At 37.6% G+C, this 240452-nt stretch overlaps 1 protein-coding gene and 1 pseudogene across 3 annotated transcripts; both read left to right on the top strand.

Annotated features, from left to right (window-relative positions):
• Nucleotides 1-21648: 21648 nt before the first annotated feature.
• On the top strand, nt 21649-221589 carry AFG1L (AFG1 like ATPase). 3 transcript variants are annotated; one of them, XM_068551090.1, is made up of 13 exons: nt 21649-21949; nt 52363-52586; nt 71861-71912; nt 86035-86136; nt 87094-87224; nt 99042-99141; nt 117806-117864; nt 155533-155615; nt 179139-179209; nt 179466-179566; nt 214832-214972; nt 219232-219345; nt 221277-221589. In XM_068551090.1, the coding sequence occupies exons 1-13, from the start codon at nt 21814-21816 to the stop codon at nt 221403-221405; spliced, it is 1443 nt and encodes a 480-aa protein (XP_068407191.1). In that variant the 5' UTR covers nt 21649-21813; the 3' UTR covers nt 221406-221589. The 3 variants fall into 3 exon arrangements, with proteins under 3 accessions (XP_068407191.1, XP_068407190.1, XP_068407193.1); XM_068551089.1 differs by having other exon boundaries at nt 221245-221589; XM_068551092.1 differs by lacking the exon at nt 21649-21949 and adding an exon at nt 26123-26237 and having other exon boundaries at nt 221245-221589.
• LOC137769430 (large ribosomal subunit protein eL42-like) lies at nt 39220-39526 on the top strand (annotated as a pseudogene).
• Nucleotides 221590-240452: the final 18863 nt, after the last annotated feature.

Genomic DNA, 240452 nt, shown 5'->3' with positions numbered 1-240452 from the left:
AAAAGAGTGAGGAAGACATTGAAATTCCTTGGTCTCATCAGATTAATTGTCTAGTATATGCTCTATCTTGGGGAGACAGATAATAAACCAATAAATAATATATCTGCCAATATGATTGATGCTATAAAGAAAATAAAACTGGATAATGTGAGAGTGACCCAGACAAGCTCATTAGGGTGGTCAGACAAGTGCTCTCTGAGTATATCTCCCTGTCAAAGAGTAAAAGTAATATCAGAATAAGTACCCAGACAGGACTCCCTGCTCGACCTGTTGCAAGAGACCCAGTGGAAACTTGACTGGTATGATTAGGGCAGTGAACTCAAAAATGTGTACAAATGACTCTTTGAATTGGAATATATGAGAGCTAAGAGACCAAGAACAACTGTATTGTGTTGTCATCCGTGACACCTGTACAAAGCAATCATGGGATATTCTCTTAGAAAGCTGTCTCTTTGGAGACCACTCAGTGCAGCCTTGGGCAGCAGCAACAATTGCCTGCAGTGGGGAAACAGCTATAGAAAATAGCAGCACCGTCAAATGGCTAAAGAAGAGCTTCCCAGGATAAACATCAGGAAAAAAATTATCTTTATTTTTCAGAAGATATGATTGTATTCCTAGAAAAATCCATAAAGAAGCTACTAGAATAAGCTACTAGAATTAACAAGAGAATTTAGTGACCGAGTGAAAGTAAAGAACTTAATTTATAATTTTCCTCTGTCTAGGCAATGTCTAGTTAGACTGGAGATGGAAAAAATACCCTATTCACATTAGTGACCAAAAGTAAAAAAAAAAAAAAATACGTAGGAAGGAAGACACAGGATCTATAAGAACAAAATTATGAAATTTTATTAAAAGATATAAACCAAAACCTAAATAAAAAAGACTCCATGTTCCTGAATAGGAGGACTTAATATCAGAAAAATATCACTTCATCTAAAATTAATAATGCAGGGGCTTCCCTGGTGGCGTAGTGGTTAAGAGTCCACCTGCCAATGCAGGGGACACGGGTTCGATCCCTGGTCGGGGAGGATCCCACATACCGGGGAGGAACTAGGCCCGTGCGCCACAACTACTGAGCCTGCACAACTAGACCCTGAGCTCTGCAACAAGAAGCCACTGCAATGGGAAGCCTGCGAACCGCAACAGAGTAGCCCCTGCTTGCTGCAATTAGAAAAAGCCTGCGTGCAGCAACGAAGACCCAACACAGCTGAAAATAAAAATAAATAAATAGGGCTTCCCTGGTGGTGCAGTAGTTGGGAGTCCACCTGCCAATGCAGGGGACACGGGTTCGGGTCCCGGTCCGGGAAGATCCCACATGCTGCGGAGCGGCTAGGCCCGTGAGCCACAACTACTGAGCCGGTGCGTCTGGAGCCTGTGCTCTGCAATGGGAGAGGCCGCGACAGTGAGAGGCCAGCGCACCGCGATGAAGAGTGGCCCCCGCTCGCCGCAACTGTAGAAAGCCCTCGCACAGAAACGAAGACCCAACACAGCCAAAATAAATAAATAAATAAATATATTTAAAGTCCAAAAAAAAAAAAAAAAAGAAACAGGAAATCTAAATAAATAAATAAATAAATAAATAAATAAATAAATAAAATAACTTAGGAGGTTCCTTAAAAAACTAAATAGAATTACCATATGATCCAGCAATCTCACTACTGGGCATACACCCAGAGAAAACCATAATTCAAAAAGACACATGCACCCCAGTGTTCATTGCAGCACTATTTACAATAGCCAGGACATGGAAGCAACCTAAATGCCCATCGACAGACAAATGGATAAAGAAGATGTGGTACATATATACAATAGAGTATTACTCAGCCATAAAAAGAAACGAAATTGTGTCATTTGTAGAGACATGGATGGATCTAGAGACTGTCATGCAGAGTGAAGTAAGTCAGAAAGAGAAAAATATCGTATATTAACACATATATGTGGAACCTAGAAAAATGGTACAGATGAACCAGTTTGCAGGGCAGAAATTGAGACACAGATGTAGAGAACAAACATATGGACACCAAGCGGGGAAAGTGGTGGTGGGGGAGGGTGGTGGTGGTGGGATGCATTGGGAGATTGGGATTGACATGTATACACTGATGTGTATAAAATGGATGACTAATAAGAACCTGCTGTATAAAAAAATTAATTAATTAAAAAAAATTTTATCAGCATTCCTGATTGTTTATATATACGTCTGTTCCTCTGACTTCTCTGAACCAATTGTAACATCTTATTCTCTCATTAATGATTTAATAAAATGTTTGACACATAAAAAATAAATAATAAAATTAATAATGCAAATAGAATCCCACTGTGATTGGTTTTAACCTCCTCTCTGCCTTGGGTGCATTGGGTAGTACTGGACAAGATTTTTTTAAAGTTCATATGTTGGAGATTAGCCAAGAAGATTATGAAAGTGAAAAAAAATCAAAGTGGGATTTGCTTTACCAAATGTTAAAACTCACTGCAAAGCTAACTATAAACAAGAGTATGGGGAATTCCCTGGCCGTCCAGTGGTCAGGACTCTGCACTCTCACTGCCGAGAGCCTGCGTTGGATCCCTGGTCGGGTAATCAAGATCCCACAAGCCGCGCAGCATGGCCAGAAAAAACCAAAAAACAAAACGAGTGGTTTTGGCTCTCTATAAAATAGAGTGCAGAACAGATCCCAACAAAGAACATGATATATAACAAGGGGAGCATTTCAATTCATTGGGGAAATGTTGCTGACACAGTTGAATGTCTAGGGAATAGGGAGACCACATAGCTAGTCCCCTGCATTATACCATGGAAAAATTCCAGATAGAATTTATTTATTTTTGTTGTTGTGGTTTTTTGTGGCCGCACCACGTGGCTTGTGGGATCTTAGTTCCCAACCAGGGATTGAACCAGGCCCTCAGCAGTGAGAGCACGGAGTCCCAACCACTGGACCACCAGGGAATTCCAAGATAGAATTGAAATATCTTTTTTAAAAAAAATATGTTTAGAGAAAATTTAGGAGAAAAATTGTATAACCTTGAGTAAAAAAAGTGCTTCCTGGGCTTCCCTGGTGGCTCAGTGGTTGAGAATCTGCCTGCCAACACAGGGGACACGGGTTCGAGCCCTGGTCTGGGAAGATCCCACATGCCGCGGAGCGACTAGGCCCGTGAGCCACAATTGCTGAGCCTGCGCGTCTGGAGCCTGTGCTCCGCAAGGAGAGGCTGCGATAGTGAGAGGCCCGCACACTGCGATGAAGAGTGGCCCCCACTTTCCACAACTGGAGAAAGCCCTCGCACAGAAACGAAGACCCAACACAGCCATAAATAAATAAATAAATAAATAAAATTTTTTTAAAAAAAGTGCTTCCTAAGCAATATGGGAAACCAGCTATAAAGAAAATGTAGTCATTTAAGTACATAAATTTTTAATAAAAATTACATACCAAAAGGCATTATAATAAAAAATATTGGGGGAAGTATATCTGTAACATGTAAGATAGTGAATGGCTAATATTCCTAATATAAAAAGAACTCCCATAAATTGATAAGAAAAAGACAATCCCATAGAAAAATGAGCAAAGAATATGGATAGGTACAATTTTACATGTTTTTCAGATAATGAATTTGTCAAATCCTCCTAACAACCCTATAGGTGGGTACCATTACTGTCTCCATTTTACAAATGGGGAAACTGAGGCACAAAGGCAAAATAACAAGTACAAAATGGCAAAACTAGCTCCAGAATTTATACACGTAACCACTGTTTCATGCTGCCTCTTAGGAAAAGAAATTCAAATGGACAATAAGTGGGAAAAATATGCTCAACCTCACCAATCAAATAAATGTATCAATACATTAAAGCAAATATGAAATACTGTTTTCTATCATATTGGCAAAAATCAAAAAGAACAGAAACAAACAGTGTTAGGGAGACTGTAAGGAAACAGGCAATTTGCTCATATTTATCAAAATTAAAAGTATTCAGAAAAAAAATGTTCAGGACACTTTGATCCCAAAACCCAAATTTTGCTGCAAGAGACCATAGTTCTTTTTTTTTTTTTTTTTTTTTTAATTTTATAGCTACTTTATTTATTTATTTATTATTTATTTTTGGCTGTGTTGGGTCTTCGGTTCGTGCGAGGGCTTTCTCTAGTTGCGGCAAGGGGGGGCCACTCTTCATTGCGGTGCGGGGACCGCTCTTCATCGCGGTGCGCGGGCCTTTCACTATCGCGGTCCCTCCCGTTGCGGGTCACAGGCTCCAGACGCGCAGGCTCAGTAGTTGTGGCTCACGGGCCCAGCTGCTCCGTGGCATGTGGGATCTTCCCAGACCAGGGCTCGAACCCGTGTCCCCTGCATTAACAGGCAGATTCTCAACCACTGCGCCACCAGGGAAGCCCAAGAGACCATAGTTCTTAAGGACGTAAGTCCAAGGATGTTTATTGCAGCTTTATTTGTAGTGGCAAAAACTGAAAACAGCCTGAATTAGAAATGCTTGAATTATAGTATATTCAAACTATGGGAAATTATATAATATTTTTTGTAATTTATATGTAATATATAAATTATATACTAGAGCAAATGAAATAATTCTATTTTTATTTCTTTTTTTAAAAAATAAGTTTATGTATTTATTTTTGGCTGTATTGGGTCTTCATTGCTGCATAGGCTTTCTCTAGTTGCAGTGAGTGGGGGCTACTCTTTTTTGGGGGGGGAGGGCTACTCTTCGTCGCGGTGCGTGGGCTTTTCATTGTTGTGGCTTCTCTTGTTGCGGAGCACGGGCTCTAGGCACGTGGGCTTCAGTAGCTGTGGCTCGTGGGCTCTAGAGCGCAGGCTCAGTAGTTGTGGCGCACGGGCTCTAGAGCGCAGGCTCAGTAGTTGTGGCGCACGGGCTTAGTTGCTCCATGGCATGTGGGATGTTCCTGGACCAGGGCTTGAACCCGTGTCCCCCGCATTGTCAGGCGGATTCTTAACCAATGCACCACCAGGGAAGTCCCTATTTTTATTTCTTAAGGTGTTAGAATATATCTATTTTTAGTTATTAGAATTAGAAGAGGAATATCCACGATGTTTTGGTAAGTAAGGATCAAAGAATAATCTGTGCAGTATGATCCCATTTGGATAAACAAACAAAACCCTGTCATTGTATATCTGTACTTTTATATGTGCATATTTTTGTAGCAAAGGATATACACCAAACTGTTAACACTGGTAACACAAGGGTGGCAACTGAAGTGGGCAGTGGGGACGAGAAGATACAGCCATATTCTAACCATGGGCTAAGATGATAGAAAACTATAACCAATTTTATGTTTTCCTAATGGTTCCATTCTAGAAAAATAATTTGTCAATGTGCCTGAATTACTGTGGACACCTTGAGAGTTGTGTTCCTTGAGTAGTATATTAGATTATCACAGCTAGATAGTTCTAGTCATTAAGATCATCCATTCCTCTTTATTCAGAGATCACTGAACAGTCGGCTGATAATAATTTCATTTTCTATGAGGACTTTCTTTTTTAAAAATTTTCTAAATTGAAATATAGTTGATTTACAATGTTGTGTTAGTTTCAGGTGTTCAGCAAAGTGATTCAGTTATATATTACATATGTGTATATATATATATTCTTTTTCAGATTCTTTTCCATTATAGGTTATTATAAGATATTGAATATAGTTCCCTGTGCTATATAGTAAATCCTTGTTGTGTATCTATTTTATATATAGTAGTGTGTATCTGTTAAAACTGTTATTTATCCCTCTCCCCCGCCCTTTCCCCTTTGGTAACCATAAGTTTGTTTTCTGTGTCTGTGAGTCTGTTTCTGTTTCATAAGTAAGTTCATTTGTATAATTTTTTTTTTTAGATTCCACATATAAGTGATATCACGTGGTATTTGTCTTTCTCTGTCCGACTTCACTTAATATGATAATCTCTAGGTCTATCTATGTTGCTGCAAATGACAATATTTCATTCTTTTTTATGATTGAGTAATATTCCATTGTGTGTGTGTGTGTGTATATATATATATATATATATATATATATATATATATACCACAGATTCTTTATCCATTCATCTGTTGTTGGACACTTAGATTGCTTCCATGCCTTGGCTATTGTAAATAATGTTGCTATGAACACTGAGGTGCATGTATCTTTTCAAGTTAGAGTTTTCATCATTTCCTGATAAGTACCCAGGAGTGGGATTGCTGGATCATATGGTAACTCTATTTTTAATTTCTAAAGTTACCTCCATACTGTTCTCCATAGTGGCTGCACCAGTTTACATTCCCACCAACAGTGTAGAAGGGTTCCCTTTTCTCCACACCCTGTCCAGCATTTATTTGTAGACTTTTTGATGATGGTCATTCTGACTGTGTGAGGTGATACCTTATTGTAGTTTTGACTTGCATTTCTCTAATGATTAGTGATACTGAACATCTTTCCATGTACCTGTTGGCCATCTGGATGTCTTCTTAGGAGAAAGGTCTATTTAGGTCTTCTGCCCATTTTTTGATTGGGTTGTTTGCTTTTTGATATTGAGCTGTACGAGCTGTTTGTATATTTTGGAAATTAAACCCTTGTCTGTTGCATTGTTTGGAAATATTTTCTCCCATTCTGTAGGTTGTCTTTTTGTTTTGTTTATGGTTTCCTTTGCTGTGCAAGAAGCTTGTAAGTTTGATTAGGTCCTGTTTGTTTATTTTTGCTTTTATTTCTTTTGCCTTGGGAGACTGATCTAAGAAAGTATTGCTACAGTTTATGTCAGAAAATGTTTTGCCTGTGTTCTCTTCTAGGAGTTTTATGGTGTCGTGTCTTATATTTAAGTCTTTAAGCCATTTTGAGTTTATTTTTGTGTATGGTGTGAGGGTGTGTTCTAACTTCATTGATTTACATATGGCTTTCCAGCTTTCCCAACACCACTTGCTGAAGAGACTATCTTTTCTCCACTGTATAGTCTTGCCTCCCTTGTCAAAGATTAATTGACCATAGGTGTGTGGGTTTGTTTCTGGCCTCTCTATTCTGTTCCATTGATCTATATGTCTGTTCTTGTGCTAATACCACTCTGTTTTGATTACTGTAGCTTTGAGGTATTGTTGAAGTCTGAGAGGGTTATGCCTTCAGGTTTGTTCTTTTTCCTCAGGATTGCTTTGGCAATTCTGGGTCTTTTGTGGTTCCATATACATTTTAGGGTTATTTGTTATGAGGACTTTCTTGTAGGCAAAAGGAGATGCTGCCTTGTGGGACCAGCTAGTTTATATTTTCATTTTAAATTTGTAAATTGAGGTTCTGTCTTATCAATCAGTGTCTTGTGAACTTGACTAATGCATCACTCCCCCAGGCCTAATCACCTCTGAGGAAAATGGTAAAACGAAGTAGCTGGACCTCCAGTGTGTCAGACTCTGAAAATGTGGCAAACCTAGTGAAGTCCTGTAAACTTCTCAAGGGCCAGCCTGGCCACTCTTATATATTTTTCTAATTCAAAGCTCACACCCTAACCTACCTCTAAACCCCTGCTCCCAGGCTGCTGTGATTTCCTGAAGAAAATCCCAAACTAGCTGGCACCTTTGCAAATTTATGGTTTCCAACCTCAGCTGACCCTTCAACACACCTCAGCATTCCCTTATTTTATCCTCTTCTTGTATTTCACACCCCTGTTCCTTACTCTCAGCATGTAACCTCACTTCATGCAGTACAAAGCAAAGTAAAAGCCACAAAGTTTAGTATCTCCCTCCTCTCCACTGAAGACTACTTACAACATGAGTCACCCTCAGAACTTCTGAGAGCTCAAGGCATGCCCAGTCTACTTCCAGCTTCTGAGAATGCGGGCATTTTCAGATTTGGTATTGAGGAAATTATAAACACTGCAGTTTGTTTGTTAATTTCAAATAAAGCATTTACATGATTCAAAAGTCAAAATGCACTTAAGAGTATCCATTGATATACCTGCCTCCAATCCCTGTCTGCAGCCATCTAGTTCCCCTTTCTATTGACAGCCACTGTTACCAGTTTCTTGCTGCATATCTTTGTATCCTTCCAGAAATATTCTAGCATGCTTACATATATATATGTATATATAACAAAAATGGCATCATAGGATACACACACTTTTGCACCTTATTTTACTTAACAATATATCTTGGAGATAGATCCACACTTATACAGCAGCAAAGTATTTCATTACCTGATGTACCATAATTTATTTAACTTGTCCCTGAAGGGGAGCAGAATGTGTGACCCCAAAATATGCCAGTTTGGCATGTGGATTGTCTTGAACAGAGGGCAATCAAGATGCAGCAGACTCAAGAAAAACTTGTACCTCTCTCACCACTACCTAAAAGAACGTAGATAGGGGTCCTGGCCTAGAGAGAGCTATTACCAGAGAGAACTTTTGTCTGAATGACCTATTTCTGTGGCAGGGCAAACATCTAATTACCAAACATCTGTTCCTCTTATTGTCCTGTGAATTACTGTCCTCCCCCTTGGAAGCCCCAGGCCCCTATCCCATTCCTTAGCTCAGGATGGTACATAAGTCTCAACTGCCCAACTTGCTCTTTAGTCTCATGCTTCTATGGGACTCCTGTACATACAAAATTAAATTTGTTTCTCTCCTGTTACGTTGTTTTATGTCAATTTGATTATTATCTACCCTAGAAGGGTAGAGGGAAAAATTTTTCTCCACTACATCCCCTACTGACGAATATCTTTGGTGACCTCAGTCTTTCACTATTACAGTGCTGCAGTGAATAACCTTGAATATGCCGTCATTACACACACATGGGATTATATTTGCAGGATAAACTCCTGTACGGGCATACCTCAGAGATACTATGGGTTCAGTTCCCAACTACCACAATAAAGCAAATATCACAAATAAGCAAGTCCACAAATTTTGTCATTTCCCAATGCATACAAAAGTTATGTTACACTACATTGTAGTCTGTTAAGTGTGCTACAGCATTATGTCTCAAAAAACAATGTGCATACCTTAATTAAAAAATAATGCTGTTGGAAAAATAGTGCTGATAGACTTGCTCTGCTAAGAGTTACCGCAAACCTTCAATTTGTAAAACTGCAATATCTGCAAAGCACAGTGAAATTTTCAGCCCCACCCCCTGACTCCTGGGAATGTGGCAGACAGGAGAGGGCAAGGAAGAGCCTTGCGCCCCTCCCCCATATCTTGCTCTGGACACCTCTTCCATTTGGCTATTCCTGAGTTGTTATCCTTTATAATAAACTGTTAAACATAAACAAAGTGTTTTTTCTGAGTTCTGTGAGTCGAATTATTAAACCTGAGGGGGAAGGGGGTCATGAGAATCCTCAAATTTGTAACCAGCCAGGCAGGAGTGGGTAGCTTAGGCACCCCATTTAAGGCTGGTGTCTGAAGTGGGGGCAGTCTTGTGGGACTGAGTCTTTAACCTGCAGGGTCTGTGCTAAGTCCAGGTATTTAGTGTCAGAATTGAATTGAATTGTTGGACGACCAGCTGGGGTTGGAGACTCAGAGGCTTTGGAGATGATGTTAAGCCCTTCTAGGAGCATATCAGATAGTCTCTATCCTTCCCTTAAAGGTTAAGTTCTCTACTTCCACGGTCATGGAGGGGTCAGTGCAGGGTTACTCCTTGGACTGTCTAAGAGTTCAGGATCTTGGGGAGGTTAATACTTTAGTTGAACACATCCTCACACTGATTTTCTTTGTATATTTGTTCACAGTTTCATTTAAAGAAGAGGCAAGGGACTTCCCTGGTGGTCCAGTGGTTAAGACTCCGTGCTTCCACTGTGGGGGGCATGGGTTCGATCCCTGGTTGGGGAACTAAGATCCTGGAAAAAAAAAAAAAAGAAGAGGCAAGACCTGGAGCAAGCCACTCAGCAAAATAAACCTGGTAATGTGATTCACTCTCAGAAGGCAGGTTAGTGAGCATCTGTTGATCTGTTGTGTTTTAGGCACGCCCTTTGAGGGGTCTTACTCCGTACCCTGAGATCCTTCACAGAGTGTCTCTTCCAACGCACACTCAATTCTACATTTTGTTACTTTTTTTTTTTTTTTTTTTGCGTGATTTAGTGTCTCTTCTGTATTGGTAAATCAGGCAGTGCTCAGCTGGTTGTATCAACACCGGAACCCCCCTCTCTTGCTTTTATCCAAGTTCTTCTCCACCAATTATGCCTTTTTCCCTATATCTTCTCTTAACCCTTTGTGGTAGCCATGAGAATGTGCCTCTCAGATCTTTAGCCTCAGGAAACATAATTAACCTATGGCCTCAGCTGCTGTGTGCTGAAATTCGTTACTGCATTTGCTCTGAGTCCACATTTCCCATGGCTGCTCGCAGCCAAATGCTGAGCACACCAGCCAATGGCTGAGGACTGCTTAGACACTCCTGGGTGAGGAGGGACTCTCCTCTTAGAGATGACATTGGATCCAGTGTCTGGAAGAGTCAAAAGCAGCCATGACAATGAGCAATTTCTGTCCTTGCTCAAGTGGTTGACTTCTGGGGGGATAAAAAAAAAATGCCACAGGATTCCTTTTGAAATTGAAGGCCCCTGACCTCATGCAGAGTGGCTGATTTCAACCATGTAAGGCCAGGCAAGGTTAGTGTAAACCTGAATCAGGGTGAAAATACACAAGTCCTGAGCTTTCGGAACATTGGGCACCAGGCATTTGTATTCCTTCTCTCAAGAAAATGGATTATGAACTTTCTAAGTAAAGAACCAACAATGTTATCTAGAGCAGTGTTTCTCAAACATTAATATGCATACAAGTCACCTGGAGATTATGTAAAACTGCAGATTCTGATCCAGGAGTTCTAGGATGAGACCTGAGATTTTGCATTTCTGACAAGTTCCAGAAAATGCCATCGCTGCTGGTCTCCAGACCACACCAAATAGCAAGGATCTAGAGAATCTGAAGAATGCCATATATATTGTATTGATTAATTGGTGGGGCAGGGAGAGGGAGATATGTCTCCCTTAGGACACATAGAGCATTCTAGCCATTCATGTGACAAATATGTACTGAGCAGCTACAGTAAACCAAGTGCTGTGCTAGGTGCTAGGGCAGGAGGGAGCATGGAGAGGAGGGAAGGTGGCGAACAAGATACGGTTTTTGTTTCCTGGATCTTTCAGTCTGGTCATAGGGACACGTCAGTAGAACGTGATGAGAGCCACATAGCCCAGTCTTAAGGGTAATAGGGAAAGAATTCCAGAAGGAAGCAACAAAACTGAGACATAAAGTTAGTGTTTGACGTGCAAAGTGCCTGTGACTTGGATGTGCCTGTGTGTGGGAGGTGCATTCCAGAGATAGAGATAAATACAGAGGCCCAGAGGAAAGCACTGCTGGGGAACTACACATAGTTTAGTACTACTGGAATGAAAGTGCAAAATGGCAAGGACTAAGGCCAGAGGGACAAGGCCATGAGGCATTACAATGATTGTGGTTCTGGACATTATCTAAAGACATTCTAAAGGAAACCACTGAATGGGAGTGACTTGATTTTTAGTTTAGAAAGATCACTCTGGCAGAACTAAGATAGCAGCAGTGGGAATGTAGAGAAAAGAATGGACTTGAGAAATAGTTGCCCCTATTTCTCTAGTTTGACCCAAAGAAAATACTGCATTAAGCAGGTGAGGACTGCCCAGACTGGAAATCTATGAGAAGCCAGGTCGGAAGAGAGTGTCAGGACGCAAACAGCGCCGTAACTCCTACTGGGAGGTGAAAGGCCTGGCACGTCTCTGTGGATTGGTATCAGTGTTCTAGTGAAAGGCCTTAGCCACTAGGATATACACAGGCATACCAGCTTGGATTCCTAGTTGTGTTTGCAAAGGAAGTAAGCTCTCCTAACTACTCATTTGGGAACACATCTTCACAGGAGGTGTATTTGGCGAGAACCTGTGGGCTGGTTTCAGTAGAGAGATTGACCAGGCCTGCTGCAACAAGGCTTGATCCACTCAGCTGTTTAATGCTCCCAAATCGATACTTACCTCAACTTGGAGTATGGGCATATTACTACAATGTTTGCCGCCCCACAGCACACACTCACACAGGCACCCATGTGATATTTCTGTTTGTTGTCCTATTGACTAACCAAACGCAGCATATCTAAAGTCACTCTCATTCCATTTACTCTCAAGCAATACCCCCAATATTTATATCCTTTTTGCTGTAAGTATTATTTTTTGAATTGCTTGGGCTTTAGCTGTGCATCATCTTTTTCACCTCTTTCTCATCTGCCCTCACCCCCTTGCCATACCCTAGCTTGGTTAATGTTAGACCACAGAGATCTCCATGCCATCTTGCTTTCTCTAATCTCTTCTATCCATTAGGCACAATACTAGCATGATTTACGTACTACCATTCTGATATGTTTTTATAGTATAAATATCTCTTGCCTAGAAATTTATATTTTACATAAATGTGTCTGACTTGAAGACAATACTATGAGCAAATCAATTATATTTAGTGAGGGTTTGGTAGAGGAAATGGGCAAAATCCTTAGTAGCCAAGTAACCCTAGAAAAGTTACTTTGCCTGACTGTGCCTGTTTCTTCATGTATAAAATGGGGACAAAAATAGTATCTACCCTACCAGGTGATTATGAGTACTGAGAGTTAATATTTATAAAGCATTTAGAACAGTGCCGGACACATGGTAAGCCCTGAAAGGCCTAGAATCTGTGAACGAGTCGATAAGGAAATGGCCTTACCTAGAAAGAAAGAATGTAGTTGGAAATCATAGGATGAGGCCTTGAAGCCATGATTAGAAGTGACCGATGGTGTGTGGCTAGGCCTGTGAGCAGAGGCTATTCAATCAATGTTGTAACTAAATGAATCTAGTACTGGAAAGCTTGATGATCCTCTTGACCAGAAAACTGAGCTTAAATCTATTGACAGAGTGTTTCAAAGCCTTGATTTATTTACTGTCATTTTAGATTCAAAATATTAGTTTTCACAGGCATTGCTGTCTGAGGCAATGTCAATTAATTAGGTCCCAAGTAAAACATCTGCCGTGGGAGATTTACATTACCATAGCCTGCATTTGAGAAAGTCAAAAATTTCAAAATATCGTTAGTTCCAAAGTATATTTTTGATAGACCAGCTTGAATACTGCATTGTGGATAACAAGGTTAAATAAAGGTTCTAATAAGACAAACAACGACAATTTAAATAAATCAGATGTTTTTGTCGAAGATTACTCTGTGATTTTCTCCAATTATTCATGACATTTCACCCATTCATATTGTGATCTGCTTTAATAGTGAAGGGAAAAAAAAAAACCTCATCTCCTTGTTTATTCTTTGTTCTCAAGGAGATAAGCTGTTTATAAAGATACGTTATTTGTTATTTAAATCACTTTTACTGAAGTTGTTTATTTCCTTGTTTCAGTTTCTAAAAATATTGCAACAATTGTAATGCTTCTTAGAGATGTCTATTCAATTCAGAGTGATTTGTACTGAAATTCTTTGCTAAATGGGCACAGGTGCTATGTGTATAACATGCTAGAGTGAGTCAAAACTAATAAATGCTAAAAAAAAAAGATAACGGGGATATACTTGTGTCAACTTTCAAAATCTGTGATTAAAAACATTTTAGACCTAACATCTCAGATATTTGTAAATGTCTAACTCTATACTTGCCACTTCAAAACTATTTAATAATAGTAATAATAATAAATTAGATAACACCAAAACTATAAGCAGAAAAACTGTATAATTTAAATCCAGAAATCTATTTCTTAGAAAATGCCCTTTAATCACTTTGCAGACTTTCAAGATCATAATTATTATATAAAAGTAATTACATTAAAAGATAATTTACCTGGTATTAAAGTATCAAATTAAAGCTGAAAAACAGTACCTATAAGCAGAATTATATTTTTAAAAAAATCATTGAACAGCAAACACAGGAAATTATATCTCTTGTTTTTCTCTTTGCTATGCATAAAATCATCTCCAGAATAAATTTTAGTAGTTTAATACTGTAAAGCTACATAGTAGTATAGCATACAGTTCTAAAATACACATCTTGCATATCAATCTATAAGCTCAAACTATGGCTTACCTTAGGTAATCAACAGGATTGATATGTGAAATAAAGCCAAGTGGATTTGATATTTTAAGGGACAGTTGATTATTTCCAAAAACAAAAGCTTCAAAATCCAGCTGAGTTGATTTGGACTAAAGAAATGAAGCCTGGTACCATGAATTATAGTATGTATTCCTGCTGAGTAAGCCCTGGATATGGCAAACTCAGATCTGTGGATGCACATCTCTCCCTTTGAAGTTGATGAGAATTACTTGGGCTAACTGAGATACATGCTGGGAAAATTGGGCCCTTATAATTGGTGTTTATAGACATTAGAGATCTCATGACACTTTCCTCATCTGGTGCCTTAGTTTTCTCCAATCTTGGTTTTGGCAGAAGACACCCTTCTTGAATTAGATATGTCCCATGACTAAAAGGTATTTAAGTTTTATCATCTAGAGACTCTAGATTGAGAACTTCTCTGTTATCAGTAAAGTTGGGTAATTACTTATCCAAGTAATCTTCCCAAGAGGTCCATTTGAAAACAAAACAAAACACCCAGCTGATTCCTTTGAAGTCTAGGCCAAATCATGGCTAATTCTGAGTGTAGTCGCCAGGTGCAAGTACTAATACTTATAAACAAATGAGTTCATATAGCTTTATGATTGCATCTGTGAGTTTTGATGAAGAGCTGCAATTTAATTTAATTTTAGTTCCTCTGAAGAAGCAATCTATAGAACTGAAAAACACTGAGTCTATTTGATTGCCTGGATATGCATTGCATCAAATTTAACCAAACAACAGAACTAGATTGGTCATGACCATCACTGCATGGCAATCAGAATTCTATATAGCATGGTATACTTTTTGTCTATATATATATCTGATTTAAGGGCCTTTTGAAGAACTATCTAATTGAATAAGCTTTCAGTCCCTCTTACTCTTCAGGTAACTTCAAGAACGAGTGGTGCCTGTATTATCTTGGTTAAGTCACTTATCTCTAGGATCATTGAGTCTCAATATGTAAAATGGTTGGGTTAAAATCAGAAGATCTTTAAGGTACCTTGAAGATTTAAAAATAATTTTTCTCATAAGTCCGGATATCCATATACATGAAGTTTTTTTTTTTTTGTAATGATGAATACTGAATACACATGCAGTATTAATTAAACCTGGAACATTCTTGGAGTTGCCCTGGAAATACTAAAATTTGATTATTAGTTTTCATAATTCTATCTTCCTTTTTATTAACTGAAGTATAGTTGAACTACTATTGTGTTAGTTTCTGGTGTACAGCAAAGTGATTCAGTTATACATATATATACATATTCTTTTTTCATATTCTTTTCCATTGTGGTTTATTATGGGATATTGAATATAGTTCCCTGTGCTACACAATAGGACTTATTATTTATCTATTTTATATATAATAGTTTATATCTGCTAGTCCCAGTAATTATTTTTTTCTAATTATTGGGTTGGCCAAAAAGGTTCGTTCGGTTGTTTCTGTAAGATAGCTCTAGTAGCACTTAGTTGTCTTTAACTTCATTCAAAACAATTTTGTTAGATTGTATGTGTCAGCTGTCAGACCAGTTGAAACTGGTAGCGATCAAATCGAGACATTCATTGAGAACAATCAATGTTATACCACGCGGGAGATAGCCGACATACTCAAAATATCCAAATCAAGCATTGAAAATCATTTGCACCAGCTTGGTTATGTTAATCTCTTTGATGTTTGGGTTCTACATAAGTTAAGCAAAAAAACCCTTCCTGACTGTATTTCCACATGCGATTCTCTACTTAAACATAATGAAAACGTTCCGTTTTTAAAACAAATTGTGGCTGGCGATGAAAAGTGGATACTATACAATAATGTGGAACGGAAGAGATTGTGGGGCAAACGAAATAAACCACCACCAACCACACCAAAGGCCGATCTTCATCCAAAGAAGGTGATGTTGTGTATATGGTGGGATTGGAAGGAAGTCCTCTAATATGAGCTCCTTTAGGAAAACCAAACGATTAATTCCAACAAGTACTGCTCCCAATTAGACCGACTGAAAGCGTCACTCGATGAAAAGCATCCAGAATTAGTCAACAGAAAATGCATAATCTTCCATCAGGATAACGCAAGACCGCATGTTTCTTTGATGACCAGGCAAAAACTGTTACAGCTTGGCTGGGAAGTTCTGATTCATCCACTGAATTCACCAGACATTACACCTTCGGATTTCTATTTGTTTAGGTCTTTACAAAGTTCTCTTAATGGAAAAAATTTCAATTCCCTGGAAGACTGTAAAAGGCACCTGGAACAGTTCTTTGCTCAAAAAGATAAAAAGTTTTGGGAAGATGGGATTATGAAGTTGCCTGAAAAATGGCAGAAGGTAGTGGAACAAAAGGGTGACTATGTTGTTCAATAAAGTTCTTGGTGAAAATGAAAAACGTGTCTTTTATTTTTACTTAAAAACCAAAGGCACTTTTTGCCCAACCCAATAAGAAAAGTATCAGAACGCATTTAGGAAATAAAGATGGGGGTAGGGTGTGGGAAGATGAGATCAATTTTCCAGTTTTTTGAGAATAGTATATATGGAGGTTCATGAAAACAAATGAGATACTTGGTAAATCACTGGGTTTCAATCATTTATGAGAAGATGGTAAGGTAGGTTAGGAACCAGATCTTGATTTTCTAAAGGTCCATAATAAATTGTATTTCATTCGGTAGACAGTAGGGAGACATTGCAAGTTCAGAATCTGTGATGCAGTGTGGTCAGATAGGTCATATTTTTGGAAACAAACCTGATAGCAAGATAGATCAGAGGAGAGAGAGACAGAGCCAGTTAGGAGATGACTGTATTACCCTTGGAAAGACAGGAGGAAGACCCAGTGGTAGTTGGTGGATTTATGCCATATTAAGATGATAGATTCAGTTATATCTAATGAAAGATTGCATGTGAATGATGAGGAAGAGAAATTAATTGAAGGTGGCTCCCAGATTACAAATTTGCATGTGGATTTGGGGGAGGTTAGAAATGGTTGGGGGTTGCTTCTATTTTTAAAAGAAAGATGGCAGAGAGGGCATGTGGAGAAATTACATAAGAAAAGCCTCTCCTTCCCCCTTAAAATTTGGGTAAGAAACATTTAAGGAGGAAATATATAGGTAAATAGACAAATAGACATATTATCATGTGGTTCAAATAAAAAAAAGAATATCCTGATAAAGGATATTCAAAACTGAAAAACACTCATACAACTCAATATCAAAAAAACAAAAAATCAAAAAAACCAAACAACCCAATCCAAAAATGGGCAGAAGATCTGAATAGACATTTCTCCAAGGAAGACATACAAACAGCTAATGGGCACGTGAAAAGATACTTTACATTGCAAATTATTAGAGAAATGCAAATCAAAAGCACAATGAGGTATCATCTCACACCTGTCAGAATGGCCATCATCAAAAAGTCTACAGAAAACAAACAAACGTTGGCAAGAATGTGAAGAAAATGTAACCCTTATACACTGTTGGTGGGAATGTAAATTGGTGCAGCCACTATGGAAAACAGTATGGAAGTTCCTCAAAAAACTAAAAATAGAACTACCATATGATCTAGAAATTTCATTACTGGGTGTATATCTAGAAAATAAGATAGAAAATAAGAAAACATTAATTCAACAAGATACATGCACCCCAATGTTCATAGCAGCACTATTTACAATCGCTAAGATATGGAAGCAACCCAAGTGTCCATGAACAGAGGGAATATATATACACACCATATATGTGTATGTGGTGTGTATATGTGTTTATATATATGTGTGTGTGTATATATATGTATATATATATAAACAAATTATATACACAATGGAATATTACTCAGCCATAAAAAGAATGAAATTCTGCTATTTGCAGCAATATGGATGGACTAAGAGAATATTATCCTTAGTGAAATAAATCAGACAAACACTGTATGATATCATTTATATGTGCAATCTAAAAAATAAAACAAATGAACATAGATGCAAAACAGAAACAGAGATTTAGAAAACAAACTAGTGGTTACCAGTGGGGAGAGGGAAGGGGGGAGGGGCAAGGTAGGGGTATGGGATTAAGAGATACAAGCTATTATGTATAAAATAGATAAGAAACAAGGATATATTCTATAGCACAGGGAATTAGAGCCGTTATTTTATAATATTAATAGCTTTTAATGGAGTATATTCTAAAAATACTGAATCACTATGCTGTACATCTGAAACTAATATAATATTGTAAATCTACTATATTTCAATTAAAAAACTTGAAAAACAAACAGAACCAGTTATTTTGAATCTGTTGTTGAAAATAAGTAGAAAGAAACTAAATAAAGAGTTAAGCACTGAACATGACTTCAAATATTTTGTCTTTGACCAGTCTCTAGTTACAGATGAAATAGTGTTTCATTAAGGAAAAAAATGGTAGCTTTTGTTGGAAGTTCAGCAGATGTGTAATTCTTACTTATTAGAAGGAATGGACTGCTTGCCACAAAATCTATACTTGATATAAATGTATATTACTGAGGTGGGTATATCTTGTTCAGAAATTTCCATAGGTAATAAGGCACTTAGGCATATTTATTTAGTTTGTTGAAATTAAGTAACCTAAATTATATTTTTGGCTAAGGATCTTTAATTACAAATACTGGAATTTAGAAGCTAGATATTTTTACTCTGACTCCAGAAAATGAGTTTTTATGGTTTAAATCATTCCTTATGTGTCTTCAAATGAACCATATTGTCTCTTGTAGCTAAAGTGTTTCTTTGTTAAATTAGAAGAACCTATAATTATGAGGAAACGTGTGATGATAAATAAATGAATGAATAAATAAGTGAAAAATAAGGGCTCTTTGGCTGTATTCCAATTACTTCTCTGATGTTGAATTTGATGGTGTTTTTTATTAATCTTCAAGTGGACTCAAAATATTAGGAGCATCACTGATTTCATGAAGCAGGTAGTCTGGTTTTTGCAGAAAGACTAAAATGATGATAAATTTTGTATTTGTACTAAGACAACTCATTCAGTCACTTAATACACATTTATGGAGTGTGTACTAACTTAGGCACTATTCTAGGCCCTGGGGATACAGCAGTGAACAAAAGAGACATTAATCCCAGTCCACATGGAGCTTAAACTCTAGGAAGAGCAGTAAGAGCAGATAATAAGCTAACAAATTAGTAAAGTATATATAGTGATGTTGGAGAAAATAAAGCTAGGAAGGAGGAAGTTGGGTAGTTAGGTGGTTAGGAAAGGCCTTCACTGGCAAGGTAGCATAAGGAACTAAGGACACAAGGAAGTGAACCAAGTAGATATCTTGGAGGAGAGCATTCCATGCAGAAGGCACAGGAAATGTAAAAGCTTTGAGGTGGGAAACAGGTTTGTGAGTTCCAGGAACTCACATACCATAGTATGTTATCGACCAACCACTTTCTTTCCAATTTTTGTCATCATTTTTTTTTTTAATGATTGCATTGATTGATTGATGGCTGTGTTGGGTCTTCATTGCTGCACGCAGGATTTCTCCAGTTGCAGCGAGCAGAGGCTTCTCTTGTTGTGGAGCACAAGCTCTAGGCGTGCAGGCTTCAGTAGTTGCGGCACGTGGGCTCAGTTGTTGTGGCTCTCGGGCTGTAGAGCGCAGGCTCAGTAGTTGTGGTGCACAGGCTTAGTTTCTTCACGGCATGTGGGATCTTCCCAGACCAGGGCTCGAACCTGTGTCCCCTGAATTGGCAGGTGGATTCTTAACCACAGCGCCACCAGGGAAGCCCTGGCCTGATTTTGTCCCTGAGATTAGATTCCAGAACTACTTGGCACTTCTCTAGGGAGATTTTTTAGTAGGAAAAGATAACGCTTTGTGATTTTCTGATTTACTTTTTCTGATAATGTTCAAAATTCCTTTTAGGGCTTTTTTTTTGTTTTTGTTTTAGCAATTGCAGGAACGGCAGGAGTTTGGGATTGGTATTTTAATAAAATAGTTTACAGTGGCTACTTAATTAGTTTTCTGGTCATAATAAATTCTCTTGAATACAACAAATGTAATTTAAATTATTTCCAAGTTACCTCATACTTGTACACAGTAAAGTTCATTTGCCATGTTTCTGTCCACTTGCACAGTCATGTGAAAATTTCCTGCAGATCTTCCTGTCAATTTGGCATTAAACTATCAATGAGTCCCTATTTCACTTCCATAATTATTAAGCCTTTGGAATCTCTATTAAGAGGTAATTTCATTGACCAAGACCAAGACAAGCAGTTGTTTTACCAGAGCAAGCAAAATGATACCCAGACACTCTCTGAAAGTCTTGAGTGTAATGAATATGTAAGTCAAGGAAGAAACAGTCCAGTTTTTTCAAAAGGCCTTTCACAAAGCATCACACCAAAAATTAGTAACATTAAATGAAACAAACATGGAGGAATAGTTTGTCGTGTCAGACAATGGAATTAAAGATAGAAAAAAATGTGAAATGACATTTTGAAAGACACAATCAAAATAATTTTTCTATAAACGATTTGACAGAGTCAGTAGAGAAATCTCCAAAATATTATACCATGCTATATGCTCTCCTTTTCCTGTTTCTTTGGAATCTTCTATTGTAGACCAACTACCTAACTTCCTGGAACTCTTTCTAGTGTAGTCTGAAACGTGGCTTTCTCCTTCCTGTAATCCAGTTTTTTTATTTTTATTTTTTTTTCCCCACTGCGCCACCCGGGATCATAGTTCCCCCGACCAGGGATGGAAGCCGTGCCTGCTGCAGCGGAAGCGCAGTCTTAACCACTAGACTGCCAAGAAAGTCCCTAGTCCAGATTTTCTTGCCTGCCTGCCTTAGCTCACTCTATTCCCTGTTCTTGGAAGGTCTTCATTTCCTGTTAAAAGTAAAGCTTCTAGAAGGCCTCCTGATTTCCCAGCCAAAGTGGTCTTTCACTGATTCCAGAACACCTAGTAGAATCTTTGGTGGCTTTCTTTATCCGTCCTGACCAGATTGCCTGCCTCTTCTGGACAGCAGTTTGTATTCCCAATACAGTTATCATAGTGACTCAAAACATTTTTTGTTTAATCAAATTAGGGCAGATCACTTAGAAATTCCTCCTTAGATACACTATCCCACAGCCACTCTATCTACTTGTTCATCTCGGGCCATTGGCTTTCGCATGTTACACAAATTTTCCATGTTCTTTCAAAACATTTGAGTGTATGCCACATTGAAAATGATTTATGCTCTTGAAATACAGAAAGCAAAAGTGGTAGGAGCACATTTCACGTACTCTGCCAAAGATGCGTTGGACGCTGGAGGCAAATAAATTGGGGATACCGTTTACGGAGGTAACAATATTTCGTTAAAATATGAAGGCCCACTGGACCACCTACACTTTATTTAGGTTTTGGAATCTCGATCAGGTACACTAACCGAAAAGGCTCAGGAGTGGTTACTTGAATACACGCCGCAAACACGTTCTAACTCCTTGAAGGTGTTTTTAGATCCGCTGCTGCAGCTGCTGGGCGGACAACTGCCCCTGCCCCCAGCCTAAAGCTGCCCTCCGCCCCGTCCCTTCGCCCGGCCCCCGCGCCGCCGCACTGCATGCTGGGAGTCGTAGTCCCGGTTTGCTCTGCCCGGAGGGATCGAAGGGCACCGGAGACCAGCTTGCCCTCGCGCTACTAGAGGTCGCGTTCTTCCGCTGCTCCCTTTCGTTCTGTCGGGCGGAGCCTTCCGTGAGCACGGCTGGAATTGTCTGTGCTACCGTCTCTCTTCTGGGTTTCAATAAAGTTTTCCTCTTCCTTCCCCTGTACGGAGCTCAAGATGGCGGCCTCTTGGTCGCCCTTGGTTACCCTGCGCTTAGCGCCGAGCCGGCTGAGAGGAAGATGTGTCCGGTGCAGGGCTTGGGCCGCTGCTCTCCCCCCTTCGGTCACCGCCCCTGGAAACCCCTTTTGTAAAGGTTAGTGACTGTATCTGGAGTAAGCCGAGACGACTGCTTATGACCGGGGCAGTCTCGGGGCAGTCACCCTCCCTCCTCGAGCTCCCCAAACTGCCTCCTTGGTTCACGGTTTTCGAGAGGTTTCTTCGAAAGGAGTTCCACCCTCTCTTGCACCGCTGTTACTGCCTGCTCTTGAAGGAGCACTGAGGGAGGTGGCCCAGAGTGACTTTCATTTTGAGGGTTAGATGTCGACCCAGGGTTCGTTGCCTCCTGGCTGTTAGAGAGTAGAGACCTGTAAACCCAGGTGTGGGGAGTACCTCGCTTGAAGGGATTCAAGTGTGGGGTTGAGGCCTGGGAACTCTTCCAACCTGCCCCATCCCAAGCTCTCCAGGCTGGTGAGCCGGGACTGTACCTCTGACATCTGCAGGCCCCGCGGGCTCTCTAGATTGCGGGAATGCAAGTGTACAGACATTCTCAGATTGAGGGATCGATTCTTTTTGTTCTTTTCAAGTCCTAAAGGCTTCAGCGAGGCGTATTTTGTCACCGGGCTTGCATCATTCATTCATTCTTTCAAATTGTTATTCATGAATAAATGAACCTGTATTTTGAGTAACCAAGGCCACAGGAGTGCTAGTTTTACTATATTCATATACTCCCACTAAATTGCGGGCTACTCAAAGGCAAGGACTGGGTGTCATTGTTTCCTCAGCACTTAGCACAGTGTTTGGCGCCTGATGGGCAGATATATTTTTTGAATGAATGAATGACGTTATTCTTATTGCTCCCTCATCCACATACTTACGCTTTCCTTTTTAAAAAAAATCTCCAGGCACCCCACCCTTATACATCTTTATAAACTGATTCTCATTGGCAATTTAGCTAAAACTCTATCAGCCTTTGATTATTATCATACATAGAGTTGAAATTAATACCAAAACTGTGATTAAGTCACCTTAGGTTTTACTGTAAAGTTTAGCATAATCCACTTACTGTATAATGGAATATTTTGGTAGCATGAGGTTTCGATCTTAATATAAACTATTTAAAAAAAATTTTGGAATAGGCTATACAAGCAAATAACACAAAATTCAAAAGGTACAAGAAGGAATTTGGTAAAATGTTGACTGTCTTCCACCCCTGTCCCACAGCCACTTAGTTTTCCTTCCCAGAGGCAACTTCTCATACTTGTTTCTTATGTATTCTTCCAGAGACATTCTGTATATATCCACCATATATATTTATAAATACCTGAATTAAAGAAGAATAGAAGTGGTAATATACTATACACATTGTTCTGGTCCTTTTTTTTTTCATGTAGTATATCTTGGCGATCATTCCATATCAATACGTGTAGAACTGCCTCTTTTTTTTGGCCGCCACAAGGCATGTGGGATCTTAGTTCCCCAACCAGGAATTGAACGGGCCCTCCCTGACTTGGAAGCGCAGAGTCTTAACCACTGGACTGCCAGGGAAGTCCCTGTACCTCATGTTTTAAATGGTTAAAATAGAATTCCGTTCAATGCATGTGCCATAATTTATGAAAATTAGGATTTAAGGAACATTAGCATAACAACATGAGCCTTAATGTTTGTTCTGGGTCATGCAATATGCTAAGTGCTTATCTTGTTTAATTCCCATTATCCTCATTTTGGGGATGAGGAACCCAAGGTTGCAGAAGTTATTTGGCTAGTTAAGTGGCAGAATTTGTTTTGAATGTGGACATTTGATGAAAATGCAGTTAGAGGTCAATTTAATTGTAACTAAAGTTGCTCCCTCCCCCTCTTTAAGTAAAAGAAAAATTTAAGTTGAAACGTTATCCAGTATTTAGAGTCTGATTTAAGTTTGTTTTCTATCCTTTTCTTGATGTTTTGGGGGGGTTATTTACTGTTGACATTTGTTTTATCTCCTTTTTTTCATCTTTTCAAGTCTACTGTTTACTGCAGTGTAATGTGAGGGAAGCACATTACACTTAATGTTAAACAAAAGAAGGAAGTAGATAAAGGAAAGGAATGAGGGGAAAGGAAGAGCATGTTCTTTGTTTTTATGCTTCATTTAAGCTTTCTTTCTTTTTCTTTTTTCCTTAATTTATTATTTGGCTGCACCGGGTCTTGGTTGCAACATGCGGGATCTAGTTCCCTGACCAGGGATCGAACCCGGGCCCCCTGCATTGGGAGCGTGGAGTCTTAGCCATTGGACCATCAGGGAAGTCCCCATCTAAGCTTTAATGCCAGCCTTGGCTCTAAGACATTTTGGAAACTGGAAATGTGAAAACTTTAGGGGTCCTAAAATGCTGTTCATTCAGATCACCTAACTTTAAATTCCTTAGGAAGTACAACTTATGAATTCCATTTTGGGATATATGTATTTCCATTAGTTAGATTATTAAACGATTGAAAGTATCAATAAAATTTGGTATCTTAAATAATTTAAGTACATATGTCAATTTTGATATTACTGCTTGTTTTCTTTTAGGTCTAAGTGTATCTTCATTTAATGTAACTGTTATTCAATCTCCAGATAGTTATGGGGAAACATTTTATTAGAAATCAGAGTGGTCATGGTGTGGGTGGAAAATGCCTGGAGATTGCTAATTCAGTTGAAGTCTTGTATTAAGTGTGTGGAGGGGGAAAGTGAATGAAATTGGCTCCCAGGCCTTGAATAGCTTACAGTCTTGGGAGATGGAATTACAATAGCTAATGTTTATTGAGCCCTTTCTGTGTTCCAGGCAGTCTGCTAGCCATTTCTTTCTCTCATAATTTTATCTTCATAAAAACTCTATTGTAAAGTTATTTTAAAATTTTAAAAAATTTTTAGTTTTTAATGTTTCTTTTAAAAAATTTTGTATTGGAGTATAGTTGATTTACAATGTTGTGTTAGTTTCAGGTGAAACTGAATCACTTTAGTGGTTCAGTAAAGTGATTCAGTTATACATATACATATATCCATTCTTTTTCAGATTCTTTCCCTATATAGGTTATTACAGAGTATTGAGTAGAGTTCCCTGTGCTATCTATAAAGGTATTGTCATCTCTATTTTATAAATGACTAAACAGGCATGGCCACTTAAGTGGTATTTGAGCCCAGGCATTTTCCCTCCAGAAGCACAAACTTAACCAGCCACTGTGTTCTACTAGCTCTTTACTGTGACAATGAACATTAACACCACCATAATCTAGGCCCATCTGAAGTGTTGTAGGACTACAGAGGAGAAAGCAGCTCTGCTTGGAGAGGGGAGGGCTTTTTAGCAAAAGTGTGGAAGTGAACTGCACCTGGCCCTTATTGGTGTATGTATAGTCCCTCAGGGGGAGCACCTAGAGATGAAGCTTGGCAGGTGGGCTGGATTCTGGTTAGAAGAGTCCTGTATAGTATGCAAAGATGTGTAGGCTCAGGGGGATACTGTTGAAGATTTCTTAAAAAGAGAAGTGATCAGGTCCATTTTAGCATGATTATCCCTGTGGCTACCTGAAAAACAGGTCAGGAATGCCTGGATGGGGGAATATTGGAAGCTTGGTGATTATTTAGGAGGAAGTTGTAGTAGTTCAGGGAGAGTGATTTAGGCCCTGAATTACTGCTGTGGTAAAGATGGAGAGCAGGGCAGCAAAGGAGGGAATTCAGAGACCCTGCTTTGGTAAAATTGACAGGATCTGGGGGAGACAAGGAAAGAGAGGAGTTAAGGTCAATTTGGGTTTCCTAGTTTGGGTAATTTAATGGCATCAAATTCCATCTATCAAAGGAAACTAAACAAATGAAAAGTAAGGCCAGAGGCATTTTAGGGGGAGTTTCCATTTTGGATATGTTAAATTTGAGGTGTTAGTGATAATTCCAGGTAAATAAGTCTAAGTAGTTGTAGGAAATATGGGATCTGGGTCTAAGAAAGGAAATATGAGGTGTTGAGAGCCATGAGAATGGAAGAACTAGCCTTGGAATATTTGTAGAATGAAAACGAGAAAAGGCTAGGGATGAGTTCTTGAGGAAAACTGATGTTTTATGAGCAGAAGGTGACCTCATCAGAGAGCAGTTAGAGAGGTCATAGGGGAAATTGGAGAGAAGCCAAGGAAGAGAACGCTTCTAAGTTTTCTAAAACTTAAAATCAGCGTATCTATTTTACTTAAGCTAGCCTTAGAAATTAAGTTTCTTTTTTTCTTTCTGTTTTTTTTTTTTTTTACTTTTTGGCCACACTGAGTGGCATGTGGGATCTTAGTTCCCAGACCAGGGATGGAACCCGCGCCCCCTGCAGTGGAAGCGTGGAGTCTTAACTGCTGGACCACCAGGGACGTCCCAGAAATTAAGTTTATTTCATAGAGGCAAGGTAATATGACAGTCACACCTTGTGATTTCTTATCATTGTAGTGTCCTTCTGTATCTCAATGTTATTTTTAGATCTCTCTATTAACTGAAGATTCGTATTTACCTTTAGCTCACAATCTCTTCTTTAGTACATACATTGGAGATCTTGATTAGGTATTAATGTGAGTAGAACTCAGCCATATGAATTGGTATTATTTATTGGCTGTATAGATTAGTGGTTAAGAAAATGGACTTTGGACTTTTATTACCCAATTAGATGAACACCCTGTGTGAAACTTCATGTTTCTTGGATTTCCGTTAATGTTTATTATTATATTAGAAAAGAAGGTTCATGCCTGCTCCTGAGACTGATTAACTTCATGATAATGGTTTCTTTCAGTCAATTTTTTTTTTTTAAGCATAACACAACTTATTACATGGCATAGCTAGTGCCCAGATGTAGTTCTGGGGTGGAGGGTGGCCAGATGAAATAGGGTAGGTTCAAGAGTAGAACCCATTAGAAAGGAACTTTAGAAGTCCAGAGATGGAATATTGATCTACTGTAGATTTGCACTGTGTTATACCTCAAGAGCGTCATTCTCTTTGTTTAAGTAAATGATGAATATTTAAATGGGTTTAACTATTTTAAAAAAATTAACTTTTTTTTGGCTGCGTCGGGTCTTAGTTGCGCCAAGTGGGCTTCTCTCCATTTGCGGTGTGCGGGCTTAGTTGCCCTGCGGCATGTGGGATCTTAGTTCCCCTACCAGGCATCTAACCAGTGTCCCCTGAATTGCAAGATGGATTCTTAACCACTTAAGTCCTGGTTTTACCTATTTTGGATTTGTCTTTTCACAAAAGTACCACAGAAATAATAGATGTCAAGGGCCCAGTGCAATAATGCGCTCTATAAATTCTGACAGAAGGTCATGTAGCCTCAGCTTGACTATATCTAATACTGTTTCCCTAGGCCACTCATATTTTTTTCTTACTTGTGACTAAGATTTGTTCTAATTTCTCTTTTAAGAGCCTTTTGAATATGTCTGTTCTTCCTGCTGTGTTTTGTCTTCCTTGCCTAAGTCCTCTGTTGAGGTCCCATTTTTATGTGTACCCTGCTGGAGGTACCTCATACTTTAATCTCCAAAATCTTTTTTCATAACCTTCTTTCACTGTCCTACTTGTCCTTCTTATTTCTTCTCTCCGTTCAGCTCATCCTAGAAGATACTTTTCAACACATTATCTATCCATATTCTTGACCAGGTGTGCCAGTTTTCAACAATTTTTAAAGCCTGAACATGTAGTTCTTAACGTAGTTACTTCAAAGCTTCATAATGCAATTTATATCTTAAATGTAATTCCTGTAGATTCTATTTAAAAATTCTTATTTATATATTTGTATAAAAAAATTTGAAATAAATGAACATAACAAATAGATGTTATTTTTCTTTATTGTTTGAAAGAAAATAGACCCCTTAGATCTCATTATTAAATAGTGTTTGAAAAGGGTGAATATTAAGGAGTTACTCAGTATGCTAAGCCATGCCTATAATTACTTCAGAATAGCTTTATTCAGAATTTTAGGCAGTATTTTACTGATTTGTTATGAAATTTAAGTACTGTTTTTTTTCCTTTTGTAAAGTTACACACATTGGCACATTTAAGATTAACTAGCTTCGAAAGGAAAAGAATGATAACCGGCAAGCATTTAGTTTTAATTTTCATAATTTTTCTATTTAAATCAAAAGCACCCTTTTAAGGCCCCTAAATCATCCTTTTATAAATAAAGTAAATGCATTCCTTGATGATGGCTTATGTTGTTTTTTTAAAGAAAGAGTTTAATTAAGATTTGATTTTCTTCTATTCTGCACTTTGTTTATTCATCACTGAATCAAACATAGGTGTTTAATGTCACTGGTAAATCTGACTTTTTGGGTCATTGATGACCATTGCAGTTTTCGCAAAAAGCAGCTGAATATTTCTCTTTGGGGTATGAATAGAACATAATAGAGCATAAACGGGCTGCCTGTGACCTTAGCATGGGCTTCTGTCATTGTAGGAGAACATTTCTGGTCAGTGGCCACTGTTTACAGTTTGTTAAAATCAACACAAATGTACAAAACACTCATGAATAATTGTGAACACAGTATTTGAATGGATGTTTAATAAATATGCATTAAAAATATAATTACAGTAATGAAATTACAGCTGAAATTTTAATCCAGCCCTTAGAAATATTAAACGTGCTTTTCCTGATTGTGCATTTTTCTCACAGCAGTTGGGTAAACATTTTAAACTGGAAATCTAAATTCCTTATATAGTTTTGATTTCATTTAACTAAGCGTGTGTTCTTTTTTGGCAACAATCTTCTTTCTCTTTGTGAAGAAGTGAAGCTCATTTTATTCCATAACTGTTACTTAGAAGAATTTTGATCAGTTCTGTTGTAGGACTAATGAACATATGGGATACCAGATGAATAATAAAATGTGACCTGGGAAGACTAGATTGTGATTTTGGTTTCATCCTATGGTAGTGGATCAATCATTTAATTTGGTATTTCCTTTTTCTCATCTGTAGAATGGGATTAGTCATCCTAACTCTGCCTTCCTCACATGTCATCTATGAGGCTCAGATAAGTTATTATATAATACGAGAAAGTCCTTTGAAAATTATAAGAAATGTTATATAAATGTAGGGCTATGCTGGGAGTAATTGAAATATTAATATCGAAATGCTAGAGGTGGTGGATTCCACTCAGTGAATAGGAATGGGATGAACTCAACTCTATGTATAATTACTAAAACCATTTTGATTTTTGGGAAGACTCACTTATAATAACAATGGCAAAGGGCTCAGTCTGATTTCAGTGCTTTGAATTCCAGAAAACGCAGTTTTGATTTTTCTAAGATTGTGCAGAGGGCCTCTATAGATAACCAGGGATGGTTATGGTTATCCTGGACTTAACTACCTTTTCTCTGGATATTCTGAATATCTAGAGGGTCTTAGAAAATATGAGCTACTGCTTTCATCATGATGTTTCAAAGAAAGCTGTTGAAATTTGATTTATAGTATGCAGGTAAGTCACTAAGGTAAATTATCTTAATTTAGTAAGATACTGCTTATGGATACTGTTTTCAAAGGAACTCAAGTTGTTAATTATTTGCTGTGCAGCAAGATATGAAGATAACATTTCATGGGATCATAGAATAATAGAGCTGAAGAGGACCTCTGGGTTATGTAGTTAAATGTCAGGTGGGAAGGTAGTTTCTGCCTTTATTGCTTCTTTTTGAGGCATCCTGTTCATTTTTGTATAGCCCTAATTGCTAGAAAATTCTTTAAGTAGAATTCTTCAAGTAGAGCTTTTCTGTAACTTCTCCTCATTCATCTTGACTCTTTCCCCAGGCACAACGTATATAACTCTAGTTCTCGTTGTGCTTATGACAGTTTTTAAAGTATATCTTACTCATTTATATAGTCATTTATTCATTTATCATATTACTGGTTGCCTCCTTGTCCCAATTCCATTTGACAACCTTTAAAACATTAAAGACATATTTCTCCCATTCATCTGTTCATTCATTCCCCAAATATTTCTTGGTGCCATCTGTATGCTAGACACAGAGTGCTGGGATGTTGTTACTCTCTCCTCAATGTCAACTGTCTCTTGTCTTATCAGTCAAATCTTATGACATGGTTTCTAGATCCTTGAACTACTTCCCTTCTTGAGATTACAGTCTGCTTTCTGAATGTCACTCTGAAAATGTGGCCCACATATCTCAATATATTCCTTCAGACATGTCTGGCCAGAGCAGTATTTTAGGTTACCTTTTCTGTGTCCTGTTGCATTAAGTTGGTGGCCAGGTCATATTCATGTCTCACCTTAAGACTCCTAGGGCTATTATAAGACAGGTCTCTTTTGTTTGTATTTGATTAGTTATTTTTTCTATTAAAAAATAAATTATTTTAATTATAAAAATACTATATGTGCATAGTAGAAAATACAGGAAAGATAATTACTGTTAACTTCATTTTTAATTTTTAAGCATACTTATTAAAGTATAAGATTCATTTAGTAAAATATGCAAGTGGTAAGTGTAAAGCCTACTGAATTTTCATAAAGAGAATAGATTTGTGTAAATACAACCTAAATCAAGAAATAGAACATTTGTGGTACCCAGAGGCTCCCATTGTGCACCCTCCAAGTCACTAGCTTTTTACTCCTAATGGCAATCAACATCCTGATTTATGTTACTATTGATTTATCCTTTCATCTCTTCTTTTTTCTTTCTTTTTTTAAAAAATTAATTAATTTATTTTTGGCTGCGTTGGGTCTTCGTTGCTGCATGCAGGCTTTCTCTAGTTGTGGTGCGCGGGCTTCTCATTGCAGTGGCTTCTCTTGTTGCAGAGTACAGGCTCTAGGTGCGCTGGCTTCAGTAGTTGTGGCATGCAGGCTCAGTAGTTGTGGCTTGCGGGCTCTAGAGCACAGGCTCAGTAGTTGTGGTGCACGGGCTTAGTTGCTCTATTATCCTTTCATCTCTTGATGGACACTTAAGTTGTTTTCATGTCTTGGCTATTTAAATAATGCTGCAATGAACATGGAGGTGCAGATATTTTTTTGAGATAGTGATTTTGTTTCCTTCAGATAAATACTCATAGGTGAAATTGTTGGATTCTATTTCTTAATGAATTATGCCAGATTTATAGATTGCAAATATTTTCTGTCATTCTGTGTGTTGTATTTTCACTTTCTTGATAATGTCCCTTTTTAAAAAAAAAAAATTTATTTATTTGGCTGTGCCAGGTCTTAGTTGCAGTATGCGGGCTCCTAGTTGCAGCATGTGGGATCTAGTTCCCTGACCGGGGATTGAACCTAGGCCCCCTGCATTGGGAGCACGGAGTCTTAACCATTGGACCACCAGGGAAGTCCTGATAATGTCCTTTGATATACAAAAGTTTTAATTTTGATGAAGTCCAATTTATTTTTTCTTTGGCTGCTTTTGCTTTTGGTGTCATAGCTAAGAAATCATTGCCTAATCCAAGGTCATGAAGATTTACAATTATGTTTTCTTCTAAGCATTTTAAAGTTTTAGCTCTTACAGTTATGTTTTTTATCCATTCCTACTGGGATTTAATTGGGAGTCCTTAAGTCTGAGTTTCACAGGCGATTGTGATGTCCAGACAGGATTGGGTTTAGAAAGCCCACACCTGTTAAGAGAGATCAGGGATTGGCAACCTTTTTCTGTAAACATTCAGATAATACTTTTGTCCTTGCCTGCCATGGTCTCTGTTACAACTTTAGCTGACCCTCCATATTTGTGAGTTTGGCATCCGCGGATATAGCGGGTAAACTATTCATTGTACTGCACCATTTTATATAAGGGACTTGAGCATTTGTGGATTTTGGTATATGCAGGAGGTCCTGGAACCAGTCCCCTGCAGATACTGAGGGACAACTGTACTCAACTCTGGTGTTGTAGTGTGTAAACAGCCAGAGATAGTAGACTAATGCGCATGGCTGATTTGGCCTGCAGGCTGTAGTTTGCAGACCACTGGCCTAGGTAAATATTCATGTATACTTTATTTTTTTGGTTTGAAATTTTTTATATATTTACATTTTAAAACCATCTGGAAAGTATTTTGGTATGCAGTATGAGGGGATAATCTAAATTAATTTTTCTATTGTCTTCCAGTTGTCCAGATGTCACTTATTGAATGATCTCTTAGCTCCCATTGCTTAATTTATTTATTCAACAAATATTTATTGTGTGCCTGTCATATGCCAGGCATTGTAGGTGCTAGGTATACAGTGAATTAAATAGGCATGGTACCTTCCCTCTCGTGGCTTGCAGTCTAGTTGAGACAGACAGACATAAAATAAATAACAAATAGATAATTACAAGTTGGGTGATAAAAGAAAAGATAATAAACAGTGATAATATTTGGTATGCCTCCCTCTTTTATTATATATTAAATTATTCCATGAAGACTTCCTTTTGGAAAATCTATTCTATTCATTGATCTTTTGTTCATAGTGTTTTATATTTATTTTCTCATCTGGTAGTCAAGATCCCCCTCATTACTTTGCATCTTCATGATTTTCTAAGGATTTTGGATTTGGATTTTGGTGGAACTGTATTTAATCTTCAAATTAATTTGTGAAGAACTGACAATGTTATAATGTTGTGCGTTTCTTTTCTATAACACTGTGTCCAGTTTCCCAAATTTTCATTTATGCCTTTGAGAAAGATTTTAGTTTTCTTCACATAGATCTTACAAATTGATTGTTACTATGACTCTTCTTTATTCTAGACTTTTTATCTTAATTGTAAGTGGGATCCTTTTTTTGTTTTTTTTTTCTATTGTATTTCCAACAGGTCATTGCTAATATGTGAGAAAGATAAAGCCGTTAAAATGTTTTCCAGTATTCTCCTTTGCTTAAGAGGGCGTATAATTAAGCCACTGAGTTCTTTAAAATTCATAAGTGGCTTCCTGGAACCTTCAGGATTAAATTCAAACTGCTTATCGTTGTAAGGCCCTGTGTCACCTGGTTCCTTTATATTTTTCTAGTAGCCCAACTCTTGCCCCCTCTGCCTTTCACTTTATATCTCAATACTGAACTTGTTTCATTTTCTTTAGTACTATCCTCTCATATTTCAGAGCCTTCTCCCAGCTTAATGCATTTCCTTCCCTTCCTTCCATTTTCCCCTGGCTAACTCCTGTTTGTCCTTTTGCTCTCAATTGAAACATCACTTCCTCTGAGTACCCTTAACTTATCTCCTTAAGCTAGGTTACTAGCTTTGGCTCTGTGATCTCATAGCATCCTCCTCTTCCCTTTACTTCGTACCACACTTTGTTAAAGTTGTTTATCCACTTGTTTATATCTCCCCCAGTGCCCTGTTGGTATTTTGAGTGCAGTTACAGTGTCTATCTAGCTAGCTGTGTTTGAAGTTTTTAGTACAGAGCCTTACACTCTATAGCTGCTTTATAATTTGTGGAATTAGTTGTTGCTTATTCAGTTTTTCTATTTAATAGCTTTTCAAATGATTCTTTTCAGTATAATTAAGTTTTTGAACCTAATTGCACCTGTTGGTACTTTTATCCCATTTTGTAGTACGGCAACATCATCTTGACTGTGATACAGCACTGATTTGTCTCCTAACTTTGTGTCATCTTTGTATTTGAGGGCTAGGTCTTCATTTAGTGCCAAATTTTGTTCTCAAAACTCAAAAAGGTGTACATAAATCTAGTTAGTCAAAATTCTTAAAAGCCAGCTATGTGAAATGTAAGGGCTTTTAGATTTATATGGAAAGGAATTTCTTTCCTCTAACACTTCAACTTTGGGCTTTTAGTAAAAAAGCTGCTGACTTACAGACATAGAAAACAAACTTATGGTTACCAAAGGGGAAAGGCGGGAGGAGGGATAAATCAGGAGTTTGGGATTAACAGATACACACTACTATATATAAAATAAACAACAAGGACCTACTATATAGCACAGGGAACTGTATTCAATATCTTGTAATAGCCTATAATGGAAAAGAGTCTGAGAAAAGAATATGTATATGTATAACTGAATCACTTTGCTGTACAGCTGAAACTAACACAGCATTGTAAATCAACTATATTTCAATTAAAAAAAAATCTGCTGCTCCTGCTGCTGCCGGGTTTTACAAGAGTGCCGTTTATTAGCAAAGGCAGGTTGAGCCCAGAGTGCAGGCAGGGCAGAGCTCTAGCTGGGCCTGAGTAGGATGGAGACCCAGGAGGAGTGGGTTGTTGGTTGCTCCAGGAGGCTTGAGTACTTCAAATTAGAGGGCCTGAGAGAGGTTTGTGTTTTTTCTGTTGCCTGGCTGTGATAAATGGGAGCACAATCTTCACTTGTCTGTAGTGTTATGGTGATTTTAATGAGGACAATATCCTGGTGGTAGTTTGGGGTCACTTAGCCTGAGATCCTGTCTTGCCTATTCACTTAAATTTTCTAACATTTTGTGGTGTTTTAGTTTCCTCATTTGTAAGAAATAACAATATCTACCTTAGATTTTTTTGGAGAAGATAATATATAGAATACCTTTCAGAATTCTATCACTTATAGATTTTCAAATGAATCCAAGGTCTGCAAAGAAAACCTTAAGTTGTTAAAATGAACCTAAAGCAGATAACTTTTCTGGGTTACATGGATACCTCTTGTAATCTGTTAATTTTGTATAACATCCTTAATTCTACTGAAGTAAACACATGTAATGCCTTGAAGTAGTCAAGGCTCATCACAAATCGTATTGAATATTTCTGAACATACAACCGTCTAGGAAGGAATAGTACAAAAAGATAGTTTTCTTTACCTTGAAAACTCTTTAAATTTGTATGGTCATGTGTTATCTTGCGTATCTTCAATTCTTTCCTTTAATCATAGGATACTTTTGAGCTGAGAAATCTTTACAGAGTGTTTTTGAGCTGAACCCCACTTTACTGACAAGTTGTATGTAAAATTTCTACACATTAAACTACATCTCTACTGATTTTGAGTATGAAGTTGGAGATGGATTCTCAAAAAATATTTAACCTCAGGTATTAAAACAAAAATACCTTAAGGGTGAAGCAAACCTTTAAAATAACATTTCTGAAAGGAAAATGCTTACTTTTTGTTGAAATAGTCTGTTCCACCATTTTGCTTAAGTTTCTAAAGAATATCTCTAAGACTTTCTTAACTATCTACCTTTGTGTAGAATTTGAAATTCCATTCCAATTTAAAGCACCAAAGAACACAGAGACCACACATCCCCTTTGTTGTTATTTCTCAGCTCTATGGAAACAGTGTCAACACAGTTAAGCTTTATGACATATGTTTTAGTCAGGGTTCTCCAGAGAGACAGAACCAATAAGATGTATATACATTTAGAAAGAGATTTATTATAAGGAATCAGCTCATGCAATTATGGAGGTTGACAAGTCCCAAGATCTACAGTCAGCAAGCTGGAGACCCAGAGACCCAGGAGAGTTGGTAGTGTAATTCCAGTCTGAGTCCGAAGGCCTGAGAACCAGGAGAGCCCATAGTGTAGTTCTAGTCCAAAGACTGGCAGGCTTAAGACCCATGAAGAACTGATGTTTCAGTTTTGAGTCCAAAGGCAGGAGAAAACCGATGTTCCAGCTTAAAGGCAGTCAGGCGGAAGGAGTTCCCTCTTACTAAGGGGAAGGTCAGCCTTTTGTTCTATTCAGGTCTTCAAGTGATTGGATGAGGCCCACCCACATAAGGGAGAACAGTCTACTCAGTCTTCTGCTTCAGGTGTTAACCTCATCAGAAATACCCTCACTGGGGCTTCCCTGATGGCGCAGTGGTTAAGAATCCGCCTGCCAATGCAGGGGACACGGGTTCGAGCCCTGGTCCGGGAAGATCCCACATGCCGCGGAGCAACTAAGCCCGTGTGCCACAACTAGTAAGACTGCAAGCCACAACTACTGAGCCCCTGTGCTGCAACTACTGAAGCCCACGCGCCTAGAGACCCTGCTCCGCAACAAGAGAAGCCACCGCAGTGAGAAGCCTGTGCACCGCAAAGAAGAGTAACCCCCGCTCGCCGCAACTAGAGAAGAGCCCGCGCGCAGCAACGAAGGCCCAATACAGACAAAAATAAATTAATAAATAAATTAAATAAATTAAAAAAAAAAAAAAAAAGAAATACCCTCACAGACACATCCAGAATAATGTTTGACTAAATGTATAGGCACTCGATGGCCCAGTCAAGTTGCCAAATAAAATTAACTATCACAACATTTGTCAAGATTATTGTTGTCCTCAGTGTGTGAGCAGCATTTCCCCTCATGTTCTTAAGGTGCTTGCAGCAGTCCAGCTATCTTAATTTCACTGGTAAAAGTACAAAGGCAGGAAGGAATGAGTTTCTGTCCTGGTCTCCTTTTGAAGAGTATCAGGAGAAACTTTGGCAGAAGCTGACTTCCTCTTAGGCATCATTGGCTAGGATGGTGATCATGTGCCCAAGCTGCCATGATCCAGAGTCAAAATGGTGGAGTCAGGAGATAAATCTGGAGGGTATGACTCCAGAGCCCATGCTGCTTCCACTATAACATCCTGCCTCCCTGCTGGACCTGTAGGTACAAATGCTGGCTCTGCCACTACCTAGCTATGGGAACATGGACAGGTTACTTACTTAGTCCCTCTGTGCCTCAGTTTCTTCACCTTTAAGGTAGGAATATGTTAGTACCTACATCATAGGGTGGTTGTGAAGATTAAATGAATGAAGGTATGTAAAGTACTTAGAAAAGTACCTGGCACTTAGTGAGTACCCACTAAAGGTTAACAATTGTTGCTGCTGTTGTTATTAACTATATGATCTTGGTCAGTTTACTTAACCTGCAACTTGCAGTGCTAACTCTCTGGTCCAAATCATAGACATCTCTGAACTGTACTATTGTTAAGAGTTTCCTAATTAGTCTCTCTGCTTCCACTTAAAAAAAAATTTACATATATATGTAGTTTATATATATATGTATAATAGTTTTATTGAATTCCATACAATATAAAACTACATACATATATAAAAATATATGTATATTATATATAATATATAATAGCATTATTGAATACCATACTATTCCTCCATTTCTGCTTTCCTTTTGCATTTCTATTATCTTATTTTCTACAAACAGATTAATCTTTTTTTTTTTTTAATTTATTTTTATTTATTTATTGTTGGCTGTGTTGGGTCTTCGTTGCTGTGCGTGGGCGTTTCTCTAGTTGCGGAGACTGGGGGCTACTCTTGTTCCTGCGTGCGGGCTTCTCCTTGCGGTGGCCTCTTTTGTTTTGGAACACGAGCTCTAGGCGCGCGGGCTTCAGCAGTTGTGGCACGCGGGCTCCAGAGCGCAGGCTCAGCAGCTGTGGCACAAGGGCTTAGTTGCTCCGCAGCATGTGGGATCTTACCGGACCAGGGCTCGAACCCATGTCCCCTGCATTGGCAGGCGGATTCTTAACCACTGCACCACCAGGGAAGTCCCAGATTAATCTTTTAAAAAACAAATTGTGACACACCCCTGATCAAAACCTTCTACTTGATCTTAATCCTATCAAATTCACACTATTTACCATGGCTTACAAGACCCTACATGATCTGGTCCTTCCTCTCCTTTCCAACTTCACCTCCTTGTAACATACTCCACCTTGTTCATTCATTCATTCATTCATTCATTCATTTATTTATTATTATTATTATTTTTCACCTTGTTCATTTAAATCAGCCACGTAAACTTTCTTTTCTTTCTTTAAAAATGTGAAGCTTATTTCCATTTTCACTTTAGGGTTTTTGCCAGAGCTCTTCGCTCTGCCTGGGAAGTTCTCCCAGATCTTCCTCAGGGCTGACTCCTTTGGGCATTCAGGTGTCCACTTATGTCACTTCCACAGGAAAGCTTTTCCTCATAATCTATAGGAGTCCTCAATCATTCCCTAGCATGGTGCTTCTCAGTCTTCAGTGTGCATATGAAACACCTATGTATTTTGTTAAAAATGCAAATTTTGATTCAGACCCCTAGGGTAGGGCCTGAGATTCCGTACTTCTGTTGAGCTCCCTGGGGATGCCATGCTGTTGGTCAGAGGTCCTAGGATATCACTCTGTTTTATTTTCACCATCATACTGATTATTATGTGATCTGTTGTTGCTCTTTATTTAATTTTTTGTCTCTCTTCCCCTTGACTGGAGGGAAGGCTCCATAAGGAAAGAAATTTGTTTTTAATTGTTGTTTCACCAGTGACATGAATAGTGCCTGAGCTATATAGTTGGTTCTTAAGAAACCTGAGTGAATGAATCAATGAACAGATTTATCCATGGATTTTTTTTTTAATTATTTTTTTTAACATCTTTATTGGAGTATAATTGCTTCTCAATGGTATGTTAGTTTCTGCTTTACAACAAAGTGAATCAGCCATATGCATACATATATCCCCATATCTCTTCCCTCTTGCGTCTCCCTCCCACCCTCCCTATCCCATCCCTCTAGGTGGTCACAAAGCACCACACGGAGCTGATCTCCCTGTGCTATGCGGCTGCTTCCCACTAGCTATCTGTTTTACATTTGGCAGTATACATAAGTCCATATCCATGGATTTTTAAGTTATTTGTATAATAGGATTATTGTGAGGAGTAAAACAAGTAATTATGTTAAGTTACTTAACCTAGTCCCTGGCACACAGTAGGTGCTCAATAAATGTGAGCTGCTATTAATAGAATTTCCTTCTAAAATTGTTTTGACAATTATTTTTAAAACAGTGGTTCTTAATCAGTTTTTGTTCACTTGTTTGAAAATCTGAAGGAATCTGTAGTATATTTAGAGATCTTACCTCAGAAGAAATGCACAAACATACACACATACACACACACAATTTTCTTTTAATTTCAGAGGGCTCTCAGACCATCCCCCCCATTCCCTGCCAATTGACTTGTCATGGACCCCAAGTCAAGACCTTGTTTAAAAAAAAAAAAAACCTGCGTGTATATAACAATTCTTGTTAGGGCTGTTAGTGACAATTTGCCTTTTTCTAATTTCTTTTGTAATTGTTGCTGTTGAGTTGCCTCTTCTTTCTGTGTTATAGGTTACCATGTGCCATTAAGAAGAGCATAAATGTGGTTTATTATATTACTTATTATTATTATTTTTAATATTTATTTATTTATTTGGCTGCGCCGGGTCTTAGCTGTGGCACACGGGATCTTCGTTGCGGCGTGTGGGATCTTTTAGTTGTGGCATGCAGGATCTAGTTCCCTGAACAGGGATCGAACCTGGGCCCCCTGCATTGGGAGCAAGGAGTCTTAACTACTGGACCACCAGAGAAGTCCCTATTATATTACTTATTAATGCCATGAGATTGTTTAAGTGGAACATATTAGCATAGACTGTAAGACTGGAGAACTTCAGAAGAATTTTTTTGTTCTAAACCTCTGTCTTCAGATGAAAACTTAAATATTGGGGGAAATCGCTTCTTCCCCTGCCGATAGCACCCCCACAAACAGACAAACATGGCGTATATCCCTGAAACTTGCCAAACTAACTGTAAGAAGCGTGCCAAGCATTAAACCCACAGAGTGACACAGGACAAGAAGGGCAAGGACTCTCTGAATGCCCAGGGAAAGCGGTCTTATGACAGGAAGCAGACTAAGCTGCTTTTCTGGAAAAAAGGCTAAAACTACAAGTGGAGATTGTGCTGAGGCTTGAATGCATTGAGTCTAGAAAGTGCTGCAGAGTTAGAGAGTACTGACTGTTAAGACCAGCAAGCATTTTGAACTGGGAGGAGATAAGAGAAAGGGCTAAGTACTCCAGTTCTAAACTTCATCTTTTTATTGTGAAGACAATAAAATCTGGAGGTTATGTTCACTTCAAAAAAACAGTTGGAGCAGGGGGAATTGAAGTAATAACAAATACACTCAAAGCCTGGGGAAACTCATTTATTTTCCTTGGGGAGAAAAATTGACGTATTTGTTAAAATACTATCTAGAAAGTTATAATAGATTATTCAGATGCTAAGACATCATGATATTGACTAAATCTTATAACAAGTGGGCTATGGAGTATAGTGGGATCTTCCTTAAACTTCGTTTAGGAGAAAGTAGTGAAATACGGTACAAAATTGAGGTATTAGAACAGCTCAGACTTTTTGTGACTCTAAAGTCTTCCATTTATGTTTGTAGATTAGTTTGTGGATCTTCAGAATGGCATTTTCCCACTGTCCATTTGGAGTACAATAAGACAAATTAATACAAATCAAAATAATATGGCAGCAGCATCACATAATTTGTGTACACTGATGCAGTAACAGATTTAATTTAGTGCAGCTTTTGAGAAGTCTTTTGTGATTCAATTTATACAGCTGCTGTCCAGGCCTAAGCTGGCCAATCTCTCAGCCTTGAGTGTCTTGCCTGACTGATTCTCTCTTTCTTTTTCTTTTTAAAAAGACTGATTTTTTTTTTTTTTTTAAAGACTGATATTTTTTAGAGCAGTTTAGGTTCACAGCAAAATTCAGAGGAAGGTACAGAGATTTCCCATATACCTCCTGCCCCCCACATGTCCCCTGTTATCAATACTCCCCAATTATCAACATCCCATACCAGAGAGGTACATTTGTTACAGTCGATGAACCTACATTGACACAGCATCATCATCCAAAGTCCATAGTTTACAATGGGGTTCACTCTTGGTGTAGTACATTCTACGAATATGGACAAATGTACAATGACACATATGCACATTAGTGTATATTTTAGGGTATTTTCACTACCCTAAAAATCCTCTGTGCTCTGCCTATTCACACCTTCTTCCTACCTACCCCCTCCCTTTGTTTACTACTGATCTTTTTACTGTCAATAGTTTTGCCTTTTCCAGAATGTCATATAATTAGAATATAGGACCTTACAGTATGTAGCTTTTTCAAATTGGTCTTTCACTTAGTTATGTGCGTTTAAGTTTTTTCCATGTGTTTTCAAGGTTTGATAGACTCATTTCTTTTTAGTGCTGAATAATATTCCATTGTCTGCATGTACCGGTTTATTTATCCATTCTTCTACTGAAGGACATCTTTGTTGCTTCCAAGTTTTGACAATTATGAATAAAACTGCTATAAATATGTGTGTGCAGGTTTTTTTGTGGACATAAATTTCCAGCTTCTTTGGGTAAATACCAAGGATAATGATTGTTGGATTGTATGGTAAGAGTATGTTTAGTTTTGTAAGAAACCGCCCAACTGTCTTCTAAAGTGGCTGTACCATTTTGCATTCTCACCAGGAAAGAGAGGTCCTATTGTTCCACATACTGGGCAGCATTTGTCAGTGTTCTGGATTTTGGCCATTCTAATAGGTGTGTAGTGGTATCTCATTTTTTTTGGCCATGTCACATAGCTTGCATTCCTTGACCAGGGATTGAACCTGGGCCCTGCAGTGAAAGTGCCAAGTCCTAACCGCTGACCACCAGGGAATTCCTTCTCATTGTTCTTTTAATTTGCATTTCCCTGATGACATATGATGTGGAGATCTTTTCATATGCTTCTTTGTCATCTGTATATCTTCTTTGGTGTGGTTTCTGTTAAAGTCTTTGGCCCGGTTTTTTTTTTTTAATTTATTTTATTTTACTTTAGTTTTATTTTTGGCTGCGTTGGGTCTTCATTGCCGCGTGTGGGCTTTCTTTAGTTGCAGCAAGCAGGGGCTACTCTTCGTTGCGGTGCATGGGCTTCTCATTGCAGTGGCTTCTCTTGTTGCGGAGCACGGGCTCTAGGTGCATGGGCTTCAGTAGTTGCGGCATGTGGGCTCAGTAGTTGCGGCTCGCGGGCTCTAGAGCACAAGTTCAGTAGTTGTGGCGCACGGGCTTAGTTGCTCCGTGGCATGTGGGATATTCCCAGAGCAGGGCTCGAACCTGTGTCCCCTGCATTGGCAGGCGGATTCTTAACCACTGTGCCACCAGGGAAGTCCCGTTTGGCCCAGTTTTTAATCAGATTGTTTGTTTTCTTGCTGTGAGTTTTTAGAGTTCTTTGTATATTTTGGATAATAGTCCTTTATGACATGGGTCTTTTGCAAATATTTTCTCCCAGTCTGTGGTTTGTCTTTTGAGATCATGGCATTGTCTTTTGCAGAACTGAAGTTTTTAATTTAATGAAGTCTAGCTTATCAATGATTTCTTTCATGGATTGTGCCTTTGGTGTTGTATCTAAAAAGTCAAAGCTATACCCAAGCTCATCTAGGTTTCTCCTACGTCTCCTATATTTCTCCCATGTTATCTTCTAGGAGTTTTATAGTTTTTTCTTTTACATTTAGATCTATGATGCATTTTGAGTTAATTTTTGTGTAGGGTTTAAGGTCTGTGTCTAGATTCATTTTTTTTGCATGTGGATGTCCAGTTGTCCCAGCATCATTTGTTGAAAAGACTTATCTTTGCTCCATTGTATTGCCCTTGCTCCTTTGTCAAAGATCAATTGGCTATATTTATGTGGGCCTATTTCTGGACTCTATTATGTTCCATTGATCTGTCTATTCTTTTGGCAATACCACACTGTCAGGATTATTGTAGCTTTATAGTAGGTCTTAAAGTTGGGTAGTGTCAGTCCTCCAATTTTGTTTTTCTCCTTCAGTATTGTGTTGGTTATTCTGAGTCTTTTGCTTCTTCATTTAAACTTGAGAATTATTTTGTCAGTATCCACAAAATAACTTGCTAGGATTTTAATTGGGATTCCATTGAATCTATAGATCAAGTTGGGAAGAACTGACATTTTGACAATGTTGAGTCTTCCTATACATGAACATGGACTATCTCTCCATTTTTAAGTTCTTTGATTTTGTTCATCAGAGTTTTGTAGTTTTGTTTATATAGATCTTGTACATATTTTGTTAGATTTATACCAAAGTATTTCATTTTTGGGGGGTGCTAACATAAATGGTATTGTGTTTTTTAAAAAAATATATTTATTTATTGATTGATTGATTTTGGTTGTGTCAGGTCTTAGTTGCAACATGCAGGATCCTTTGTTGTGGCATGTGGGATCTTTAGTTGTGGCATGCGAGCTCATAGTTATGGCATGCGGGCTTCTTAGTTGCAGCATGTGGACTTCTTAGTTGCGGCGTGCAGACTCTTAGTTGCGGCATGCGGACTTCTTAGTTGTGGCATGTGGACTTCTTAGTTGTGGCATGTGCACTCTTAGTTGCGGCATGCATGCAGGATCTAGTTCCCCTACAAGGGATCGAACCTGGGCTTCCTGTATTGGGAGCATGGAGTCTTACCCACTGGACCATCAGGGAAGTCCTGGTATTGTGTTTTTGTTTTTTGTTTTTTCTGGTATTGTGTTTTTAATTTCACATTCCACTTGTTCATTGCAGGCATATATGAAAGCAGTTGACTTTTGTATATTAACCTTGTATCCTTACTATAATTACTTGTTAGTCCCAGGAGTTATTTTATTGATTCTTTTGTATTTTCTGTATAGATGACCATGTCATTTGGGAACAGACCATTTTATATCTTCCTTCTCAATCTGTATACCTTTTATTTCCTTTTCTTCTCTTATGGATTTATCTAGTACTATGTTGATAAGGAGTGAGGAGAGGGGACATCCTTGCCTTGTTCTTGATCTTAGTGGGAAACATCTAGTTTCTTACCATTAAGTATGATGTTCACTGTAGGTTTTTTGTAGGTATTCTTTATCAAGATGAGGAAGGTCCCTCTATTCCTAGTTTACTGAGAGTTTTTATCATGAATGTGTATAAGTTTTTGTCAGATGCTTTTTCTGCTTTATTGATCTGATCATGTGATTTTTCTTCTTTAGTCTGTTGATGCGATGGATTACATTAATTCATTTTAAAATGTTGAACCAGGGACTTCCCTGGTGGTCCAGTGGTTAAGACTCCATGATTCCACTGTAGAGGGCATGGATTTTATTCCTGGTCAGGGAACTAAGATCCTGGATGCCACGCGGCACAGCCAAAAAAAAAAAAAAAAAGAAAAAAGGTTGAACCAGCCTTGCATTCCTGGGATAATTCTCACTTGTTTATAGTGTGTAATTCTTTTTATACATTGTTGGATTTGATTTGGTAGTATTTTGTTAGGGATTTTTGTGTCTATGTTCACGAGAGATATTGGTGTAGTTTTCTTTTCTTGTAATGTCTTTGTCTTATTTTGGTATTAGGGAAATGCTGGCCTCATAGAATGAGTTAGGAAGTATTCCTTCTGCTTCTAATCCTCTGAAAGAGATTGTAGAGAATTAGTATAATTCTTTAAATGTTTGGTAGAATTCACCAGTGAACCCATCTGTGCCTGATGCTTTCTATTTTGGAAGACTATTAATTATTGATTCAGTTTCTTTAATAGATGCAGACCTATTTAGATTGTCTGTTTCTTCTTGTGTGAATTTTGGCTGATTGTGTCTTTCAAGGAATTTGTCCATTTCACCTAGGTTCTCAAATTTATGGGTTGAGTCGTTCATAGTATTCCTTTATTATCCTTTTAATGTCCATGGGATCTATAGTGATATCCCTCTTTCATTTCTGATATTAGCAATTTGTGTCCTCTCTCCTTTTTCCTTGTTAGCCTGGCCAGAGGCTTATCAATTTTATTGATCTTTTCAAAGAGCCAGTGTTTGGTTTCATTGATTTTCTCTGTTGTTTTCAGTTCCACTGATTTCTGCTCTTATTTCTTTTCTTCTGCTTACTTTGGATTTAATTTTCTTTTTCTAGTTTCTTAAGGTGGAAACTTAGATGATTGATTTTAGATCTTTCTTCTTTCTAATATATGCATTCATTGCTATAAATTTGCCTTTAATCACTGCTTTTGCTGCATCCCACAAATTTTGATAAATTGTGCTTCCATTTTCATTTAACTCAAAGAATTTTTACATTTATCTTGAGGTTTCTTCATTGACCCACATGTTATTTAGAAGTGTGTTGTTTAGTCTCTGCATATTTTATTTTATTTTTAAATTAAAAGAATTTTTTTTTTTTGGCTGCGTTGGGTCTTCATTGCCACGCATAGGCTTTCTCTAGTTGCAGCGAGCAGGGACTACTCTTCGTTGAGGTGTGCGGGCTTCTCATTGCGGTGGCTTCTCTTGTTGTGGAGCATGGCTTCTAAGGCGTGCTGGGTTCAGTAGTTGTGGCTTGCGGGTTCTAGAGCGCAGGCTCAGTAGTTGTGGCGCACAGGCTTAGTTGCTCTGTGGCACGTGGGATCTTCCTGGACCAGGGATCGAACCTGTGTCCCCTGCATTGGCAGGTGGATTCTTAACCACTGTGCCACCAGGGAAGTCCCATAGTCTTTGCATCTTTTAGAATTTTCCATTTATCTTTCTGTTATTGATTTCTATTTTAATTCCATTGTGGTCTGATGGCAGACATTGTATGATTTCTGTTCTTTTAACTTTGGTAAGGTGTGTTCTATGACCCAGAATGTGATCTATCTTGGTGAATGTTCTGTGTGAGCTTGAGAATAATGTGTATTGTGCTGTTGTTGGATGAATTATTCTATAGATGTCAAGTTTAGCCAGTTGATTGATGGTGTTGTTGAGTTCAACTAAGTCCTTACTGATTTTCTGCCTACTGGATCTGTCCATTTCTGCTAGAGGGGTACTGAAGTCTCCAACTATGATAGTGGATTCATCTATTTTTCCTTATAGTTCTATCAATTTTTACCTCATGTAGTTTAACTTGATGGTCTGTTGTTAGGTGCATATACATTAACGATTGTTATGTCTTCTTGGGGAATCAACTCTTTTATCTTTATGTAACATCCTTCTGTATCTCTGATAACTTTCCTTGCTTTGAAGTCTGGTCTGTCTGAAATTAATATAGCTACTCTTGCTTTCTTTTGATTAGTGTTAGCATGGTGTATTTTTTTCCATCTGTTTTTAAAAAATATCTTTATTGGATTATAATTGCTTTACAATGTTGTGTTAGTTTCTGCTGTATCCATCCATTTACTTTTCATATGTATGTGTCTTTGAATTTAAAGTGAGTTTATTTTAGTCAACATGTAATTGAGTCTAGGGTTTTGAGCCACTCTGACAATCTTTTAATTGGTTCATTTACACCAATCACTTTCTTTTCAATCTTGGGGGCAGCAGTTTGTCCTGTGTCCTTCCTTCTCTTATGGATCTGAGAAGGTACGTTGATTTTTCAGCTTTTTACTTGTTGTTGGGATAGAATGGCAACTTATAAGCTTCTTATATGCAGTACTAGATAACCCATGATTCTCTTTTTATGTCTGATGATTGCCTGAAGTGATGCCTCATCCTCAGTGTAACTTGGTTTTCTTTTTTGAGAAATGTGAATGAAGTATAAACTACTCAATAAAGATGTTGGGTTAGTAAAAATAAAAGTGGAAGCAAAGGACTTTAAGCCTCTCCAAAGCCAGATCCCAATAGAAACAATGTACTTTGCCCACAGTCCTGATGGTTCCTATGAATAACTTTAAAAATTAGACATTTTATAATTGTAAACAGGAATATGAAGACTCAGGAATAGCTACTGGATTTGGCAACAGTAGGCGTTGGGTGGGGACTTCCCTGGTAGTCCAGAGGTTAAGAATCTGCCTTCCAATGCAGGGGACGCGGGTTCTATCCCTGGTCAAGGAACTAGGATCCCCCATGCCACAGGGCAACTAAGCCCGCACGCCATGGTTAGCCGGTGCGCTGCAACTACAGAGCCCACGTGCTGCAACTGCTGATCCCATGTGCTCTGGAGCCCATGCGCTACAACTAGAGAGCCCGTGGGCTCTGGAGCTCACGTGCCACAACTAGAGAGAAGCCCACATGCCGCAATGAAAGATCCTGCATGCCTCAATGAAGATCCTGCGTGCTGCAGTTAAGACCCGACGCAGCCAAGAATAAATAAATAAATTAATTAATTAAAAATATTTTTTTAAAAAAGGCATTGGGTGAACTTGGCAGAAGCCATCTCAGTAGAAGCTTGATTATAATGGGTTGAGAAATGAGCAGGATGTGAGGGGATGGCCAGAAAAAGTAAAGGCAACTCTTTCAAGTGGTTTGGCTATGAAGGGAAGGAGGGAGAGCAGGTGTCAAGTCAAGGAGGTTGTTTGTTGTTGTTGTTATTATTTTAAGAGGAGAGGGTTGAGCTGATATGAAAAAAACTAGTAGAGAGGGGAAGGGAGATGATATAGTACAGAGGTGATTAATGAAGAGAATGACATCTCTGAAAATGTAAGAAGGGAGGGGATTCAAGAAATATTTAATAAACACCAATCATGTCAGGCACTGTTGCCCTCAAAGAGCATATGTTCTGATGGGGACAGAAAACAAAAAGGTAAATAAGTATCATATAAGGCATTTAGTATAACTAAATCTAGTGGTTCTTTAGATGTAAATAATAAAAATATATGTGTATAAAATACCAGAGAATATCATGCATAGAAAGATCCTTTTTTTCTTACTATTTCATACTTTTACTAAATTAGTTATTACTTCATGAAACTTGTTTTTCAGTTATGTATATTTGTGTGTATATTGGGTCATAATTTTTTTTCCAAAAAATTAATCCACTGATTAGAGGATGAGTGAAGGCATTAATAGCCCTTGATGGAATGAGAAATAGCCCTTAAGCTGTAACTGCGGAAAGAAAAGAGAATGGGGTAGATACAGGTGAGTTTGGAAATCTGGTGGTAGGGAGCTGAGGGTGAGTTGAGATTTGTGGAGGAGAAATTAGGCTGGCAGAGGGTTGGAGGAGGAGGCTATCCAGTTAGGACAATGTGTGAACAAAGGCATGGTTATGAAATGAAAGAATGGAAAATGTTTGAGATATGGTGAGCAATCCAGTTTGACTAGAAGGCAACCCACATTATTGAATCTACCTTTGCATTTTCCATTCTACCCCGCTTCCTAACATTTCTGCTGTTGCCATCCTAATTTGGGCCTGTATTATTCCCACTTAGAATAGTTTCATAACCAGTTTCTCTGTACCCAAATTCATTTTACTTGCTATTTCCAGTTGATCTTGATACATTACTGCTGCAATTTTTTTGTTCTTCCACCCGCACTTAAAACAAGTCAACTTTGATATTCCCTATTACCCATTATATGTGGTGGTACTCAGTCATTTCTTGTATTGAAAACATAGATGCATTTTGGAGAGTAGAGGGGGAGTAGTCTGAAAATGCAGGCTGTGCCCCTATTATGGATTCCTTGAACCTCAGAATGAGGACACTATCTATGCTGGGAATCCCCAAGACTACCCCCAGGTTTGGTGATTTACTAGGAAGACTCAGAGGACTCAGCATATGGTTATACTCACAGCTACGATTTATTATAGCGAAAGGATACAGAGCACAAGTAGCAAAGGGAAAATGCATGTGGGACAACGTTCAGAGAAGATTAGGCACAAGCTTACAAGCGTCTTCTCCCAGGAGAGTCAAACAGAACATGCTTAATTCTTCCAGCAACTTACTGTGACAACAGGTGTGAAATGTCTATTAGGGAAGCTCATTATAGGCTCAATGCCTAGAGCTGAGCGGTGGTTACGAAGGCACCCTCTGCCTGGCATGTGCCAAAATTACAGACTTATAGAAGGAAACTAGGTGTTCAGCATAAATCACATTGTTTGTATACGATACAAACATTTAGGCACAGTGAGTCACTCTTACCATTTCTGGGAATGATGGGAACCCAAGTTCCCAGTCAAGGGCCCATTTTTGCAAGCAGGCATTGCTAAGGACCATAGTCTCAGGCCTGCTGTGTTAACTCTTTTCTGCACACTATTCTTACTTAATGTGATCCTATAAGGTGGAGAAGGGGCCTTAGGGGCTGCTTTGGAAATGGGCTGGTATGGGCGTGGGAATGAGGGAGATGTGAAGAGGTCAGGACTTTGTTACCCCCTCTTCTTTTCTCTTAAATAAATTTGGGATCCGATGGAAAGTTTTGTATAGAAAAAGGTGCTGCTGTTAAAATTGCATTTGAAAACCACTCCTTTAGGGACTTCCTTGGTGGCCCAGTGGCTAAGACTCTGTGCTCCCAGTGCAGGGGGTCCGGGTTCGATCCCTGGTCAGGGAACTAGATCCCACATGCCGCAACTAAGAGTTCACATGCCGCAACTAAAGATCCTGCGTGCTGCAACTAAGACCTGGCACAGCCAAAAAAAAAAACTGTTTCCCTTAAAAAAAAAAAAAAAAACGAAAACCACGCCTTTAAACAATGAGATGAATTTTAAGCGAAATATTGATAAAATCACATTGAGATTTTAGCAAGATCATCCCTGTAGTTGATGGAAGATATTTTTAGAGATTGTGGTGTGGTCGTGGTAAATGTGAGGCAGGAGGTGATCAGAAGCAGGGAGGCCAAGCCAGAGACAATAAGAGGCCCAGCTGGAGTGGTTGTGTGAAGATGGGAGGAGGGAATGGATTAGAGAGTATTTAGGATGTAAAATTGAATAGCACTGATGATTGATTGGCTGAGGACCTGGTTGAGGGCTGGGGAAAGGGTTTGTGGGATGGAGGAGAAGGAAATTCGTAGGTTTCTTACTTGGTTGATTCCAGGGAGTGGAAAAGAGCATTTTCCCTGGTTGTGAGATTCTCAAATCCTCCAACACTAATGGGTATCTGTCAATTCAGTTCTGGCACGATCTACCTGGAGGTAGGATCGGATCCCCCAAGTTAAAGGGCCAATCCCACAAAAGTGGCCCCACTTCAGAGGCCAGCTGCAAATGGGCTGCCCAAGCTACCCACACTTCCGCATGTCTGACTACAAATTTAGGGGGTTGATACTTAGCTAAATTTGATAATTTACTAGTAATGGTCATAGAACTCAGAAAAAACACTTTACTTATGTTTATCAGTTTATTATAAAGGGTACATAGAACTCAGGAACAGACAAATGGAAGAGATGCACAGGGCAAGGGATGGGAGCAGGGATGTGGAGCTTCCGTGCCCTCTCTGGGTATGTCACCTTCCTGGCACCTTGATGTTTTCACCATCCTGGAAGCTCTCCATATCTTATTGTTCAAGAGTGTTTATAGAAGCATGTAAACATATAATTTTTTAAAATTACTTAAATAATTAATTTTTGGCTGAGTTGGCTCTTTGTTGCTGCGCGCAGGCTTTCTCTAGTTGTGGCGAGCGGGGACTACTCTTTGTTGCGGTGCACGGGCTTCTCACTGCGGTGGCTTCTCTTGTTGCGGAACATGAGCTCTAGGCGTGAGGGCTTCACTAGTTGTGGCACGCATGCTCAGTAGTTGTGGCTCGTGGGTTCTAGAGCACAGGCTCAGTAGTTGTGGCACATGGGCTTAGTTGCTCCGCAGCGTGTGAGATCTTCCCGGACCAGGGCTCAAACCCGTGTCCCCTTCATTGGCAGGCAGATTCTTAACCACTGTGCCACCAGGGAAGCCCTATAATTTTTAAAAGCTAACTTGTAAAACCGCATCTATAGCCCAATGTTTCCCTTTTTCCTGTGAAACCTTTATTGAAGTACAATTTGTATACAAATAGCATTCATTGATTTTAGGTGAACAATTCAATGAGTTATGACAAATGTATACAGTCATGTAACCACCATCATAATCATGATATAGAATATCTCCATCACCCCTAAAATTTGCTCCTACCCCTTTGCTACCAATCCCATAACCTTATTCCTGGGTTCTAGAAACTACTGATTTGCTTTCTTTCACTAGAAAAGTTTTGCTTTTTCTAGAACTTTGTATACTGTAATCATATAAAATTGAATTTTGCTTCTGGCTTTTTTCAATTAGCGTAATACTTTTAAGATTCATCTACATTGTTATATTTATCAGTAGTTTAATCCTTTTTACTTCTGAGTAATATTCCATTGTGTGGATATACCATCGTTAACCCATTCACCAACTGATGGACATTTGGGTTCATTCCAGCTATTAAATATTATAAGTAAAGCTGCTGCTTTGAGTATTCAAATACAAAAAAAAAAAGGTGTTTATAGAATTTAATCTCCAGCCTCCCCTGCCCTCCCAGGTTGTTGGGTGGGGCTGAAAGTTCCAACTTTCTAAACACTTGGTCTTTCTGGGGACCAGCCATGTCCTGAGGTTATCTTGGGGCCCTACCCTGAGTTCATTAGCATATGTGGGATGGAAAGAGGCTCATTATGATAAACAGAAAACACTCTATCACTTAGGAAATTCCAAGAGTTTTATGAGCTCTGTACTAGGGACTGTGGACCAAGGGCAAATATGTTTCTTATACCAGTCTGGTAAACATCTCAAATTGCTGGAAACCTTTATGGAACTCTCAACCTATGCCTCCAGCTTCAACATGAACCCAAGCCTTGTTCTTGGTCCTGTGAGGCCTAGGGTTCCAGGAGACCCTTAGTCCAGTTCTCTTTTGCAGGCTGTAAGCCCCCTGTATTAGTTAGGGTACAATTTAGGCCTCCGTAACAAAGAGACCCTAAAATACACTGCTTGAAAAGCAAGATAGACATTTATTTTACATAAAAATCCAGGCAGGTGGTCCAGAGCTGGTTTGGCAGCTCAGTATTGTTAGGGAACTTTGCTCTGCTTTGCTCAGCATTCTGTGCGCCTCTCCTTGCCAGGTTGGCTCTTCCAGCTGCAGTCATGGCACTTTCTTTCCAGTCAGAGGGAGGGAAGGGAAGGGGAGGAGTGGGATTCGCCCTTTCCCTTTAAGTGCTCCAGAGCGGAGCTGCACACATTTCAGCTTACATCCCATTGTTCACATGACCATCCTGGCTGCCAGAGAGGCCAGGATATGGAATATTTCACTAGGCAGCCTTGTACCCAGCTAAAACCTTTATTCAGAAAGGGAGAACAGTTATTAGAGGATAGCTCTGCCCTATCCCCAACAGTCATGGTATATTTAAGGATTTTTTTTTTGCCTTTTTTAGAAAATGATGGAAATAATGTTGTGACTGTTAAATTTTTTCCTAAATTAAATATTTTCCATATTATTGAAACAAAGGAAACATGGTATTCAATGAAACAAGAGAAACAATGGCAGAATACCCTTGTAAAATCTTTGTCTAAAAATGTGCCAGTTTGCTGCTCACTAAACCTGCCCTGGATAAGGAATGGAGTTATAACTGGACCTTACCACAGACAATCAGTTTTCTCCCCAAGAAGCTAAAAAAAGGATTAACACACCTCCCTGCTCTGAAACAGACACTCTGTTGTGTCTCAACTCTTTGTGTTCAACCTAAAGGTGATGGAAAAGGGAAGGAGTCTGGCAAGCAGTGGGCTGAATTCAATGTGGTAACATCTGAATGCTGTGTTGTTTTAGACAGCGAATAAAGAGGCAGTAGAAAACCCTTTGTGACTAGTGTCTAAGTCTCTGTCTTTGTACTGAAGAACCAGATTTAGGCCTAATGTAAAGAAAGGTACCACCCCTGCTGTGAGGAAGGATGTGATGAACCCAGGTGGCTCATTCATTGGAGTGGAGGCAAAGCAGACATTCCATTTTTCCTGGAAGAGGGGTTGTAGTGATAGCTTATGAGTTTGGGGTTTATTAAACTGAGACATTTATAAATATATTTATGTTACAAAATGTGTTTTATATTATTATTTTCATCAAAGTGATATTTACAACAACTGCTCAAATATATATAATTATAACTGGTTAAAAGTTTTAATGTGGCCATTAAGAAATAATGTAGAGCACTATGAAATATCTTCATTTCAGAAAGTCTAAAATTATATATATATTTTTGTTTATAGCCTATACAGTTCAGACAGCCAAGAGTATGTCTCCAACTGCTGCTACAGAGGTTTATTCAAAAGCTTTAGCTGTTTGCCATGGACCACTGGACCACTATGACTTTCTGATCAAAGCTCGTGAGCTAAAGGACGATGAACATCAAAGAAGAGTCATACAGTGTTTGCAGGAATTACATGAGGACCTTAAAGGATACAGTATAGAGGCAGAAGGCCTTTTTTCTAAGGTAAGGTTTGTGTGACATTAAAGATTGAACAGTTAAAAATGTAAGCATTTAAAAAATGGATTAAATGCAGTTGGGTACAATGATGAAAGAGCTTGAAAATTTCCTACCAGTTCCTTTAAACAAGCTCTGTTGGATCCCCATTTCTGACCTCTTGATGTTCCATAGCTTTCTTTCACCTTCAGGGGGATTCAAGTAGCTTCATATTGAGGTATTTAAAAAAAAAGACCCTAAATACCAGTCAAAGGGAAAACTTGTGTGCATTTCAAAGCTTCTCCCTCCCTCTAGGTTAGGCCTGGCCCAGGATCAGCAGCAGAGAAGAGGGAGTGGCTTGTTCTTCTCTCTCTTCTTCTCCTCTCTCTGCTCGCTTGGCTTCTCTAGGGTCAGAATGAGGGGGATAGAAGATTAGAGTGAAACAGCAGAGTCTTAAGTGACCAGTTAAGGGCCTTTTGTGTGGTAGATGCTGACATGCTAGCTTTCTGTGGGGGGCACTGGGTGGATTCTTCAGGACTCCCATGAGGACCTCCCTGCTGCTCCACTCTGTGACTGACCTCTTATGACTCTTAATGGAACACCTCACACCACTACGTGGGGCTGAGATGGCCTTGCCCTTGCACTTAGCCTTCTTAGGGGGTTCCTTTCAGGACAGCGCTAACCAGGTCACCTTTATGGCATCTACTTAGGCCACAGGAAGTATCACATCTCATTTCTCCAACCCCTTCTGCATGGGCAGCTTCAGTCAGTCTCCTGCCCTTGGACTTCTGCAGATATAAGAAGCAAGCACCAGTGTCTGTCTTTGTCCTGTGCACCCCTATACTCCTGGGGACACGTGTCAAGTTCTTCCATGAATTCTTTCACACCCTGCTTTGGTAGCTGTCTGTAGATTTTCTCACCTAAATGAGTATCCAGCCCATTTTTTCCTTAATGCTAATCTCCTTGGATGTTTCTCTTGGGGACCCCCTGCACTTGGCATGAAGTTCATCTGGGGGAAATGCCACAGAATTCTTTACCCAGCTAACAACTTTCTGCTTTGATTACTTTGGTTTTAGGGCTGTTTTTTGACTTTTTTCTTTTCTCTTTTTAAGTAATTCCTGCATGGATACAATTAGTGCCTCTCTTTAGTGTGTAGGGGGACCTGTCTCCCCTTGTCCTCAGCTTTGAGTTTTTGGTGAAATTCTGAGACACCAGGAAAACTCCCATTCCTTATCCTGCTGTAGAAGCCATTGTCATCAGTGGTGTCATCCTCAAATCATGAGGGGTATTAATAGTTATAAGAGTTAGAATATTGTTCAAACTAAGAAACTACTTTTCCTTTAACTGACTGACCAAACCTCCTCCCCCCACCCCCCTACACAAATATTCTTTTATTATAAGATCTTTATAAGAAAGGTATTGTATAACAATATGTTAGTAGTACTTTATTTAAAAACCCTACTGAAAGTAATTTTACTTTTTAAAAAGCACTTCAGAGTGTAATGAAATAGTTTTATTTTTATATAAGGAAAAGGCTGCCGTTGTGTTAACATCTTTTGGTTAAAAGGAATAGAGAATTATTTAGGTTTCAGAGAGAAATGGAGATGTAGAATAAGATTACATAAGAAAATAGCAATGAAGGGCATCTCCATCACTCAGCCAGGCCTCACAGAGCCTGTGCCAGCTTTCAGCAGTGTCAGCGGCTCTGAAAGCTTTGATGACTTGTAGTAGGAGGTACCCATTGATTCTCCAGAACCCTGCCATTCACATAATCTGCTTACTCTTTGTTCCTTTTCCCCATGCCCTTACCCACTTCTGTTCATTCTACCAGCTTCTCAGTTCTTTTCCTGTATCCGTGGTTTAAATTCCTGAGTGAAAATCTAACAGTCCACCCAAACACTTCATCCCTGTTTGGGCAGAGCTTTCACACCAGTTTTCCAGAGGCTGCTAGTCAGCACAAAGATTGGATCTCTGTATAAGGTGCCATCCAGGGCTCCCGTGAGCAGGGCGGTTTCCCTCAGAAGTGGACTGTGAGTGTGGGAGCCAGAGTGTGTTAGCTAATCCAGAACAGTGGTTATGGGAAATGATGATGACTTATCCCTTTTGATGGCCAACCTTTTCTCTTTTTCCTGTGTTTCCAAAAGTTTATGGGTGAGTCAAGAAGGAAAAAGTTTGGAAAATACAGATTGCTTAGGTACTGCATACCTAATTATAGTTTGCAATATAGGAGGTCTTCCAAATAAAATAACAACTTTGTTACGTGTTATAGCCAGGAAACAAGATGTTTTACTTACCAGATTTTTTTTTGTTATCTGAAAGTTAAATTTCTCTCATGACTGTTGTATCTTATTCCCTTTCTAGCCCTCTCCCTTTTGGAAATACAGTCCTTTTCCTCCTCCCCACTCTGTATCATCCCTAGGGCTCATCTTACAGGGGTTGGTGAACTTCCATTCCTTAATAAAATATTCCTTAAATTAACTTATCTGGTTGCCAATTCAACAACCTGGTTTTTTTCTTTAAAATTATTATTTGGCTCTTCTTAAGGGTATTTTCCCGTACTTCCACCTTTGATTTGTAAATTGGCTATGCTGGATTTGCCTAGTAAATAGATAGCTATTTAGCAGTAAGTAAATGCAGTACCTTCTATCTAGAGGTCCTGGTTTTATTGGGTAATTCTTATGTAAGGAGGAAATGTGACAAGTCAGGTAGTTTCAAATGTGTCTAATGAAAGTTTATATTTGTTAAATCCCAATGCATATGTCAATGAATGTTTAGTAAATGGATCGACATCTCTTTATGATAGTATTTGTCCTGTAGTTTCTTAAGCCCACCAAATCATTGTTCTTCAATGTTTTTCAAACATTGAAAAAGACCCAAATATCAAATGTAATTTGAATAAAACATATATAAAAGCTTTAGTTTTGAAGATTCTAAAGGTGCCACAGACCTACTTCTTCTAAAAATAAAGACTGATACGCTGATTATCAGAGAAGGAAACTTTGGACTGTTAGGTTTTCCAGCAGTAGAACTTTGTTAGTATGTAGAGTTCTTGATTTTGGTAAATAGGGTTTATAATTTCATGGACATTTGATTTTTCCCCCAGCTTTATTGAGATATTATTGACAGATAACATATGTAAGTTTAAGGTGTGCAATGTGATGATTTGATACCTGTATACATTGCAAAATGATTACCATAATAAAGTTAGTTAACACCTATATCGCTTCACATAATTACTGTTTCTCTTTGTGGTAAAAACATTTAAGATCTACTCTTTTAACAACTTTCAAGTATATAATATAATACTGTATTGTTAATTATAGTCACCATGATTCCCAGAACTTATTCATATTATAGCTGAGAGTTTGTACCCTTTGACCAGTATTTCACCATTTCCCCTACCCCACAGCCCTTGGTAACCACCATCCTATGAATTAGGCTTTTTAAAAATTCTGCGTGTAAGTGAGAACATACAGTATTGTCTTTGTCTGACTTATTTCAGTTAGCATATATGGGCATTTGATTTTGTTTTTGATGCAGATGTTTAAATATTCATTTTGGTGGACTTTTTAAAAAAAAATTGTACTCCTAAGAAACTTTCTGTAAGGGTAAGCCATAATGTTAGAATAAAATGCACCTTCTTCACAAAATGCCAGAATTATTAGTTAGTGAGAAAAAATTGGTGGCAGACTATTAGGCTGCTTTCACCTACCTACATAAAAATGTTTTCTCTAGTAAAAATTTGACAAAGTTATGAGCAGATGACTATGCTATATGAGCAACAAACTATGAAGAATAAGCGTTTATGAACACTTTACTTTTGTTATCAAATAAAACTTACAGCCAGGTTAATCTGACACATTTAATGTATGCATAATTGTTATTGCACTGTGAAGTAATTAGGCATAAATGGTAAGTAAGTAGTTCATGTAAATCACTATAACTAGAATTACTTTTACACAGCCAAATCAAGCATTTCTAGAGTCATTGAGGGAGAGAATTAAAGAGTGTGGAGCTACTCTGAAAATCTCTGTTTCCATTAATCAGGTGTATACAGGCAGCCAGGTTTTTTCATCTCTGGGGAGGAGAAACCATAGCCAGAGAGACCTGGGAATTGGGAAGAGGAGCGGGGAACAAAATTCTTTTTCCTTTTCTCCTGCTCTTCACAAAATAATTTTGCTTTTCCCTAATGAGAAATTATTATTTCAAACTTCCTTTTACAACCTATGGTCTTTCATTTGGATACCTCTCCTCACTCTGCCAAGAACAATGCATATAGCAGGTAGAGACGACCTGCGCTGCCTTGAATCCGGCTAATCTAAGGTCTTGGTGCTTTCTGTGATCTGGCTTCTAGCATCTGGAGACCATGAATAGGATACCTGGAATGCTGGGCTGTGGAATTTTCTCTCAGGAGATGCAGGAGGCCTATTGTCTGGGTCCCTTCAGTTATTTATCCAAGACTAGGCAGTTTGCTGGTTTTTCCTCAGTTCCTCCCTTCTCTCCCCCAGCTAAGGAAGTGAGCATTTATACTCTCCGTTCCTCTTCTTAGAATTGGCATTTCCTATAGGTGAAGTAGGTTGAGCAGTGTGATTTAGGTAAAGCCTCCCTGTTTCCTGGTAGTTTATCCTTCAGAACATCATAAGCAACACTGAGTATGAAATAGACATCTATAGCTACAGCTTTATTAAAGACCAGAAATATTTTTAAATGAATATTTTCTTGTATCAAATTTTTATGAAAGCCGAAACAAGATTACGTCCTAACCCAATGACGGCATTATTTGTAAGGAAGTGAGTCAAACTGCATTGTTTTTTGAGAACTAACACATGCCAAAGACTCATTTAAAGTCTGAAATTTCAGAGTTTAATGGGCCTGCTTCAGTCTCCAGAATAATTAACAAATGTATGCAATTACATTTTAAGTTTTGTCATGGTTCTGAAGGTAAAATTATGCCGTCAATGTAGATGAGAATGTCTTTTTTTTTTTTTGCGTTTTTTCTTCCAGTTTTATTGAGATATATTTGATATATAGCACTGTATAATTAAGGTATAGAGCATACTGATTTGACTTACATGCATCATGAAATGATTACCACATAAGTCCAGTGAATATCTGTCATCTCCTGTAGATACAAAATAAAAGAGAAAGAAAAAAATACTTTTTTCTTGTGATGAGAACTCTTAGGAACTCTTAGAACTCCTAACAACTTTCACATATAACATACATGAGTGTTAATTATATTAATCATGTTGTACATTACATCCCTGTTATTTATCTTATAACTAGAAGTTTGTACTTTTTGACCACCTTCACCCAGTTCTCCCCCCCCACCCCCTTGCCAGATGAGAATGTCTTTTATAAATTCCTTAAAATAAATTTAAAGAAAAGGGGTATAGCCCTATTTTATAATGTCTGAGATAAGAATTTTATCTGTCATTGTCTGCCAAAACTGACTACTTTGGTTATGGCAGCAGAATTATGTAGGCCATAAGGAGGCATTAGAGCCATGGAATCTATGCTGAGATTTTGGTCAGGTCTCTAGATCAGGGGTTGGCAAATATTTTCTGTAAAGGACCATGTAGGAAATCTTTTAGGGTTAGGGGGCCATATGATCTCTGTCATAGCTATTCAGTTCTGCCATTGTAGTCAGAGTAGCCATGGATAATACAAAAATAAATGTATTCTGATAAATATTTATTTAGAAAAACAGATGTCAGACTGGATTTAGCCTATAGGCCATAATTTGCCGACCCCTGCTGTAGATGGATGACTGCTTCCTGACTAGATTTGAGGGCTGGTGGGAGACCATTAATAGTATTCAAGGTTCTGTTGGAACTCTACTTAGTCTAGCTTTCCAATCTGATTTTCCATTACTTCCCTTTATGTATACCTGCCTCTAGTCAAAAGAACTATTCACTAATTTATTATATAGACAAACAGACAAATGGAACAAAGTAGAAAGTCTAGAACATACATGGAGACTTGATATACCATTGAGTTGACACTGAAAATCAGTGGAAAAAAGATGGTCTAGTCAGTAAACAGGGATGAGACAATTGATGATCTTTGTAAAAAGTAAAATAAAATTAGGTACCTACCTCTCTGAACATAAACATAAATTCCATAGAGTCAGTGTTCTAAGTTTAAAGTGAAACTTTAGAACTTCTTGAAGAAAATATAGAGGATTATCTTTGTGAACCTGGGAAAAGGAAGACTCTCTTATACAAGATATGAAAGTTTAAAGTATAAAGGTAAAGTTGGATACACTTGACTCCACTAAAGCTTAAAACTTCTAGTCAACAATAAGCACCATAGAAAGGTGAAAAGGCGGACCACAGACTGGGAGAAAATATTTGCATCAAAAATAATTGACTAATAGATTAACTATAATAATTGACTATATATATCTAGAATATATAAAGAACTCCTACCAAAAATAGAAAAAAAAATCAAACAACTTAGTAGAAAAATGGACAAAGAAGAGTCTGTTTTGGGGTGATAACTAGCAGATGCCACAAAAATAGATAAGTAAATCAGAACGTATTTTTTAAAATGGAATGTTGGGATGATAAACTTCAAAATCAGGATTATTAACTCTGAGCAAGAAGGGCACAAAGGGGGGGCTTCAACTCTATCTAATGTGTTACTAAATTTTGGAATAAATTTTTCAAAATATAAAGAGTTGATAAAGCTGAGTGGCAGGTAACCAGGTATTCAATATTTTCTCCAATTTAGCATGTTTATAATATTCCATAATAAAAGTATTTTTAAGTGTAACTGTGAGATATTTCAACAGGTTAGTTGATTTAAGAAAATAATTTTGAGGAAATTATAACTTTTCCTGATAATATAATTCTAGACTCTACTAGTTCAGCATTTGCTTCTTACAAATAGACTGAGTGAGGAAGGGGTATTATTAGCTCAAAAAGTACTCAGCAAGACATAAGGAATATCTTAGTAAGAGGTTTTTAGCGATGAAACTTCTTTCCTCTTTCTGAAATCTCATGAGCTGAGTTTTCTTGGCCTTAAATCTTTTTCATGAATGCCAGATGTTTCTGAGTTCTATGTACATTGGACTTAATCTTACCCCATGTTCAGCAGAGTTTGTCTTTTCCAGGTAATGTGTCCATTTTACATACTGGGGAAATACTTAACCAAGTGTCTTCTTGTCCTTTAGGAGATTAATGCATCTTCAGGGTGAGCACTGGGGAAAGAAGTTCTATTGTGTAGCTGGAAAAAGCAAATGATTTTTCATTTTACAGAAAAATTTATCATGCCTAACTAGAAAATGTATCTCTTTGTTTATCAGAATGCCCTGAATTATCATTTATAAATTCAGTTCAACAACAACAAGAAGAGTTGGTCCTCACTATGTACTAGGCTCCATGGAGCCAAGGATACAGGTGTTAATTAAGGTTAACGTTTTGTTATTTCAGTGATACCTTATTCAGTGGAAGAAATGGTCATAAACAGCTGTTTATAACTCAGTGAATTAAGTACAAAAATTCAGATGGGTATAAATGCATATGGGGACAGTCTTTGAAAACCCACTCTAAATAAAAGGATTTAAATTTATTTTATTCCATATTATTGCTTCACTTGAGACTTCTAATTCTGTTTCTCATAAAGAAATTTTATGAATCAAATTACTATTCCTTTACTCTTGAAGGACAAGTTTCTAAGGGTATACATCAAAATTAACAACATAAATCCCATAAAAAATATATGCTGGGCTTCCCTGGTGGCGCAGCAGTTAAGAATCTGCCTGCCAATGCAGGGGACACGGGTTCAAGCCCTGGGCCAGGAAGATCCCACACACCGCGGAGCAACTAAGCCCGTGCGCCACAGCTACTGAGCCTGTGCTCTAGAGCCCGCGAGCCACAACTACTGAGCACGCATGCCACAACTACTGAAGCCCGCATGCCTAGAGCCCGTGCTCCGCAACAAGAGAAGCCACCGCAGTGAGAAGCCTGCGCACCACAACGAAGAGTAGCCGCGGCTCGCCGCAATTAGAGAAAGCTCGCAGACAGCAACAAAGACCCAACTCAAAAACAAAAAAATAAATAAATTAAAAAATAAATTTAAAATGTACATATATGCAACAAATTTATATATTTAAGTTTATATGTATTAACTATTTGCCTCTAAGAAGGATCAATATAACTATGTTTAAAATTCCTTTTTCACATGTTAAAGAAATATATCATTTAAAAATATATTCAAGTTACTTTCACATTTGTCTTAAAATAGGTTGCTGCTCTGGTATATAGAATGGCTTTGCTATTTCAAATGTGTCCAGTTTCTGAATTGGTCATGTAACAGTTTCAGTATTACATAAATTCAGTATTATTCCTATAATAATGGACTGTTAATCAAATTAAATTCAATATTTACTATTTAAAGAGAATAATAAAATGTAAATAATGCACTCAAGATTAATATTTAAATAAACTTTATAAAACATTTCTGAGAATTATTATTCTATAAAGCTTCCACTTGTGCAAAAGTGTATCACTTAAATAACAGCAGTTTTTGAAACTAAAATTGAGAAATCAAAATTACATTTGAAGAGAGACAAAGAAAAAAAAAGGTCTCAAGTTTCTTCTCAGATTCAGAATGTTCAATAGTAGGCTTGTGTGAAGACTGAATCAACCCTAAAGATAATTCTTTATTCTTTTCAGGATGTGGGAATGGTGGGGGGAAATCCAGCACATAAGAGAGGAAAATCAGGATGGATAGACAGGAGACTAGAAAAATCCCTTGGCAGAAAATATTTATGAAGAAGGGAAACAGGTATCTATTTTAAGGCTTGTTCACTTGGATCCACTGGCAACAAGGACATGGAGGAAGAAGTAGGGAGGAAAGCATGCTGGTAAGGGTGAGAATCTGAGTAAAGGGCAGTGGAAAGACCTCTTTTCAGATATAGGCCGACCCTTTGGTGAAGGGCATTGCTTTATTTGGAAAAGCCATAGGATGTGGTAGATTTTGATTTCTGTTCTAGTGATTTCATTCTCCTTATAAAGTTACCAGTCAATTAATCTAGTTCTAAATTGTTTAGATTTTTTTTTCCAGTTGTTTTTCCATAAATCTATTTAAGCCTGAAGCTTGGAGTTCTTCACCAGTTGCCTCCACATTTGCTGTTCCTAAAGATTCTCTATGAAGTTGGCATCTCTTAAGGATAACTCTAAGAAGCTATATTGTCTTTTTAACAATATTAAGCTTTTCAGGAGTTAGATATTTGCCTTCAATTAGTTTTTTTAAGTTGAATAGTAATTCTGATTTTGCTTTATACAGTTTTGTTTATTTATTTATTTATTTATTTATTTTGGCTGCACCGGGTCTTAGTAGCAGCATGTGGGATCTTCAGTTGCGGCATGCAGACTTTTTGGTTGTGGCATGTGAACTCTTAGTTGCAGCACACATGTGGGATCTAGTTCCCGGACCAGGGATCGAACCCAGGCCCCCTGCATTGGGAGCACGGAGTCTTACCCACTGGACCATGAGGGAAGTCCCTATAATTGGTTTTTAACTGAGTGAAAACCTCTATTTGGAAACAAGAGAACTATAAAGAAAAACTGAGCAATTCCAATCCATGCCATCATCTCCAATGGAGATGTGCAGATATTAGGACATGAACACTGAACACACATTTCAGGCCACACTGCCACAGCCATGTACAGCTTCTCCAGGAGAAGCATGAAGCTCCAAGGTAATCCATAGTCCCTTCATGGCAGTGAAGACCACCACAGAGCTGCCTTCAGTTACCTTTGCCCTGATGAACCACAAAAAGCCCCCACAAGTATTTCTCCCTGAACCACACTTCCACCTGGCAAGGGTGGCTTGTCAGCAGAGCAGGTAGTAGGTAGTGTTGTCTTTTCCTCCAGTTTCCTCCCATTCAATGCATTCTCCACACTGTATCAATAATGATATTTCTAACGGATAATCTGATTGGACCATTCTCCTGCTTAAGGCTTCTCAGTGCCCTCCAGAGAAAGTACAAACTCATTAGCATGTTCTATAGGGTCCTTGAGAGCCTGCCTGGTCCCTGCCTCTTGCCAGCCTCATCTGTCTTTGTTGTCTGCTGGCAATAAAAGCAGCAGCTATGACAAGCTACTTGAAGATTGTTAGACAAGACTGGGGCCTTCTCTTGCCTTTGGGTCTTTGTTAAGGCTGCCTGTGCCCCCATCTTTTTACTGTACACCATCTCACATGGCCCACCTGGTGACCACATGCTCCTTTAGTAAATACCATGTCATTGTTTTCTGGATCTTGTAGGTCTGCAGAACTTAGCTCACTGCCTGATACAAAGTAGGTGATCAATGCTCAATCCATGTTTCTGGAATAAATGAAAAAAACATGAAGATTTGAATGAATAACAAAGCAATCACTGAAGATTCACAAAATAATTCTCTGCTGACTCTGAAGGCAGTTGTCCTGGTGGCTGTGAGCCTATCCATACATCTGTGTGAGAGCATAGGTGTCTCTGTGAGTTTTTTTGTTTTTTAAAAAAATTAATTAATTAATTTATTTATTGGTTGCGTTGGGTCTTCGTTGCTGTGCACGGGCTTTCTCTAGTTGCGGTGAGCAGGGGCTACTCTTCGTTGCTGTGCGTGGGCTTCTCATTGTCGTGGCGTCTCTTGTTGCAGAGCATGGGCTCTAGGCACACAGGCTTCAGTAGTTGTGGCACATGGGCTCAGTAGTTGTGGCTTGCGGGCTCTAGAGTGCAGGCTCAGCAGTTGTGGCGCACGGGCTTAGTTGCTCCACGGCATGTGGGATCTTCCCAGACCAGGGCTCAAACCCGTGTCTCCTGCATTGGCAGGCGGATTCTTAACCACTGTGCCACCAGGGAAGCCCTCTGTGAGTTTTTATATTCACATGCTTCTCTGTGGACATGTTTGTGTTCTCATTTCCTCCATAGTGTCAGTTCTTTGAAAATCCAGGAGAAGCCTGGAAGGCCACTTTAATCCCTCAAATTCAGAACCTCAACTAGGTTCAGACTGAGGAATATTTTCCACATCCTTCTTCTGATAAACTCCAGGTAGGTTTGAGAATTATGCTTAAGTCCTGGACATCCCTCTGAACAAGTGGTGGAGGACTGGAGTACGTCACACCTAGCTTATATTCTCCTAAGCTAGTCCAGAATTCGAATATCAGTTAGGAGTGAGTGAACTGGAAGGATTTGCTGAAGAAATTGCCTCCTGTCATTTGTCTCCCACTGACACACATAGGCACTTAGAAATGCTTGTTGCTTGAGTGCATGCAACAGTAAAAAGTCATTTGCATCTTCAAATTCTGTTATAATCAGAAATTGAGCCATTTTTATGCTAGTTGTAGAGGTTTAAACTCTGCCCCCACACTTGTTATTTAGGTGCTTAAAAGGCTTAATTATACTAGTAAACTGAACAAATTGGTGTACTTTAGGTTACAAGGGTTCTTTTGCAAATCAACTGATGGTATTTCAAAAAAGATTTTCATTTAAAGAGAATTTGTGGGTGCTAACATATGGTTCAGTTTTTTAGTTTTAATGATCTTCTTAGAAACCTGAAGTGATCTACTTTTATTAAACAGTGGTCTATGTTGAGAATGATATAATGCTTGTTTTTAAAAGATGTAATTATGCTCAGTATTCCAGCTGGAATCACTGTCTCTATCATTGTAGGAGTTAGTAATGGAATGGTGAGGGGAGTAGGGAGAAACAGGAAAAGGAACATTCCTGCATTTTAAACAAATTGAAAACAACTCTTTATTTTAAAGCATCACCCTTATTATCTAATTGTCCTAATGGAAATTATACTTGACTAGCAGGTAGACAGTAACCCAGAAAGGTGGAGGACATGCTGTTTTAATTTATAACTTTGATGGGAATCACCTTGGATTATTTTTAATGCTAGAATTTTAATATCATAAGGAACAAAGGATAAAGTTAGAATGATTAAATCAAAATATTTGGAATGATGGATGGCAAATGTTTACTTTGCAGAAGTTAAAGGAATAGTTTTGAAAGCAATTGTCTAAAATGCAAATATGTAGATATTTTTAGAATAATTTTAGACTTAGTTCAAAAGTAAAAGTAATACAGTAATTAATCACCTTACCAAATTCTGTTTTGTTTTTCGCAACTTTTTATTTTGAAAAATTTCAACAGTACACTTAAAACCACTAATGGTTAACATTTTGCCACATTTGTTTTCTTTTTCTCTCTCTCTCTCAATATTTTTTCTTTAATCATCTGAAAGTAAGTTGTAATATCATAACACTTGACCTCTAAAAACATCATTATGTATCTCCTAACAAGGACCTTTTCCTGAATAACTATATTACCACTATCACACCCAAGAAACTTAACATTGATGTAGTGATATCTAAAATAGGGCCACCCGATTTAGCAAACAAAAATACAGGATGTCCAGATAAACCTGAATTTCAGATAAATAATGAATAGTTTTTTAGTATATATATGTACCATGTGATATTTGGGACATACATGTACTAAAAAATTATTTGATATCAGTGTGAAATTCAAATTTAACTGGCATCCTGTATTTTATCTGGCATTCCTAAATATGAAGCCCATATTCAGGTTTCTTCAGTTGTCCCCCAAATGTTCTTTTAACTGTGTGTGTGTTTGAATCCAGTAATCATGCTTTACATTTGACTTTGTCTAATAAAATTTTGATAGAATAATTATCAGATATTTACTTTAAAAAATATAATCCTCACGTTCAAAACATTCTCTGTGTGGAAGTGGGCTTTTATGTATATAAAATTCAAATCATAAATTTTTACTAAATTTAGTGGTTTGAAGTGCATCGCTAAATGCATAACAACTAGGACCCCAAACACTTGTGACATCAGCACATTTCTTTATTGGACAATTGGCAATTTATTCATATCATTTAAAAAAATTTTAATGACATTTTTCTGACAGCTGCTTTTCTTATTATCCTTCCTTTTGATTTAGTATATAGTATTGTAATACTTATTATAGTAAGTCTCCTAAACTTGACATGCTCTCTTGACTAGATACCTATGAGTTTAGTTTTTTTGTTTTTTTAGATTCCACATATGAGTTCACACGTTGTCTTTCTCTGTCTGATTTATTTCTCATAGCATAATGCCCTCAGTGTCCATCAGTGTTGTCACAAATGTGGATTTCTTTCTTTTTTAATGGTTGAATAATTTACATTGTCTGTGTGTATAACACTTAAGTTGTTTCCATGTTTTGGCTATTGTAAATGATGCTGCAATGAAAAAGGAGTTGCAGATATATCTTTTTGAGCTAGTGTTTTCATTTGCATAAATTTCCAGAAGTGGAATTGCTAGATCATATGGTAGTTCTATTTTTAACTTTTTGAGGAACCTCCATACTGTTTTCCATAGTGGCTGCACCAATTTACATTCCTACCAACAGTGCATGAGGGTTCCCTTTCTCCACATCCTCACCAACACTAATTTCTTGTTTTTTTGGTAATAGCCATTCTAACAGATGTGAGATGATATCTCGTTGTGGTTTTGATTTCATTTCCTGATGATTAGTGACGTTGAGCATCTTTTCACGTGCCTTTTAGCCATGTGTATGACTTCTTTGGAAAGAATGTCTGTTCAGATTTTCTGACCATCTTTTAATTGGATTGTTTTCTTGCTGTTGAGTTGTATGAGTTCTTTGTGTATTTTAGATACTAACCCTTTATCACATATGATTTGAAAATATTTTTTCTCATTTGGTAGGTTGCCTTTCCATTTTGTTGATTGTTTCTTTTGCTTTTTAGTTTGATAAGGTCCCATTTGTTTATTTTTGCTTTTGTTGCCTTTGCTTTTGATATCAAATCCAAAAAGTCATTGCTAAGACCAGTGTCAAGCAGCTCACCACCTGTGTTTTCTTTTAGGAGTTTTATGGTTTCAGGTCTTATGTTCAAGTCTATAATCCATTTTGAGTTGGTTTTTGTGTATAAGTAGTGGTCCAGTTTCATTTTTTTTTCATGTGGCTGTCCAGTTTTCCCAACACCATTTATTGAAGAAACTATCCTTGAATCTTGGCTCCTTTATATACCCTTGGCTCCTTTGACCTTGGCTCCTTTGTATACCCTTGGCTCCTTTGATATAAATTAATTAATCATATATGTGTGGATTTATTTCTGGGCTCTCTGTTCTGTTCCATTGATCTGTGTGTCTGTTTTAATACCAATACCATACTGTTTTGATTACTATAGCTCTCTCTTGAGAATAGATACTTTCAGATACTTTTATAAATACTTATATCAAACCATTAATATGGCCTAGTAAAATATATTATGACATCACTTAGAATGCTTTCAGTTGTGAATAACAGAAAATCCAACTAAAACTAGGTTAAATAATACGAGTTATCATTGGCTCATGTAGAAGTCCAAGGATAAGTATGCTTCAGGTGCAGTGTATTAGGCCCCTGACTCCATTACTTACTTGGAGATCTTCTTGATCTTGCCCTCTTGATTATTTTGGCTTTGTGTTCAGCTTGACTTATCTCAAAGTAGCAAACTAGCATCACATCTACACAGCATACTGCCCAGAAGACTAGAGCTTCTCTTTCACCTAGAGTTGAACAACAGAACTCTGCTTGACTGAATTTAGTCATAAGCTCACCCTTGAACCCCTCATCCGGTTGTAGAGGATAGAGCTGGGAGTGGGATCATTCTCACCTATAGGACACGGCTACTGCACAGGTATAGAAGATTGTTGAGAACAATCTGAGAGCCCTGAGGCGTGCCCCTCCATTTTGTCAACAAATCTGTTTCGCTGGTTAGTTCACTCTTCTCTTTAACGATTCTCTAGAGCCTTCTTAGCTCCCTTCAAGCTGAACTACACTTCCCCTATCACTTTCAGCAGACGTCTACATCTTTATAAAGAGAAAACAGAAGGCGTTGGGTTGGACCTCCTTCAACTTCCTATATGAAATTGCAATCCCAGAAGTCTGGGTGGACGTGAGGGAATGTGAGCAAAAGTCAATATCTTAGTATGAGGTTTTTCTATTTTTAGCTATCCTTCCATCATTTATTTCTAATTTTATTCCATTTTGGTTGGAGTACAGTGATTCTTTGGAGTTTATTGAGGTTTCCTTTATGGCTTGGAATATGCACAGTATTTGAAAATGTGCTCCATGTTCTTGAATGTATTCTTGATTTGTTTGGTAGAGTTTGTATAGATATAAAATAGCTTAAGTGTACATTAATGTTGTTCAGATCTTTGAGAAGGGTGTGTCAAAGGGTGCGATGTTTCTTCTTCGTGGTCCATAGGTTTGGATAGAAGCAGGTATCAGTACATGAAGTTTACAGTCTTCAGCATGAGTGAGTGGGCCTTGTGATTAGGTGTGCAGAGGTGGGCAGTGAGTGGGAACTCCCCAGTGCTGTGTCCTGCACCCAACAGATAAGGAAATGGCTGGTTGTAGAGTTGATGTGGCTTACCCAGAGTCACATAGCTGATAAGTAGCCAAACCAGAATTTGTACCCAGATCTTTTGAGTTCAACTCTAATACTATTTCCTTATATCTTTTATGCTTAGTGGAGGTAGGTGATAGCTTTCCACAGTCTTCCAACATCATCCTTAAGCTTACCATCTGCACAATCTGTAATACAGTATCACTGGATCCTTATCAAAAACACATTAGAGAAGGTGTCATCATCCTACTTCACAAATTCCCTAAGATATAAGTAACATGACAAATCTTACAACCGGTCACTGGAGAAACTTATTCATGTTCAGATCTTCAAGTCTTTGTCTAGTTAGTGTTAAGTGTGTGTATTTTAGAGGTTGGGCGTGTATCAGAGTTCTGTCAGGAAACTGTTCACAGCACTTTAAAGACTGAATCAAGAGATGACTTAGAGAGTCATGGGCAGGGCAGGCCTAAGGCAGCAAACAAAGGATGGAGGAGTGAAGGAGGAGCCTGCAGAGAACTGTAGCTGTGGCATGAGGACCTAATGATTCTGGAGGGATGCAGCTCTGCTAGAGACACAGCACTGAAGCAGGGAAGCAACAGGAGAGAATGACCCGGATTTCTCTCCACCCCCTCCCTCCTATCTCCTGCAAGTAGTGCCTCCCAGGGGCTGAACCCAGCTAGCAGCCAGCCAGCAAGGTTGCCCCCTAGGGTAGAGAGCAGGATGAAGAGGCTTGTGGAGGATGGGAGCACATGTAGAACCCCAGCACCCAGGAACTATGCCAGGGTGGAGTGCTCGGAGACATAGGAACACATTACAGGAAATTAAAACATTGGGAAAGGAAATTTAATGGACCTGAAAAATACGGTAAATTGTGAGAAAATGTAAATTAGGAGCATGTAAATTATGTGGGTGCCTGTGTAGTTATTTTGAAGAAAACTGTGTGAACCTAACTCTCCCTGAATTGACCACTATGAATAAAGAATTAAAAAACTTCTTTAGGACCCATTTTACAGCCTTCTAAATAGTCTTACTGTTCTCCATTCAATCCTCTGATTTTCCCCTTAAAATATAGATTTTTTAATCCTTTGAAATAATATCAATAATTTTTGGAAGACTGAAATTTTATGAGGAGAAAACTAACCTGCCTCTCCAAGTGAAAATACTTGGTGTGTATATAACATAGTTTAGATAGGTGATGTCTAACGTTTATTGTTAGAGGAGTATCCATTGTGTTTATCAATTTATTTGGAGTAAAATCTGCTTCTTAAACAGTATTTATGCCATACGAGATATTTGTGATCTCAGATGTTTGAGAATCTTTTCCTTTGATACTCTATAACCATATCTCTTTATCATCTTCTAAATATTGCCATAAAATATAATATAATATAAATTATATATGTAATAGATAATGTACTATAATATTTGCCAAAGTGCTCTTTCAAAAATACGTTGAGTTTGGGTAAAACAGAAGATAGGCCCAAGTGATTTTTTTTTTTTTTTTTTTAGCAGCATTGAGCTCTTCCCATGTCATCATTTCCCCCCATCTTTGTTAAATATTTGGCTTGAACTTCATTGATTCAGCATATGTTGATTATATCATGACTAGATCCCGGACTGTTTCTACAAAATGTGATGTGAAGAATTGCTATAACATTTCCAGTTACCTTATGCAAAAAGTTGCTTTCAAAAGATTTCTAATACATAGAATATACTTAGAGATTATTAGGTTGTATTTAAGTTTTCTAATTTGAAGCTGTTCTAAAGTTATTGAGGAGCATGATGCTTTTTTTCTGGCAAATTGAAAATAGAATAACCAATGTACAAGAATGGTTCATATAAGATATTACAACAAGACAAATTAAGAGGTTTTGGCAGGAGTGGCATCTGTTTTCAGTTGAGATTTAAGAATAGATGGAGAGTTAATGTGCAGAGGAACACAGGGAAGGCATCCACCTGGAAGAATCAAAGCAAAGAAGGTCCTTTTGCCTAAACCATGGATGAAGGTTCTTTTGGAAGGGGCGTGCTGGAGTCAGAGGCTGGATTTATAGAGAAAGCTGAGGGACAGGAAAGCGAGAGAGGTTTCTGAGGCATGCTGGAGTGAATCCACAGATTAAAAAACAAAAGCATTAGGTAGTGGATCCTGAAGTCTAGCTTTTGAAAATGTTCTCTGTCAAAATATTGACTGCTCTGGTTGGTGCTAAGTGGCATAACCTTCGCTTCTTTCTGCTTTTACCCTTTCTGAACTCTCTCAGCTCTGGCTCACCTTGGTTTTTGCACAGGTGTCTAGGAACTGTCATAGAGTTTGAAGGTTATGCTTCTAAGTGGAGCAAAATTCAGGAAGGTAATTTGGGTTGATAATAATATCAGGCAAAGAGAAATTCCATTTTGTTTCTTCCTTTGAGGCCTCCATCCTCCTGTTTTGGTCTGGACTTGATTGCTTTCTTGTCCTGCTTGTGCCACTGTGGTTCTAGAGAGCAGCCCTCTGTCTTACCAGGGCATTCTCCCCAGGATCCTCTGTGTTTCATGGAGCCTAGGTGTTCCTGTTTCTGTTGGGGAGGGTTTTTTGAGACCCTGTATGTATGGAATGTCAGTTTCCCATTTTCACACTTGATGGATAGATTGGATGGATTAGATTGGAAATCACTGTCCCTCAAACTTTATTCAAGTTTTTATCGGTTGTTTGTGACCTGTCTCCAGCCACCCGCCCCCCACCACCTTTCCCCCTGAATGCCCACCCCACTGCCACCTTGGACATTTGTAGGATTTCCTTTATATCCCTGGTGTCTGAAATTTCAGGATTGTGACTTGGTATGGGTCTTATTTCCCTCATTGTGTTGGACACTTATTCTGTCCTCCCAATCTTGAAATTTCGTCCTTCAGATCTGAGAAAAATCTTAGGTAATTTCCTCCTCTCTTTTTTCTCTATTTTCTCTTTCTGGAATTCCTTTTGGTCAGATATTGGACCTCCTGAATTAATCCTGTAATTTTCTTATATTTTCCATCTTTCATTGTTATTGTTTATTTGTTGTATTTCTTTAACATTTCCTCAAGCTTATCTTCTAATACCTTTTCTGGAATTTTGTTTCTGCTACCATATGTTAAATTTCAAAGTACTCTCTTTTGTTCTTAATATTCCTTTTAAAAATTGCATTTTGTTCCTGCTTTATAGTTTTAATAACTTCTTTTATTTTCCTCAGCATATTAATTATTTTGGTTACAGTTTTATTTTGAAGTTTCCTTTTGCTGTGTGTGTAGTCTCTGTTTCCTTGGAGTTTTTTGCCCCCTGTATATTTGCTGTGGTCTCCAACTTTCATAATGGGAGTTTTTGGGGTGTTTTTTCAAATTTCTATTGATTCTTGGCTGTCAATTCGTTTTAGAGTCTTTTCAGATACTAATGAGCTGATTGAAGTCTCCATCTTAAGAGGTTTGTTGACTAGTATGCTTTACTGTAAGGTGATCTGATAGGGACCCAGTTCTTTCTTTGGGAGAAACCCACACTAGGTGCCTTTGAGCCTTTATTTCTGGAAACCATTCACTTTCTTTAGAAGAAGTCTTCTGATCTCTTGCTTGCTGGGAATGAGCTAGGCTGTCATTGTTTGGGGAGCCCATTTGGGAAAGAGGGGGAAGATTACATGGTTAGTAAATTGTGAAGTGGATGTAAACTTAAGTTGTGTGACTTCAGAGCCTTGCTCTGAGCTACTATGATTCTTGCCTCCTATATTAAAACCTAAGTGGGGCTTCATAGCCTTTTATATCAAGTTTTTTGTACTTACCTTGTGGAGTAGCCCATTTCAGTCCTGTATATATAGCACGGTTAGGAACACTATGTATATGATGATATTCGATTATTTCCATGTTGGAGATTTATAATTTGTTCTTAATTTGCAGCTTTTTTCAAGGAGCAAACCTCCAAGGGGCCTGTATGTTTATGGAGATGTTGGTAAGTGTGTTAAAATAAGTTTTAAGTGGTCCAAACAAAAAGTTTCCCAGCTTTCACTCAGGGATAACTTCCATTTCTATCCCTCAGTACACTACCAGCAGGAACAGGATGAGGTGAGGTAAAATAGGAGAGAGGAGAGGAGTGCAGTTATCTTAGTTTTTACTTTTATTTCTCATAGGGTGACTGCAGTTGAAGGCAGGGTTAGTTAGCATGTTAGGGTGCAAACATTATTTAATGTATAAAGTGAGTTGATCTCAGGGAAGGAAGTCATTTCTAGATAGGTTATTAGATAAACCAGAATCTCATTGCTCAGTGCTATTTGACTCAGGTTAATAACTTAAAAAAAAAAAAAAGCTGTTTGTTTTTACTTTTCTAAAAAAATATATTTATTTGTTTACTTATTTTGGCTGCGTTGGGTCTTTGTTGCTGTGCGCGGACTATCTCTAGTTGCGGCGAGCGGGGGCTGCTCTTCGTGGCAGTGCACGGGCTTCTCACTGTGGTAGCTTCTCTTGTTGAGGAGCACGGGCTCTAGGCGTGTGGGCTTCAGTAGTTGTGGCGCTCGGGCTCAGTAGTTGTGGCTCGCGGGCTCTAGAGTGCAGGCCCACTAGTTGTGGTGCACAGGCTTAGTTGCTCTGCGGCATGTGGGATCTTCCCTGACCAGGGCTCGAACCCCTGTCCCCTGAATTGGCAGGCGGATTATTAACCATTGCGCCACCAGAGAAGTCCCTGAATAGACGTTCTTAACATATGAGTGGTAACATTTCCTTGGTCTCCCACTTCCATGCACTGGGCACAAAGACTCACATTTTCTTGGAAACCTTATGAGCTGTCACTTAGTTTCTGGATTTTCCTAATCAGTTAATGTCTTGCTTCTTCCCTGACTTCATTCTTGCTGAAGTTGTCTGTTTTCTGGTTTCTATTTCCTTCAATCAAATCTTTTTCTCCAGTTTTAAACCTCTCCCTGGTTACCCACCTTCACTGATGTCATGAAGGTGGCTTCTCCTTCCTTTGACCTTATGGCTTGTCATTCAGTTCTTTACATACTCAAAATGCACATTTAATGTAACGAGATCAACAAATTTGCATTGTGAGGAAGTGGTGGCAGAGGTTCGTTATCTTAATAAGAATTTTAGGGTAAGAAAAATAATAGAGGTTGAATAAGTAGTTATACTGCCTTAGAGATCAAACTGTTCTTTTCTGGGTCCTCCCTCTTCTTCTGATTTGTTTACTAATGCCTCTAAATGCCTGTTTTACATTTATAGATTTAGCAAATCTAATAAAAAGGGAATTAGTTAGTATTTAAAAAGCGAATGATAGAGATTCTTCAAGTTCTTCAAACTAGCAGATTTTAAAAATGTGAAAGAAGCTCAAACTATTCTTTTTCTTAGTTCATTGGCTAATTGGTATTTTTGAGACCAATGTATGCTTCTTATTTAGAATCTAATTTATACCAGGTACTTGAGCAGTTTTATGTGTCTGCACCTTTGGGCACCGCTAGCAGATATCATTCTGTTGTCATCTCTCATTTTTTGCCTCTTTGGAGAACGTTTACTTCCTATACCTTCACTTTCATGTTCTGTCATTGCTAAAATCAGCATCTTTGTTTCTCCTGTTACCTTAACCACTTAACCATAAATGGAGATGATTAGTAAGGCACAACTGTTTCCACTTCTACAAAAGGACTTAAAAAAAACAACAACAACAACTATGAAAGTTGTTGGATTTTTAGTTTGGAAAATACAGCCATATTCTAATGAATTGAAGGGAGGTACAATAAACAATTTATCTGAATGTTTGAAGGGATTAGAAAAGATGTGTAACACGGGATATTCACAAAGGCTGGGTGTGTGGCAATCTTTGGCTAGAAACATCTTCATAATGTAGAGAGGGGAAGAGAAAGGAATTCTGAAATAGGAAGTGAGATGAACATTTTGGTGGCCATACTCAGTTTAGTTTAGAATACTTACAAAATAGGTAATAAAAGATAGGTCAAATTCTCATTTTGGGGGGGCTCACTGGCTGGGAGAATAGCCTCAGAATGCCTTTACAAGCTCTTATTCTTTATTATTTTTCTTTTTTAGACTTGGGAAACAGATATTAAATTTTAAAGAGACTTGGTGGAAAAGAGATGTCTGTTTCATAGCACCCCTTTCCCTCTCCTTATTCATGCCCTTGGCTTGGACTCTGTCATGCCCACTTCACTCTACTCTATCTTCATAGGTATGTTGAGATGATTGACTCAGATGGACCCTCAATACGGGAACCCCAGGAACATTGATATCATCATGGTTCAATCTTGAAATGTTTCATTAATAAAATGCTTATCATATCTCATGCAAAAGTCAAAAGCTGCAGTAGTAGTATTTTGTGGCTTCATTCTTACCCTACAGCTGGCTTTCTTACAACAAGGTTTCAGCTCTAGACTAGCAGAATGAGTGGTGATGGCAGGGTTAATGATTTCTCCCGTACATTAGAAGAGAATAAAGTACATTTTTGTTTGTCAGTCCCTTTTTTGCTGTCTCCTGGTTTAACCTTACCTGTTTCACATTGATAATTTCACCAGTGGAAAGGTAGACTGGTTTTAAGGTTAGGAGTTGGAAAGCAAAATTCTTCTTGGGTGGGAGGCAGTGGTGGAGGATACCACTTCCAGCTCCTTCTGCAGGGGGTCAGCTGTGAAAAGGGCACCACTAGAGGGGGCTCTCGAGTAGTCATTTTTTGGCTTCCCAACTATAGGCTTAAAAGTTAGAATTTAAAAGATTTTTAGGTTTTATAAATGACTCCCCTAGTAAGAATCTTATCCTGAGAAAATTACAAGGTTTTATTTAGGATTCTGTAGAGACCAAAGCAAAATTATGAAGCAGGTGAAATTTAGTGCTGGTTTCTTCCCTACTTTTTTTCCAACATCTGTCCTCATTCTTCCAGTCACTTGACAAATGCTTGTTGAGCACTTGCCTTGTGCCAGGCAGTCTGTTGTTTCTGGAAACGTAATGGTGAATAAAAGCAGACACAGCCTTTGCTCACCCAAAGCTTACAAACTGTGGCAATGGCTTTGAAACATTTTTGAAAACGACTCACAGTAAGTACTATATTTTACATCCGGAGGTAGTATATGCTTGGGTGTGTGCACACCACACACATATGTATACATACATACTTATAAACATCTTTGTCCTGTAGGATTTCCTACAACTTGGATTTTGCTGATGCATCTCTGTGGTGTGATGTGAGTCTTCCAACTTTGTCTTTTTCAAGATTATTTTGGCTGTTCTGTGGCCTTTGCATTTCCATGTTCCTTTTAGAATAAGCTTGTTCATTTCTTAAAAAAAAAAATCCTGGGATTTTGATTGGGATTATGTTGAAGCTATAGAGCAATGTCTACAGAGAATTGATAACTTAAAATATTGAGTATTCCAATCTATGAGCATGGTATATTTCTTCATTTTAAAACATCTTCTTTATTTCTTTCTTTCTTTATTTTTGGCTGCGTTGGGTCTCTGTTGCTGCGCGCGGGCTTTCTCTAGTTGCGGCGAGTGGGGGCGACTCTTCACTGTGGTGCGCGGGCTTCTCATTGCGGTGGCTTCTCTTGTTGTGGAGCACGGGCTCTAGGCATGTGGGCTTCAGTAGTTGTGGCTCACGGGCTCTAGAGCGCAGGCTCAATAGTTGTGGCGCACGGGCTTAGTTGCTCCGCGGCATGTGGGATCTTCCCGGACCAGGGCTCGAACCCGTGTTCCCTGCATTGGCAGGCAGATTCTTAACCACTGCGCCATCAGGGAAGTCCCTAAAATATCTTCTTTAATTTCTCTCAGTGGGGTTTTGTAGTTTGTAGTGCAGAGGTTTGCCATATTTTTTGATAAATTTATTCCCGGGTATTTTACTGCAAATGGTATTGTATGTTAACATTTAAATTTCCAGTTGATCACTGCTAGTGTATAGAATCAATTGATTTTTTTGATGACCTTTCTAAATTCAATTATTAACTCTTATAATTATTAACTCTTATAACTCCTGGTTATTTGGTAGCTTCTTCAGGATTTTTTGTGAACATAATCATATCTGTGAATAAAGACAATTTAACTTTTTCCTTTACAATTTCTATGCCTTCTAGTTCTTTTTCTTGCCTCATTGCATTAGCTAGGATGCAGTACAATGTTGAATAGAAGTCATGAGAGTGGATGTCCTTGCCTTGTGTCAAATTTTAGGGGAGAAGTGTTCAGTCTTCCCTAGTTAAGTATGATGTTAACTGTAGGGGGTGTGTGTGTGCGTGTGTGTTTAATGTATTAGTTTCTTTTATTGTGGCAACATATATATAATATAAAATTTATCATTTTAACTGTACAGTTCAGTGGCATTAAGTACATTGACATTGTTATGCAAACATCACCACTATTCATCTCCAGAACATTTTTATCTTCCCAAACTGAAACTCTGTACCTATTAAACAATAACACCCATTCTATAACCCCCTCCTTCCCAGTCCCTGGCAACCACTGTTCTACTTCTGTCTCTATGAATTTGATGACTCTAGGGACCTCATGTAAGTGGGATCATATAATATTTATCCTTTTGTTTCTGGCTTATTTCACCTAGCATAGTATCTTCAAGATTCATCCATGTTGTAGCATATGTCAGAATTTCATTCTTTTTTTTCTTTTCATTCTTTTTTAAGGCTGAATAATATTGCATTATATTGTATATACCAATTTTGTTTATCCATTCATCTGTTGATGGATGTTTGGGTTGTTTCCATCTTCTGACTTCTGTGAATAATGCTGCTATAAACATTGATGAACAAATATTTGTTTGAATCCTAGCTTTCAATTCTTTTGTGTATATCCAGAAGTGGAATTGCTGGATCATATGGTCATTCTGTGTTTAATTTTTTGAGGAACTGCCACACTGTTTTCCATAGCAGCTGCACAATTTTACATTCCCACCAGTAATATACAAGGGTCTCCATTTTTCCACACCCTTATCAATACATTATTTTTCTGTTTGTTTGTTGTTTTCATAATAGCTATCCTAATGGATGTGAAGTGGTATCTCACTGTAGTTTTGTTTTGCAGTTTTCAAATAATTGGTGATATTGAGCATCTTTTCAGTGTAGGTTTTTTGTTATTTGTCCTTTATGAGGTTGAGGAAGTCTGCTTCTTTTCCTAGTTTGCTGAGAGTTTTTATCATGTATGTGTGTTGAATTTTGTCAAAATTTTTTTCAAACGTTGTGAGGATTATATAATTTTTATATGTTGAATTTTATTTTGACAGGGAGTTAAATAAGTTACTTGCATGCCAGTTTGATTCATTTGAAGTTTTTTTTTAATTGAAAATTTCATTGAGATAATTACAGATTCACATACAGTTATAAGAAGTAATTCAGAGAGATCTGTATACACTCATTTCCCCTCTAAGGCAACATTTTGCAAAACTATAGTAAAAATATCACAACCAGGATATTGACATTGATACAATTCACCAATCTTGTTCAGATTTCTCCAGTTTTACTTGTATAGTCATCCCTTGGTATCCACAGGGGATTAGTTCTAGGGGTCCCCAAGGATATCAAAATTTGGTGATATTCAGGTCCCTTATATAAAATGGCCTAGTACAAGGAATACAGTCAGCACTCTGTATCCACGAGTTTCACATCAGCTGTGCTGTACTCATTTATGTGTGTATTTAGTTCTATACACTTTATCACCTCTGTAGGTTCATGTATCCACCACCACAGTCAAGATACTGAACAACTGTATCACCACAAGAATCCCTTGTATTGCCCATAATTTTATAACCATACATATCCACACTCCATTTCTACATCCTGGCAGTCACTAATCTGTTCTCCATTTCTAAAATTCTGTCATTTCAAAAACGTTATATAGGGCTTCCCTGGTGGCGCAGTGGTTAAGAGTCCACCTGCCAATGCAGGGGACACGGGTTCAAGCCCTGGTCCGGGAAGATCCCACATGCCACGGGGCAGCTAAGCCTGTGCACCACAACTACTGAGCCTGCGCTCTAGAGCCCGCGAGCCATAACTACTGAGCCTGCGAGCCTAGAGCCCGTGCTCCACAACAAGAGAAGCCACCGCAATGAGAAGCCGCGCACCACAACGAAGACCCAACACAACCAAAAACAAAAACAAATAAATAAATTAATTAAAAAAAAAGATTAAATGGAGACAAATCAATTAAAAAAATGTTATATAAATGAAAAAGTATGTAACTTTTTAAGATTGGCTTTGGTTTCTTTTTCCACTCAGTGTAATTCATTGGAGAGTCATTCAAGTTGTTGTATGTATCAATATCTCTGGAAATTGTTTATCACACAGTTTCCTAGCGGTTCATAACACAGCTTCCCTTGCCTCACATCATGAAGTATCACCCTACGCATGAGCAGCTATTATTCAGCCAAAGACTCAAGAGTGTCCACCTGTTGGTTTCTGGAGCTCTTTCATTATATAGCTTCCTCCTCTCTGGCACTTTGCCTTGCAAATTTCACCTACGTTTTGGACTCCCATAATCCTGATCTCTCTTAATTCAACTCACTCAGAGCTGGGTGTTTTACTTGGATTCACCTTCTCTGTGCAGCAATCTGGAAGGTGCCTCCAAGCTAAAAGTTGGAGTGACATAGGGCTCATCTTCTTAATCTAGTTGTCTGTTGATGGGCACTTGGGTTGCTTCCATGTCTTGGCTATTGTAAATAGTGCTGCTGTGAACATTGGGATGCATGTATCTTTTCAAGTTGGTGTTTTCATTGTTTCCAGATATATACCCAAGAGTGGAATTGCTGGATCATATGGTAGTTCTATTTTTAGTTTTTTAAGGAGTCTCCATACTGTTTTCCATAGCGGCTGCACCAATTTACATTCCCACCAACAGTGTATGAGGAAAAGATATAAAGATATATAATGTTAAACTGCCAAGTTCCATGAGGACAGGGATTTTTGTTAGTTTTGTTCACTGCCATTTCCTAATAAGCACCTAGAATAGGGCCTCACACATGGTAGGCATTCAATGAAAATATGTTAATTAAATAAATAAGAATATTTTATGTATGGTGATTTTGATTTTCAGAAGTTTGAATTTTACATATTCTAGTCTATCAGTTTTTTCCATTATGATTTCTTCTTTTTGCTTTTATTTTCAGAAACTTTTTATATGATGGTTTTGTTACATTTTAAGCACATTTTTGAAGAAGAGCACGATGATTATGTTCAAATATATATTGTTCACATTTTTTGTTAGATAATTCATGACTTCTTTTCTGGATCTATAAGTATACTATGCTTCATGCAGCAGAATTTGAAACTTTATTAATTTACTTCTTTGTGTAAATGTAATGATATAAAATTTGCTGCCACTCACTATATAAAGAGACTTGTACTGAATATTTTTGCAAAAAATTACCTTTCAATCTAAATGGTCTTCTCATTAAAAATCTGTCTGGTGAATTGTATTTTCTTTTTTTAAAAATTTTATTTATTTATTTATTTATTTGGCTGCACTGGGTCTGCATTGCAGCCTGCATGCGGGATCTAATTCCCTGACCAGGGATCAAACCCAGGCCCCTAGCATTGAGAGCGCAGAGTCTTAGCCACCAGGGAGGCCCTGTGAATTGTATTTTCATATACAGAAAACTTTCTGACAATTCAAATGGCATGGCCCAAAGTCATCTTATGGAATGGAGGAAATCTCAACAGATTTAAGACTCAAATCTTGCTTCCTGAGCTGCCTTTGAAGTTAGTATAATAATTGCAGCTCCTGACAGCAACAGTCAGCTCTACCCACCACCAGAGCCTCCCATCAAGCCTCTTAGATAGCCTCAACCACCAGAGGGCAGGCAACAGAAGCAAGAAAAACTACAATCCTGTAGCCTGTGGAACAAAAACCACATTCACAGAAAGATAGACAAGATGAAAAGGCAGAGGGCTATATACCAGATGAAGGAACAAGATAAAACCCCAGAAAAACAACTAAATGAAGTGGACATAGGCAACCTTCCAGAAAAAGAATTCAGAATAATGATAGTGAAGATGATCCGGGACCTTGGAATAAGAATGGAGGCAAAGATCGAGAAGATGCAAGAAATGTTTAACAAAGACCTAGAATAATTAAAGAACAAACAAACAGAGATGAACAATACAATAACTGAAATGAAAACTACACTAGAAGGAATCAATAGCAGAATAACTGAGGCAGAAGAACGGATAAATGACCTGGAAGACAGAATGGTGGAATTCACTGCTGCAGAACAGAATAAAGAAAAAAGAATGAAAAGAAATGAAGACAGCCTAAGAGACCTCTGGGACAACATTAAATGCAACAACATTCGCATTATAGGTGTCCCAGAAGGAGAAGAGAGAGAGAAAGGAACAGAGAAAATATTTGAAGAGATTATAGTCGAAAACTTCCCTTACATGGGAAAGGAAATAGCCACCCAAGTCCAGGAAGCGCAGCGAGTCCCATACAGGATAAACCCAAGGAGAAACACGCCGAGACACATAGTAATCAAAGTGGCAAAACTTAAAGACAAAAATTATTGAAAGCAGCAAGGGAAAAACGACAAATAACATACAAGGGAACTCCCATAAGGTTAACAGCTGATTTCTCAGCAGAAACTCTACAAGCCAGAAGGGAGTGGCATGATATACTTAAAGTGATGAAAGGGAAGAACCTACAACCAAGATTACTCTACCCGGCAAGGATCTCATTTAGATTTGACGGAGAAATCAAAAGCTTTACAGACAAGCAAAAGCTAAGAGAATTCAGCACCACCAAACCAGCTCTACAACAAATGCTAAAGGAACTTCTCTAAGTGGGAAACACAAGAGAAGAAAAGGACCTACAAAAACAAACCCAAAACAATTAAGAAAATGGTCATAGGAACATACATATCGATAATTACCTTAAACGTGAATGGATTAAATGCTCCAACCAAAAGACACAGGCTTGCTGAATGGATACAAAAACAAGACCCATATATATGCTGTCTACAAGAGACCCACTTCAGACCTAGGGGCACATACAGACTGAAAGTGAGGGGATGGAAAAAGATATTCCATGCAAATGGAAATCAAAAGAAAGCTGGAGTAGCAATACTCATATCAGATAAAATACACTTTAAAATAAAGAATGTTACAAGAGACAAGGAAGGACACTACATAATGATCCAGGGATCAATCCAAGAAGAAGATATAACAATTATAAATATATATGCACCCAACATAGGAGCACCTCAATACATAAGGCAACTGCTAACAGCTATAAAAGAGGAAATTGACAGTAGCACAATAATAGTGGGGGACTTTAACACCTCACTTACACCAATGGACAGATCATCCAAAATGAAAATAAATAAGGAAACAGAAGCTTTAAATGACACAATAGACCAGATAGATTTAACTGATATTTATAGGACATTCCATCCAAAAACAGCAGATTACACTTTCTTCTCAAGTGCGCACAGAACATTCTCCAGGATAGATCACATCTTGGGTCACAAATCAAGCCTCAGTAAATTTAAGAAAATTGAAATCATATCAAGCATCTTTTCTGACCACAATGCTATGAGATTAGAAATGAATTACAAGGAAAAAAACGTGAAAAGCACAAACACATAGAGGCTAAACAATACGTTAGTAAATAACCAAGAGATCACTGAAGAAATCAAAGAGGAAATCAAAAAATACCTAGAGACAAATGACAATGAAAACACAACGATCCAAAACCTATGGGATGCAGCAAAAGCAGTTCTAAGAGGGAAGTTTATAGCTATACAAGCCTACCTAAAGAAACAAGAAAAATCTCAAGTAAACAATCTAACCTTACACCTAAAGGAACTAGAGAAAGAAGAACAAACAAAACCCAAAGTTAGCAGAAAGAAAGAAATCATAAAGATCAGAGCAGAAATAAATGAAATAGGAACAAAGAAAACAATAGCAAAGATCAATAAAAGTAAAAGCTGGTTCTTTGAGAAGATAAACAAAATTGATAAGCCATTAGCCAGATTCATCAAGAAAAAGAGGGAGAGGACTCAAATCAATAAAATCAGAAATGAAAAAGGAGAAGTTACAACAGACACTGCAGAAATACAAAGCATCCTAAGAGACTACTACAAGCAACTCTATGCCAATAAAATGGACAACCTGGAAGAAATGGACAAATTCTTAGAAATGTATAACCTTCCAAGACTGAACCAGGAAGAAACAGAAAATATGAACAGACCAATCACAAGTAATGAAATTGAAACTGTGATTAAAAATCTTCCAATGAACAAAAGTCCAGGACCAGATGGCTTCACAGGTGAATTCTATTAAACATTTAGAGAAGAGCTAACACCCATCCTTCTCAAACTCTTCCAAAAAATTGCAGAGGAAGGAACACTCCCAAACTCATTCTATGAGGCCACCATCACCCTGATACCAAAACCGGACAAAGATACTACAAAAAAAGAAAATTACAGACCAATATCACTGATGAATACAGATGCAGAAATCCTCAACAAAATACAAGCAAACAGAATCCAACAACACATTAAAAGGATCATACACCATGATCAAGTGGGATTTCTCCCAGGGATGCAAGGATTATTCAACATACACAAATCAATCAATGTGATACACCATATTAACAAATTGAAGAATAAAAACCATATGATCATCTCAATAGATGCAGAAAAAGCTTTTGACAAAATTCAACACCCATTTATGATAAAAACTCTCCAGAAAGTGGGCATAGAGGGAACCTACCTCAACATAATAAAGGCCATATATGACAAACCCACAGCAAACATCATTCACAATGGTGAAAAACTGAAAGCATTTCCTCTAAGATCAGGAACGAGACAAGGATGTCCACTCTCACCACTATTATTCAACATAGTTTTGGAAGTCCTAGCCACGGCAATCAGAGAAGAAAAAGAAATAAAAGGAATACAAATTGGAAAAGAAGAAGTAAAACTGTCACTGTTTGCAGATGACATGATACTATACATAGAGAATCCTAAAGATGCCACCAGAAAACTACTAGAGCTAATCAATGAATTTGGTAAAGTTGCAGGATACAAAATTAATGCACAGAAATCTCTTGCATTCCTATACACTAATGATGAAAAATCTGAAAGAGAAATTATGGGCACACTCCCATTTACCACTGCAACAAAAAGAATAAAATACCTAGGAATAAACCTACCTTGGGAGACAAAAGACCTGTATGCAGAAAACTATAAGACACTGATGAAAGAAATTACAGATGATACCAACAGGTGGAGAGATATACCATGTTCTTGGATTGGAAGAATCGATATTGTGAAAATGACTATACTACCCAAAGCAATCTACAGATTCAATGCAATCTCTATCAAATTACCAATGGCATTTTTTACGGAACTAGAACAAATCATCTTAAAATTTGTATGGAGACACAAAAGACCCCGAATAGCCAAAGCAGTCTTGAGGGAAAAAACAGAGGTGGAGGAATCAGACTCCCTGACTTCAGAGTATACTACAAAGCTACAGTAATCAAGACAATATGGTACTGGCACAAAAACAGAAACATAGATCAATGGAACAAGATAGAAAGCCCAGAGATAAACCCACGCACCTATGGTCAACTAATCTATGACAAAGGAGGCAAAGATATACAATGGAGAAAAGACAGTCTCTTCAATAAGTGGTGCTGGGAAAAGTGGACAGCTACATGTAAAAGAATGAAATTAGAACACTCCCTAACACCATACACAAAAATAAACTCAAAATGGATTCGAGACCTAAATGTAAGACCAGACACTATAAAACTCTTAGAGGAAAACATAGGAAGAACACTCTTTGACATAAATCACAGCAAGATCTTTTTTGATCCACCTCCTAGAGTAATGGAAATAAAAACAAAAGTAAACAAATGGGACCTAAGGAAACTTAAAAGCTTTTGCACAGCAAAGGAAACCATAAACAAGACGAAAAGACAACCCTCAGAATGGGAGAAAATATTTGCAAACGAATCAACGGACAAAGGATTAATCTCCAAAATATATAAACAGCTCATTCAGCTCAATATTAAAGAAACAAACACCCCAATCCAAAAATGGGCAGAAGACCTAAATAGACATTTCTCCAAAGAAGACATACAGATGGCCAAGAAGCACATGAAAAGCTGCTCAACGTCACTAATTATTAGAGAAATGCAAATCAAAACTACAATGAGGTATCACCTCACACCAGTTAGAATGGGCATCATCAGAAAATCTACAAACAACAAATGCTGGAGAGGGTGTGGAGAAAAGGGAACCCTCTTGCACTGTTGGTGGGAATGTAAATTGATACAGCCACTATGGAGAACAGTATGGAGGTTCCTTAAAAAGTAAAAATAGGATTACCATATGATCCAGCAATCCCACTACTGGGCATATACCCAGAGAAAACCATAATTCAAAAGGACACATGCACCCCAGTGTTCATTGCAGCACTATTTACAATAGCCAGGTCATGGAAGCAACCTAAATGCCCATCGACAGACGAATGGATAAAGAAGTTGTGGTATATATGTACTATGGAATATTACTCAGCCATAAAAAGAAACGAAATTGAGTCATTTGTTGAGATGTGGATGGATCTAGAGACTGTCATACAGAGTGAAGTAAGTCAGAAAGAGAAAAACAAATATCGTATATTAACGCACGTATGTGGAACCTAGAAAAATGGTACAGATGAACCCGTTTGCAGGGCAGTAGTTGAGACACAGATGTAGAGAACGAGCGTATGGACACCAAGGGGGGAAAACTGCGGTGGGGTGGGTATGGTGGTGTGCTGAATTGGGTGATTGGGATTGACATGTATACACTGATGTCTATAAAATTGATGACTGATTAAAAATAATAATAATAATAATTGCAGCTCCTGCAAGGAGAGGCTGGACGCTTTGGTAAGGTGGTGGTGGAGGAAGCAGTGAAGATGAGAGGCACGACCAGCATCCCCTGGCCTGCCTGCTGGGTAATGCTGGGTGTGAACCGAACTTGACCACTGTCAGTGTCCCCAAAGCTCTGGGCTTTCTGTGAGGGAATAGGCTTCCTGTGCATGCCTTGTGAAATGCTCAGGCTGTTGATGATTCGATTACTAATGTGATCGTAGTGATTAACAGTTTGAGTGCTGAAAATTAGATAATTTAATTATAAGGGTTAACTGTATCTGAATTTCTTTAAGTAAGCCTCATTTTGAAAGCCAGTATTCTCAGCTTTTTAAAAAAGTGTTATAGGACTTCCCTGGTGGCGTAGTGGTTAAGAATCCCCCTGCCAGTGCAGGTGACACAGGTTTGAGCCCTGGTGGGGGAAGATCCCACAAGCCATGGAGCAACTAAGCCCATGCGCTACAACTACTGAGCCTGCGCTCTAGAGCCTGCAAGCCACAACTACTGAGCCCGCGTGCCACAACTACTGAGCCCGTGTGCCACAACTACTGAAGCCCACGCACCTAGAGCCCGTGCTCCACGACAAGAGAAGCCACCGCAATGAGAAGCCCACGCACTGCAAGGAAGAGTAGCCCCCGCTCACCGCAACTGGAGAAAGCCCGTGCTCAGCAACGAAGACCCAATGCAGCCAAAAATAAATAAACAAATAAATAAATTTTTTTTGAAAAAAGTGTCATAATTTGCAATTCTCCAGCCCTAACATCTATTATTTATCTTCAGTGTTTATGTTAGGTGCTAATCTGTATTTTCTTATTTTTCACTGGTGAATTTTCCTATAGTGCCTAAGACAGCTCCTCATCCTTTGTAATGGCCCAATAAATAATTACTTAATTACAGTTATTTTATTTATACTGTACCTTTTGGAAGAGAAACTGAAGAATGAATAATCTGTAAATCTTGCCAGTTTAAAAGCATAGTTCTCTGGAGGAAATAGTCCCTGGAGTGCTAACTAAATGTTGTATTTCCTAAAAACAGGATTTTAACAGAAGAGAATAATATCAATATTTTATTTTTAGGTATTTTAGCATAAGAAATAAACACTGCTTTTAAAAAAGTTAACATAGTCTTAAGCTTTCCAGTAGCAGAGTGTGGTTTCATTATCCCAAAGCTAATGAACAATCATTAGAGCAATCAGTACATACTGTTTAATAGTTGTTTTTTTTTTTAAGGTACAGGGAAGACAATGGTGATGGACATGTTTTATGCTTATGTGGAAATGAAGAGGAAAAAACGGGTTCATTTTCATGGTTTCATGCTAGATGTTCACAAAAGTAAGTTAATGATCTGAAAGAAGTGATTTTTATTTATTTATTTTTTTTTAAAGAAGTGATTTTTAAATGGACAAACACTACAAAATAATTTTTCTCATCTTAAAGTTCTTAATCTTTTAAAAAATTAGATTTTTGCTAAAAGTAAGATTTTATTTGGTTTCATTTGTTTTGTGCTATATTGAAGCAATTAGTAATGTGTCCAGAGTTGGTCCTAGAGACAAATTCATTACTTCCAAATCAGAGAACAGAGGTTACTCTATGAAGGTCAGGCATTTTCTCTTTCTACTAAGGATCAATAAGAAATGTTTAAGCCTCACCTGTTTCACAAAGTTATTCTTGATTAGGCCTTTTCCTCTGTGTCACCTTAGCATGTAAGCATTCAGTTTGTTCTTGTATGTATGCTTTATTTCTTTGTCAGGGTTATGTTATTTCATCTTTGCATTATTTGTTTACTCGCTATACTGTAACCTTCTCCGGGCAGGAATATTGTACTTCTCTTAGAATACTTTCAGCATTTAGTAACATATAGTGAACAAAGTGGGACTGGCTGGAAACAAGGGAACATCCTTATTAGATATGCTAGACATAGAGGGCAGGATCACCTCCTTTGCCTGCATCTCTGAAATCCTCAGGGCTAAGATCCGTGTGTTGATCCATCAGTCACAATCTAATCATCTATTCTATCACTTTGTCATCTCTGAAGTGATTGAAGAGTGGAGATGGAATGACCACAAAGTGTCATTACAACCATGGGAATATAGTAATACGTGAACAACTTATTTTGAGGTAGAGAAACTGCAACCAACCTCAATAATCATATTTGTTTGTATGTGAAATTTAAACTTCATTTTTATGTTCACACTGTGTTTCATTTAGAGATTTTAAAAATATGTTTTAGTTATCTAAAATGTACTGTTAATACAATATTTGATTTGTGTTTAATTTCATCCATTTAAGGAATACACCGCCTTAAACAGAGTTTGCCAAAAAGGAAACCAGGATTTATGGCTAAATCATACGATCCAATAGCTCCTATAGCTGAAGAAATCAGTGAAGAAGCATGTCTCTTATGTTTCGATGAATTTCAGGTAAGGTAGAGATGTTTCATAGACGTAGAATGGTATACTGAATGAAGTATGAGTATTTAAATTCTGTTCCTGATTTTATCAGTTTTATAAATTGATTTAATACATTATCTCTTATGGCTTTAATTTTATTATCTAGTCCAGGGGTCAGCAAACCACAGCTTGCACAGGGCAAATCTGGCCCATCTGCTTTTGTATGGCTAGTGAGAAGAGGAAGATTTTTATATTTGTAAAAGGTCATTAAAAAAAAGAAAAAGAGGGGCTTCCCTGGTGGCGCAGTGGTTGAGAGTCTGCCTGCTAGTGCAGGGGACACGGGTTCGGGCCCTGGTCTGGGAGGATCCCGCATGCCGCGGAGCGGCTGGGCCCGTGAGCCACAACTACTGAGCCTGTGCGTCTGGAGCCTGTGCTCCGCAACAGGAGAGGCCGCGATAGTGAAGAGGCCCGCGCACCACGATGAAGGGTGGCCCCCGCTTGCCGCAACTGGGGAAAGCCCTCGCACAGAAACGAAGACCCAACACAGCCAAAAATAATTATAAAAATAAATAAATAAATAAAAGATTACTATTAAAAAAAAAAAAAGAAAAAGAAAATGTAACAGACACCGTATATGGCTTGCAAAGCCTAAAATATTTACTATTCTGCCTTTTATAGGAAGTTTGCCTACCCCTATTTTCTAGTCAATGGATTCACATTTCCCCTACACCACGATGGAGATAATATAATTATTACAAAATAATGTCTTTAAAGATGTTAGACTGTTTTTTAAAAGTGTTATTAAAAAAAAACAGGTGATTCACACATCTCATTTAAGCTTCACCACTTATCTGTGATGAAGGAAGATAATTGCCCTAGTTGAAATTTCTTTTTCCCAGTTGAAATTTTAAAGTTTATTCTAGTTTTAGGATTCAAAATTGTGCGTTTAAATTGGTAGTACATTATTTCCTGATCTTTATTTCTTATGAGAACAACACATCAAAGCAAACACCATGTCTTATGCTTATTCTGTATCCTATGTCATGCCCAGTGTTATAATAGTAGTAATAAATAATAATATAACAATAACAATAATAATAATAATAGAAGATACTCTAGGTTAAGAATTACTTTCTCTTTATTTGACTGCTCTTTTTAGTAGTTATGAAATGTAATAGTTGGTTTTTCTAAGATGCTTACCATAAGAGCAATTGATTATTGGAATGAAAATAGAAAAATCCACAAGGACTGAATATAAGCTTAAAAAGGACATCACACCCAAAGCTTTTGAAAAAATATTTCTGGGGCTGAGTGCAGAAACTCCTGTCTCATTGCCTAGAATAAAGGCCCAGAGAACTTTCAGGAGTAGCAGACTAACATTTGTTATATGCCTACCCTGAGGCAGGCCCTGAGTGATTCATACATCTCATCTAAGCCTCACAGTGTATTTGTAATGAAGTGAGGAAATTGCCCTAGTTGAATTTTAAAGTTTCTTCCAGTTTTAAGATTCTCTGAAATTATGCATTTAAATTGGTAGTGAGTTATCTCCTGTTCTTCTGTGCTTAAAAACCTGGGTTAGTGGAAAGATGATTTGGCCAGGATGCCTGTATCCCAAATGAGGCATGTAGGTCTCCTCTAGCAACTCGATACTCATAGCTAACAGTGGTCTCGGTTTATGATAGAGGAGAAAGGAGAATTTTTACCAGGAATGGTGTTATACTGAACCATGTGGGGAGGAGGAATTTTTATTTCTTTCTCCCTTCAGTCATATTCAGACAGCCTGGCATTCGCACTTTGTATTGTAGAACTACAAAGGTCTTCAAAAGAAAGGCTTATGGAAAAGAGATGTTCCTCTGCTACTCTGAAGGTATACTAAGTACACCGGTGTACTGCAGAAAGAGAAGGGCCTCATTTAGTTCTAAAAATAGCACCAAGTTAGCAGTTATGTGGACTTTAACAACAAGTCAGTGTTGAATCAGTGAAGGCCATTTCTCTTGGTTTCTTATTATGAGTCTTTTAACCAAAATATCTCTAAACAAAGTTGAATCGACAGAGTTAAATGTTTTTTTCCATTTAGAAACAGAAGTTTTATTGAAACAGGGAAACAAGTGATGTGAACAAAGCACTATTTCTATACGTTACTTGTATTGTGTCAACTTTTTAAAGCAAAATAAACTTATACACGACTCAGGACCTTCTCCTTTTGCCACAGTTATCGGGTATTTGTCACAGTTAAATTTTTTTTTTTCATATGGTTTTTATTCTTCAATTTGTTAATATGGTGTATCACATTGATTGATTTGCGTATATTGAAGAATCCTTGCATCCCTGGGATAAACCCCACTTGAACATGGTGTATGATCCTTTTAATGTGTTGTTGGATTCTGTTTGCTAGTGTTTTGTTGAGGATTTTTGCATCTGTATTCATCAGTGATATTGTCTGTAATTTTCTTTTTTTGTAGTATCTTTGTCTGGTTTTGGTATCAGGGTGATGGTGGCCTCATAGAATGAGTTTGGGAGTGTTCCTTCCTCTGCAGTTTTTTGGAAGAGTTTGAGAAGGATGGGTGTTAGCTCTTCTCTAAATGTTTAATAGAATTCACCTGCGAAGCCATCGGGTCCTGGACTTTTGTTCATTGGAAGATTTTTAATCACAGTTTCAATTTCATTACTTGTGATTGGTCTGTTCATATTTTCTGTTTCTTCCTGGTTCAGTCTTGGAAGGTTATACCTTTCTAAGAATTTGTCCATTTCTTCCAGGTTGTCCATTTTATTGGCATAGAGTTGCTTGTAGTAGTCTCTTATGATGCTTTGTATTTCTGTCGTGTCTGTTGTAACTTCTCCTTTTTCATTTCTAATTTTATTGATTTGAGTCCTCTCCCTCTTTTTCTTGATGAGTCTGGCTAATGTTTATCTTCTCAAAGAACCAGCTTTTAGTTTTATTGATCTTTGCTATTGTTTTCTTTGTTTCTATTTCATTTATTTCTGCTCTGATCTTTATGATTTCTTTCCTTCTACTAACTTTGGGTTTTGTTTGTTCTTCTTTCTTTAGTTCCTTTAGGTGTAAAGGTAGATTGTTTATTTGAGAATTTTCTTGTTTCTTGAGGTAAGCTTGTATTGCTATAAACTTCCCTCTTAGAACTGCTTTTGCTGCATTCCACAGGTTTTGGATCATCGTGTTTTCGTTGTCATTTGTCTCTAGGTATTTTTTGATTTCTTCAGTGATCTCTTGGTTATTTAGTAACGTATTGTTTAGCCTCCATGTGTTTTTTACGTTTTTTCCCCTGTAATTGATATCTAGTCTCATAGCGTTGTGGTCAGAAAAGATGCTTGATATGATTTCAATTTTCTTAAATTTACTGAGGCTTGATTTGTGACCCAAGATGTGATCTATCCTGGAGAATGTTCCATGCGCACTTGAGAAGAAAGTGTAATCTGCTGTTTTTGGATGGAATGTCCTGTAAATATCAATTAAATCTATCTGGTCTACTGTGTCATTTAAAGCTTGTGTTTCCTTATTAATTTTCATTTTGGATGATCTGTCCATTGGTGTAAGTGGGGTGTTAAAGTCCCCCACTATTATTGTGTTACTGTAGATTTCCTCTTTTATAGCTGTTAGCAGTTGCCTTATGTATTGAGGTGCTCCTATGTTGGGTGCATATATATTTATAATTGTTATATCTTCTTCTTGGATTGATTCCTTGATCATTATGTAGTGTCCTTCCTTGTCTCTTGTAATATTCTTTATTTTAAAGTCTATTTTATCTGATATGAGTATAGCTACTCCAGCTTTCTTTTGATTTCCATTTGCATGGAATATCTTTTTCCATCCCGTCACTTTCAGTCTGTATGTGTCCCTAGGTCTGAAGTTGATCTCTTGTAGACAGCATATATAGGGCTCTTGTTTTTGTATCTATTCAGCAAGCCTGTCTTTTGGTTGGAGCATTTAATCCATTCACGTTTAAGGTAATTATCGATATGTATGTTCCTATTACCATTTTCTTAATTATTATGGGTTTGTTTTTGTAGGTCCTTTTCTTCTGTTATGTTTCCTTAGAGATGTTCCTTTAACATTTGTTGTAGAGCTGGTTTGATGGTGCTGAATTCTCTTAGCTTTTGCTTGTCTGTAAAACTTTTGATTTCTCCGTCGAATCTGAATGAGATCCTTGCCGGATAGAGTAATCTTGGTTGTAGGTTCTTCCCTTTCATCACTTTAAATATATCATGCCACTCCCTTCTGCTGAGAAATCAGTTGTTAACCTTATGGGAGTTCCGTTGTATGTTATTTGTCGTTTTTCCCTTGTTGCTTTCAATAATTTTTCCTTGTCTTTAATTTTTGTCAATTTGATTACTGTGTGTCTCGGCATGTTTCTCCTTGGGTTTATCCTGTATGGGACTCTCTGCACTTCCTGGACTTGGGTGGCTATTTACTTTCCCATGTTAGGGAAGTTTTTGACTATAATCTCTTCAAATATTTTCTTGGGTCCTTTCTCTCTCTCTTCTCCTTCTGGGACCCCTATAATGCAAATGTTGTCACGTTTAATGTTGTCCCAGAGGCCTGTTAGGCTGTCTTCATTTCTTTTCATTCTTTTTTCTTTATTCTGTTCCGTGTCAGTGAATTCCACCATTCTGTCTTCCAGGTCATTTATCCGTTCTTCTGCCTCAGTTATTCTGCTATTGATTCCTTCTAGTGTATTTTTCATTTCAGTTATTGTATTGTTCATCTCTGTTTGTTTGTTCTTTATTTCTTCTAGGTGTTTGTTCTTTAATTCTTCTAGGTCTTTGTTAAACGTTTCTTGCATCTTCTCGATCTTTGCCTCCATTCTTTTTCCAAGGTCCTGGATCATCTTCACTATCATTTTTCTGGAAGGTTGCCTATGTCCACTTCATTTAGTTGTTTTTCTGGGGTTTTATCTTGTTCCTTCATCCATCACAGTTAAATTTTTGATTAAGGTATTGAAATTAAAATTTTAAAAGTATATTAATACCCAACCTTTGTAAAGTAATTCGTGGTTTACCAAGTGTTTTTACATCCTTACTTCATTTAATTCTATTAAATAGTTACTGTTATTTCCATCATGTATATGAGGAATATAAAGGCATCAGAATTTCTTAGGTATCAGGTAAAACTCATTACCCTTAACTTAAAAAATGTAAATTTTAAAACATTCAGAGAAATGAGTGGCATGTTTCTGTGACATGAGGACCATTGGCAAGACTGTTTAAGAAGGTTAGGAAAAGTTAAAAGTATGGTTGTACAAAGCAGATCCTGAGAAGATTTATGGCAAGCAGGGCCAAATTACCCAATAGGCACCATCGGTATGGTGCTGAGGGTCCATGATAGTTTTAGGGGCCCATGAAAATATTTTAATTTAAATTCTTTTAAAATTTGAAGAAGAAATGAATATGTCAATAATGAATCCAGCCTGTATCTGTCTGCATCTGTACTATATTTGTCTTATACCAATACAGTTATAAAATATAATTTATGTATATATGTATATTTATATATATACTTTTAAGTAAATTTATTTTTTAATTGAGGAAGGGGCTTCTGAAGGTTAAAGGGCCCATGAAAGTCATAATGCCACCCTGATAGTGAGGTCCTAACAGAAACCTGTCTGGTTGCTCTGGGCATTCTCCATTGAGTTCAGATTTTAGAAGATTGATACATGGTTGGGAAGAAGGAAACAAAAGCAACTATCTATCAGGATGAACCAAATCTTGTAAAAGAAATGTAAGGCAACAAAAAGGATTTTTCAAATTATATATTAAGGATGTGTAAGGGAGATCAAGGGGGAGACAGACCTCTTGCTTATAAAATGTTTCGTGCTAACGAAGAGAAGAAAGTGGATGTGATGGCTCTGTTTGTCATCTCCTGCCTTATCCAGAGTTGGTTTGATATTCATTCATTCACTTACTCATTCATCCCAGTTGTCTTAAAGAGCCTTATTCCATACTACAGAACCCTATCTGTCCCACAGCCAAATGGATCGTGTCTGGATATCTGATCTATGAGTAGCCAGTCCACAAGCTTGTCAACAACCTTGAACTTGTGTGGTGTGGCCTGGGGGTTGAGCCAATCATATACTTTTTCTCGTGTATTTGAACTAAAAGATGCAGAGGGAAGTGCCCACTTAGTAATGAGACAGGAACAAAGAGACATAGGAAGTAGCTGAATCACATTAGGAGGAGGAGTACCAGGGTGCTCCCTAGACAGCTGCAGAGCTACCTGTAATTTCATGCCAATCTCCAGTTCCTGTTCCCAGGAGGTGCTTTCAGAGCTGTTCCATCCTGAGGTCTCAAGTATAAACCCCTTATGTTTAGCTGAATCTCCTGTGCCTGTTTCTTGCAAAGAGTCTTGATGAGAAAGGAACTATTCAATTCATGTTTTGCTCTTATCTTCTGTGTCAAGAAGGATTTCCCTATGATCTAGAAAAGATAGAATAAATAGGAGTACTGTGAGGAAATCTCACCTTCCTTAATATAAAATCTGTTACCTCTAATGGAAGGTTTACCTGATGAACCGAAGCCCAAGAAAAGCAAAGAGATGAGGTATCTAGTAGGATGCTTTTGGCTGCAGGTAACAGAAAAACCCAACTTAAAAGGGCTTAAACTTGAAGGTGGGATATATTATGCTATATAAGTTGGTGTCATTCCCCTTGCTCAAACCCCCCTGCTTCCTCTCTAACATTATCTCCTATACTTTCAGATTCACTCAATGCTCCCTACTTTTTCCAATCCTAATTTCTTCATAGATTAGGGAACCGTAGTTAATAGTGGGTGTTATACCAAATGCTTCTTTCTCACCAGGGCGCTGAAGAAAATATGCACAGAGACAACAGAACAAGACTGAAAAACAAATTGATTGCTTTTATTTGCTCACAAATTTCAGTGTAGCGTTCTAGTATGTTAGAGTTGACCCTCTTCCCTTGAGCAAAGTTGGTCTAAATGTCCTAGAATGAAAAATGTTAATAATCTTGCTGTTTTGTTTCCCCTGAAGTACCAAACTTGAACCTTGGAGCTTACCACTGCATGCAAGAAAAGACCAATATTTGCATACACCCCTTTTGGAGAAGAGCCAGGGAAAGCGAGAATCTAAGGGCAAGAATGTGTCCCCTAAGGGCAGAGTGATCACTGAGCAGAGCCTAGATTTCCTAGTTTCAGTATCCTGGACTATCTTTCACTGGTCTTAGAGAAGCTCCTCTAGCACATCAAAACTGGATTAATTACAAGTCCAGATCTCTACTTGTCCCCCTTTTCTAAAAATCAAAAGGGTAAAATGATACCCCAGAATATTGCTGTACCAGCACTCTGACCCCCAACATCTGTACAGTTTAGAATAAACAAGCCAAGCCTTTGCACTTTCTGCATGGAATAACCTCCCCCACATGTCCATCAGGATAACTCTCTTACTTCTTCAGATCTTTGCTAAGTTACTTCCTTAACAAGGCCTATACCCTGTTTAAAATTGCAATTTGCCATTGACCCCCACTCTTCTAATGCCCCTTACCCTCCTTTTTTTTCATAACACATATTGCCTTCTGACATATATTTACTTATTTATTGTATTTATTGCTTATTATCATTATATCTCTACAGGAATGTAAACTTGAAGGCAGGAATCTTTGTGTTGCTAATTGACGTATCTGAAATGTCTAGAACAGTGCTCGAGAATGAATTAATGAACAATAATAATGAGTGAACGGATGAATGAATAAATCTTAGTACCAAATGATAACTATTGAAGTAGTCCCCCAACTAAGTCCCACTTCCCTTATATTTAACAACCTGCATTTTTTCCTGTCAACATTCTAAGTTATCTTCACATTTTTGTCTAATTTAATAGGTGAAAAATGGGATCTCATTGTTTTAATGTTTATTTCTTAAAGTAATATTATGGTTGATTTTTTTTCATATCTACTTGCTTACTGTTAATATCCATCTTTTATGAACTGTTTGATTCAATGCCCATTTATTTATTAGAAAGCTTTTATTTTATCTATTAGTATATTCTGTAATAATATTAGCTACTGTTTACTGTGTGCTTTCTGTGTTCCTAACTACTGTACTATGCTATGTATCATTCCATCTACAGCTAAAATTCTGTATAGCTATATGTAAATAATATGGACTTAACCTAGCATACGTAACATATATAGGTAACAGTCATAATTAACATTTCTTGAGGATTTACTGTATGTATCGTAACGATTTTGCAGAGTAGTTGTTATTACTGCCTTTATTGCATTGATGAGGGAATTAAGGGTCAGAGAGGTTAAGTGACTTTTCCGAGGTCATACAGCTGGTAACTACGTTTGAATCCATCATCAGTGCTCTTATTCACCAGTAGTAAAAGCTATGTTATGTGTTCTCTTTGCTATATGTCTTCTATTATGTGTTACAGACCTAGAACTGGGTGGGCTTTTAGTAGATGTTTTAATGATGGAAACTAAAAATTATCCTTAAGCCTATTAAGCCTAGTACGATACATTGCTGATTTACTAGCAAAGAATTTTTTAGGCACTTTAATCTTAACAACAGTATGTCTGCAATCACCACTTCACTTTTCAAATTGAATCCTATTAGTGGTCTTGATTTTTAACTAGTTATTATTGGCCATTAGGTGGTGTTAATTATTATAATATTTATTTTACTAGGGGGATGAATGGGAATTGTTGCTGCTTAAAAACAAGAATATAGTCTTTTCTCTTGAATTTAGGGCATTTTTAAGATTATGTTTTCGTAGCATTGGGATTACATTTGCAGAAGGTATTCCTCATTAGCTTGGTCATCTTTACTAAGTGTAGCATTTCAGTTTTACGTGTGATAGATACAGTATTCTTATCTTGTTTGAGAAATTTGTAGATAGGATGTTTTTATGTGTTTTAATTACTGAAATAAAAGAATAAAGTTTTCTTTAGGGTCTTCATTATATTCTCTTTGAATATTAACATTTCTTATTAAACCACTTGTGATTCTGAAGATATCAGAATACTGAAGGAGACCGAATTTTTAAAAAATGTTATTTTTTCAGGTCTCTTTTTAGGGACACTGGATAGATGTTTTACTAATATGGCCCCCCCCCCAAGAAAAAAAGAATTCTGATGAGCAGAATATCATTCAAAATTCTCCTCTGTAAGCTATCAATATCATTTAAAAAATAGTTTTGACCGTTTTTATAAAACAGCAAAGCTATTAAAAACTGCTAATAAAAATAGATGCTTATTTCTGTGCTAATACTAATTACTAATAATGCATGCTTATGTTTGTCACTCATTACATGGCACTGTACCAATCAGTGGATGACTGAGACTCAAGCACTTACACATGTAAATTAACCGTTAGATTTTTTTTTTTTCCTTTTTTAACTTAAGTGAGTCATAATGGAAAGCAACTCTAGGTCATAAAAAATCTTCTCTCTTTAATGCTAATGAAATGTCTCCACTCTCTGTATTAGCAGACTACCCTTAGTGGTAATCTGTAGCCTTCTCTTTTGTTCCTGGTGGTAATGAAATGCTGGGTGCTGAAAAAGCTCGCTCTTCAAGAATGTGTGGCCAATTGTCTTCTGTTCACTTATACTGTAAAATTGCTGTTCCCCAGCAAAGCTGAACAAGTGCGGGGACAAGATCAAAAGAGTATACATTGGCACCCGGCTCCACCAAGTGACTCCTGCTTTATTAATTAGCCATAGCTTCTCCAAGTTAATTTGCTCTGCTAGAGCAAAAACATTCTGTAATACAAAAACAACAAATTATAATTCAACCACAAGTCCTTATTGTTTGCTTTCTTCAACTTTCAGTTTAAACCTTTGTACAGTGTTATAAGCTAAATGTCCCTTCACTTTTCTGAACCTTAGGGCACAAAAGCTATTTTTATTTTTTTCAAGAACCTCAGCGAGATAGTCAAATGATCATTTTTATTCTCTAAAATTGGGTAATTTTAATTGATATCATTCTTTTTAAAAGTCAGTGTATTGGGAATCCAATTTAAAAGTGCAGTTGCTTCTAAAATTTGCAAGCTTGTTCTGTCCTCTCATCAGAAATGCCACTGGTGTTTAAGCATTTGAAAAGGGCCTTCTCTGTGAGTGTTTTGGCGGAAGCAAAATTTGACAGTGATCCTAAGCTCCAAATTAAATAATATCAGTACCACTTTCCTTTTCATTTTAATCACCACTTTGTAAGTTCCTGAAGTCTTTTTAATTTAAGGAATCTTCAGTAGTTTTTTAGTTAATGTTTTAAAGTTATAGCCTGAAACAGCAAAAAAAAAAAGATCTGCACATTCATTCCCATATCCCGGTTTGGTTTGGTTTTGTTCAGGTGGAAAGGAAATAATTAAACTTTTGAGTAAGATATCAGCTGAAAGAGAAAAGTGATTTAGACTTCTGTCACCCAGGTTCTTGTTGTTCATAGTGTTATAACCATTTAGTTGGCAACTTTCAGTATTACGATCTAATTTGAAAGAATTCCACTAGTTTCTGTGTACTTTAACATGGTTTAAAAATAACAATGTGATATATATTATGTGATATATTTTGTGAATATAAAATAAGTTTTATTGAGATTATCTAAAATGTGCTGTTAAAGGAAGATCAAAGCATTTTTACATTGGGAGTATCTAAAACCCATGTTATTATATTCTTAGAGGAAGGTGCAATGATTAACATCAATCTTCACTATATATTTATTTTTTGAAGTCAACTTCATTCCCTCCCTAATTTCTGTATTTTTGGGGATTTTTTTTTTCGGGAGCTCTTTATTTTATTTTTATTTTTATTTTTTTTTCACATCTCTATTGGAGTATAAATGCTTTACAATGTTGTGTTAGTTTCTGCTGTACAACAAAGTGAATCAGCTATATGCATACGTGTATCCCCATATCCCCTCCCTCTTGAGCCTCACTCTATTTTTGGGGATTTTAAAAAGCTTTTTAAAAAGTTACCATTAAGCTTACTTGCTAATTGTGGATTTTTAAAAATAATTTTAGAAAAGATCAGTGGTTATATGTATCTCTGTAACTTAGATGAAATAGTTTTATCTGCATTATGCATTTCTGGTTTTGTCAGAAGCTTTTTTTTTTTAAACACTGTGTTAACCATTCTTGTAAGGTTTTTTTTTTTTTTTGGTAGAAGGAATATTTGTGTTTGGGAAGGTTAGCAGAGGCTGGCTGTGCTGGAAGTGACTGCAGTGCCTTTTGATTATTCATGGACAGTAATAGAAGGCACTTAAAAAGAACAATGAAATTGCTTATTTTTGTGATGGGCCATCTGTTGAATTGTTTTGTGCAACAATTGCACAATAGTATCTATGTCATATCATTCTATTTTCAACAGCAGCTGATTATGTCTCACTGGCTACTTGTCCTTATTTCTAAAGTCCCATGACCATTTAAAGTCACCTTTTCAGGGACCTTTGCCAGAAAGGTATTAGAAATCTCAAATAGCCTGTGTTTGTTTTTTTTTTTTCTTTTTCTCTCTCTCCTCTTTATTCGGGAAGGGAGGCTGTGATGGGAGTAGGAGGGGGGAGTTGGTCATGTTAGTTCTAATTAGTTAGACTTCCTAGATGTTTAGGACAATTATCTGTGCTTTCCACCTGTAGTTCTATAAAATAAGTTAACATAGAATCATTTGATAATTTGCATAGAAATGATAGGCTTGCAAAAAAGAAGAGTCAAGTTTAAAGACTGCAGGCTTTCATGCTTTTAATTATCTACTCTTTTCTTCATGATAATTAGAATTTTTCTTTTGGAATTCACTTCTATCTTTAAAAAAAAAAAAAAAGGATGAACCATTAGCAAATTTGTTAGAGCAGAAGTGAAATTAAAATAAAACAAATGTATTGCTGTCCATAGGTCACTGACATTGCTGATGCCATGATTCTGAAACAGCTTTTTGAAAATCTGTTCAAAAACGGGGTCGTCGTTGTGGCAACATCCAACAGGCCACCGGAAGGTAAAAACAAACATTGTGCTGTAGCGTCTTATCCAATTAGGTAGAAACGAACAAGCTTTTAAAAATTCACAATTTTGGACTCATTTTATTGTGTTAATAAATCTGATTACTTTGCTTTATCCTACGTTTTATAACTAACTTAATCTGAAAAATCAGTCAGTATTTGTATAATATTTGAGAAATGTTTATATTCTTAGCAAGCTAAATCCAGGTGATCTCCCTTGTTTGATGCACTTGCAGTTTTTCCCTGAGTATTAGATATGCCATGTGTGCATATCAAAAAAAATACAGGCCTCTCTAACTGCATTTTATGGGCCATAAAAGAAATTCAATGAAATGAAAGAAAAAGTTCCTAATTGAATCTTGGATAAAGACTTAAAGCTTTCCTGCATAAGTGGTTTCTGATACTTCATTTATCATTTCTGAAAAAGCACTTGTGGCTTATTAGGACATTATTTAAGAATTAAAATACAAGAATATATAGATAAAAACAACAAGTTTAAATTTTGTGTCTTTCAGCCCATCATGTGGTCAGTTGAAGGTTGAAGGAACCAAAAATAATACTTTATGCATTCTTAATATTAACATCTGACTGGAATGCTATTCTGCCAGATACCTGCATGGCTAAGTTCTTACCTCTTTCGGGTCTTTGCTCAAAGGTTACTTTGCCAATGAAGCCTAGACTCATCTCCCATTTAAATCTACAACCCATGCTCTTTTTTCCCGGCACCACTTCTTTTTACCTGCTCTATTTTTTTCACATAGCACTTATGGAGCCACCATGTAGTTTACTTATTTACTATATATATAGTTTATTATCTGTCCTCTGCCAGGATGTAAAAGCTTCAGGAGGGCAGCAGCTTTTATCTCTTCTGTTCACAGATATACATATTTTAAGCACCTGAAACGCCTTGCACATGGATGGATCTCAGTAAATAGTCTTAGAATGAATGTTGAATAAATGTGTGTTCTTAAAGGATCTCTCTGGCTGCAGTACTGAGAATAGATTGTGGGGATGAGGTTTCAAGGTTGGAAGTAGGGAGACCATTTAGGAGATGACTGTAACAATCCCGAGGGGACATGATGGAGCAGCGGAGTTGGGTAGGAGTGGTCAGATTTTGTAGACAGAGTCAAAAGGATTTACTGATGGAATGAATATGGGGTATGGAAAAAAAAAAAAGATCAAGAATGACTCAAAGATTTTGGCCTGAGCAATTGGAAGGATAAAATTGCTGTTTACTGAGATGGGGAAGACTATAGGAAAAGCTAATTTGGGTAGGGAAGTAGGGTTTCTACGATTATGAGGCTGATGCATTTAAGAGTTTGGATTTCAGTGGAATGGTTTGGACTGGAGATATAAATTTGGGAGTCATCAGTCCTAAAGGAAGCTGGTAAGAGCAGCCAGTGAGTAGGAGGAGAGCCAAGAGAATGTCAAGCAAGGAAAAGGAAAGTGGTACAAAAATGATGGATGATCACCTTTGTTAAATGCTGCTAGGAGGTGAAAAATGAGGTTGAGAATTGACCACTGGAATTGGTAACATGGAGTTTGTAACTGAACCTGAAAAGAGCAATGTAATAGTGTGAGTTTTTTCTTTTTAAATTAAGTCATGTCACATTAATGACTTATAATGAATTTGTAATCTACTAATATGCCCAGATATTACTATGTGAGCTTTTGTCAAACTAGGTCTCTCTCTTTCTATATATTTGTAGTTGATCTCTTTTTTCTTCCTATTACATTTCAGCTTATTATTTTGTCTACGTTGTTCCATATTATTGATTTATGTTGATATTTTTTGAAGTATGATTCTAATAAATAATTTTTAGCTACCCCTACTAGCTATGACATTTATAAACTTAGTAATCGTGCTTCTATGTCTTCAGCCATTCATTAACTAATATGTGTAAATAGGGTAGGGCCAAGTTTAGACTCCTGTAGTATACCATTAGAGGCCTTACTTTAGGGAGACGTTAATTAGTTAATCAATACCTTAAGACCTAGTTATTCAAACAATTACAGTTATACCTAATCTGTTACACTATAAGAGAATTATGAATGATTTTGTCAGATGCATTTATTGAAATCCTTATAATATTATATATAGAATTCTTGTGATTTATTAGTGTAACAACTCTATGAGACAAGGCAGTGAGTTTTTCATATTAGATCATCGATGGGGTTGTGAGGCTTGACTCTCCTCCAGTTGACTGTTCACTTAACAGTATCTTCAGTATTACCTTTAGACATTCAATGATAAGCTATGTTCATAAAGAGCAAAGTGCTAGAACAAGCTTGGAACGCCCCCCCCCCCACCCCCCAGCAAATACTGCTGAAAAGAAAATTGCAGTCAGCTGCTCAAGCTACTGCAGTGTGGTCCACTGAGGAAGGACAACCACAGGAGAGGTTAGGAACATTCTGGAGCTCATAGCTTTGTAGGACTAAGCAAAGTTACAGGCCCACCAAGGTAGCACACAGAAATCCGAGATGGAGCCATCCTTCTGGAGAAGACTGAAAGTCTAAGATGCAGAATTCCAAAAATTGGGCATTAGCCACAAATTCAAAGAAAGCCTTTTCTAAATATGAACATAGACAGGATGTTTAACATACACCAGGTTTTTTAGCCATGACAGACAATCATCATAAGTAGCTTAATATTTTAATATAAAGAAGATGGTATGTATATATACCATCTCCTCATGGTGTGTGTGTGTGTGTGTGTGTGTGTGTGTGTGTGTGTGTGTGTATAATTTCATGACTGAAGAAACAAGACTCAGAGAGATTAAGTATGAATCTCAGGAAAAGGAAAAAGTGTAGGACAAAGAATGGGTCAGTTGTTGCCAAGGGCTGGTGTGGGGAGGTGTTTGACCACGAAGGGCCAGCACCAGAGAATTTTGGGTTTTGGAACTGTTTTGTGTCCCGATTGTACTGGTCGTTACATGTGTTAAACTCATAGAACTGGACAACAAAAAAGTTAATTTTCCTGTATATAGATTAAAAACAAATCACATGGATAGTGAGTGATAGAACAGGGTCTAGAAAGTAGGTTTTGTGACTCTTTTGACACATTGTCCTCTATCTTTTCTCCTTGTTGGTCATCACTAATCTTTGTCTACTCTGTCCCAGATACAGTGTGTCCTCTTTTCCAGCCATCAGAATGCATTCACCTTTTTCTTTAGGTTACAGCTTTTAATCTACAGCCCCCAGATAGTTATTATTACTTTAAAAATAGCATCTACTTATTCTAAGAGTGTTATGAGAAGTGGGAGAAGAACCTTCCTGGCAGAGGGTTGAGGCAAAGCCCAATGGTTGGAGAGAGAATGACCCATTTGAGGAACTGAAAGGTAGCCAGTGTGGCTAGAGTGCAGTGAAGTAGGGGAAGTAGGATACAGTGAGGTACAAGATGAATCTGGAGAAGTGAGAGCTAGGACCTTATAAAGCAGTAGTAAGGATTTTGGATTTTATTCTAAGAGAAATGGGGAGCCACTGTGGTGCTTTAGGCAGGGACTGATAAGATTGGATTTGGAATATCACTCTGGTTATCGTATGGAGAATGGGTTACAGGATGGGATGCAGTGATATGGTGGATTCAGGGAGACACACTAGGAAGCTATTGCAGTATACTGGGCAAGAAATGATAATAACTTGGTATAAGGCAGTGATTCTCAACTGGGGGGCTGTTTTGCAAACCAAGGGATATTTGGCAATGTTCGAGACATCTTTGGTTATCACTAGACAGGATGGGGGGTTTGGTGCTGCTACTGGCATCTAGTAGGTAGAAGCCAAGAATTCTGCCAAAACATCCTGTAGTGTATAGGGATACTCCCCACAACAAAGAACTATCTAGCCCAAAATATTAATAGTTCTGAGGTTGAGAAAACCTGATATAGTATATAGAGAGGATAGATTTGAAAGATAGTTAAGAAGTAAAATGGATAGCACCTTGTTATAGGTTGGATACTGAGGAAAAGGGAAAGGACAATTTCTAAATTTCTGGCCTGTACAACTGGGTGGGTAGTGGTGCCTTCATTCAATAAAGACAGAATGATCTGGAGGTTAGAAGTCCAGAAGATGTTGCCCAGTGGACAAGAACACTGTATTTTCTTCCCCTCTGTTAACTCTTTAGCTGCTGTGTTTAATTTTCTTCCACATTATTCATCTCATTCCTTCCATTTCTAGTTATAATGCATCAATTTCCTGGACAAGAATAGGGGTTATTGTTGGTGGAGATTACAAACACTCATCTTTTCTCAGTTAATAACTTAATTGTCAATTTATAGACAAATAAATTATTAATTTTAATAGAAAATGATCAGAAACATTTAATAAATAATTAATAATTTTAATAGAAAACAATTGATAACCAAGTAAAAGCAACACCAGAGTTTAGGAACTTAGCAGAGAAAATAGCTATGGAGGAGAGTGGTCTGGGAAAGTCCGGTAGAAGAAAAGAAAGGGAAGCAATACTTGAGGAGGTGAAGGGAATAAGGTACCAAAGAGTGACTGCCTTTATGTCACTGTTTTTTTCTAGTCCTCGCTTCTAAGTCCTGCCTTGCTTGGGTCCAAGGCCTCATCCTGTACACCGTGTAGTTGTTAAAATCTCAAACCAGTGTCAGTTCATGATTACAACTTTAGCTTTTAGCTTCCTGTTTGTTTACTGATCTGCAGGGATTTTCCTACTTTCTGGCAAGCTCAAAATATGTTTAGTATATTTTAAACATTTGTAACACAACATTTGTAGTGCTATTTTATATTTTCTAGGGTAATCTGGTTAAGGTTCTTAAACTTGAAGCAAAGAGGATCCATAGGAGTAGGAAATTGCTGGGAAATTTTTAGATAAACTATATCTAGAGATAGTTTATATTCAATTTTGTATTTTTATAAAATCTCAAGTAAATGATTTATTTAGCATTTTTGTCATTTAGGTTATATGGCTCATGTACAAATAGACATATTTTTACTTTTCAAAGATTATACTGTCAGGTCATTAGAAGAGCCAGAAACAAAAATCCACAATTAAAATATCATATATATGCTACTCACTTTTTAGGTTCTGGAAAAAATTGTTAATTTCATGATATTCTAGTAGGGAAAAGCAATATTATAGATTTAAGTGCATGGAGACCCTAAGAACAGAATAATAATAGACTGGTAGGTTAAGTTAATTAAATTGAAATTAATAATTAAACTTAAGGACTTATTCAATCAAAAATAAGAATATATTTTTATGGGGAAAAAGAATATGTAACTTGAAATGACTATGCTTCTTTGACAGTAAAACACAAAGTGCTAAAGGAAAAAAGTCCCCTATTGACTGAAGAGTGCATTGTGGACTTTCTAGTTTTTAATTTGCTATTTATTATAATGAAAATGCTATAGATAGCATTAGAATGTCCAAGAATAAGTCTGCCTTACTTAGATTATTAGGCAACGACATTGTGTGATTCTAACTCAAGCCAATGTATCTATAGTAAATAAAAGACTGGATATCACTAGAAAGTTGGTGCATGCACACACACACACACACTAATGTAATTTATCATATTAATATTTTTAGGAAGAAAAAAAATCTATTGATGTTCGCCATAAAAGCTTGAAAGAGCATTTGGCAAAAATCCAACATCTTGATAGAATCACTCCATAACATGTAAATAGATGGAAAGTTTCTTAATATGAAACCAAATATATGTATATCAGTTCAAAAGTCAGAAATATGCTTATTGGGGACACTGTGGTATATCTACTGCAAGAATGAACAAGGCAAGGATGTCAATTATCACTTTTTAACATTGAACTACATTACAGACAGTATAAGAACAACTAGGTGGATAGGGAAGGGAATCACCACATATCTTGATTAGAGGGGTTCTCCAAGATTAGTCATACCACTCCTTTTTCAAGGTTATGTGAATAGAAAATACCCTAATATGGGAACGATAAGTAGGAAAGAGAAGTAAGTAAGCATTAGAAGATTTCTGTTTTGTATTCTTTAAAAATCAGGAAAACATAGACTCTGTGATATAGAAGATCTAAGCTGAGAGAAGACAAACAGATTAGTTGAAAACCTTTTTACTGAGAAATTAGATGAAATTAAAGAAAGCTACATGACATAAAGGGGTTTAAATTAATTAAATTAAATCAATTAAAATCAGCATTTGAAGCACTGAAGTGTAGAATTAAAACTATAGAAAATGAAATCAGTGATAAGGGAAGCAACTTAAGAAGCTCTGCCAATGTGTGGAAAGAGAATAAAGAATGAAATGATTTTTTTTAAAAATTAATTTATTTTATTTTTGGCTGCATTGGGTTTTCATTGCTCCTTGCGGGCTTTCTCTAGTTGTGACGAGCAGGGGCTACTCTTCGTTGCGGTGTGCAGGCTTCTCATTGTGTGGCTTCTCTTGTTGTGGAGCACGGGCTCTAGGGACACGGGCTTCAGTAGTTGTGGCACGCAGGCTCAGTAGTTGTGGCTTGTGGGCTCTAAAGTGCAGGCTCAGTAGTTGTGGCGCACGGGCTTAGTTGCTCCACGGCATATGGGATCTTTCTGGACCAGGGCTCAAACCCGTGTCCCCTGCATTGTCAGGCGGATTCTTAACCACTGCACCATCAGGGAAGCCCAAGAATGAAATGATTTTAAAAAAATTAAGTAAGTCCTCTGGAGGAAAGAGGTCTTAAAATGTGAACTTATTAAAAAGAAGTGGTTGAAATAAGAAAATTGATCATAACAATGAATTGAGTATAAGTGAATATTTGTAGTTACTGCTTGCTTATATATTTGTGAATTTTGTTCCCCTTGGAGAGAGGGTTTACAGATCCTGAGTGACAGTATCATTATTTGTGGCACTGATAACTAGGGTAATATACAGTCAAGTATTTTGGAATTTAAGATACACCTTCTACTTTTCAAATTACTAGAAAAGACAAGGGATCAAAGTAAAAATATTTCTTAGAGCAAAAACTAGAAAGCAGAAGAAACAGCAAAAAATAAAAATAAAAAATAAAAAGCGTGAAACAAGATCAGGCATTCCTTGTCAATGACAGGAAATATAAATGGGTTACATTCCTCTATTAAAAACTAAAACTTCTTCTGATGTGGCTGAGTAGGCTCCTAGTCAAATGACCTTCTTGCAGACAACAATAATACATTCTGAACAAAATATGTAACACAACTATTTGAAGGTCCTAGAGAGTGAAAAAAAGGTCAGAAAGATTATAGAGGGGAGACAAAACTTGGAAGAGGGTCCAAAATGGAGAGAATTTCCTGGTTTTAAAATTTTTTTTGTCTTTCTTTTTAAAGAATGGCTATCAGCTTTAGGACAGGTAAAGTTAGTGCTGCATTGGATGACTAAAATTCTGATAGAAAACCCACAGTCTTTCTGGCCAGAAGAACCAGATGGCAGAGTTTAGGGCAAGCATTACTGCTGGAAAATGAAAAACAAATCCCACTGAGAACTAGATTGGTATAGCCCCAAGTTTCAAGTTCTGTGTATAAATTCTGCCCAAATCTCTGACTGGCCTCTGAACCATACATTTGCAGAGCAAACCACAAGCTTCCTAATGATAGGGTGCTGAACTGAGATTCAAGTTTATAGTTTGAGTCCAACCAAGGTAATTTCCTGCTAAAACAAAAATGTCAACACTCTTCAGAAACAAAATCCATAAGGTCCAGGATACCATCTCAAAGTGATGAATGAGGAAATATTGACCTATCCTCAAGAGAAAAAAACCATCAACAGATAGCAACCCCAATATGACCCAGCTGTTGGAATTAGCAGACAAGGGCTTTAAAGCAAGAACTGTAACTATAGCTTTGGGGGAAATGAGGTAAAAAAAATATGTTCATAATGAATGAAAGGATAAGGAATATCAGCAGAGAAATAGAAACCATAAAAAATGTACCAAATTTAAATTCTAGAACTAAAAAAGACAGTATCTTAAATAAAAAAATTAACCTAAAGAGCTTAATAGCAGAATGGAGATAACAGAGCAAAGAGCCAGAGAACTTGAAATTATCCAAGGTGAAGAATAGAAAATGACAGAAGTAAAGAAACAGAGACTTAAGAATTTGTAGAGCTATAACAAGCTTTCTAACATATTTCTAATTGGAATCCCAGAAGGCAAGGAGAGATAATGGGCAGAAAATCTTTTGAATAAATAATGACTGAAAATTTCCCAATCTGGGGTGAAGATATAAATTTACAGATTCAAGAAGCTCAGTTAAATGCAAGCAGAACAAATACAAGAAAACAACTGCTTAGGCACATTGTAGTCAAACTGCTAAAAACCTAAGGTAAAGAGGAAATCTAGAAGGCAGCCAGAGAAAAATGACATTAAATACAGGGGAACAATGATTAGCTTTTGATGACTTCCATTAGAAACTATGGAGGTCAGAGACAGTGGAACAACATCTTTAAAATGCTGGGGAAGAAATTGTCAACCTAGAATTTTATATCAAATAAAAATTTCCTTCAAGAATAAAGACAAAATAAAGACATTCTGGTATGAAAGAAAACTAAAAAATTTATCAGCATAAGATATGCACCACAAGATATTCTAAAAGAAGTTCTCCAGGTAGAAAGGAAATATTAACAGACACTTGGATCCTCAAGAAGAAATGAAGAGCATCAGAAATGGTAAATATTGGAGTAAATATCAGTAACTAGTTTTTCTTCTTAATTTCTTAAAAATAGAAATGATATTTTATGAGAAATTATAACATTGTCTTGTGGGGTTTATAATGTGTGTAGATATGATCCATATGACACCTATAGCATAAAGGGAGGTGTTTAGATGGACTTATATGGATGGAAGTTTTCTACATTTTTTTGTGTGAAGTGGTATGATATTAATTCTAAGTAGAGTGTGAAAAGTTAAGGATACAGGCATACCTTTAAGATACTGTGGAGATATCCAGACCACTGCAATACAGTGAATATTGCAATAAAGTGAGTGACACAAATTTTTTGGTTTTCTAGTGCATTTAAACATTATGTTTATACTATACTGTAGTCTATAAAGTGTGCAATAGCATTATGTCTAAAAAAGCAACTTACACACCTTAAGTAAAAAATACTTTATTGCTAAAAAATGCAAACCATCATCTGAGTCTTCAATGAGTTGTAATCTTTTTGCAATAGTAATGTAACTGAACCCAGGTTTGGCTGCTTGCCATTCATAAGTCACTAATTTGAGAGGCAAGCATCAGTAGAAAAGAAAGGTGCTTTAATCAGAAAAGCTGGCAATCTGTGAAGAAGGTGGACTTGTGTCCAGAGACCAACTCCAAAGATTCTCCTCAACCATGACAGTTTTGTTTTTTTTAAATTAATTAATTAATTAATTTATTTTTGGCTGTGTTGGGTCTTCATTTCTGTGCGAGGGCTTTCTCTAGTTGCGGCAAGCGGGGGCCACTCTTCATCGCGGTGCGCGGGCCTCTCACTATCGCGGCCTCTCTTGTTGCGGAGCACAGGCTCCAGACGCGCAGGCTCAGTCGTTGTGGCTCACGGGCCTAGTTGCTCCGCGGCATGTGGGATCTTCCCAGACCAGGGCTTGAACCCGTGTCCCCTGCATTGGCAGGTGGATTCTCAACCACTGCACCACCAGGGAAGCCCACCATGACAGTTTTTAAAGGGAAAAATGGGGGCGAAGAATCTCAGTGAATCATCAAGGCAGGAGGTTTGGTTCTGCATCATTCTCCATTGAGTGCAGACTGGCTGACTCTTTCTTCAGATGTTATCTTGCCTGTGTGATCTGCCTGCAGGATTGCTAAGGAGGCTGTTGGGTGTAGAGAGCTAGTAATTTTTTAACTGCTTAATTCTTCATTCTTACTTTTTTTTTTTTTTTAAAGATTTTTTTTTGATGCATTCTTACTTTTTATCTAGGAAAATAATCAACAGGTTAGACAAGGTACGGTGTATATTCAAGAGAGCATAAGTCAGGAGTTAGTTTCAATTGCTTAATGATCTCATTCCTATAATTAGGTTCTTTTAAGTTTAGAGGGGAACAGAAATGGACAAAGAGGAAAGGGGCAAAAGAGCTGCTTTCAATAACATCAGAGATCACTGGTTGTAGATCACCAAAACAAATATAATAATAATGAAAAAGTTTGAAATATTGTGAGAATTACCAAAATCTGACACAGAGACATGAAGTGAGCAAATGATGTTGGAAAAATGGTGCTGATAGACTTGCATGACACATGGTTCCCACAAACCTTCAATTTGGAAAAATGCAGTATCAGCAAAGATCAATAAAGCAAAGCACAGTAAAATGAGGTGTGCCTATATATATTGTAACCCCTAGAACAACAGGAATAAAATAAAGGCCAGTTGACAAAAAGGAATTTTAAAATATATTCAAATAATTGAAAAAAGGCAAGAAAAGGTGAACAGAGGAAGAAAATGTAGAGGAGACAAAAAGAAAACAAATAATAAAATCATAGACCTAGGGACTTCCCTGGTGGTCCAGTGGGTAAGGCTCCATGCCCCCAGTGCAGGGGGCCTGGGTTCGATCCCTGGTCGGGGAACTAGATCCTGCATGCATGCCACAACTAAGAGTCCACATGCCACAGCTAAAGATCCCGCACGTGGCAACGAAGATCCTGCATGCCACAGCTAAGTAAGTCCTGGTGCAGCCTAAATAAATAAATAAATACATATTTAAAAAAAATCATAGACCTAAATGTTAAATGAGCTAAACATTCCAGTAAAAGGTAGAGGTTATCAGGATGGATTAAAAAATATCAAGAGATATACTTTAAATATAAATATAGATTGAAAGTAAATGGATGCAAAGAGATACATTCTACAAACAGTAATAATACGAAGCCTGATGTGTGTGGGCTTATTAACGTCAGATTAAATTGACTGAGGCAGGCCCTGCTGGTCCCTTTGGCCCCACCAGAGGATGCTTGTGCTGGACTCTGCTTCTCTGTCCTCAGTTCATGGCAGCAGGGGTCCTGCGCCCCTGACTCCCTGGCCTTGGTGCTGGAGTTTGTCCACTAGGGATTACAGTTGTGGGTAAATCAAGTATTGTGTGGTGGTTTGTGGAAAACAGTTTTGAGCCTAAGATCAGTTCAACAACAGGGCATCTTTTGTCTAGCACCAAAATGAGTGACATAAATTCCTAACCTGGGATACAGCTACACAAGAATGATTTTCTGCCTTACCACCGATGTTCATTTATAATGATTTATGATGCCAAAAAGGAGACGTATTTTCAACATTAAGGAATGAATTAAAAGATCTTTGACAGCAAGTCCCATCTAATTTTGTAGTTGATGTGGCAGGAAATAAGTGCGATATTATTGCAAAAGGTGAGTCATGGAGAGAGATGCTAAGGATTGCACTGACTCAGCCATATAATTTTTGTAGAGATCAGTGCAAAAACCACAGTGAACTTAAAGGACTCTAAAGAAGTTACTCAAAGAATTCCATTCACTCACACCAACCACCCCCACCCCATTTGGTAGTAAGGGCTTCTGACTCCAAAGACAACCTTTAGAGTCAAAGTGAAAAAAAGCTGTTGTTGGCTGACCCTCAGCCTCTCACACTTGATAATGAAATAGTTGGTTCTAAAAGTTAACAGGGGAGTTCGAATCTTTGCGGCTAATTTTTGCCTGGCTGGTTTTGAGTCTTCTTTGTGCACAGGAGATTCCCCAAAATACCCAAGGTCTGTTTTCTCATTGAAGACTCCAGTCATGATATTTCTGTTCATTGAATTCTGTTATAAAAAGAAACTCTGGTGTGAAAAACTACTTCATTGGTGTTTGACTTTACTGAAAATAAATATATAAGGTAGTATTTTTGCAGTGAAGGTTTTATGTAACATTTTATTAAGTTTCTCTTTCATGGTTCTTAAAAAAAAAAAGAGTCTGTGGAGCCTGTAATTTCCCTGGATCCCCATTATCACTGTTATAAAGGATTGCACCATTTAAAATGGCATAGGATATCTAAAATGGAGGCTGGCAATTATTATTTGAATCAAAAATGGATTCAATTTATAGGACTATTCATAGGATTGATGGAGCGGATTTCATCTTCCTGCCATCTCTAAAGCAGTTTTCATTGAAAACATTAGCCAAGGATACACGTGGAAAATTAACATCAACAACAATAAATGTGTAGATCACCCTAATTTTTCCTTCAGATTTTTAAATTTGTGTGTCACTAAACACACTATTGGTACTTGGCAATGAATAGGAATGAGCACATAATAACATGGATGAATTTCAGAAACATTAGGCTGAGTTAAAGAAGCCTTATACAAAAGAATATATACTCTGTAGTTTCATTTTTATGAAGTTTTATATAATGTTTTATGGTTTGCTTTGGAGATTTTAGTATATATCTTTAACTTATCACAGTCTACCTTCAAGTGGTATTAGACTGCTTCAGGTATAGTCTAAGAACTTTCCACAGTATACACCCATTTCTCTCCTCCTAGTCTTTATGCTATTGTTTTCATACATTTTATTTCCACATATGTTATAAATCCCACAATATATTATTATTTTTGCTTTAAATAATTATCTTTTAGAAGAATTTAGATAATAATAATAAAAAAAAGCCTCATATTAATCCACAGTTACCATTTCTGGTGCTCTTTACTCATTTATATATTCCAGGGTTCCATCCAATATTATTTTTCTGCCTAAGGACTTCCTTTAAAGATTTCTTATAGTTCTGGTGTTCCGGTGATGAATTCTTTCAGCTTTTGTATGTCACAAGAAGTCTGTATTTGAAAAGATATTTTTGCTCAGGATAGAATTCTATGTGGACAGTTTTGTTTTTTCTCTTTTTGACCTTTAAAGATGTTGCTCTACCATGTTCTGGCTTGCATTGTTTCCAATGAGAAGTTGCTATCGTTCTTATCCTTATTCCTCTGTATGTAATATATATTTTTGCCTCTGGCTGCTTTTAAGGGTTTGTTTGTTTGTTTTTTTCCTCCTTTGATCACCAGTTATAAGCAGTTTGATTATAATATGCCTTGATGTAGTTTTATTCATGTTTCTTGTGCTTGGGCTTTAATGAGCAACGTAGATCTATGGGTTTATAGTTTTCATCAAGTTTGGAAATAATTTGGCCATTATTTCTTCAAATATTTTTTCTATCCCCTCCTCTTCTCCCCTTCGGGTCCTGCAATTCCACATATATTGGGTTGCATAAAGTTGTCCCAGAGCTCACTTATTCTCTGTGCATTTTTTCTTAGTTTTTTTTCTCTCTGTGCTTCATTTTGGCTAGTTTCTATTGCTATGATTTAAAGTTCACTAATATTTTCTTCTGCAGTGTCTAATCTGCTATCATTCCCATCCAGCATATTTTTTTTGTCTCACATATTGTAAGTTTGCATTTCAAAAAGTTCTTCTTGGGTCTTTTTATATTTCCCATGTCTTTATTTGATATGCTTGCTCTTCCAGTTGCTTGAACACATGGAATACAGCAATAACTGTTTTAATGTTCTTGTCTTCTAAATTTATCACCTATGTCATTCCTAAGTCTGTTTCTGTCAATTGATTTTTCTCCTTGTTCTGGGTCATATTTTCCTGTTTCGCTGCATGCTTGGTAATTTTTTATTAGATGTTAGACAATATGAATTTTACTTTGTTGGGTATTGGATATTTTTATATCCCTATAAATATTCTTGAGCTTTATTTTCTTTCTTACAAACAGTTTGATTCTTTTGGGTATTGCTTTTAAGTTTTGTATGGCAGGACTAGAGCACATTTAGTCTAGGACTAATTTTTCTCACTACTGAGATAAATCCCTTTTCAGTCTTCTGCTCAATGCCCTATAAATTTAGAGGTTTTCCAGTCTGTCTGGTGGAGACAGGCACTCTTCCCAGCCATGTGTGAGCCCCAGTGATGGTTTCCTTGAGTACTTTCAGATGATTCTTCTCCTGGCTTCAGGTAATTTCCTCACACACATATGCTGATCAGTACTCAGCTGGGGACTTAACTGGGACCCTCAGCAGATCTTAAGAGCTTTTTCACTGGGCAGCTGTCTTTTCTCTGGTATGCTGCTCTGTGAACTCTAGCTGCTTTTTCCTCCCTGGACTCTCACCTATCTCCTCAGCTGGGGAGACTTCCAGGCTCTGTTTGGGTTCCCCCTCCTTGTGCAGAGTGCTATAAACTTCCCCAGACACTAAGTGCATTTGTTTCCTATTCTCAGGGATAACTGTCCCTTTTTTCTGGTGTCCAGTGTTCATATAAAGCTATGATGACCAGGTCTGGGATTATGGAAGGCCACTCTAAAAGTCTGTCCACGATAGTGGATTCAAGGAAGGCTTGTTAGAAAATGTGGGATTTGAGCAATAGATTGTATAGTATTAGAAAAGAAGGTAGAGGTAAAGTCATGAGCTTGTGCTGACTCTTCTGCCTAGGATACGCTTCCTTCTTCTCTGCTTGGTGGCACCCCGCTTATTTTTCCAAGGTGCTCTAGTCCCATTGTTACCTGCAAAGCTGCCTTTGAACCCAGGTAAAATGAGTAGTTCGTGTTCTATATATTATGTTTATACATTGTATCCCTTTTTACCTTGTATCATGGTTATGATCTGGTTGTGTCTGTCAGCTGTGACAGGTCCAGCTGGTCACAACATGGTTCTGAAAAAGCCTATGAGTTTTAGCTTCATTAAAGACCTTCCTCAAAAATTCTAGATATACCAATTACTGGCTGGGAATTCAGCAAATTATTTTAAAAACTCTGAGTATCAGTTTCTTTATCTGTAAAATGGAGGTAGAAATATTTACTATGCAGGGTTATTGTAATTTGTGTACAGTGTCTAGCAAATTGCCTGGCTCCTAGTAGGTGTTCTCTAAATGCTAGTTCCTCCTTTTATTTATCTTTTGTCTTCACTCATTTCAGTGCAGACAAATAATAGGAATTCATTAATGTATGTTGAATTGAATATAAAACTGTAATATACCATCAAATGGGAACATTTAATTAGCTGTATTATCTATACATCTAGTAAAATACTGTTTGAACTCCAGTTAGATTTTTAAAAAGAAGCTAAGTAGCTCTTCCTGCTTACGTGGCCTAAAGGCTCCATTTTCTTTTAATCTATACTAAAATAAGAATCTCCTGGAAAGGTAAATCAGATTGGTTCCATAGAGCCATATAATTATTTTGTGTTAATTTATAGGAAAACTTTTATTTACCTATCTTAAAAGTTTTTCTTACTCTAAATCCATATGTACTTATATAAATAAGTGGGCATCCTGGTTGTTTTGACACTGGGTTTTTAAGGAAAAGATCTGCATATCCATGTGCATCTCCAAAGTATTTATGTAGATCCTTGTAATTACTTTATAAATCCTCTTTGCATATATTTCATCTGTAAGTCTTATTGCAGTTATTCATTGTGGAGAATGTAGAGGTCCTTATACCATTCTCAAAAAATGAATGTCCTGGGACTTCCCTGGTGGTGCAGTGGTTAAGAATCTGCCTGCCAATGCAGGGCATGGGTCCGATCCTTGGTCCGGGAAGATCCCACATGCCACGGAGCAACTAAGCCCATGCGCCACAACTACTGAGCCTGCGCTCTAGAGCCTGAGAGCCACAACTACTGAAGCCCGCACTCCACAACTACTGAAGCCTGCATGCCTAGAGCCTGTGCTCTGCACGCAACAAGAGAAGCCACTGCAATGAGAAGCCTGTGCACCGCAACAAAGAGTAGCCCCCGCTTGCCGCAACTAGAGAAAGCCCGCGCACAGCAACGAAGACCCGACAGAGCCAAAAATAAATGAATAAAAAATAAAATAAATTTATAAAAAAAAGAATGTCCCATAATTCCAGTACTCTGTCTTATATGGCCAAGTGCTCATTTAGCTCTGTTTAGAGATCATTGAAAAATAATAGGCAAGAACTTCTGTTGAATTTTAAAATAATATTTAGTAAATAATGACAAATGTTGATATAAATGTACTATAAAATCTTCATGTCTAAGAAAAATAATATTAAACAACTAATATTAAGAATGTTGGTAGCTAAATAACATTTCAGGAGATGGATCTATTGTATTGATAATTAGCATAATATTTGAATTGCAAAAAACTCTTCAATTTAATGAGTACAGTCCTTTTTCACTTAAGTGTCCTGTAAAAACCTAAAGGTTTTCAAGCCAAATGAATTCTGTTTAGAATTTTGTTCAGAAAATACTTCCCAGAACATAAAGTTTGAATTATATATCCTTGTAAAGGCTGATTTTTTTAAAAAAGTTAGCCCTTTAAAAATTAAATCTCAAAGACTTAAAGGCATTGTTATTCTACTTTAATTTTGCTGAGTGGAAATCTTTTAATCAAGAATATTACAAGTGGGCCTTTACATTTCTCATTGTCATTAACCTACTGAACGGTTCATGCCTGTTAAACTACATGTCAGAGCCTGCCTTATATGTCCATAAAAAAAGATATTCCGTGAGTAAGACCAAAATGTTACCTTAACATAAACTTTTATTACTGTAATATTTTAGTTTTAATTCTGTAACATTTCATTTTTTGATATTCACTAGTGTTGTGTATGTTTCTTTCTCTAATAAATTTTCAAAGAGCTTATTGAGGCATAATTGACATAGAATAAATGGCACATACTTAAAGTATACAATTTAAAAAATACTGACATATGTATACATCTGTGAAATCACCACCCCAACAATATAATTAACATTTCCATCACACCCCAAATTTCCTCCCCTTTTTCATCTCTCCCTGCCATCCCTGTCCCAATCCCTCCCTTTCCCAGGCAACTGATTTGCTTTAGATTATTATAGATTAGTTGGCTTTTCCTACAGTTATATATATGTGGAATCACACAGTATGGTACTCTTTTTTTTGAGGGGTAGAAGGGTTTTGCCTCTTTTACCCCATATAATTATTTTGAGATTCATCTATTTTTTTGTGTGTATGAATAGTTTATCTTTTTTATTGCTGAGTAGTATTTCATTACACAGATATGCCACAGTTTATCCATTCACCTAATGATGGACATTTGGATTGCTTCTCATTTTTGGCTGTTACAGATAAAGCTACAATTTTAGCTATTATGATAAAGCTGCTATAAACATCGAGTGTATTTAAAAAAGTATTTCATTTTTGATTTTTACCACTTACTGGCAATCATGGCTGTCAACTCTTATCGTATAGCAGTGTTTTTATGCACCTTCCCCAGCAACTTTGTAATTAGGGAAGACTATGAAAATACCTAACTTTAAACCCATTTTCTGCATTTACCCATTTTACTCATTCGAGGTATTGATTATAGGAAAAAAAGATCTCATTTTGAAGAGATCCTGGCTAGCATTATCTTACCTTTTATAATATCTGGCTAGCATTATCTTACCTTTTATAATATCACTAAATAATAATTTTAAATGTAACTGAATTTAAAGCCTGTAGTGCTTAATTAACCAAAGAGCTTATGCAAATACTTTCTTCACTATAATGATGTTATGATGAATATTTTTCTAAAGAGAATAAATGTTTCCTAATGACCATATTTTATTTCCATAAGTAAATGTGGCAGTTGAAATCTTAGTTATCAAATTTTCTTTAAACAAGGAAATATAGAAAGGATCCCATAATATAATACTTAAAAAGAAAAATTGAGACACAATAACTTGTGATTTTTATAATTTGGAAAACTTTTTACTGTTCTCATTTTTATACTTTTTTATTTTTTAAATCTCATTACTTTATAGAGTTGACTTTTAAAAGGAATATTTAATTAATTTATCTATTTAGGCTGTGCCGCACGGCTTGTGAGATCTTAGTTCCCCGACCAGGGATCGAACCTGGGCCTTTGGCAGTGAGAGCGTAGAGTCCTAAACTGCTGAACTGCCAGGGAATTCCTTAAAAGGAATGTTTTATATGCAATTAAAATTCAACCTTCTGAAAAGAATATTCCAAGTCTCCATTATTAACAAAAAGTATGCAAAGCTTAAAATTTGTTTCTCCTTTCCATTTATTTATTCTTAACAATATGTGTGTTTATGTGTGTATATATGCGTATGAATATACATACACCATGGCACATATACATATATATAAAAAACACTATTATAAGGCAACAAAAACTACCTGTTTATGATATATAATTACATTAACTTTACAGTCTATTAAGAATGGAGTTTTAATTTTTAGGTAGTTTCTTTGAAAGTGGCCTTAATGTTATTTACTTTAATGGAAATATATCAACTTGATATAAATATATGCACAGTTCTGTCTGTTGATGTGTTTTCTTAAATGGCAAACTGTGTTACACAGTCTTCTGTACTGAGAACTTTTATTATAGATGAGAAAAGGAAAATATAATTTGTTTCCCAGTGGAATCTGTGTGTTCAAATATTAAATACTTTTAATAGATCATTTTTTTATGTTGAATTATTGATTTAGGATCATTCGTGATATCTTCCAAATTCTTTTCTTGCTTTTTATTATAGTTTAAAGCTAATTTGATTGAATGCGTTTTGATATTCTTTCTGTGATTGTTAATTTTTTCTGTTATTAAGAATATAATAAATTTTGTATAGTACCAGAATAGAGATTAGTTTTGGTTATTTTTCTTCTTTTTTGCTTCTTTATCTTTTTCATCAGTAGAAGGCTTTATTTGCCAGGCTAAAATATAAGCTAACATGTTTTAGGTGAAGTGAAAAGCTAATACTAATTTTTTCTTTCAGATCTCTATAAGAATGGACTCCAAAGAGCTAACTTTGTACCATTCATAGCTGTCCTGAAGGTAAGGAAAATCACTTACTTATGTTCACTGACTAATAACATATTGATTGATAATCAAGGGCTTTTATAGGGTTGCTATGGTCTTGCATTCAAGCAGAATTTATTTTGATATTTGATGGTAATAGTTAAAGACTCTAAAGGAGAAAAGAATCTTTTTTATATAGTATTCATCAATATGTACACAAGAAAAATTACAAAATATAGTTTAAATTATTGTCCAGCTGCAGCATTTGATAGTTTGCATTTTATAAATTTTAATTTGAGGTTTGCTTATAAATATTATAGTGGAATGTTTCAACTTATACATTGATTTCTGAAAAAATGTTTAATGTTCCTTGTTTCCTTCAGGTTAATGGCCATTAACATGTTTTCCCAGCTCTTAAAGTTGCTATTTTGGAGTAGCATTATTACAAAAATATTGTAATATATTTAAATGTGATTGCCATCAAGTTATCATGAAATTATGTCAAGTTGAGGTACATAAATAGTTTAAATATTTGTGTGTATCATCACTGCATAGAGTTTAAAATAGGCTTCATTACAATATGATGAAGAATAAAGTAGCCTTCTTTTTCACTGTTAATTTTAGTAATTTTTTACACGATTATTCAATAATTCTACATTCTACCAATATTTATTCGGAACCTACTATGTGCAAAGTGCTACATTAGGCATAATGGATAATATAATCATTAAGTAGGTTGTGTTTCTTGCTTGCAAGTCATTTATAATCTGGTTGGGCATATACTATGTACACAGATACCTATAACACAAAGCAAAATGTTTTTGGTAAAATAATTACCAAAAAGAAGCGTATATGCCAAAATATAATTCCTGTAACTCTCAGGCACATTTTTTCCTGTCCATAACAACATAGCTAAAGAAAGCATAGAATTGTATTTTTTTTTTTAAAAAGACCTAAAACCTCAAAAATTCTTAACCGAGAAGGAGGAGTAAAAACATTTTATATTCAAATATTCTGAAGATGTAGTCAGACAATCTTTTTGAAATATACTTTTGTTGGAGCTATTGTTAGTGCTAAACTTTATTCCCTGTGCTATCCAAACATCTGTTTCCTTAACCAATTTTAGGTTCCCAGAAGATTTTAGTTTCTCTGAGATAGTTTCAGATGTAGGAAAAAGTACTTTTTGAAGATTTATGCTGTTAGTAATTTTTTCCCCTTTGTATTCATGTTTTACATTTGAGGAGAAGGTAGATTTGCAATGTTTTCTCCACGCCAGGAATCCAAAGTAATGTGGTGTACGTAGATACCAAAATATAAACAGGGAAGCTAAGAAAAATAGATGCTAAAAATAGTTTCTTCATGTAGCATAAAATACACAAAGCATAAAGAGATGGCTCACAAATGAAACAAACTAAAAGATTCTCAGGGAACTTTGTAGCTGTACTTTTTTTAACCCCAAACCTTATTTTTTGGTCAGTTATTTGTCATACTTTAACATATAATAGCATTACTAATAGACAACTAAATTGACCAGATTGAATTTAATTTCCTTTCCCTTTTCCAGCCTTAATTTTTTTTTAAAGAGTAAGAAAAACCAAAGAGATGAATAATCTGATTTGAGATCCAACAAGAACTGAGATAATACACAATTTGAAATTAAATATGAACTGAAATTTCCAGGAAACTAAATACCAGATTGGATGAGAAAATATCTAAAATGTCTCATTTATTTAAAAGACTTTTCACATGTAACAAAACATCAGTCTGATGAAATGTACACTAGAGCTGGTTTCCCTGGAGCTTTTTTGGTGGGCATATGAAGTTTCCCTTGTAAGGCAAAGTTGTTTCATATTCATTTTACCTATTTACACATGCTAGCGTTACTCTTTCATTTTGCCCAGCTGAGAGACATGTATAGTAGAAGTGGAAATACTAAATATCAAAACTTTGTTTTAAGATAGACTTAAAACAAATAGAGCCAATAAAATATTGCTACAATTTTTGTCAAAAAACAAAAAAAACAACAAAAAAAAACAAATAGAGGATCTTAGTTTAATAAAAAGAGATTATAAACAAGATAGAAATTTATTTTGGGGAAAAGTACAGTGTAAAATCCTTTTTCTCCTTTACATTTTCCTCTGTAAACTGAGTGATAACAAGTTTGTAATTCACCACAAGAATTTGTGATATGTTGCTTGGAGTATTGCAAAATGACCAAAAACTTATGTAAGCTATTAGTGAACAATATTTTCATAAGATAGTAAGAATGATGAGGAGGACTAATATGTTATTAAAAGCCATAGGTCTGGGACTTCCCTGGTGGTCCAGTGGTTAAGAGTCCACCTTCCAATGCAGGGGACACGGGTTCAATCCCTGGTCAGGGAACTAAGATCCCACATGCCGCGGGGCAACTAAGCCCACACGCTTTAGAGCCCAGGCGCCACAACTAGAGAGAAGCCTGCGCACCACAATGAAGATCCCGCGTGCTGCAACTAAGACCCGATGCAGCCAAATAAATAAATAAATATTAAAAATAGTACAAGCCATAGGTCCATCAACAGATGAATAAACAAAATATAATATATTCATATAATGAAATATTGTTCTGCCATAAAAAGGAATGAAATTCTGATGTGATACATTATGGATAAACCTTGAAAACATGTTAGGTGAGATAAGCCAGACACAAAAGGACAAATATTATATGATTCCACTTATATGAGGTACCTAGGAAAGGCAAATTGATAGAGACAGAAAGTAAAATAGAGGTTACCAGGGGCTGGGAGGAAAGGGGAAAAGGGAGTTATTGTTTCGTGGGTGCAGAGTCTCTGTTTAGGATGATGAAAAGTTCTGGAAATGGATAATGGTGATGGTTGCATAACATTGTGAATATACTTAATGCCATTGAATTATACACTTAAAAATGGTTAAAATGATAAATTTTAAGTTATTTGTATTTTACCACAATTTATAAAAAAAGAAATGAAGCCATAGGACTAGAAGGGATATAGGAAATGATCAGGTACATTTTCTCTAGAAACCACTTGTAAAAAGCAAAGGAAAATAAAACAAAACAGAAAACTCTTACATATACTTTTTACTGCCTTTTAAATAGGGAGTTTCTTGTTTTTTTCTTGTACTTTCTTTGAGTTTATTTTGCTGTTCTTTTTTAAAATTTACTGAGGTTAATTTTTATCTTATTTTAACCTTCTTTCTTAAATGCATTTAAGGCTATTTATTTCCCTCTGAATAACTGCATCCATGAAGTTTTGATATTTAGTATTTCCACTCTCAAGTTCAAAGTGTTTTCTAATTTCCATTGTGATTTCTTCTTTAACCCATGAATTATCTAGAAGTCTATTTCTTAATTTCCAAACATATGAGAATTTTCTAGTTATCCTTTTGTTACTGTTTTCTTAATAAATGCTTAATTGCATTGTGGTCAGAGAATGTGCCCTTTGTGACTTCAGTTTTTTCAAATTTGTTGAAACTTGCTTTATGGCCCAATATGTGGATAATTTTTGTAAATATTCTCAGCATTCTTGAAAATAATGAGTACTCGCCAGTTATTGTGTGATACATATAATACCCATTAAATTATCAATAGGTTTGTTAATTATGCTGTTCAAATCTTTATTCTTATATATTTTTCACATCAGTTTTTGAGAGGCTTATGGAAAACATCTCCCACTATGACTGTGAATTTATCCATTTCTCTTATAATTCTGTCATTGACCTTATATATTTGGAGGCTCTGTTGTGAGTTGCATACAGATTTAAAATGATTCAATATTGCTTCTGAATGGAACTTTTAAAAGTTATTTTTTATCATGAAGTAGTAATTCTCCTTGTTTCAAGCATAGTCATTATTTCCTGATGAAGCATTTTATCATGTCTGCTTTCAAATCTTTTTTTTAAATAAATTTTATTTATTTATTTAGGCTGCATTGGGTCTTTGTTGCTGCGCACGGGCTTCCTCTAGTTGCGGTGAGCAGGAGCTACTCTTTTGTTGCGGTGCGCGGGCTTCTCATTGCAGTGGCTTCACTTGTTGTGGAGCATGGGCTCTAGGCACACTGGCTTCAGCAGCTGTGGCACGTGTGCTCAGTAGTTGTGGCTCGCGGGCTCTAGAGCTCAGACTCAGTAGTTGTAGCGCACGGGCTTAGTTGCTCCGTGGCATGTGGGATCTTCCCGGACCAGGGCTTGAACCCGTGTCCCCTGCATTGGCAGGCGGATTCTTAACCACTGCGCCACCAGGGAAACCCTGCTTTCAAATCTTTATCAGATAATTCTAACATCTCTGTCATCTTGATGTTGGCGTTTGATTGTCTTTTTATATTCTGTTTGAGGTCTTTGTGGTTTTTGGTATGAGTGATTTTCAACTAAAACTTGGACGATTTCATAATTTGTCATGAGACTTTGAATCTTATATATATATATATTTTTTTTGAATCTTATATTTTTAATTGATATTTTATTGTGGTAAAATATGCATAACATAAGATTTACCACTTTAACCATTTTAAATGTACAGTTCAGTGGCATTAAGTACATTCACATTGTTGAGCAACCATCACCACCATGCATCTCCGGAACTTTTTCATCTTCCCAAACTGAAACCCTGTACTCTTTAAATAATCACTCCCTATTCTTCCCCTCCCCCAGATCCTGGTAACCACCTTTCTACTTTCTGTCCGTGTGAATTTGTCATTTCTAGGTACCTTATATAAGTAGAATCATATAATATTTGTCCTTTTTTGTCTGGCCTATTTCATTTAGCATAATGACTTCAAGATTCATCCATGCTGTAGCAAGAGTTAGAATTCCATTACCTTTTAAGGCTAATATTCCATTATATGTTTATACCAATTTTGTTTATCCATTCATCTGTTGGCCACATGCCCTAGAGCACTTGGGCTTCGGTAGTTGTGGTGCGTGGGCTGAGTAGTTGTGGTGCGTGGGCTCTAGGGTGCACGAGCTTCAGTAGTTGTGGCGTGCAGGTTCAGTAGTTGCAGCTCACGGGCTCTAGAGCACAGGCTCACTAATTGTGGTGCATGTGCTTAGTTGCTCCACGGCATGTGGGATCTTCCCGGACCAGGGCTCGAACCCGTGTCCCCTGCATTGGCAGGCGGATTCTTAACCACTGCGCCAGCAGGTAAATCCCCTTCATTGTGTTTTGCTTTGCATTTCTTAAATGATTAGTGATGTCGAGCATCTTTTCCTGTGCTTCTTGGCCATTTGTATATCTCCTTTGTGGATCTTATTTAAACTTTCTGTTTTAACTGGCTATTTGGACACTCTTCTGGAAGGAGGAGAGGCACTGTCTTGTTACTGCCAGACATAGGTAGAAGTCTGGGTTCCCTATTCAGCCTATTGACACCTGAGGCAAGGGTACTCCATGTTACTCCTGGTGGAGGGGTTTAATTTCCACTGACATTGTGGGGATGGGGAGGATGCTCATTATTGACTGGCAGGGATGAAAGTTCCAGCTCCCTACTTGGCCTTCCATCTCTTTTTTTTTTTTTTTTTTGCCTCACTGCGTGGCATATGTGGGACCTAAGTTCCCCAACAAGGGATCGAACCTGCATCCCCTGCACTGGAAGTGCAGTCTTAACCACTGGACCGCCAGGGAAGTCCCTGGCCTTCCTTCTTTGACATTAGCCTGGCAGGAGTGTTCGTGGGCCTCATTACATCCTTGTGAGAGTTTAATTCAAGGCTCCCTTCAGCCTTTGCTAGAATGGGTGGAGGTGGCACCACAGTTTTCTGTGGTGTTTGCTGCAGTAGAACTGTTATTGTCTAAAAGTTTTCTTTCTTGTTACGCTGCCATTTTCCTGGTCCTTTGGCTAAAGAGAGCAGGCTTTTGTTGGAGCCTCATTTGTCTGTGTCCGTTGGCATTTCTGGGTCGCCGGCTTCTTCACTTCTAAGTCTGAGATACATGAGTCAAAAGAAGACTAGAGAACTCACCATTCTATTGTTATTCAGGTCTTGAGGTCCTTCGCTGTTTTTCTTTCTTTCTCCTATTCAGTGTTTTCTTATGTTTGTTTTATATATAATTTCCAGGATTTTAAATTGTACATAGCAGGAGGAACAGGGGAATGTACAGCTACTCTGTCTTCCCAAAAGCAGATGTCAGTTTATTAAAAGTTCTTGTCTGCTAATTCTATCATCTCTTGTCATTTCTGATTTTGTTTCTATGGTCTGATTTTTTTTTCCTGGTTGTGGGTCATATTTTCCTGTTTCTTTGCAAGTTTAGTAATTTGTGATGGGATGATGGACATTGTGATTATTGCACTGAGTCTCTGTTATTTCCTTTAAGACTGTTGACTTTTATTGGCAAGTGGTTTTTTCTTGCAGATCATCCTGATCCTTCTGAGGCTTGTTTTTAAAATTTGTTATCGTATCTAGTGTAACCTTTACCCTAGGACTGTTTTAGCCCTTCTTCTGGATGTCACCCGTATAGGTTCTCTACTGAATCCCCCCTCTTAGTGTTCACTGAAGTCTCTCTACTCTGGCTGTTCAGAATGCTTACATCTCCCAGCTTTGTGTGGATTGTTCTCCGCCCAGTCTTGTCAAGTTTCATCATATACATGTGCAATTTTACATTCAACTAAAGATTACAGACCTTTTCTATGTAGATTATCTGCAGCTCTTTCTCTGTATAACTTCCTCCTTACTGAACTGTACCATACAAATTGCAACTGCCTCAGCTTTCCAAAACCCTGATATTGTCTCCTCAACTCATTTAGACTGCTGTGCTGAAGTCTAGAAGTGACCTCTAGATGGAAAGCCAGGGGAAATATAATACTTGCTTGCCTTATTTACTTCCCACATCTCAGGGATTGCTGTCCTTTGCTACCCATTGTGTTATGTCTGACATCAGATGTTTCACATGTTTTATCCAGTGTTTTAGTGATTTATGGCAGGAGGGCAAAATTGAGTTTCAGCTACTCTGCCTTGGTCAAAAGCATTAGTCTCTTTCTTAGTTTTTAGTTGTAAAGAAGAATAATGCAGGATTTTTTTTTTTTTTTTTGTAATTTGGGAGCTCAGAGCCATATTCTTCCATAGATACAAAAATATAAATAGGATAACTATAAAAAAAAAAAAAAGCAATGATGGGCACGTCTTTCTCTCCCATGTTTAGAGGATTTGTTAAGTAAAAGATGGTATAGTCACATGAGGAGATATACTACAGTTATTTAGAATGACACTTTCAAAACACGTGATAATGTAGAATAATGCTCACGGATAATATGAGTGAAAAAAATACAATGTAGGAGTATATTACTCTCTCAGCTATGGAAGTAATATACATACATGGAAAATACTGGAAATAAATATCCCAAAATGTAAAGAGGACTTATTTCTGAATAATAAGATTATAGATGATTTAAATTATCTCTTTTAGACCTTTCAAAGATTTCTGGAATGATACTGTATTATTTTTATAATAAAAAACATTTTTAAGTAGGTAAATTTTTCCCCACCCTTCCTAGAAAATCAGCAGACCTGGATAAGACTACCCATATTCAAAACTGAGAAATCAGCAAAAAGCAAAATGGACTGAACATGGGTCCCATGTATAGAGACTGTTAAAAAGATGAAATGACAGGCATAAGAAGGAAGCATCAGGAGCAGATGGCAGAGGTAGGCATGAACCAACAAGTAAAAGCACTTGAAGAATATGCTTTAGAAGAAGAATTATCTCAGGAAATGGGAGATTTTTTTCAGATAGCACTTTGTTATATTTTCAAAGAAATTAGGGACTTTCCTGGTGGTCCAGTGGTAAAGAATCCACCTTACAGTACAGGGGACGCAGGTTCCATCCCTGGTCGGGGAACTAAGATCCCACATGCCACAGGGCAACTAAGCCTGCGCACCACAACTACTGAGCTCATGTGCCTCAACTAGAGAGCCTGCGTGCCGCAAACTACAGAGCCCACACACTCTGGAACCCGCGCACCACAAGTACAGAGTCTACACGCCTTGGAGCCTGCACTCCACAACTAGAGAAGAGAAAACCTGCACACCACAACTAGAGAGAAGCCCATGCACCACAACAAAGAGCCTGTACGCTGCAACGAAAGATCCGATGCAACCAAAAATAAAATAAATAAATAAATAATAAATCTTTTTTTTTTTTTTAAAAGGAGAGCGAAAATACAATAGGACTAGTTAAAAGAAAAATAAATTAAAGTTATGGTACTGATGAAATAAGAGATCAGAGATGAATAAATGTAAAATTAGATGAAAAATGAGCTGGCAGAGCTAAAAAAAAACAGACTGAAGGTGGACCCATTAAAAAAGTGAAAAGCGTTTTAGCAAAAGTAAGTTAAAGAATCAACACTACTGAAAATAAAATCAGCAATACAGAGATCAGAGTTAAGAAAAGAATCACACTAAATGAAGTCAGAGATAAAAACTATTACAGAGAAGATGCTAGTATGGAAAATAGACAACAGAGATCAAATAGTCACATAATTAGTATTTCTAAAAAAGAGAACATAAAATAAAAGAATAATGTATTTTTCTGGTGCAAAACTGAACTTCAAGGATAAAGAGAGAATCTACAATTACATAGAAGAAGAACCAATGGGAAAAAAATCAAGCTGGACTGAGACTTTTCCACCACAAGTTGATACTGGAATAGAATAGAATAGTTTTTACTATATTAAAAAAGAAAAGATGTGTCCCCTTGTCAGCTAGGCTGTTATGAAAATCCAAGCCCACAGATGTATATTTTTGGATATATGGTAACTCAAGAATTACAGCTCTCATGAAGCTTCCTGAAGAACCTACTTTAAGATTTTGTACTACCAGTCAAAGCTAATAACTTATTTTTATTTATTTATTTATTTTTGTTCTCCTCTTTTTTTTTTTTTAACATCTTTATTGGAGTATAATTGCTTTACAATGGTGTGTTAGTAATAACTTATTAATGGAGATATTATGGTAAGAAAACGGTGGTGGTAGGACATTGAATTTGATTAAATAGTGTCTTACTTCGGTCTGTAAATCAGACAATAAAATTTTTTTCATATCATGTGTGAACTTCTGTAGTTGAGTTAACTACAGAATGCAAACAGTATAAAAAAGGGGCCTCAACCCACAATAGCAGTTTGAGTAGAGAAGATGGCACATGCAAGGAGTATTTCCTAAGAGCAGATTAGGTTTAAATTAAGAGCTAAATAACAAATTAAAGTTACCAGGCAAAGTGAGAAAGGGCATTCATCATGGAAGAAAAAGCACATGGGAAAGACAGAAGCATGAGAATTATAGATTAAAAATGTTGTGATTAGTACTTAGCTCATTGAGTTTTCATAAAATAACTATTACTATTCTTCTGTTTACTTGAGGCTTGGGAATTTATTTAAAACTCAGATTTTCCCCCACCCAACATAAAAGCAGAATATGTTTTGTATTGTATGTAAGTGGAAAAAAGGAAACATTTTGGTAGTTAATATTCCCTTATTTATATAAAAAAGATGGTTAGTATTATGATTATTGTGCCTGCTTCAAACTTGAAACTTCGTTATGACTTGATGTCCTGATTTTGCTGATTTATTCTTGAAGAATCTTTGTTGTGATTTTAGTAAAACTTATGTAATTCTTCTGAAGTATGCAAACAGATATAGTTTTGGAAGCATTTGTTGGTATCTACATAGCACCAATTTATAAAATTAAATACATCTGTCTCAGTCTCTGCACTGCAGTATTTTAAAGCAGACTGTGATAATCTATACCAGAGGTTAATAAACTACAGCCAGTGGCCAAATCTGGCCTGCCACCTGTTTTTGTAAATAAAGTTTTATTGAAAAACTTAATGTTCATTTGTTTATGTATTTTCTATGTCTGTTTTCACACTACTATAGTTGCAGAGTTGCGTAGTTATGGCAGAGAACTATGGTCTTTAAAGCCTGAAGTATTTACTGTCTGGCTCTTTAAAGAAAAGGTTTTCTTACCCCTGATCTATGCAACATACAAAGGACAGAATGACAAACAACTGTTAAAAATAAAATGTAAATAACACTTGTTTTCCATAAACTATGAGTTGTTTTATTTGATGGAAATTATGTGTCAGCATAGATTCATTAGTAGGTCTTGGAGAAGGCAGCATTTCAAGAGCTTGCTGGATAAATGGTTGATTGAAAGGAGGATGCTTGGTGAACTAAAGGCAAGAGGGTGGTCTAGTATCAGTTTCAAATAATTTGGTAACTTGAGAAATATCAGCTTTGCTAGGACCAGCTTTCTTAGAATGTCTTCAATTGTATACATTTTAAAAGAATAATATCTTAAATGTACATGCATTGAATAATACTTGAACATAATCTCACTGCATTGTAAACATTATTTAAAACTATTGTGGTTAAAAGAAAAAGGGGACCAACTGATATTTTGATCAGAATAGTTTCTTAGGTTAATTTCAACTGGACTGCTATTATTAGCCTTCTTGATAAATGGATTGCCTGGCAAGCATTGCTCTTCCCATGTGGTCAAATCTTGCACTCCATATTTTGGAGGATGTTTTATATTTAGGTAAAAAAATCTCTCTCTTCACTCCATCACTTACACCTACATCAACCATTTTGTTTGATTCATTCTGTAATAAGCCCTGAAAGAGATAAATGCTATACATAATTTTTAGAGTTAAAATTCTCCATGTGAATTTCATTAACTTTCTTTTTATGATTTTCTTATTTGGTTTAACAGTATGGACAAATCTAAAATAATCCCCTCGTGGGAAATGTTCCTGTGCAATTTCGTATGTAGTATTTTTGCCACAAAACAATAGAATCTATTATCAATAATACAGCACTTTAACTCTCGTTGACACTAACATTTTAGCAAACTAATCCTTAAATTTTTTATTTCTATTTAAAATTAAGTGAGTTAGGTGATTAATAGATTACTGAAATGATAACTGTAAGCTGGTCAAAAATAACCAGCAAGGAATTCTACAGTATAATTTTCTCTTTGATGAGTGTCAGATGATGAAATTGGAGAAAAATAAGATACTAGCATTAACATTTATAAATACGAATTTTCCTTTTCCTGATAAAGGAGTTGCCCACTTGGAAAGCATCATAATCTGATTTGGTTTAACATTTGTTGAGTGTAAATATGCAACACATAAAAATACTTTGTAATCTAAGGTAGTAATAGTTTTGTTATTATTACTATTTTTGTAATATTAGTTTAATGTCAAGCAATGACTTCATTTCTTCTACTTGGTTGTTATTGTTTCTTAGCTGTTATGCATCCTTTATCTAAAGCTTGAAAAAAATAAATTAAGCTATGTATTAGCCTTTATGTTTTTGTTTCCTGAGGATTTTTTTCTGAGGGATCTTATACCTATAGTGAACTTTTTTTTTTTCTATACTGAACTCTTTGAGACTATTACCATAGTGTGCTCTCTAGTTATAAACTTTAGCAAAATTGTGTATAACCCTTATATAAAATTCTTCAGTGTTCACCCTTTGTCCAGCCACCTGCATAAGGATTTATAGACTTGCTAAGTGTATTTTTGCTGTTTTTTCCGGCCACAATTTTCATTTCATTGGTGAAATTGATTTGTCAGTTTGTTCATTATAACTTTCAATACTAGAGCTTTCACAGGGCTAAATAATCAGAATCAGCCTTTGAGGTCAGTGTCAGCCCCACTGACCTCCACTGTGTTGTCACCTGAGTCAGCCTAGCAGGGATTAATCCTTTGTTAGTGTGATAATGTCTTTACTTATGAGTTGGCTTTTTAATACTTAAGATTGAAAGAAACAAAAGACAGAACAAAAGTAGTAAATTGAAATCCTGAATTGAAAAGAGTTTTGGCTTTCCCCCCCAAACCACTAAAGTGTTCATTTGAATTTTAGTATTTAATATTTTAAGATACAAAAATTACTGTTTGACTTGTAAAACATTCCTATAATTAGCAAGTTTTAGGCAGATAAATTAAGTAAATTACCTAAGATATTTTCGTAAACCTATTTTATATATGTTTGAGAAAATATATTTTAAAAAATTGGCTATAGTACAGGCATTAAACTTTATTTGTAATAGTGTTTTTGTGCTGTGTCCATGAAATTAATAAGTATCTAGAATAAAAATTGTTGTGATATGGATTTAAAATGTAATTTTGTCCATCTTCATACCAGAATGTACACCTTCTATTAGTCAGAGCCTACCTATGAAAAAGTAATTTTGGGTGTATGCCTTTTAAAATACTATTTTCCATCAATGTCTTATATAAAATGAGAATAACTATTTCCCATGAAATATATAAATATATATTTGTATTTGTATAATTATATATAAAATATATAACTACATATTTATATCAAACTAGAATACAGCAAGCTATTGCTTATATGTAAAACACGTACTGTTTAAGTCTTGAATTCTCTTCTCTTAGAATAATAAATAGTTATTTTTGGTTAAATTACAAGAAATCAATTCTTTGATGATGAAAATGGTTTAAGGGAAGTGTGTCTTAAATATGAATTAGCTGTTTCTTTGACTCATGAGACAAATTAGTTTAATTACATGTGGCAATTTTCTTGACTAGTGATGTAATGTGAAATAAAATTCTCCCTTTCCCCTCCCTGAAAACTCAAGCCAATTAATAGCACTTTTAAGCTCTTTGTCATAGGCCACCATGGAGGTCTGCAGAGAAGAACTTTAATCCAATCAACATTTCATTTAGATCATGAAAAGAAAGCATGAGGAGAAGCTCCTGTAAGAGAGGGTGTTACTATGATTCCAACCATGAAGAGATGTGAGGAATTTGTCAAATTAACCAAGAGGTCCTCATATTTAACGCATAAATGTGTCAAAACTAACAGAATAATTATTTAATTGCTTGAACTCTATATTGAGAAAACTCTAAAAAAGCCACAACTGTTTTCTTCAAAGCCTTCACTGTTAGGCTGGATGGACAGGGCAAAGGGAGGTTGTGAGAAATCCAGATAGCAAATAACACTGGTCGGAGCTGGTCAGAAAAGGGAATAGATAATTAGACGTAATTAGCGTGTATGAATTGTTGTCTCTCTGCCCTTAGCTTGAATAAATTTTGAAGAAAAAACCCTAGTGGTGAAAATCCTTTGATGTAGGAAGAGTCATTGTGGTTTGGCAGCATAAAGGCAGTGTTTTATACTTCTTACATAATGGTGGTGATACAGAAAGAGTGAATGGATCCGCTTCCCCCCCCGTTTTGCTTTATAGCAAGGACTTTTGGATTCTCTTGAAACAAAATGCATCACAAGTTTTCAGTTGTTAGTAACGAGGTAGCAGACCTCATCAGTGCTCAGAGGAAGCCATCTTTAGCTTTTGTTTAAATCTTAATCACAGTTTTTTTTCTTTCTGGGAAATCTGTTTTCTTAAATCAGCACTTCTTTTCCCTTCTTTGCTTGCACCTCCAATAAGAGAAAGGAATAATGATCAAGAAAACTAAATAGAGGAGTTAAAAATTATCACATAAAAGACTTAATACTTTTCTGTTTTTAATTTCATACGAAAAAGATGCTTACTATATTCCTTTTTGCCTCAGATTGGTAACATTCTAGTGAGGTTGTTTTATAATAAAATGTATAAGAAAACGTATAGAGGATGATTTTAGATTGGTTTTCAAAAGAACCTATTTTTCAAATTGAAATTACACAAAGTAAAGTGGTAACTATGTTTCTATTTCACTGTAGTTAGTTCTTAAGTGGATATCAGTTTGGTTTCAAAATGTTACTCAGTAGATTTACTGTACTTACTTGAGGGACTTAGTGGAAATACAGGTTGGGAACCTGGCTCTGTGTGGATATTCTGTGTCTACTACTGGGAACACAAGAAATATTCTTGAGAAAGAATTGCGTTTATTTTCAAATTTTCTGAGACCTGAAACGATAAATCATCTAAAATGTAGTAACAATTTATTCTAGTAGTTGAATTATGTTCATTTTGACTATCTAAAATATTTTTTAAAATTAGCCCTCAGCAAAAAGAGAAATTAGCTATTTCAAAACTCTAATGTAAATCATGTATTTGGTGGGGGTGGCTAAAACAGTTTACACATTATCTTTAATATCAGAATAGTTTATCTCTAAGTAAGTTTATATTTCTGATAAATTTTTACCCTCTTCCATCAGCTATTTTGGAATTACATTTTTTAAAAATCTACCCTTCAGTTACTTAAATGTTCAGATTTCCTTCTAATTAATATTCTTTTAACATATTTTATTTATAAGATTTTCTGCAGTAGTCATCAGTGATCCATTTCTTTCTTTTTTTTAATATTTATTTATTTATTTTTGGCTGTGTTGGGTCTTTGTTGCTGCGCGCGGGCTTTCTCTAGTTGTGGCGAGCAGGGGCTACTCTTCGTTGCGGTACGTGGGCTTCTCACTGCGGTGGCTTCTCTTGTTGCGGAGCATGGGCTCTAGGTGCTCGGGCTTCAGTAGTTGCGGCGCACGGGCTTAGTTGCTCCACGGCTTGTGGGATCTTCCCGGACCAGGGCTCGAACCCGTGTCCTGTGCACTGGGAGGCGGATTCTTAACCACTGCGCCACCAGGGAAGCCCCTATGTGATCCATTTCTTAGTGTGTAATCTGTGAATCTATTTTTATAAGTACTGCTTTGCTTTAGTGTATTTTTGTTCTGACATTTTGATTCTGGATAGACTTCTTTCAAGCCACAATACTCTGAGATGCTTTTGGCTACTTAACCCATTTTGCATATTGTGCCATTTGTAGAATAAAGTAGGCTTTTATACTTGAAGTTGATTTGAACTCTGAAAGGCAACACCTGAACATCTCACAAAACTGGATAATTATGGCTGATTGTGTTTTTCAGGTATAGGTCACAGGAAATTCATTTGGGGTAAAGTATGTACAAAGCTAAGAAATATGCAGATTCTCTGTTGTAGGATTGTGTAAAAATTATTTACAGTTAATACTTGCATAAAGGTTAGAAAGGTTGATGAAGTGATATTTAGTTTTGCTTTACTATTCACTGCATGTCAGAATGTAATTATGACTGATTCATGAAACTGTCTTAGAAACGAACCATCTTTATTAAAATGCTGATCAAGATAAGAGCTGACAGTAATAAAGAATAGAACATTTTAGTCTTGTTGCTTTTGAATGATTGCTAATTACCCCAGAGGTCATGTATAGTGCTTGGTAGGATTCATTGACATTATTTCTTTTAAGTCTGCTGTTTCAACAACATCTGAGCATGAAGACACAAACTGTGTGCACACTGAACAATAGTTTGGCCAAGTTTTTGAGGCTTCAAGATATCCAAGAAATCTTTTCCTGCTATAGTAAATTTAGCTTTTCTCTCTCAAAATAGTATATTAGGGGTGCTTGGTCCAAAACACTTTACATATTTATTTACTACTGACTGTATCTATACTTCCCATTTTTAAGTTGGTGTTAAATAGTATATGTAGGTTATTGAGACAATGACCACTCTGAATAGTCACACAAATATATAAAATTAATAAGAACAAAGTGTAGATTGGCACTTAAATTAGACTTAATAAAAAGACTTCTTAATGTATAATCAGAATGTACTCTTACTATCTGTAGTCAGTATTCAACTTGTTTTTGTTGTTATTAAATGTGAACTTTGTAATTTGTCTCTGAAGACATGTGGAAGCCCTTTTAGTGTATTCCTCAACCAATAATGAATGAATAATAATTGCTAGGATTCATAGATTATAAAAATATAGTTCATTAACTGAATAAACTCTGGTATAATGTCTAAAATAACTTAAATCTTTAAAATTCTTAACAAACAGAAGAAACCACCCAGTCATGTCACATATTTATGTGGTTTCCATGATACAGCAGAAAAAACAATGGGTTAAGAAGGCAGTCTGTTGTGAAACTGGCTCTGTCACTGACTTTGGGCAAGTCTCTTGAATCTGCTTGATTTTACTTTTTTTTCCTCTGTAAATGATGGGATTGGACTACAAGACTGCCAAGGCCCTTATCATGCTACGAATTTTCAAAAAGATTGTTTCAGAAGTTTACTTGTAAGTTATTTCTTTTGAACTATGATAGATTTCTTCCCCAAACATTGTCCTAAATGTGGTGTTTAAGTCCTGGGCTAGCTAGTCTACAAAAGCCTAATTGCCCAAGTAGCTCAAATATTATACCTTTCTAAGATAAAATAGAAGAAAACAATATTCAGATTTTAACATGCATTTATTAAGTGCTTAGTCACTGGGGTTACAGTGATGAATATTGTCCTGAGATGAATTCTGCCATCAAGGAAATCAGGATGTTCTAGTCAAGGAATTAGACACACCAACAAATAATTATAATACAGTATAGGAGAAATACTCTGCTACGGTACAGAATGAGTGAGGAGTGATTAACTGTGTGTTGGGAGATTATAATGCTAACAGTTATATAAAACAGCAATATATTAAAGTAAAATCACAAATTTTAAATAAGTTTTCTACTTCTGTAATGCTGATAATTATAGAGGATGAGAGGATGAAATGGAAATTTTTGTGAATTTTGAATGGACTCCTGTATGTGTCTACAAATTTTAGAGGTTGATGAAACTGGACCTTTGTTTTGCCTTTAAAATTTAAAAATATTTATTTATTTATTTATTTATTTAGGCTGTGCCAGGCCTTAGTTGCGGCATGTGTGATCTTCGTTGTGACATGTGGACTTCTTAGTTGGGGTATGCAGACTCTTAGTTGTGGCATGCATGTGGGATCTAGTTCCCTGACCAGGGATTGAACCCGGGCCCCCTGCATTGGGAGCGCGGAGTCTTACCCGTTGGACCACAGGGAAGTCCCTAAAAATTTTTTTTTTTAGTTTGTTTTGCCTTTTTTTTCTTCTGTGTGTGTGTGTGTTTTGCCTTTTAATTTCTTTATTTAGATGTATCACTGCCATCATTCTTAGTTTAATAGTCATGCTTACGATTTTGTTTTGCTCTAATTGGAATGAAGTAGAGACTTTCTTGAGAAAACTGGACAAGGCTTAGAAGGGAGAAGGTGAAGGCAGAGGAAGAAAGCTAAAAATAGTTTCAGTGTATGTGGGAAGTTACCTGACATGGAACTAAATGAGATATGAATAGTGAGAGCTGAGAAATACAGAACACGAAATGTGTAGAAACTGTTTTTGAGGGGGCAAATGGTAGTAGGAAAGGGGTTGTACTCTAAGTTACAACTGGAGGTTAAGAGAGCCTATTTGACTTTGGAATATCCTCATTGTGGGTGGAACAGGCAGACTGCAAGCACAGGGCTATACACATGTTAGACATTTTGTAATTTGGGGTTGGCTGTAAATAGGATGAAAATTCAAACTGTTTAACAACCGGTACAGCATTGACAGACCAATCAGAATGGGTGCTGGGCTGTGAACATCAGTCATGCCATACTGGTATAGGCTAGTGAGAACAGCCTTGCCTGTAAATAAAAGTAAGTGTGTGTGTGTGTTTGTGTGTACACACATACTCACAGGGTGTCAGAGTTTGAAGGAGCCTTAGAAACATTTATCCTACCACCTCGTCGTGCAGTGGAGGTAACTGACACATGTCTAAGATCATCTTACCTAAGATTGCCCAGCTACTGGCAGAGCCAGGTCTGGAACCCAGATTTCCTGCTTTTTACTGAGAGTTCTTTCTTTCAAACCATGTTGCACCGTGTGTGTGTGTATTAACATTATATATTCACTGTATTTGTATGTTATAATCTTATTGTCTTTGGGTAGAATTAATTCTCAATTGCTTTTATCAATAAGAATATTGATAAAATATTTATCAATCTTTACGTTTCTTTTATAAAAGTATAATTTACCTTATTAATCTACCTTTAGTCGTGTGCAGTGATAAGTTAAATATAGTGATATCCAAATCTTGTTTTAGCTAGTAGCTTAAAATTTACTCTTCACATCTTTTATCAGAGATAAGAATAAGCTGAAAGATTGAATTTGTCTTCTTTCTCTTTCTCTTTTCATCTTCAGATAAAAGTGCTAATGACTAGTGAAATGACAAAAAGTTGAGCAAATACAATGAAGAAAGAGCAGAACCAGAGTTTAGAGTATTTATAATGCTACCCTGGATACTAGAAGTCTTAATAATGAACTCTCTGAGAGTAGACAGAAACATATTATTGAGACTTAGTTTTTCTTATTATTCTAAAAGTTGTGATTATAGTGTAAATGAGTCATATGCATCATGGACTTTGTGTATTTATAGTATGGTTACATATCTTGAGATCGAAAAGTAATTATTTACCTCTGATTATTTGTACAGAAGAAGGAAAAATCTTGTGGGTAAATTGACTAGATTTGAAAAAACAGAGTTTGCAAAGCTGCATGTATAGTGGGAAGTTCCTATTCGCCTGGAAATGTATTACACAGTTCCTTTTTGTGGGAGAAAATGAAACTTATAGGAGCTGCAGTTATGCATTTGGTAGCATGCTTATAAAAGAGATTCTCGGGACTTCCCTGGTGGCGCAGTGGTTAAGAATCCACCTACCAATGCAGGAGACATGGGTTCGAGCCCTGGTCCGGGAAGATACCACATGCCGCGGAGCAACTAAGCCCGTGAGCCACAGCTGCTGAGCCTGTGTGCTGCAACTACTGAAGCCTGTGCACCTAGAGCCCATGCTGCACAACAGGAGAAGCCACCGCAATGAGAAGCCCACACACCGCAATGAAGAGTAGCCCCCACTCACCACAACTAGAGAAAGCCCATGTGCAGCAATGAAGACCCAACGCAGCTAGAAAGAAATTAATTAATTAATTAATATAAAAAAAGAAAGATTCTCAAAAGGTACACGCATCAACTTCTTTCCCGTCTATGTCATTCTTATGTTTTTCTTTTTTTACCTCCAGAATGAGAACTCTGGCTTTCTTGGATAAAGTAAACAGCAGGAGAAGAATGGAATATTAATTAAAATTTTGTTTGTTATGACAGAGCTGGAAATGTATAATAGCTGTGATTTCAGTAAGATAGCTATCAGCTTTCTCCGAGCACCACTATTTGGGCACAATACATGGAGTTCTCTAAGATCTTTCCTTTTATAAAATTTCATGAGAGATATATGAATCTGTGCTAGATTAAAAAATCCAAACATCATATTAGTGTATATATATTGCATATTGAAAGTTCCCCCTTCACTACTCCCCACATTTTCTCCCCATTACCTTCCACCTTCCACCCCAACCTCATTACTACTTTCCTCTTCAGGGGTAACCACTGTTAAAAATTGAATGTGGAGGAGTCACATCAGCATCTTGGCTGAATAAGATACGTCTTGTTCATGTTTCCCCCTCCACCACCAACAATTTGGCATCCATCCACAGACCTTTGTGAGAGCTGCCTTTGTGAGAGCTGTCAGATTCAGCACCATACACCAAGGGACCTGGGAGAAGGCTTGCCCACCCATGTGTCAGGCAACACATACAGACCTCGGTCCTTTCTGTGGACCCTGCAGTGGCCCATGAACCAGCTCCAGCCATCCTGACCATGGTCTGGGAGCCCCTGGAAACACTATCTTAAACAATCACCCAAGGACTAGGGAGAGCCTTTGTGGATGTCCAGATTTCTAGTGGAGAGGTTCCACCACACTGTTGGAGCAAAAAACAAATACGAATTTGGATGCATTGGAGAGGGTAAGAGGAATATTTTGACTTTATCCACATCACTGTCCCCCCAAGGCAGCACAGCTTGGGACCAAGAGAGATCTTGGCCTGTGAGTTCTCCTGCAGGGGAAAGCGCACGTGAATGATCTTCCAGCTTCCCCAGCTACGCAGATGCTTCCAAAGAGGCTCATTTATCTTTTGCCCCATCCAGAGTACTGAATCATGAGGTGCATGATTGGAGGGTGGGAAGAGGCTGGGAGAGCAGCAAATAGGACTCTTGGAGGACATTAAAGGGAGGTGGATCCTACTGACTGCTTCATGGACACCATCAAGAAGCCTGCCTACCAGCCCCTGGGACACCTTGCCCACAGATCCCCCCCCAACTGGTCCAAGTCTTTCCCAGTGCTTTATGTACTCTCCCCCCCAACCCCCCACTCTGGGGCTGGTGCCCTGTGTGTGCTCCTAAGAGTGAGCTTTAGCAGATGATTTGTGAGCATGTTCAGAAAGTCAGCCTGAATATGCAGACCAGGGAGAGACCACAAACTTGAGCTTTAGTGCCACCTTTGGGAAAACAAAAGGGAGGCTGTCAGCACTCGGCTTGGTGTGTTGCAGGATCCAGAGAAGGCGTACAAGCTTAAAAATTCTTCCACAAGAGGGAGCAAGAATTATCAAGCAGGCGTATCCTTAGAAGAAGCGGTCCCCAACCTTTTTGGTGCCAGGGACTGGTTTCCATGGATGGGGAGGGGGGATGGTTCAGGCAGTAATGCAAGCGATGGGGAGCGGCAGATGAAGCCTCACTCACTTGCCCACTGCTCACCTCCTGCTGTGTGGCCCGGTTCCTAAGAGGCCATGGACTGGTACTGGTCCATGGCCTGGGGGTTGGGGACCCCTGCTTAGAAGGTCTGAGAAAGCCTCAAAATCCCTAGTAGGGCTGATGGAAGGTATTTCTGTCCTGAAAGCAATTAGTAAAGACTAGAGGAGTGACTGTTACTTCAAATTTGAAGACAGGAACACAAAACATCAAGGAACACGAAAAATCAAGGAAATGTGACACCACCAAAGGATCACAATAATCTTCCAATAACTGATCCCAAAGACACGGAGATATGGGATTTACACCATAAGGAATTCAAAATAGCTGTTTTAAGGAAACTCAGTGGCTTTAAGAAAACACATGAAGACAATTCAACAAAATCAGGAAAACAATACACAAAGTGAGAAGTTTAACAAAGAGATAGAAATCATAAAAAAGAATACAATGAATGAAATGAAAAAAAAATGCAATAGAGAGCATCCAGTATCACACCTCATCAAGGAGAAGAAAGAATCAGTGAGACTGAAGACAGGGACTTTAAAATTATCCAATCAGAGGATAACAAAGAAAAAAGAATAAAGAAAGACTACATAATCTATGGGATACCATCAAAAGAAACAGTCTGTGAATTATTGGGGTTCCAGAAGAAGAGAGGGAAAGGGGTAGAAAGTTTATTTAAAGAAATAATGGCAGAAAACTTCCCAGTTCTGGAGAGAGATTTGGATATCCAGGTTCATGAAGCTTATAGGTCATCAAACAAACTCAACTTAAAGAATCCTCTCCAAGACACATTATAATAAAACTGTCTGGGGCTTCCCTGGTGGCCCAGTGGTTGAGAATCCGCCTGCTGGTGCAGGGGACATGGGTTCAATCCCTGGTCTGGGAAGATCCCACATGCCGTGGAGCAACTAAGCCCATGCGCCACAACTACTGAGCCTGTGCTCTAGAGCCCGAGAGCCTCAACTACTGAGCCTGTATGCTACAAATACTGAAGCCCGCATGCCTAGAGCCCATGCTCCGCAACAAGAGAAGCCACCACAATGAGAAGCCCATGCACCACAATGAAGAGTAGCCCCTGCTCGCCACAACTAGAGAAAGCCCACACGCAGCAACGAAGACCCAATGCAGCAAAAAATAAATAAATAAAATAAATAAATTTATTTTAAAAACTGTCAGAAATCAAAGACAAAGAGAGAATCTTAAAAGCTACAAGAGATAAGAAATTTGTAACTTATAGGGGATCCTCTGTAAGGCTAGCAGCAGACTTTTCAGTAGAAACCTTACAGGCCAGGAGAGAGTGGGATGTGTTTTATTTCAAAGTGCTGAAATTAAAAAAATTTGCCAACCAAGAGTTGCTCTTTTGAAGTAAAGTATAGATAACAACTTTCTCAGACAAACGGAAGCTGAGGAAGTTTATTACCACTAGAACTGCCCAACAAGAAATGCTGAAAGGAGTTCTTCAAACTGAAATGAAAGGACAGTAATTAGTAACATGAAAACATATGAAAATATACAACACACTGGTAAAGGTAAGTACATAGTCAAATTCAGAATACCCTAATCCTGTAATATGGTGGTGTGTTAGCCACTTAACTCTAGTATAAAGCTTAAAGGACAAGAGTATTAAAAATAACTGTATAGCAACAATAATTTGTTAATGAGTACACAATATAAAATCGGTAACCTGTGACATCAAAAACAAAAAAGATCGGGTAGTAAAATGGTAGAGTTTTTGCATGTGATTGAAGTTAAGTTGTTATCAGTGTAATATAGACTGTTGTATCTGTAATATATTTTATGTAAGCCTCACAGTAACCACAAAACAAAAATTCACAGAAGATAAAGAGAAGGGAGTCATAGCATACCACTAGGAAAATTATCTTTTCACAAAGGAAGGCAGCAAGAGAGGAACAAGGGAACTATAAAACAGCCATAGAACAATTAACAAGATGGCATTAGTAAGTCCTTACCTATCAATAATTACTCTAAATGTAAATGGGTTAACTCTCCAGTCAAAAGATATAGAGTAGCTGGATGGATTTTAAAAAAGAAGACCAAACTATATGCTGCCTACAAGAGACTCACTTGAGTTTTAAGGACACCTAGGCTCAAAGTGAAGGGATGAAAAAAGATATTAAATGCAAGTGGAAACCAAAAGAGAACAGGGATAGCTATACTTACATCAGACAAAATAGACTTTAAATTAAAAACTGCAATAAGAGGCAAAGAAGATCATTATAATGATAAAATGATCAATTCATCAAGAAGATATAACAATCATAAATACATATGCATGCAACATTGAAGCACCTAGGTATATTAAGCAAATACTAACAGATCTGCAGGGAGAACTAGGCAACATTACACTGGTAATAGGGTACTTCAAAAAATGGGCAGAGGAACTGAATAGACATTTTTCCAAAGAAGACATACAAATGGCCAATAGATACATGGAAAGAAGCTCATCATCAATAATCACATCAGGGAAATGCAAATCAAAACCACAATGAGATATCACCTCACATTTATTAAAATGGCTGCTCTCAAAAGGATAAGAGATATGTGTTGGGGAGAATATGGAGAAAAGGAAACCCTCGTGTAATGTTGATGGGGCTGTAAATTGGTGCAGCCACTATGGAAAACAGTATGGAAGTTCCTCAAATAATTAAAAAGAGAGCTAGCATATCACCCAGCAGTCCCACTTCTGGGTATTTATTCAAAGGAGATGAAATCACTATCTTGAAGAGATATCTGCATTCCCATGTTCCTTGCAGTGTTATTCACAGTAGCCAACATGTGGAAACAACCTAAGTGTCAATCAATGGGTGAATGGATAAAAAAGATGTGGCGCACACACACACACACAGGAATATTTTTCAGCCAAGAGAAAGAAGGAAATCCTGCCACTTGTGACAAAATAGATGAACCTTGAGGGCATTCTGCTAAGTGAAGTAAGTCAGACAAGAGAAAGACAAATACTGGATGATATCACTCATATGTGGAATCTAAAAAAGCTGAACTGATAGAAACAGAGAGTAGATTGGTAGTCACCAGAGGCTTGGGAGTGGGGGAAATGAGGAAATGTTGGTTAAAGGATACAAACTTTTCAGTTACGAGATGACTAATGTACAGTATGGTGATTATAGTTAAGGATACTGTATTATATACTTGAAAGTTGCTAAGAGAGTAGATCTTAAATATTCTTACCACAAAAAAAGAAATGGTAATTACGTAAGATGGTGGAGGTGTTAACCAATGCTACTGTGGTAATCATTTTGCAATATACCAAGTGTATCAGTTATACAACTTAAACTTACACAATGTGATAAGTCAATTATATCTCAGTAAAGCTGGAAAAAAGTTAGTGTATATTTTCAAGCATTGACATGCATACATGTCTCTGTATATGCCTAAACATACAGTTTTGTTTTGTTGTAAATCAGTGGGGTAATAGTTACATCTTAATCTGACTTGTGCTTTTATCCCTTGGAGGTATCCTAGAGATCTTTTGATCTCAAATATGACTCTATCTCATTCTTTTAAATGGCTGCTTTGTATTTCACATTATAGCTGCACTATCATTTTTATAACTAATCTGCTATTTTATACTTAGGTTTATTCTAGTATTTTGCTTTTTAAATAATGCTTAAAAAGCCTGTTTACAAATGTATTTTTAGTTGCATGAGTCAATGTTTTCTGTAGGTTAGATTCCTATAAATGGAATTTCTAAATCAAAGTTTCTATGCAATTAAAGCTTTGGTTGGTTTGTCAAATTACTCTTTATTTGTCACTGATAATTAAATGGCGAAATTGAATTTACAAATGGTAAGATGCCATATTTTTAAGAAGCCACATTAACCCTTGTACGACACAGTAGGATATAAATAAATGACAAGAAATCATGTGGAGTTGAGGTAATATGCTCTGGGAATTTCATTAGAAGTTGCTTCTACATACTGAGTCAGCAGCAGGTTATTGCAAAATCGTAATTACCAAAATATTTAAGGGTGATGGAATTTTTGAACTTTTGTTCTATATCTTACTCTGAACATAGGAGGTATGTGTAGTGGTGAAGAGCACATGGTCTGCAGACCTGAGTTCAGGTCTTCTGCTCCCTATGAGCTAAATAACTCCAGACAAGTAGAGATCAGAATATTTGATCTTTTCAAATTTCCAGTACTGCATTGGTCAATTGAGGCCAATAATTCTATCTTTATAGGTTGTTGTAAAATTAACTACCAATAAATGGTAGCTGTTGTAATTTTTATTCTTCTGTGGCAGTTTTACAAAGATAACCATGATTAAATATTTATTTTCTTGATTAAATGGCTTTGGGGCATCCTCTGTATAACAAATAGAAAACATGTAAACCTCTCTGTAGCATCCCTTGGCTCAAAGATTACCACTTCTCTGATGAACAGAAACAGTCTCTTCTTACAAACATTAGGATTCTTTGTTTTGTTTTCCATTTCTGTGCCAAAACAATTTGATAGGACATGACTCCATCAATTCTGTTGCTCACCATCCTGCCACATAGCTATTTGGGATGCACACTGATATCTTAGATCATCCAAATTAATTAAGTCTTATCAGGAAACTGATAAGCTAACGGCACTCAAAGTCTTGACCAGGTTGACAGTCAGTACAGATTTTTGCTCTCCACAATTTCCTATTTCCTGATAGCTTAAAGATGATAAATACCATACTTTACTAGAGTCCAAATATTTTCTAGAAATCAGTATGTCTAAGGTAAAGCATATGGAAGAGAAAGTAAGTCACTGACATTTTGAACAAGACCTCTGGTTCACAGCAGCAGTTGCCACAGTCAGCTGTTTCACCTTTCCTTTTAGAGGTGGTGAGAGTGGTGGTGTGATTGAAGGACCATGGTTCCATCTCAGCGTTCCAAACACTGACGGGAAGACCCTACAACTGTTGTGCTGGCCTTAGTGCTACACTTGCTGAGCTTGATGAGGTGTGCCACCAGATGCTGGTGCTTTGCTTCCTTTTTTTTTTTTTTTTTATTTTTTGTAATCAGTTACTTTGAAAATATTTTTAGTGACATATTCAGAAACTTATTATTTCAAAGGAATATTGGGATGTTCCAAATCATGGTGGTGTTCAAAAAGATAAAGATGTCACCTCATTTACAATGGGAAATGTGAGTTGAAAACTTATGGTCATCTATAAACTTAACGGTCATTGTGTTTGAGATGTTGCAATCCTTTGCTGGACTCATTTGTAGTATCTTACCACCAGGTCTCCTTCTATCCTTTCTGCACATTCCCATAGTTTTTTTCCTAGGCAAATTTGTTCCAAACCCTTTTCATCTACTCAAACTACTCCAGCTTTAGAACATTTTTCTAGCCCACATTAAGTTTTATCAATCCTTTGTTTCCTTGTTATTTTATTTTTTTTCCTTTGTTCATTCAAATGGTGCTTGACAACTCATAGGCTTTTATGTCCATTACCCCCATTGCAGAGTAATGCTGATTTCCTTTTCACCTCACTTTATCCAAACATAAACAAGAAGGGTATCAATGCTACCAATCTCTGGCTCTGTGAGTCTAGGATCATAAACAGCAACCCTCTGTCATCCTGTGGCTTTAGTTACCACCTGTGGTGGACATTGTGGTTATTTCCCCCAAATCCATTTCATCTTTCTGCTTTTGTGTAGTAGCCATTTGATCTGGATGGAACTGATCAGAGGTGGGGCCTGATTAGGCTGAGCCAATGATTCTCAGCCTTGGCTGCCCATTAGAATCGCCGAAGCAGCTTCAAACAAGAGACAAATTCAACCAACCAAATCCTCCCCCGCAAAAATACCTGGGAGTGGAGCGGCACTTTCTAAATAATTCCCAGCTAAAGCTAACATGCAGCCAGTGTTGAGAACCACTGGTCTACTCACCAGGGTATTTCCATCTTCCCTGCCACTTGCATTGATTTAAGAAACTCAAACCTAAACCAGTTAGCTTGTGCCATTCCCCAAGCTACATGAATTGGTTGTGGTGGGATAATCAGCCTAATCAACATAGCCCAGGACTTTTGTTTTATGGTTGTGGAAATATTTTCTGTTCTATCTCTTTGGTGTGAGGAAATCCTGCTTTGGGATGGAACTCTTACTTGGAGGAGACAGAACTTATTGGCTGAGTTTCCTGTCTCAGCTGAGTTTTAACAAAGACTTTCCTGGACCATAATTTAGTTAGCCTCCTCTGACCCCTATGCTCTACTCGGCTTCAACTTTGGCCTACAATGTCTGTGTCCATCCGTGCTGAGTCCAGTTTTAGCAAGAATCTTGCTAAGTCAATTCCCATAAAAGTTCCTTGAGAAGAGGACTGTATTGGTTGGCTTCTTTCTGTAGTTCCTAACATACTAACTTATACCTAAGCTTTGCACATAGATGAGTTTGCTAATGATCCGTTCAGTTAATTAGTATTTACCAAGCATTTACTATGTACTAGATGCTGTGCTAGGTACTGGGGACACAATAATAAACAACATAGATATGATCCTCGTCTCATAGAACTTAACAGGCTTGAAACCCAAATCTGTTTCTGTTATCTTAATCACTGTAGGAAAACTTCCAGTTTGTTATGTGTGGTATAATATAGCTGGACGGAGTCTCTAAAACGCTGCCCTGTGTCATTTTTGTATGGAGCTAGGTTGTATGTAAATAAACAAATCTGTTCATTGCAGTATAGCTGCTTCTCCAGATAATTGTCAATACTAGACGCCTTACTTGGTTAGCATATGAGCAACAGAAGTAGGACTTTCCCCAGCAGGCTAACAGAGTACTGCAAGAACTTCCCAATAAGCTCACATGAATTTTCTTTTTTTTATCATTTTATTTTTATTTTACTTTATTTTATTTTTTAAACATCTTTATTGGAGTATAATTGCTTTACAATGGTGTGTTAGTTTCTGCTTTATAACAAAGTGAATCAGTTACACCTATACATATGTCCCCATATCTCTTCCCTCTTGCATCTCCCTCCCTCCCACCCTCCCTATCCCACCCCTCTAGGTGGTCACAAAGCACTGAGCTGATCTCCCTGTGCTATGCGGCTGCTTCCCACTAGCTATCTATTTTACGTTTGGTAGTGTATATATGTCCATGCCACTCTCTCACTTTGTCCCAGCTTACCCTTCCCCCTCCCCGTGTTCTCAAGTCCATTCTCTAGTAGGTCTGTGTCTTTATTCCCGTCTTGCCCCTAGGTTCTTCATGACCTTTTTTTTTTTTTTCCCTTTGATTCCATATATATGTGTTAGCATACTGTATTTGTTTTTCTCTTTCTGACTTACTTCACTCTGTATGACAGACTCTAGGTCCATCCACCTCACTACAAATAACTCAATTTCATTTCTTCTTATGGCTGAGTAATATTCCACTGTATATATGTGCCACGTCTTCTTTATCCATTCATCTGTTGATGGACACTTATGTTGCTTCCATGTCCTGGCTATTGTAAATAGAGCTGCAATGAACATTTTGGTACATGACTCTTTTTTTTTTTTTTTTTTTAATAAATTTATTTATTTATTTTTGTCTGTGTTGGGTCTTCGTTTCTGTGCGAGGGCTTTCTCTAGTTGCGGCGAGCGGGGGCCACTCTTCATCGCGGTGCGCGGGCCTCTCACTGTCGCGGCCTCTCTTGTTGCGGAGCACAGGCTCCAGACGCGCAGGCTCAGTAATTGTGGCTCACGGGCCTAGTTGCTCCGCGGCATGTGGGATCTTCCCAGACCAGGGCTCGAACCCATGTCCCCTGCATTGGCAGGCAGATTCTCAACCACTGCGCCACCAGGGAAGCCCCATGACTCTTTTTGAATTTGGTTTTCTCAGGGTATATGCCCAGTAGTGGGATTGCTGGGTCGTATGGTAGTTCTATTTTTAGTTTTTTAAGGAACCTCCATACTGTTCTCCATAGTGGCTGTATCAATTTACATTCCCACCAACAGTGCAGGAGGGTTCCCTTTTCTCCACACCCTCTCCAGCATTTATTGTTTGTAGATTTTTTGATGATGGCCATTCTGACTGGTGTGAGGGGATACCTCATTGTAGTTTTGATTTGCATTTCTCTAATGATTAATGATGTTGAGCATTCTTTCATGTGTTTGTTGGTGATCTGTATATCTTCTTTGGAGAAATGTCTATTTAGGACTTCTGCCCATTTTTGGATTGGGTTGTTTGTTTTTTTGGTATTGAGCTGCATTAGCTGCTTGTAAATTTTGGAGATTAATCCTTTGTCAGTTGCTTCATTTGCAAATGTTTTCTCCCATTCTGAGGGTCGTCTTCTCATCTTGTTTATGGTTTCCTTTGCTGTGCAAAAGCTTTTCAGTTTCATTAGGTCCCATTTGTTTATTTTTGTTTTCATTTCCATTTCTCTAGGAGGTGGGTCAAAAAGGATCTTGCTGTGATTTATGTCATAGAATGTTCTGCCTATGTTTTCCTCTGTTTGATAGTGTCTGGCCTTACATTTAGGTCTTTAGTCTATTTTGAGTTTATTTTTGTGTATGTTGTTAGGGAGTGTCCTAATATCATTCTTTTACATGTAGCTGTCCAGTTTTCCCAGCACCACTTATTGAAGAGGCTGTCTTTTCTCCACTGTATATTCTTGCCTCCTTTATCAAAGATAAGGTGACCACAAGCCCACATGAATTTTGCATTGCTTTGTATATCCAAGTAAGAGCCCTGGTTGCTTGAACATATCCTGGGGTGGCAACATAGCAAAGTAGTTAAGAATATGAACACTGTAACCAAAATGCTTGGGTTTGAATCCTGAGTCTACCACTTTTGTGCTCTTTGACAATGGGCAAGTTTCATAACTTCTCTGTGCTTTGTTTCCTTATCCATCTGTAAAATGAGAATATTAATAATAATGCCTACCTTTTAGAGTGGTTAAGAGGAATATAAAGAGTTTAGAATGGTTTCTGGCACAAGGTACGCCCATATATCACTGTTTGCTCTTTGGTGATGTTGATGATAAAGATAGACCCACTTATTTATATCTCAAATTCTCTTACTGGTTTTATGGCAGTCTTATTATGAGACCTTTTAAAATATGAGCAGAATCTTCATGTGTAGTTTGCAGAAGAGGGTAATCATCAGAGATTAGTTTGTACTTTCCTTTTTCTACTCATGAGAGAGGGGAGATCATCATCATCATTGGACTCCAGTCCTGCTTTGTGGGCCCGTGAGTATATGGTGCTGTGCCCCGAGTTAAGCAGGCAGCCCCTGCTCTCTTGGAGTTTACCTTCCAAGACTGACAACATCAGTTTAGATGATCAAGTAAAGGTCATAAAAACAGTGAACTATGAGTTGGCCAGACACTTTAAACATAGAAAATGTCCTATATAATGGAAGTTTACTGTAATACAACCCATTAAAGTGTAGATTTAGTATAGGTGCATATATCTCATACACAGTTTTGGACTAAATACCTGAAGGAAATCATAATAGAATCATACAGTATGGGGACTTCCTGGTGGTCCAGTGGCTAAGACTCCACACTCCCAATGCAGGGGGCCCGGGTTCAATCCCTGGTCGGGGAACTAGAACCCACATGTCGCAACTAAGAGTTCACCTGCTGCAACTAAAGATCCTGCATGCCGCAATGAAGATCCTGCACGCAGCAACGAAGATCCTGTGTGCCGCAACTAAGAGTTCACCTGCTGCAACTAAAGATCCTGCATGCCGCAATGAAGATCCTGCACGCAGCAACGAAGATCCTGTGTGCCGCAACTAAGACCCGGCGCAGCCAAATAAATAAATAAAAATTAAAAAAAAAATTGAATCATACAGCATGGATCTCTAGAAGAGCAATTAGCATATTTATACTGGGCAGAGGTAATTACTTTGGGACAGGGATGGAGGAGTTGGGGAGCAAAAATTAATCCCCAAAATACAGTAAATTGTATAAGGTGAAAGAAAAATGAACCTGTGGCTACTGCTTAATAAAGCGGTGTGACATGGTGGGAAGACCATGGATTTGGGGGCAAGAATGATCTGGGCAAATCATGGCTCAGCTACCTACAAACTATGTGGCCTCTCTGGAGCTCTACGAATTCAAAGGAAAACTGTTTTCCCTTCCAGCTGTAGCTGCAGAAAGGATAAGATTTGTGGCTCAGCTTAGAAGCAAGTATATATAGGTGTGCTTTTTAGCTTCAGTCCTGGCTTTTTTTTTTTTTTTTTTTTAATCTCAGAACTATTCTTTCCTTTTTTACTGTTCTTTAAAAAATGCCTTCCTGGGCTTCCCTGGTGGCGCAGTGGTTGAGAATCTGCCTGCTAATGCAGGGGACACGGGTTCGAGCCCTGGTCTGGGAGGATCCCACATGCCGCGGAGCAACTAGGCCCGTGAGCCACAACTACTGAGCCTGCGCGTCTGGAGCCTGTGCTCCACAACAAGAGAGGCCGCGATAGTGAAGAGGCCCGCGCACCGCGATGAAGAGTGGCCCCCGCTTGCCGCAACTAGGGGAAGCCTTCGCACAGAAACGAAGACCCAACACAGCCAAAAATAAATATATAAATAAATAAATAAATAAAAGAGCCTTCCCTAAATTAAAAAAAAAAAAGAAAGAAAGAAAAAGCAGCTTCATTAAAAAAGAAAAAAATGCCTTCCTGTATGCTTATTAATGGGACAAGAGTATTAGTGATTATACTGGTTCAGTAGGGCTACCATAACAAAATACCACAGCCTGGGTGGCCCAAGCAACAGAAATGTATTTTCTTACAGTTCTGGAAGCTAGAAGTCCAAGATCAAGGTGTTGATGGGGTTGATTTTCTCTGTGGCCTCTCTCCTTGACTTGCAGATGGCTCTCTTCTCCCTCTGTCTTCACATGGTCCTTCCTTTGTGCACACACGTCTGTGTCCTAATTTCCTCCTTTTATAAGGACACCAGTTATATTGGATTAGGGCCCACATAAACACCTCACTTTAATGCGGTCACCTTTCAAAGGCTCCTATCTCCAAATACTGTCACATTCTGAGGTACTAGGATTAGGCCTTCAACATATGAATTTGCAGGGGACACAATTCAACCCATGGCAGTGATTAAAAAAAAAATAGTAATAACCTCCCTCATACATTTCTTTAACTGTAAAATAGGGATATAAAAATGATTACTTTGTTCTGTGTATGCTTATTGTGAGGATTATAATGAGAAGTTCATCTCAGTTGACTGACACAGTTGAGTCATATAATAGGTACTTCGCAATTGTTAAATATCTTCCTTTCCTGCCTTTGGCAGGGGAGAGAAATTCTGAAGTTGCTTGATTGAAAAAAAGAGACACAGACCTTACCTGCTACAGTGATAGGGTGTGGGTGTTTTAAGTGTCAGAGACAACTGGGGTAGCCAGGGAAGGAGGAGTGGGGCAGTGGAGAAAAAAAAGTTTGTATTTACTTTGGAGCATGAGATGATCGAGAAAGCAAAGGAGCTGAGGTGGCTTGAGGTAGACTCCAAAACTCAAAAAGCCCAAAGAAGAACTTAGCCCTGAAGTGAGAGAACTTCAGCAATAATGTTAAGAATTTTAGACTGAAAGGCATCATGATTCAATTCCTTTATTTTATGGAGGAGAAAACTGACATCCAGAGAGGTTAAGTAGCAGGCTAAAATCACATAGCTAAGCAATTGGTGGAAGACCAATCAACTCTGAAAAATTATGTCTATGATTGGGAGGAGCAGAATATGATAACTTGAGGAAAATATCTGAATTCTACCAGACTGTCAGAGCTAAAGCTGTATCTTATTCATTATTTATCTCCAGTTACCAGGGATGTGCCCAGCATATAGTATTCAGTGATGATTGTTAGGATGATTCAAAATAAATATTGAATTTGCAGGGGACTTGTTAAACCATAGGTGTACATTTTTGTGAATAAAACAATGCAGCATACGTATGAAATATATGGAACATCTTTAGTATCATCCTGGAGATCAGTATACAAAAAATTACTCTAATAAATGAGTTTCTAAGACTGCTGGATCTAAGGGCACTATTCAAAAATCAATTGTATTTCTTTATACCCGTAGCTAATACATACTAATGAATGCACATACACTACTGGTGGGAGTGTAGGTTGCACAATCACCTTGGAAAACTGGCAATATTCACTAAAGCTGAGTATACTCTTATCCTATGATCAAGCAGTTACTCTTCTAGGCAGTATATATCCAGCAAGAGCATGTGCACATATGTACCAAAAATCATGTGCAAGAATGTTTGTGCCTGCATTATTTGAAAGAGCTAATAACTAGAAACAACCCAAATGTCCATCAACAGTAGAATGAATCAATAAATTGTGGCATATTCACATTGTGGGTATGATACAACAATCAATAAGCTACAACTACACAAAACATGTGGATGGATGTATCTTGTAAACCATAAAGGAGCCCACTCACAAAAGAATACATACTATATAATTCTACTTATATAAAGCTCCAGAAACAGGCAAAATTCTATGATGCTAGAATCAGTATACTGGTTACCTTTGGAAAGGTAAAAGAAGATACTAAGGGGCTTCAGAGGTGCTAGTAAAGTTATATTTCTTGATTGAGCTGAACACTTATTTGTATACTTTTCTGTATTTGTTATACTTAAATTATAAAAGGCTTAAAAGTATGTATTGAATTTTTATATATCATTGATATCTTAGAAGTAGTATCACATGATTATTTTAAATGAGACTGAAGCAGCTGTCAGAATGTATAGCTGCTTCAGTATGTATATTTGAATGTATGCTGCCTCAAAAAATAAATAGAATTTAAAAAGACATCCCCACCCAGTCTCCTACCCTTTTTTTGGTTCAGTATCTTTTTTTGTACTCTTACTTGTTGTTTACTTATGGAATTGTATTTTTAACAAACAAAATAGTACAGTATGCAGTATAGCTTTTCAGTATTTAAATAGTTATTTCTCTCAGAAATTTTAAGGTACCAAAAAGGATTAAGCTTAGAACTGTGTGTACTATGATCCCAATTTCTCTATCTTTCTATCATCATTTCTAGGTGTAAAGGAAAAACTTGGAAGGATATAAGCGATAAGCAAACTTTTTTCTGAGAAGGGGGTAAACTTTCTATTTTTATATGTTTGATATTTGAAATTTTTACAATAAGCATGTGTCTCTTTTTTTAGTTTAAAAAGGTACACTTTTTACTAATTAAGCAAAAAGATAGATCTTAGCTTTTAAAATATTTTATATCCTAGAACTAGAAAAAGTCTCAGCCTTTTTTCCTTTTATGCTTACTTATTAAAAATGTATAAAACCTAACAGTTTGGGCTTCCCTGGTGGCACAGTGGTTGAGAATCTGCCTGCCAGTGCAGGGGACACGGGTTCGAGCCCTGGTCTGGGAAGATCCCACATGCCGCGGAGCAACTGGGCCCGTGAGCCACAATTACTGAGCCTGCGCGTCTGGAGCCTGTGCTCCGCAACAAGAGAGGCCGCGATAGTGAGAGGCCCGCGCACCATGATGAAGAGTGGCCCCCGCTTGCCACAACTAGAGATAAGCCCTCACACAGAAACGAAGACCCAACACAGCCATAAATAAAAATAACTAAACAAATGCTTAAAAAAAAAAAAAACCTAACAGTTGAATACTGTCAAGAAAAACACCAATAATTTAGATCTTTAAATTCCTATTTAATGTCATCACTTAGATAAGACATAAAACTTTGATTTATGTGATTGGTTTTTTGTTTTTTGTTTTTTCTGTTTTTCCAAATTTTCTAGAGTAAGCAAAAATTACTTTGTAATAAAAGTATTTAAGGGAGGCAAATCTTTATTATTTCAATCTTTGCTGACAAGGTTAATATGTTGTACTTTTAAAGGATTTTTCTCCACTATATTTATTGTTCTTTTGTTCCAACTGGGAAGGGAAAAGCCAGACTGGAAGCTATAAAAAGTTATTTTGTGAGATGCTATTTTTCTAATGGTATTATTAAGAATTGCTAAAAATACACACAATAGATCTTGAGGAAAATGCAAACTGTTGGAATACAATTCTTTTAGTGGTATATTTTTCTTTCCAAAGTCAAAAGCCTTTGACTCATGAATATGCTCCCAAGGGTGCGTTAACCTGCCTCCTTTTCCTCCTCAAGTTTCCTAATTGCATTTTTAGCTTGTGTAATTGTATTTGTCCTTTGTATATATAAATATACAAACTATTTTAAAATAAATTCAGTTTGCTGGCTGATTAGTTTTATGCATTTGAATTGGATGGTGGTAAGAGGTCACAGGTCTTGTAAATATCCCTGGAAATTAGGAAATTGCTTAGAGATCAGGCCCTTTTGACTAGATTCATCCTCAACTTGGAAATAAAGTTAGTTTTCACCTTCCTCCACCCTTCTGCACAGTGGTTTGAAGACTCTAGCTTAAGTGAATAAGATCAGAAATTTTGAGGTTTATTTTTCTTTAAAAATATATACTGAGTGTTAGTATTTTTCAGACAATTAAGGGCTAACATCTAAGGGCTTCGGTTATAGTTCTTATGCTGCTGATTAGGTATTCCTTGGTGGTGATTAGTGAATGTACAAATGCAATCATTTGGTAGGGTTTAATCACTCATATGAGAGAGAAGTTCGTTACCCAGAAGGAGAAATTGAAGCTTGTATAACTTTCATTAGCTTTATTTTTTTAATAGCAAAAAAATAAAGAAGAATAATTTTTGACTAAATTAGGAATATTGAGTAATATAAGATAAATTGTTGTTTAAAAGAAATAGAGAACCTGGGGAAATACACTTATGTGAATATACTTTTCCACCATGTAGTATACTGTATGTATTATAGGTAGCTTATGAATAGTTGGCCCTTACCAAACCAGGACAGATTTCCCTCAGAGAGAGAGAGAGAAAGAAGTGCTACCTGAACAAGTGCATCTCCTTCTTTCTTTGCACTGGGTGGCTGAGCCCCAGTTATAGAAGGGGTCAGGGGAGGAAATGTCTCCTTTCCCAGGTTTCCTACATTAACTCAAAGTTGAGAAGAAGAGAGATGTATGGCTATACCTTTTTTTTTTTTTACAGGTCTCTGAGGCAATGGGAGAGTGGGATGCATGTATTTGGGCAGTGCTGTATTTCTTTCTGCTGAGATGAGTTAAGGGCCTGAGTCCTGAGGGTGGGTTTGAGCCACTTGGGATGATGAGCTCGGGAGGTGTGGGTGGCTGCTTAGGCCAAGCATTGCACAGTGGCGTGACTCTGTTAGCTTCAGGGGGTGGTTCTTCAAATGTGTAGTTAAAAAGCTTAGCTTTATAGGCTCCCCAGGGGAGCGGCCTCTTCTTGAGGATTATTTTATTCTAACCTAATTCACAATTGCTACTCAAAATGCCGTAGCTTTTCCAGCCTTCCAGGCCAGTTGGTCTTCACTCCGAGGGTGACCAACTATCCCAGTGTGCCCAGGACTCTCGTGGTATTAGCACTGAAAGTGCTGCTTTCAGAAAAAAAAACCTCAGTCTTGGGGAAACCTCTCAGTCTCAGAGGGATGGTTGATCACCCTATTTTACTTCCCTGAGCCTTTAGCAGCTGTAGCATAGGAGGAGGGGAAATGCATTCTCGCTGCCACTGTGTACAGTCTCTTCCCTGTAGTACAGATGATGAAGAGCTCTTGCATAGCAGTACAACCCAGGATGTAATTTCAGGGAGGAAGAATGTTGCTACATCCCAAGTGTGCCCAGATAGTGCTCTTCTGATTATCTATTGCTGCATAACAAATGACTGCAAAATTAAAATAACATTATTATCCCTTCTGGTTTCTGTGGTTCTGGGATTTGAGAAAATCTCAGCTGGCAGTTCTGGCTCCCTCACTATGACAGTGGCTACAACTGGAACAGCTGGAGACCGGTCCAACACCTCTGTCTTCATGTCATCTCAAGGCCTCTCTATGGGCTACTTTAAGCTCTCCTGGTTGCCTCCAGACAGGTGATGCTTAACTGGCAGTTTAGGGTTCTGGAGCAAGTATTCTAGCCAACAAGAAAGAAGCTGCCTCAAATGTCACATCAGATATTATTGTATAGCATCATTTTCACCATAGCCACAGGATTCAAGTGGGGAGCACAGACCCCACTTCTTTTTTTTTTAATATTTATTTATTTGGCTGCACCAGGTCTTAGTTGCAGCACGCGGGATCTTTAGTCATGGCATGCGAACTCTTAGTTGCAGCATGTGGCATCTAGTTCCCTGACCAGGGATCAAACCTGGGCCCCCTGCATTGGAAGAGCTGAGTCTTAGCCATTGGACCACTAGGGAAGTCCCTAGACCCTACTTCATGATGGTTAGAAGATCAACGTCACAACCTGTTGAGATGGAGACATTACTGCAGCCATCTTTGGAAAATATAATCCACCACAATTACCTTAGCTTCCAAATGCAGTTTTTCATTAATAAAAGTAGTAAAGTTGTTAAAATACGGTTTTTCCTCATGAATTTTCTTAATGCAATTTTTATTTCGAATGAAAACAAAAAGGTCAGCCTGTAAATGTTACTTGAATTGTTCTAGAACTCTTGCTTACCACTGTTCTACTGGAATGAGTATGTGTGTGTGTGTGTGTGTGTGTGTGTGTGTGTGTGTGTGTGTGTGTGTATCTTCCCAAAAAGCCAGCTGACCAGCATAGGTGTAGTAAAAGTTCATTTGCTTCCATAGTAAGAATTTTAAGGGGTGTGTGTGTGTGTGTGTATGTGTGTGGGAGTTTCCATGCATACATGCACCCCAGAGGATGGAAAGGAAAGAGTAATTGGGAGGAGACAAGGACAGCAGTGGCACAGGACCATTCAGGTTGAACGGAAGCATTCATAGCAGGAAAGAACTCTGAAGACATTGATGGCTAGAGAGGGAGCTAAGGAACAAGGGCAGTGGCTATCATTTAGAAGTGAAGGGCAGGTATACCTATAGCATCACTTTAGTATGATCATTCAGTTTAAAATGTGGATGCTAATGTTCTGATGCAACTTTCTTAGACTGTCTGTCTCCCATTGTGATGCTTAAGACCCATGAGTTATTTTTTCTGATAGCCTCCAGCTTCTCACTTCAGAGTAATGGAAATTGGAATTTTAAAAAATCTAATGCAGTTATTTGGGGAATTTGCTGACAGCACAGTTTTAGCAAAGTTTGAGGAAGGCATGCTACAAATCTTAATTTTATTAAACTGATATTTTTTGGCTTAATATATGTTTAATATTGCAACATTTATGATTCTTACATGAGTTCTGTTGTTTTGTCCTAAACTCATTATTTTATTGAGGAAAATTAAAAAAAATAGGATAGCAGAAAGATTATAATTCTAAGCCACCATTTGTTTAAAAAGATATTTTATGTGTTTGGATTGTAGGAATACTGTAATACGGTCCAGCTAGATTCTGGGATAGATTATCGGAAAAGGGAACTTCCTGCTGCAGGAGAACTCTACTACCTGTAAGTTTTTTTTTAATTTTAATTTTCTAAGTTTAATATCTAATAATTAATCAGGAAAAGATGAGAAAAATAAGCAGGGTAATTATTAGAAAATGAAAGCCTAGTTCTAAAGCCTGTGATTTTTAAAATACAAAATGTTATAATGTTAACTTCTTTAAACTGTGTTTTTTGCCATCCACATTTGCATGATTTATAATGTGTGATTGGAGGAAACCCTAATTAGTTTTTTGGGGAGGAGTGATGACAGATGGTTAGAAAGTAATGAGTATCCTTTTTAAGAAACTCTAGTATTAAGAGAATATCTTTATTGTGCTCAAGTAATTAATTATTTGTGGACATCTTCTAACAAATGTGTCATTTCTGTTCCCTGAAAATTGTTTTATTTTGTCAATCTGTTTGTATTTATCATTGTTGATTGACTTCCATACATAACTATGTAAAATATATATACACAAGTACAACTGGATATATTTTGTCTTTTAAAAGCTCAGACTCGGGCTTCCCTGGTGGCACAGTGGTTAAGAATCATCCTGCCAATGCAGAGTACACAGGTTCGATCCCTGGCCCGGGAAGATCCCACATGCCACGGAGCAACTAAGCCCGTGCACCACAACTACTGAGCCTGCGTGCCACAACTACTGAATCCCGCATGCCTAGAGCCTGTGCTCTGCAACAAGAGAAGCCACCGCAATGAGAAGCCTGCACACCGCAATGAAGAGTAGCCCCCGCTCACCACAGCTAGAGAAAGCCCGCACGCACAGCAATGAAGACCCAACACAGCCAAACAAAAAATTAATTAATTAATTAATTATTTTTTAAAAAGCTCAGACACTCCTGAGTAGGAGCAATTTATAATAATAGATGTGTTCAGCATGTGTAGTTAATGCTGAAAAACAAATATAGTTTGTTTTAAAATGTCATTTGTGAGAACCTGAAAAGGAAAAAGTGCTTTACAAATGCAAAGTGTTGTTTAGTGTATGCTGCTAGTGTTGGGCACCTAGTGGGTTCTCAGTAAATAGGTCTGTCTAAGGGCTAATTGTGATTTAACTCAAAGGCATGTTTCTGCTAATTTAAATTTTGATGACAACGTGCATATGAGAGGTTCAGAAAAGTTCTTGTCTCTGCCACCTTGTAAGCAGAAGTACTTTACTGTTTTTGAAGCAGAAATTAGCTAGAAAAATCACATAATTAAAATTGCATACTTTACAGTGTACCAAGGGGACTGTTTCAGTTTATTATTCAGATTCTGATGATTATTATAGGAGGTTCTTCATCTGCCCTTAAGTACTTTGTCTTTAAATACTTAATAATTTTGAAAAATTCTTAGAACGCTTTTTTTTCTGCTTTAACTTGGACTTTTTCCTCTCCATTTCTTTTATGTTTGTGCTTTCTGGTCTTTTTATTTTTCTGATATTCACAAGATTTCCCTGAAGCTTTGCTACCTATTTCTTGATGTGCCAGATGTATGGTACTTAGAAATTAATTTATTATTATTCCTTTTATTCTTTTTCAAATCCTTGTTCCTTGTTTTCCCACAAAGTATATCCTTATGTGGAAGAATTAAAACATTTTCCTAAAGGGGAGTTCCTTCAATAAAGACAGTTGCCTGACTCTAAGTCATGAAATTTGTTTCCAGGTTCTAGAGAGGTCTCGGTGGAATTTACAGGAGTTGGAAAGGCAGCTTTTGCTTTAGCAGAGCCACTTTCTCTCTGACCTACCCTGTGTTGCCTCTTCCTCTTCCTGAAAAAAGTAATACAGTTCTAACACATGGAAATTCAGGTTTGTACTTTAAACAAGTACTGGAGGAAATCAGAATCTAACAACGTCCCAGAATGCAGAAAACTAGAATCTACAAAAGCTACCGTGGAACTCTAGAATGGCTTTCTTTTTTTTATTTTTATTTTTTAAAATTATTTATTTATTTATTTATTTTTGGCTGTGTTGGGTCTTCGTTTCTGTGTGAGGGCTTTCTCCAGTTGCGGCGAGTGGGGGCCACTCTTCATCGCGGTGCGCGGGCCGCTCACTGTTGCGGCCTCTCCTGTTGCGGAGCACAGGCTCCAGACGTGCAGGCTCAGTAATTGTGGCTCATGGGCCCAGTTGCTCCGCGGCATGTGGGATCTTCCCAGACCAGGGCTCGAACCCGTGTACCCTGCATTGGCAGGCAGACTCTCAACCACTGCGCCACCAGGGAAGCCCTAGAATGGCTTTCTTAAAAATATGTAAATTCTTTAACCTTCAAGGAAAGTAGATTTTTTTTTAAAATTTATTTATTTTTGGCTGCATTGGGTCTTCGTTGCTGTGCACAGGCTTTCTCTAGTTGTGGCAAGTGGGGGCTACTCTTCGTTGCACTGCGCAGGCTTCTCATGGTGGCTTCTCTTGTTGCGGAGCATGGACTCTAGGCGCGTGGGCTTCAGTTGTTGTGGCACGCGGGCTTCAGTAGTTGTGGCTCGCAGGTTCTAGAGCGCAGGCTCAGTAGTTGTGGTGCACAGGCTTAGTTGCTCTGTGGCATGTGGGATCTTCCCAGACCAGGGCTTGAACCCGTGTCCCCTGCATTGCAAGCGGATGCTTAACCACTTGGCCACCAGGGAAGTCCTAGGAAAATAGATTTATTTATGAATTTAACATCAAAAGAGCTTTATCATAATCTGATAATCAAGAATATAGAGCCTGGGGGCACACCTCAGAGGGAAGGCAGATATGTGTGCCTGAGGAGAATTAGGAATTAAAGTCATCTCAGAAGTGGGAGAATAGTATTAGATACCCAGATGGGATGCTAGGGATGTCATTTGTATTGTTTCAGATGAGCCCTTGAGTAGAACTTCTTTCATGAAAGAGTAAAAGAAAAGTTCCTGGGGTCATGTTAACATTTCTAATTTAATTAGGTTTCGTTTTGTCTTGTTCCTATAGGAAAACATTACTTTCCCCTCTATAACAGATTTTAATGTGCCATGCTATATATTGCCCTATTAAAGCATGTATTTCTCTTTATTACCCTCTGCCTAAACATCTGGAATTGGTTCCTGAATATACAAGTCCTGACTACTCCCTTTGTCAATCTCACTGGCATTCCAACTAAAAAAAAGAAAAGCAAAATTCTAGCTTCCCTCTAGGGGAACATCACGCACTATCTCAGAATTTCATATATGCAGAATCCCATATATGATCTTTAATTAAATAGAAATAGTCATTAATTCAGTATTTTATTAGTCTAACTTTCCAAAAGCCAATCTAAAATGTCCCAAAACATAATTCATATAATATCAAGAATTACCAGAGATTTAAAAAACTGCTCCAAAATTTGACATGGAACAATTTCTATAGTTCATAATATTGTCTGAGTTACACAAGAACTAATTCATACAAACCATTGTATGTTTGTATGTAATCTATTTCAGTTGTAGTTTTATATCACATTAAATTTAGAAATCCTAGAGTACCTTTATAAATAAGTTCCAGTTGCTTTTGGCTCATCCCAAGGAGTTTTTAATCTCACATAAAACTAACTCAAAAGAGAATTTAAATTTAGCATGTTGTAAGCCACAGAGCTTGAGTGCAAAAATCCAAACTTTTGCATAGATTAAAACATCCCATGGTTCTCCAGTTTTTCATTCTGTGGTAACTGATCTCCCCAGAGGTGAGCACAAAGTCATTTTCTTACTGGTTTCTTGGTGGATTGGGCTCAGTAAGATTCCCCATGAGTGGACTATGGTTTGCCAAAATCCATACAGCTCAACCAAACATTGGGCTTCTTGTTTGCACTTGGGTGGAGACTTGGACCAGCAATTTATTGTGAATTACCTGGTGTATGCCAAAGGAGGCTCCATCCCATGCCTTCCAAAGAATTTAACTGCTTCAGATTAGCTCTCTGCTATGGGGCTGGTAACACTAGAGGTTATCATTTTATATATGCAACAATGAGCATCTCTTTTCTGACAGGACGCACCACTGCTGAGGGGTCCATGGGTTGCTGCCCCAGACCATTTTGCTGTAAATTCTGTGAAGGGTTATGTTTTCCTGGAGAGAGGAGGTCAGGTCACCTGGGACTCACCCTCACTCTCTGTCTTTTTTCTTTTTCATTCAGGAGCTGAGTAGTGCAGGTTCTTTTTTTCTACTAAAAAGAAGGAAGGAAGGAAGTTGGGGAGAGGTTTCCTATTCAAACACCATATCTCCACCATACTCACATACAAACACCCTACCCCCAACACAGAAGCCATGGCCTCAGTGGAATATTTTAAACTGAACCAAAAGGGGTAGAGGGAGGTGTTGGGCTTTGGATTTGATTTTACCCTACTTATGAAGTAATAGCTTTGCCTGTATTATTTCATGAATGCTGGCAGAAGACACAAGAAACCTGGGTCAGAGACAAAGGATTTTATTACTCTAGGCACAGATAGCATGTTGAGTCAGTTCCCTCCTTGCTCCCTAGTCCCGTTAGGGAAGGGAGGAGGAGTTTTGCTGAGGGCGCAGATGGATGCCTGCATAGGCAGTGAGTTGTGTTACAGGAGAGAAACTCTGAGTTTGGGGACTGTACCAATTTATAGTCAGAAGTAAGCAAGCCTGCTTTTTTCTCAAGGGAGACGTTGCCTCATCCCTCAAGATTTCTCTCTGCAAATACACCTTAAGAAATTGTTAAGGCCTTGCATTCTTGGCATACTTAGCAAGAATGTGGGTGAGTGAGAGACCCAGGGATAACTGTCTCTCCTCACAGGGGACATTTATCAGACTTTTAACCTTAAAGAAGCCAGACTTTCTCCCTTTATTTCATTTGGCTCCTATCCACCAAAGTTATCCACCACTTCAACAAAATTATATCTGAATACGTTATTCAGTTATTTAATCCCTCAATTAAATTGTCTCAAGACCATTTCAATTCCATGTATATGGGGACTATGGATCATACTGAAATGATGAAAAATATATGTTGCAACTTTTCAGACACAGCCCAAATAGTCACGTATTCTTACCTGGCTAACATAGTACGTGTATTCATCCATCTTTTGAACAGTTTTAAGGAATTTCTTCTTAAATACTTTTACCAATGGAAACTTCATGTCTCAAGTACTCTTAATTTTCCACTTGGAAACATCTATTCCAAATAGGAAATTACTTCTAAGAATATATCTTTGAATACCGTTTTAAAAAAAAAGTTTGCTGGCTAAAAACACACAGCCTCAAGGTACAGCTCTGTCTTAGAAGAAAGGTCTGTGAAAACAAAGACTGGAACTCATGCATGTTACAACTTACTTCCCCACAATTAAAAATTTCTTGTTTTTTTGCCTGTGATATTCCCTACACATACTCCCCTGCCCCCAACTGGGACAACCATTGATGAAAATTTAAAACATTTCTTAGCTTGTTCGTCATATCTTCTCATGCCTAAAACTTTGACAGAGATCTGTCTTCTGCCTGGAACGTTGCCACCTTCTGGTTCAGCAGAGTCTCTAGGGCATCTTGGGACCTTCTCCTCATCCCCCATCATTACCATTCCAGTTGTTTCTGCCCCAGACATTGGAATCTGCAGTTTCAGTCTTAGTTTTTCTCACCAGAGTACCAGCCCAGCCATTTCCTGTTTCAGTTCCCACTGAAGAACCTCTGAAACACCTGCCAATAGAGGCAACTTGAAAATTGTTAAGTCTGGCTCCCTTCCTTTTATTTTTTAAATTTTTATTTATGTATGTATGTATGTATGTATATGTGTATATATGGCTGTGCTGGGTCTTCGTTGCTGCCCGTGGGCTTTCTCTAGTTGCGGTGAGTGGGGGCTAACTCTTCGTTAGGGTGCGTGGGCTTCTCATTGCGGTGGCTTCTCTTGTTGCGGAGCACGGGCTCTAGGCACGCAGGCTTCAGTAGTTGTGGCATGTGGGCTCAGTAGTTGTGGCTCAAGGGCTCTAGAGCGCAGGCTCAGTAGTTGTGGCACATGGGCTTAGTTGCTCCGCGGCATGTGGGATCTTCCCGGACCAGGGCTCAAACCCATGTTCCCTGCATAGGCAGGCGGATTCTTAACCACTCTGCCACCAAGGAAGTCCCCCCTTCCTTTTAGACTGTGATTTGTTTCAGTTCCATGGACTAGGCTGCCCAGGGTCCCTTCATAGGTTAGGCTGTGTGCATAACCCCATTGAAACACTTGATCTCTGGTCACCTACACCAAAGTCTTTATGGACTGATGCCAAACGTGGGCCTGCTATACTTTCCCTTCAGTTCCCTGAATTCTCTCATGTATCTTTTAGAGTCTTCTACATTCATATCAGTCCTACTTCTGACACTAGTGCATGGTGTCACAGTGGAGCCATGATGGTATTGAAGAGAAGATACCATACAGGTAAACAATATGAAATTTATTTAGCAGCAAAAGATACAGAAACGTATCCATATGGAGACAGTTGAGTAAACCAAAGACAACATAGAATATTCTCATTGGAAGTTTAAGTTTTTCTAGCCTGTGAAGCTGACGTATAGCACCTGATCAGGACAAGGATCCCAACAGGTCATGTTTATCATTCTTGGGTGAGTGGTTTAGAGACACTCTGGCTATGTGCCTGCCTGCTCACCAGGTACAATTACCAGGTACAAACCCCAGGACATGCCTGAATGTTCACTGTCAATCAGTGTGAATCAAAGGTCAGTTTCCCATTCTTCAACAAGACCAGACTAGGCCTTCCCGAAGTCTGTTCCTCAGAGGGAGGGGTACAGGATTTCTGCCTCTGGCAGTTAGAGAAACTGTCTAGTTTCATGAGGTTCAGGCTGTTGATCTGGTTAATTCTTAAGTCTGGGGAAGGGAAGAAGACCGTTGGGGACATTTTTGACATTTACAGATTAAATTTTATTCTTAGCATCATGACGTGGAACATATAGGTTTATCTACTTAGTCATAAGCATAGTCAAAAACTAAAATATTTACAGATAAAATAATACAATGTATGGGATGTGCTTTAAAATAATCCAGGGTGGGAGAATTAAGGGGAGGTATAGTTGAAACACGATTGACCATGTATTGAGTGGGCGATTGTTACATCAGGTTTATTATACTATTGTCTTTACATGTATACATGTGTGAAATTTTCCACAATAAAAAGTTTTTTTAAAAAAGGTACAAATCTTCTCTATTTTTTTTCCTGATTATGCTAGCGAGAGTTTTATTAGTTCTATTCATCTTCTCAAAGAAACAGCTTTGTTTTATTCTCTCTGTTGCTTTATGTTTTATATTTTATTGATTTCTTTTCATTTTGTCGATAGTTTCCTTTGCTGTGGAAAAGCTTTTAAATCTAATTAGGTCCCATTTGTTTATTTTTACTTTTATTTCCTTTGCTTTAGAGGACAGATCCAAAAAAATATTGCCAAGATTTACGTCAAAGTGTGTTGGGCCTATGTTTTCTTCTAGGAGTTTTATGGTTTCTGGTCTTACATTTAGGTCTTTAATCCATTTTGAGTTTATTTTTATGTATGACATAAGAAAATGTTCTAATTTCATTCTTTTACATACTTTGCCTATTTTTAAATTGGATCATTTGTCTTTTTATTGTTGAATTTTAAGTGTTCTTTATGTATTCTAGATACAAGTTCCATGTCAGATATATGATTTGCAAAAATATTCTCACATTCTTTTTTTTTTTAATTTTGTTTGGTGTCCTTTGAAGCACAAAATTTTAAAATTTTAATGAGGTCCAATTTATTTTTTCTTTTGTTGCTTATGCTTTTGGTGTCACATTTGAGAAACTATTGCCTAATCCAAGGTCACAATGATTTATGCCTATGTTTTCTTCTAAGAGTTTTATAGTTTTAGCTCTTATATTTAGGTATTTGGTTAATTTCAAGTTATTTTTATATGTGGTGTGAGGTAGTGGTCTATCTTCTTTCTTTTGCATGTGGATATCTAGCTGCCTCAGCACTATTTGTTGAAAAGACTATTCTTGCCCTACTGAATTGTATTGACCCCCTTTTTGAAAATCAACTGACTGTAAATGTAAAGGGTTATTTCTGGTCTCTCAATTATTATATTCCATTGATCTATTTGTCTAACTTTATGTCAATACCACACTGTCTTGATTTCCATAACTTTGTTCTAAGTTTTGAAATTAGGAAGTGTGAGTCCTCCAACTTTGTTTTGTTTTGTTGGGTGTTCAAGATTGTTTTGGCTATTCTGAGTCCTTTGAATTTCCGTATGAATTTTAGGATCAGCTTGTCAAGTTCTACAAAGAAGCCAGCTGGAGTTTTGATAGGGATTGTGTTGAATTTGTAAATCACATTGGGGACTACAATATGAAGTCTTCAGATCCATGAACATGTAATGTTCTTTTCGTTTTCTAGGGCTGCCATACAAAGTACTGCTAACTGATATCTTAGAAAGCAGAAATTTATTCTCTCATTCTGGAGGCTAGAAGTCTGAAATCAAAGTGTTGGCAGTTTGGTTCTTTCTGGGCAGTATGGACAATGTGCTCCATGCTTCTGGTGGAGTTCTTTGGCTTGTAGGTGCATTGCTCTAGTCTCTGCCTTTAACTTCATATGCTATTTTCCGTGTGTGTGTGTGTGTGTGTGTGTGTGTGTGTGTGTGTGTGTGTGTGTGTGTTTCCAAATTTGCTCTTCATATAAGGACAGCAGTTATCATGTTAGGGACAACTCTAATCCACTATGACCTCATCTAAGCTTAATTACATTTGCAAAGACCCTATTTCAAAATAAGGTCAAATTCACAGGTATTGGGAGCTAGTACTTTAACATCTTTCTGGAGGACACAGTTCAACTCATAACAGCTGTCTTTCCATTTATTTTGGTCTTCTTTAATTCCTTTCAACAATGTTTTATAGTTTTCAGTGTATAAAATTTGCAATTCTTTTGTTAAATTTATTCATAAACATTTTATTCTGTTTTAAACTAGTGTAAATGGAATTGTTTTCCTAATTTCCTTTTTGGTTTGTTCATTGCTACTGTATAGCAATGTAATTGATTTTTTAAAAAATCTTTATTGAAGTATAATTGCTTTACAATGGTGATTGTAATTGATTTTTGTGTATTGATCTCATAACCTGAAACCTTGCTAAACTTGTTTATTAGTTCTAATAGTTTCTAGTAGATTTCTTAGTATTTTCTAAATATAAGATCATATCATCTGGAAATAGAGATAGTTTGCTTCTCCCTTTTCAATCTGAATGCCCTTTATTTATTTTTCTTGCCTAAATTTCCTGTCTAGAACCTTCAGTGAAATGTTGAATAGAAGTGGTATATTCTATCATAGAGAGTGGACACCCTTGACTTATTCCTGAGCTTGGGGGAAAGACTTCAGTCTTTCACCATTAATTATGATGTTAGCTCTGGGTTTTTCTTAGATGCCCTTTATTAAATTAAGGACATTCCCTTCTATTCCTAGTTTTTGAGTGTTTTTATCATGAAGGGGTGTTGGATTTTGTCAAATGCATTTTCTGTTTCTATTGAGATGATCGTGTGGTTTTTGTCCATTATCCTATTGATATGGTGTATTTTATTAATTGATTTTTGGATTTTAAATCAGTCTTGCATTTCTGGGATAAATCTCTCTTGGTCGTGGTGTATAATACTTTTTATATATTGCTGGACTTAGTTTGCTAGCATTTTGTTGAGGATTTTTGTGTTTATACTCATGAGAGATATCGGTCAGTAGTTTTCTTTTTGGTGGTGTCTTTGTCTGATTTTGCTATCAAGGTAATACTGGCCTCATAGAATGAGTTTTGAAGAGATCCCTCCTCTTCTGTTCAGATTTTATCTTTTTTCTTGAGTTGGCTTCAGTGGTTTGCATCCTTCTAGGAATTTGCCCATTTTATCCAAGTTATCTAATTTGTTGGTACACAGTTGTTAATAGTATTCCCTTATAATTCTTTTTATTTCTATAAGGTTGGTAGTAATGTCCTCTCTTTCATCCCTGATTTTAGTAATTTTAGTTTTCTCTCTTTTTCTTAGTCCATTTAGCTAAATGTTTGTCCATTTTATTCAATTTTTCAAAGAACTAACTTTTGGTTTTATTGATTTGCTGTATTACTTTTCTATTCTTTATTTCATGAATTTCCACTCTAATCCTTATTATTTCCTTCCTTCCACTTGTTTTAGGTTAATTTTATCTTTGTCCATGGTCTTATGATAGAAGTTAGGTTGTTGGTTTGAGATTTTTCTTCTCTTTTAATGTAGGCATTTATAACTATAAATTTCCCTATAAGCACTACTTTTGCTGCATCTCATGAGTTTTGGTATGTTACGTCTTCATTTTCATTGTCTCAAAGTATTTTCTAATTTTCCTTTAGATTTCTTTTTTTGACCCATTGGTTATTTAGGAGTGTGCTGTTTAATTTCCACATATTTGTGAATTTCCCAAATAACTCTCTGTTACCAATTTCTAATTTCACTCTACTGTGATTGGAGAACATTCTTTGTATAATTTCAATTCTTTTTAATTTATTTAGGCCTGTTTTATGGCCTAGGATATGATCTTTCTTTGAGAATGTTCCATGTGCATTTGAGAAAATGTATATTCTGTGGTTATTGAGTGGAGTGTTTATTTAGATGTCTGTTAGTCTAATTTGTGTATAGTGTAGTTCAAGTCTAATTATTTCCTGTTGATCTTCTCCCTAGTTGTTCTATCCATTGCTGAAAGTTGGATATTGAAGTCTCCAACTATTACTGTTGCATTGTCTGTTTCTCCCTTAAGTTATGTCAGTTTTTGCTTCATGAATTTTGAGGGCTCTGTTTCTAGGCACATATATATTTGTAATTGTTATATCATCCTGATGGATTGATACTTTTATCATTATAAAATATTCCTTTTAGTCTCTAATCACATTTTTGTTGTTGTTTTAAAGTCTGTTTTGTCTGATATTAGTAGTGGTTGCTTTTTTCACAATGTATCTTTTTTTCGTCCTTTTACTTTCAACCTATTTGTATCTTTGAACCTAAAGCATATCTCCTGTAGATAGCATATAGTTGGAACTAGCTTTTTTATCCAGTCTACCAATCTCTGCCTTTTGATTAAATTGTTTAATTCATTCACAAATTATGTTATTATTGATATAATTGGGTTTACATCTGCTCTTTTATTTTTCATTTTCTTTATGTTTCATGACTTTCTTGTTTCTCTGTTCTTCCTTTACTGATTTCTTTTACATTAAGTGATTATTTTTAGTGTAATATTTTCATCCTTTTAATGATTGTTTTCCATTATATTTTTTGTCATTTTTTAGTGAAGAACTTTTATCTCTATGAGAAATATAAAGTTTCATTCAAACTGAAATGTTGTCTCAAATTCAAAATGAAGCATTGCATGTTGCTATATGTTTTGATAATTAAAATATCAGTAATGGTAATGAATCTTTACCCTAAGACCACCTGTAGGGAAAAGGTCTCTATGGTGGGAAAATATAGTTGATTCTCAAAAGTAGATACACAGTAGTATCTTTGTGATAAGAACTCCTGTTGATATTTTATCAATGAGTAAGGCTCTGTGACATTGCAATCTTACAACTGTATATTAGTAAAATACAACGGTAAGAGTTTTCTGCTTTATGTATTATAGGGCATAGTCAGGTAGGCCATTTATTATGTCTCTTAAAAATCACAAAATTGTCCTATTTGACATAATTTAGTTGTACATTTAAATATTAATTAATCTTATATTAACACAAGGACTGCTGAATTAAAAATTAATTTCAAGGATTTGAAACTATTTGAAACACCACCTAAAAAGTGGGAAAGCAGTGAAAGAAGTCCATCTTGTATATATTTTGGTATCAGTTTCCATCAGTCAGCTCAGCACACCTTTTATCTTATATTCCTTTATTGAACTGTAATTTGACAATAGCATGTTACAGTGTTTGTTTTCCAGCAGGCCAGACACAACCAGAATAGAGCTGGCTCACCATTTCCAGCTAAACACATTGACAAAGTATTCAATTGCATGACTGTACTCATCTAGTAAAGTATAAATAAGCTATATATACAACATGTACATGAGTAGATAATATATATACTTATACATATAAAAGTACAGAAGAAAGTTGCTAAATTTCCTTAGAATTCTTGTCTTGTTATTTCGTCTTCAAATATATCACATTTATAACTAAAAATCTTCAACATAAGTAAAGCTGATCCGGCAGAAGTCCTATATCTTTAGTTAGTTTTGCTGTGTACCTTTTTTATACCTATTAAAACTCCCTGGCCTCTCTTTCTGAGGTGGATGTGACTATCTTCTGCACCTAAAGAGGATTTAGAGATTCTTACTCTCCAGCTTCTTCTTCATTTTTATTGTTGTTGTTTAAAATATTTAATCATTATAGCCTTTCTGAAATTTTATGAAAAATAATTATTTTTAGATCTACCAAGTTGCAATTTTACATGTTACACCGCTGATTTATTTGGGGGGAATGCAATATATAGATTTAGTAGAAATTTTGTGTAGAGTTTGGGGCTGAGAAAGGGGGAGGTGATTAAGGTCTGGAATTTGAGAGCTAAAGGTGCTAGATCCCACTTGCTGCATTATGCATAGGTCAAGATTAATGGAACCAGTTAAGTTACTCTCCAGGTGATTGAGAAGGGTGGGAAATTTAGAGACTGAAATGGATCTCTGAACAGTCAATTAAGCCTTTGAGTGATTGAGAAGAAGATAAATACTAGGACAAAATCCATCCTAACAACTGGTTCTGTTATGTAAAACAAACCTAAAGTATTTGAAATGCAACCAAGTCCGTTTTATATTAAGGCGAGTATAAACCAACTTAATCTTAGACCTGCCTCCAGCCCCAGATTATGTTTGGTATGAGCACAAAGAGCTGTACAGCATGAATGCACAAGGAATCAGTAGAGTGAGAAGGCTCACTGCCAGGGAAGTTTGGCACAAGAACTCTAAGAGGAAGGGGAAATTTCTCCCTCCTTGAATCAACTTTGGCTCTCTGGAATAGAGAACATGGAGAGAGAGGGACCAAGGAAAGCCAACCCTATTCTACTTGTTGATACCTTAACAAGCTGTTGATTTTTAAAAGGGGATAAAGGGGTAAAGTGTGGGTAGCATTCTGTTCCTCTGAGTCAATCCTAATGAAGTAGGAGGTTCTTGAAGAAATTAATTTCCATTTAAATTCATGTGTGACCCTCTTCTAGAAACCTCCACTTGTTTTGGAATTTTTGTAGAGAATTTCAAATGATTCAGCAACAATAAGGTCTTTTTTGACATATTCTATTTCTTGAGTGTAAGTCTTATGTTGAATGCCTTATTTCAGCTATAGAAATTTTCTCAAAATTGAAATGACTGATTACTTTCCTCTCCGTTTAGTAATTTATTATGGAATAATAAATCATGATTCTCATACTTCCGAAGCAGTCAGGCTTTTAATCCAGGGTACTGTACTCCAGGATTCCTATAGTTGTTGATGCCAAATTTCCTGGCAACGAAACAGTGGTCGATTCCAGGGCTTTTCTGACTTAAAGACAGAGTAGTTCTACTCAACAGAAAATGGAAACTTGCCCCTCCAGTGCAGTTTCTGAGCTTAACAAAAGGTGACAGAAGCAATGAAATGGGTGGATTTTACCCAGAGCATTTAGAACAAAGGAAAAAGAGTCTGTGCTCTGCTTGGGTCCCTCACACTCTGCCCCCCAACAAAAAGCATTTGAAAAGAGTGATTCTGCTTCTTCTTCATAATGACTTTTAATTCTCTTACCATGGTCACCTTTTGATTATCTGTGAGCAGATTTTTTCTTTTTTCTTTTTTTTTAAATTTTTATTGGAGTATAGTTGCTTTACAATGTTGTGTTAGTCTCTACTGTACCGCACAGTGAATCAGCTATACGTATACATATATCCCCTCTTTTTTGGATTTCCTTCTCACTTAGGTCACCACAGAGCACTGAGTAGAGTTCCCTGTACTATGCAGTATGTTCTCTTTAGTTATCTATTTTATACATAGTATCAATAGTGTTTATATGTCAATCCCAATCTCCCAATTCATCTCTCCCCCCACCCCGCCCTGGTCCCCTTGGTATCCAGACGTTTGTTCTCTACGTCTCTTGTCTCTTTTTCTGCTTTGTAAATAAGATCGTCTATACCAATTTTTTCAGATTCCACATATATGCGTTAATATACTATATTTGTTTTTTATTTTGCATCTTATCTGCTCTACGTAGCATCCCACTGATGGGCAGTTACCCAGAATTAAAGTCCCTTAAATTCTTTATCCCTACTCACTTGTAAGAGCTTATGTTTCTGTCTCCCCTCATGAGAGAAAAGGGGATACAATTCAAAGCATCTAAGCTTAATTCCTATATTTTCTCCTGATCATTTTGATGCTGCTCAAGGCAGTCTTCCTTAAGATATGCCTCTGTGGTTAAAATTGAACTACACAGGGGCTTCCCTGGTGGCGCAGTGGTTGAGAATCTGCCTGCCAATGCAGGGGACGCGGGTTTGAGCCCTGGCCTGGGAAGATCCCACATGCTGCGGAGCAACTCGGCCCGTGAGCCACAATTACTGAGCCTGCGCGTCTGGAGCCTGTGCTCCGCAACAGGAGAGGCCGCGATAGTGAGAGGCCTGCGCACCGCGATAAAGAGTGGCCCCCGCTTGCCACAACTAGAGAGAGCCCTCGCACAGAAACGAAGACCCAACACAGCCATACATACATACATACATACATACATACATAAAAAAAAAAAGAATGTAAGTAGACAAGAATCTCATTAAAATATTTTTTTTTTAAAATTGAACTACACAAAGCTGAGCAGAACATGTTCTTCCATCCATGTGACATGATATTCTTGTAGCCCCAGAAGAAAACTCTGAATTTATCTCCCCTTTTACATTAAAAAATCATGTTTAATTTAGTGCCCTCTTTAGGCTGTAGCTTTTCCATGCAACTTCTTTTGACTACCAGGCTTTATCCCTCCTCAGTTTTATTGGTTAGGCTGAAATATTTTTCAAGTATGTTTATAATTATAATGTTATAATTTTAATTACTGTATTTTTGTATAATCTATATCCTTGTGTGGTTTTTGTACATTCGTTTTCTGAATATACCTGTTGCCAACCTTGGGTTGTATGTTCCAAACTCTTGATTTTTTTTTTTGAAACTAGCTGACCCTCATCCTTTTTTAGAGTTTCACAGACATGGTTGTTTTTCTGAGTATAGATTTTTAGTGTAAGGTTCACAGACATGGTTGTATTTCTGAGTATAGATTTTTAGTGTAAGGTTCACAGACATGGTTGTATTTCTGAGTATAGATTTTTAGTGTAAGGTAATGCTGCTGTCTTTTTAAATAGTTTCACTGGAAAACTGACAAGAGGGCCCTGGAGTTGCAGACTCAGTGCTGTTACTCTAGTTTTTTTTCTCCATTATAAGTGAATCACCACCACCACCACCAGCCCCATTTTGAAGTTAAAGGCATTTTCTCTGGCTGAAATTTTTACAATAAAGTTGCATTCTTGAAATTTCCTACTTTAAAAAGTCCAGAGATCTTAGGTGTTTTTAAGAATAGATTTACAAATTTTCTTGTCTATCATAGTGACATTTTACCAAGAAAATCCTTCTGGATTAACTTGCATTGATTATATTTGTATTTTTATTCCATTTCCAAAAATGATTTGCAGCAACTTAGATTAAAATTATTTATCATACCTTCACCATAATCACTAAAATGGAAGAGATGGAAAATACCAAGTATTGGCAAGGATGTGGAACAAGTAGAACTTCTTGTACACCGCAAGTGAGAGAGTAAATTGCTACAACTCCTTTGGAAAACTGCTTGGCAGTATCTACTAAGCTGAATGTAGATATACCCTATGAATAGCAATTCTACTCCTAGTTATATACCCAGCAAACATGTATACATGAGTTTACCAAAAGGCATGTATTAGAATGTTCACAGTAGAATATTCACAGTGGCCCCAAACTATAAACTACACAAATGTTCATTGTTAGGGACTGAATTGTGTTCCCCCAAAATTCATAGGTGAAGCCCTAACCCCCAGTGGGACTGTTTTTGGGGATAGGGCCTTTAAGGAGGTAATTAATTAAATGGGGTCCTATGGGTGGAACCCTAATCTCATAGGATTGGTGTCCTTATAAGAAGAGGAAGAGACAACAGAGGAAAGACCATGTGAGGACACAGCAATAAGATGGCTACCTGCAAGCCAAGGAGATAAACCGCAAAAGAAATCAAACCTGCCGACACCTTGATCTTAAGACCTCCAGTCTCCAGAACTGTGATAAAATAAATTTTTGTTGTTTAAGCCACCAGTCTGTGATATTCATTTGTGGCAGCCCTAGCAGACTAATACACTCATCAACAGTAGAATGATAATAAACTGTGGTATTTTCATGCAATAGAATATTACTGTACAGAAACAAAAATAAACTACTTCTACATGCATGGATGAATCTCATAATATTGAGTAAACAAAGCCAGACACTTGCTAATAAAGGAAATGAGTTTATATGAAGCAATACGTACCCTGATATCCAATTTGAAAATCATTTAGGACACACTGTCATTGATTTGATCAATGTCAGTGCAAAATGAAAGACACTTTCCTATGTCTGGAATATTTGTTAACCAGCAAATGTCAGGACTATCACATTCGGTAATTAATACTTCGTGTTTTAAAAACCTTTAAGAAATAATAAAAATAAAAACCTTAAAAATGGTGACTTTCACATATTAAACTTCTGATGTATTTAAATTTTAAAATAATTTTATTTAGCATTTATTTTGTGTTAATGTTTCCTTCTCATGTTTTCTACTATCATAAGTCTTTATCAGGTAGAAATCATTTTAACATGTTATTGAAATACATAATCTTGTCATAGTATATTGACTTATACTAGTGATAAGCCATGAATTTATTATTATTATGGAGTTTTTTGGACAGAAAACTGCTGAAACTTTTAGTATAATCCTATAATAGAAAAATGGTTCACTGTTTATTATTATTATGGGCACATTATTTGAGAACTCATAGAGTATTGTGATAAATACAGAATTACTTAGGATTTCAGGGATTTTCCAGATTAATATCTTTCGGGAATTTGGAAACACTTTTTCTGGAATTCCCCGATTTTCCAGCTGTGCGATTACCTGCAACTCTCCTCTGGTTCTTCATGCCATAAGGACTGTAGGTTTTCTGTTGGAATTTTAGTTGCCCTGAGCAGTACTGATTTTATTGTCTTTCGTCTGAAAAAGCTGTAAAAATGAGTAACATGCCATTTTTCCCTTCTCCCAAGTGTCAGCTTCTTCTAGAATCTGCCTGCTTCTGTTCACTTTCCAGTGCCTTCAGGTTACCTGTTTTTGTACTTTGTGCAGAGTTTACAGCTGCCATCAGCAGGAGAGTCAGCTAGGGCAGAGCTTAGTTGGCCCTACTAGAAGCATAACTCTTCTCCCTGTTCTGATAGAGCACAACTTCTACTATCTTCTTGAGAAGACTGCATGGGAAATATACTTTTTGAGGGCTCATCTGTCCAAAAATGTCCTTATTTTACTTGATTAATAGTTTAACTGGTCATGGATAGTTTGACAATAATGTTCCCTTCAAAACTTTTAAGCACTATGCCATTATCTTCACGTTTTCATTATTGCTGTTGCAAAGTTCGATGTGAATGTTTCTTGATCTTTTGTATTTGACCTGTTTTTCCCTTCTGAAGTTGTTAGGATAGTCTTTCTTTATTTCTAGTTTCCTGAAACTTCATAATAATGTGCCTTAGAATGGAGCTTTTCCCCCATTCTTTGTGCTGGGACTCTTTCAATTTAGAAAATTATGTCCTTCAGTTCTAAGAAACTGAATTTTTAATTTTCTTTTTTTCTTTGATAATTTCCCCCACCCCCTCACCCTGCCCGCCAATAGTCTTTAGAACGCCTCCTGGTTAGATATTGAACCTTCTGGATTTATCTTCTAATTCTTTTATTTTCTCTTTTATTTTCCATCTTTTTGTCTTTCTGCTCTATTTTCTGAAAGATTACTTCAAACTTTTTCCCTAAATTTTTTTATTTAGTAGTCATATTCAGAGTTCTTTCTTATGCCCAAGTTGTCCTTTTTTTTTTTTTTTTAAGTCTTATTTATTTATTTGTTTATTTATGGCTGTGTTGGGTCTCCGTTTCTGTGCGAGGGCTTTCTCTAGTTGTGGCAAGCGGGGGCCACTCCTCATCGCGGTGCGTGGGCCTCCCACCATCGCGGCCTCTCCTGTTGCGGAGCACAGGCTCCAGACGCGCAGGCTCAGTAATTGTGGCTCACGGGCCTAGTTGCTCCGTGGCATGTGGGATCTTCCCAGACCAGGGCTCGAACCCGTGTACCCTGCATTGGCAGGCAGACTCTCAATGACTGCGCCACCAGGGAAGCCCCCAAGTTGTCCTTTTTGTTTATAGCCTTTATGTAGTGCAATATGCCTATATAATACTAGGCATATTAGAGTGTATTTTTCCCCTTTTGGTCTCTGTATTTTTTTCTTTCCTTCCTCCAAGATCCTTTTCTCTACTTCTTTATTGTGATCTCTATCTTATATCCTAGAGGATTTCCTTAAATGCCTAGAAGTACTTGTTGCCCATTCACAAGCACTGAAAAGCCGATTAGAAGTTCTGTGTGCATAGATAGGGTTTTATTGATTGGTGGGCTTCACTAGAGGGTGATAAGGTGGCAGGTCAGGTTTTCCAATGAAAAACCCCCAAATGTCAGTATCTGCAGGTCTTTTTTTTTTTTTTTTTTTGGCTATTTGAGTTTCCTCCAATTTTTCTGTCTACTTCTTGGGATGGAAGCTTCCTGGACTGGTAGGGTTCTGGATGCTGAAGAGGTAAGGACTGTTGGTTTCACTGTTTACTCTGTAGAATTGTAGTACAGTGTCTCTCACCCTTTCTCAGTGTTAAAAGTGTCCCAGACAGTAAACTTACCAGTTTCAGCTGGAGTGGAGGAATTATAGGAGTCTGACTGTCCAGGTGAAAGGAGAGAATCTAAGGAACTGCCTTTGTCTTATTTTCAAACAATTCCTGTGTTTCCAGCCTGACCCCTCACCTACATTTTTGAGTATATCTAGTAGTGCCAAACCTTTGGGGAGATTTTGGTGAGAACTGGATTGCTTCATCTTGGCTCAGTACCCCACCTCCCACCTTCTGATTTCTCAGTCTACTAAGGTCCTGCTCATCCAACTAAGGAAAGCAATGCCAGTCTTTTCTTCTTCCAGGCTTCCCTAATCTTTCCAAGTGATTCTCTAAGAATCACTTTCCCTCATCACTTGTTTTTTGGGGAGGGTAAATCACCTTCTTCTTTCCTAAGGGGAAGGGAGGGAAAAGGTTCTTATCACAAATACTAGATACAAAAGCCAGTGATTCCTGATCCTCTTTCCCCTCCTTAGAAAGACACTATGGTGTGAGGAATAGAGGGGATGGTGGAGGAGGGTGGCATTTGGAATAGGGCTGGTTCTTCTCATTATTTAACCACAGGGGCAGGAGTCTGGATCCAGTTATTGGTGGCTTATTGGTGGTTCTCTTTAGAAATCTGAGGGTACTCAGCACTTCGGTCCATCAACTTTGAGCCTTAATTACAATTCCAGGGCAAGAGGGAAAAATTGCACGATGCAAAAACTGCATAATGATCCATTGTATGGGTGTATCCAAATGTACTTCAGATTCCCCACTGTTGGACATTTAGGTTCTTTTTCACTTTTTTGTTGTTAGCAGTGTCACAGTGAACATCCTTGTAGTCGTTAAACATTATTATTTCCATAAGTGAGATTCCTACGGGTGGAATAGCTGGGTGATATGATATACATGTTTTTAGTGCTTTTATTACATATTATCTGGTTGCCTTGAACTCTTGTAACCAGTTTTACATTCCTCCCCGTGGTACATAAGAGGGTTCTTTTTCCCCTTACCTATGCTTGCTCCAGCTATTTTATCTTTTTCCTTATCTCTGCCAGTTTGAATAAAAGTATGGCCTCTCATGATTTTACATTGCATTTTTATCACTAGTAAGAATGAAACACTTTACACATGCTTTTTGCCTACTGAGCTGTTTTTTTTTTTTTTTTTTGAGCTGTTTTTTTTAAATGCAATTTGCCTGTTCAGGTCCTGTCACAGTTTTTCTATTGGGGTATTCAATTTTTTATATGTTGGAGTTTTTTATACATTGAAAATATTAGTTGTATGCCATAAATGTTGCCACTATGTTTCCCAATTTGATGTGTATATTTTATTTGTAATACTTTCCGTTATACAGAAAATTTAAATTTTTATGTATTCAGATCTTAGATAAAATGACTTAATTCTGAGTTTCAGTTTTCTCTTCAGTAAAAACATGATAATACATACTACATGGTAATGTGGATATGGTTTAGGTAATTAACTGCTACATAATAGTTGCTCAGCAAATGATAGCTTTTTTAATTTCCTGTGTGACACATTGAAAAAGTTCAGAATCATCCAAATTTTGTACTAGAATTTAAAAACATAGTCAAAGATGTTTAAACCAGATATGAACCTGAATATTAAGTAAAACTCTGTATCTTTTAGGCCAGTATAGACAGGTAACTTTTTTTTTTTTTAAGTATTTGTTTATTTATTTATTTATGGCTGTGTTGGGTCTTCGTTTCTGCGCAAGGGCTTTCTCCAGTTGTGGCAAACGGGGGCCACTCTTCATCGCGGTGCGCGGGCCTCTCACTATCGCAGCCTCTCTTGCTGCGGAGCACAGGCTCCAGACGCGCAGGCTCAGTAATTGTGGCTCACCGGCCCAGCGGTTCCATGGCACGTGGGGTCTTCCCAGACCAGGGCTCGAACCCGTGTCCCCAGCATTGGCAGGTGGACTCCCACCACTGCGCCACCAGGGAAGCCCCTAGACAGGTAACTTTTAATTTCTCTTTTTTACTACTCTCATTTTTATTCTTAAAAATATTAATGAGCTCTGATTGATGCATCCTCTTAAGTAGGGAAATCTGAAGTCTGAGTGGAGTGTGAGAAGACTAGTGTTTTCTTGTGAGTTATTGTTAAGGGATTATGAATACATTCATTTCTGGTAATGATTTCTTTCATAGCTTCATTATTTATTTTATATCAATATAGATACATCTGATAAAACCAAAATAACACACTAGCCCCTCCTGCTTTTAAGACAATATGCAGATAAGGTTTCTGTCCCCCAGCAGGTCAGTAGAGCTTCTTATTCCCTGAGGTCAAGTGCAAGTTGGCTTAGATGGATAACAGTCTGTTCAGTTGTGAGCTACATAAAATGCTTTTATGAATGTTTATTTTTAGACCACTTTACACCAATAAAATTTTTTATTTTACATGTTGTAACTTCTGAGTAACTTTTTTTTAAATTAGTTGATTAATTGATTAATTAATTTATTTTTGGTTGTGTTGGGTCTTGTTGGGTCTTCGTTGCTGCTTGCGGGCTTTCTCTAGTTGTGACGAGCCGGGGCTACTCTTCGTTGCAGTGCGCGGACTTCTCATTGCGGTGGCTTCTCTTGTTGGGGAGCACAGGCTCTAGGCGCGCGGGCTCAGTAGTTGTGGCTCGCAGACTCTAGAGCGCAGGCTCAGTAGTTGTGGCACACAGGCTTAGTTGCTCTGCGGAATGTGGGATCTTCACGGACCAGGGCTCGAACCCGTGTCCCCTGCATTGGACGGCGGATTCTTAACCACTGCTCCACCAGGGAAGTCCCTGAGTAACTTTTTATGATAATATAATAGAATTCTTATAAGGTACTATCATAATAAAAATAATTGTATCATTTCACATATAATTTCACTATAAATGAAATCACATATAGCAATTTCATAGATGTGGCCTAACTAAAGTCTAGTGAGCCATATTTTAATATTATAGTATATTTGAGCACAGAATAACAAAGAAATCACCACTGAGGAAGTTTATAAGCAATTGTTTGTTAACCAAATATGCTTTGAGAAACGTGACTGTCTTCTGTTTTAGTTATTTTTCAGAATTCAGTTCTCCCCCTCTATTGGGTAACATGCCTAACCTAAGGACAGGTTAACTTTCTGAAAGCCAGCAGATGTCCTGGGTGGCTGACATTGCTTTCTTTATATATCCCTTAAAAAGTAGCTCCCTTCTCCATCAGTTGTATGTGTGTACATCTCCATTGCAAGGTGGAGATGATTCCAAATGAATTCCTATGAATGATGTTGGCAAAGCCATCTAAACATACATGTGCTTGGTGTGGGCATTGACATTTACATTGGCTTGTATGATTTCTTTGTACCTTTAAAATTGTTTAATCTCTATAATCACTCTTTCTGTAGTGTCATCTTATTACTTTAATACAGCTCTATTCAAATATCATACAAGCCTTTATATAAGTCAAATAGCATTCCCCTGCAAAGCCAACCATTGCAAATGATATTTTTAAGATCCTTGAGGTGGAGTGGTTATTACTTGAAATGTGACAGTTCCAAAACCTTCATAATGACTGTGTGCTTTTACTGTAGAACATTTGAAGAATTAGGTGCTTATGTGTTAAATGCTTGCCACCTGATAATTATCTCAAGGGAGAAATTATTTTGATTTAGTTTAAGCTTAATCTAAAGAAAAAATAATTTATCATATTAGTTTTCAATCAGACTTCATTAAGACGGATGTCCAGAATGGAGGTTAATTGCTTCCACTCCTAGATAAGAGTGATTTGTGTGTCAAAATTAAGCATATTGGCAGGTCATCCTGTATAAGTTTGTATATAGAGTTGAAGTAAACTTATATTTTAACTTGAAGGTTTTTTTTTAACAACGTTTATTTCTTCTGCCAGTTATTTTTATTTTATTGACTGTTAATTTATCAGTCCTTTTTTAAAAAAAAAAAAGTGAGAGGAAAAAAAGCCATAGTATTATCACATTTGTATATGTGGGTTCCCTAAACCATATGGTGATTTCTAATTAGAATACAAAGGATTCTTTGTCGAGACTAACTTCATAGTAGCTGCAATGGTGGGCATCACAGAAGGAGAGAGTTTTCTTGAGTTTCTGACAAGGACACTTTTGAGAGAAACTGTGTGGTCTATAATCGTCCTTATACTCAAAGTCTGATAAAGTTATTGATGTGCAGATCAAGTTGGTATTTTGAAGCTGGTAATTTAATTCTGGATGTTTGATCCTCTCAGTCAGTGGCTTGGCTTGATTTTTTTAAAAGGCAGATTCAGTATTTAATTTCACATGTACCCTCGCAGTAGAGATTTCAAAGGATACTTTGCTGGATGCTTGACTGCCTTGTCTATTTGCTCTTGTTTTGCATGCAAGAGAGAGCCAGAAGCCTTTCTTCTCATTGTGTACACATAGTATTAATGGATTTACTCTGCCTGTATCGTCTCATTACTGAAAACAGCCAGAAGCACAGAAGTCTTTCAGTGTATGCAAATAAGGCAGAATCATCTACCTGAGAGTTAATATTCTCTGCTTTTAAGTGTATTCTAAATCTGATGTTTGTATTTAGAGCATAACATCCTGTTCTTTTTTTTTATGGGCAAAAAGCTAAGCAGGCTCAGGCAGCTGTTTGATGTTGGCTTCAAGTGTTATTAATTTCATATTCTATTATTCTTTTCACTGTAGCACAAGTGAAGCTGATGTGGAGGCTGTCATGGATAAGTTGTTTGATGAGCTGGCTCAGAAACAAAATGATTGTACGTAAGTTAATTTCTCTTGAAAGAGAATACATTTAGAACACAATGCCCAATCTCCACTGACCAATTAATAAGTTCCATTGCTGTATATGGGTTGATGCCACACTCAAGTGGCAGTCATTGTATCAGCATTTTGTCTAATTTATGTGTTGAATCATGTGCTATTATTCATCAAGCTATGCATTTCCTATCTGTAAGAGATGAATTTTATAGTAATTATCCAGACAAGATTGAGTCTTTGTTCATGTTCCCATAGTAACTAGACCAAGGATTCTAAAAGTGCAAGGCAGAGAGCTGCGGCTGAATAAAGCCTGTGGAACCGTTGCCGACTGCACATTTGAAGAGCTATGTGAGAGAGTGAGTATCCAGACACGTTCAGACTCATTGGCCTTTTCACATGTTAAAATACTTCATATTTTCCTCTCTTCCTGTTTCAGACCTTAAAATACAATTCACAGAGTCAGAACTGATTTAAAAGTCTCATTAAGAGAAATACTCATGTGTATATACCCATGTGCTTTTTATAGATACTGGCACGAAATTTACTCTTAGAAGGGCTCTAAAACAAAATTAGAAACAGAGAGAACTGTCAGCTATTACTGGAAGCAAAACTAAAATCAGCTTTAGGGATATTTTGTAAAAGTCAAGCATAAGAAAATTTTTTTAAAAAATGAGGTGAGATTAGTACCAGGGGAAAGGAAGGTGAAGTAATAATACCATGATCCAAGGAGGTATGACATAAAAGAATTTCCATTCCTTGTTCTTATGGCTTATCTGTTATTGTCATAATATCTGACCTATTTGGGCCAAGGTCAAAGAAAGTGAATTTTTATAACTGTGACATCTATATTATATAACAATATATCCAACAGAGAAAAAAATGTGTACATATATATTCATATAAATGAGAAAGGTGTTGATTACAGAGTAATTATAGATATGAATTCTGCCTTTTAAAAGCTCTGGGAATTCTCAGTACTCAATGGGTATTCAATTGACTGTAAATCTTGAGAAAAACAAAGCCAGTTACATATATCTTTAAGCATAATACCTCAATTATATATAAATTATCATTCCAACTAGTCTCTCTGATTTATCTTGAATTTTAGGTAGCTAAAAAAGAATTGTTTTTCAGGGGGAAGAGAAAGTATTTTTTATACCTGCTAGCCATTTTATGACTACTTTTCTTAAAAACTAGTGACTTCATTACTTCTAAATTTGTAATTTTCAAACCAGAGAGAGAAACCAATCTACAAATGTTATCACAGAAATAAAGCACTTCAAGACCAATAAGGATTAGGATGAATTAGAATCCTCTGACAAGGTGATAACATCAGTCTCTGGTTGTGAAGGTTATTCTGTGTGATACGGACACTTCACACTTCTATTGCATCAATCTCATCAAGGTCCTAATAACCTAATATCTTCAGACATAATTTTATTAAGGCTTCCATTTAAGTTTTACTTACTTTGCCACTTGAGAAAAATCTTATATATCTGAGAAGCTCCCCCCACTTCCATAGAAGGGGACCTAGTGAGGAAAGGGGAAGGACAGACCTGTTGTGTCTTGAGGTAGTAAGGCAAAGGTGGTCTCTTGGAGCAGCTACTGAGTATTTATCTCTATTTTTTTTTTTAAAGATTGATTGATTGATTGATTGATTGCTATGTTGGGTCTTCGTTTCTGTGCGAGGGCTTTCTCTAGTTGCGGCAAGCGGGGGCCGCTCTTCATCGCAGTGCGCGGGCCTCTCACTATCGTGGCCTCTCTTGTTGCGGAGCACAACCTCCAGACGCGCAGGCTCAGTAGTTGTGGCTCACGGGCCTAGTTGCTCCGCGGCATGTGGGATCTTCCCAGACCAGGGCTCGAACCCGTGTCCCCTGCATTAGCAGGCAGATTCTCAACCACTGCGCCACCAGGGAAGCCCTATCTCTATTTTTTATGTGCTCATTATTTCAGGAGACTTAGTACCAGGAAAAAGCCACTAAATCAGAGACCAACATCTTCATAGTCTACTGTATCAGGGTGGTGAGGAAGAAGATTGATTGGGACTTTATCTTGAAAAATTAAGATAACACTTATAAAAATAGATATTTTTATCTTTTTTTGACAAAAATATGGACTATAATAACAACTAAGAACTAAATTCCTAAAATCAACAGTGAACAAATTACTATTTATTTTTGGCATAACTTTCTTGACAAAATTTTAGGATGATAAAATAGTATATCCTACACTTCATGACTGGTTGTTCGAGTACATGGAAAATCATGTTTATAAAAACATTTAAGGATATCATCAGTTTTTTCAAAGTCCTGTTTTAATTCATGAATATTTCAGTTACTTTCTTTTAAAGTATTTTTATTCTTTTAAAGTTTTTATGGTGTCACTATCCTGTTGAGTTTTTTCTTCTTCAAGTTAGCCAGATCTTCATTTGTCAGTGGCTTTGCATGGATAGATTTGCTTTATATCCATATTGTAATTGTAGGATGTTTACTATGTCAGACTGGATGACTGACATTAGACATTGATATGATAGGTTGGATTAAGTACTAGTATTAAGCTGTGATGGAAGTTTGAGGAAGGGTTACATTTTAAAAATTGAGGTATAATTGACCTATAACATTATATTAGTTTCAGGTGTACAACATAATGATTCAGTATTTGTATACGTTGCAAAATGATCACCACAATAAATCTAGTTAACATCAGTCACCTTATATAATTACAAAAAATTTTTTTCTTGTGATGAGAACTTTTAAGATCTATCTTCTAAGCAATATTCAAATATGTAATACAATATTATTAATTATAGCTACCATGCTATACATTATATCCCCATGACTTATTTATTTTATAACTAAAAGTTTATACCTTTTGACCCCTTTCACCCATTTCTCCCACCCCCCCAACCCCCACCTCTGGCAACTACCCATCTGCTCTCTGTATGTATGAGCTTGGTTTTTTGTTTTTTTGTTTTCGTTTTTTTAGATTCCACATATAAGTGAGACCATACAGTATTTGTCTTTCTCTCTCTGGCTTATTTCATTTAGCATAATGCCCTCAAGGTCCATTCATGTTGTTGCAAGTGGCAAGATTTCATTTTTTTTTTTATGGCTGAATGATATTACAGTATATAGATATACCACACATGCTTTCATCCATTGATGGATACTTAAGTTGTTTCCATGTCTTGGCTATTGTAAATAACGCTGCAGTGAACATGTGGTGCATATATCTCTTCAAGTTAGTGTTTTTGTTTTCTTTAGATAAATACTCAGAAGTGGAATTGCTAGATCATATCTATTTTTAATTTTTTTGAGGAACCTCCATACTATTCTCCATAGTGTCTGTACCAATTTACATTCTGACCAACAGCGCACAAGGGTTCCCTTTTCTCCACATCCTTACCAACGCTTGTTATTTCGTGTCTTTTTGATAATAGCCATTCTAAATGGTGTGAGATGATATCTCACTGTGGATTTGAGTTGCATTTCCCTGAGGATTAGTGATGTTAAACATCTCTTCATGTATCTGTTGGTCATCTGTGTTTTCTTTGGAACAATATCTATTCAGATCATCTGCCCATTTTTATTTTTAATTAATTAATTAATTAATTTTTGGCTGCATTGGGTCTTCGTTGCTGTGCGTGGGCTTTCTCTAGTTGCGGCGAGGCTACTACTCTTCGTTGCGGTGCGTGGGCTTCTCGTTGCAGTGGCTTCTCTTTTCTGTGGAGCACAGGCTCTAGGCGTGCGGGCTTCAGTAGTTGTGGCTCACACGCTCTAGAGCGCAGGCTCAGTAGTTGTGGCACATGAGCTTAGTTGCTCTGCGGCATGTGGGATCTTCCCGCACCAGGGCTCGAACCCGTGTCCCCTGCATTGGCAGGCGGATTCTTAACCACTGTGCCACCAGGGAAGTCCCATCTGCCCATTTCTAATTGGATTTTTTTTTTTTTTTTTGCTATTAAATTGGATGAGTTCTTCATATGTTTTGGATATTAACCCCTCATCAGATATATGATTTGCAAATATTTTCTTCCATTCAATAAGTTGCCTTTTCATTTTGTTGATGGTTTCCTTTGCTGGGCAGAAGCTTTTTAGTCTGATGTAATCCTGCTTTATTTTTGCTTTTGTTGCTTTTGTTTTTGGCAACAAAAATTTTGTCAGATTCAAAGAGTCATCACCAAGGCCTACGTCAAGGAGCTTACTGCCCGTGTTTTCTTCTAAGAGTTTTATGGTTTCAGGTCTTATGTTCAATTTTTTAATCCATTTTGAGTTAATTTTTGTGTATGGTGTAAGATAGTGATCAAGTTTCATTCTTTTGCATATGGCTGTCCAGTTTTCACATCACCATTTATTGAAGAGACTGTCCTTTCCCCATTGTATATTCTTGGCTCCTTTGTCATAAATTAATTGACCATATATATGGATTCATTTCTGGGTTCTCTGTTCTGTTCCATTGATCTACGCATCTGTTTTTATGCCAATACCATGCTGTTTTGGTTACTGTGGCTTTCTAATATAGTTTGAAATCAGGGCGCATGATGCCTCCAGGCCTGTTCTTTCTCAGTATTCCTTTGGCTATTCAGGATCTTCTGTGGTTCCATATAAATTTTGGGATTGTTTGTTCTATTTTTGTGAAAAATAACCCTGGAATTTTGATAGGGATTGCATTGAATCTATAGATTGCTTTGGGTAGTATGGACATTTTAACAATATTAATTCTTCTAATCCATGAGCATGGACTATCCTTTCATTTATTTGTATCTTTAATTTCTTTCATTAATCTCTTGTAGTTTTCAGTATATAGGTGTTTCGCTTCCTTAGTTAAATTTATTCTCAGGCATTTTATTCTTTTTGATGCAACTGTAAATGAGATTGTTTTCTTAATTTCTCTTTCTGATAGTTGGTTGTTAGTGTATAGAAACACAACAAATTTTGTATATGATTTTGTATTCTGTGACTTTACTGAATTCTTTTTATTAGTTCTAATAGTTTTTTTGGTGGAGTCTTTAGGGTATTCTATATATAATATCATGTCATCTGCAAACAGTGACAGTCTTACTTCTTCCCTTCAATTTGGATGCATTTTATTTCTTCTTCTTGCCTAATTACTCTGGCTAGGGCTTCCAATACTATGTTGAATGAAAGTGCTGAGAGTGGGCATCTTTGTGTTGTTCTTGATCTGAGAGGAAAAGCTTTTAGCTTTTTACTGTAGAGTCTGATGTTCGCTGTGGGCTTGTTACATATGGCCTTTATTATGTTGAGGTACATTACCTCTATATCTACTTTGTTTAAAGTTTTTATCATAAATGATGTTGAATCTTGTCAAATGCTTTTTCTGCATCTATTGAGATGATTAAATGATTTTTATCCTTCATTTTGTTAATGTGCTGTGTCAGATTGATTTGCATATGTTGAACCATCCTTGTATCACTGGAATAAATCCCATTTTAATATTGCGTGTGATCCTTTTAACGTATTGTTGAACTTGGTTTGCTAATATTTTGTTGGGGATTTTTGCATCTATGTTCAGCAGGGATATTGGCCTGTAATTTTCTTTTCTTGTGGTATCCTTGTCTGGTTTTGGTATCAGGGTAATGCTGGACTCATAAAATGTATTTGGAAGTGTTACTGCTTCTGTTTTTTAGAAGAGTTTGGGAAGTATTGGTATTAATTCTTCTTTGAATGTTTGGTAGAATTCACCAGTGAAGCTGTCTGGTCCTGGACTTTTGTTTGTTGGGAGGTTTTTGATTATTTATTCAAGTTCACTGCTAAATTTTCTATTTTTTCATGATTCAGTGTTGGTATGTTGTATGCTTCTAGGAATTTATCCATTTCTTCCAGGTTGTCAAATTTGTGGGTATGTAATTGTTCATGAGTCTCTCTTTTTTTAATTTAATTTTTTAATTGAAATATAGTTGATTAATGATGTTGTGCCAATCTCTGCTGTACAGCAAAGTGACTCAGTTATGCACATACACACATTCTTTTTTTTTAATATTCTTTTCCACTGTGGTTTATCACAGCATACTGAATATAGTTCCCTGTGCTATACAGTAGGACCTTGTTGTTTATGCATCCTATATGTAATAGTTTACATCTGCTATTCCCACACTCCCAGTCCTTCCAGCCCCCACCCCCCTCCCCCTTGGCAACCACAAGTCTGTTCTTTATGTCTGTGAGTCTGTTTCTATTTTGTGGATACGTTCAATTGTGCCATATTTTAGATTCCACATATAAGTGATATCATATGGTATTTGTGTTTCTCTTTCTGACTTACTTCACTTGGTATGATAATCTCTAGTTGCATCCATGTTGCTGCAAGTGACATTTCATTCCTTTTTATGGCTGAGTAATATTCCATTGCATATATGTACCACATCATCTTTATCCATTTATCTGTCGATGGACATTTAGGTTGTTTCTGTGTTTTGGCTATTGTGAATAGTGCTACTATGAACACATAATAGTCTCTTTTATTCTTCGTATTTCTGTGGTATCAATTGTAACATCTCCTCTTTAATTTCTGACTTTATTTATTTGAGTCCTCTCTCTTTTTCTCTTGGTGAATCTAGCTAAAGGTCTGTCAATTTTATGTTTTCAAAGAACTGACTTAGTTTTATTGATCTTTTCTATTGTCTTTGTAGTCTCTATTTTATTATTTCCACTCTGATCTTTGTTATTTCTGGAAGGGCTACATTTTTAAGTGGTCAGTTTATTTGTAACTATTTTCTTGTTATGATGATTTTGCATTTCTTTGCAACATTATAACTATGGCAATTCAGATATAGAACACTTTGCATGAAGAGGACTCTTAAAATCATTGTACTTTCAGAGGTAGCCTAAAACTCTTAATTAGTTATAATGATATTATGAGCTAGGCTAAATAGTTGCCACAAACCATTCAGTAAAGAAGAAAGCACATCCAGCTCAAGGTAAAGAAGCAGGCATCTAGTGTGTCTGGGACAGTCCCAGCATTGGATTGCCCTTCTAGATTTCTGGGAGGCTCTTGAAATCTGAGACTCACCCAACCACCCATCCTGACACTATCATGAAAAACACCTTTGGCCAGGAGTGGATGGGTTGATAGCTTATAACCAGTATTTTTGAACCATGGCCCTTTCCAAGAAAAAATAATATATTTATAGACATATATATTAGGTAGAAACTTATCTATTAGTATCTTAACATGTTAAAGGAAGTTCAAACTCTAAGCCCTTGACGTATGCCATAAGTAAAACTAAAAAGGCCTGGGCTATTACCCTCTTCTCACACCTGTACCCCTCCCAGCACCAAGCACAGTTCCTCAGATCTGGAATCCTTCAGGTTAACATCTAATCTTTTGTTATCTGTGGGATTCTTATTCTCTGCAAATCTACAATTCAACAGTGTCATGCTCAGAGAAGCAGTCTCAATTCGGAGACCCTATAGCACCTGCATAGTAATAATAGCAAATATTACCATGTATCAGGCATCGTTCTAAGTACTTTATTAATTCATTTTATACTTACAATAGGTAGGCATTATTATTGTCCCTATTTATAGGTGGAGAAATTGAGGCACCAAGATGTTAAGTTACTTTCCCAAGATCACATAGCTAGTAAGTGGCAGAGCCAGGACTTGAACTCCTTGGTAGTCTAGGAGTCAGATTCTGTGCTCTTAATCACTACAGTATATCTGAAAATGTTCTGGAAAGGTTCTACATCAAACCTTTAATATAATTCTGGTTCTACCATGAAGTACAATCAGATACTTTGTGAATTCCCACATCTGAGCTAAGCTTTGAGCCCCTTATAAAGCGTGAAGCTGGCTGGGGAACAAGATATCCTCCAGTCTGAGAGACCTGCCTCTCTGCTAGAACCTTAGTGCAGAACTGTCCAACTCATATGCCTTGGCATGCCCACTGGGAATGGGCCCAGCTACTGACCCCTCCATCCTCCTGAAGGCAATATAGGGCCTGTGCCTCCAGGACAGGGACCTCAAGCCTTAGGCAGCCTCATTCCTTTACTCCTTAGTGAAAATATTATCATTTTTTTCTCCTGGCCATGATATTAAAAAGGTTGGGAAGCCCTGCTTTAGAGAACTATGGGAGGGTAAAAGAGAATATGTTTGGGTGGTCTTTGTTCCCTGTCATTACCTCCATATCAGAGGCGTGGTAAAGGAAAGTGAGGCAGATTCATTTCTCCGGACATGACATGAGCTTTAGGGATTCCTTTCCTTTCCTTGACATAGTTACTTGGCTCAATCAGAGGGTAATGGAGAAGTCAGAAATGTCATCACTTAAGTCAGTGGTTTTTGAAGTGCAGTTCTTAGGCATCTAGGGGTCCTGAAACCCTTTCAGAGGTCCTGGAGGTCAAAACTCTCTATAATAATACTAGGATACTGTTTGCCTTTTCCACTGTGGTGACATTTGCAGTAATGGTGCAAAAGCAATGGTGGATAAAATTGCTGGCGCTTTAGCATGAATCAAGGCAATGGCACCAAACCACGTTATATTCTTCATTACCCATGAAGAATACTTACAGTTCTACTTTAAAATGTCCTTGAAGAAGCAGTAAAAATGATTAATATTGTTAAATCTCAACCCTTGAGAACATGTCTTTTTATTTTTTATTTTTAAAAAATATTTATTTATTTATTTATTTTTTGGCTGCGTTGGGTCTTCGTTGCTGTACGCAGGCTTTCTCTAGTTGCAGCGAGCGGGGGGCTATGCTTCTTTGTGGTGTGCGGACTTCTCATTGCAGTGGCTTCTCTTGTTGCAGAGCACGGGCTTCTAGGCACGCAGGCTTCAGTAGTTGTGGCACACAGGCTCAGTAGTTGTGGCTCGCAGGCTCCAGAGCACAGGCTCAGTAGTTGTGGCGCACGGGCTTAGTTGCTCCGTGGCATGTGGGATCTTCCCAGACCAGGGATCGAACCCTTGTCCCCTGCATTGGCAGTCGGATTCTTAATCACTGCACCACCAGGGAAGCCCTGAGAACATGTCTTTTTAATACTCACTGTCATGAAGGAAGTACACATAAAGCTCTTCTGCTGTGTACCAAATACAATGGTTGTCTTTAGGAAAAACACTTGTGCAATTGTTTGAGTTGCTAGCTAAACTAGTCACTTTTTTCTTGGAACACCATTTACACTTGGAAGAATAAGTGACAGACTATGGTTATTCAGGTTTGGCAGACATTTTCTCACAGTGTTTGACAGACATTTTCTTGAAAATGAACAAAGATTCAATAAAACTGTCACTTTAAGAAAACAACTACAAGTATTTGTTGCCAATGATAAAATTTGAGCAAACAAGTAAAAAATAGAATTTTGGAAAACTTGTTGGTGCCACCATGAACTTGGCACCTCTTCCCAATTCTAAAGTATTTTTTTCTGATGAGATTGATGGTGATATTAACAAATGCTAAGTTTTGGTATTGTATAATTAAATGTGTCAACATTTAGAAGATATGCATTACTCTTTGAATGAATATTTTCCAATAACCAATGCATACTCTTACAAAATCATGCATGACGAAGGTCCATTTAAAATGCAAGAAAGACTAATGGATTTTAATATAACAGAATTTAAAAAATACACTAATATTGTTTCAGACTCTACATTGCAACTATCATTTAAAAAATTACTTCTTGTCAAGTTTTTTGAAAATTTTAAATAGACTATATTTTAGAAGTTTTAAGCTTACAGAAAAATTGAGAAGGTAGTCCAGAGAGTTTCCATATACTCCCAAATCCAACTTCCCCTATTATTAACATCTTACATTAGTATGGTATATTCGTTACAATTAATGAACCAATATTGATATGATTAACTAAAGTCCATATATTATTCACACTTTCTTAGTTTTTACCCAGTATCCTTTTTCTGTTCCAGGATCCCATCCAGGATACCACATTACCTTTAGTCATCATGCCTCCTTAGATTCCTCTTGGTTATGACAGTTTCTCAGACTTGCCTTGTTTTTGATGACCCTGATGGTTTTGAGGAATACTGGTCAGTTATTTTGTAGATTGTCCCTCAAATGGGATTTGTCTGATGTTTTTCTCATGATTTGACTGGAATTGTGGGCTTTGGGAGGAAGACCACAGAGGTCAAGTGCTATTTTCATCGGATCATATCAAGGGTACATATTATCAACATGACTTATCACTGTTGATGTTAACCTTGATCACACTTGTCTGAGGTAGTGTTTGTCTCCACTATAAAGTTACTCTTTTCCCCCTCTTTCCATAGTGAGCTCTTTGGAAGGAAGTGCTTGTTGAGTTTTCATGTAGCAGCAAAGAAGAAAATCCACAATTATCTAACAAGGCTGTTAAAATACTTTTCCCTTTTCCAACTACATATTTGTGTGAGGCTAGATTTTCTTATGATTCAACCAAAGCGACATATCACAATAGTTTGACTGTAGAAGCAGGTATGAGAATTCCACTATCTTCTATTATGCCAGACATTAAAGAGATTTGCCAAAAGTATAAAACAATGCTACTCTTCTTACTATTTTCATTTTAGAAATATAATTATTTTCATAAAAATGTTATTTCTATTAATTTTATGGGTTGAATATAATGGTTTTATCATTGTTATTTTAAATAAATTAATAAATATTTTAAAATTTTCTCAGTTTGCATTTCTAATACAGTAACTATTGGGAGATATAACCCACATAAGCAAAAGCTCATGGGTTCCTCAGTAATTTTTAAGAGTGCTAGGGGGTCAGGAAACCAAAAAGTTGGAGAACTACTTTCTTTAGAGTTAAATTTATGTGGACCTAAAACGAAAGTACCCTATTCAAAGAAAGCAGGCCAAAACTAAATTCTAAAGGCTTAATGAGTAAACTGACTATACCTAAATTTTTCTTATTGAGAAATGTAATTTTTACACCTGCAGAAAATTGTTTCCTCAACTGATAACTGTGCTCACAAGTAACTGTTTGCAAGAGTAGTTTGTTATTTGTGTCTTAAAAATAATGACAGGTGGCCAGGTGTGTTTGTAAAAAGTCTGAGCGGAAAAATATATAGGTTGATGCATATGCATGGGTGTATACATTGTTCATTATCAACTTTTTGTTCATTAGCTTTCTTCTTTGGTTCTTAGTATTCAAGGAATGGAGATCCATCAGATATGTGTTTTGGCTTTCAACTGTCTATTAGTCTTTATTATATCATATTAGTTTGTATATTGTTAGAATTATCGAACTGTATTGAATAGAATCTCTTGGAGGAGTTGCTAAAAGACGTTTCCCTTCTCTTTCTCTGTTCTGTCTCTATTTCATTTCATGTATTCCAAATGAAACCAGGGATTGGGAACTACTTCTGGTTTGTGTACTTGGTATACTCTCAGTAAATACTAAAGGATGAATAGCTTTTATCTCTACTATTTGGCCAAGAGTCAAGGCTGATGGTGTTTGGATGCCAGTGGTGGTGATTAGCATCAGGGAGTAAGGGCATTAATCACCAGAGCTGAGGCATCCCAGGAGTCTCCTTGGCCCTTTACCTTGCCAGCAGCAAAACCGTTCTGGTAGCATTGCTGGTCCGTGTGTGTCCTTTTCCCAAATATTCTGACCTCTGCTAATACCATGTGCAAATAAGGCAGTCTGCTAGCCTGGCTAAAGCATAGGGAACAGGTAGGGCAGAAGTGAGATAGCAAAGAGCTTAGTAGAGAATGGGTCAGATTCTTGTAGGGTAGAATGTGAATCCAATGTCAAAAATGAGTCCTAAGTCTTTCTGTCCTTTGTCTTTCCCTACCCTCATTCCTAGTCAACCCTTAAGCTAAAGAGTCATAGTCTTGGTGTAGAAAGGCACCTTGAAGCCATCTTATCTAACCATTCAACTAATCCTGAATCCTCCCTACAAACCCATGCTTGCCTTGCTGTGCCAGTTTGAGGGGTACAGTTAAATGTGTGAGAAGGAATATAGGACATATGCAGTAAGATGTCAAATTTCAACATACATCTTGGAGCCAGCTGTTTCATATTGGCCCTCTGAATTATAAAGAAGGTTTTTGGAATAAAACCTCATAATTGACCTATACCATAATTTGATTTAAAAAGTTAAGGTGTATACAAGTAACTTTTAACCTGAATTTACATAATTATCCTGAAATTTTGTAAATGAAAGAAAAAGAATTCTCTATAAGGTTGGAAGTTAGACTGAAGGATCAGTTTTTACTAATTGTTGATGACGATTTGTCTCTTCCAGGGAAATAACTATATATTGGGTTAAAAATTGTTATGTTTTTTGTGTTTTATTATTTTAAAGGAAAAAGGACTTTAAGAGAAATGCCCATTAAAAAGGGGCTAGATTAGGACTTCCTGGTGGCTCAGTGGTTAAGGATCCACCTGCCAATGCAGGGGACACGGGTTCGAGCCCTGGTCTGGGAAGATCCCACATGCCGCGCAGCAACTAAGCCCGTGTGCCACAACTACTGAGCCTGTGCTCTAGAGCCTGCGAGCCACAACTACTGAGCCTGTGTGCCACAATTACTGAAGCCTGCGTGCCTAGAAGCCCGTGCTCTGCAACGAGAAGCCACTGCAATGAGAAGCCCACGCACCGCAACGAAGAGTAGCCCCTGCTCACCGCAACTAGAGAAAGCCCGCGCTCAGCAATGAAGACCCAACGCAGCCAATAAATAAATAAATAAATTTTATATTAAGAAAAAAAGGGCTAGATTAGAAGTTAGAAAACTGTGGCCACTTAAAATAATTGTGGTCATTTCCATGATAAAAAGGGAGGTAAGAAGAATCTGAAGGAATGGAGAAAAACTGGGTGGAGAGAATGCCTTCCGAGTTTCTTCACATGGGAAGTTTTCTGTTGCAGGACTCATTGTGAGTCTGAGTAGTCTTGCTCAGCTTCTGTTCCCAAACTGGGGTAAGAACAGCTCCTTAGCTGATGCAGCGAATATGGCAACAAAAATTTTAAGCTCTGCAGGCTATGGACTTCTCAGACTCAGCTGCCTGAAGCTTCTCTAAGGGAGAAATTTTGCTTTCATTTTCTTGAATATATTTATGTTGTGCTGCTAACTGAAACGATTTAAAAATGTATTCGTCATACAGAGTGAAGTAAGTCGGAAAGAGAAAAACAACTATCGTGTAATATTGCTTATATGTGGAATCTAGAAAAATGGTACAGATGAACTTATTTGCAAAGCAGAAATAGAGACACAGAAGCAGAAGTAGAAAACAAACTTATGGATACCAAGGCGGGGAAGGGGGGTGGATGGGATAAATTGGGAGACAGGGATTGACATATATACACTACTATGTATAAAACAGATAACTAATGTGAACCTTCGTATAGCGCAGGAAACTCTACTCAATGCTCTGTGGTGACCTAAATGGGAAGGAAATCTAAAAAAGAGGGGATATATGTATACATATAACTGATTCACTTTGCTGTACAGCAGAAACTAACACAACATTGTAAAGCAGCTATACTCCAATAATTAAAAAAAAAAAAATGTATCCAGTCCCTGTAGTGGGGAGAAGTTGCCTCAGAATTCCCAGGGGACCTCAAGGGACGAGTCAGTGTGCTAAGAACTGTATACCTTCAACATGTCCTCTTTCTTAGGAATAAAATTATTTTGAGAATCAGAGCTAGTAGTAGACGCAACTCCTCATATTCCTCTCAAGACCTACTCTAGGAAGGCATGACAAACTAATATTTAATATTTGCTTTGGTCTTTGGGAGGAATGTGTCTGCTCAGACAATGATTAAGAAGTGTGAATTAAAACTTTAAAAATTAAAGTGGTCATTGGGCTTCCCTGGTGGTGCAGTGGTTAAGAATCCACCTGCCAATGCAAGGAACACAGGTTCGAGCCCTGGTCTGGGAAGATCCCACATGCTGCGGAGCAACTAAGCCCGTGTGCCACAACTACTGAGCCTGCACTCTAGAGCCTGCGAGCCACAACTGCTGAACCCACGTGCCACAACTACAGAAGCCCGCGTGCCTAGAGCCCGTGCTCTGCAACAAGAGAAGCCACCACAATGAGAAGATGGTGCACTGCAACGAAGAGTAGCCCCCCCCGCTCTCCACAACTAGAGAAAGCCCAAGGGCGGCAATGAAGACCCAACACAGCCAAAAAAAAAAAAAAAAAATTAAAGTGGTCATTAACTTTGTAAAATGAGAGTTTTAAAAAAGAATTTAGAGTACGTGATCTCACTTGGCTTTTAATAATACATGTATCACAGCCCTAAATAATTATTGGGAATAGTTCTCTAAACAGAAGACCTATACAATGAAATGATGAGTAAAGGGTTGAGAAAATCTAGGCCAATCAATTAACATGACTATAAAACACTTTAAAAGTACTTGCTTGATTTTTAAAAGAGCTTTAACACTGATGGCTTTCCTAACGCTAACCCCCAACTGGCTTGATTTTTTTTTTAATAGAAAAATGTTTTAATCAAGTAATTCTTTGATTTGTAATTTTTAAGTTTTTCTGTTTCTCATCATAAAGTACATGATTTGATATACTCCATAGTACCTTCCTCTAGATTAGATCAGTTAACTCAGAATTAGTAATTACTTACTACATTGCTAGTTAGAATATTCAATAAGGTACATCTCACTAGACATATTATTACTTTGAGATGTATTTTATAGAAAAAAGTTTGAGAATTACTAGAATATACTGTTTCGTTTCTTAAAATAACTTGTGAAGATACTGTGGAGTCAGGCAAAAGATTTTGAGAAAAAACTAGAAGTGAGGTATAGTATTAAGAAATCATAAGATTTCCACGTATTTTAGGGTGTGGACTAGAAAAAAAAGCACAACGTGAGAACTGTGAGTTCAGTTTTATCTGGGGACTTACTGAGGACTATAGCCCAGGAGACAGCCTCTCAGATAGCTCTGAGGAACTGCTCCAAAGAGGTAAGGGGTAGATCAGTATATATATGGTTTTGGCAAAGAGGATACATGCAATCAAGCATACATCAAGGTTGCTGCTAGTCATGAGGAGCAGATGTCTCCATTAATGATTTTAGTGCTTTTCTAAGTATGAGAAGATGCAAGAAATTGAGTAAAATCTATGTGAAAATATCTACGTGCAGGCCTGTTCTGCCAGTTTTCCCAGAGCATAGAGTACCTCCTTCCTGATCTCCACCCTGAACTCCTTTCAGGGTGTGTTAAAGGTCAGTGACTACTAAAGGTCAGTGGCTAGTGACTTCATTCTTGTAGAACCAGATGGTGAGCAATATTATTTATTGTCAAGGGTCAAGTATTACTTAACTCTTTTATCTTTTATTGTTAATCAAGAAATATATGTTATGTAAGATTTCCCTCCCAAGACTGCTACAATGATTCAGTGGTCAGCAACTATTTAAGTGCTTCCATATCTGTATGCCACTATGTTATGAAGAATATAAAAGGAGTGGAAGAAGTTTTTTCAAAGAGTTTACAATTTAATAAAGGAAATAACATGAACCAAATACCAAACAATGCAGTAGAGTGGAAAGAGGCCCAACTGAATCAAGAAATATGAATCCGAATCGTTACTCAGATACTATGTAGTTGAGTGGCCTTAGGCAGGTCACTTAACCTCTCTGGGTCCAAGTACCTCATCTGTAAAATGCATGATGTGATCAGCTAATTTCTGTCACTCCTTTCAGCTGTAACAGTATTTTAAAGAGCCGTGCTCACTAGTTAAATACATTATTATGAGTGCATCAGGAGTTAAAGGTAAGGATAATAAGGATTGGGAAGGCTCTGAGGAGACATGAGACATTTCATGAGACATGAGATTTAAGGAGGAAAATGATCTTGACCTTGAAAGGTTAGTAGAATTTAGACGAGCAGAGTGAAGGTATTTCACTCTGATCTGAAGCCAAGCACCAAATGTTTCAGGAGGAAGAGAAGAAACTTGCCTAATAAGAGCAGAGTGCATGTTGGAGAGAAAAGGGAAGAATGAAAATCCTAGACAGATTTGCCATAAAATCAGGCAGTGAAGTATAGACTTCTTACCCTGATCCACAGAGAGTCATCTACAGAGGTTTTGAGCAGGAACATGGTACATAAAGTAATGTTTTAGGAAAATTAATGGGGCAGTAAACTCTAGGAAAGGTTGTAACTTTCACCAGCATGTTCTAGTGGGTCAGCAAATAGTATCTCCTCTTGGGAATGTCATCCTTTCAGGAAGGAAACTTGCCAAATAAATAAACCAGCATGCTAGATATTTGTTTAAGTAACCTTTAAAGCAGGATAACAGGGACTTACCTGGCGGTGCAGTGGTTAAGACTCCATGCTTCCACTGCAGGGGGTGCGGGTTTGATCCCTGGTCCGGGAAGTAAGATGCCACATGCCCCGTGGTCAAGGAAGGAAGGAAGGGAGGGAGGGAGGGAGGGAGGGAAAGAAAGAGAGAGAGGGAGGAAGGGAGGGAGAAGGGAAGGAAGGAAGGAAGGGTGGGCAGGAGGGGGGTAGGAGGGGGGCAGGAGGGGGGCAGGAGGGGGGCAGGGAGGGAAGCAGGGTAACAGAGAGAGCACTACCCATTTTATATTTTATGTCCCTTTTCCCCAGTCATTCAGTAGATATTTACTGAGTACAGTAGTCCCTCTTTATCTGTGGTGGATACCTGATACCATGGATACTATTAAGCCTATATATACTATTGTTTTTCCTATACATACATAACTATGATAAAGTTTAACTTATAAATTAGGCATAGTAAGAAATGAACAATAACTAATAATAAAATAGCTTAATTATAACAATATACTATAATAGAAGTTATGTGAATGTGGTCTCTCTCTCTCTCAAAGTACCTTATTGTACAAATTTAATTCCTTTTCCATCTTAACTAGGCAGTTATCATGCACTATGGCTGTAACTTTTGCAGTTTGAGGTGCAACAGCAAAGTTAGCACGAATTTCTTTTTCCTTCACAATATTCCAGATAGAAGATTCATTCTTACTGTAGATCTTAGCAACCTCAGCATACGATTTTTTTCTTTCCTTATTAAGTCGAGAACTTTTACCTTTTCACTTAAAGGAAGCACTTTACGGTTTCTCTTTGGCATATCCGAATTGCCAGCATTATTCCTTTTGCACTTTGGGGCCATTATTAAGTAAAATAAGGGTTACTTCAACATAAGCACTGGGATACCAGGAGAGTTGATCTGATACCTGAGATGGCTACTAAGTGACTAATGGCGGGATACCCTGGACAAAGGGGAGGTTCACATTCTGAATGGGACCGTGCAAGATTTCATCACACTGCTGATGTGTGCAATTTAGAATTTTACAAATTGTTTATTTCTGGAATTTTCCATTTAAAATTTTCTGACCAGGGTTCACCACAGGTAACTGAAACCATGGAAAGTGAGACCTACTGTACTTAATGGAAAGCTGGCATAGTTCTAGGTGCTATAGGGGGTAACAAGATGAATTAAGAGTCAGTCACGATAGTTAGTCTTAATTTAGAGGAGAAAACGTGACTAGTATATAGATCACCAGAATGTGAGGCAGATTATAATTAGTACCACAGGATCTGTATGACCAGAATGCTGTGGGTAGTAAAGAGGAAGTGAGCCTTGAAGGCTGCATGGTTGGAGACGCGGCTGGTGCAGGGGAGGAGGAAGAGCGCATGAGGGGTGGTTGTTTGGTTGTTCCTAAGGGTAAGGGATCATGAGGGCAACTTTTGTGACCTCTTCCTCCTCTGAGGTTTTATGTTTCTATGAAAAACACACAGGTAGGAAATTACAGAGTATGTTTAGAGACTTGAAGACTCTGGAGGATCCTACTTCCATTAATGACAGAGTAGCTCCTATTTGACCAACCCACCTATAGATCACAATTGTAACTCTGGACAAATCTAAAAAATAATTATCTGGAAGGCATTATTGAGCAACCAAAAGCAGGGAGAAAGTGGAACACTATCCACACACGGAAGAAGAAATTGATACCGATGAATTCTTATTTTTGTAGTTTTTTGCCTGAGAGCAGATCACAGTTGGCTTCTTATGGGATATTTAAAAATAGATGGAAACCTGAAGTATTCCTGACTTGAGGAATCAGAGGAGAGTGACCATAGCAGCTAGAGAATAAGAGGAGAAATTATGGAAAGGAGAGAAACACAGAGAAAGAGCCCAACATTCTTCATATAAACTCTGCCTAAATCTTGGGCTGAACCATATATGTGCAACTAAGGCTAAAAAAAATTGAACAGAGATTTCAGTCGCTGCCCATCACAGAGGAGACAGAGTTTGGAGTTTGAGACTAGCCAGTTTAATTACCTGCTAAAATAGCAACAACAATAACATCAATATACTTTGGTGGAATATAAAAGAATCCCAAGTCTCTGCAACATATCATTCACAATATCCAGAATACAATCCAAAATTCCTAGATGTGGGCAGACACAGGAAAATCTGACCCATTTTAAAAGAGGAAAAGGTAATTAACAGAAACTGACCCTGAAATGGCACAGATGTTGGAATTAGAGGCAAAGATTTTAAAGTAACTTTTATATCTATACTCAGGGATATGAAGGAAATATATACTGGAATTTAATGAACAAATAGGAAATCTTAGAGAAATTGAAACTATAAAAAAGAACCAAATGGAAATTCTAATACTAAAAATTAAAAATTCTAGACTTAAAAATTTTTAAGTTCACTATATGTACTTAACACTAGATTGCAGATGATTGGAGAGCTGGTGCACTTAAAGACAGATAATAGAAATTATGCCATCTGAAAAACAGAAAACAATAAAAAAAAATTAACAAACTCTCATGACTTAAGAAACTTTATCAAAAGGTTTAACTCATGTGTCATGGAGTCCCAGAAGGAAAAGGAAGAAAGAGTGGGACAGAAAAAAAATTTTTGAGGAAAATGGCTGAAATTTAGTAAAAGATGTAATTTTACAGATTCTAGAAGCTCAAAAAACTTCTAGCAGATACAAAGAAAATCACTCCTAGGCACATCATGGTCAAACTGTTGAAAACCAAAGATAAAAAAAATTTCAAAGCAGCTAGAGGAACGACGATATCATTAAGAACTGACTTCTCATCGGAAGCAATAGAGACCTGAAAACAGTACAACAACATCTTTAAAGTGCTGAAAGGAAAAAACTGACAATCCAGAATTCTCTATGTAGAGAATTTAAGAGTCATGGCTGGAACTTCGGTTATGTGTGGGAGAGTGGTGTGTACTCAGGCAGGATAGAAGGGTTGAAGTCAGTGTAAAGGGGTTTGCATATCAGGTAGTAGAGTTTGGATTAGAACCTTCGTCAGCATAAAACAAACTAGTCGTTATTTTTTAACAGATCAGTATTGGATAATCTGGCAAGATTGGCACTGCTGCTACCATATGTGGAGCCTTGTGTGCATTAGATAAAGCCACCCCTGAAGATGGGCATGGACCTAAGTGAGCAAGTCATGCCTTTATGTGGAAAAAAGTGTGCCCCTTCCTCTAGGTAGATGCTGCCCCTCATCAGGGTGCCTGGCTTAGCAAACAGCATGGACTGGGTTTCAGTTCCTAATTGCCCCCTCAACCAGGGACATAAACCAAATTTACATGATTGGAAAAAACAGATGGATATGAGAGAAATCTATGGGATTGGATGTAGAGGGGTCTCAGGTTCAAGGCAAGTCACTGAGAGCTCTGACGTTTTCCGTTTGGATGACCAGAGGAACAGCAGAACCTTTAACAGAAATACCAGAGGTAAGAGAAGAGCTCTTACAAACAATTGGAAGTCTAGTACGGAAGATACACACCTGGAAGATATTTATAGAGATGTGTTAGTTTGGAGCCTAAAGGGGTCAATGAAGTCACCTGAACTGACATAGAAAAAGGAAGAGATGATGGGTAGGGGTGGGGTTGGAAAATGTGTTATCACGAGAGTCAGTAGAAGGAAACAGCCAACGTACTACCGTAGATGAATCAAAGGTACAGTAGGAGCAATAAAATTTCCCACCATTTTATTGAATTTTTAAAAATGGAAGTAATTTACTAGATTGGTAACATCTTAGGATTTGGATGTTACTTTGTAGAAGGTCTTAATAGGAGTATATAACAAGCAATTTAACCTAATCTTACTGCTTTCAGCTTTAATGTATGTAAAAAACTCTGTAAACAGCAAATTCTTATATTCTCAGCTTCTTTCCTGAACTTTCTGCATTCCCCTATCATGTCCTAATACAAATCCAAATTGTTAAATATTCACATCATTCTGGATTGCTGCAGCCCTTGCAATACATTTTCTAATCTCCCGCTTCAGTGCTTTACTATAGCCAGTGATGGTTTGCTTTTCTCAGGCTTCTTCTGTCTCCACTAAATTCCATTTAAGTCCATGTTTATGAAATAGATTTCTACTTTCCTACACTGGGCAAATTCCCTCTCCTTTGAAAACCCACCTTCTCTAAGAATACTGCTCTCTACATTTAGTACTGTGTAACTGATAGGTGTTCAGTGCATAATTGTTAACTAACAAAATTAAGAGGCACTGCTGTTTATTATCTAAGTTCTTACTGACATGTTATTTCCCTGATTCTGTTTTATCGCCTATCTAAAGGAAACTAAATAACAAAATAAGCTTTAAAAATAAATAGAAAAAGAGTTAATTTTAGTGTGTATTTATTTATACGTTACTTGATTCCAAAAAGCATTTTGTATGTATGTGTACCCATATGTATACAAAGACACCCACATACATACACAATAGAATTAAATAGACTTTAAAAAAAATTAGAGCAAAGGGAAAATAGAGAAAAGTTGAAAGACAAGAAAAGTTAATATACGTCAATCTATATCATAAACTTCTACAAAGTTCTTAAAATTGAAAAATTAAATCAACACTTAGCCTCCCTCCAGCCAAAGAGGGGAAAGGATACTTAGTAAGTTAGAAGATAGAAGCAAGTTAGTTACTCAGAAGAAGTGAAGATTTTGCGGGGGAGTGGGGCAGAGCGGGGAGCGGGACTTGTACCTTTCGTAAAGGGACGTCTGAAAGATGCCAGTGGACAATTTTCTCAGCACCATTCCTGCTGCTAATACAAGTTTGTATTGTACAGGTTCTTATATATAAGCCGGGGGCACAATGACAAAGTACAGTTCAATGAAACTAGTGCTATAGAGGTCAAAAAAGTACTTTGCAACTAAGCTTTTCTCTTTATTATTTGACTTGATCCAGAGAAATAGTTTTAAATGTTTAGAGATTGGATAGACTCACTTTCAAGCCTTTCACGAATGTTGTATCTTTTAATAAAATTTGGGTAGCAGATAATTCAAAGTTGTCTCTTTGACAAGAAGATGGAGTGAAGAATTCTATTGGTCTTAATTAGTTGCAAGGAGTTGGCCCTTTGTGTATGCAGCGGTACAGAGAGGCATACAACCTTCCTCTGTTTCATGTTTTAATATCTTTAGAGTATGAATTTAGCATTTTTCACTGAGTATTTCCATGATTTGGAAAGCAGAAGAGTATGAGGAAGGATAACTCTTTAATATCTACTTTTCCAACTCTGCTTAGGCTTTTCTAATATCCACCTCTAAGATGATTCAGTTTCTTCCCAATGACTGCTGACAAAGAAAGCAAAACAAAAACAATAAAATCTCTTCATTTGTTAGATTTTAACACATTCAGAAGCCATCATTCTCAAATTTAAAATAATTTCTTTGCTATTCTAAAGTTCTTTACAAAGTTACTTTTTAGTGTCCTAAATGTAATTTCTCATGCCCCTGAAATCCAGAGGGAAAAGTTAACATTGATCGACCTTTCATTTCATATGCACGTGTAGAACCAGTAGCAAAGGGTATAGAACCTCATGTTGCACCATATGGGGGTAATCTTTCAAATTTCTTCCGGATAGATCTCAAAGCCAGACGAATTTATAATACTGCCTTTCCTCCCATGAGATGTAGCAAATACTGCCCTCTACTGAGGGATGCTCAGGATGGCTCAATTATGTTCACCATCAAGTGCTAATCTTCTATCAGTTACTGATTTCAATGATTTTGGTAATATTGTTACTAATTGCTTCATCATTATCATGTACATTCTTATTAAAATCATTAAATTAAAAATAGAAAATGAAAAGGATGAAAACATGTATCAGCCTTGGCCACGTACATTTATTACCTTCTGTAGTCTATACAATCAGATATCATAATGTCTGAGGCTTTAACAATAATGCTTAAATTTCCATTTGTTTCGAATGAGCTAAGAAAATCCCTTTTGCAGTGGGAAATTAGAAGGGGATTGTTATAGCATTATTTTAATAAATGATTTTGTGAAATGATTCTAGCAACCATTGGGCTATTTTTCTTCCCCCTGCCAATATTTTTTTCAATGTCTGCGGGATTGCTAATATCTAGGTTAATCATTTCAAAGAACTAGCTGTTTGTGCAGCTAAAATAAAATTTCCTCATGGTTTATGATTTTAAAAGATTGATTATACATGGTTACTTAACAGTAGAGGACCACATTAAACTAAATACCTTCCAATCAAAAACTTAAATCAAAAACTAGGACTGCCCTGGTGGCGCAGTGGTTAAGAATCTGCCTGCCAATGCAGGGGACACGGGTTCGAGCCCTGCTCTGGGAAGATCCCACATGCCGTGGAGCAACTAAGCCCGTGTGCCATAACTACTGAGCCTGCACTCTAGAGCCTGCGAGCCACAACTACTGAGCCCACGTGCCACAACTACTGAAGCCCGCGCCCCTGGAGCCCACGCACCGCAACGAAGAGTAGCCCCGTTCGCTGCAACTAGAGAAAGCCTGCATGCAGCAACGAAGACCCAACGCAGGCAAAGAAAAAAAAATCTTTAACTAGTGAAATACTTATTCACACACACACACACACACACACACACACACATTGTATATGGCATGTTTTTGAAAACTGTCCTGCTGCCTGTGTTCCCAGACATGGAGAATATGGGTTCTCTTATTAGGCTAAATGATCAGTATAATGCATTGTTCAGCTCACTTGTGTTGTTACCATTTTTCTAGAATCTGGTTAGAATTGGCTTAAAGCTTAAACAAATTTTGGGAGTCATTATAAACAAAACCTAGTAATTCAAAGTATCCCCATGGTTTTTTTTGTTTTTTGTTTTTGGCTGCTCCATGCTGCATGAGGAACTTCCTGCCCGACCAGGGATCAAACCCATGCCCCCTGCATTGGAAGCGCGGAGTCTTAACCACTAGACTGCTAGGGAAGTCCCCCCGCTCCCCCCACCCCCATGGCTTCTTATAAAATCTAAAGCATAACCCTCTCATTACCTTAATTCAGAAACTTTAGATACCCTGAGAACTAGCAAGAGAGTCTAGCCAGATTGAATAATCCCATGGTGAGGGTAGATTCTGGGACATGGTTAGCCAAGGTCTGTGAATGAGGCTGTGAAGGCTCATTTCTCTCAGACTTAAAAACCAAAGAAGCAGTCCTGTTTTGTATAGACTCTAGGCTGCTTTCTGACTATCATGCATAGTTAAATTGAAAGCTTAAACTGAATAAATTACCTGGGCAGGACTTTCTAATTCCAGAAGTATTTAGGGTCTTTCTGAATAGAGGGTTCTAAGCTACACTAGCTCATTCATGATGTTAATTTTGTTGGCATAATCAAACCCAGTTATCTCATTTCCTAAAGGGGCAACTCTTGACGCTCCTCAAATTTTAGATGTCTATTAAACAATTGGATGTTCCAGTCAGATGCCAGCTAATTGCTTAACAAATTATGGTCTGTACTTACTCAATCCCAGGTGGTTAGTATAATCCATTCCAGTAATTCTTACCATCTCATGGAGATTCTTTTGTGGTTTTAATGTATTGCCTTAGAGTGGTATTGATGCTTACACTCAGTGGTGCTTATTAATAATAATGATGATGCTAATGATTTCCTACTTCTTCATGTTCTTCTAATGTTGTGTTTTTAACCTATCTCCATATTTTTCATTTTGGTTTTCTATGCTACAGGCTCTAAGTCAAATGGGTTTTCCACTCCCCAATCGAACTAGAAGAATTCCTAGAAATAAACCCGGCACAGTGCTTTTCACATAGTAGGCACTCAGTAGATCTGATATGATGCGGTTTGTGTTTCGAGAAAGTTTTCAGTTCCAGAATCTCCAGAATTAGACATCTCCAGGATTTGGAGATCTATTAGATACGCAGAGCTAGTTGCGTCAGGGTGGGGAAAGGGTACAATTGCCTCTGGTTTGCCACATTGATTTTTTGTTGTTGTTGAGTCATTGTTTCTACAAATTCTCTTGAAATAAAAATATGACACCCCCCCCCCAATAGAATACTGTATTAACCATTGTTATTTGGCCATAGAGGGGATAGAGTGTTAGGCAAAGATCTGGCAGATCTAGGTAGAACTAGCCTCCTGCCATTGAGACTGTATAAATCAAGTAGTAAGACTTTTCCTCAGCACAAAAAGAACATCTGAAGTAGAATGTGTAAGAGTTGGTAGTATTTTCTGGAATGGCGAGATATTTCCCAGCTGGATGTTATGGTCTTCATATTAATGAGATTTCTCATATTAAGGTGCCATATGACCAAACTTGGGAAATTATTTGCACACATTTCAGTGCTGTTTTTCTAATTATCATCTTTATTAGTTTGGTGCACATAGTTGTTTTAATGTCAATTCTTTTTATTTATTTTTTTGTTTGTTTTGAAAAGGACACATTCATCTGAATTCCATTCAAGCATTTTTTTTTTCCTATTAAAAGGTACTTCTCTTTAAGATCTGAGATATTGTCATTTCTGTGTAAACAAAGCAAGGTGCCACACATACTTGTTTAATTAGGAGCTATCAGGGCATCACTACAAGGAATTTATAAAGAGGAGTCTATACAGATAAAGAGTAACCCTTAGGACAGTATAATCTAGACAGCGCTTGAAATAATAATCGTCCTACTTGAGCTGAAATAATGGTGGCAGAACAAGCATTAGCCAGGCAGAGAAAAAAGAAACTCAAGCTGGCAGCTCATTCGTGTCACTGAAGTGGATCAACTGCTCATTGCAGGGCAGAAGGCAGGCTGGTGGTAATGCTCGTGCCTTTCACATTGGTGTGGCATTGAGAAAATCCTCACTCCCGGCCCAAGGGTCAAACCAAAACAGACAGCTGTGCTGTTTCTCATACAGGAGAAATAAGACAGCAGGCAAGCTCTTTATTCCTAAAAGTTTGTTAGAGAAACTGTGCTACATATAATCCAGCTGTATATTCTTGGTAATTAAGGAAAACAAATGCCCTTAGCAAACTCATTATAGATTTAAAGTTCTTTAAGTTTTCATCAGGTTTCCACAGAAACAAAGAGTTTGAAACAATAGTCGAGAATGCATAAACCATTGAATAAGTGGATTTTAATTGTTCCTGTTTAGAAAATTATTCAGATAACCAGCCACATAAAAGAGACAAACTTTTTAATTGTTCAGGTAGAAAGATGGAGACTGTCATCCTTATCTATCATAAGAAGAATCTGCATTTGGTAATGCTACTTGAATTTTGAGCTAAAAAAGTATACTTAAGGATGCTACTAACTGGGGTGCCATTTAGTACTCAAAAATAATCATATGCTTTAGTTATTCATAGGACACAATGCATGAATTTATAATACTAATTATGATTTCAAACAGTGTCTTATGCTATGGTTTACTTACATAGGCAGATCAACTAATGCAAAACGTAACTATAAATATTTGCAGCTGCCATAGGGATCATGTGCATGCAATTTAGTGGTATGTTAGTGAAGTCAAAAAAGTGGAAAAATGTGTCTTCTCTGTGTTTTGCAAAGTCCTTGTAGGATTTAGTACAATACCTTGTATTTATTAAACATTCAGTAAATATAATTGATTTTGAAGAAGAATTGGTGACTGTATTCATTTATTCACCAATCTTGTATTATGCAAGACTCTGTTCCCTGGTCTGTGCAAGGTGCTAGGGACACTGAGGTGAATAAATAGTGCAGTAGTTGATCCTTGAACTATGCAGGATTAGGGGTGCTGGCCCTCCACGCAGTTGAAGATCCATGTATAATTTATAGTTGGCCCTCTGTATACTCTGTTCCTCTACGTCCGAGGTTCCGCACCCTTGGATTCAACCAACCATGGATCATGTAGCACTGCAGTATTTACTACCAAAAAAATTCTGCATGTAAGTGGACCCACACAGTTCAAACCGTATTTTTTAAGAGTCATCAGAAAAATCTTAAAGTAGATCATAAAAATACCTCTAAGTCTATCACTCAGACCACTTAGAGATAGCAACTGTTAGTATTTTTTACTTATTTACTTAGCCTTTGTCCTACATATATGTTTTGAATACAATTATAATTTTTCATTATCCTTTTTTCACTTAACTTTTTACCATAAGCATGTTTCCATATCATAAAATGTTTTTCATAAACACCATTATTTGTTGGCAACATATTATTGCATTATATTAATGTGCCCTATTGAGCCATTCCTCTGTTTGTTATACTTTAAAGTTGCTTTTGGGTTCTCATAGTCATAAATAATCCTTGTGTATAGCCTTTGGTTGAATTTCTGATTATTTCCTATAGATTGATTTCTAGAAGCAGAATGACTGGGTCAAGTTTATGACTTCTTTTAGGGCTCTTAATACAACCCAACAATTTTTTTTCTGGAACACCTGAACTGATTTACTCGTCCAGCAGCAATGGATGTCTCATTATATGCTTTCCAGCATTGAGTAGTGTAATTTATTTTTCTTTACAGAATTGCAATATGAAAAATGATACATCATTCTTATTTTGTCTTACTTTGGTTACTACTGAGCTTGACTATTTTTTTTGTTTGCTTATTAACCCCTTATAATTTTTGGTCCATGAATTGTCTGTTCAAATTCATTCTTTTTCTATTGGAATGCTCTTACAATTTTAATTTTATTGCAGTCAGTCCTTGTCTCCCCCAATTCCTTTTTCATGTCAACTTGCTTTCTCTTATGGCTTTCTGTTTTCATTCAATTGGGTCCATGTCATCTTGTACTCTAAATAAGGACGCCACATAATTTTCTGGCTTTTTTTTCTTCTAGTTCTTGTATACAGTAAATCATGTTTTATTTTTGGAAGTAAGTTTTATACTGCACCATAAAAATTCCAAAATTGATTACAAAAATAAATGAACATAAAATAAATGACACTATATATGTGCTTACATGTATTTATTAATTATGTAAAACCAATCTTTTTTTTAACATCTTTATTGGAGTATAATTGCTTTACAATGTTGTATTAGTTTTTGCTGTATAACAAAGTGAATCAGCTATATGTTTACATATATCCCCATATCCCCTCCCTCTTGCGTCTCCCTCCCACCCTCCCTATCCCACCCCTCTAGGTGGTCACAAAGCACCAAGCTGATCTCCTTGTGCTATGCGGCTGCTTCCCACTATCTAATTTACATTTGGTAGTGTATATATGTCAATGCTACTCTCTCACTTCGTCCCAGCTTACCCTTCTCCCTCCTCATGTCCTCAAGTCCATTCTCTACGTCTGCATCTTTATTCCTGTCCTGCCCCTAGGTTCGTCAGAACCATTTTTTATTTTTTTTTTAGATTCCATATATATGTGTTAGCATATGGTATTTGTTTTTCTCTTTCTGACTTCCCTCTGTATGACAGACTCTAGGTCCATCCACCTCACTACAAATAACTCAATTTTGTTTCTTTTTATGGCTGAGTAATATTCCATTGTATATATGTGCCACATCTTCTTTATCCATTTATCTGTCGATGGACACTTAGGTTGCTTCCATGTTCTGGCTATTGTAAATAGTGCTGCAATGAACATTGTGGTACATGACTCTTTTTGAATTATGGTTTTCTCAGGGTATATGCCCAGTAGTGGGATTGCTGGGTCATATGGTAGTTCTATTTTTAGTGTAAAACCAATCTTTTGCTATAAAAGCTAGGTCATATTTTTTCTACATGTGCTGAACTTGCTAATGACTTCTAAAACATGGGCTTTTCTTAGTAAATCTCTCTGTAGCAAGTATAGTATTTCAGCAAATCACCCCAAATTCAGTGGCTTAAAAAAAAATAAGCATTTATTATTGCTCTCTAGTCAGCTAGGAAGTTGGGAAGTCAGCTGGGAAATTGTTTTGATCTATTTTGGGCTCACTTATGCATCAGCACTCAGCCTTGCTGATCTTGGTTGGGCTCTCTCGTCTGTTTGGGGGGCTGACTGGCTGTAGGCTGGCCTGAGATACTTTCTCAGCTTAGACAATTGGCTCTCCTTCTGTCCCTTCCCCTTCTAGCAGGCCAGCCTAGGTGCTGCAACAGAGTGAGCAGAAACATGCAAAGCCTCTTGAGACCTAAGCTCACAACTGGAAATTTGTCACTTTTGCCTCATTCTATTGGCTGTGATAAATTACAAGTCCAGCCCAGATTGAAGAGTTGTGCAGATAGACTCCATGTCTTCATTGCTACAGCTGGAAAGTCACAATCCAAAGGGTGTGGACAAGGAGGCAAGAATAATTGGAGCCATAATTGTAATCAGACTACCCCATATAGACATTCTTCGTTTCTCCAAAAATATTTTAAATGAATTTTAAATTACCATAATCTTACAGAGAATTTTTTAGTTAATGCATTTGAATGCCCCAGACACCTTTAAATACTGAATGCTAGTGAAAGAGAGGGGGTGAGTGGTCCTGTGGAAACATTAGTATCAGCTTATTGGTCATAGTGATCAAGATGTCACACATCAAAAATGATACCATTGGTGATACCATGGCACACTGGGCTATATAATATGATTTGGCAGCATCTATATGTGGTTTGGTGAAAACATTTATTATATTTCTGTATATTATGTAATCATGAGAAGAAAAATAAATTTACAGAGATGTTTTAAATATGTCAAACACTGAATTTGAACAAAACTGTCAAATAAAATCTTTTCAAATTTGTAATGAGAAAAGTTATCTCTATGAATATAGCTTTTTAAGAATCACATTTGATGTTGGAAATGGCTAAATGCAGTTCCTGATTTAAAAAATTTTAATGATAATCTGAAGAAAATTTGAAGAGAAATTTTTGATAGTTACCATCTTATGTGAATAAGAATCCTTGTTCATACAGGAAGTGTTAGAAAGCCATCCACTTCCAATAATTGTGGACTCTTTGTCAGTAATTTGCACCAACCTTGTAGTTAGGACAATGAAAGAAGTTGGATGAATTAAGTATTAGGATAGGCTAACTGTGGAAACAGACAACGCCCAAATCTCAGAGGCTTAACAAATAAACATGTGTTTCTTGCTCATATCACCATCCAGTGCAGGTTAGCCAGGAAACTGCTCCCTGTGGTCCCTCATGGATCCAGGCTTCATCCCTCTTGTGCCTCCACCCTCCTTTAAGTCCTCAGAGTCCTCTCTGTTCAACCAGGAGATGAGTAAAGGAAGTGAGGAGTCTGTGTGGGAGGTATTTATGGGCCATACCTAGAAGTGATGCATATCACCTTCTGTTGCATTCCACTGGCCTGAATTTGATCACACGGCCACACCTAAATGTAATCTAGCTGTGTGCCCAGGAAAATGAAGAAAACATAGACATTGGTGAGCACTAGCAGTCTTCTTTTAAAAAACAAGTTGAGCTGAACTGAACTTGCTTTTGGCAGCCTAGTTGGGTAGTGAGACAAAAGGCAAAGACTAGGGCCAACAAAAGGTAGGGGACCTAGTAAACTGCTCTCCACTTTGGTTGGAGCCCTAAAGGACTGCACTCTAGGAATAAGAGTGAGCCCAAAGTAAACCAGCTCTCTGTGGACTTCAGTCAAACTTTGTGTGAGCCAAGTAGCTCAGAATACTTTCAAGCCTTGAACTTGAAATTCGTTCTACAAGTGTTTTTTTTTTCAAAGAAAAAATACAGTACACAAAGTTAACCAAACATATGAGGAGACAAGACAATAAAATTAAAACACCAGATATTGGAATTATGAGTTCATATTTTAAACAACTAAGCTTACATATTCAAAGAGATTTAAAAAGAAAGATAGGCTTGGAAATTTAAGTGTAGGAATCTAGAAAATATAAAAAGAGAGATATCAACCTTGAAAAAGAACCAGTAGAATTTCCAGAACTGTAAAGTGTACAACCAAAGTTAAGAACTCAATGGATGAGTTTAAGAGCAGATAAAACACAGCTAGGGAGAAGCATCGTGGAGTAGAATATAGGTCAGAGGAAATTATCCAGAATGAATCATGAAGAAGTGAAAAAAAGAAAATACAAAAGAAAGGATAAAAGAAATGGAGATGATGAAGTTTAACTTAGGTTCATTTAGAGTAGCAGAAGGGGAAGAGAGAGAGAGAGAAAACAGAGCAGAGGTAATAAACACATGCAGATGGACTGGATATTGTCTGACAGTTATGGAAAAAAGGAACACAATGCGCTGGTCATCAAGCTCACGTGGAGAAAAATTGCTCAGATTAAGACACGATATCAATGGGAGCATATCAACCTGGGCTAACAAGCTGGGCTAACATATACCTAACAAGCTGTAAATATTGTATACTATTGATTTTTAATTTTATATAAGCAATTTTTAATTTCCAATTCATGTACAGATCTCATTGAGTATATAGCATAATTTCCTGGAGAAAACAAATTTTGCAGTGAATTTTAGTTATTTTAATTGTGGTAAGCATCAGGTTTAATTGTGATAAGCATAGAAATGTCGATCGTTATTTTAAATTATTTTTTACCACTCATTTTCTTCAAAGGGTAGCAATAAATATATGCAAGTTATTTTTGATTATAGAAAGTTGGTCTGCGAAGACGAGATCTAGATTCCAATTCATTGCTTTAAAGAAAAGATGCACAATTAACATCATCTGCTGTCTAATCTCAGGACCATTTCTGAGGTCCATATGTGTCTCTCCTCTTTGTAATATACAGGGTGAACTCTTTACTGATACACACAAAACAACAAGGGTTAAAGGCAAAGACTTGCATTTTGACATTACTAGGCCTTTGATCTGGGGACTCTGGTGCTTGGCCATGAGGGCTTAACATGAACTATTTGGGAATGCTGCCATTCATCCCATCCCCTCCCTCCCTCTTGTCTCCCTGGTGTGAAGAATCATTAGCTGAATGTAACTATACAACCAAAGTCAGATTTCATCCCAAATATCAAATCCGTTTTCCTTTGTCAAACTTTAAAGGAGAACACACGCATTCAGCTTATGATTTCTTTTTTTAAATGTCCCTGAAAAAAATCCTACTTCTATAGATTAAGAAAGCTTAGGGATAAAAAGAGAAATGTCCATGACAAAACCGATACTATGATCTCACACAGGTGAGGCATAAATGATAAGATGCCCGCTATAAAAATGATCTCCAAAAAAAGCATTATTGTTTTTGCTGTTCAAAAGTAACACAAGTTCACTGGGGATAAAAAGTCCAAAAAGTATAACAAAGAAACAAAATTAATCTTTCATTCCACTATCCAAAGATAACCATTGTTAACATTATGGTCTATATCTTTTCTAGTATGTTCCTACATGTGTTTTCTAGGATATACAACAAAGGCTTACCTGGGGAGTGAGGAATTTGGGCCAACTAAGAAAAAGTGGGATTTTTTGGTAGGTGTTTCAATTACTTTGGTGACAAATGGGTATAAAAGAAGGAGTAGGCCTGCTCCCCAGGCTATGTTGTGTTTTATTCATACACTCACTAATGCGTTCAATAAATATTAAGCACTTCCTATGTGATATGTACTGGGTTAGGGGCTGTTCATTATGTGGGCCTGGGGCTTTACCACACACAGGTGCTCGTGTTATTACCACAAGACATGTGGGAAGGAGAGGGCCTGAGACATATGCTATTTTTGTCCTCTACATATGACTTCATGGAGGGCTGAGGTTCCAGGAGGGCAGATATTTTGGTGGACCACAGACAGGAAGGACCAGAGGGAGTGGCTCTTACCTCCTGAGTGCAAAGGCAGAGTCAGACTGGACTGTTGAACTGTTGAACTGTTCACTTGCCTGGCTTTGTGAGCTGAGGAGAAGGTTATTTAATAGTTAATAAAAGAATAGCTACTATTTATTAAGTGTTGTATGCCAAACAGCATACTATGCATAAATCATTTTACTTACTTCTCACATGAACTCTGTAAGTTAAGAACTAACATTTATTGATCACTTACTGTGTAACCACCACTGTTGTAAGATTTTACATGCAATCAATGCATCAAATCCTTGGGACAAACCTATGAGACAGGTTATGATCCCTCTTTTACAGATGAGGAAATGGAAGTTCAGAAAGACTTGCTCAAGGTCACATACTAGACATGACAGACCATAATTCCAAAGTCCTTATGGTATTTTCTCTCACAACTATTTAACTTATTTAATTAATGAAAAATAGTGTTTCTAACTAATAAGAAACCCCCATCTCTCCCCAGATTCGATCCTGGGGAAGTTTGTTGAGTGTCACTTCTTAGACACTTCAACATCGAAGCCAGGATAAGAAAACAGACTCTTTAAATAAATATTTTTTAAAACTTTATGTTTTAAATTTATTTATTTATTTATTTTTGGGTGTGTTGGGTCTTCGTTTCTGTGTGAAGGCTTTCTCCAGTTCCGGCAAGCGGGGGCTACTCTTCATTGCGGTGCGCGGGCCTCTCACTATCGCAGCCTCTCCCATTGCGGAGCACAGGCTCCAGACGCTCAGGCTCAGTAGTTGTGGCTCACGGGCCTAGTCGCTCCGTGGCATGTGGGATCTTCCCAGACCAGGGCTCGAACCCGTGTCCCCTGCATTGGCAGGCAGATTCTTAACCACTGCGCCACAAACTTTATGTTTTAAACTAATCTTTTTGGAGCTGATTTCTTTGGGGAAAAGACTTCCTTCTTTGATTAATACATTTCATTATTTTTCATATTTTTAAAGAAAAAGGTGATATTACTCTCTTCATAGCCTAAATTGGGATTTCTTTGGTAATTAATAAGCTCTCCTTTATTTAATGACTATTTTTTTATTGTGGTAAAATAATATATAACATAAAACTTACCACTTTAATCATTTTTAAAGTGTACATGTCAATGGCATTAATTATACTCACATGCTGTGCAACCATCACAACTCTCCATCCCTAGAACTTTCTCATCATCCCAAACTGAAATTCTGCACCCATTAAACAACTTCCCCCAATGACTATTGTTCTTAAAGGAGATAGATAACTATATTAAGCTTAGTTTTCTTTACATGAATGAGCACATAATTGTCTGAGGGATATGAAGGAAGGGGATATTTGCCAGTATAATGGCAAATGCAGAGCCTACTGACAAAGGTATATAATTTGTAAAAATAGCTGAGTGGGCAGAATTCTGATTTTCAGCTGCCCTAGGCACTTCAGTGCACTTCTGATAATGATTTTCCTTGGGCATGTAGTTATACTGATAGAAATCATATCCATGCATAAAGAGTGAGCTTAATTATACATAACTACATACCTAAGATGAGGTTTTACATTTTTTTTTACATATAATTTCTGATTTACAAAAGATGAGACTCTAAATTCTAACCGATCTCAGAAAAGTAGTGTGTGTCACCCTCAGAGCATGAGTGTCTTATTGTATGAGTTCTCCTTTTTACAGGAAGACACTGTATATTACCTTCCCCCTCCCCCTTTCGGGAATTGTTTTCATTACATGGGATTCCACAGTCTCATCTGGTCCCTGCTGTGACTCTGAGGACAGGCAAATGCACAAAGGCTGATTTAGGGTTTAGCATGTAGTCGGGGGGGTAGAGCAACGCTAACTGGTCCTATTGAGAATGACACTTCTTCACACCTTCAACTCATTTGTACTGAGCCTAATCATTTGAGCTGAAAATAATAAAAATAAAAAGCAGCTAAAGTGGGTTGAGTGGTAATGTATGTTCCAGGCACTGTGTAAAATGCTTTGCATGTATTATTTTGTTTAATCCTCACAACGCTGTGAGATAGGAAACAATTCTCATTTTACAGATGGGAAAACTAAGGAACAGAAAGATTAGGTTACTTGCCAAAGACACACCATTAATAAGTTACAGACTGAGGATTCAAACCCAGGCTGTCTAGAGCCCTTGTTCCGAGCTGCTCTGTTAACACACCCTCCTGGTCCACATCAAGCTTGACAGCAGTGTTTCCTCATAACAGAGTCAAGGTTAGACCAAAATAAACCACACGCACATTCGAGCGCCTATGGCTGAGGTGAGCAGGGAGTCTCAGCTAAGGTCAGGCTCTGGGTCTGGAGGTAGAGGCTATCCAGCCAGGGAAGGGAAATGGAAAAGGCAAGGTCATCTCTTTTCTGGCCCCATTTGTTATTTGGTTGGTGAGAGGAGAGGGGGGGAAGGGGCCTCTCTAAGCAGATTTCAAAGGCATCATGTCATTCTTTGTGCTCTCTCTTTGGTGTTGTGCCCCTTCGCCCTAGGCTCGTAGTTACTGCATCCTTCTTAGAACTGCTCTTCTTGAGGGAACCACCTCCCCCGAGCTTCACTCTCTGATTTACTCTTACCTCCCCACACCTCCACTAGAAGTTTTCTGAATGTAACTGATTTTAGCTGGTCATTAGTATAGTGGTGGCCTTAAATGGATGGACTCTAAGGTGAGAATGACTCTCCCCTTCCTTGCAATTCCCTGATTCTCCCAGGAACATAGCCCTGTCTACATTTCTGAAAGCAGGAGTTTTAATGCAAATTACCACCCCAGTGAGGGAGACATTTTTGAACAGGGAGGAGTATTAATGAATTCTGCCAGAAATTCAGGAGGCTTAGCCATCTGTGTCCCAGGGATCATTTGTTGGGATCCAAGAGCTTCCAGAGGGACCTGAGAGCAGCTCCTGACCTGCTAGTCTCCTCCACATTCTCGCAGGGCCAGAAACACTCTCCTGGCCCTGCTCATGGTTCCTGCCCACAGGGCACAGTCATCCACACACAACTTAAAATGAGAAGTGACTCTCCTGGGAGTGTTCCTAACCCCAAAGAGTGTTCGCAAGTCGTTTTCATAACTGTCGTGAGTTAACTTCCTGTTTCAGGAGCAAGCACTTTACATCTGTAGGTGGCACCTTTGTGAATGGTTTTGTGGACCCTGAGTGCTGCATCCTCCTCGTGTGTAGAGGTAGCAGCTGCACCACGTTATGCTTGAGGTCTTGGTCTACTTCTGCTCATGAAAACCCTCTGGTATTCCTTACAGAGGTTAGCAGTGTTTACTACATTGTACTTGAGTAATTGTACCTCAAATTAAATGAAAGATATTTTCTGATGCTTTTCATGCTGGAGCATAGTCTTTATTTCAAAATGGTGACATAATATTCAGCTGCCATGATAAGACAGCTCTATTTACTAGTAGTGACAGTTTGCAGTTAAGTCGTAGGAGGGATTTGTCAGGGTGTGTTTAAAGTCATGTCGTATAAATAAAAAAGAGTAAAGACTGGATTTAGGATGGGGGGCCTACAAGATACCAGCGGAGGTGGCCAGAGTTATTCTTTCACTTCCCACCAAGGTCTTGCCTTCTCTCTTACTTGTTTACAGCACTGTTACAGTATAGTGAACTCTGTCTTCAGCCTACTCTGAAAACACTGCCCCGTTTGGTCAAGTTACCCCAAAGCTACCACCTAGATCACACCATGACAAGAAAAAGAGATGTTTTCAACCAGAATTGGCTTATTTCAATTTTCTATTCTTTATTTCATTTTAATTATAGCCACTTGGAGCCAGTGACTATTTGGAACTGTCAAAGAATTTTGATACAGTATTTTTACGAAACATTCCACAATTTACCCTGGCAAAGAGGACCCAAGCTCGGAGATTCATAACTCTCATTGATAACTTTTATGATTTCAAGGTAAGGATGTGGTACATTTTCTCAGAACTAAACATTTTGGACTGTGGAGCGAGATTATCTGGGCTGGAATCCTGGTCTACCACTTACTTCTCTGTACCTGTTTCTTCATCGGCAAATTGGAGATAATAATAGTATTTACTTCAGAGAACTGTTGTGAGGACAAAATAAACTAATCCAGGTAAACCATTTAAAACAACACTTGGCACAAGCTGAATGCTGTATAAGTACTATTGGTAGTAGCAGTAATAGTAATAGTACTATATTAAAAATCCCATCATAAGACAGTCTGCTATATTACCAAATCCTTCGTTCAACCAGACATATAATGTGCTCTGTCTATGAGGATGCACAACACAATGCCTCACCTAGATTGAGTGCTCAATAAATACTTGTTGCATGAATAAATTATTGGACTGATAAAATAATGAATGAACAAAATGAATGAATGAATGACTAAAGTGCCCTCCTCAGTATTAGAGTTTTCTTTCCCTCTGACCCAGAAATCCCAGTAACTGTCATCTCTCTAAAAAAAAAAAAATCCAGGTGTTTTAGCATGAATTGCAGAGCCTTTGTCCCTTCATCAGAGGCAGTTTGCCTAGTGGTTAAGGAGTAGGCCCTGGGACCAGGCTGAATACCTTGAAGACCAGCTTAACCTCTTGAACCTGAATTGGCTTCTTTAGCAAAAGAAGGCAATAATGGTATTTACCTCATAAGATTGTTGTGAGGTACGTGAGCATGTAAAGTACTTAGAACATCGTGTGGCGTACAGTAAGCTTTCAATGAAGGTGAGCCACGATTAATAGTATATACCTATAAATATATATTTACAGTAAAGTATAAGTACCACTTCAATTTAGAGTAAAATATTGTTTCACTGTTAGATACAGTTTTTCCTCCTTACTCCTTGCACAGAAAGAGATAGAGCAGTGATTCTAAAATTGAAGGGACTTTGAGGGGAGGAGAAAGTACCAGAATCTGCTGGGAGGGAGAGGTGAGATTTTTAATGTTTCCTTTATTCATTCATTCAACAACCTTTATCATGCCAAGCACAGTGCTAATTCAGTGACAAGCAAAGCCAGACATGGTGCCTGCCTTCATGGAGCTGATAGTCTAGTGCTGAAGAAACACTAATGAAATGTGCGCAGAGCTGAGTGTAAAGTCCTCACTGGGATGTTCTCTTGGAAAGAGAGGGGAGTTGGTGCTGTGAGAGTACAGGGGGAGAGTAAACTGATCTTTGTGTGGGACATGGGGGTGGGCATGGAAAGTCCTGCTGAGGACCAGCTGCACCAGAATCACCTGAGCTACTTAAGATCCGGATTCCAGAGCCCACCCCACCCCCACCAGCAAATGAGGACCAAGGATGGGGCCTGGAGCCTGCTCGTTCACCAGTTCCTCAGGTGCTGCTCACAGACGCTGAGGTGTGATGGCCAAGCTCAAAGTGCAGGGTGAAGAGCCCTCACCAGGGTGGCGAGTTTGCAGCAAAGGCCCTGTGATGGGCCTGAGCATGAAGGGCAGCCTGCGTGGCTCTGGTGCAACGCCGAGGGCAGCCTGCCTTAGTGAGCATGATCAAAATCTGCTGCATGCTTCCAGGGGGTGTGCGAGCAGGGAGTCAGCAGAGGCAGGAAGCTGAGAACACCAGAGCTTAGGGGTCAAGTCCTGTCACTTGTCTCCTTCTGGGTCACTCATCCAGAGACTCTGCTCTGAAATAATCGCATGGGGTCCAGAATAAATCGCCTGGAGGTGGCACTCTGTTTTTAGAGGGCAGTGCTTCAAGAAGAAAGTGGGAGAGGGGCATTGGTAGGTGGTTCTTAGACTGGAGGATTGATAAACTCTTATTTTTTTTTAATCTTTCGGCTAGGAATACCTTAAAGAAAGCTTATGGTCCCCACCCCTTAGTCCCACCCCCTGATCCTACCTCCCCCCACTATTTCACGTCTTCGTTAGACAAAAAGATTTATCTGGCAATATGATGAAATATCAGAACTACTCTCCTAACATTTGCTTTAACTAAATCACGCATTTGGAGTTTATACTCTTTTTTTAAAGCATAGTCGAAATTATCTTATTTCAGAAATTGGGAGCATTAAACAGACATTGTTCTAGAATGTATTCTAGATGTATCTGTGAAATGAGGGCATTCCCATCTAAGTAATGAAAAAAGTATCATTTGTGATTTAAATAATTTATAAGAGGAGGTAAAAGGCCATTTGGATATAGAAAGACTAGTCCCAAACATCAATACATTATTTTAAAGTATCAGCATATTTACTTAAATAATGATTTTAAAAAGATGGCTGTGAATCCTGAAAACAAATTCAGGTCTCCTTAAACATCAAGAAGAGTATGTTTTGTATATAAACTAGTGGAAATAAAATTTATAAAGATAAAAAAGCTGTTTCTGATATATGATCACGTATGTACACTCAAAACACTATGTAATCAAGAAATATTAATGTCAAGCTTAGTCTTTTTGAAGGATGTCTGGCAGGATGCTGAAATAAATGTAGGTTCTGGAAACTCAGGGTATAAGTAGAGTAGCAATGCACTGAACTTAGCAGTCACCTATGCAGCAAAGTGGTAACGGTGCATCTGGGGAGCATCTTTGATGCACACAGAGATGGGCTCCAAACAGTCAGGTAAAAATGTCAGCCTCAGTTGTAATGGAAAAACCACTGAACTTAGAACTGGAAGATCTGGGCTGTTATCACAAGTTGAGACCTCTCCAGGCCCCAGGTTGCCCAATAAAACCTTTGTTCCCGGGGGCTTCCCGGGTGGCGCAGTGGTTGAGAATCTGCCTGCCAATGTAGGGGACACGGGTTCAAGCCCTGGCCTGGGAAGACCCCACATGCCGCGGAGCAACTAGGCCCGTGAGCCACAACTACTGAGCCTGCGCGTCTGGAGCCTGTGCTCCGCAACAAGAGAGGCCACGACAGTGAGAGGCCCGCGCACCGCGATGAAGAGTGGCCCTCACTCGCCGCAACTAGAGAAAGCCCTCGCACAGAAACAAAGACCCAACACACCCATAAATAAATAAATTTATTTAAAAAAAAAACACAAAAAACCTTTGTTCCCTACTTCAGAGGGTGGTATAAGCTGTGTGGAAATATTTGTAAAGTACTATGCAGTTTAAAAATATCACTTTAAAGAGACTCAAACTATAAGAAAAAATATGGACGTGGTCAAAAGGCTTTTTTAAAAAGTATTTTGTTTCAAAAATACATTTGGAAACATCTGTGATCCTAGGCTATCTGAATATGGGTTATGTGGTTTGTCTATTTACATTTCAGAGATATTCCAGAAATAGGAAAAAAGTTTTCCAAATATTGAAATCCACCTTAAAGAAATGCTGGGGCTTCCCTGGTGGTGCAGTGGTTAGGAATCTGCCTGCCAATGCAGGGGACACGGGTTCGAGCCCTGGTCTGGGAAGATCCCACATGCCACGGAGCAACTAAGCCCGTGTGCCATAACGAGAAGCCACCGCAATGAAAAGCCTGTGCACCGCAACGAAGAGTAGCCCCCACTCGCCGCAACTAGGGAAAGTCCGCGTGCAGCAACGAAGACCCAACACAGCCAAAAATAAATAAAAATAAATTTTAAAAAAGAGAGATTTCCATATAATTATTTTTTTAAAAAGAAATGCTATATTCACTTATTTATGCAAGATTTTTATTCATGAAGAAGATACAGTGTAAATGGGTCCTGCCAGTTTTGAAACTTTGACAACCACATTTTGCTTATGCTTCTTTTATGGACGTTTAAGCATGGAGATTAATGAAATTTTTAGTAGCTTTAGGATAATTTAGGATAACTTCAGGATAATCAGCTAAAATCTCTAATTAGAAAAACAGATTAATGAAATAGGAAAAAAAATGTCATAGATTGAAGCTTTAAAATATATTTTTTTCCAAAATAAAGATAGGACTCGGAGAAAATGTGTAGAAGTAGAAATAAAGTTAAGACTGTTACTTAGATTGAAAGAGGAGTTCAAGGCATTGTTCTTTTGTAAATATGCATTCTATAAACTCATAAAAGTGTATTTTCGCCAAGTACCAGTTTTGCTGCATATATTTAGAACCATTTAAAAATATATATCACTTTAAAGAGACTCAAACTGTTAGAACAAATATGAACATTTTAAAAGCAAAAATCCAAGCTCCCTGTTATGACAAACAGATTTTTATTTTATGAGAAATTTGTTTTTACCTTCAACTTGTGAAAGGTAAGGAGTAACACCATTTACTCATTTTCCTCTGTTTCAGGTGCGCATAATTTGCTCTGCATCAACTCCCATATCAAGCTTATTTTTGTATGAACATCATGACAGTGAGTTGGAGCAAAGCAGAATACTGATGGATGATTTGGGGCTGAGCCAGGTAGGCGATATTAACATAATCTCTTTTTATTATAAAACAGCTTAATTGTTTTTGGTTTGATGCATGGCTACATTTTGAAGAAGGAATGCAGTATGTATTTAACCACTGATTTGCTGCTCTCTTCTAAAGCCAGTATAGCAGACGTATCCTCAGCATCACTAAATGTAGAGAATTACAGCCTTAGAGTGGAAGGAATCTTCGTGATCATTTTTGCATATGATAAAAACAAAGTCCAGGGAAGTGGATTAATGGGCCTGCGGTTACACCACTGACTAATGGCAGGCCAGAGCTGGATCCAGGCACCGTCTTTGGTTCTGGGCTCATTCGGCATTCTGCTACACCATGCTGCCTTTTCTGGATATCCTTCTTCATGTCTGCTGGATTTGTAGAGTGCATGATACAGTATCCAACCATGTGAACTGGCTATTCCAGGACTATGAAGTGCCTGGCAAGGCCCTTGCTTTAAAAGAAATCCATGCTTCATCTCCTAACCCCCATTCTGTAGACATTTGTGGAACACCTGTGGGTGCCAGGCTCTGGGGACACACTGTTGGTAACCAGCCTATGCTGGCCTAGTTCTCCTGGAGCTTGGAGTCTGGTGCTTCACCCCAAGCCAAGCAGAAGTGACTTTGCATTTCCTTCTTCTGCATGAATGTTACAGGGTATATTTCTCAACTGTAGGCAATTGAAGTATTAGTCAAAAATTTAAAACTATGAACATTCACCCCCAGAATGAGGCCAGCCCCATTCTTTCAACCCCAGTGTTGAAAGGCTATTTGGAATGAGGAGACAGTTCCTTATTGACCTGAGTAGAAATTACACATTCTCAGGAATCTGGGAAAATGAGGCCAATAATTCTTTAAAAAGTAAACTTTCAAAATATGATCATTTAAATCTACATGTAGAAATAAATAGCTGCTTATGATCCCATTTCTCTAAGAGTGATACATCCAAATAAAGTCTTCAACAATTTGGAAGAATACACTTAAGGGGCTACATGATCTCAGTTCCTAAAGTCCTTTAAATCATTGGCTTTAAAATTTTTCTTCTGATCAGGGTTCAGATACAGGGCAAAGTAAGCCAAGCACTTGGGGCTAATAATCATGAAGAAATCAGGGCACGTGACCGTAGGGTGATGCAGTTTTACAGTAGGTCAGTAACTTGGACTTAGGAGTCCAGAACTTTTCTCTGAAAGAGTGTAATAGCAAACCCCTAAGGAAAGAGACAAAAATACAACGTTCACTTCTGGCCACAGGCTGGTGTTGGAATCACCAGTCCCAGGATGTTTACTGGCCTCACAGGGGGCTCCCCAGCTCAGCTGCTACATGGGAGGATCAAGTGTCCAAGCAGTTCAAGACCAAAAGCAGCTCTGGCCTTCCCGAAGTAAGCTCCCAGGCACGATCTCCAGGCCCACAGGAGACATCTCAGTCACCCAGTTTGGAAAAGGCTCTTCAGAGGTTCGTCTTCAGGCCTCCCCTCAGGAATGTGGCCCTGTCTGTGGAGCTTCAGAAGAGGGTCTCAGCCTCGTCCTGACATACCAGAACTTCTGGGGTTTTCTGTTACTTATTTCTGCTGTGCACTTTTTGAGAAAAAATTCCTTTTCTGTCTGGAATGTCCTTCCGTTAGATTTTGTAGAGAACTTTCATCTGAGCAAAAATTTTCTTATTTGGATTTTGGGGTGTTGTTTCAGCTTTAATTATTCATCGAATGTTTTCTCCCTGGTAATTTGTTCTGTTTATTGATTATTGGTTTAAATTAGCTGATTCTCTAGTCTAATTTAAGAAATTGTATATGAAAAAAATTTATAGAATATTTTGTAATATAAACCCAAGAAGTATTTTTTAAAGCCTGTACTTAGTTCTTTAAATTTTTAGTTGTGGGGGTTTTAATTGGTGCTAGGTTGTTGTTTTGTTTTGTTTTTTGGTAACCAGGACTCAGCAGAAGGACTCGCCATGTTTACTGGAGAAGAGGAAATCTTTGCATTTCAGCGCACAATTTCCCGACTCACAGAAATGCAGACTGAACAATACTGGAATGAAGGGGACAGAAGCAAGAAGTAGCCGTCACTTTTGCATGAATAAAACTCTGGGCAAATCATTACCACAGGGAAGAACTCTTTATTATGGGACTTGAAGGAATCATTTTCTCATCATTAATTAAGCACTTTGTCCTCTGGACCATTTTTATCTAAAATTGCTGTCAAAGATGTAGTGGATTAGTAAGTTAAAGCCATTTTTAGGTCTACTTTTTGCCTATTTATTTGGCCTTATTTCTGCACCACAAAATTAAAATCAGCACTCCTGAAGTTGAATGTAGGACTAGGCATTTTGGTTTCATATTAAGCCACCTGAATGAACCTTGAACACACACACACACGGTAAATGCAGGGTGTCCGGACATCTCTGAGCTTTGGCTACATGGTAGCCACACAATAGAAACACATCTTTATGAGAGGGGAAGAAAAAAATCTACATTTCAATTCAAAACAAGGAAAGCTTTATGATCTTATTTCTTTTCTTTTTCCCCCATGGTACCTTATATGACCCTGGCTTTTTTTTTTTAAACATCTTTATTGGAGTATAATTGCTTTACAATGTTGTGTTAGTTTCTGCTGTATAACAAAGTGAATCAGCTATATGTATACATATATCCCCTTATCTCCTCCCTCTTGCATCTCCTTCCCACCCTCTGCATCCCACCCCTCTAGGTGGACACAAAGCACCGAGCTGATCTCCCTTTGCTATGTGGCTGCTTCCTACTAGCTATCTATTTTACATTTGGTAGTGTATATATGTCCATGCCACTCTCTCACTGGGTCCCAGCTTACCCTTCCCCCGCCCCGTGTTCTCAAGTCCATTCTCTACATCTGCATCTTTATTCCTGTCTGGCCCCTAGGTTCATCAGAACCTTTTTTTTTTTTAGATTCCATATTTTATGTGTTAGCATACAGTATTTGTTTTTCTCTTTCTGACTTACTTCTCTCTGTATGAAAGCCTCTAGGTCCATCCACCTCACTTCAAATAACTCTATTTCATTCCTTTTTATGGCTGAGTAATATTCCATTGTATATATGTGGCACACCTTTATCCATTCATCTGTCGATGGACACTTAGGTTGCTTCCATGTTCTAGCTATTGTAAATAGAGCTTCAATGATCATTTCGGTACATGACTCTTTTTGAATTATGGTTTTCTCAGGGTATATGCCCAGTAGTGGGATTGCAGGGTCGTATGGGTAGTTCTATTTTTAGTTTTTTAAGGAACCTCCATACTGTTCTCCATAGTGGCTGTATCAATTTACATTCCCACCAACAGTGCAAGAGGGTTCCTTTTTCTCCACACCTTCTCCAGCATTTATTGTTTGTAGGTTTTTTGATGGTGGCCATTCTGACCAGTGTGAGGTGATACCTCATTGTAGTTTTTTTTTTTTTTTTTTTTAAACATCTTTATTGAAGTATAATTGCCTTACAATGGTGTGTTAGCTTCTGCTTTATAACAAAGTGAATCAGTTATACACATACAATATGTTCCCATTTCTCTTCCCTCTTGCATCTCCCTCCCTCCCACCCTCCCCATCCCACCCCTCTAGGTGGTCACAAAGCACCGAGCTGATCTCCCTGTGCTATGCGGCTGCTTCCCACTAGTTATCTATTTTACATTTGGTAGTATATATATGTCCATGACACTCTCTTACCCTGTCACATCTCACCCCACCCCCTCCCCATATCCTCAAGTCCATTCTCTAGTAGGTCTGTGTCTTTATTCCCGTCTTGCCACTAGGTTCTTCATGGCCTTTTTTTTTTTTTTTCCTTAGATTCCATATATATGTGTTAGCATACTGTATTTGTTTTTCTCTTTCTGACTTACTTCACTCTGTATGACAGACTCTAACTCCATCCACCTCATTACAAATACCTCCATTTCATCTCTTTTTATGGCTGAGTAATATTCCATTGTATATATGTGCCACATCTTCTTTATCCATTCATCTGTCGATGGACATTTAGGTTGCTTCCATGTCCTGGCTATTGTAAATAGAGCTGCAATGAACATTTTGGTACATGACTCTTTTTGAACTATGGTTTTCTCAGGGTATATGCCCAGTAGTGGGATTGCTGGGTCGTATGGTAGTTCTATTTGTAGTTTTTTCAGGAACCTCCATACTGTTCTCCATAGTGGCTGTATCAATTTACATTCCCACCAACAGTGCAAGAGTGTTCCCTTTCCTCCACACCCTCTCCAGCATTTATTGTTTCTAGATTTTTTGATGATGGCCATTCTGACTGGTGTGAGATGATATCTCATTGTAGTTTTGATTTGCATTTCTCTAATGATTAATGATGTTGAGCATTCTTTCATGTGTCTGTAGGCCATCTGTATATCTTCTTTGGAGAAATGTCTATTTAGGTCTTCTGCCCATTTTTGGATTGGGTTGTTGGTTTTTTTGTTATTGAGCTGCATGAGCTGCTTGTAAATCTTGGAGATTAATCCTTTGTCAGTTGCTTCATTTGCAAATATTTTCTCCCATTCTGATGGTTGTCTTTTGGTCTTGTTTATGGTTTCCTTTGCTGTGCAAAAGCTTTTAAGTTTCATTAGGTCCCATTTGTTTATTTGTGTTCTTATTTCCATTTCTCTGGGAGATGGGTCAAAAAGAATCTTGCTGTGATGTATGTCATAGAGTGTTCTGCCTATGTTTTCCTCTAAGAGTTTGATAGTGTCTGCCCTTACACTTAGGTCTTTAATCCATTTTGAGTTTATTTTTGTGCATGGTGTCAGGGAGTGTTCTAATTTCATACTTTTACATGTATCTGTCCAATTTTCCCAGCACCACTTATTGAAGAGGCTGTCTTTTCTCCACTGTATATGCTTGCCTCCTTTATCAAAGATAAGGTGACCATATGTGTGTGGGTTTATCTCTGGGCTTTCTATCCTGCTCCATTGATCTATATTTCTGTTTTTGTGCCAGTACCAAACTGTCTTGATTACTGTAGCTTTGTAATATAGTCTGAAGTCAGGGAGCCTGATTCCCCCAGCTCCATTTTTCGTTCTCAAGATTGCTTTGGCTATTCGGGGTCTTTTGTGTTTCCATACAAATTGTGAAATTTTTTGTTCTAGTTCTGTGAAAAATGCCAGTGGTAGTTTGATAGGGATTGCATTGAATCTGTAGATTGCTTTGGGTAGTAGAGTCATTTTCACAATGTTGATTCTTCCAATCCAGGAACATGGTATATCTCTCCATCTATTTGTATCATCTTTAATTTCTTTCATCAGTGTCTTATAATTTTCTGCATACAGGACTTTTGTCTCCTTAGGTAGGTTTATTCCTAGATATTTTATTCTTTTTGTTGCAATGGTAAACAGGAGTGTTTTCTTAATTTCACTTTCAGATTTTTCGTCATTAGTGTATAGAAATGCAAGAGATTTCTGTGCATTAATTTTGTATCCTGCTACTTTACCAAATTCATTGATTAGCTCTAGGAGTTTTCTGGTAGCATCTTTAGGATTCTCTATGTATAGTATCATGTCATCTGCAAATAGTGACAGCTTTACTTCTTCTTTTCCAATTTGGATTCCTTTTACTTCTTTGTCTTCTCTGATTGCTGTGGCTAACACTTCCAAAACTATGTTGAATAATAGTGGTGAGAGTGGGCAACCTTGTCTTGTTCCTGATCTTAGTGGAAATGGTTTCAGTTTTTCACCATTGAGGACAATGTTGGCTGTGGGTTTGTCATATATGGCCTTTATTATGTTGAGGAAAGTTCCCTCTATGCCTACTTTCTGCAGGGCTTTTATCATAAATGGGTGTTGAATTTTGTCGAAAGCTTTCTCTGCATCTATTGAGATTATCATATGGTTTTTCTCCTTCAATTTGTTAATATGGTGTATCACATTGATTGATTTGCGTATATTGAAGAATCCTTGCGTTCCTGGGATAAACCCCACTTGATCATGGTGTTTGATCCTTTTAATGTGCTGTTGAATTCTGTTTGCTAGTATTTTGTTGAGGATTTTTGCATCTATGTTCATCAGTGATATTGGCCTGTAGTTTTCTTTCTTTGTGACATCTTTGTCTGGTTTTGGTATCAGGGTGATGGTGGTCTCGTAGAATGAGTTTGGGAGTGTTCCTCCCTCTGCAATATTTTGGAAGAGTTTGAGAAGGATAGGTGTTAGCTCTTCTCTAAATGTTTGATAGAATTCACCTGTGAAGCCATCTGGTCCTGGGCTTTTGTTTGTTGGAAGGTTTTTAATCACAGTTTCAATTTCAGTGCTTGTGATTGGTCTGTTCATATTTTCTATTTCTTCCTGGTTCAGTCTCGGCAGTTTGTGCATTTCTAAGAATCTGTCCATTTCTTCCAGGTTGTCCATTTTATTGGCATAGAGTTGCTTGTAGTAATCTCTCATGATCTTTTGTATTTCTGCAGTGTCAGTGGTTACTTCTCCTTTTTCATTTCTAATTCTATTGATTTGAGTCTTCTCCCTTTTTCTCTTGATGAGTCTGGCTAATGGTTTATCAATTTTGTTTATCTTCTCAAAGAACCAGCTTTTAGTTTCATTGATTTTTGCTATTGTTTCCTTCATTTCTTTTTCATTTATTTCTGACCTGATCTTTATAATTTCTTTCCTTCTGCTGGCTTTGGGGTTTTTTTGTTCTTCTTTCTCTAATTGCTTTAGGTGCAATGTTAGGTTGTTTATTCGAGATGTTTCCTGTTTCTTGAGGTAGGCTTGTATTGCTATAAACTTCCCTCTTAGCACTGCTTTTGCTGCGTCCCATAGGTTTTGGGTCGTCGTATCTCCATTGTCATTTGTTTCTAGGTATTTTTTGATTTCCCCTTTGATTTCTTCAGTGATCACTTCGTTATTCAGTAGTGTATTGTGTAGCCTCCATGTGTTTGTATTTTTTACAGATCTTTTCCTGTAATTGATATCTAGTCTCATAGCATTGTGGTCGGAAAAGATACTTGATACGATTTCAGTTTTCTTAAATTTACCAAGGCTTGATTTGTGACCCAAGATATGATCTATCCTGGAGAATGTTCCATGAGCACTTGAGAAAAATGTGTATTCTGTTGTTTTTGTGTGGAATGTCCTATAAATATCAATTAAGTCCATCTTGTTTAATGTATCATTTAAAGCTTGTGTTTCCTTATTTATTTTCATTTTGGATGATCTGTCCATTGGTAAAAGTGGGGTGTTAAAGTCCCCTACTATGATTGTGTTGCTGTCGATTTCCCCTTTTATGGCTGTTAGTATTTGCCTTATGTATTGAGGTGCTCCTATGTTGGGTGCATAAATATTTACAATTGTTATACCTTCCTCTTGGATCGATCCCTTGATCATTATATAGTGTCCTTCTTTGTCTCTTGTAATAGTCTTTATTTTAAAGTCTATTTTGTCTGATATGAGAATTGCTACTCCAGCTTTCTTTTGATTTCCATTTGCATGGAATATCTTTTTCCATCCCCTCACTTTCAGTCTGTATGTGTCTCTAGGTCTGAAGTGGGTCTCTTGTAGACAGCATATATATGGGTCTTGTTTTTGTATCCATTCAGCCAGCCTGTGTCTTTTGGTGGGAGCATTTAATCCATTTACATTCAAGGTAATTATCGGTATGTATGTTCCTATTCCCATTTTCTTAAATGTTTTGGGTTTGTTATTGTAGGTGTTTTCCTTCTCTTGTGTTTCTTGCCTAGAGAAGTTCCTTTAGCAATTGTTGTAAAGCTGGTTTGGTGGTGCTGAACTCTCTCAGCTTTTGCTTGTCTGTAAAGGTTTTAATTTCTCCATCGAATCTGAATGAGATCCTTGCTGGGTAGAGTAATCTTGGTTGTAGGTTTTTCTCCTTCATCACTTTAAGTATATCCTGCCACTCCCTTCTGGTTTGCAGAGTTTCTGCTGAGAGATCAGATGTTAACCTTATGGGGATTCCCTTGTGTGTTATTTGTTGTTTTTCCCTTGCTGCCTTTAATATGTTTCCCTTATATTTAATTTTTGACAGTTTGATTAATATGTGTCTTGGCGTGTTTCTCCTTGGGTTTATCCTGTATGGGACTCTCTGTGCTTCCAGGACTTGATTAACTATTTCCTTTCCCATATTAGGGAAGTTTTCAACTATAATCTCTTCAAATATTTTCTCAGTCCCTTTCTTTTTCTCTTCTTCTTCTGTGACCCCTATAATTCGAATGTTGGTGCGTTTAATGTTGTCCCAGAGGTCTCTGAGACTGTCCTCAGTTCTTTTCATTCTTTTTTCTTTATCCTGCTCTGTAGTAGTTATTTCCACCGTTTTATCTTCCAGGTCACTTATCCTTTCTTCTGCCTCAGTTATTCTGCTATTGATCCCATCTAGAGTATTTTTAATTTCATTTATTGTGTTTTTCATCGTTGCTTGGTTCCTCTTTAGTTCTTCTACGTCCTTGTTAAATGTTTCTTGCATTTTGTCTATTCAATTTCCAAGATTTCGGATCATCCTTACTATCATTATTCTGAATTCTTTTTCAGGTAGACTACCTATTTCCTCTTCATTTGTTAAGTCTGGTGTGTTTTGACCCTGCTCCTTCATCTGCTGTGTGTTTTTCTGTCGTCTCATTTTGCTTATTTTACTGTGTTTGGGGTCTCCTTTTCACAGGCTGCAGGTTCGTAGTTCCCGTTGTTTTTGGTATCTGTCCCCAGTGGCTAAGGTTGGTTCAGTGGGTTGTGTAGGCTTCCTGGTGGAGGGAACTAGTGCCTGAGCTCTGGTGGATGAGGCTGGATCTTGTCTTTCTGGTGGGCACGTCCACGTCTGGTGGTGTATTTTGGGGTGTCTGTGGCCTTATTATGATTTTAGGCAGCCTCTCTGCTAATGGATGGGGCTGTGTTCCTGTCTTGCTAGTTGTTTGGCATAGGGTGTCCAGCACTGTAGCTTGCTGGTCGTTGAGTGAGGCTGGGTCTTGATGTTGAGATGGAGATCTCTGAGAGATTTTTGCCGTTTGTTATTACATGGAGCTGGGAGGTCTCTTGTGGACCAGTGTCCTGAAGTTGGCTCTCCCACCTCAGAGGCACAGCCCTGATGCCTGGCTGGAGCACCAAGAGCCATCCGGTAGCCAGTGCTGGCCGCGCCTGTTCTCCAGCTCTGACAGCATGAGGCGTGTGATCACGTGATCTGGAACCAAAAGACTTTTCTCTATGTACTGCTTTGCCATATCACCAACTTCTTAGAAGGCGGCAGGGAACAGACAGGCCTTTCAAAGCCACCCAGGGCTCTGCCCAGAGGTCCCAGGCGGCGCAGAGGGGCTGGAGCAGCGTGCGGCTGCGAGCCCCGTGGCGCCACAGGTTCCCCCCTCATTGTAGTTTTGATTTGCATTTCTCTAATGGTTACTGATGTTGACCATCCTTTCATGTCTTTATTGGCAATCTGTATATCTACTTTGGAGAAATGTCTATTTAGGTCTTCAGCCAATTTTTGGATTGGGTTGTTTGTTTTCTTGATATTGAGCTACATGAGCTGCTTGTATATTTTGGAGATTAATCCTTTGTCAGTTGCTTCATTTGCAAATATTTTCTCCCATTCTGAGGGTTGTCTTTTCGTCTTGTTTATGGTTTCCTTTGCTGAGCAAAAGCTTTTAAGTTTCATTAGGTCCCATTTGTTTATTTTTTTATTTCCATTTCTCTAGGAGGTGGGTCAAAAAGGATCTTGCTGTGATTTATGTCAAAGAGCGTTCTTCCGATGTTTTCCTCTAAGAGTTTTATAGTGTCTGGCCTTACATTTAGGTCTTTAAACCATTTTGAGTTTATTTTTGTGTATGGTGTTAGGAAGTGTTCTAATTTCATTCTTTTACAGGTAGCTGCCCAGTTTTCCCAGCACCACTTATTGAAGAGGCTGTCTTTTCTCCATTGTATATTCTTGCCTCCTTTATCAAAGATAAAGTGACCAGATGTGTGTGGGTTTACCTCTGGGCTTTCTATTCTGTTCTATTGATGTATATTTCTGTTTTTGTGCCAGTACCATACTGTCTTGATTACTGTAGCTTTGTAGTGTAGTCTGAAGTCAGGGAATCTGATTCCTCCAGCTCCATTTTTCTTTCTCAAGATTGCTTTGGCTGTTTGGGGTCTTTTGTGTTTCCATACAAATTGTGAAATTTTTTGTTCTAGTTCTGTGAAAAATGCCAGTGGTAGTTTGATAGGGATTGCACTAAATCTGTAGGTTGCTTTGGGTAGTAGAGTCATTTTCACAATGTTGATTCTTCCAATCCAGGAACATGGTATATCTCTCCATCTATTTGTATCATCTTTAATTTCTTTCATCAGTGTCTTATAGTTTTCTGCATACAGGTCTTTTGTCTCCTTAGGTAGGTTTATTCCTAGGTATTTTATTCTTTTTGTTGCAGTGGTAAATGGGAGTGTTTCCTTAATTCCTCTTTCAGATTTTTCATCATTAGTGTATAGAAATGCAAGAGATTTCTGTGCATTAATTTCATATCCTGCTACTTTACCAGATACACTGATTAGCTCTAGTAGTTTTCTGGTAGCATCTTTAGGATTCTCTATGTATAGTATCATGTCATCTGCAAACAGTGACAGCTTTACTTCTTCTTTTCTGATTTGGATTCCTTTTATTTCTTTTTCTTCTCTGATTGCTGTGGCTAAAATTTCTGAAACTGTGTTTAATAATAGTGGTTAGAGTGGGCAACCTTGTCTTTTTCCTGTTTTTAGAGGAAATGGTTTCAGTTTTTCACCGTTGAGAACAATGTTGGCTGTGGGTCTGTCATATATGGCCTTTATTATGTTGAGGTAAGTTCCCTCTATGCCTACGTTTTGGAGGGTTTTTATCATAAATGGGTGTTGAATTTTGTCGAAAGCTTTTTCTGTATCTGTTGAGATGATCATATGGTTTTTATCCTTCAATTTGTTAATATGGTGTATCACATTGATTGATTTATGTATATTGAAGAATCCTTGCATTCCTGGGATAAACCCCACTTGATCATGGTGTATGATCCTTTTAATGTGCTGTTGGATTCTGTTTGCTAGTATTTTGTTGAGGAATTTTGCATCTACGTTCATCAGTTATATTGGCCTGTAGTTTTCCTTTTTTGTGATGTCTTTGTCTGGTTTTGGTATCAGGATGATGGTGGCCTCATAGAATGAGTTTGGGAGTGTTCCTCCCTCTGCTATATTTTGGAAGAGTTTGAGAAGGATAGCTGTTAGCTCTTCTCTAAATGTTTGATAGAATTTGCCTGTGAAGCCATCTGGTCCTGGGCTTTTGTTTGTTGGAAGACTTTTTAATCACATTTTCAATTTCAGTGCTTGTGATTGGTCTGTTTATATTTTCTCTGTCTTCCTGGTTCAGTCTCGGAAGGTTGTGCTTTTCTAAGAATTTGTCCATTTCTTCCAGGTTGTCCATTTTATTGGCGTATAGTTACTTGTAGTAATCTCTCATGATCCTTTGCATTTCTGCAGTGTCAGTTGTTACTTCTCCTTTTTCATTTCTAATTCTGTTGATTTGAGTCTTTTCCCTTTTTTTCTTGTTGAGTCTAGCTAATGGTTTATCACTTTTGTTTATCTTTTCAAAGAACGAGCTTTTAGTTTTATTGATCTTTGCTACTGTTTCCTTCATTTCTTTTTCATTTATTTCTGATCTAATCTTTATGATTTCTTGCCTTCTGCTAACTTTGCGGGTTTTTTGTTCTTCTTTCTCTACTTGCTTTAGGTGTAAGGTTAGGTTGTTTATTTGAGATGTTTCTTGTTTCTTGAGGTAGGATTGTATTGCTATAAACTTCCCTCTTAGAACTGGTTTTGCTGCATCCCATAGGTGTTGGGTCGTCGTGTTTTCATTGTCATTTGTTTCTAGGTATTTTTTGATTTCCTCAGCGATCTCTTGGTTATTTAGTGGCATATTGTTTAGCCTCCATGTGTTTGTATTTTTTACACTTTTTTTTTTCGTATAATTGGTATCTAATCTCATAACACTGTGTTCGGAAAAGATACTTGGTATGATTTCAATTTTCTTAAATTTACTGAGGCTTGATTTGTGACCCAAGATATGATCTATCCTGGAGAATGTTCCATGAACACTTGAGAAGAAAGTGTATTCTGTTGTTTTTGGATGGAATGTCCTATAAATATCAATTAAGTCCATCTTGTTTAATGTGTCATTTAAAGCTTGTGTTTCCTTATTTATTTTCATTTTGGATGATCTGTCCATTGGTGAAAGTGGGGTGTTAAAGTCCCCTACTATTATTGTGTTACTGTCGATTTCCCCTTTTATGGCTATTAGCCTTTGCCTTATGTATTGAGGTGCTTTTATGTTGCATGCATAAATATACAATTGTTATATCTTCTTCTTGGATTGATCCCTTGATCATTATGTAGTGTGCTTCTTTGTCTCTCGTAACATTCTTTATTTTAAAGCCTATTTTGTCTGATATGAGAATTGCTACTCCAGCTTTCTTTTGATTGCCATTTGCATGAAATATCTTTTTCTATCCCCTCACTTTCAGTCTGTATGTGTCCCTAGGTCTGAAATGGGTCTCTTGTAGACAGCATATATACGGATCTTGTTTTTGTATCCATTCAGCCAGTCTGTGTCTTTTGGTTGGAGCATATAATCCATTTATATTTAAGGTAATTATTGATATGTATGTTCCTATTACCATTTTCTTAATTGTTTTGGGTTTGTTTTGTAGGTCCTTTCCTTCTCTTGTGTTTCCTGCCTAGAGAAGTTCCTTTAGCATTTGTTGTAGAGCTAGTTTGGTGGTACTGAATTCTCTTAGCTTTTGCTTGCCTGTAAAGGTTTAATTTCTCCGTCGAATCTGAATGAGATCCTTGCTGGGTAGAGTAATCTTGGTTGTAGGTTTTTCCCTTTCATCACTTTAAATATGTCCTGACACACCCTTCTAGCTTGCAGAGTTTCTGCTGAGAAATCAGCTGTTAACCTTATGGGGATTCCCTTGTATGTTATTTGTTGCTTTTCCCTTGCTGCTTTTAATATTTTTTCTTTGTATTTAATTTTTGATAGTTTGATTAATATGTGTCTTGGCGTGTTTCTCCTTGGATTTATCCTGCCTGGGACTCTCTGCACCTCCTGGACTTGACTATTTCCTTTCCCATATTAGGGAAGTTTTCAACTATAATCTCTTCAAATATTTTCTCAGTCCCTTTCTGTTTCTCTTCCTCTTCTGGGACCCCTATTATTCGAATGTTGGTGTGTTTAATGTTGTCCCAGAGGTCTCTGAGACTGTCCTCAATTCTTTTCATTCTTTTTTCTTTATTCTGCTCTGTGGTAGTTTTTTCTACTATTTTATCTTCCAGGTCACTTATCTGTTCTTCTGCCTCAGTTATTCTGCTATTGATTCCTTCTAGAGAATTTTTAATTTCATTTATTGTGTTGTTCATTATTGTTTGTTTGCTCTTTAGTTCTTCTAGGTCCTTGTTAAACGTTTCTTGTATTTTCTCCATTCTATTTCCAAGATTTTGGATCGTCTTTACTATCATTACTCTGAATTCTTTTTCAGGTAGACTGCCTATGTCCTCTTCATTTGTTTGGTCTGGTGGGTTTTTACCTTGCTCCTTCATCTGCTGTGTATTTCTCTGTCTTCTCATCTTGCTTAACTTACTGCGTTTGGGGTCTCCTTTTCGCAGGCTGCAGGTTTGTGGTTCCTGTTGTTTTTGGTGTCTGCCCCCAGTGGGTAAGGTTGGCTCAGTGGGTTGTGTAGGCTTCCTGGTGGAGGGGACTGGTGCCTGTGTTCTGGTGAGTGGGGCTGGATCTTGTCTTTCTGGTGGGCAGGGCTGTGTCCAGTGGCATGTTTTGGAGTGTCTGTGAACTTAGTATGATTTTAGGCAGCCTCTCTGCTAATGGGTGGGGTTGTGTTCCTGTCTTGCTAGTTGTTTGGTATGGGATGTTCAGCACTGGAGCTTGCTGGTCGTTGGGTGGAGCTGGGTCTTAGCGTTGAGACAGAGATCCTTGGGAGAGCTCTCACCAATTGATATCACATGGGGCTGGGAGGTCTCTGATGGTCCAATGTCCTGAGCTCAGCTCTCCCACCTCAGATGCTCAGGCCTGACACCAGGCCAGACCACCAAGACCCTGTCAGCCACACAGCTCAGAAGAAAAGGGAGAAGAAAAGAAAGAAGAAAATGATAATAAATTTTAAAAGTTATAAAAAAAATTATTAAAGTAAAAAATATAATATAGTAATAATAATAAAAAAAAGAAGAGCACAACGAAACCGAGAAACAAATCCACCAATGATAACAAGAACTAAAAACTATACTAAGATAAACATAAAAATCAGAAACAAGTCAGTCACAGACAGCAAACCCAAAGTCTACAGTTGCTCCCAAAGTCCACCTCCTCAGTTTGGGATGATTCGTTGTCTATTCAGGTATTCTGCAGATGCAGGGTACATCAAGTTGATTGTGGACATTTAATCCGCTGCTCCTGATGCTGCTGGGAGAGATTTCCCTTTCTCTTCTTTGTACGCACAGCTCCTGGGGTTCAGCTTTGGATTTGGCCCCGCCTCTGCATGTAGGTCGCCCTCAGGCATCTGTTCCCTGCCCAGACAAGAGGGAGTTAAAGCAGCGGCTGATTAAGGGTCTCTGGCTCACTCAGGCCAGGGGAGGGTGGAGTATAATTGGAATGTGGGGCAAGCCTGCAGCGGCAGAGGCCAGCATGATGTTGCAACAGCCTGAGGTGTGCTGTGTGTTCTCCCGGGGAGGTTGCCCCTGGATCATGGGACCCTGGCAGTGATGGGCTGCACAGGCTCTGGGGGGATGGGGGGTTTGGAGAGTGACCTGTGCTTGCACACAGGATTCTTGGTGGCTGCAGCAGGAGCATTGGCGTTTCATGCCCGTCTCTCGTGTCTGAGCTGATAGCTGTGGCTCGCGCCCGTCTCTGTAGCTTGCTTAGTTGGTGCTCTGCCTTCTGTGGGCAGACAGGGAAGGAATCCCCTCTCCTCGCACACCCCGAAACAATGGTCTCTTGCCTCTTAGGCAGGTCCAGACTTTTTCCCGGACTCCCTCCTGGCTAGCTGTGGTGCACTAGCCCCTTCAGGCTGTGTTCACGCAGCCAACCCCAGTCCTCTCCCTGGGATCCGACCTCCGAAGCCCGAGCCTCAGCTCCCAGCCCCCACCCGCCCTGTTGGGTGAGCAGACAAGCCTCTCAGGCTGGTGAGTACTGGTCAGCACTGATCCTCTGTGCGGGGATCTCTCCTCTTTGCCCTCTGCACCCCTGTTGCTGCGCTCTCCTCAGTGGCTCTGAAGCTCCCCTCCCCGCCCACCCCCCGTCTCCACCCACGGAGGGGCTTCCTAGTGTGTGGAAACTTTTCCTCCTTCACAGCTCCCTCCCAGAGGGACAGGTCCCGTCCCTGTTCTTTTGTCTCTGTTTTTTCTTTTTTCTTTTGCCCTACCCAGGTATGAGGGGAGTTTCCTGCCTTTTGGGAAGTCTGAGGTCTTCTGCCAGTGTTCAGTAGGTGTTCTGTAGGAGTTGTTCCACATGTAGATGTATTTTTGATGTATTTGTGGGGAGCAAGGTGATCTCCATGTCTTACTCCTCTGCCATCTTGAAGGACCCCCCTTCTCTGATCTTATTTTAAACTGAAGTCAATAACATTTTAGAATATGGACTTATCCATGTGATTGTTGGGGGCTATAAATTACTCTAAATCTCCCAGGTCTCCAGACTTCCTTACAACAGAGAGTATGTTTTCTACCCTGAGTTCAAGCTTGGCAGGCAGGACCTGATCTCCAGTGGACACAGAGTTGCCTGAAAAAAATTGAGGATTATGATACCATAGAAAAAGGAGCAAGGGTGTCAAATTCCAACTGACAGGTAGATCCCCCAACTCTGACAGCCAGGAGGAGGACAGACACCAGGAATGGGGACCAGTGAGAGAGTGTTGGGAGGGGCAGAGTCCTGGACACGCTAAGCAGCAGAATGGGCTCTCCTCACCTGAGGCCATAGGACCCTGTGGACCGCGGCTCCTTCCCACTGCTCACATGCATTTGCTCTGGTCACAGGATGTCACTGCCACCCTTGCCTCTGCTTCTGCTGCGCAACGGGCCTAACAGTAAATGGGAAAGAACGCTTGACGAACCTACTTAAATAAAATCCAATTTGTCCTCCATTGAGGTCATTCCTTGACTATTCAAGTACAACCTGAGTTTGCTAACTGTTGTCACAGAAGGACTTGGTTGAGGCTGTTACAAGAGTCTAAATCCCTATTCAAGAGAAAAGAAAAAAATGTGAAATCCACAAAGTCTTGTGAGAATCAGCTATTTTGGGGGAGTAGGCACAGGTGAGTCAGTTTAAATAAATGATTATAATTAACATAAGTAAGCTCTTTGAACCTATGTATTAATAATTTATAAGTTAATAATCTATCCATATTAGTCTATTTTGGACATTAACCTAAGTCAATCAGATGGATAGATAAGGTGCCCAAGAATAGAGAAACATTTAAATCAAGCCTTCTGAAAATTAAATGTGATTTGAAAATATTTTTATGGAAGTGAAACAGTGAGTTCAAAAAGAGGTTAAACAGGATATAAGGGAGAAAGGACAGGAAATAACCACTGTGTGCCAGATTTATTGCTAGACATTTCTAAATCTCACATAAAAAATAATCCTAGAGAGATAATATAATCATCCCTGTTTATAGACAAGAAAACTGAGGCTTAGAAAAGTAGCTTGACCTGAGATTCATAGTTTACAGCTACAAAACTCATGTACTATGTTTTATACCACACCACCTCTATAAAAACGAGATCATTTTTAATAGTGATTCTTTTTTGTTTAACTCAGTGAAGATGAACTTACAATAGAACCATTGCTTTGAACTCAAAAAGTATAAAATGTTTAACTTGAGTCTTTCAATCTTAGCTTTTTGTTTTCACATTTCTTTGCCAGTTATGCTATTCCTTAATAAAAAGACAGTGTGAATAGCTAGACAGACTGGTGGACAGCCTGATCGATAGAAACAGGAATGGTCCCTGAGTGTGTGGGTGTATGTGAAATAGTCCTCCACTCAAGTTCTGTTGCAAAAGTTTATTTGAGGTCAGATATTTGAAACGAGAATTTCATTTTTCCATAGAAACAATAATGTGATGTTAGTTAGAGCCTTGGCTCAATGCACAGAAGCCTATGGAGTTCTCAGTGTAAACGCCCTATAATTTTGGTACTAAAGAACTTAAACTCCTTTTAAAATACAGTTTTTGTCAGTTTACTTAGGCCCTGTAGTTCGGGCCTAGGTACCAGGAAGGCAGAGGAGGGCTTATCAGGAGGTAGCTGGAGATGGTACATTTTTATCCCCATCTCCTCTCCACAGAGTCTGTTTCATAAAACAGGCTGCAAGAAAAAGAAACCAAAGACTTAAAGAAAACCTCCTACCAGGAAACAATATGGTAGTTCTACTAAAAAGGAAATTAATGCTAAAGTGAAACATGAAAATGACCCCTAGATTGGAAAGCAACATTTCAATTCATGTGTTTTTTCTTCCAAGTCCTGTCCCAGTTACCCTCTCAGCATTCCAGTCTTTCTCCCTGGGATTGCATGAAATCTCTCAGAGCAAATACGCTCTCTCTCTCTTTTTTAAAAAATGCTTTATATTCATACTTTGAAGATGGAGGTTTGAGCTGAGTATTGCTGTGGAACACTCCCTCTCACCTAGGAGGTGACCGAGGGTCACACTGAGGGTCTTTATAGTTGGGAAAATTCCAAGAGTACCCTCCAAAATGACCACTAATCTCCAAATTTAGAAGAAATCAAGTGGAGAAAAAGGAACACTTTTCTTTAAAAAAAAAAGAAAGAAAGAAAAATCTGATCACTGCATTATTCTTGTATTTCTTTAGACAGTTGATAGGCTTATTTGTCAACATCAGTAATAATGATATAATAGACTTGAAGAATGTTTAACCTATTTCTGATGTTTACAAGGCACCAAAGAATATAGTACTGTTCTAATCAAATTTATGCATTTTCAGTGGGATTTCAAATTTTAGTCATAGGCAATATTTTAATCTCCCTGAATATATATATTCCTTGTACCTACAAGTGTGCAAATAACATAATTTTTAAATTACTTGGAATTTTGAAAAAAATTAAAATTTTATTTGTAAAATATGTAAATGGGTATACTCATATCCATTTATTTATTTAACATTATTTAAGAGACACATCATGCTTACTATGTGCTGGGCATGGTTCTAAGTGCTTTATAAATAAACTATTTTGATCCTTATAATAATTCAGTGAGATACATACTGTTATACCATTTGCATACAGGGAAGCTGAAGTACAGAAAACGGGTCCAACAACTGCTAAGATGTACACTGGAGTCAGTAAAATGATCAAAATACTAATTTAATAAACTTCCATGTAACTGCTTCTGTCCTGAAAACATTCTTCCTACTCCAAGTAACTTGAACCTACACTTGCAGCCCCTTCATCTGGGGTAAAAACACCCAGAGGGATTGGGCTCCTGGGTCCTGACATTTGGGTTCCTGATCAATTGTGGGACTCCGTCTGGTAGTAAGTCTGTGATCTTGTAAATGACCTTCCTCAGATCCACTAGCCTCATAAGACATCACTTGCTAGTAGAAAAGGATTTTCTTTGGAGATGAATTTATAACTTTTTCTTTAAGGCAGATTCATTTTACCCACTGGCACAGCAGTTCATTTTACTGGTACAGAAAATTTAAAATAATACAATCTATCCTCTTGTTGAGTGTCTGCTGCCTTATACAGCTTTGCACTAAAAACTTCACATACGTCACCTCATCTCGTCTCGACTCAACCCAGTCAAATGTGTCACCTACTGACCTGTTTGTCATCTGTGATGGTGTGAAATTCCAGAAGGACATCTGTCCATCTTCCAAGCTCGCTCAGGAAGTCTTCCAGAGGTCATCCTGAGAAGTTTCCTCTCTTAGGGCTGTACTTGTCGGGGCCCCATCAGTTGAGAGCTGATCTCTCTGATGCACCTGCTCTTATCCGAGTACAGAGGGAAGGGCCCTGGATCTGGTTCTGCCAACTTTTGCTTTGTGACCTTGAGCTGGTGCTTTGAGCCTTTGTTTTCTCATATAGAAATGAGAACAGCAATTTCCATTTCATAAAGTTATTCTGAGGATAGTTGGTAAAGAGCACTTTGCAAATGGCAGAAGATTAAATACATATTAGTTGTTATTGATAGTGATGATTATGATCAGAAAGCAACAATAAATGCCTCCTCTGCTTTGCATCATAGCCCCTTGAAGAATGCAAAACAAGAGATGACCTATCCCAACTCAATATGGTTTCTAGCAGAAGGGAAAAGATGCACGTTACGTGGCTAGACACCAAGGGCACAGAATTCTGGCTTAATGAGATGCTGTGAAGATTGTTAATTTCAAACCCATTCTTTCAGGATTAATAGAGAAAATGGATTGTCGGCGAACATCAAAGATTTCCCAGAAAGAGGGCACCATCTTGTGGTCAGTGGGAAGAACTGACAAAAAAAAATTCTAAGAATCACGGAGTTGGAGAGCCAAGGTTCTCAAAATTGTAGTTCCCAGGCCTACCCCGGAGAGTCAGACGCAGTTGGTGAGATGTGGGACCCCAGGTAGGTACTTGGTAGAGCTCCCCGTGGGATTCTCCCCAGGGGATTCTAATGTGCAGCCAGGGTTGATAACCGCCAATCAGGAGGTCTTTCCCCTGACCACACAGAGTTGGGCCCATGTGGGACTCGTGACTCCTCACCAGGGCACTTCCCAGAGAGTAAACGCTGCTGCTGTGATGCACACCAAGGCCTCTTAAGGGCCTCCCTGCCGCCTCCGAGAGCCTGTTCCTCTTCTTCCTTCCTCTGCTTCTCCTCCTTCCCTAGACTCTCCTGCCTTCTCCACCCCTACTACAGCAGACTAGCTAACCCAGCAGTGCTTCCTACTTTGCAAAGCACTCGCTTCTACCCTATCATTTCATCCACAGCAGTTCTCTGAAGGTGTGATTATCTTTACTTCCTAAGAGGAGATGGAGGCTCAAGGTGACACAGCCCGGAAACATGTCTTCTAGACCCAAATCTTGTGCTAATGGCCTTGTCTGCCACAGCAGTACTAATAATAGTCCCCATTTATTGAGCAATTGTGAACCTTGAGGGCTGGGATAGGAAAGATGTGGGTGTAGGGGCATGGACAAGGGGATTGCTCCTCACAGCACCATATGGGATGGCAAAGAACTGGAACATGGTAGTCGGCAAAACTTTGAAGTATCAATCAGCACGATCATTGTGTAAAAGGAGGTATTATCACCACTAGTGTTTTTGTCTGATGAGAAAACTGAGTGTCAAAAAGATGGACTAACTGGAGGCCACTGGGAATCTATCACTAGGGGAATGAATGGCTAAGGAAGGTGGACTCTGCCCGCAAGGGAATCCTCTGCAGGGTCAGAAGCAACGAAGCGTGTTTATGTATGGTATCATGGACAAGGCTCATATACCACTGAGGGAAAATTAGAGTTAATACCATTAACATAAGTTTGGAAACCCACATGAAAAATTACACTAAATATTTTTCTAGGGCACACAAAATCTAAATATACTTATGGAAATAGATTAGAGGGAAACAGCATACACTAGAGTGGATGCTTATGGGAGGAAGGAAATGAGATTGAATATGGTGGATGAGAGAGGAATATTAAAAAGGCTGCCTCCCATGGGCAAATGATGTCAGTGTATCATAAACTGAGGCATATGATCAACATAATTTGATGCACCAGAGGTCCCTCAAAAGAGAGAAGAATGGAAAATATTTGGGGCAGAATCATCAGAATTTCTCCAGCATACTGGGACTCCAGGGAGGTACAAAGACAACAGACATTTTTGGGATTGGCGATGAGGATTTGTAGAAAGTCTATTCGGAGTGGGACAAATGGGACCTAATTAAAATTAAAAGCGTTTGCATAGCAAAGGAAACCATCCACAAAACGAAAAGACAACCTACAGACTGGGAGAAAATGTTTGCAAATGATGCTCCCAACAAGGACTTAATTTCCAAAATATACAAACAGCTCATATAGCCAGTATCAAAAAAACAAACAACCCAGTCAGAAAGTGGTCAGAAGACCTAAATAGACATTTCCCCAAAGAAGATAAACAGATGGCCAACAGGCATAAA

This window comes from Eschrichtius robustus, chromosome 9 (genome assembly GCF_028021215.1).
Source record: "Eschrichtius robustus isolate mEscRob2 chromosome 9, mEscRob2.pri, whole genome shotgun sequence".
NCBI classification, from domain to species: Eukaryota; Metazoa; Chordata; class Mammalia; order Artiodactyla; family Eschrichtiidae; genus Eschrichtius; species Eschrichtius robustus.
This window is presented reverse-complemented; position numbering and strand designations above follow the sequence as displayed.

Coding starts and splice junctions, on each gene's coding strand:
- AFG1L (XM_068551089.1), top strand. CDS start 21,814: ATGGCGGCCTCTTGGTCGCCCTTGGTTACCCTGCGCTTAGCGCCGAGC. Junction 86,137..87,093: donor CATGCTAGATGTTCACAAAA/GTAAGTTAATGA, acceptor CATCCATTTAAG/GAATACACCGCCTTAAACAG. Junction 179,567..214,831: donor TTGAAGAGCTATGTGAGAGA/GTGAGTATCCAG, acceptor TTTTAATTATAG/CCACTTGGAGCCAGTGACTA.